At 57.4% G+C, this 239465-nt stretch overlaps 10 protein-coding genes and 2 long non-coding RNA genes across 69 annotated transcripts; 4 read left to right on the forward strand and 8 right to left on the reverse strand.

Moving 5' to 3' along the window:
- Positions 1–1188: 1188 nt before the first annotated feature.
- On the forward strand, positions 1189–72188 carry MOV10L1 (Mov10 like RNA helicase 1). 5 transcript variants are annotated; one of them, XM_024352585.2, is made up of 27 exons: positions 1189–1369; positions 3209–3393; positions 10724–10883; positions 19006–19118; positions 19527–19714; positions 24500–24640; positions 25224–25465; positions 25957–26089; positions 28003–28197; positions 31347–31461; positions 36232–36409; positions 37044–37114; positions 39246–39337; positions 44889–44947; positions 45414–45514; positions 52929–53037; positions 53891–54069; positions 54945–55091; positions 56540–56661; positions 60105–60204; positions 61225–61389; positions 63536–63709; positions 68547–68696; positions 70170–70277; positions 71186–71323; positions 71462–71553; positions 71866–72188. In XM_024352585.2, exons 1-27 carry the CDS (start codon positions 1273–1275, stop codon positions 71945–71947), a joined length of 3636 nt encoding a protein of 1211 aa, XP_024208353.1. In that variant the 5' UTR covers positions 1189–1272; the 3' UTR covers positions 71948–72188. The 5 variants fall into 5 exon arrangements, with proteins under 5 accessions (XP_024208353.1, XP_024208354.1, XP_063664100.1 ...); XM_024352586.3 differs by having other exon boundaries at positions 1196–1369; positions 53894–54069; XM_063808030.1 differs by having other exon boundaries at positions 1217–1855.
- A 7628-nt stretch (positions 72189–79816) lies between these two features.
- Positions 79817–89438, forward strand: PANX2 (pannexin 2). Of its 2 annotated transcripts, XM_009438655.2 has the most exons (4): positions 79817–80073; positions 86079–87548; positions 88079–88280; positions 88366–89438. In XM_009438655.2, exons 1-4 carry the CDS (start codon positions 79848–79850, stop codon positions 88403–88405), a joined length of 1938 nt encoding a protein of 645 aa, XP_009436930.2. In that variant the 5' UTR covers positions 79817–79847; the 3' UTR covers positions 88406–89438. The 2 variants fall into 2 exon arrangements, with proteins under 2 accessions (XP_009436930.2, XP_001140508.2); XM_001140508.5 differs by having other exon boundaries at positions 88079–89438.
- Positions 89439–94985: 5547 nt separating this feature from the next.
- TRABD (TraB domain containing) lies at positions 94986–109028 on the forward strand. 15 transcript variants are annotated; one of them, XM_063807745.1, is made up of 11 exons: positions 95055–95123; positions 95864–95958; positions 102230–102296; positions 102810–102888; positions 103684–103850; positions 104271–104411; positions 106620–106730; positions 106828–106967; positions 107256–107428; positions 107508–107619; positions 107778–109028. In XM_063807745.1, exons 3-11 carry the CDS (start codon positions 102264–102266, stop codon positions 107950–107952), a joined length of 1131 nt encoding a protein of 376 aa, XP_063663815.1. In that variant the 5' UTR covers positions 95055–95123; positions 95864–95958; positions 102230–102263; the 3' UTR covers positions 107953–109028. The 15 variants fall into 15 exon arrangements, 14 of the variants coding, with proteins under 14 accessions (XP_016794958.1, XP_016794957.1, XP_063663813.1 ...); XM_063807741.1 differs by having other exon boundaries at positions 95060–95123; positions 106816–106967; XM_016939469.4 differs by lacking the exon at positions 95864–95958 and having other exon boundaries at positions 94986–95123.
- LOC134809677 (uncharacterized) lies at positions 108564–110293 on the reverse strand. Its single transcript, XR_010155990.1, has 2 exons — positions 109507–110293; positions 108564–109003 (listed from the first exon to the last, which is right to left on the reverse strand). It is a non-coding gene; the product is annotated as an uncharacterized LOC134809677 (long non-coding RNA).
- Positions 110294–110423: 130 nt separating this feature from the next.
- Positions 110424–127465, forward strand: SELENOO (selenoprotein O). Of its 2 annotated transcripts, none has more exons than XM_016939473.2 (9): positions 110424–111016; positions 115883–116086; positions 118253–118433; positions 119896–120026; positions 120346–120626; positions 125565–125715; positions 126541–126726; positions 126822–126978; positions 127054–127465. In XM_016939473.2, exons 1-9 carry the CDS (start codon positions 110463–110465, stop codon positions 127216–127218), a joined length of 2010 nt encoding a protein of 669 aa, XP_016794962.2. In that variant the 5' UTR covers positions 110424–110462; the 3' UTR covers positions 127219–127465. The 2 variants fall into 2 exon arrangements, with proteins under 2 accessions (XP_016794962.2, XP_063663818.1); XM_063807748.1 differs by having other exon boundaries at positions 115887–116006.
- Positions 118095–119900, reverse strand: LOC134809678 (uncharacterized). The gene is made up of 2 exons (XR_010155995.1): positions 118929–119900; positions 118095–118486 (listed from the first exon to the last, which is right to left on the reverse strand). It is a non-coding gene; the product is annotated as an uncharacterized LOC134809678 (long non-coding RNA).
- Positions 127466–127537: 72 nt separating the features above from the next.
- Positions 127538–155927, reverse strand: TUBGCP6 (tubulin gamma complex component 6). 6 transcript variants are annotated; one of them, XR_010155992.1, is made up of 25 exons: positions 154624–155925; positions 151107–151270; positions 143296–143506; positions 139391–139564; positions 137878–137999; positions 136899–136977; positions 136633–136742; positions 136186–136277; positions 135949–136088; positions 135694–135843; positions 134320–134401; positions 134141–134229; positions 133950–134065; positions 132255–132393; positions 131827–131901; positions 130050–131673; positions 129751–129809; positions 129438–129585; positions 129137–129305; positions 128917–129058; positions 128559–128746; positions 128337–128469; positions 128038–128251; positions 127767–127966; positions 127538–127676 (listed from the first exon to the last, which is right to left on the reverse strand). XR_010155992.1 is itself a non-coding variant. In XM_024352557.3 (25 exons), exons 1-25 carry the CDS (start codon positions 155362–155364, stop codon positions 127585–127587), a joined length of 5460 nt encoding a protein of 1819 aa, XP_024208325.2. In that variant the 5' UTR covers positions 155365–155927; the 3' UTR covers positions 127538–127584. The 6 variants fall into 6 exon arrangements, 2 of the variants coding, with proteins under 2 accessions (XP_024208325.2, XP_024208323.2); XM_024352557.3 differs by having other exon boundaries at positions 128552–128746; positions 154624–155927; XR_010155993.1 differs by having other exon boundaries at positions 128552–128746; positions 129438–129642; positions 129751–131673.
- Positions 155928–156080: 153 nt separating this feature from the next.
- Positions 156081–162625, reverse strand: HDAC10 (histone deacetylase 10). 4 transcript variants are annotated; one of them, XR_010155994.1, is made up of 20 exons: positions 162177–162617; positions 161974–162108; positions 161633–161729; positions 161269–161366; positions 161066–161170; positions 160841–160909; positions 160534–160660; positions 160050–160115; positions 159778–159837; positions 159609–159698; positions 159313–159419; positions 159172–159239; positions 158837–159092; positions 158639–158723; positions 157802–157893; positions 157606–157662; positions 157225–157303; positions 156837–157099; positions 156602–156754; positions 156081–156457 (listed from the first exon to the last, which is right to left on the reverse strand). XR_010155994.1 is itself a non-coding variant. In XM_515218.9 (20 exons), the coding sequence occupies exons 1-20, from the start codon at positions 162233–162235 to the stop codon at positions 156434–156436; spliced, it is 2010 nt and encodes a 669-aa protein (XP_515218.4). In that variant the 5' UTR covers positions 162236–162625; the 3' UTR covers positions 156081–156433. The 4 variants fall into 4 exon arrangements, 3 of the variants coding, with proteins under 3 accessions (XP_515218.4, XP_003317368.3, XP_009436944.3); XM_515218.9 differs by having other exon boundaries at positions 156837–157019; positions 162177–162625; XM_003317320.7 differs by lacking the exon at positions 159778–159837 and having other exon boundaries at positions 156837–157019; positions 162177–162611.
- A 1645-nt stretch (positions 162626–164270) lies between these two features.
- Positions 164271–173065, reverse strand: MAPK12 (mitogen-activated protein kinase 12). Of its 3 annotated transcripts, none has more exons than XM_016939476.4 (12): positions 172721–173061; positions 172503–172632; positions 169615–169673; positions 168454–168565; positions 168305–168334; positions 167969–168016; positions 167455–167569; positions 167180–167251; positions 166985–167064; positions 166823–166901; positions 166567–166740; positions 164271–164850 (listed from the first exon to the last, which is right to left on the reverse strand). In XM_016939476.4, exons 1-12 carry the CDS (start codon positions 172843–172845, stop codon positions 164771–164773), a joined length of 1104 nt encoding a protein of 367 aa, XP_016794965.3. In that variant the 5' UTR covers positions 172846–173061; the 3' UTR covers positions 164271–164770. The 3 variants fall into 3 exon arrangements, with proteins under 3 accessions (XP_016794965.3, XP_016794966.3, XP_054531610.1); XM_054675635.2 differs by lacking the exon at positions 164271–164850 and adding an exon at positions 165669–165856 and having other exon boundaries at positions 172721–173065; XM_016939477.4 differs by lacking the exon at positions 168305–168334 and having other exon boundaries at positions 172721–173063.
- A 1978-nt stretch (positions 173066–175043) lies between these two features.
- On the reverse strand, positions 175044–181843 carry MAPK11 (mitogen-activated protein kinase 11). The gene is made up of 12 exons (XM_016939478.3): positions 181632–181843; positions 179281–179410; positions 179028–179086; positions 178830–178941; positions 178716–178745; positions 178586–178633; positions 178393–178507; positions 177999–178070; positions 177685–177764; positions 176951–177029; positions 176650–176823; positions 175044–176354 (listed from the first exon to the last, which is right to left on the reverse strand). Exons 1-12 carry the CDS (start codon positions 181745–181747, stop codon positions 176275–176277), a joined length of 1095 nt encoding a protein of 364 aa, XP_016794967.1. The 5' UTR covers positions 181748–181843; the 3' UTR covers positions 175044–176274.
- A 4446-nt stretch (positions 181844–186289) lies between these two features.
- PLXNB2 (plexin B2) lies at positions 186290–219806 on the reverse strand. Of its 25 annotated transcripts, XM_063807752.1 has the most exons (40): positions 219576–219610; positions 208373–208414; positions 207979–208242; positions 207092–207144; positions 206445–206497; positions 201185–202265; positions 200628–200810; positions 200411–200539; positions 199604–199704; positions 199334–199460; positions 198778–198931; positions 197840–197954; positions 197657–197765; positions 197467–197568; positions 196651–196743; positions 196210–196291; positions 195911–196068; positions 195680–195828; positions 195415–195523; positions 195128–195264; positions 194789–194959; positions 194168–194297; positions 193838–194065; positions 193550–193726; positions 193344–193483; positions 193072–193172; positions 192727–192956; positions 192472–192653; positions 191988–192054; positions 191613–191759; positions 190735–190891; positions 190476–190576; positions 190315–190399; positions 189997–190151; positions 189731–189891; positions 189469–189616; positions 188719–188783; positions 188506–188581; positions 187447–187746; positions 186290–187123 (listed from the first exon to the last, which is right to left on the reverse strand). In XM_063807752.1, the coding sequence occupies exons 6-40, from the start codon at positions 202250–202252 to the stop codon at positions 187019–187021; spliced, it is 5742 nt and encodes a 1913-aa protein (XP_063663822.1). In that variant the 5' UTR covers positions 202253–202265; positions 206445–206497; positions 207092–207144; positions 207979–208242; positions 208373–208414; positions 219576–219610; the 3' UTR covers positions 186290–187018. The 25 variants fall into 25 exon arrangements, with proteins under 25 accessions (XP_063663822.1, XP_063663830.1, XP_054531868.1 ...); XM_063807760.1 differs by lacking the exons at positions 207092–207144; positions 207979–208242; positions 208373–208414 and adding exons at positions 216316–216506; positions 216840–216995 and having other exon boundaries at positions 187447–187521; positions 219576–219599; XM_054675893.1 differs by lacking the exons at positions 207979–208242; positions 208373–208414 and having other exon boundaries at positions 187447–187521; positions 219576–219676.
- Positions 219807–224003: 4197 nt separating this feature from the next.
- Positions 224004–239012, reverse strand: DENND6B (DENN domain containing 6B). 4 transcript variants are annotated; one of them, XM_016939483.3, is made up of 21 exons: positions 238693–239012; positions 230686–230724; positions 230568–230610; positions 229629–229741; positions 228969–229049; positions 228349–228495; positions 228153–228258; positions 227957–228036; positions 227808–227870; positions 227497–227552; positions 226582–226704; positions 226388–226483; positions 226183–226277; positions 225990–226055; positions 225598–225662; positions 225419–225508; positions 225230–225283; positions 224782–224891; positions 224558–224660; positions 224378–224452; positions 224004–224296 (listed from the first exon to the last, which is right to left on the reverse strand). In XM_016939483.3, exons 1-21 carry the CDS (start codon positions 238867–238869, stop codon positions 224174–224176), a joined length of 1905 nt encoding a protein of 634 aa, XP_016794972.1. In that variant the 5' UTR covers positions 238870–239012; the 3' UTR covers positions 224004–224173. The 4 variants fall into 4 exon arrangements, with proteins under 4 accessions (XP_016794972.1, XP_016794971.1, XP_016794974.1 ...); XM_016939482.3 differs by having other exon boundaries at positions 228969–229094; XM_016939485.3 differs by lacking the exon at positions 228349–228495.
- Positions 239013–239465: the final 453 nt, after the last annotated feature.

A 239465-nucleotide genomic window follows, 5' to 3' on the forward strand; every position in this document is an offset into this window, starting at 1 on the left:
GCAAGCGCCACCACGCCTGGCTAATTTTTTTTGTATTTTTTTGTAGAGACAGGATTTTCGCAGGTTGACCAGGCTGGTCTTGAACTCCTGACCTCAAGTGATCTGCTCACCTTGGCCTCGCAAAGTGTAAAGATATTTTTAAAATAGAGAAAAATCAATGAAATCAAGGGATGATTTTTTTAAAAAAACTCAATAAAATTGATAAATATAGACTGATCAAGGAAAATGAGAGGGATGAGATAAATTACCTATGTCAAGAATGAAAGATGGCTCATCATTATGGACCATACAGACGTTAAAAGGATAATAAGGAAATATGCTGAACAACTTTATGCCAATAATCTGACATCTAATAATTGGATGAAATGGACAAATTCCTTAAAAGAATTACCAAAGTTTATTCAATATTACCTTGATAACTTGAATAGCCCTCTAGCTGATGCAGAAGTGAATTTCTCATTAAAAACCTTCCCACAAAGAAATCTCGAAGCCCAAATGGGTTCCCCAGCGAATACTACCACAATTTTTAGGGAATAAGTTACCCCATCCTACTCCCAGGTCACTGCAGGCCCAGCTTAAACCGACCCCAAACCAGACAGACACAGAAAACGGGAGGTCGGCCACAGAGCAATCTGCTTCACCAGCACCGTCCCCAACCTTGGACAAAGCGTTACCAAGCTGAGTCAGGCAATACACCAAAAGGATAACGAATCGTGACCAAGTGAGTTTTCCAAGGAGAGCCAAACAATGTAATTCCCTATAGGCTGAAATAAAAAGCTACAGGATCATTTTAATACATGCAGAAAAGCGTTGCAGAAAATTTCACACCCACTCATAAGAACTGTTGGAAAAACAGGAATAGAGGGAACTTCCTCAACTTGATAAAGAACACCAACAAAAAACGACTCCTAACATCACTCTGGGTGGTGAAAGCGCACTTTTCCCTAATGTGTGGGCGGCAAGAAGGCGGACCCGCTCGAAGCTCCGCCCACCCACGCGAGGCCCCGCCCGCCCGCTCGAAGCCCCGCCCACCCGGCGGTCACACCGCCTTGCGCGCTCGGCATGACGTCACTCCCACCAGGCACCTCGCCTTGTCAGGAGCCGCCAGGCGCCAACCGCCGACCTCTGACCGCTACGGGTCCCGGCTCGCGCAACGACCCCAAGGCGCATGCCCAGGCGCGGCGACCCCATTGGTGGCGGGCGGCGGGAGCGGCGCGGGCGCGTGCGGGCGGCGGCAGCGGCGGTGACGGCGGCCTAGGCCGGGCGAGGGCCATGCTGAGCCTCGCAGCCAAGCTGGTGGCCTTCTTCTGGAGGACGGCGGACACCCCTAGGGAGGAAGCCGGGCGGCTGGAGCCCGAGCTCGCGGAAGGTGGCTCGCGGGAGGCGGCTGGGAGGCGGGTCCCGGGCCCTCGCGTGTCGGCCACGAGGGAGCCGCGCCCATAGGTCTTTGAGTGCAGTGCGGGCCGGCAGGCAACGCTGGGCCCGGCCTTTCCTCATCTCCGCTGGCGGGGATCCCCGTTCACCTCCGGAGGCTTCCGACCCCACAGCATCCCGCCGCTCTGGGCGCCCGTCCTCTGTGAGGTCTCTCCGGTGACACCAGCCCCTCTTCCCGCCCTCACTTTGTGTGTTTACGCCGAGCAGCTGCCAAGTTGTCTCTCCACGTCGTTCCTCCCTGTCCGCAGCGTCATTGGCGGTTGTGTGTCTAGAAAGCCCCGAAAAACGCGGCCCCGCAGACTTGGCCTGTCCTTTCAGAACGCGCTGCGCCAAGGCGTGCCATTTCCTTGTCTGGTTTTCGAGCCCATCTTTCTAAAGCCCGGGATGCGCCTGGATGCCCTCACCGTTCCTTTCTCCTGAGGTGTTTGTGTTTGTGTGTGTGTGTGTGTGTGTGTGTGTGTGTGTGAGTGACGGAGTTTCGCTCTTGTTGCCCAGGCTGGAGTGCAGTGGCGCAATCTCGGCACACCGCAACCTCCGCCTTCTGGGTTCAAGTGTTTCTCCTGCCTCAGCCTCCCGAGTAGCTGGGATTATAGGCACCCGCCACCACGACCGGCTAATTTTTGTATTTTTAGTCGAGGGGGGGTTCGCCATGTTGGTCAGGCTGGTCTCGAACTCCTGATCTCAGGTGACCCACCCACCTTGGCCTCCCAAAGTGCTGGGATTACAGGCTTGAGCCACCACGCCCGACCTCTCCCGAGGTTCTGATGGCTTCTCCCGATGTTTCCTTATGTGGGAATGGAATCCACAGTAGTGGGTCCCTAATTGCCTTCTGTGAGAAAAGACAGGAACAGGCTTCAGGAGGGGAGCTTCCTGCTGCAGGCAGCGTGTTCAGGGCCTCTGGATCCACGAGGGCCGATGCCCGGGGGGCCGGCTGGGTTACCTGGAGCCCTTGCTCCGTGGATCTCTTCGGTAGAACACGCGCTCAGCGGTAGCTGGAGCTCCAGCTCTTGGCAGCGCTCAGATCCCATGCCTGTACTGTAACCGTCGCCCCAGGTTCCTCCCGTGGCTGGGAAGCTGCAGTAAAGGCGCGTTCAGGACTCAGGACCGTGGCTGCAGCAGTGGCCAGACGGCTGAGGGCGTGCGCTGCTCCTGGGCCAGACTTGTCTGCCCGGCCCCGAACCTTTTCCAGCACCATGTTTGTTGAGATTCTCCAGTCTTCTGAGGCTGCTGCTGATGGTAATAAAAAGATAATCGATAGTACTAATAAAACCGTGCATGCTAATGACTCCCAGATGCTGATATAAGTGGCCATTTACGTAGCACTTAACTCGTGTCAGCCACGCAGAGGTCCATACATGCACGTGTGTTCTGCCGCTTAACCCTTCAGTAGCTCTCTTGGGTAGTGACGATTAGTCTCCATCTTACAGATGGCAACAGGCCCAGAGTAGTTAAGGACCTAGTCCAGGGTTACACCAATGGCAGTAGAAGAGCTAGGAGTCAACCCCATGCAGTCTGTTGTGGAGTCAGGGCTGTCACCTCCACAACCACTACCTGTGCCCTTCTGAGGAAACTGGGCTGTCTGCTTCCAAACCCCACGTTCCAGACACAGCACTCTCTGATGGGATTCTCTCTGTCTCAAGTCAGCCCGTTCGGAGTCAGTGCCTCCGAACTGCAAAAAAAGGAGGCTTTTGCACTCTGCCTTTCTCTGGTGGGGTTCACTGTAGCGTGCGCTTGCTTTTATGGCCAAGATAACTTCTTTGTTTACCTACCTCAGGTGACACTAAGCTGAAAACTGTACGGGGTGTCGTGACAAGGTACTGCAGCGATTATGGCATGATTGATGATTTGATCTACTTCTCCAGTGATGCTGTGACTAGCAGAGTGCTTCTGAATGTTGGACAGGAAGTGATTGCAGTTGTGGAAGAAAATAAGGTGTCCAATGGACTGAAAGCAATCAGGGTAAGGTTTGAGTTCATTTGGGAACAGTTTTTCTTCGCCACGGGACTTTGTGTTGTTTTCCTTGTGTTTAATCTATCAGACATGACCCGGCCAAGGGAGAAAGAGTGGAATGTACCTTCAAGGGGATGCTTTTGCTCTTTATGATTTATGTTTTAAAAAATAGACTGGGTACAGTGGCTCACGCCTGTAATCCCAGCACTTTGGAAGGCTGAGACAGGCAGATCACTTGAGCTCAGGTGTTAAGAGACCAGCCTGGGCAGCATGGTGAAACCTCGTGTCTACAAAAAAAAACCCCACAAAAGTTAGCCTGGTGTCTTGGCACATACCTGTAGTCCCAGCTACATGGGAGGCTGAGGCGGAAGGATCGCTTGAGCCCAGAAGGTCAAGGCTGCAATGAATTATGATTGCACTACCACACTCCAGCCTGGATGACAGAGCAAGACCCTGTCTCGATAAATAAACAAACAGCAGTCTTTGTGAATCATTCAAACAACATAGATGTATACTTTAGAAAGTAAAGTTTGACTATGAATTTATGCTGTGGAGAACATAGCAATTATATATCCATTATTTTCTTGCTTTTTCAACAATTTAATGGTTATCACCAAAGTAACATCAATAATATACAAATTTATACTCTTAGGAGCAGAATGAGAGACTGCACTTAATTTGCACTTAAGCCTTAAGTATGGTAACTTTTCTTTTTCTTTCTGTTTTTGTTTTTGTTTTTGTTTTTTTCTGAGACGGAGTCTCTGTCGCCCAGGCTGGAGTGCAGTGACGCAATCTCAGCTCACTGCAAGCTCCGCCTCCTGGGTTCACGCCATTCTCCTGCCTCAGCCTCCTGAGTAGCTGGGACTACAGGCACCCACCACCACACCCAGTTAATTTTTTTGTATTTTTAGTAGAGACGGGGTTTCACCGTGTTAGCCAGGATGGTCTGGAGCTCCTGACTTCGTGATCTGCCCACCTCAGCCTCCCAAAGTGCTAGGATTACAGGTGTGAGCCACCGCGCCCGGCCTCATGTTTTTTCTATGAATTATTTTTGGGTCCTTTGTCCACATTTTTGTTGAGTTCAGCTGTTTCTTTTGTTAAAGCTTATATATTAGGGAAATCAGAGCTTTTTAAGGAAAATTATTATATGAAAGTATTAGGAATATTTTCCCCAGGATCATCTTTGACTGTGTTTTATAGTTTCATTTTTTGTAGTTAAGTGTGCCTCTTTTCCATGTAGCTTTTGGATGCTGTAAGAAGCCTTAGGGAGGCTTATTCCACTTCTTATTCCTAATATTCAAATTTTACTCTGAAAATTGTGTATTGACAATTAGAATTTTTTTTTTTTTTAATTTTTGAGACAGAGCTTTGCACTGTCGCCCAGGCTGGTGTATAGTAGTGCGATTATAGTTCACTGCGGCCTGGAACTCCTGAGCTCAAGCGATTCTTCCACCTCAGCCTCCTGAGTAACTGGGACCACAGGTGTACACCATCATACCTGACTAATTTTTAAAATTTTTTTGTAGAAATGGCATCTCACTGTGTTGCGTAGGCTGATCTGAAACTCCTGGCCTCGAGTGGTCCTTCCACCTCGGCCTCCCAAAGTGTTGGGATTACAGGCATGAGCCACCATGCCTGGCCTGTTTGTTGATATTTAAATATTTGACCTGCCTGGAATTTATTTTGGTGCACAGACTGAGAGAAGGAACCAGACATTGCTTTCCTAATGGCTAGCCAGTCATCTGAGTAGCTCACTTTTTCCCTGCTGATTTGGAAAATTCCTTAATCATGTATCAGAATCCCACCTGCATGTGATGTGGTCCTGATGCTTGTAAGGGGGCCCCATGGCATGGTTGCTGTGATAGGTGGTGAGCAGGTTTCCCTTCTTTGCTCTTATTAGCATATGGTATTTTTCTGGCTCTTCACATGTTCTGGATGAGTTTGGAATCTTGTTTCTCCCCCTCTGCCCAGATTTGCTTTGGATGGCACTGAGTTTATGGATTTCATTTAGAATAATTGATATTTGGGTCATATGGAGTCTTTTCCATATGTCTGTCCATTTATTTAAGCCTTCCTTTGTATTCTTTTTATAGTTCAATAGTTTTCTTCTTTTAGGTCCTGTAAATTTCTTATTAAATTTATTTTCAGGAGTTTTTATGTGTTCTATTAACATCATTTTCCACTGTATTTTCAAATTAATCTTTTTCTTCCTGTATGGGAAAGCTTTCGATTTTTTTTTTTTTTTTTTTTTTTTTGAGATGGAGTCTCGCTCTGTCACCCAGGCTGGAGTGCAGTGGCGTGATCTTGGCTCACTGCAAGCTCCATCTTCTGGGTTCACACCATTCTCCTGCCTCAGCCTCCAGAGTAGCTGAGACTACAGGCGCCTGCCACCACGCCCAGCTAATTTTTTGTATTTTTAGTAGAGATGGGGTTTCACTGTGTTAGCCAGGATGGTCTTGATCTCCTGACCTCATGATCCACCACCTCGGCCTCCCAAAGTGCCGGGATTACAGGCATGAGCCACCACGCCCAGCGATTTTTAAATGTAATTTGGAATCTGGCAAACGTATTGAGCTATTAACTACTTTTTAAAAATACTTGAGATGTACTTTATTATACTATTATAGTTAGTACCATCTAATGCTTAGTATCATCTTTCTCAAATTAAAAAAAAAGCATACCCAATAAAATAATTCAAAGTCTAGAATTCCATCATTCAATATGGTAGCCACCACTCATGTGCAGCAGTTTCGATTTATTAAAACTAAATGCAACTTACAGCCAGGTGCGGTGGCATAAACCTGGAGTCCCAGCACTCGGGAGGCTGAGGCGGGAGTTCGAGACCAGCCTGGGCACATAGAGACCCTGTCTCTTAAAAATAAATAAATAAAAGTGTTTCCTCAGTTTCCCTGGCCACATTTCAAGTGCTAACTGAAGCCTAGTGACTACCAAATTGGGCAGCACACATAGAGAACATTTCTGTCAGCTCTGGCTTAGAGACTGTGAATGCAAAGTAGAAGAGCCTCCCTCCACGTTCCCCACCTGCACTTTCATGCTGCAGACCTGATGCTCTTCTGGGTTTCTGTTTCTACCTTATCTGGTAGATAGTTGAGTCACTTAAGCAATATGCTTGTATCTTTTATTAATTCACCAATGTTAGTATTTATGGACTTCCATCATCAGAGATGTACAACTGGCTCATTCACACTACCCTATTTTCCTCTCCCAATTATTTAATTATATTTTTTCCTCCAAAGATTTCCTTTTGAACTTGAAATTATACGATAGTCCTCATGTTTTTGTGTGTATTTAAAGGAGTACTCTAGGTTCAGAATCTTTGAAAGAGGATCTGGAACCCAGAACCTGTGGAGATGATGTTTACCTCGTTCTCTGAGCTGTGGTCGTGTACTCACTCACGGCCTTCCAAAGCAGGTTCTCATACCAAATTCCCGTTGATTTTAAGATACACCATTAATTTGATAATGAAAATTTAAAATGGAAACGTAGGTTGTGAGACTCATTCTGATCTCAGAAATGTGACAATGTGGAAAAACTGGCCCCTGGGTGTCCAGCAAATCCCAGCCCTCTTGGTGGTCAGCTGCCCTTCACTTGTTCCATCTTGTAAGGAATGCAGGACCTTTTTTGTTATGGTGAAGAGGGTTCATCTCTACTCACAATCTTGCTTTTATAAATTAGTAATGGATTTTTCAAGTACTTTTCAGTATCTTCCAAATGATCCCATAGTTTCTGTCCCTTTGCTATTAATATGGTGGAAAATACAGTTTCTGTGTTGTGAGCCGTTCTCACTTGATGGGAATGATCCCCATGTGGTATAAACCTGAATGTACTTCTGGATTTATTTTTTATTTAGATATTTTTCTTGTGGTAAAATATGCGTAATATACCATTTTAACCATATTGAAATGTACAGTTCAGTGGCATTAAGCACGTTCACATTGTTGCGCAGCCATCACCACAATCTGTCTTCAGAACTTTTTCAGCATCCCAGTAGACACTCTGTACCCATTAAACAGTTATTCAGTGTTCTACTTTATGTCTCTATGAATTTGCCCATTCTAAATACCTCATATAAGCGGAATCATGTGTCTGGCTATTTGACTTCTGTTTTCAAGATTTGCCCATGTAGCATGTATCAAAAGTTAATTCCTTTTTTATGGCTGAATATTCCATTGTGTGAATAAATCACATTTTGTTTCTCCATTCATCTGTTGATGGACACTTGGGTTGTTTCTACTTTTTGGTTGTTGTGAATTGTGCTGCCATGAACAAGTCTGTCTGAGTCCTTGTTCAGTTCTTTTGGGGCTACGCCTAGGAAGAGAATTGCTGGGCTGTATGGTAAGTCTAGGTTTAACTTTGTGAGGAACCAGATGTTTTCCACAGCAGCTGCACCGTTATATGTTCCCACCAACAGTGCATGAGGCTGCCACTTTTTCTGTATCCTTGCCAACACTCGCTATTTTCTTTTTCTTTTTTTTTTCTTCTGACAATAGCTATTCCTCGTAGTTGTGAGGTAGTCTAGTATCTCACTGTGGTTTTCATTTGCATTTCCCTAATGATTTGTGAGGGCATCTTTTCATGTGCTTATTGGCCATCTATATATCTTCTTTGGAGAAATATCTACTCAAATCCTTTGCCCGTTTTGAAATTAGGTTGTTTTCTTGTAGTAGGAATTCTTTATATATTCTGGATATTAATCTCTCATCACATACGTGATTTGCAAATACTTTCTCTCATTTTATCAATTGTCTTTTCACTTTCTTCATGGTATCCTTTGATGCACAGATGTTTTAAATTTTGGTGGAAGTCTAATCTGTCTCTTTTATTGCATGTACTTCTGGTGTCACACTCAAGATACCATTGACTAATCCAAGATTATGAAGATTTTTTTCTACCAAGAGTTTTATAGTTTTTGCTTTTAAATTAAAGTCTTTGATTCATTAAAAAAAAATTTTTGAGACAGGATCTCACTTTGTTGCCCATGCTGGAGTGCAGCAGCACAGTCACAGCTCACTGCAGCCTCAACCTCCCAGGCTGAAGTGATCCTTCCACCTTAGCCACCTGAGCAGCTGGGACTACAGGTGTGTGCCGCCTCACCCAATTTTTGTATTTTTTGTAGAGATGGGGCCTCCCTATGTTGCCCAGGCTGGTCTCGAACTCCTGGGCTCAAGTGATCCGCCCATCCCACGCCTTTCCAAATGCTGAGATTATAGGGGTAAGCCACCACGCCTGGCCTCTTTAATCCATTTTGAGTTAATTTTTGTGTTTGGTGTAAAACGAGAGTCTAACTTTATTATTTTGCCCATGGTTATTTTCCCAGCACTATTTTTTTTTGAGACTGCACAATTGCAGTTTATTGAATGGTCCTTGTCAAAAATCAATTGACTGCACATGCAAGGGTTTATTTCTGGGCTCTCTTTACTATTCCATTGGTTTATATTTCTGTCCTTACACTGGTGCCACACTAGTTTGATGACTGTAACTTTGTAGGAAGTTTTGAAATCAGGAGGTATGAAACCTTCAATTTTGTTACTCCTTTTCAAGACCATTTTGCCTATTCATGGTCCCTTGAGATTCCATTAGAATTTTAGATGAGTTTTTCTATTTATATAAAAATAGACCCATAGGACTTTGATAGGGATTGCGTTGAATTTGTTGGGTTTTTTTGTTGTTTGTTTGAGACAGAGTCTTGCTCTGTCACCCAGGATGGAGTGCAATGATGTGATATTGACTCATTGCAACCTCCGCCTCCCTGGTTCAAGCAATTCTCATGCCTCAGCCTCCCAAGTAGCTGGGACTGCAGGTGCTTGCCACTATACCCAGCTAATTTTTTTTGTATTTTTAGTAGAGATGGGGTTTCACCATGTTGACCAGGCTGGTCTTGAACTCCTGACCTCAAGTGATCCACCTGCCTCAACCTCCCAAAGTGCTGGAATTACAGGCGTGAGCTACCACACCCAACCTGAATTTGTGTAATAGATCACTTTGGGTAGTATTGGCATCTTAATAATTAAGTCTAAGATTGTCATCTTAATAATCATTATTAAGATTAACATCTTAATAATCATTATTAAGATTAACATCTTAATAATCATTATTAAGATTAACATCTTAATAATCATTATTAAGATTAACATCTTAATAATCACTTATAATCACTTTGAGTAGTATTGTCATCTTAATAATTAAGTCTTAAGATTGTCATTTTAATAATACTAGGTTTTCCAATTCATGAACATGGTTGTCTTGCTGTTTATTGAGGTATTTAATTCATTCATTAGTGTCATTTTACGTGTCTTCCATCTCCTTAGTTAGGTTACTAAGTGTTCTGAGGAATTAACCTATTAACCTAACAGTGCTGTTATAAATGGAATTGTTTTCCCTTTCTTTGGATCATTTTTCTTGATTTCCTTTTTGGATTTTTCATTGCAAATGTATGGAAATCTGATTTTTGTATGTTGACTTTGTGTCCTGTGCCGGATTCATTTATTAGCTCTAACCATTTTTTGTTTCATTTACATGTGTGGAATCTTTAGAGTTTTCCACAGATGAGATTCTACCATCTGTGAATAAAGATAATTGAAATTTGAAAGTCTTGAAGTAAGCATGGGCATCCTTGCCTGGTTCCTGATCTTAGGGGAAAGCTTTCGGCCTTTCACCATTGAGTGTGGTGTTTGTTGTGAGTTTTTTGTTTATGGCCTTTCTCGTGTTGAAGAGATTTCCTGCGATTCCTAGTTTATTGAGTGTTTGCATCATAAAAAGTGTTGATTTTGTCAAATGCTTTTTGTGCATCAGTTGAGATCATCGTGATTTTTTCCCTCATCTTATCAATGTAATATGTTGACTGATTTTCATATGTTGAAACACTTTTGCATTCTGGGATAAACCCCACTTAGTCATGGGGTATAATCCTTTTAATATGCTGCTGCATTTGGTTTGATAATATTTCATTGAGGATTTTTGCATCAGTGTTCATAAGGGATTGCTGTAGACTCAATGTTGGTGTCCCCCAAAATACGTATGTTGAAATCCTGACCCCAGTGCAATCTTATTAGGAGGCTTTGGTGGGTGACTGGGTCACAAGGGCAGAGCCCTTATGAAACATACCCCAGAGAACCCCTTTGCCCTTTCTGCCATGTGAGGACACAGCAGGAAGACACCGACGGTATACCAGGAAGAAGGCCCTCACCAGACCCGGAATCTGCCAGGGCCTTGATCTTGGACTTGCAGCCCTAATGGTCTCAGACAGGCATGCCAGCCTGTAGTTTCCTTTTCTTGTAGTTCTTGTATTATGGTTTAGAGCGGTGTGTTTGTTTTACAGGTAGAAGCTGTCTCTGATAAGTGGGAAGACGACAGCAGAAACCATGGGAGTCCCTCAGACTGCAGCCCCCGAGTGTTGATTGGCTGTGTGACTTCCCTGGTGGAGGGCGCAGGCTGTATCAGTCAGACCACCTACTTCTCTCTGGAGAGTGTGTGCGAAGGTATGCTCAGGGGTCTATGTTCCACATTGAAAATTAGGTTTTGTCTTTTAAAGAATTGTTATGGACCAGGCACGGTGGCTCATGCCTATAATCCCAGCACTTTGTCAGGCTGAGACAGGAGAATCGCTTGAGCCCAGGAGTTGGAGGCTGCAGTGAGCTATGATCCAGCCACTACACTCCAGCCTGGGTGACAGAACACAACCCTGTCTCTAGATTTGTGATGGCTACACACATCATTGAAGGGATCAGTTTTGGGCATGCTTTGTTTGTTGAGAGGGTTTCGGGATTAGAGTAGCTTCTCCAGGTGCTGGCTTCACACAGAGGCTCTTGGATATTGAGTGGACTTTGGGAGAGGGCACCAGGTCACTGTTTTGTTTTTTTTGTTTTTGTTTTTGTTTTTCGAGATGGAGTCTCACTCTGTTGCCCAGGCTGGAGTGCAGTGGTATGATCTCAGCTCACTGCAACCTCTGCTTCCTGGGTTTGATTGATTCTCCTGCCTCAGCCTCCTGAGTAGCTGGGATTACAGGTGTGCACCACCATGCCCAGCTAATTTTTTGTATTTTTAGTAAAGATGGGGTTTCATCAGGTTGGCCGGGCTGGTCTCGAACTCTTGACCTTAGGTGATCCACCTGCCTCGGCCTCCCAAAGTGCTGGGATTACAGGCATGAGCCACCACACCCAGCCAGGTCACTGTTTAAACTTGTGCTTTTATGTGTTTTGTGTTCATTTGTTAAATGCAGTCAGTTATTTCTGGGTAGTTGTTGCTTCCATATAATTATAGTGTTATGATCTAAGTTAGTGTTACAGGCATGCTGAGGTACTGTTTAAAGTACTTTAGATGTTTTAAAATAGGGCTTGGGGATGACATTGTACGTTTCCTAAAGTATATATCCTTTTTCTTTCTTTCTTTCTTTCTTTTTTTGAGATGGAGTCTCACCCTGTCGCCCAGGCCGGAGTGCAGTGGCACGATCTCAGCTTACTGCAACCTCCGCCTCCTGGGTTCAGGCGATTCTCCTGCCTCAGCCTCCTGAGACTACAGGTGCCCACCACCACAGCAGGCTAACTTTTTGTATCTTTAGTAGAGACAGGGTTTCACCATGTTGGCCAGTCTGGTCTTGAACTCCTGACCTCGTGATCCGCCCGCCTTGGCCTCCCAAAGTGCCGGGATTACAGGCGTGAGCCACCACTCCCGGCTTTATATATCCATTTTTTATTGCATTTGTTTTTGGCTGATCAAAGGATTTGTTTTTATACCTAAAGAAAGAATATGTGGATGTCATTGACTGAGCTGAACTCAGCAGCGGTTTACTCTACTCCTGCTGCCTATGGTGGTGAAGACGGAGCTGGACTCCATACTCAGGTCTGTTTCTTCTTCCCCAGGAGAAACAGACCTGTGCATACATTGTGGTAGGGCAGGAATTGGAAAAGCTGCCTGGGGAAGTGGCTTCTGAGCTGAAGTCCATTTGCACAGCCCACAGCACTGCCTGTTGGAAGATGAATAGAAGTTTTCTGCTTTAAGCTGGGGGGTGGGAGGTCTGGGGGGTAGCTCTGCCCACGAGGAAGCTGCTGTCTCACTCTTTTTCACCTTGGTTTTTATGTGTATGTGTGTTTTTGTTTTTGTTTTGAGACGGAATCTTCCTCTGTTTCCCAGGCCGGAGTGCAGTAGCACAATCTTGGCTTACTTCAAGCTCCGCCTTCCAGGTTCATGCCATTCTCCTGCCTCAGCCTCCTGAATAGCTGGGTCTACAGGTGCCTGCCACCACACCTGGCTAATTTTTTGTATTTTTAGTAGAGACGGGGTTTCAATGTGTTAGCCAGGATGGTCTCGATCTCCTGACCTTGTGATCCGCCTGCCTCGGCCTCCCAAAGTGCTGGGATTACAGGCATGAGCCACTGCGCCTGACCTTTTGTGGGTTTTGTTTTTTTTTTCTTTGTTTGAGACAGAGTTTCGCTCTTGTTGCCCAGGCTCGAGTGCAGTGGCCTGATCTTGGCTCACTGTAACCTCCACCTCCTGGATTCAAGCAATTCTCTTGCCTCAGCTTCCCAAGTAGCTGGGACTACAGCTGTGCGCCACCACACCTGGCTAATTTTTGTATTTTTAGTAGACGGGGTTTCGCCATGTTGGTCAGGCTGGTCTCGAACTCTTGACCTCAGGTGATTCACCCACCTCGGCCTCCCAAAGTGCTGGGATTATAGGCATGAACCACTGTGCCCAGCCTTGACCTTGGTTGTTAACCCTGGGATCCCCAAGATGAAATTGATAGGTGTCTATTGGGATTTTAGAATCTCTGTGCTGCCAGAGAAATGCTCAGTTCTGGGGAAAGGCGCCTATAATCATGGAGGCCCCTCAACCCTGCTAACAGGAAGCCCCTCTCAGGGGTGTCGCCAGGAAATGGCTCAAGAGGAAGAAAACCAGAAATGTTTGATGTTGCGGATGTTGATGGGGCAGAGAAGAGAAGGTGTCCCCTGAGTAATAAAGATGGGCAGGGATCCGGAGCCCAGGCCAAGGGATTTCCCGGTATAAAAAACCTCAAGTGAGGCAAAGTCAGGTCCTCTTGAGGCTGAGAGAGGCACACTCAGACATGTCAGAATTGCTGTGAACACAATCACAAAACCTAAGGACCACAGCAAAAGAACTTTTTTGAAAGAGAAAATACAATGTGCAAAAAGGCTGATACAGAGTATCTAATGAGATCAGCAAACCGGTCAAGCACCGTCTCCTTCAAAGCTCCTCCCCACAGGGTGGTCGTACCACGTAGCTGAAAACAGACGTGGCTGTGTCCTCATAAAACTTTATTTATAACTTCTGACCTAAAGGTGGCAAAAGAAAGAATTATGCTAAATTTTTCATTTGCTTGTGGGAGAGTCAGAAGATGCTGTTTCCTTCTTGACGTTAATTCAACAGATTATTAGAGTGCTTGCTGTGCTGGACACTGCTTCAGAGAATTCGCATTTTGAGAGAGAGAACAGACAGTAAGCAAGTGAACAAAGAAAATAATTAGCATCAGGCCTGGCACAGTGGCTCACACCTGTCATCCCAGCACTTTGGGAGGCTGAGGCGGGCGGATCACCTGAGGTTGGGAGTTGGAGACCAGCCTGACCAACATGGAGAAACCCCGTCTCTACTAAAAATACAAAATTAGCTGGGCATGGTGGTGCATGCCTGTAATCCCAGCTACTCTGGAGGCTAAGGCAGGAGAATCGCTTGAACCTGGGAGGCGGAGGTTGCGGTGAGCCAAGATCACACCACTGCACTCCAGCCTGGGCGACAGAGCAAAACTCCTTCTCAAAAAACAAAAAAGAAAAAGTAATTAACATCTTCTGCTCTGCAGCAACTGTCCAGGGTCGTGTCAGAGGACTAGAGTGGGTGGTTTGGAGTTCCTTCCTGCGTGTAGCCTTGAGGCTAGGGCAGAGCTGAGCGGGTCACAGGTGTGGCGGGAGGAGGGTCCAGGTAATGCCAGCCGGCCTGGGTCAGGTTCTGTCCTAAACACAACCCTCTGAGGTTACCTAGGTGAGGTCTGACACACGAGGGCAGCAGAGGGGAACACATGGTTGTAGCCTGGGAGGGAGCAAATGTGGACAGCGTGCTGGGGCACGTGACTGGAGGAAGAGACCGTGCTTGTGCATGTTTGAACAGCACTGTCCCCCAGCCCTGGCCTGCTCCTGAGGTTTGTAGACAACACATGTGAGATGGGAATTCTTAACATCAGTGGTGGGGCTCAGGTTGTTTTATACACGAATGTCTGTCTGGTAAACCCTCTGCCATTTGGATGAAGGCAGCTAAAATTGAATTGGACGTTTAGCGCTCCAACATCTAGGCTGAAGCACTCTCTGTGGTGGGGCTTGTCTTGGGCACTGGAGGCTGTTTAGCTGCATCCTACCCTGGCCATGTTATGACAACCTAGAGCATGTCCAGATGCCATCAAATGGCCCCTGAGGACAGAATGGCCCCCAGGTAGGATCCACTGGCCTGAAGGTGGGGTCTGAGCTGCGAGCATGTGGTGGCTCTGTCCCGGCCCTCTTCATTCCCGGTTGAGCACTGAGTAGTCTATGGTGAGATCGAGGTTTCACAGGTTCTTATTGTAGTCCGTGTGGCCGCAGCACCCAGCTGGGTCACACATCAGGTGATTTCATTATTTTCAAGTTATACCAGTTTGTGCATCCACTTAGAGCAGCAGTCCCCAAACTTTTTGGCACCAGGGACCAGTTTTGTGAAAGATAATTTTTTCCACAGACCAGGGAGGGAGGATAGTTTTGGGATGATTTCAGTGCATTACATTTATTGTGCACTTTATTTCTATTATTATTACGTTGTAATTTATAAGGAAATAATTATACAACTCACCATAACATGGAATCAGTGGGAGCCCTGAGCTTGTTTTCCCAGAACTAGATGGTCCCATCTGGGGGTGATGGGAGACAGTGACAGATCGTCAGGCATTAGATTCTCATAAGGAGCACGCAACCTAGATCCCTCGCATGCACGGTTCACAATAGGGTTCCAGCTCCTATGAGAATCTACTACCCCTGCTGATCTGACAGGAGGTGGTGCTCAGGCTGTAATGTGAGCAGTGGGGAGTGGCTGCAAATATAGATGAAACTTTGCTTGTTATCCCCAGCTCACTTCCTGCTGTGCAGCTTGGTTTCTAACAGGCCACAGACCAGTGCCTTCTGTCTACTCTCCCCCAGCCTGCCCTGTGTGGACTGTCCAACCTTGTTCTTGGTGCTTGTGGAAAGCACTAGCAGAAATTGGCGCAGGGGTCAGGGGAGTGAGTTTGGGAGGGGCACTCCCTGCCTGGTGCCCTTTGGAGGCGTCTGTCCTTCCCATGAGGCCACGGCCCCTCACAGCCGGAGCTACAGCCAGGATGACCATGTGGTTTAGCCTCCAAACTGGTACACGTTTGAGAAGGAAAGGGGATGTCAGAATTAAAATTAGATCATTTTTGAAATATCTATGTATTGGTTAACAGAGTATTTTATTATATTAGTGGACTTTTAAAGAAGTATTTTTCAGAAACTTAAAAAAAGGTGAGTATATTAAAAAATGTCATATTGGTTATCTGGACATTATATTCTTGGTACATATTAACATACTTTAATATCTTAGCATCTAAGATGTATTTTTCCAAAAAATGTATATTTTGCAATATGATCTTACTCTTATTATTTCTATAATTGCGTGGCGTCGTCTTCAAAGTTGCATTTTATGGTTGATGAATTTGAAATTGAAATTGTAAACACCTTTGATTGAGGCTTCTTTTTTTTTTTTTTTTTAAAGACAGAGTCTCCCTCTGTCTTCCAGGCTGGAATGCAGTGGCTCAGTCATAGCTCACTGCAGCCTCAACCTCGTGGGCTCAAGCAGTCCTCCCACCTCAGCCTCCCTAGTAGCTGGGACTACACACATGCACTTCCATGCCCAGCTAATGTTTGTGTTTCTTGTAGAGACAGGGTTTCATTGCATTGCCCAGGCTGTTCTTGAGCCACAGTGTTTTTAATTGAGGAAATATTAGTAAACTCAAAGCAAAACCTGTAAAATGTAAGATGTTGACAATTCTGTATTTTTTTCTGTTGAAATATATTATTGTTCCAGCCCAGATGTTTTCATAGGTACTGTCTTTTTGCATCAATTCAGAGCCCGTAAGTGTTCAAACATTTTTACAAGCTGACATTCATCAAGTAAGTTGTCTCTGTCATTCTTTTCATGTGTAGGCCTTCTCAGCATCTCAGGGCCATTCATGCCCTTACACAATGTCAGCTTGTCCAGTTTAAGAAAGGGCTTCATCGAAAGATTCTTTTGAAAGTTTGGAATATTCTCAAGTCCAGTCTTAGAATTTCAACATTCATCTGTGGATTCCATTTGAGCTCCTGAGATCTGATTGATTATTTCCTCCATTGTTTTTCCATTTTCCTGTTCATCAGCTTTATTTTCAATAACTACAATTTGCAAAAGTTATCAAAACCTGAAGATTTTGGGTTCTACATGTATTAAATAAAGATTTTCTGCTGACTTGAACAAAGTAAAACCAAAATTTAGAGATCTCACTTAAAAAGAAAGTAAAAGGAGCATCATCACAGGACCTTTTGGTTGATTTACAGAATGGTTCCTCAGGTTCAAGCATTTGTAGAATCCAGGTTGGGGGAGCAGCAAAGAGAAAATGAGGGCTGCCAGCCCTCAGTGTCCGTGTGTGTGCTTCGTTGTCATGAGCTTTGTCACAGGAGTTGTGCATGTATGTATGTCATAGAAGTTCAGGAACTTGTACGTGCTTGTCTTCCAGCTGGCTGCATGTCTGGAGGATCACGTGTGTACTATAGCAATCTGAGTGCATTTCTGCTGTCTCAGCTTCCTGACCTGCAGGGTCTGATTTGTACTGTGGTGCTTTACTCCGTTAACATCCTGTTATCACTGTAGAAACATATTTTTATCTCCAGTGTTGAATTTCTAAACTTAATTTACAGTGGCATTCACCATAATGTCAAATATTTCTCCTTCAATAGAAAGGTCTTCTGAAATCTTTAGTTTTGTTTGCTTGTTTTTGTTTTTTAGAGACGGGGTCTTGCTCTGTCACCCAGGCTGGAGTGCAGTGGCACAGTTGTAGCTCACTGCAGCCTGGAATTCCTGGGCTTAAGTAATCCCACCTCAGCCTCGTGAGTAGCTGGGACTTCAGGCTCATGCCACCACACCCAACTAATTCTTTTTTTTTAGAGATGGGATCTTACTGTGTTGCCCAGGCTGGTCTCAAACTCCTGGGCTCAAGTGATCTTCCCACCTCAGCCTCACAAAGTGCTAGAAATCTTTACTATGATTCCATGATTCTGCTGGAAAAAAAAAATAATTGAATTTAACTTTTTTTTTCTTTAAAGTAACTGTACAACTAGTATAGAACTAGTACATTAATAGCTATTGCTTCACTTTTCATTTATGTCCAGGGAAATTCAGAATAAAAATTGGCAAAATTCTGTTAAACAATTGTGGAATAAATGAAGGCATGGTTTACAAAACGCTGTATAAATGTGTCTCCAGAGTTGCACGTATTAAATTGTGGTTTTAGGACATGGTCTTTTTTTTTTTTTTTTTTTTTTGAGACGGAATCTCGCTCTGTTGCCTAGGCTGGAGTGCAGTGGCTCAATCTCGGCTCACTGTAAGCTCTGCCTCCCGGGTTCATGCCATTCTCCTGCCTCAGCCTCCCAAGTAGCTGGGACCACAGGCGCCCGTCACCACGCCCGGCTAATTTTTTGTATTTTTAGTAGAGACGGGGTTTCACCGTGGTCTCGATCTCCTGACCTCGTGATCCACCCGCCTCGGCCTCCCAAAGTGCTGGGATTACAGGCGTGAGCCAACGCGCCTGGCCTCTGTTTTCACATAGACAGTGATTTCACCATGGCTCACATGTCGAATGTAGGTGTCAGCTGCTATTTGTGCTATTACGTGTTCATCACCAGCTTTCTGGAGACACAAACTCAGTATTCAATTATACACTTTTTTTTTTTGAGCTTCCAGAGTGCTTATTGCAAAATAACAAAAAGATTTTAACTACCTGTACCATGGCAGACCTGTGCAGACCATCTCTCTGTTCTGTCAGCACCACTCAGCCACTTCATGTCACTGAACCTGCAGTTTTCCACCAGCTGCGGGAGGCCCAGCGGTGTCTTGCGTCCAGCAGGCCATGGCTTGGGCCACAGCACAGCTCTCTGGCACACTGAGGGGCTGGCTGGACCATTGAGTGCTTCCCTCACACCTGAGTGCAGGTGTCTCTCTGTTCCCGAACACCGTGTGTGTGTCCCTGACAGGGAGGTGCCACAAACACTGTAGGACGGGGGAAGGGGGATGCCACCTGCCCTCAGATGTGCCACACGAGGAGGGACTGCCATGAGCATGCACACTGCACCTTCTAGAGCCTGGAGGTGTGAGTGAGAGGCTCCAGCTCAGCTCATTTTGTTGCAGTGGTTAATAATAATACTTCAGGGTTTTTTATTCCAAAATATGTTTCTCATAGTAGTAGAAAGTGCCTTTTAAATGTTCACATGTATCCTCAGATATGATAGAAATGATTTCAGTGCACCATGACCTCAGAATAACTTGTGCACTTTAACACTACCATGGCTTTTTTCCTGGCGGTTTTAGGCTTCGAGCCCTGCAAGGGAGACTGGGTGGAGGCTGAGTACTGGATCCGGCCTGGCACGTGGAGCAGCGAAGCCACCTCAGTGAAGCCACTGAGGTACAAGCGCGTGGACAAGGTAGCGTGCCGACTAGTGGCTCCTCTCTGTGCTTCTGGCAGACCTGCCATCAGGGGTAACTTGCACGGCCCAGGCTTCTCCTGCATGTGTTGGAAGCCTGGAAAAATAAAGCTTTGTCATGGCCAAAGAGGAGTGTGTTTTCCTATTGACAATGCTGTGTTTCCTTAGGAAACAGTAACTCCTAGTGCTTGCATACCTAAATTCTAAGGTCTGTAGCTTATGCAACAGTGCTAAAATGTTCTAAGGAGAAAGGTGTGTTGGAGAATCACTGGACCAGTGCTACGGGATGGCGGACTTGAGCTTCCTAGTGCAGCTTGTGTGCTTTGGGCTGACTTGGGCGTGTGTTAGAGCTGCGCCCTGTCGTCATGCAGCACCTGCTTCCTGTGACGCTCAGCTCTCTGCTCCCAGGTCTGCATCTCTAGCCTCTGTGGAAGGAACGGGGTGTTAGAGGAAAGCATCTTCTTTACCTTGGACTCCTTGAAACTGCCAGATGGGTACACACCCCGGAGAGGTGACGTGGTCAATGCAGTGGTGGTGGAGAGCAGCCAGTCGTGCTACGTCTGGAGGGCGCTTTGTATGACCCTAGTGAAGAGGCGGTAAGAAAACGCTTTTCTGGCCAGGTGCGGTGGCTAACGCCTGTAATCCTAGCACTTTGGGAGGCTGAGGCAGACGGATCACCTGAGGTTGGGAGTTCGAGACCAGCCTGACCAATGTGGTGAAACTCTGTCTCTACTAAAAGTACAAAATTAGCTGGGCGTGGTGGTGCTCACCTGTAATCCCAGCTACTCGGGAGGCTGAGGGCAGGAAAATTGCTTGAACCTGAGAGGCAGAGGTTGCGGTGAGCTGAGATTGCGCCACTGCACTCAGGCCTGGGCGACAAGCAAAACTCCATCTCAAAAAAAGAAAATGCTTTTCTTCTTTGGGATGTGAAAGGCCCCATATAAGTATATTTTGAAGAGTTACTTTAATAAGCCAAATAGTAGACATTTCAAGCCCTGAGTTGTTGGGGTAAGAGGAGAGCATCCCTAGCACTTCGGCAGGCCGTGGCAGGAGAATTGCCTGAGCCCAGGAATTTGAGACCAGCCTGGGCAACATAGTGAGACCCCATCTCTACAAAACATTAAAAAATTAGCCAAGCGAGGCCGGGCACGGTGGCTCACGCCTGTTATCTCAGCACTCTGGGAGGCCGAGGCGGGTGAATCATGAGGTCAGGAGATCGAGACCATCCTGGCTAACATGGTGAAACCCCGTGTCTACTAAAAAATACAAAAAATTAGCCGGGCGTGGTGACGGGCACCTGTAGTCCCAGCTGCTTGGGAGGCTGAGGCAAGAGAATGGCGTGAACCCGGGAGGTGGAGCTTGCAGTGAGCCGAGATCGCGCCACTGCACTCCAGCCTGGGCGACAGAGCGAGACTCCTTCTCAAAAAAAAAAAAAAAAATTAGCCGAGCATGGTGGTGTGCACCTCTGGTCCCAGCTACACACGAGGTTGAAGCAGGAAGATTGCTTGAGCCTAGGAGCTTGAGGCTGCAGTGAGCTGTGATCGCGCTACCGCACTCTAGCCTGGGCAACACAGCAAGGCTCTGTCTTAAAAAAAAAAAAAGAGAAAGGAAAAGGAGGCTGGTCATGATGGCTCACGCCTGTAATCCCAACGCTTTGGGATGCTGAGGCGGGTGGATCATGAGGTCAGGAGTTCGAGACCAGCCTGGCCAATATGAAGAAACCCTGTCTCTACTGAAAATACAAAAATTACCTGGTTGTGGTGGCAGGCACCTGTAATCCCAGCTACTTGGGAGGCTGAGGCAAGAGAATCACTTGAACCCAAGAGGCAGAGGTTGCAGTGAGGCGAGATCGCACCACTGCACTCCAGTCTAGGTGACAGAGGAAGACTCTGTCTCAAAAAAAAGAAGACTGTCTTGCCGGGCGCGGTGGCTCACGCCCGTAATCCCAGCACTTTGGGAGGCCGAGGTGGGTGGATCACAAGGTCGGGAGATCGAAACCATCCTGGCTAACATGGTGAAACCCCATCTCTACTAAAAACACAAAAAATTAGCCAGGCGTGGTGGCGGGCGCCTGTAGTCCCAGCTACTCGGGAGGCTGAGGCAGGAGAATGGTGTGAACCCAGGAGGCGGAGCTTGCAGTGAGCCGAGATGGCGCCACTGCACTCCAGCCTGCACAACAGAGTGACACTCCATCTCAAAAAAAAAAAAAGACTGTCTTTTGGAAGCTTTCAGCCATCTCCATGGTTGACTGAAGGTGGAGTTAGGGGTCCCTCTTCATCCTTCATCTTACATTGGTGATTGCTGTTTTGGGTGGATTTTTCTGTTTTGTTGTTTCACATTTTGGCATTTAAAAAATGCATTGGATGTAGTTGGTTCTTAAAATTATTGGATTTCTGGCTGGCCACAGTGGCTCACGCCTGTAATCCTAGGACTTTGGGAGGCCAAGGCGGGCAGATTGCCTGAGCTCAGCAGTTCGAGAACAGCCTGGGCAACACGGTGAAACCCCGTCTCTACTAAAATACAAAAAATTAGCCAGGCGTGGCAGCGCACACCCTTAATCCCAGCTACTCTGGAGGCTGAGGCAGGAGAATTGCTTGAACCCGGGAAGCAGAAGTTGCAGTGAGCAGAGATCGCGCCACTGCACTCCAGCCTGGGTAACAGAGCCAGACTCCATCTCCAATTAAAAAAAAAATTATTAGATTTCCTGTATCTGTGTTCTTCTTTGTGTGCTAGCCATGACGAGGCTTCCGCGAGCTCCCTACTTGTGGGGCAGCCCCAGCTCTGACCCACCCCCTCCCTGCCTGCCTTTCCTCCTATAACCAAAAGGTATGTGAGACAGGTCCCAATCAAGTTAGAAGTTCACTTTGCCAAGGTGAAAGACATGCCTGGGAAAAAGGACCACAAATCCACAGGAACCATCTGTGGTTCATGCCTTTTTCCAAAGATGATTTTGAGGCCTTCAATATTTAAAAGAGAAAAGTGGGCTGGAGGAGAAAGAGGGTGTGGTCACATGACTGAATACACATTTGCAAGAGGAAAGGAAAAGGAGCAGGGAGGGAGAGTCGGTTGTGTAAATCAGCACTTCGATGTAAGAGAAGGTAACATGGAGATGTTTAACCTTGTCTTGTAGCTCTCTGCTTGGGGACAAAGGAAAGGCAGCTTCTTTCATGACTCAGCTTCTGGCTGAGTTTTTTCCTTTTGGCATGGTGAGTGGGGTCCCAACTCTGTCTTTGCTTTTTTTTTTTTTTTTTTTTGAGACGGAGTCTCGCTCCGTCACCCAGGTTGGAGTGCAGTGGCGCGATCTCTGCTCACTGCAAGTTCCACCTCCTGGGTTCACGCCATTCACCCACCTCAGCCTCCTGAGTAGCTGGGACTATAGGCACCTGCCACCATGCCTGGCTAATTTTTTGTATTTTTAATAGAGACGGGGTTTCACCGTGTTAGCCAGGATGGTCTCAATCTCCTGACCTCATGATCCGCCCACCTCAGCCTCTCAAAATGCTGGGATTACAGGCGTGAGCCACCACACCCGGCCCTGAGTCTTTATTTTCTTTTCACACTCCTCACTCACCACCAGTGAGCTTCTGAGACATCTCCTCCATCAGTCCGCTTATTTTTGATCCCGATAGAATGCAGGTTCTGTTTGGGGAAAGCGTCTGCTTTCCAGCCCCATATCTGGTGCCTGGCTGGGCCTCTGGGTGCAGACAGACAGCCCTGTGTGAACTGAGCCACGGGGGTGTGCGGAGCAGTGCGCCCCATGTAAGGGAGCAGCCGGAGGGTGGACTCGGGGCTGTGGGAGGTGTTATGGGACAGGGCCTGGTGGGCTCAGCCTCCTAGGAGCCTTGCCCTTCGGCCCACTGGCAGATGCTTGTTTGGGTGCTCGGAGCCCAGTTCCCCCTCCCCACTGGACCACGCTTTCCTTTGGGAGGGTGCCTAGGGCCCATCCTGTGGGGCGTGGATGTGACGTGCACTGCTCCCGCTGCATCTGACCACAGAAGCCTGGGACGCACAGGAGCTCTGCTTTCAGTCCAGTCCGCTGAGCCTGGCGGTGCCGGGAAATAAGACCTGCACCTCCTCCCTATGTCTGAGTTGGACTCCTCAGGCTTCCTGTCTGTTCTCTGACCTCATCCTCAGGCAGAAGCTGTGGCATCCCATTCTTGCATCAGGCCCAGGAAGCATGGGCCTGAAGCGTGGCCTGGGGGTCTTCAGGGACTCACTAGGGCCGCTAAGGAGACAGCACAGCACGGAACCTGCGCTTTCCTTACTCTTTAGGCTAGTAATGCTTGAAAAAGACCTGTTTCTGCCCCAACAGCATTTCCCCACTGAGGCCTCCTGACCACAGAGTAGAAGCTGCTGGGGTGCGTGAGCCAGGGAAGCTGGGGTGCCTGTTCCTCAGCTTGTGGCCCTGGGTGGGGCAGCCCCTCTGCACTCTAGAAACAGATCATGTGCCAAGCGAGCTCCTGCTCTCCACTCAGCCCCACAGCCTTCCCACGGCAAGAGCTCCACAGCTTCTCCTGTGGGGGCTGAGCCACGCACTGGGCAGTCGCATCTGACGACTCCTTCCTGCAAAATCCCCACCCCGTCCATCAGCAACGCTGTGGACTCTCTGCCCCTGCACCTCCCTTGTCACACCTGGGCACACAGAGAAGAAAGAGCCAGACAGGCACCCGCCAGGAGGGGCTGCTCTGTAGCTGGGAACCTCACTGAGTTTGCAGCAGGGGCCAGAATTGTGGCGAGCCATTCTAGAGACCCCATTTTTTTAATGGTGCTGCGGACTGGGAAGTGGCATGAGGCAGGTTTACCTTCTGGAAAGAGCTTGTGGAGAGGCAGGGAGGAGAATCAAGCCTGTAGCATCAGTAGAAGAAGGGGAAGTAAGTGGGTCCATTTTTAGGGAAAGGTAAAATCTCATCTTCTCATTTTCTAAAGAGAAAAACTTCTCATTTCATTGTTTTCAAACACTTCAAAGCAACAAAACTCTTTCCAAAGCAAGTTTAGTGGAGCCCCAATAGGCAAGGCCCATGCTTCCCCCACCACCACCTTGGGAGGTGGCTGGAGAGAAGAGGACTGAGAATGCCACCCTAACCCTGCACTCTGAGCAGGAGGTAGGGGAGTGCTGGGGAGCACGTTCAGGACACCGTTCTCAGACTCCCTGCCTGTGGCTGTCCCCTGGGCTGCTCCCTTTTCTCTAGACTTTATGAAGTGCATCGTTCCCTTCCTTAGGGTTTGCCATCCTCCTTAGAAACCTCAGTCTGTGGAAGCCCTGCCTGTGGTGAGGTGGTCCTCTGAGTGCCCCCACCAGCAGTCTATCCTCAGGAGCGGAGGCAGGCGAGGAAGGGGTGGTGCTGCTGCAGAGGGATGTCTTTCTGGGGCTCTTTTTTCAGAGACGCCGCCCCTGTTCATGAGGCCACTCATTTCTATGGAACGATTTTGCTGAAGAACAAAGGTGATATTGAAGTTACACAGATGACGCATTTTGGAACCCTAAAGGAAGGAAGAAGTAAAACCATGGTGATCTGGATAGAGTGAGTTTGCCACTGAAACATTTTCTATAAAGCTACATTAATGGCTTTTACACTATGACTTAATAATTTCTGTAAAACCAACTTTACTTTGGTCATGTATTTTTTTCTTTATGAAGATCTTTTCTTTTTTTTTTTTTTTGAGACGGAGTCTCACTCTGTCGCCCTGGCTGGAGTGCGGTGGCACGATCTCGGCTCACTGCAACCTCCGCCTCCCGGGTTCACGCCATTCTCCTGCCTCAGCCTCCCGAGTAGCTGGGACTACAGGCGCCCGCCACCACGCCCAGCTAATTTTTTGTATTTTTAGTAGAGACGGGGTTTCACCGTGTTAGCCAGGATGGTCTGGAGCTCCTGACCTCGTGATCTGCCGCCTCAGCCTCCCAAAGTGCTGGGATTACAGGCGTGAGCCACCACGGCCGGCATGAAGATCTTTTCAAAATTTTTTACCCAAAAATGACCTTTTGACTTATATTCATAAGTGTATTTGCAGTCACCACTTCCTAGATTAGGTTCTGTGTTTTATGATAACTGAATATTTTGGTTTTAGAAATCCTGGCTGTGTTCATAGTTAATTGTATTTTTCCAGGAATAAAGGAGACATTCCTCAAAACTTAGTCAGCTGTAAACTGGCTGGCTGGGATAAATCTAAACAATTCAGATTCCAAATGCTGGATAAAGACCAGATGTGCCCCGTGGTATCTTTTGTTTCTGTTCCTGAGAAGGAGAATTCATCAGATGAAAATATTAATTCATTAAATAGTCACACAAAAAACAAAACCTCTCAGATGTCGGAGAGCAGTTTGGTGAACAACAGAGGAATCTCTCCAGGTAGTGGACGTTTCGGCTGTCACTGCGTGAGGTCGGGTGGGCTGGGGGCCGTGGGGTTGTGAGTTCTGGACAGAGGGCGGGCAGCAGGGGCCAGGACACCCGGCAGCTGCAGTGCTTTGTGCTCTGAGCTCTTCGGCTTCAGGCCCTTCTCTTGCTGACGAGGTTAGGGAGAGGGACAAAAAGCAGCTTGACAAATACCAAGAGGTGCTTCAGATGGCGGCCGGCTCCTGAGTACCTCGAAGCAGGGAAAGATTGCTGGGCACGCCGGGGCAGGCCTTCTATCCCAGCACTTGGTAGTCACAGCCCTCTCCTACTTCCAGCTGCTCTCTCTCTTTATGTTTTTCCAGCCACCATCTGAGGCTTTGCCCCGTGTTTTTGTGTGCATCTGTCTTTGTGTGTGTGAGAGAGTATTCATTTCCACTAAGCATGCCAGCACTGTTAGAGATAATTTACCTTTTGGTCTACTTTTGTATTAAAATTTTATTTCCCAGGTGATTGTACCTGTAAAGGAGAAAATGGAGAAAAAGACAACATTCTATCAAGGAAGCAGATGACAGAGCCTGAGCCTGGGGGGCTTGTCCCTCCAGGGGGAAAAACCTTCATTGTGGTCATCTGTGACGGAAAGTAAGGGCCTGGAGGTCTGGGGAGAGCCGCGTTTTTAAGTTTCTCTGATACTTCTAGGTTGGGTGTTATAAAAGGTACTCCTTTGTGGCAGGTGGATCACCTGAGACCAGGAGTTCGAAACTAGCCTGGCCACCATGGCAAAACCCCGCCTCTACTAAAAATACAAAAATTACTTGGGCCCCTGTAATCCTAGCTACTCAGGAGGCTGAGGCAGTAGAATCACTTAAATCCAGGTGACGGAGGGTGCAGTGAGCCAAGATCGCACGACTGCACTCCAGCCTGAGACGGAGCAAGACTCTGTCTCAAAAAAACAAAAAGGTACACCTGACGTCTTTGATGTGACAGAATCCTAAGAAAAAGCATTGGTCTAGAAGCTGGCTACCAAGTGTGACCCACCTGGGGCAATGGATCCTGTAACTTCGCACGACTCATGAGGGTCCTCACCAGATGGCCTCTCACCCTCACAAAGAAAACAGGGTGTCTCTGAGGCTCTCTGAGGCCTGAGCTCCCTGTGCTTCTGCTGTTCTGAGACATCACGTTGGCTCCTCTTCACTGCCTTGCCCGTGTTCCGCATAGCCAAGCCCTGGGACCTCGGTCATCTCCATCCCGTCACCTGGGCATTTGGCCAAGGCACGGACAGCACAGTGTGCTGAGGGAGGGGCAGGAAGGGCCCCTTCCTAGCTGGGATGCCAGACGCCAACCTTGAGCCCTTCGCTCTCCCTGGTGTGGTTGGTTACATCAGCTGACCAAACAGGCCCTGTCCTCCAGCTCCCTGTGTCCCTGCATCCCTGCCTAAGCTGCCCGACAGTGCGTGATAGCCTTCCAGCTGGGTGTCTAATTCTAAATTTTTTGAAAAACTTAAATCTGATTAAATCACAGCTCATCAACATCAAGCTGTGGGTGGCAAGTGCACAGTCAGCTGTGTGAGGTGCAGCCAGCTTCAATGCTTTTTTTTTTTTTTTTTTTTGACATTATGACAACATAGAAACAGGTTTTTTCAAAAAAGCCATAGGTGCTAACATGGTGAAACCCTGTCTCTACTAAAAATAAAAAAAATTAGCTGGGTGTGGTGGCGGGCATCTGTAGTCCCAGCTACTCAGGAGGCTGAGGCAGGAGAATGGCGTGAACCTGGGAGGCGGAGCTTGCAGTGAGCCGAGATCACGCCACTGCACTCCAGGCTGGGTGACAGAGCAAGACTCCGTCTCAAAAAAAAAAAAAAAAGCCATAGGTGGGCACAAAGTGTAGTGTGGATGATGTAGCCCCAGTTAGAGCCACAGCGAGGACTGGGCAGAAAGCACATTAGATATAGTACCTATTTTTGGTCATGTCATAAAATTCTGACTTAAAATTGGGAATATCAAAAATTTTTCCTACTCTTTATGTGTTAGGATTACAAAAAAGACTATTGTAGATGCTTACTTTTTTTTTTTTTTTTTTTTTGAGACAGGGTCTCACTCTGTTGCCCAGGCTGGAGTGCAGAGGCATGATCACAGCTCACTGCAGCCTCCACCTCCCTAGGCTCCCACCTCAGCCTCCCGAGTAGCTGGAACCACAGGCACACGCCTCCATGTCCGGCTAATTTGTGTATTTTTTGCAGAGACAGGTTCATCCTATATTGCCCAGGCTGGTCTCAAACTCCTGGGCTCAAGCGATCTGCCCGCCTCAGTCTTCCAAAGTGCTGGGATTACAGGCCTGAGCCACCACACCGGGCCTGTAGGTGCTTAATTTTATCTTGAGAAAATATTAATTACATAGCTTATTTTAGAAGATCTCTTTTTTCTCTGTAAAAAGAATTATTGAAGACTAAAGATGACTCTTAACTCTGTCACTTTTCTTGTATGTACAAAGGAAAATTGTGTTGACTGCCTATCTTATTTATGACTAAAACTAAATTTCATTTTGTTTTTTTCAAGAAATCCTGGCCGCTGCAAGGAGCTCCTTTTGCTTTGTTTTTCCGATTTCCTAATTGGGCGATACCTTGAAGTAAATGTTATCAGTGGGGAGGAGTCACTAATTGCTGCGCGCGAACCATTTTCTTGGAAAAAGCTTAAAAGTTCACAAGCGTTAACATCCGCAAAAACTACAGTTGTTGTGACCGCACAGAAAAGGTACCATAACTGAAATGAGTGTGGCTCTTGGTCTGGCAGTTTTATCTGTGAAGGAAAAGCGGACATGCACTGGCAAGTGGTGGCTACCACCTGGCTGGGGAGGTATAAAGGGGATGAAGCTGGGGTTCAAGCCTCTTTCCATGATTGAATTTGGGGGATGGGGTGCATTTCCACGGAGCTCTGAAGGTCAAGTTCTGTCTCTGCAGCTGCCCAGCAGCAGCGTGAAGCCCAAGGAAGACGGCCTTCACTCCCCCAAGCCCCACTCTGCTCTGGCAGTTCCAAGGTGGCTCTCAGAGCAGGCTGGCCTCACCCAGCTCCTGCCACCTCTCCCATCCTGACGAGGCCATGGTGTGTAGTGCACGGCATCCCCGTGTCATTCGCACTGGGGGCAACAGGATTGTGGGGTCACCTGAAGCCTGTTTGAAGATGTGGTACCACTTAAGAATGAAGTTAGGAGAAGCAGTGTGTGATCTGGGACTTGTGGCTGGGAACATAGGGACCACCCAGATTTTAACTGGAGGGTAGTCTCAGGAAGGCACTTCACATCCACGTGTTCTCTTCTGTAGTTATAAAACGAAAAAGCCCTGAATAGCAGGCTTTTTAAAGTGTAATGACTTTGTCCCGTGTGATGTGACTTTTCCTCCATCGGCTATAATAACTGATGGGTTTGAGCTCTGCTACTACCCCAGACCTCCCTGAGGGTGAGGTGGGTCACTTTTCTAATACTGAAAGATTCTGAATTTCAAATCACGTGTTGCCCCAGTTACAGTTCAAGATGAGGGATTATGGACTTCTACTTAGTTGCAGACTAAAGGGAAAACCTGTTACCAGGGAAGAATATCATGTGGTTGTTTACCTTTTAAGGTTAGACCATTGTTTGAATCATAGCACCACCACCAAGAAGCTGTGTGACCTTGGGCAAGTTTCTTAACCACTCTGAGCCTTGTTCTCATTGGTAAAATGATAGTCCCTGCCTCGTGTGGTTTGAAGATTGAATGAGGTCAGGCATGTAAAATGTGCAGTTTTCTGGCACAAAGCAATCACTCAGTAAGCGAATAAGCAGTCATGATCCCTGGGCATATTATTATTGAGAAAAAGGGGCTCACTGCCTGATGCACTAGGGGCCATTGCTACGACAGTGGGTTTCTGAGAAAAGAAAAGCTTTGTATTGAAAACCAACCCCCAAGGAGACAGGAGTCAAGCTCAAATGTGTCTCTCTCTGCTGGCTTTAAGGCAGTAATTTTGTCAGAAAACGTTTAGTGGGTAGAATCTGGGATTAATAGGTGGTTGGTGGAAGGAAAAGGGAGGTCTGGAAAGGCCTTGGGTGTGCGTAGTTACCTCTTCATGCCACCTCATGGGTCACATGTGCCAGTTCGGAGGGAGTTCGCATGAAACACGGTGGGAATCCAGGCTGTGATGTCAGTAAGCTCTGCACAAACTCCAGTTGTCCATCTTGGTTCCAGCTGATCTCAGCCAGTCCTTTGATGTCATAAGCAGGGGGAGACTCAGCATTGGAGTTGTTTCTTATCACCCATTCTGCAGGCTCAAGAATTTCTGTTAGTCATCGGTTTCTTTAACTCTTTGGGGCACAGTTTCAACATCAAGGGGCTGTAGGGATGTAACCCAGAAAAGGAGCAGGAAAGTCCCTCGGCTGCCAGGCAGAGCAGAGTCCCCGAGGATCGAGTTTTAATGACAGGAGCCTTGGAGGATCCCTGGTTCTCATCTAGTGACACACCAAGCAGCTTTCTAGTTATCATTTGGCTTAACAGAAAGAGTGAAATACACAGAGCAACAGCCACAAGGATTTTAACCCCCTGGTCAGTTACTTCCCCGTGAATATTAACATATTGTGTGGGAGCGTATCTAAAACAAGGACATCAGTTTCCTGCCACTCAGGTTAGTGACCCAGAGTGCCTGACCCGGGTTGGCTCGAGCACACCTGGAGCACCAGGTGTCTGGACCTGCCCACGCGGGCATTGGCGGGTGCCTGCTTCCAGAGCTGTCCATCCGTGGCCGCCTGTCACAGGTCCTGCACTTCCTGCTAGGACCCCCAGTGCCAGGCAACTTTGGCTCTTAGCTAGAGCAGAGTGTTCACTTAGCAGATCTGTTCTGGGGGGCTCTGTAGGCCAGCACATTCCCAGCCAAGTTTCTAGCCACCCATCATGGTAGGAACCACATTTTGTTAATCCAGCGTGTCTGTTGAGGCCACATGGTTCTGTTAGCTGTTCAGGCTGTTGACCTAAGCCTGTAGTGATCATCCTGGTTTCCCTTTACCTTGTTCGTGTTAGTAATCAATGCTTTCCAAATACACCTCGCATGTGAGCGCTGACATAGCCCTCGGCACAAACCATGGGGAATGTCTTCACCCCGTTTCTCCTGTTGAGGGCTGAGCCAGTGGAACCCAAATTGAGATGACAGTGAATGGAATACGGAGAGCAATGTGGGCTTCTCTCTTGGGTGAGACTGCACTGAAATGGATTGCTGGGAGGGAATGAGGGATAAAGGCCCAACCAACATCCTTATTTGCTGAGTTGTGGTTTATCGACCTCACTCTGACTTTTCGTTTCCCTGTTCTCTCCTGGCTTCTCCTCTCCTGTCTGTCCCTTTCCCATTGTTTCTGTTGCTGCATTGGGCTTGCCTCCAGAGCAGCGATGTTCTTCATCCTGAACAAACTGAATTTCCCCAGAGAAACCACAGGCTGGGAAACAAAACAAAAACAAATTGAAGGCAGGACCCAGACAGAGCAGCCTTTTCCTAATGTGTGCTTTGCAGGGATAGGCCCAGGTGGAGTCCTGATGTCAAATATAGTAGGAAGAGCTTAGCTCATAGAATGTTAAAAACAGCTGTTTCCAAACTCCTGGTTCCAGGAGATTCTGGGGGTTCCAGCCCTGTTTTCCCACAGCCTGTGCAGCTACACTTACCTGTTTACAAATAGTAGAGCACTTGTGGGAACTGTTTGAGGAAAGGATCCCAGAGCTAAAACGAAAGCTTCAAACCACTGCCTTAGACCAGCTATTCATATATCAGTTCTTCTCAGGAAATGGATGGACTTTGGTCTTCCTAAAATAGGAAAGGATGTTTAGGTAAGAATGTCTAGTGATACCTGGTGATAAAGACTTGTTTTTAACTTGTGAACTTAATTTTTTAAGGAACTCAAGACGACAACTTCCAAGTTTTCTTCCCCAATATCCAATCCCAGATAGACTTAGAAAATGTGTGGAACAAAAAATTGACATCCTGACTTTCCAGCCATTACTTGCAGAGGTAGGAAGTGTCTGATGGCCTGTGGGGTGTTGGCATCTTCTAATGCTCTTGTTTTCTGACAAAGCCAGGAGGTTCCTTCTCAGGTTCAGACCTTCATCTGGCTTGTTTTCTTCACAGGTAGCTGGGATAACGAGGGTCACTGCCTGGCCGTGAGGGATGAGGCACCATAGCACTCACGCTGCCAGACCTGCTGTACACCAGGGGCTGGCATCCCACAGCCTCACTGGGGGTCACACACAGGGCCTTTGGGGTCTGGAGCAGAAGAACTGAGGGATACCTCTGCCATCAGCGTGGCCTCTCTCGCTAGACTAGGAAGCCTTTGTTATGAGCAAGAAGTGTTCTAGCCTTTTACCATCATCCTGACAGAGCCAGCAGGGCGAGGGTCCAGGGGAGGAGAGCCCAGGTCCCCACCCACATGGGAGACAGAGGAGCACGTTCTGAGTGGGGTGGGTGGAGAAGAAAAGTTCAAGAAGGAAGAAAAGTCTATAAATTTGGCAGTTTGAGGGGAGAACATTGCCCTTTGTCCAGGAGGGTTTTTTTCTGTAGGGGTTTGAGGTGTTCTGAGAGTCCCCAGCTAAACTGGAGTTCCAGTGCCAGAGCAGCTGGCAGCCCTGTCCTAAGGAGAATGAAGGGAATGGGACCTAGGTGTTCACCATGCGCCCTTCAGGGGATCCTTTCCAAATACACCTGCTTGTTTAAAAAAATGTCCTTGTTTTACCAGGAGGACAGCTGATGCCCCATGACCGGGGTTCCTCACACAGGAAACTTATTCTGGCAGACGCCCCAGTGGCTCTCGTCTGACCTGTATCCAGGTTATGCCTGCCTGATCATCTGGCACTGGGAGCCCAAACTTATGTTCCCCAATGCCAGGGAAAAGCCGGCCTGGGCAGTGCTGGGTTCTTAGGATGGAAGGCGCAAATTCAATCCACTGCCGTGATAGAAACAAGTTCAGATGTGTTTTACTCACAGATCCTGGGCAGGGAGGATGCCATGAGTCGGGAGCGCAGTCCTCTGTCCCCCAGTCACTTTGAGTTTGTAGGCAAATGCCTGAATGGTTCATCGAGGTGGCAGAAAAAGCTGGACCTGGGTCTGCTAGGATGGAGAGGTGCTCCTCAGCTCCTCCCTCGGGACCCAGGTCTGCTGGGCTTGGAGGGTGCTCCTCAGTTCCTTCCACAGGCCACCGACTTGATGTTTTGGTGCTGCAGCTTTGTAGTAAGTTTTGAAATCAGGAAATTTGAGTCCTCCAGCTTTGTTGTTCTTTGGCAGAATTTATTTTGCTTTTCAAGATCTTTTATACAAATTTTAAGATGCATTTTTCTATTTCTGCAAAATATAGCATTGGAATTTTTTTTCTCCCGAGACGAGGTCTCACTACATTGCCCAGGCTGGTCTCAAACTCCTGGCCTGAAGTATTCCTCCCGCCTCAGCCTCCCAAAGTGCTTGGGATTACAGGTGTGAGCCACTGCACCCGGCCTGTCATTGGAATTTTGATGGGAATTGCATTGAATCTGTAGATTGCGTTGGTTAGTATGGACATTTTAACAATAGTGAATCCTCCAGGCTATGAACATGGAATGTGTTAACATTTATTTATGTCTTCTTTAATTTCTTACAGCAGTGTTTTGTCATTTTCTCTGTATATGTTTTTCACTTCTTTGGTTAAATTAATTTGTAAGTATTTTATTATTTTTGCTGCTGTTGTAAATACATTGCTCTCATAGCTTCCTTTTCAGATTCTTCAGTGTTGTTTAGAAATGAAGATAATTTTTGTCCTTTGATTTTGTACCCTGCTACTTTGCTGAATTTATTTATTCTAACTGTTTTTTGTGGAATCTTTTAGAGTTTTCTACATATAAAATTATGCATGCCATCTGCAAACAGATAATTTTATTTCTTCCTTTCCAATTTAGATGCCTTTCATTTCCTTTTCTTGCCTAATTGCTCTGGCTAGAACTTCTAGTACCATGATGAATAGCAGTGGTGAAAGCAGGCATCCTTCCCTTGGAAGTTCCTGATCTTATGGGAAAAGCTTTCAGTCTTTCACCATTGAGTATGATGTTAACAGTGGGTTTTTCATATATGACTTTTATCATTTTGAGGTGATGGTTTTCTTTCTTTCTTTCTTTTCTTTTCTTTCTTTTTCTTCTTTTCCTTTTTCTCTTTTTTATTTATTTATTTATTTTTTTTTTGAGACAGGCTTTCCTGTCGCCCAGGCTGGAGTGCAGTGGCACAATCACAGCTCACAGCTGTGACTGCAGCAGCACACCACCATGCCCGGCTAACTTTTGTATATCATAGAGACAGGGTCTTACAATCCTCCCGCCTTGGCCTCCCAAAGTGTTGGAATTACAGGCAAGTATGGGTGTGAGCCACCACACCCAGCCTGATTTTCTTCTCTTCCTAGTTTGTTAAACGTTATCATGAAAGGGTGTTAAATTTTGTCAGATGCTAGCTGGGTGTGATGGCATGCATCTGTAATCCCAGCTACGTGGGAGGCGCTTGAGCCCAAGAGGCAGAGGTTGCGGTGAGCTGAGATCGCGCCATTGCACTCCAGCCTTGGTGACAGAGGGAAACTCCTGTCTCAAAAAAAAAAAAAAAAAAAATTCAATTGCTTTTTCTGTATTGAGATGATCATATGATTTTTTTTCCTTCTGTTAATGTGTATTGCTACAGTAATTGATTTTCAAATGTTGAACTATCCTTGCATTCCAGGAATAAATTCCACTTGATCATAGCATGTAATCCCTTTATTTTATATATGTTTTTTGAGACAGGGTCTCGCTGTGTTGCCCAGGCTGGAGTGCAATGGCTCAGTCACTGCTCACTGCAGCCTCGAGCTCCTGGGCTCAAGCAATCCTCCCACCTCAGTCTCCCGAGTAACTGGGACTACAGGAATGAGCCACCACACCCAGCTAATCCTTTTCATATGCTGCTGAATTTTGTGTGCTAGTATCGTGTTGAGGATTTTTTCATCAGTGTTCATATTGGTCTGTAGTTTTCTTTTCCTGAAGTGTCTCTGTCTGGCTTTGGGATCAGGGTAATGCTGGCCTCATAAGAATAAGTCAGAGAGTATTCCCTCCTCTTGAATTTTTTGGAAAAGTTTGAGGAAGATTGGTATTAGTTAGTCTTCAAATGTTTGGTAGAATTTAGCTATGGAGCCATCAGGTCCTGGGGTTTTCCTTTTCAGAATATTTATTACTGCTTTAATATCCTTAGTAGTAATTGGTCTATTCAGATTTTCTTTCTTCATGGTTTAGTCTTGGTAGGTTTTGTGTTTCTAGGAATTTGTCCGTTTCATCTGGGTATTGGTATACAATTGCTCATACTCTTATAATCCTTTTTATTTCCGTAGATTCTGTAGTAAAGTTCCCACTCTCCTATCTTATTTTAGTAATGTATGTCTTTCCCTTTTTTCTAGTTAATCTACTAAAAGTCTGTCAATTTTGTTGATCTTTTTGGAGAACCAACTTTTTGTTTTCCTGGTTTTCTGTATTGTTTTTCAGTTCTCTCTTTTGTTCATCTCTCCTCTAATCTTTATTTCCTTCCTTCTGCTATCTTTGGGTTTAGTTTGTTCTCCTTTGTCTAATTCCTTGCAGTGCTCATGGGAATCAGTGCTCATAGTCACAAATTCCCTCAGCACTGCTTGTGCTGCTCCCATAAGTCTTGCTGTATTGTGTTTTTGTTTTTATTCATCTCCTGAGTATTTTTTAGTTTTTCTTATGGGGTTCTTTTGCTTTAATTCTTATCTTTGCTCTTTTGCACATAACGTTTTTTCTTAGCTGCTTTTAAGATTCTCTCTTTTATCACTGATATTAATAGATTTGGTTTACGATGTGTGGTGGTAGAGATTCTTTTCTTCCTGTTCTTGTGCTTGGGGTTCATTGGGATTCTTGAATATGCGGCCTTGAGTTTTCTTCAGATTTGGAAATTTTCAGCCACCGTGTGTTCAGACGCACTTTCTGCCCTCCCACTTTCCAATTCCGGGCAGGCTGCTGTGGGTTTTCCCCCACCTCATGCTGAGGCCCTGGTCTGGCCCCTCAATGGGTTTTGCAGGATGGTGTCTCATGCATTCCTCAGTGCTGAGCTGATGGTCCCGAGTGGGTCCCCTGACCCTCTCCAGACCACTCTGTGCTGCTTGCTCTTCCCAGCGCTCAGCCCCACAGATCAGAGCTCCTCTCCTTAGAGACCATGCAGCATCCCTGGGTCCTCTGTGCTGGGGCCTAGGAGCTCTGTTCAGGCACAGGTGGATCAGTCATGGGGCCCCCATGGATTGTTTCCCCAGTCTTGGGATCACAATCCTTTGCTGCGTGATGTTCATTGTTTAAACACCATCGTTTCTTATTTCTCTGTCTCTTTTTTTTCAGGTAGAAGGGTAAATCTGGTCCTTGTTAGTCCACCTTGGCCAGACCTGGAAGTTTGTCCTTTTTTCACAGATGTCTGTGGAAGCCAAATTCTGCCTTCCCAGAATTAACGTGGACAACCTGAAAAAGAGCAGGGAGGGTGGACAGGAGTGGGCAGTGCAGGGAGGGACACCGCCAGCTGGAGCCCCACGGCCTCATGCCAAAGGCCAGGGAGTGTGCTGGAGCCCCATGGCCCTCGTGCTGAAGGCCGGGGAACTTACTGAGGCACCTGCAGACTCCTGTGAGGATCGCCCCACCTGGGGGGCCATCTGCTGAACCGGAGCTGTTGGAACTTTCCTGCTCCGGAGCTGCTACTTTCCAGAGTGCTGCTGAGCTGTTGCTGACTTTATAACATTTGGGTGTTTTCCAGCTTCTGAACATGTCAAATTACAAGGAGAAGTTTTCGACTTTGCTGTGGCTTGAGGAGATTTATGCAGAAATGGAACTGAAAGAGTATAACATGAGCGGGATCATCTTAAGAAGGAATGGGGATCTGCTGGTTCTGGAGGTCCCAGGGTTGGCCGAAGGGAGGCCTTCTCTCTACACAGGTGTGTTTGTTACTCATATGCTTCCCTGGGTGGACTAGCAGAGAAACCATACTTGAGAGAAGATACTCTTTAACTGGCAATATGACAGTCACATTATCACATTTTCTTTCTTTTGGGTTAGAATTTCACTAAAAATCAGCAACCGATGTACATCAAGCATGTTTCTTTGTTGTATTTCATTATTTGTAAGCAGTTGACCCCAGTAATGTTTTTGTTTGTTTGTTTGTTTGTTTTTTGAGATGGAGTCTCGCTGTGTCGCCCAGGCTGGAGTGCAGTGGCGCGGTCTCAGCTCATTGCAACCTCTGCCTCCCGGGTTCACGCCGTTCTCCTGCCTTAGCCTCCCGAGTAGCTGGAACTACAGGCGCCCGCCACCACGCCCGGCTGATTTTTTTTTTTTGTATTTTTAGTAGAGATGGGGTTTCGCCGTGTTAGCCAGGATGGTCTCGATCCCCTGACCTTGTGATCCGCCCGCCTCGGCCTCTCAAAGTGCTGGGATTACAGGCATGAGCCACTGCACCCAGCCTGACCCCAGTAACGTTTTATTGAACCTCCTCAGTGTTGGATTTTATAGGACAGCACAGAAATTTGTGATTTTGCGTTAGCTTTAAACATGGTAATATATTTTTTTAACTAGGTGATAAACTGATTTTAAAAACTCAAGAGTACAATGGACATGCCATCGAATACATCAGCTACGTGACTGAGGTGAGAGCACTCTCTCTTAATGAGTTTGTGTTAGACACACCCTTCTGACCGGTTGGAAAGGTAACGTTCTCCCCACGGCTCTTGGGGAGATGCTCCCATATGCATTGGCTATTTTGGAAAATGTCAAGATACAGTGAATCTTTAAATAATTTTTGATGCATAAAGGAAACTTAATACTATAATTTTCAACCATGTAAAACATATTTATCTTTTAGGTTATATGTAAGTCATGAGGTTTGCGTTGAGTTGTATTTGCGCATTCTGAATGTATTCCAGAAGAGCTTGCAGAGTGGAGGCCTTGAAAGGAAAAATACACCTATGAGTTTGCAGCTCTGATGTTTGTGTGAAGGTGGTTTTTTTGGCTTTGAGTAGCTCCTGGTGCTCCAGATGGTTCTGCATGGGGTGGTCTGTGACTCTTGGGCTGGACTTTACTGGTCATGTACTGAGCATAGCACTGGGAGTGATACTGGGATCTGCATGAGAAGGGAGGTGCTCTATCTGTGCATCAGAGAAGATGAAGCCACACATTACTTAATGTAGAAAACTTGAAGGGAGAATGCCAGAGCCTTTACTGTCAGAAGGAAGAAGGGCTGAGAGAACTAGAAGAGCCTGGTAAGGATCTGGAGAAGAGGCAGCTTCCGACCTTTGATGCCACAGTCACTCTGTGCTACACCTTCATGCAGGGTCCATGCTGTGGCTGATTTCACAGAGTGGGATATTTCCCAGAAGACAACATCTTGGCAGGATTTCAGAGATTTTGTAATGACTTAGGCCATCGCCTGTGGACTGAGATGTGAGACACGAGTGACATGACCTCGCCAGCTCTCCATTACCCACCTTTGCTGTTGACCAAGTTGACATGAGGAGCCCAAGATGGCCGAGTGACCATCTTAGCCTCCTAGACCAGCTGTGCCAAGAAAGGAAGCTTTGCATACTGAAACCTCCAAAGAAGCAGAGCCAGAGATCTCAGGAGGAAGGCACCTGCCTGCCTCCACCCCTGGTTCCTGAGCCATATGGCCGGGCCTCCATGCCATTGATCAAACCCTGGCATCTGAAATGACCTTCCGTATCCTTTTTAGCTCCAAAAATTATTTTCATCTTTTCAGGCTTTCTTGGATGCCACCTGCACCTGTTCTCAAGTAGACTAATGCATGTCTCCTGTGTATAGTCAGGACTTGGTCTGTCTTCCTCATCCTCAGGGGAAACGATCCCATGGCCCTGTACCACTGTTGCTTCCCTTCCTCCCAGAGCTGGAAGCCATCCCAGGGCGTAGCTTCCCGACTCTCTGCTGGTGTCAGCCCTGACCCTCAGGAAACTCACCCTACCAGGAGAAGAGCTTGAGCTCCTTTTCAGATCAGGGCTTTCCTTCTTATTTTTCTACCCATACTGTCTAGGAAAGAATATGCAGAACTGATCATGCAGGATCTTGCTTTAGCTGGAGGGCTTTTCTACTAAAAGGAGAAGTCTTGTAATGACTGTTTTTTGTTTTTTGTTTTTTTTTTTTTTGAGATGGATTCTCACTCTGTCACCCAGCCTGGAGTACAGTGGTACGATCTTGGCTCACTGCAACCTCCGCCTCCCAGGTTCAAGAGATTCTCCTGCCTCAGCCTCCCAAGTAGCTGGGATTACAGGTGCCCAGCACCACGCCTGGCTCCTTTTTCTATTTTTAGTGGAGATGGTTTTGCCCCGTTGGCCAGGCTGGTCTCAAACTCCTGACCTCAAGGTGATCCGCCCACCTTGGCCTCCCAAAGTGCTGGGATTACAGGTGTGAGCCACCGCACCCAGCAGACCTTCTTATCGAGGCTTCCTTACAGTAGGTAACACTTGGCTACCCTTGTGGTGGTTTTGTTTGTGTCCTATGGAGTCAGTGACCTCCCACACATTCTCTATTCTTAGAGCCTTAGGAGAGGCTACAGCCAAGTGAGTAGAAGTTCAGTAAGTATAAGTGTGTAGTGATCCATTTCCTCTTGTTTGTATAATCGAATGGCATAATGATTTAATCCTTTTCAACTAATTTTGCAGATATCAAATTTTAGCTCAGAGCTATAGAATGAATTTTTGATGATGTATTGCTAGATAAAGATATCACATTATTTCAAGAAATCAGGTATATTGTTTGTTTCTTTTTTAGATTCATGAAGAAGATGTAACTCTTAAAATTAATCCAGAATTTGAACAAGCCTATAACTTTGAACCTATGGATGTGGAATTTACATATAATAGGTAATGCTTTTAGTGAGTCTTCTTTCAAATGTCTTTTGTTTGTTTGTTTGTTTGTTTTTGAGACAGGGTCTCATTCTGTTGCCCAGGCTGGATTGCAGTGGCGCAATCTCGGCTCACTGCAACCTCCGCCTCCCAGGTTCAAGCGATTCTCCTGCGTCGGCCTCCCAAGTAGCTGGGACTACAGGTGCCCGCCACCACGCCTGGCTAATTTTTGTATTTTTAGTAGAGGCAGTGTTTCACCATATTGGCCAGGCTGGTCTTGAACTCCTGACCTTGTGATACGCTTGCCTTGGCCTCCCAAAGTGCTGGGATTACAGGCATGAGTCACCACGCCCGGCCATCTTTTTTTTTTTTTAATAGAGATGGGGTCCCAGGCTGATCATAAACTCCTAGGCTCAAGCGATCCTCCTGCCTCAGCCTCCCAAAGTTTTGGGAGTATAGGTACGAGGCACCATGCCCAGTTAATTTGTCTCTTTATCTTTAATTGGACGGTCTTCTCTTGAGTATGTCTGTTGACATCTAAGTAGTGACGTAGGAGCCCCCACCATGCCTGTGGTTGACGTGTATAGGCCTTGTGGATGGAAGTGGGCCCCTACAGCATTTTTGCATACCCCGTGTTTCTAGCTTTATTATCAACTATTTTTTGAGATATAAAGGTGCATACATTTGCATGTTCATTCTTTCCCAGATCTCATGTGCACTGGATCTTTGGTTCATGCCTCACTGTCACCGTCAGCTACCAGCTCCTTACTTTTATTTGTTTTCTTGTCGGATGAGGGGTGCTGTGACCTGGCACCCAGCTGGCTTTTTCTTCCTCCACAAAACCATTAACTAGTCATGCACAAAAAATGTATTCTTCAGTTTTAATTCTTTTGAACTTTAGAAAAGGAGTAACTTGCTGTATTTGGTTCCTAGGAGTCGAGATTTTCACTAAACATTGTGTTCCTGAGATGTCTCCGTGTTGTTGTAACTGCTGTTCATTGGTTTGCGGTTGTGTGAATACCCACTGTTTTTCTGTTGGTGGACATCTTCATTGTTTGCTGTTACGATTGTTTGCTGCTGTTCCTAGAGCTGCTGTGTATGTAGGGGTGGGATTGCTGGGTTTGGGGTTTTTCCAGCTTTACAAGTGGTTGCATCAGTGACTTTCAGTATCCATGTGTATAACAGCCTGCTGATCGGTGCCCTTTCTGTAATCTGATTTTGTTCGACTTCCTAATTGGTGCCAGTCTGGTAGGTGTGTAATGCATCTCATGATGGTCTTGATTTACTTTTCTCTGACCTATTTACAAGGCTGAGAATCTTCTTGTTCGTGGGCCGTAAAATGTTCCTCTTCCATGAAATGCTTGCTTGTGTCTTTTGCCCTCTTTTTTATTGAGTAATTTATCCGATTTTCATTGTTGTGGGAGTCCTTTCTGTATTCCTTATGATAAACTATTCTTAGGTACATATCTTCTCCAGATTTGTTCCTTATCTTTTAGCTTTTTAAAAAGTATCTTTTAAGGCTGGGTGTGATGTAATCCCTAACACTTTGGGAGGCCAAGGCAGGTGGATCTCTTGAGGTCAGGAGTTCGAGACCAGCCTGGCCAACATGGAGAAACACTGTCTCTACTAAAAATACAAAACTTAGTGGGCATGATGGCACATGCCTGTAGTCCCAGCCACTTGGGAGGCTGAGGCAGGAGAATTGCTTGAACCCAGGAGGCGGAGGTTGCGGTGAGCTGAGATCATACTACTGCACTCCAGCCTGAGACAGAGCGAGACTCTGTCTCAAAAAATAAATAAATAAATAAATTTTATATATATATGTCTTTTTATTAACAGAAGGTGCTATTTTAATATAGTCAAATTTATCAAATTTTTTTAAATATTAGTGCTTTTTATGTCTGTCTGAGAAATCAGCAGTATTTGGGCTACAGCCAGATTGGAATGTGTTGAGAATGAATGAATGGACTACGGGGGAATGGAGAAATGTCGTTGATTCCTTTTTAAGGCATTTGCCGATGAAAGCAGGGAGGGCAGGATGGAGAGAGAGCGAGAGAAATTGGTGACCAAAGAGATACAGGAGGACCAGGAGGGGGTGCTTTTTGTTTGCTGTGCAAGATGAGAGACCCCAGCATGTGAGTGCCATGAGAAGACCCAGGAATGGGAAGGAAGGGGCAGCTGTGTTGGATGACGTGTGAGGGTTGGCTGGGACCACAGGGAGCAGCAGCGCTGGTAGAAGGCACACAGCCTCCATCATGGCAGCTAGAGAGACTGCAGCCGACGTCCAGGCCTGGACTCCTTGACCTGCTTTGACTCTGGAACAGAGCTGATTCTTGTAGTGTGAAGGGATATCTCGTTGTGGATTTAATTTGTATTTTTCTAATGACTAATGATGTTGAACATCTTTTCTTTTTTCTTTTTTTTGAGACGGAATCTCGTTCTGTTACCCAGGCTGGAGTGCAGTGGCACGATCTCGGCTCACTGCAAGCTCTGCCTTCCAGGTTCACGCCATTCTCCTGCCTCAGTCTCCCGAGTAGCTGGGACTACAGGTGCCCACCACCACGCCCGGCTAATTTTTTTTTTTTTTTTTTTTTTTTTTTGTATTTTTAGTAGAGACGGGGTTTCACTGTGTTAGCCAGAATGGTCTCAATCTCCTGACCTTGTGATCTGCCCACCTTGGCCTCCCAAAGTGCTGGGATTACAGGTGTGGGCCACCACACCCGGCTGCTGAACATCTTTTTATGTGCTTTTTTGCCATTTGTACAAAATACTTGTTGAAGTCCTTCCTCAAGTCTTTGGGCCCATTTTAAAAAATTATTTTCTCATGATTGAGTTTGCAGAGATGTTTGTATAGTTTCAGTACAGTGCTTTATCAGATATGTGTCTGTGCAAATATTTCCTCAGACTACAGCTTGTATTTTCATTGTTTTTATAGTGCCTTTTGAAATGCAGAAATTATTAATTTTGGTGAAGTCCAGTTTATGAATGTTTTCTTTCACAGATCTTTTAATGATGCATCTCAGAAATCTGTAACTAATTTGGATCTCAACGATTTTATCCTGTTTAGAAACTTGGCAGCTTTATCCTGTACATTTAGGATTATGATCTATCTCATTAAGCTTTGCAAATTGTTTGTGGGGTATGAATGGAAATTGGAGGGTGGAATGAACATCCAGTTGTCCAAGCATTATTTGATGAAAAAACTGCCCTTTCTCCAATGAATTACTATTGTACCTTTGTAAAAAAAAAAAAAAAAAAAAAAAAAAAATTCAGTTGACCAAATATTTGTTGATCTGTTTCTGAAGACTCTCTGTTGTGTTCCATTGTACACTTGTCTGTCTTGACACCAACATTACAGGGTCTTATTGTCTGTCTTAGTACACTCAGGCTGCATTAGCATAGCACCATAGATGGGGTGGCTTATAAACAACAGAAATGTATTTCTCATGCTCTGGAGGTCAGGAAGCCCAAGGTCAAGGCACCAGCAGGTTCAGTGTCCTGGTGAGACTGCTTCCTGGTTCGTAGGCGGCTGTCTTTTCCCTGTGTCCTCACGCAGCAGAAGGGATGGGAGAGCTCTCTGTGCTCCCTTGTGTAAGGGCACTAATTCCATTCATGAGGCCCCACCCTCATGACCTAATCACTTGCCAAAGGCCTCAACTCCTCATACCCAGTAACATCACATTGGGGATGAAGTTTCACCATACGAAGCTGGGGGGAACACAAACCTAGTGTATGATGTGTGCCTTTATGATAAGTCTCAAAATCAGGTAGTATCAAGCCTCCAACTTTGTTCCTTTTCAAGGTTGTCTGGCTGTTCCAGGTCTTTCTTCTTACATGGATTTTAGGTCATGTCAGTCTCTACAGAAAGCCTGTTGGGATTTTGATTGGGATTACATTGAACCTATGGGTCGGTTTAAGGGAGAATTGGAGAATTGAAATCTTAATAATAATGAGTCCTCCAGCCCTTGAAAATGGTATGTCTCTCCATTTATTTGCATCTGTTTTCATTTCTTTTAGCAATATTTTATACTTTTCAGTGTATAGGTCTTATATATCTTTTGTCAGAGTTATACCTATTTAAAATTTTTAAATGGCTGTTATAAACAGTAAATTTAACTTAAATTTCTAATTGCTTGTTTCTAGTATTTATAAAAAGCAATTGATTTTTGTATGTTTACCTTGTATCCTGCAAGTCTCCTAAACTGAATAGCTCCAGTAGCTTTTCCTAGAGTCTGTAGAATTTTCTACATATGTAATCATTCATTCAAAGAATGACAGTTTTAGGTTGGGTGTGGTGGTTCACGCCTGTAATCCCAGCACTGTGGGAGGCCAAGGCAGGCGGATCATCTGAGGTCAGGAGTTTGAGACCAGTCTGACCCACATGGGGAAACCCCATCTCTACTAAAAATACAAATAATCAGCCGGGCGTGGTAGTGGTCACCTGTAATCCCAGCTACTTGGGAGGCTGAGGCAGGAGAATCACTTGAACCCAGGAGGCGGAGGTTGCAGTGAGCCGAGATCACACTACTCATTCCAGCCTGGGTGACAGAGCAAGCCTCCGTCTGAAAAAAAAAAAAAAAAAAACCAAAGACAGTTTTACTTCTTCTTCTCTTATTTGGATGCTGTGTATTTGTTTTCCTTGCCTTCCTGCGCTGGTTGGAACTTGTGTGCCAGTGTGGAATAGAAGTGGTGGCAAGTGCTGCACTGGCTTCGTCCCTGGTCTTAGGGGCAGGGCTGTCAGTCCTGAGCGAGTTAGTACAGCGTGGGTGGTAGGTTCCGTAGTGGCCCTCTATCAGGTTGAGGAGATAGATTCTTATTTTAGTGAGTTTTTAATCAAGAATGGATATGGGGCCAAGTGTGGTGGCTTACACCTGTAATCCCAGCACTTTGAGAGGCTGAGGTGGGAGGATCACATGGGCCCAGGAATTTGAGGCTTCAGTGAGCTCTGACTGTGCCACTGCACTCCAGCCTAGGCAACAGAGCAGAGTCTCTTAAAAAAAAAAAAAAGAAAGAAAGAAAGAAAGAAAGAATGGGTGTGGGATTTTGTCCCATCCTTTTTTTTTTTTTTTTTTTTTTTTTGGCTTCTTTGGTATTCTCTAGTGGTTTTTACAAAAATTTTTTTAGACAGAGTCTCACTCTGTCACCCAGGCTGGAGTGCAGTGGTGCCATCTCAGCTTACTGCAACCTCTGCCTCCCAGGTTCAAGAGATTCTCATGCCTCAGCCTCCTGAGTAGCTGGGATTACAGGCGTGCACCACCACTATGCCTGGCTAATTTTTGTATTTTTAGTAGAGGCAGGGTTTCATCATGTTGGCCAGGCTGGTCTCGAACTCCTGACCTCAGATGATCCACCCACCTCGGCCTCCCAAAGTGCTGGGATTACACAGGTGAGCCACCGCGCCCATCCTCTCTAGTGTTTTTCTGTTCTCTATTTCATTGATTGTTGGATTGTTGCTGTGATTTTTTTATATTGACTTAAAGATTGTATCATAAAATTTTCATTACCTTATGCCAGCCTTAATATTTCTGAATGTAAGGTTAGTTATTTTATGTGGTTTTCTTTCCTGCAGGACCACAAGCAGACGGTGTCACTTTGCACTTGAACACGTCATCCACTTAGGTGTAAAAGGTATTATTTTTATAGAATGATAGTGTTACATCTTCACAGAGTATTTTTATAGGCTTCATGTAAAATTTTGTGTAAAATAGTCTCTTCAGTCATAATATTAGAAGTAAAACTTTTGTTATATTCATGTTTTTAGTTTTCTATCAAGTTTTAGTGTTTTCTTACTATTTCAACTTAGTGAATAACTAATAATAGCATGCTTAAATAACCGAAAATAAATTTATCTTGCTCGCTTTTCCCTTCATAAATGTAATTCATTTTTGTTTTTACAGATGCGCAAGTAAAGGGCTTTGTTGTGAAGAATATGCAGTACTAATAATGCTATAATTTAGAAACAGTATAACAGGCAGGTTAAGAAAGGAAGGGAATAGAATATTAATTGCTTTAGGGTCAGCCATAAACAACCTCTATTAATTTTTTTTTAGCTTTTTAGTTATACCCATGCTCTTACCATTTTTTGTTTTAAAAGTGTTGTTTCCAGAAGAAATTATTTTACAGTCTCCACAAGTGACGGGAAATTGGAACCATGCACAAGACACCAAAAGCAGTGGACAGTCCACCAGCAAAAAGGTAGTGCTCAGCAATGTGGCTGTCTCTACACAGGGGAGGGCTCAGCGACGTGGCTGTCTTTACATAGGGGGTGGCTCAGCGGCGTGACTGTCTCTACACAGGGGATGGCTCAGCGATGTGACTGTCTACACAGGGGGTGGGCGTTTCCTTCTCGGAGTATTAGCGCTTAGTTGACTGGAGTATTAGAGCAGTGTGGTTCACAAATAACTCAAAATTGCAGTTAAAATAAAGTGAACTAAAATATTCAAAAATAGATTTAGTGTAAAGTTTATATGCAAGGGCTAAGATGCAGGGCTAAGATGGCTACAATATATTAAATAGGGGAAGCAAAGTACAGATGTTTATATGACCTTAGAGTTGGGTTTTTTCTTTTTCTTTTTTCTTTTCTTTCTTTTTTTTTTTTGAGACAGAGTCTCGCTCTGTCACCCAGGCTGGAGTGCAGTGGTGCAATCTTGGCTCACTGCAACCTCTGCCTCCCAGATTCAAGTGATTCTCCTGTCTCAGTCTCCAGAGTAGCTAGGACTACAGGCATGTGCCGCCACACCCAGCTAATTTTTGTATTTTTAGTAGAAACAGAGTTTCACCATATTGGTCAGGCTGGTCTCGATCTCCTGATCTTGTGATCCACCCTCCGCTGCCTCCCAAAGTGCTGGAATTACAGGCGTGAGCCACCACACCCGGCCTTAGAGTTTTATTTTTAAATTATATGGTTTATGTGTACACTTAGGTACATTTATGTGATTGTGTATGCATGGAAAATGTCTGGAAGGATACACACCCCGCAAATTGTTAACATTTGCAAACTTTGTGAATGTTGCAAAGATATTTTATAAAAACTTCCAGGCCGGTCGCAGTGGCTCACGCCTGTAATCCCAGCACTTTGGGAGGCCGAGGCGGGCAGATCATGAGATCAGGAGTTCAAGACCAGCCTGGCCAAGATGGTGAAACCCTATCTCTACTAAAAATCCAAAAAATTAGCTGGGCATGATGGTGTACACCTGTAATCCCAGCTACTCAGGAGGCTGAGGCAGGAGAATCACTTGAACCCAGGAGGCAGAGGTTGCAGTGAGCCGAGATCACGCCACTGCACTCCAGCCTGGGCAATAGAGCGAGACTCCATCTCAAAAAAAAAAAAAAAAAAAAAGCTTCTATAATCCAGTCACTCCATAAATAGTAATATAGTGCCTATTACATGCTAGGTATTGTCCTGGGCTCTCAGTATATTTTTGTGAATACAATAGAAGTGGTTTTATTTATCTTCATGTTTCTAGTAACAAGAAAATCATCTGTGTCATGGTGGAGCTTACAACTTATTTTGTGCTATTCAAATTTGGTTTTATGAGCATGTTTTCAATGTATAACATGAATTTTTAAATTATATCTAATACTCAAAAATGCTCACCATTTTATAGTTCCTCCCCCAAAATGCAAAAATGATAGGTTTAGAATGGCTATACAATCATGGAAAATACGACAAATGAAGAAGCAAGAGGTTATCCTTGAAAGTCATCTGTGGCATATTTCATAGTTGATCTCTTTTTTGTTCTGCAAATAGAAAAGAGTCTTCCTTGGACAGTGCTTTTCTTCTCCGTCATCACCTCATTACTGGTTCATTCTACTGCCTGATTCTCGGGGAGAGTCTGTGGTGCAGATGGCATGTGAGATCAGGGAGGTGTTACTATTTAGGTGGGCACATTCCTAATTGACTGTAGGTTTTAAAATCTGAAACATTATCTTCTTATGGATTAACTAGATTGAAAATAAACTCAAGAATATTTCATATGTCAACCAAGATAGAATTTCAGGGACCAGATTTATCTTCCTTCCTGAAACAATAAAAAATCAGACAAACTATATGGAACAACAATTTCAGACATTAACATCAGCTATCATAGGACAGGGATTCCTGAGAGAGGAAACAAATGAGGTGACCTCATGGTTTTCCCAACTCACAGCCTTCTGAGAGTGTCTAGGCCAGAGACCACCAAGAGGGAGCCCAGGCGGAGTGCAGTGACCTGAGTACAGAGACAGCATTTGGAAGGGTGGGGAGGACAAGGGGGATAAAGCTGACAGAGTAGAGTGCTGGGGAGAGGGCAGGGGACAGAGAGCAGCTGGGCACCTACAGAGATTCCTTCTTGAGTTTTCAGCTGAGCATTGATCAGTGCATGATGTGAGTAAAATACCCAGGCCTGGAAAAGAACCAGCTGGAAGGAGGAGCAAGAACAATCCTTAAAGTTGACACAGTGCCAGAAATAGCTGTGCCCACAGCCAGAGAAGAAAAACCTCGTAATTCACATGTAGAATCCATGGGAGGGTGTTGTCTCAGGAGTGTAGAAAGTCCAGCCCTTGACTGAAGGCTGCTCCGGCCCAGACTGACAAAGTATGACAGCCTCAAAAGAAGCAAGCTGTTCCCAAATAATTGGATTACATCCCAGAACAAAGTTTAAGAATATTTATAGGAATATAAAATTATCCAGCACCCAGCAAGGTGTAAAATGGACACTGACATCTGGTTACAAAATGAAAAAGTGAAAAACGTAACCCAAAAGGAGAAAATTTAGTCAATTGGAACCAACCCCCCCGAAATAACATGGTGGATAGCAGACAAGGACATTAAAACAGTTATAAATATGTTCCATGTTTTCAAGAAAGTAGAAGACATGAGCAGGTTAAGTGGAGACACGAAAGATATATAAAAGACAATTTTATCTTCTAGGAATGAAAAATTCATTGCCTAGAATGAAAAATATATTGGACAGAATTATCAGCAGACTAGACAATGCAGAAGGAAAAATTAGTGAACTTGAAGATGGAGCAATAGAAACTATCTAACATGGAACAGAGGCGGAGGCTGCAGTGAGCCGAGATCGCGCCACTGCACTCCAGCGTGGGCAATAGAATACAGCAAGACTCCGTCCCAGAAAAAAAATTAACTGGGTGTGGTGGCATGTGCCTGTAGACCTAGCTACTCAGGAGGCTGAGGCAGGAGAATCGCTTGAAACCAGGAGGTGGAGATTGCAGTGAGCCGAGATCATGCCACTGCGCTCCAGCCTGGGCGACAGAGCAAGACTCTGTCTCAAAAAATACATATGTATATACACATATATATATTTTACATATATACATATATATAAATATACATATTTTATATATACATATATAAAAATTTACATATTTTTATATATACACACATATTTTATATACACATATTTTTATATGTATACATATATGTATCTATGTATATGACACATGTATATGAGACCAAGAGGGTTCATCCCAGGAATGGCTTAACATTCCAAAAATAAATGTGTAATATACCATATTAACAAACTGAAAAGGAAAAACCATATAATCATGGCAGTAGACTTGGAAAAAGCATCTGACAAAATCCAGCATCCATTCCTGATCAAAATTCAGCAAACTAGAAATAAAAGGAAATTTCTTTTACCTACAAAAACCTACTTAGTGATAACTGAATGTTCTTTGCTTGTAAGATCAGGATCAGGGCATGTTTACTCAGCATTTCTGCCCAGCATTGTGCATTGTAGACAGGCAATGAAGCAGAAAGAACAGGCGTCCACATCCTGTAGAAAGTCTGATGGAGGCCGGGTGTGGTGACTCATGCCGGTAATTCCAGCACTTTGGGAGGCTGAGATGGGAAAATCACTGAGAACAGCCTGGGCAACATGCAAGACCCTGTCTCTGTTTTTAAAAAGTTTAAAAATTAGCTGGGCATGGTGGCACACACCTGTAGTCCCAGCTACTCAGGAGGCTGAGGCAAGAGGATCCCTTGAGCCTGGGAGGTTGAGGCTGCAGTGAGCTGTGATTGTACCACTGCACTCCAGCCTGAGTGATGAAGTGAAACCCTGTCTCAAAAAAAAAAAATAGAAAAGAAAAAAAATCTGATGGAATCTAAAATGAAGCTGTTAGAACTAATAAGTGATTTTGCAAGATACAAGATCAGTGTAGAAAAATAAGTTGTATATATATTTCCAGTAAACACTCAGAAATTGTTTTTTGGTGTTTTGTTTGTTTGTTTTGAGACAGTCTCGCTCTGTTGCCCAGGCCGGAGTGCAGTGGCGGATCTCGGCTCACTGCAACCTCCGCCTCCCAGATTCAAGCAGTTCTCCTGCCTCGGCCTCCTGAGTAGCTGGGATTATAGGTGCGTGCCACCACACCCTGCTAATTTTTGTATTTTTAGTAGAGACAAGGTTTCACCATGTTGATCAGGCTGGTCTCAAACTCCTGACCTCATGATCCGCCCACCTCAGCCTCCCATAGTGCTGGGATTACAGGCATGAGCCACCATGCCAGGCCTGAATTTTTTTTTTTTTTAAGTAGCACCTAAATGTTTTAAACATTAGGGATACATCTGACAAAAGATGGGCAACAAAAGACGTAAATAAATGGAGGGAGATATTATTTGTATCTCTTGGGTCGGAAGATTCCATATTATCAAGTTGCCTGTTTTACCTAACATGATCTGTAAATGCAGGACACATGCAAAAACATGAACCTGGATCCATATCTCACAGCGTAGACAAAAACTAACTTACTCTGTGGTTTATAGCCGTAATGTAAAGCCTAAAACTATGCATCTAGGAAACAGCATAGAAGAACATCTGCACGTCCTCTGTTTGGGCAAGGATTTTTTTATGTGACACTAAGAGCATGACTTACAGAGAAATTGATAAATTGGACTTCAGTGAAATTAAATATTTTGCTGCTGAAAAGACATTGTTAGACAGTAAGGCACAATGGCATATACTTTTAGTCCCAGTGACCCAGGAGACTGAGGCTGGAGGATCACTTGAGCCCGGAATTCCAGGCTAGCCTGGGCAACATAGAAAAACTCTGTCTCAAAAAAAAACAAAGAAAAAAAAAGACACTGGTAAGACAATGAAAAGTGACAGACTAGAGAAAATATTTGCAAATCACATCTGATCAAGAACTTGTATTCGGAAAACATATGAAAGTACTCTACAAACTGCCTAAGAACTCAATTTTTTATAATGGATCAAACACTTGAACACTTTACCAGAGAATACATACAGATGGTAATAAACACATGAAAGATGTTCAACATCATTAGTTGTTAGGGAAACACAAGTTAAACCACAATGAGATACCACTGAACACCTGCTAGAATGGCCAGAAATTGAGTTGGGCCATCTGCGCGTTGGTGAGCCCGTCAGGCCGCTGGCACGTACCCTGCTGTGGGAATGGGGAGTGGCACACCACTGTGCAAAAGGTGTTTTTAAGAGGCTGGACGCGCACCTGCCATACAACCCAGCCATTTCTCTCTAGAGAGATGAAGACATAAGGCCACGTGAGGACCCATACACAAAGTTCACAGCAGCTGGGTTTTTAATCACCAAAAACGAAACAACCCAGTGTCCGTGAGCAGGTGAATGGATAAGCAAGTTGCATTGTGTTCGTACAATGGAACATGACTCAGCAATACAAGGAGCAAACTGTTGACATGCAACAACACAGGTGGCTCTCCAATGAATCACACTGTGTGCATTTATATGAAATATGAAGTTCGAGAGCATGTGAGCCAGCCAGTGCCACTGGAGGGGCTGCGGCACAAGGCGGCTCTGGGGACTGACAGGTCTATTTGTCATCTTGATTGTGCTGATGGTTTTATGGGTATGTGCACGTCAGACTTGTCAAGTCACACACTTTAAATATGTGCACCTTATTGTATGTCAGTCACACTCTGCAAAACACAATGGTTGTGGGAGGAGGTTATAGGCATAACCTTCTAGACCATGGGTGTCCAATCTTTTGGCTTCCCTGGGCCACGTTGCAAGAAGAATTGTCTTGGGCCACACATAAAATTCACTAACACTAATGATAGCTGATGAGCTGAAAAAAATATGTATCACAAAAAAATCTTATAGGTGTTTTAAAAAGTTTACGAGTTTGTGTTGGGTTGCATTCAGAGCCATCCTAGGCTGTATGTAGTCCATGGGCCGCTGGTTGGACAAGCCTGTTTTAGACTAAAACTTAGCAATGTGTGTAAATTTTTTAATGTGAAACTTTTTTTTTTTTTTTTTTTTGAGACAGAGTCTTCCTCTGTCCTCCTAACTGCAGTGTAGTGTCGCAATCATAGCTCACTGCAACCTTGACCTCCTGGACTCTAGCAGTCCTTCCACCTCAGCCTCCTGAAGTGCTCAGATTATAGGTGTGAACCACTACCCCTAGCCCCAGAACTTTTGATTTTATAGATTCCAGAATCTATCCTATGAAAATAATGAAGTTATTTAACAAAGAATTACAGATCATAATGGAAAAAATTGAAAATCCCACTGGTTCAGGACAAATACCACTTACATTGGAACACACAGAAAACCAATTCTTGTGTAGGATCCTTTTTTTGTTTTGTTTTGAGACAGAGTCTCGCTCTGTCGCCAGGCTGGAGTGCAGTGGCACGATCTTGGCTCACTGCAGCCTCCACCTCCCGGGTTCAAGCTATTCTCCTGCCTCAGCCTCCCGAGTAGCTGGTGGCACCACGGCCAGCTAATTTTTGTATTTTTAGTAAAGACAGGGTTTCACCATGTTGGCCAGGATGGTCTCGATCTCTTGACCTTGTGATCTGCCCGCCTCAGCCTCCCAAAGTGCTGGGATTATAGGCGTGAGCCACTGCGTGCAGCCTTTTTTTTTTTTTTTTATGAGTTGGGGGGGTCTCTGTCACCCAGGCTGGAGTTGGTCGCCCAATCTCCACTCACTGCAGCCCCGCCTCCTGGGCCCAAGTGATCCTCCCACCTCAGCCTGCCAAGTAGCTGGGACCACAGGTGAGCACCACCATGCCTGGCTAATTTTTTTTTTTTTTTTTTTTGTATTTTTGCTAGAAACAGGGTTTCACCATGTTGCCCAGGCTAGTCTTAAACTCCTGGGCTCAAGTGATCCACCTGTCTTGGCCTCCCACAGTGGTGGGATGACAGGCGTGAGCCCCGTGCCCGGCCTGGTGCAGGATCTTGCCTGACGTCAACAGGCAGCACTGGCACTTTGCACACTCTCCAGGCCCGTGAGACCCAGAGCCCTGGGCTGTACCCTTGACTGTCCCCTGCAGGTTCCCCCACTGTCCAGCCTGGAAAGCAGGTAGGATGTACCAAGGGAAGATGATATTAATGAAATAAAATTTAGTCCTGTGCTTTGGTTTCATCACAAATTTTAGTTTATTTCTAAAAGCAAGTTTAAAGAAAAAAGCACAAACTTTTTTAGCAGTTTTTTTATCTGATAGTTTGTTTTTTCTTTATTTTTCAAAGGGTCTGACCTGTGATCCATCCAAAGAGCTGTTAAATAAATATAATAAGTAGAACACTAGATGTTTACGTTTGCTCTTTCAACCAAGCCAGTGTAAACACAGCTGTTTTTTTAAAACATTTTTCTGCCTGATAATTTCTAGAATAGGAAAACAATGACGGACCAAGCTGAGCATGGAACAGAGGAGAGGCGTGTTGGTGACAAGGACCTGCCGGTGCTGGCACCCTTTACTGCAGAGATGAGCGATTGGGGTATGTGCTCATGAGGGGCAAGGAGAAGAGCAACTCTGAGACTGTCGCCTGGAAAACGGGGACTTTGAGGAGTGGGCTCTCATGCGGAAGGAAGAACAGTAGGGGCGTGTGGCCTGTGACAGGCGGCTGCCGTCTCCACCTTGACTGGAGACTTGGTGTTTTAGCTTAGATACTTTAAGAAGACTTTTAGATTCTGGGTTGTTTTTTCCAGGTACTCTGCAGATGTGGACATTTTTTAATCCAGTCTCTAATATTTGAGTGTGATCTCTAAAGCCGCAGAATCGGTTGACAGCCTGTCATTTTCCTCTCAGCAGCTGCATTCGTTCTCCTGACCCTCTTTAACAAAGCACAGACAGGTTGAGTGCAGGGCTCACACCTGTCATCCTAACACTTTTGGGAAGCTAAGGTGGGCAGATCATATGAGCTCAGGAGTTCGAGACCAACCTGGACAACATGGCGAAACCTTGTCTCTATATAAAAAAAAAAAATACAAAAATTAGCCAGGTGTGGTGGTGGGCGCCTGTGGTCCCAGCTACCCGGGAGGCTGACGTGGGAGGATCGCTTGAGCTCAGGAGATGGAGGTTACAGTGAGCTGAGATTGTGCCACTGTACTCCAACCTGGGTGGCAGAGCCAGACCCTGTCTCAGAAAAGGAAAAAAAAAATGCAAACAGATTATTAAAAGGAATGCCCTGTGCGCATCTTACCCCTGGTCACACTGAAGAGCTACTCCCTGTCTGTGACTCTGATTTAGCCTTTGCACAGACGTGCTGACGCCTGACCTAGGTGAGGACGTGTCCATGGCTGTTGAGAGCTGTTTGCATCTAACTGAAACTTTCTTCACTTTGAATACAGTAGATGAAATTCAGACCCCTAAAGCAAGAAAGATGGAGTTTTTCAATCCAGTGCTAAATGAAAATCAGAAGTTAGCAGTTAAAAGGATTCTGAGTGGTGACTGCCGTCCCCTCCCGTATATTCTCTTTGGACCTCCTGGTACTGGAAAGACAGTGACAATAATAGAGGCTGTTTTACAGGTAAGGACAGCGGCGCCGCGGGTGCTGTGGCTCTGTGCTGCTGTTCACGTGTCGTCCGTGTCTTCAGGAAGTGTGAGTTTAGATTGTAGAATCGGACAGTTGGAAAGAGCTTGAGAAATACCGGTTATTTCATAATGTTAAGTCTGTTTTTGTGGATATGTAGGGATTTAAAAGCTTATTTCATAGGTTTAGAAGGAAACTCATTTTTAGCCTGGTAAACTATTTTATCTGAATCATGAAATTTTGCTGCAGAAAAGAAGTTACTCTTATAGTAGCTACAGCCACCATTCCACAGAAGTTTTAGATATCTTCATTTGTAATTGAAGTTAAGTTTATGAAACTATTGTCTACAGATGCTTCTTAACTTTTGATGGGGTTACAACCCAATAACCCATCGTAATGGGATTTGGGAAGCCTGTTTCAGGTTCATCAAGGCATGATCCCTTGTCAGGTGAGGAGCAGACTGACTTGGGATGGTCTTCACACCATCATAAAGTCAAAAAAGCGTTAAGTCAAACCATCATAAGCCGAAGACCATCTACATTTAGCGTCATTCAGGATTCAAATTAGGAAACAGGTATTGAGCGCACAATTGTACCACACGCCAGATGTGTGCAGATGAATCTGACTCTGTTTCTGCCCTGAAAGGTGGTTTAGAATCTTAGAGAGTGCGGAGAACCTTCCCACCTAACCCATGCTTTGGCAGCAGTGTGATGAGGCAGAGTCGTGGCCCAGGTCTCAGTGTGTTGGGGGCTGGCATCTGAGCCCATGCAGCTGAGTCCCTGCACCCGAATGTGTGTGTTGAGGTTAGACTCCTGGTTTCCACCTTGCGGTGTGGATGTTGAGCCTTGGTCTCTTGTGTGTCTTTGATGAAGGTACACTTTGCCTTGCCGGACAGTCGGATTTTAGTCTGTGCGCCCTCCAACAGTGCTGCTGACCTCGTGTGTCTGCGGCTGCACGAGAGCAAGGTGCTACGGCCAGCCGCCATGGTCCGGGTGAACGCCACCTGCAGGTTGGAGGAGGTGAGCCCTTGGTGCAAGCAGTGGGGTGCACCAGAACCCCTCCCTGGAACGTAGGAAATGCCAAGTGGACAGGGGAGGGCAGGGGTAGGAGGGTGGGCAGAGAGGCGCCACAGAAAGCTGTGTTTGAGAAATGGCTCTGCCATGGGCCCTCCCTCACCGCTAAATGGTGGAGCTTGATTGCTGACTATTTCATCACATTCTCACTCTGTGTGAGTTATCACACCTATTGTGGGCATTCGTAGCATTGTAAAATTATCACATTCCTCTTTTATTTAATCCCCAAACGTCTTGTTACTTTTTAAGTAGTTTTGTTTTGTTGATTTGGTGTTTTTGTTTTTGTTTTGTTTTGTTTTTGAGACGGAGTCTCGCTGTGTCGCCCAGGCTGAAGTGCAGTGGCGTGATCTCGGCTCACTGCAAGCTCCGCCTCCCGGGTTCACACCATTCTCTGGCCTCAGCCTCCCAAGTAGCTGGGACTACAGGCACCCGCCACTGCGCCTGGCTAATTTTTTGTATTTTTAGTAGAGATGGAGTTTCACCGTGTTAGCCAGGATGGTCTCGATCTCCTGACCTTGTGATCCGCCCCCCTTGGCCTCCCAAAGTGCTGGGATTACAGGCGTGAGCCACCGTGCCTGGCCTGGTTTGGTTTTAAGTATTCCTTTAAGTTGCTGGTTTGGTTATAGAGCAAAGTATTGCTTTTATTTTTTTTGTTTGTTTGTTTGAGACAGAGTTTTTGCTCTTGTTGCCCAGGCTGGAGTGCAGTGGTGTGATCTTGGCTAACGGCAACCTCCGCCTCCCGGGTTCAAGCAGTTCTCCTGCCTCAGCCTCCTAAGTACCTAGGATTACAGGTGTGAGCCACCACATGCAGCTAATTTTGTATTTTTAGTAGAGACAGGGTTTCACCATGTTGGTCAGGCTGGTCACGAACTCCTGATCTCAAGTGATCCACCCGCCTCTGCCTCCCAAAGTGCTGAGATTACAGGCTTTAGCCACTGTGCCCAGCCTGAAATATTGCGTTTAAAAAAGACATTGAAAATAGCTGGGCATGGTGGCATGCGCCTGTAATCCCAGCTACCCGGGAGGCCGAAGCAGGAGAATCGCTTGAACCTGGGAGGCAGAGGTTGCAGTGAGCCGAGATTGCACCATTGCACTCCAGCCTGGGCGACAGAGCAAGAGCAAGACTCCCTCTCTAAATAAACAAACAAACAAACTGAATAGAAAATGTACAAAGTTGTTTTGGGGAAGGATCTGCAGGATTATGTGTTATATTTGTGGCTCTAGAGTTGATAAAACATGGACTGAATTGATAAGGAAGCATGAAATATTTTGAGAAAAAAACCTTAAATCATGACTTAGACGTAACTAAGAAGTGGTACCAGGGCAAGGTTCCCTTTTGGAATTCTGCTTAATAATTGGAGGAGTAAACTAACTCTACGCCTCCTTGCCCCCAGATAGTTATTGACGCCATCAAACCGTATTGCAGAGACGGAGAAGACATCTGGAAAGCCTCACGCTTCCGGATAATCATCACCACATGCAGCAGCTCAGGGCTGTTTTACCAAATAGGAGTGAGGTGAGCCCCGGGCATGGAGCGCGGCATGGGGCCTCCCAGGGCAGAGGTCGGAGTCCTCTCCTAGCTTCCGTCTGAGGGGCGGATGACCCAGAGACTCAGTGCTCAGGGAGGGAGGCAGGGCTGTGGGCGAGAAAGGCTGGTTGGGGAGGGCCGTGCCTGAATGGAGCTGGGGAAGCCGAGACCCCAAGGACTCGAAGGAGCCAGCAGTGGGATGGGCAGGCAGATGGACTGGCCCATGCAGAGGCCCCGCGGTGGGGGAGCACTGAGGTCTCCCCAAAGGAGACTGTAGAGCCAGAGCCTCGTGAGCAGGAACGGCCTGAAAGGGGTGGTGAGGGGGAGGCCTGGAGCCTGGGCCTGGCGGGCTGTGGAGGGGCCTTTGGACTGACCTCTGGTGAGCCGGGAAGCCAGTGAAGGGCTTCTGAGCAGGAGAGTGAGTCTCTTGGAGTGGGCGTGGGGAGGCAGGCTGCCTAGGAAACGGCTGGGCTCTATAAGGTCAGACCCTGGTGGGCCATTTGTGCCCCTGGCGCTGGGGGCTCTTCAGGGGAGACAGGCGGAGGAGATGGATTGTGGGGTGCCGGCTGTCATAGGAGGACCTCCCCTGGGGGCTGGGAGGAAGAGCTTCGAGCCCAGGGAGGCTGAGTGAGGACCAAGGCACTCTCAGACCCCAGTGCAGGGGGGTGGGGTCGGGGAGGCAGCAGGCAGCTCCCTCTCAGTGCATAGAGCCAGACAGTGTCGGGGGCACAGGCTGAGGGTGAGAGAGGGAGAAGCCAGGGCCTCTGAGGGAAGCCCCACCCTCCCTGACGGCCTGGAGACAGGTCGCTCTGAACAGTGTCCAGCGTCACAGTGGTCGTGACCCTCCCTGACAGCCTGGAGACAGGTCACCCTGGACAGTGTCCAGCGTCATGGTGGTCATGAGGGTGACCACAGGAGGTGGTCCGTCAGCTCCACATGGAGCAAAGGCACAGCCAGCCACGCCTATCACAACGTGTCACGGATGGTTTCATCGGCGCATTTAACTCTCTCACATACATGATGTCCTTTCATCATGAGATTAGTAAAACGTGATTGATGAGACACTTTACATTTTTTTTGGTTCAAGTCTTCAAAATCCACCATGTATTTTATACACTTAGAGCGTGTCAGGTTTCAGACTAGCCACTGTGCGGTGCCCGAGAGCCGTGTGTGGCTACTGGATTGGACAGCACGGATCTGAACAAGAGAGGGATTTTTTTTGTTAATGTGTGTTGATGAGTCAAAGGTCAAGAGCCGAAGAGCCGGTCCTCACTGGGGTGCAGAGGGCTCTTTGGGGGCGGAGCGGGCACTGCATGGACCCTGCACCCTGGAGCTAATGTTCAGGTAGTGGGAAGAGGTGACTGGCTAGGGCAGGCCGCTCTCTCAGAGACACTCTGTGCAGAAGCAGGGAGGGTGTTGCAGCCCAGCTGCAGAGGCCCCACAGGGTTAGTTGGCCACTGGGGGCGGCTGGAGTGGGGAGGGGCACTTCAAAGGGCAAAGAAGTAGCAATGTCATCTGGCAAAAGTGACATTAAATAACTGCAATTAATACAGAATTGAAACCTAAATACTTACATTCTAGGAAAGATACATAATGTTAATTTTTTTCAACAGAAATAGGGACATGAGATGGGGAAGTGGCAGTTTGCTGATTTCCACATCTTTCACTGGGAGGGGTTCACGGTGTCACTTGTGAAATCCGTGTCTTGAGAGTTACACATTGAGACCTGAAGTGAAAGGTGTCAGCTGACCGTGAGTGGATGCAGGACATGTTGGGCCCAGCACTGCTGTAAGCAGGAGCCCGCCCCCGCACAGGTCTGACCACAGGGTCTCACCCCACAGTGGGACACCTGAGGCTCAGAGGTGATGGATTTGCCCAGCATCTAGGGTTGGAGAGGGGAGATCCTGGAATCAGCAGTGAGAAGGGTAAACGTGGGCTCGACAGTGTGAACGGTGCGGGCCCAAGGTGCGTCCTGTTGAGTGTTGGCGTGGCTCCGGACACTCTCTCTGCCCCATACCTGCTTCCTCAGGCATCAGGACATGTTTCTGCCCCAACAGCATTTCCCCACTGAGGCCTCCTGACCACAGAGCAGAAGCTGCTGGGGTGGGTGAGCCAGGGAAGCCGGGGCACCTGTTCCTCAGCTCATGGCCCCAGGTGGGGTGGCCCCTCTGCACTCTAGAAACAGACCATGTGCCGAGCGAGCTCCTGCTCTCCGCTCAGTCCCACAGCCTTCCCATGCAAGAGTTCCGCAGCTTCTCCTGACGACTCCTTCCCGCAAAATCCCCACCCCGTCCATCAGCAACGCTGTGGACTCTCTGCTCCTTCACCTCCCTTACCTCCCTTGTCACACGGAGAAGGAAGAGCCGGACAGGTACCCGCCAGGAGGGCTGCTCTGTAGCTGGGAACCTCAATGAGTTTGCAGCAGGGGCCAGAATTGTGAGGAGCCATTCTAGAGACCACATTTTCTTTTTTTCTTTTTTCTTTTTTTTTTTATGAGATGGAGTCTTGCTCTGTCGCCCAAGCTGGAGTGCAGTGGTGCGATCTCAGCTCACTGCAAGCTCCGCCTCCCAGGTTCACGCCATTCTCCTGCCTCAGCTTCCCGAGTAGCTGGGACTACAGGCGCCCGCCACCACACCCGGCTAATTTTTTTGTATTTTGAGTAGAGACGGGGTTTCACCGTGTTAGCCAGGATGATCTCGATCTCCTGACGTCGTGATCCACCCATCTCGTCCTCCCAAAGTGCTGGCATTACAGGCGTGAGCCACTGCGCCCGAGCAACCCCATTTTCTTAATGGTGCCACAGATTGGGAAGTGGCTCCCAGGGCCTCAGCCTATTGGCATGCAGGCCAGGCAGTGCCCAGCTGAGAGTGGCTCACAAGGATGAGTCAGGAGGAAATGAGCGGATGGCAGGAGAGGCCGCCATCTGTGGCCGCCTGCATGGCCAGGCCTGTTCTCAGCGCTTTACAGCGGCCAGTTCAGCTGCTCTCACCTCAGCCGCCTCCTGAGAGACACGTGGGAGGTGGAGGCTCAGAGAGGGGAAGTCAGGACTAGAGCCTGGGCATTTTGATAATGACAGGAGTGAGACGCAGGTGGAGAGCAGGCCAGGAGCCTGCGGCGCTTCTCCTGTGAGCTGCCCCCAGGAGGCGCTCTTGTGTTGCCCATCGCTCCCACCCCTTCTTCCCTCCACATCTCTAGAAATACAGACACTGCGTGCAAAGCACTGGGTGCTGATGTGGCTTAGCAGGCATCTCCTGACACCTGTGGCCTGTCCTCCCTCCAGCCGGGTGACACCCAGACCCCCAGCTCCTGCACACCCCTGGGCAACCCTGCTGTGCCCCCGGGGTGCTGAGCGTGGCTTTGCCAGTGTGTCAGAGGCATCAATTGCTAAAACAATTCGGCAGAAATTACCATTTAGAACATTTTTGCTCTAGAGTTGGGCACTTCACTCACGTGTTTGTGGACGAGGCTGGGCAGGCAAGTGAGCCGGAATGCCTCATTCCTCTGGGGTTGATGTCGGACATCAGTAGCCAGGTAAGTCCCGACTACTGTGTGTGCTGCTTCCTCCTCACCCCGTTCTCCTGAGGGGATGCGGGCTGCAGTCCTACCGGGAACAGTCACAGCTGTACAGGGGTCAGGTGGAAGTGCCAAGGACCCCGAGGTGTTGGGGGCCATGGGTCTTCATTGTACTTTATTCCTTTTGGACTAGAAGTGAATGTCTTGACTCATTTACTTGTAAAATGGAGGTAAGAGCCATTCTAGGTGTTGGGGATACAGCGGTAAAGTCAGGAATGTGGTCCCTGCTCTGGGTGAGCCGGCCGTTCAGTGCCTGGAGGGGCGGACAGGGCCAGTGCTCCTGCATCTGACCCACTTGCCCCTCAGGCTGCCCTGGCCTCCAGCTCTGTGCATCCTCTGTTCTCTGCTCCCACCTGCTTCCTCCCCGGGTGCTTCTGATGGTGGCGTGGGCGTCACCTTGAACTTCCCTGGTTCTCTCACTGTGGCTCATCCAGGCGAGCTCATCCAGTGTCCAGCACTGGACATTTCAGGGTCCTCCTTGGCACCCATCCTAGATGTCTGTCCCAGTCACCAGGCACTGTGGGGCGGAGCATGAAGGTGACGCCTAGGGAGGGAGCAGGGACTGGTCCAGGCAGAGCAGTGGCATAGGGCGGCCTGACCAGGTCAAGGCAACCATGGGCAAGAGGCAAGGGGCAGGTGGGATGGCGGCCAGGGCCAGCCATGCAGAAGCTTCCAGAAGATAGACGGCATCCTTGGGGCTCTTACCACTTTGAGAGATTCGCAGGAGAGAAAACCAGGCTGCAAAAGCCGGGCAGATGGCAGGACTTCGGGGAGGCAGATGGCAGGACTTCAGGGGGAAGCGGGGAGAGACGGCTCCAAGCCCTGTCGGCATTCCCTGGTCTCCCAGTCCCTCCCGTCGTCCCCTGCAGCAAGAGTGAGCATGGGGCCGTCCTGCGCACAGCCCCATTCCCACCTGAGCCCGTAGGAGTGGCAGCGGCACCCTCCCTGCATGAGCTGAGACGGGCCCTCTGTGTGCAGATCGTGCTGGCAGGAGACCCCATGCAGCTCGGCCCAGTCATTAAGTCCAGACTCGCCATGGCCTATGGGCTGAACGTGTCCTTGTTGGAACGGCTGATGTCTCGACCCGCGTACCAGAGGGACGAAAATGCTTTCGGTGCTTGTGGCGCACATAACCCCCTGTTGGTGAGTCACAGACTCCAGCGCGTTCAGGTCCCCAGCTAAGCAGACACAGGCTCCGGGGCAGTCGAGCAGCTCACTCTTCTGTCCACCTGAGTCATCTCCATCCGTGGGCAGAGTGCAGGGGAGCACCCACCACAGCACCTCCCCCGTCAGCAGAAACTGCAGCCTGGTGCTGATGGCTGAGACCCTGGGGTCAGATACAGTAAAATAAGTTAAAATCTGTGTTACTCTGTTAACGTTAAGAAAAGCAGGAAATAACTTTTGTGACTTAAAAAGCCTGCCCTAGAGTGACTGCAGGCAGTGTCTCCTCAGTGGTCTCTGACCCCAATGTCCCACTGAAGTGCAGGTCTGGGCTGTCAGCCAACCTTGTACCAAATTCTGAGGGATGGGCTTTGGGATTTGCATCTTTGGAGCCCCCAGCACACTGAGCTTGGGCCTCCAGGGCCCATCATTAAACAGTGAACCAAGTAGCCTCAGTTTGTAAGCCCCTGTAGCCCACAGAAGAACAGTCTCCATCTGATTCCCATTGCCAGTATTAACATCAATAGAAAATGAGGGGCAGTTACCATGGGCAGACTTTCAGGGAAAAGGACTGGACCCCATTCTTGGTTGTCAAGGGTAGGGAGCAGGTGGGGGTCTTCAGGCCAAGGAAGGCCTCATGAGGGACTACCCGCAAGACAGGTACCGGCTGTGCCAGGAGGCCATGAAACTGCCCCCAGGAAGATGGCCGGCCGTGAGCAGCTGCTGGGCCCAGAGGGCGCCTGAGAGCTCTGCTGTCCCCCGGAGGTTCGCCTCATCCTCCAGTGCCGCTGTGCGCCTGCACCCGCTAGCTGCTTTGCTGGAGGTGTGGGTGCAGGTGACGTGGCTGCAGCAGGAGAGACCAGCACGCTGCCGTCCCCACCACACAGCCTTCAGGGCAGGTGCATGCAGCACAGGGCCACAGGTACAGAAAGACCCTGCCGCACGGGAGGTGAAGGCCTTGTCCTGTGTGGGGCCTGGGCAGTGTCCTGCACCCTCCAACCAGAGCGGCTGCCACAGTGACCCCAGGAGGCTGCATGCTTCCTTTCTCTTCCCCAGCAGCTGCCCATGTCCAGCTAAGGCAGAGGTGCCATGACTCTAGATCACATTTGGAGTTTGGAGTAGCACGTTGGAGGCTGGACACATTGTAGTTAGGCTTGACAGAGTCAGGAGGACTCACGGGGCCAATCATGGCATTCTCATGCCAGTGTCATCTGGCGAGTAACAGACAGCACTGCAGGAACACAGGTTTTCACCAACAGGGGCTTTGTTAAACTCATCCCAAGGAGGGAGAGCCCTAGGCTTGTTCTCCCCAGCAGTGTCTCCCCGAGGGACAGTCAGTGACAGGAGGGCAGAGGGTGCAGCATTGCATAGAAAGGACGGCTCCCCGCGGCACAGACGCAGCGAGTCTTCATGCCAACACATGGGTCACGTGATGAGCAGGGTCAAGACTGAGCATTGCTCTGACTGGTTGAACTCCTGTAGTTGCTGGAGACCCTCTCTGGCTGCTTACACCAGCACCAGGGGAAGAGCACCTGCCCTGAGTGAGCTTCCCGAGCAAGTTGGAGGCAGACAGTAAAGGTGTCCCATGTACTGGTGATATCACAGTCACCCTCAGCCGCATCAGTGAAGTCACAGCCAGGCCCGCCCAGGGCTGGCCATGCCCCCAGAGTCACAGTGTCTATGCTCTCCTGGCCCAGGGGCCCAGGAGCTCTTCCTTCCCTGTGGCCAAGCGGAGGCAGGGCTGTGTGGGCCAACAAGATGCTGTTTCCAGGGTGAAGCTCTCAGCACACGAGGGAGGCATCCACCTGCCCTCCACCCGGCTGCTGGGTTCCAGGTGGCAGGAGCCCTTTAAGAGCCCCTCAGCGGCACCCAGACCCAGGAGAGGAACAGAGGGCAGCCGTCACACCCTTTTCTTCCTGATGTTTCCATTTTCTATTCAGATGGACCCTTGGCTTGACCATCATCCAAGGGCTTGGTCTGGGGGCAGGCGACACACAGGGGCGCAGGAGCAGAGTCAGGCTTGGAAGTCAGGCAGGCCTCACGTTTGCTGTGCAAAGCCGCTTTTCGTTCGACAGAAACTGTGCCGGGTACCACCTTCCCCTTGTGACCCATCACCATCTCCTCGCAGGTCACAAAGCTGGTGAAGAACTACCGGTCCCACGAGGCCCTGCTGACGCTGCCCTCACGGCTGTTCTACCACAGGGAACTCGAGGTCTGTGCGGACCCCACAGTGGTGACCTCCTTGCTGGGCTGGGAGAAGTTGCCTAAGAAAGGCTTCCCTCTCATCTTCCATGGTGTGCGGGTGAGTTGTGTCTTGAATCCGTTGGTGACCGTGTGGGGTAAGGACAGTATGGCAGGAGGTCCTTCCTCCCAGGTGAGGCTCTGTCACCTGCCTGTGGCGGGGCAGATGTTCTGCTGGTCTCCAGAGAGTGAAAAGCCATCGGGGGCTTGTGCCCCCCAAGATGGATGCTGACTTCTCCTGCCAGATGAGTTGTGCCTGGCACCAAGGAGGCATCACGGACACCACTCTCAGGTGGTCACAGCAGACAAGCACTGGGCTCCAAGAGAAGCGAAGCTGCCCAGTGAGCTCTGGAGGGCCTGGGGAAGCTCGCAGGGCCGTGTGGCTGGGGACGCCCCAGGGCCGCAGGAAGCTCCCAGAGGCCACCACCGCCTCCCTCCCGGTGCTTCCCTCGAGGGTTGGAGCTGTCAGGAGAGAGCCCGGCAGGGAAGGCAGCAGCTGCGAGCCCGAGCCGTGCGCCTGGGGCCTGAGGAGTGACGGGCCACCACCCCCTCTCCAAGGCCTCGCAGAGGGACAGAGTTAGATGCTGAGTGACCAAGCAAAATTACAAGCATTCACTAAAATGAGATAGTTTGTATTAGGAGTTTAGTTAGAGCAGAAATCAAGTTTTGCATTAACCCCCTGCCCCAGAAGAAGGGGCATTCAAGGTATCTGCAGTGAGGGCTGCACCCGGGCCACACGGGGAACCCTGGTGCCAGTGCCCCTTCCATGCCACGGGCCCCGGAGGACAGGGGTCCAGGTTACACCATTTGGCTGCCTTGGGGCCTCTGCATTCCATGCCCTACCCAGCAGTGGCCCCCAGTTGCTCTTCGTAAGTTCCTGAGGGAGAAAATCTGTCTGTGATCTGTCCAAAGTGGTGGGATGGGATATGTGTATGGCGGCTGTGAGGTTCTCACATTTGGAAAGAAGGGGTCCTGAGGAGAATCTGCAGTGAGCTGGACACCTCAAGACATGGTGCACTCTGAGGCGGGTCCCTCCCCAGCAGTGGTCTCCTGCCATCTGTCCTGCTAGCTCTGCCCATCCTCAGAAGCTTTCCTGGGTATCAGGAAAACACATTAGTGGCCAGGCACAGGGGCTCACCTGTAACCCCAGCACTTTGGGAGGCTGAGGCAGGAGGATTGCTTGAGCCTAGGAGTTCAAGATTAGCCTGGGCAACATAGTGAAACTCCCATCTCTTAAAAAAAAAATTTTTTTTTTTTTTAATTAGCTGAGCATGGTGGCATGTGCCTTTGGTCCCAGCTACTTGGGAGGCTGAGGCAGAAGGATTGCTTGAGCCCAGGAGATTGAGGCTACAGTGAGCTATGATTGCACCACTGTACCCCAGCCCAGGCGACAGAGTGAGACCCTGACTCTAAAAACTATATAAATAAATATAAATAAATGCATGGAGGCTGTCACTCAGCAGCTCTGTGTCCTGGCCTAGGATCTGTCCACCTGGTAGGCCGTGGCGGAGAAGAGTCATGAAGCCTCTCGTTCTCGTTGTGCTCCTCATCAAATTATCCTTGGGTTTCTGATCGTTCTTGTCTTACGAATTTTAACTGCTGTGTTTCGTGCATGTAATTTATCACTGCTTTATCTTCCTCATTATGTAATATTCTTCCATACTGTCATGTGTATTAGTCTTAAATTCCACCTCGTAATATTAACATTGCCACTTTTTTCTTTTTACCTGGTATGTCTTTGCCCTCTTCATTTTTTATTGTTGTATTTCTTAGGAGCAGCTAGGTTTTTATATTTAATCCATTTTGGGAGTCAGTTTGCTTTTAGTGACATAAATCAGCCCAGTCTGTAGTGATTTCACATGATTTCTTCTTTATCTTTCTTAGTCATTTTATTTCCTGATTTTTTCTAGTTGATTGGTTGCTATTCATTGAATTGTTTCTCAGTTTAGAAGTTTCTGCTATAAGTTTCCATCCCATTAATCTTTTAAGTTTCTTCAGTCATTTATTATTTACAATAAATGAGTAAGTTAATGGTTTAACAACAACAGCAAAATTAATTCTTACTGCTTTATCCGGTGGTCACTTTTTTGGGGTTTGTTTTGTGGTTTTTTTTTTTTTTTTTTTTGAGACAGAGTTTTGCTCTTTCACCCCAGCTGGGGTGCAGTGGCGCCAATCTCGGCTCACTGCAACCTCCGCCTTCCAGGTTCAAGCGATTCTCATGTCTCAGCCTCCCAAGTAGCTGGGACTACAGGCGCCTGCCACCACGTCCAGCTAATTTTTGTATTTTTACTGCTTTATCTGGTGGTGACTTTTTGGGGTTTTTGTTTGTCTATCTGTTCTGTTTTGAGACAGGGTTTTGTTCTGTCACCCTGGCTGGAGTGCAGTGGTGCAATCTTGGCTCACTGCAACTTCTGCCTCCCAGTTTCAAGCAATTCTCATGCCTCAGACTCCCAAGGATCTGGGACTACAGGTGCCTGCCACCACGTCCGGCTAATTTTTGTATTTTTAGTAGAGACGGGGTTTCACCATGTTGGCCCAGCTGGTCTCGAACTCCTGACCTCATGATCTGCCCGCCTTGGCCTCCCAAAGTACTGGGATTACAGGCGTGAGCCACCACACCCCGCCTGGTGGTCCCTTTTTTAAATTCTAGGGCCGGACGTGGGAGGCCAAGGCAGGCAGATTGCTTGAGCCCAGGAGTTCAAGAACAGCCAGGACAACATAGCAAGACCCTGTCTCTACAAAAAATACAAAAATTATCCGGGCATGGTGGTGCACACTTGTAGTCCCAGCTACTCAGGAGGCTGAGGTGGGAGGATCACCTGAGCCTGGGGAGGTTGAGGTTGCAGTGAACTGTGATCATGCCCTGGCACTTTAGTCTGGGCGACAGAGTGAAACCCTGTCTCATTCATTCATTCATTCATAAATAAATGTACACATAATATAAAATTTGTCATGTTAAAAACTTTTTTTTTTTTTTAGACAGTTGTCTCACTCTGTCACCCAGGCTGGAGTACGGTGGCATGATCTTGGCTCACTGCAACCTCCGCCTCCCATGTTCAAGCAGTTCTCATGCCTCAGCCTCCCAAGCAGCTGGGACTACAGGCATGCCCCACCACGCCCAGCTAATTTTTGTATTTTTAGTAGAGACGGGGGTTTCACCATGTTGGCCAGGCTGATCTCGAACTCTTGACCTCAAGTGATCTGCCCACCTCGGCCTCCCAAAGTGCTGGGATTACAGGCGTGAGCCACCGCGCCTGGACTCCATTTTTAAGTGTAAAGTTTAATAGTGTTAAGTATATTCACATTGTTTTGCAGTCTCCAGAACTTCTATCTTGCAGTATTAAAATTCTATACCCATGAAACAGTAACTTTCTTCCCTGCAGCGCCTAGCAGCCACCATTCTACTTTCTGACTGTATGAATTCAGCTGTTCTAGGTACTTCATACAAGTGGAATTAATCATGGAGTGTTTGTCCTTCTGTGACCGGCTTATTGCACTGAGCATCATGTCCTCAAGGTTCATCCATGTTGTGGTGTGTGTCATAATTTCCTCCCTTTTGGGGGCTGAGTAGCATTGTATTGTGTGTATACACCATACTTGGCGTATCAGTTCATCTATCAGTGGACACTTGGGCTGCAGACGTTTGACTATGGTAAGTAGTGCTGCTGCAACGGGTGTACAGATATCTATTTGAGACCCTGCTTTCAGTCGTCATGGGTGCATACCCGGAAGTGGAATTGTTGGTAATTCTAGTCTTAATTTTTTGAGAAACCATCATCTTGCTTTCCACAGTAACTGCAGCATTCCACACCCCACCAACAGTGCCGCAGGGTTCCAGTTTCCCCACATCCTCACCACCACTTATTTTCTGGGTTGTTTTATAGTAGCCATCTTAGTGGGAGTGAGGTGTAGCTCGCTGTAGTTTTGATTTGCATTTCCCTAATGATTTGTGACATTGAGCAGCTTTTCATGTACCTGTTGGCCATTTGTATGTCTCCTTTGGAGAATTCAGGTCCTTTGCCCATATTTAATTGGGTCGCTTTTTGTCAGTGAATTTAAGACTTCTCGTAGTTTTGGATATTAACTTCTTATACACTATTTGCAAAGGTTTTCTCCCCCTCCGCAGACTGTCTTTTCACGTTGTTGATTGCGTCTGTCGAGGCCCAGACATTTTCCATTTGGATGTAGTCCAGCATATCCCTTTTAGTTATTGCCAGTGGCTTTGGTGTCGTATCCAAGAAATCATTGCCAAACCCAATGTCGTGGGGCTTTTTCCCTGTTTTCCTCCAAGAATTTTATGGATTTAGGTCTTGGGTTTAAATCTTCGATCCACCTTGAGTTTCCGTTTCCAGGTGGTGTCAGGTGAGGGTCCGTCTTCATCCTTTCCGTGTGGCTCTCTAGTTTTTCCAGCAGCGTTGGTTGAAAAACTGTCCTGGCACCCTTGTCAGAAGTCATCTGGCCGTATATGCGAGGGTTTATTTCTAAGTTCTCCGTTCTACCCTGTTGATCTATATGTCTGTCTTTTATGTCAGCATATCTTATTAATGTTTTCTAAGGAAGAGTATTTTCAAGATGAGAAGTAGCTATATCAAAGGTCTAATATCAAAAAAAAAAAAAAAAGATGAGAAATACCAGCCAGCCCTCCACTCCGGGGCTCAGACCTGAGTGGCGGACTCGTGTGACCCGTCCTCCTCTGTAGCGTTTAGCATGACTGTGAGCCATTTCATCATTATTTAACATATGCCATCTGCCCTGCTCACATGTAAGTTCTGCACGAGAGCAGGGATTTATTCTGTCATATTCAGTGTGTATTCCCAGCACCGACTTCAGCTCCTGGATTGTAGCCTTCTGGTGAATATTCATGAAGTAAAGTAGGTTTTCTCTCCTCATCAACCCAGGGCAGCGAGGCACGGGAGGGAAAAAGCCCATCGTGGTTCAACCCGGCCGAGGCCGTCCAGGTCCTGCGCTACTGCTGCCTCCTGGCCCAGAGCATCTCCAGTCAGGTGTCTGCCAGCGACATTGGCGTCATCACGCCCTACCGGAAGCAGGTACGCCCTGCCCAGGCACGCCTGGTTCTGTGAGGCCCCTGCAGTCCTGCTCCTTGGCTCCTGCAGCTCCACAGAGGCAGGAACAAGCTCCTTGTGAGCAGCAGCAGGTTTTTAAAGGAGCAGGACTGCACTTGAATGTCGTTCAACATGAGAGGTCACCCAACTGCCATCCATGGGCCAGTTCCAGGCAGCTGCCAGCTTTTTTACGGCCGGAGCCTCGAACAATTTTTACATTTCTAAATGGTTACATTTATATGTCCCTTGATATTTGGCCCTTTGGGAAAACATTTGCCAACCCCCAGCTCTAATCCAGTGTTTCTCAAAGGGGGCACTTTGGGTATATTTGAATGGGACGCTTCTCATTTCGTATGACTCTGTGATGTGATTATAGGAGAGTTAGCGTCCCCAGGCCCCAGGGGCTGGTCCCAGGAAGCATCTCCACACGTTCACAGTGGCTCTGGAGCTCTGGTGGGGACACAGGTGCCTCCCATGCCGAACACCAGGTTTCATTTGTGAAGCATGTGTCCCTGTGGTGTTCACACCACCAAGCAGAACTTGGAAAGAACCCCCAAAATACAGAAGAAAAGGCGAGTCCCCTAGGCCATCACAGTAACAGATCACCTGTACCGCGTGTGTGCTGACCGCAGAGCCCGTCAAAGATGTTATGTTTCCTTTTTTCTGACCTCGGGGACTCGAGAGGTGAGTGCTTAGTTCTCCCAGAGGTACAGAGATTACGAAGGCTTATGGAGACAAGTAAGTTGCCAAACATCACACAGCCAGTGTCCTGGTGTCTTAACCTCAGCTTGTAGGTGCCATCCTGCTGAGACATCCAGCTTAGAGCTGCCATCCTCAGCTCTAAGCAGCAGACACGTATCTCGTTTCTCCTGAAGGATTTCCTCCATCCTTGATGTGTGCTTGTGGGGAGGGAGGATTTTCCACATGAAACTTGGCTTTCCTAGTAAGCATTGTCCCCCGTCCCCAGTTTAACTAAAACTGCAATTTGTGTTCTAATCAATTCAGATTAGAAGAAAGCAATAAAAAATTAAAAAACAATATTGCACCTTGGCCAATATTTGGTTTATGTTGTGATGTGTAAAGAGATGGATTTGTACATGCCGGGCGTGGTGGCTCACGCCTGTAATCCCAGCACTTTGGGAGGCCGAGGTAGGCAGATCACAAGGTCAGGAGTTCAAGACCAGCCTGGCCAATATGGTGAAACCCTCTCTCTACTAAAAAATACAAAAAATTACCCAGGCGTGGTGGCATGCACCCATAATCCCAGCTGCTCAGGAGGCTGAGGCAGGAGAATTGCTTGAACCCGGGAGGCAGAGGTTGCAGTGAGCCGAGATCACGCCACTGCACTCCAGCCTGGGTGACAGAGTAAGACTCCGTCTCAAAAAAAAAAAAAAGGAAAAGAAAAGAAATGGATTTGTACAGTGTTATCTTTAGTCTTTCTTTTAATCTGTTCTCAAGGTGGAGAAAATCAGAATTCTTTTGCGTAATGTTGATCTGATGGATATAAAGGTTGGATCAGTAGAGGAGTTTCAAGGACAAGAGTATCTGGTCATCATCATTTCAACCGTAGGTATCCCTGTTCTCCGTGGGGATGGCCAGTCAGGTGCTTGCTGCCCTGGGGGCTCTGAGGGCTTCAGATCTAAAGGGGCAGAGGCTGATTCCCAGCCCAGAGAAGCAGCTGCAGGCGGAGACTCCCTAGGTCCAGGAGCCATCGTAAGCAGTGGCTGTGGGAAGGTCTTTTAAAACAATACTCAAAGACTAAGACACAGGAGAGTAAAGAGAAGGGACCCAGGAAGACATGGTGAATGCCTTGGAGAAGGAGGGACACGAAGTTGGAAGAACAGGCAGCTGAGGAGCAGAGAGTGGGAGGGCAGGTACCCACAGGAGAGCCCCTAAGACCCCGCCATCCAGACAGCCACAAGCGTGAGGGCTCCCTGTCTGCAGATGGAGTGCCGATGAGACCCACCCCTTTCTGCTGCCCTTCCTCCTCCCCCTTCTCCCCCTCCCCCCACCTCCTGTTTCTTTTTTTCTTTTTCTTTTTTCTTTTTTTTTTTGAGATGGCGTCGCTCTGTCGCCCAGGCTGGAGTGCAGTGGCATGATCTCGGCTCACTGCAAGCTCTGCCTCCCGGGTTCACGCCATTCTCCTGCCTCAGCCTCTCGAGTAGCTGGGACTACAGGCGCCCGCCACCACGCCCAGCTAATTTTTTTTTTTGTATTTTTAGTAGAGACAGGGTTTCACCATGTTAGCCAAGATGGTCTCGATCTCCTGACCTCGTGATCCTCCCGCCTCGGCCTCCCAAAGTGCTGGGATTACAGGCGTGAGCCACCGCGCCCGGCCTCCTGTTTCTTTTTGAACCAAAAACGAGGTCATTCTGCTATTTAACATTTTTAAATGTTTTTATATATCAAGAGTTTCTCTTCATGCCCCCCAAAAACTTCAAGTGCCATTTTTATTCATCTCTGTGTGCTTTTAGGTACGGTCAAATGAAGATGGATTTGAAGATGATCGATATTTTTTGGGTTTCTTGTCCAACTCAAAAAGATTTAATGTTGCAATCACCAGACCCAAAGCTTTGCTGATAGTGCTGGGAAACCCCCATGTTCTCGTTCGAGTGAGTTTTCAGGCACTGGGTGGGCTGTGATCACTTAAGGAGGGAGGGTCCGGGTCACTCGGGGTGAGACGTACGAGGCACCAGGAGACATGGGGCCTTCACTTGCTCTCACACCAGGCTAATTGTTACTGCCAACAGGACCCCTGTTTCGGTGCTTTGCTGGAATACAGTATTACAAACGGTGTTTACATGGGATGCGATTTACCTCCTGAACTGCAGTCTCTGCAAAAGTGAGCGCTTCTGCTGTCTTCCTCAAAGACAGGCTGGCTCTAGAACGTGCTCTAGCCTGCCCTCCCCTGCTCCCCTCACCCCCATCCACTTACCCACCTGCAGCCTTAGCCCTCTGCCGGCCACTGTCCTCACCTCATCCTGGGCTGCAGCAGCCACTGTTTCCTGGACATTTGGGGTCATGTCACCTTTCCCACATAGGCTAACAGGGTAAACTAAGTCCCCTTGTAAAACCCACATTGGGAAAAGAGTGCAGCTCCCAGCCCGCTGTGGGAGCCTGACTCACTGGCCATCCGCCTCTCCTCTGTCTACAGCTGTGGCGAGGGGGTGGCAGACCCCTCCTACCCAGTGGTACCAGAATCCACAGGACCAGAGAAGCATCAGGAGCCCAGCTGATCTGCAGTGGCTGACAGCAGGGAGGCCATGTGCTCAGCCTGGCCACGTTGCCGTTACAGTCTGCTCCGTGGCTCCTGTGGCCTGCCCTTGTCTCGCAGCCAGGCAGGGTCGTGTGTGGGTGTGGGGCTGCCAGGTTGGACGCAGCTGCTGCTGCCCTGACTTTGGCATATGCCAGCCTGTTCCTGCCACAGGGCAGTCACTGCCGCCTACCCTGAAATAAACCCTCGAGTGACCCCCAGAAGCCTTTCCACCTCGAGATGTGTGCCTGTGTCAGTGGTGACCAGGGTTTCATGTGGCCTCTCAGCCCTGCTGGCGCAGTTTTTGGAGATGGCTTGCTGTCCACTTGGCCTGAACTAGCCGTGTGTCAGGCTCCAGGCAAGGCTGCCAGCTCCACTCAGCAGAGCGCCAGGGCCATGGACCAGGCATGCAGAGCCCACAGGGCCTGAGGCTCTACATGGGGCCAGGGTTGTGAGGGTGGCACTCAGGCCTGCCCTAGGCCCAGTGCTTCTGGGAGTTTGCAGCTGGCCAGGTTCCTGGGTGCAGGCCTGCACCCTAGGGGTACTGAGTTTAGGGGTCCTTAGAACACATCTCTGGGCCAGAAATAAAACACGTGGAGATGGACAACGCACCTCAGGCCAGGAGGAGCAGAGCAGTGGCAGGAAGAACACTTGGGGTGAGCCCCGCACTGTCCTCAGCCCGGTGCAGGGTCTCATTACAGCAGCCCGGCCGGAACACAGGACCCCCAGGCTCGGAGATGCCGCCTGCATACACCCAGGGCCCCAGAGGAGGCCAGCGCCGCTTTACGGGGGATCTTACCTGGCCTATGCCCCCATCCCCACAGCGAGACACAGACCAGCAGCTGCCTAGAAGGGTGCAGGCTTGGCCCACCTCCAAGTTCAGGAGCCTTGCCCTGCACCCTCCCCCACCCCCTCCCCCATGATTTGCTCCCAGGAAACAAATGCTCAGTGTCTCCACTTAGATGTAGCGTCTGCCTGGCAAGCAGAAACCACTGTCTCCTGAAGGTCTCAAGACACCAGGGATCATGTCTGTTTACTAAACTTGTGGGTGATGCTAAGATCTGTGGTCACAACTCCAGGGAGTACTTGATGTAGGAGGAAGCGCTTTCCAGACAGGCGGCGTCATGTCAGGGCCCAGGACTGCATGCGGCATCACCTGCTGTGGCTTCTGCATGAGTTGTGTTTAGGAACTGAAGGGCTTCTCCAGGCAGAGCTGTCATTGCTGTGCTAAGGGGTGCGTGGAGGCCGCTGTGCCCAGTGCTCCTGCAGCCAGCGTTTGCTGGACTCTCTCTGCAGAGCAGAAGTCCTAGGGCAAGGACCTCTCCATCCTGTCAACCCCAAATCGAAGGGATGCCCCCCACGGAGGCTGAGGACTTTTCTGACCCAGGTGAGGGGAGCATTGGGGTCAGCCCTGACACTGAGAGGCCACCTCTCTGGGCTCAGTGACCTGGATGTCCTGGCAGGTGGGAGAGACACAAGAAGCAGGTGTGGGGTCCACACCTGAGGGAGTGCTCTTGGGCAGAGACGTGGGGAGCCAGTGTTGAGGCTGGGCAGGTGTCCTCAGCTGGGGGACACCTCAGCAATGATCTGGCGTGTGCCCAGGGTGGCAGGAGACCAGGCGGGGTCATCTATAAAGGACTCGGGGCACCTGTTTGCTGGTGCAAGAGTGGCAGGGAGGCTGTCAGGTGACAGGGAGGGAGGGGAAGAGAAGGAGGTCAGTGAGGAGGCTGCCCTGGAGGGGCCCAGGCTACAGGGAAGGCAGCACTGCTCAGCCAGCCATGAATCCCTGCAAAGCAAGGCAAGGGAAGCAAAGGCAAGTGGGGCCTGCAGGCAGGTGTCGTCTGCACAGGATTTGGGGCTTTTTTTGAGACAGGGTCTTGCTCTGTTGCCCAGGCTGGAGTGCAGTGGCACAGTCATGGCTCACTGCATCCTCAACCTCCCAGCCTCAGGTGATCCTCCCACCTCAGCCTCCCAAATAGCTGACACTACAGGTGTACGCCATCACACCTGGCTAATTTTCTGTAGAGACAGGGTTTCGCCATGTTGCCCAGGTTGGTCTCGATTTCCTGGGCTCAAGTGTTCCACCCACCTCAACCTCCCAAGTAGTTGAGATCACAGGCGTGTGCCACCACAGCTGGCTAATTTGTTTATTATTATTTGTAGAGACGGTCTTGCTATGTTGGCCAGGCTGCTACATAGAGGTCTTAAACTTTGGTGCTTGGAGTCCCCTAAATGAAACCTTAAGGGAGTGCATCTCTTCCCTCGTTTTTTTAGTTGTCTAAGATTTTTCTTCTTCACATTTTAAACGTGCTTATGATGTAAATCACAGCTTATTATAAATCTTGCCATTTCATTTATTTTTATTTTTTATTTTATTATTATTATTTATTTATTTTTTTTTTTGAGACAGAGTCTTGCTCTGTCGCCCAGGCTGGAGTGCAGTGGTGCGATCTCAGCTCACTGCAAGCTCCGCCTCCCGGGTTCACGCCATTCTCCTGCCTCAGCCTCCCGAGTAGCTGGGACTACAGGCGCCCACCACCACGCCCAGCTAATTTTTTGTATTTTTAGTAGAGATGGGGTTTCACCGTGTTAGCCAGGATGGTCTCCATCTCCTGACCTCGTGATCCACCTGCCTCGGCCTCCCAAAGTGCTGAGGTTACAGGCATGAGCCACCGTGCCCGGCCCAAATCTTGCCATTTTCCTTTTTAGTGCATCCAGTGCAACAAAAAATGCCATTACAGTTTGATACCATCATCCACTTAGAGGACACCAGCAAGCTGTTCTTTCACAGCTAGAAAGTTTATTTCTTCTTTTCCTTGAACTCATATTTCTATCCCACTCCCCCCCATATTTGTATCCTAATGCAAAATGTGTTAGGTTTGAAAGGTGTGGGCATCACAAATATTTTCTGTTCCTCTCCTGGGCACAGAACGGGATTTCACCCCCACCTCCCTCACCACCACAGGTGTGTAAAGCCAGTGACATCGCTGATGCGAAGGCTCTGAAGGCAGAGGGCAGCTCACCCCCCACTCCCCACTGGACACCGGGGGCGAGGGCCGCCACGTGTCAGGCTGAGGATGGCGGGACAGAGCCCCCAGTCTCCCTGTGAGCAGTGTGTGGGGCCAAACAACCTGGGCTGTTGTTGACGTCTATTACTGTGGCATGGTCTGGCCTGTCCCTACCAAACACCAGTCTCAGCGCACCCTGACAAAATACAAGCACTGAGGCTTAACATGGGAACAATCTGGCCAATTGTTATTCTTACGATTATTATAAATACCCAATCAAAATGATACGCATACATTTCCAATTTTCATAATAAACAAAAATAAAATAGAGCTAGAAATGCTTTTTTTTTTGAGATGGAGTTTCATTCTGTTGCCCAGGCTGGAGGGCAGTGGAGCAATCTTGGCTCACTGCAACCTCCGCCTCCTGGATTCAAGCGATTCCCCTGCCTCAGCCTCCTGAGTAGCTGGGATTACAGGCATATGCCACCATGCCTGGCTAATTTTTGTATTTTTAGTAGAGACGTGGTTTCACCATGTTGGCCAGGCTGGTCTTGAACTCCTGACCTCAAGTGATCTGCCCACCTCAGCCTCCCAAAGTGCTGGGATTATAGGCGTGAGCCACCACACCTGGCCAGAAATGCATTATTATCCGTATGGGGCTTATTTGCAAATAGTTAATGTCATCATGGGAAGATATTACTTAGGGCGGAAATGAGACAGGTTGTCAGTTTTTTTTCCTGTTTTTCATCTTCATGGATATAGAAGCTCAGAAAGCTTGTTCGCTTAAAGAGAGAGATGGGAATACAAGCTTTGCACAGCACGCATCGTCTTCAAGATCCTTCCATGTGTTGAAATCTCCTGTTAATGTATCACCAAGAGAAAGAAGCAGCTGCTCCCACAATACGGGATTTGGGAAGACTGTCCTCCAGTCTGGGCCACTGGAGTGTGAAGACCACAGGGGTGGACCCCTCACTCCTGCCACACATCCTCCTGAGGAGGGTAACAGGCTGGGCGGCCAGGGTGTCATCATGGACCTTTGCTCACTGTTCCACTCACCGGGAATGAGGATGGCAGCCAAGGTGCCGAGTTTTGAGTCCAGGCCCTGGCTCTGCCACAGGCGTTCTTCTTGTCAAGCTCCCACCGCTTCCTCTGCGAGACAGTGACTGGCCAGTGGTGCTCAGTGGTGCTCAACAGGCAGGCAAGATCACACCCACTCATAACCATCGTTGTTCACTGAAAAGGTGCTGTGGCCCAGATGCTGCCCCAGGCAGGGGGGCAACATGCAAAACAAATGCAGTAGGTGCAGTGGCTCAAGCCTGCAATCCCAGCATGGCCCATGTCTCCAATCCCAGCGTGGCTCACGCCTGCAATCCCAGCGTGGCTCACGCCTGCAATCCCAGCGTGGCTCACGCCTGCAATCCCAGCACTGTGGGAGGCCAAGGCCGGGTTGGGTCGGGGGGTGGGGGGATCAGGAGTTTGAGACCATCCTGGGCAATATAGTGAGACCCCATTTCTACAGATAAAAAAAATTTAAGGCCAGGTGCAGCGGCTTATGCCTGTAATCCCAACACTTTGGGAGGCTGAGGCAGGAGGATCACTTGAGCCCAGGAATTCGAGACCAACCTAGGCAACATGGCGAAACCCCATCTCTATCAAAAAAATTAGCCAGGTGTGGTGGTGCATGCCTGCAGTCCCAGCTACTCAGGAGGCTGAGGTGGGAGGATCCCTTGAGCCCAGGAGACGGAGGATGCAGTAAGCCAAGATCCCACCGCTGCACTCCAGGTTGGGCAACAGAGTGAGACCTTGTCTCAAAAGATAATAGTAAAAATTGCTGGGTGCGGTGGCTCATGCCTGTAATCCCAGCACTTTGGGAGGCTGAGGTGGGCGGATCACGAGGTCAGGAGATCGAGACCATCCTGGCTAACATGGTGAAACCCTGTCTCTACTAAAAACAAAATACAAAAAATTAGCTGGGCGTGGTGGCAGGCGCCTCTAGTCCCAGCTACTTGGGAGGCTGAGGCAGGAGAATTGTGTGAACCCGGGGTGGGGGGAGCTTGCAGTGAGCCGAGATCGCGCCACTGCACTCCAGCCTGGGCAACAGAGCAAGACTCTGTCTCAAAAAAATAATAATAGTAGTAACAATTTTAAAAAGTTGGGCATGGTGGCGTGCATCTATAATGCCAGCTACTTGGGGGGTCAAGGTGGGGGGATTGCTTGAGCCCAGGAGTTCAGGGTTACAGTGAGCTCTGACCAGTGATGCAGTGCTCAGGGTTTGAAGAGAGCGTGCACACAAACCGCTAGAAATAAACTCAAAGCACCTGGAAGCTACACCCGCCCCCCCTTCCCCCCCAGAATGGCAGATACTAGAAGGTGGATAGGGCTGAGAGCTGGAAAGAAGACAGGGATGGTGAGAGCGTGGACTGGCCCAGCACTTCTGGAAAGCATGGAGAGGCACCCATGCGAAAGCAGAAAGTGCATCTGCAAAACAAAGGCAGCCACCCAGCAGCCACACTCGGGGCGCTCGGAGGGGCTGGAACTCACTGCACTGGGTTATCTGGGAGTGACTGAGTTGTCGGGGGGGGGGGTGACTTGGTTATGTGAGGGGTGGCTGGGTTCTCTGGGGTGATGGTTATCTGGGGGTGACTGGGTTATACGGGATGGGTTATCTGAGGGGTGCCTCGGTTATCTAGGAGATGACTGGTTTATCTGGTTACCTGAAGGGTGACTTGGTTATTTGGGGATGATTATTTTATCTGGGATGACTGGTTTATCTGGTGGTGACTGGGTTATCTGGGGTGAATAGGTTATGTGAGAGGTGACTGGGTTATTTGGGGTGACTGGTTTATCTGGCAGTGACTGGGTTATCTGGGGTGAATAGATTATGTGAGGGGTGCCCGGGTTATTTGGGATGACTGGTTTATCTGGCGGTGACTGGGTTATCTGGGGTGAATAGGTTATGTGAGAGGTGACTGGGTTATTTGGGGTGACTGGTTTATCTGGCAGTGACTGGGTTATCTGGGGTGAATAGGTTATGTGAGGGGTGCCCGGGTTATTTGGGGTGATTGGTTTATCTGGCAGTGACTGGGTTATCTGGTAGGGGTGACTGTTATCGGGGGGTGAGTTGGTTTATCTGGGGTGCCTGGGTTGTCAGGGGTGACTGGGTTATCTGCCAGGGGTGATTTATCTGGAGGTGCCTGGGTTATTTGGGGTGACTGGGTTTATCTGGGGTGACTGGGTGGTTGGGTGCTGGGATTGGATGTAGCTGAACTGCCTGCCTCAGGATGAAGTTTGCTGGAAGCCAGGGGCTGGCATCCCTCAGAAAACATGCAAGGATCTTTAAAAACGCAGACGGCGTGAAAGTGCAAAGCAGACACATCCCCTCCGCAGCCCAGGGAGGCAGGGGGACCTCCTGGTTTGCTCACAGCAGTGGCCGGGCCTGTGAACACGGGCTGAAAATACATTTTTGGAATGAATTATTGAATGAACTTAAAACTCCAATCACACTAAATCTTTTATATGAGAGATCGTGCACGTACGTCCTGGTATAGTGGGAAGGGGACCTGCACGAGGGAAAACGGCTGCCTCGAAGAGGGCCCTGTGGGCAGGGACCACGCGGGATGCGCCCGCGTCTGAAGCCAGACCCCAGGCTCCCCGAGGGAGAACAGGACGGAGGGCGGGGCTGTGGGGAGCGGAGGGAATGAAGGTCAGGGAGGCGGCGGGGACCCCCTGAGCTGGCACAGGCCCCGGGAACGTCTGTGGAACAGGGGACGGAATGGGGCGTGGGGGAAGGAGGTGCGGGCTGCAGGAGCGGGGGTGATGGGGTCACTCACGGCGGCGGGACTCGGGGTACTGGGTGGGGGGGTCGGGTGGGGCCGGGGCTGCAGTGGAGGGTGTGGGGCGGGGAGATGCCCTCATTGTCCGCGCACTGGCGCCCGAGCCCAGAGAAGAGAGCGCCGGCTTCCCCGCCAGTGGCCGCAGCACCCCAGGAGCGCGGGAACCTCCGGACCCACAGCGGGGCGCGGCCGGGGCAGGTGGGGGGCCCAGGCGAGGAAGCCCCCTCTGCGCCCTGGGCTGGGCGAAGGGCCCTGCGATGCGACGGGGGCAGCCCCAGCGCGCGCCCAGTCCTCACGTCGCCACCGAGCGGCGCCCCCGCCCCAGCCCGGAGCCCCGCAGGGCCGCCCCCACCCCTGCCCACCCTCCCGCGGGCCGGGGCAGCCCCCCCCAGCCACCCCGCGTTCCCAGGAAGAGGGACCGGTCATTACTCATTCATTTCATTTCATTTCATTTAAATATTTTCTGCAAAGTCATCGCCCGCGCCGCATCTGCGTGGCGGTGCCGGGGGGGGGGGGGGGCGGAGCCACGCCGCGGAGTCGCCGCAGGTAAACAGCCCCCTCCCCGCGGCGGGAGCGGGGCCGCCGGCCCCAGGCAGGGACAGCAGCCGCCGCCCGCGCTCCGGGCCGGGATCCCGCCGCCGCCCCCGCCGGAGGCACGCGCCAGGGCGGGGGCCGGGCTGCGGCGGAGGCGGGCGGCTCCGGTGCCCCCCACCCCCGCGCCGGCCCGGGCCGCCCGACCCCTGACCCCGGGGGCGGCGGCGGAGCGCCCCCCAAACCCCGCTGCGGGCTCCGCGCCCGGCCAGCCCCGCACCCGCCGCGCGCCTCCGGTTACTCCCATCCCCCGGAGCCCCCTGCTCGGTCCCGGCGTCCCCTGCCACCCTCTCCCGCGGCCCGCGGCCCCATCCCCGTCCCGCGCCCCCACGCTCCCCGATCCCCGCCCCCGCGCCGCGCGTCCCCTCCCGCCCGCGCCCCCCTCGCCGGGCCCCGCCCCGCGCCCCCCGCCCCGCCCGCGCCCCCCGCCGGGCCGCGCCCCCCGCCCCCCATGCACCACCTCCTGGAGCAGTCGGCGGACATGGCGACCGCGCTGCTGGCGGGAGAGAAGCTGCGGGAGCTGATCCTGCCGGGCGCGCAGGACGACAAGGCGGGCGCGCTGGCCGCGCTGCTTCTGCAGCTGAAGCTGGAGCTGCCGTTCGACCGCGTGGTCACCATCGGCACCGTGCTGGTGCCCATCCTGCTGGTCACCCTGGTCTTCACCAAGAACTTCGCAGGTGAGGCCGGCGGCCGGGGCGCGGGGCGCGGGCAGAGGGGGCGTCCGCAGGTGTCCGGGAGCTGGCGCTTCCCGCGTCCCCGGCGGCTCCGTCCAGCCGCGCCCACCGTGGCCTGGCTGCGTCCGCGGCGTCCCAGGCACCTTCCACAGCCGCCCCCATCCTAGCAGGTGTCGCTGGTCGCTGGTCGCCCAGACCCCTCGTCTCTATTTTATTGTTGTTCTTCCTTCCATTCGTCCGCCCGTGGCCGCGGGTGGGACTAGGCCTGTCTGGACCCGGGGGTCCCAAATGTCATGAGACACGGGGTCTGGTTTGGAGAATGTCACAAGCAGCGCCTGAGGGGATGCAGGGTGGCCAGGTGGGGACCAGGAAAGGCCGGGATGGGTGTTGACAGCAGAGAGCTGATTACAGGGGCTGGTGGAACTGCCGGGCAGGGTTCCCAGGCTGGACTTGGGTGGAAGGAGGGCAGAGAGAGTCTCTGAGAGGCCCAGGCCCTCCACCCCTCAGGCAGGGCGAGGCCTCTCCGGGGGCACTGGGGGCCTCCGAAGGTTTGAAGCAGGGGGGCTAGCATGGGGCAGGGCCATGTGTCAGAGCAGGGAGCCTGGAGCTCCTGCAGGGAGATGGGGGCTGGACCAGGGCAGGGACCCGCGCTGGTTAGATCAGGACTTGTGGGGGCACTTGAAGCCACCCAGGCGAGGCAGGAAGATGGACAGAGCAGCCAGCCTGCCTGTGAGCCTCTGCGGGGTGGGGTCCTGGTGCCTCTGCCCTCCCCAAGGAGTGGGGCGAGACAGGTGGAGCCGAGAACTTCCTCCCCTGGGGTCTGGGCCAAGGCAAGGGGGATCAGGGTCTCCTGGCCTGTGTGGCCCAGAGGTACTAGTCTGCAGCGGGGAGGGGTGTTGGGACCCTGGGGCCCTCTCTTCTGCAGCCTCCAAACCTCAGCAGACCCTGCCTCAGCACTGGCGCTTCCCAAATCTCCCAGGTGCCTTGCCTTAAGGAGTCCCCGTGGCCTGGAGACACCAGGCCTGAGGGTGGACATTGGCCAGGCTGTCTGATCCCACCCAGGGGTGGAGGAGGCCTCTGCTGGTCTCCTCTTCGACACTGGAGGCCAGACCCCAGGGATTAGAGGACTCCTGGGGTGGGCACACAGCACACTCTGCAGAGCAGGGAGCCCAGGCGTGCGGTGGGGCCTTGGGGCAGGCCCAGCATGTCCAGACACCACGTGTGTTCTCTGTGTTTGTAGCAACCAAGTACCACAAACTAGGCAGTTTCAAACAGCAGACATTTATCTCTCATGGTTCCGGAGGCCAAAAGTCCAAAATCAAGGTGTCGGCAGGGCCCTGCTCCCTCCCACAGCTCTAGGAAAGGGACACTCCAGCCTCTTCAGCCTCTGGTGCTGCCAGCAATCCCTGGGCGCCTTGGCTCGTGGCCGCGCCACCAGTCTCTGCCTCTGTCTTCTCATGGGCTTCTTCTCTCCCTGTCTGTGTCCAAATTTCCTTTTTTTTTTTTGAGACAGGGTCTTGGTATGTCGCCCAGGCTGGAGTGCAGTGGTGCGATCTGCAACCTCCACCTCTCGGGCTCAGGTGTTCTTCCTGCCTCAGCCCCGAGCCCCCAGTAGCTGGGACCACAGGCATCCAGACACCACACCCAGCTAATTTTTGTGCCATGTTCCGCAGGCTGGTCTCGAACTCCTGGGCTCAAGTGATCCTCCCATCTCAGCTTCCCAAAGTGCTGGGACTACAGGCGTGAGCCACTGTGCCCTTTTCTTTTCCTCACCCCCCCCCGCCCCCCGCTTTTTTTATTTTTATTTTTTGAGACAAAGTCTCGCTCTGTCACCCAGGCTGGAGTGCAGTGGTGCGATGTTGGCTCATTGCGACCTTTGCCTCCCGGGTTCAAGCGATTCTCCTGCTTCAGCTTCCCAAGTAGGTGGGACTACAGGCACCCGCCACCACACCTGGCTCATTTTTTTTTTTTTTTTTTTTGAGACAGAGTCTCGCTCTGTCACCCAGGCTGGAGTATAGTGGCGCGATCTCTGCTCACTGCAAGCTTCGCCTCCTGGGTTCACACCATTCTCCTGCCTCAGCCTCCCAAGTAGCTGGGACTACAGGCGCCCGCCACCATGCCCGGCTAATTTTTTGTATTTTTAGTAGAGACGGGGTTTTGCCGTGTTGGCCAGGATGGTCTCGATCTCCTGACCTCATGATCCGCCCGCCTCGGCCTCCCAAAGTGCTGGGATTACAGGCGTTGAGCCACCGTGCCCGACCCATTTTTTTGTATTTTTAGTAGAGACGGGGTTTTGCCATGTTGGCCAGGCTGGTCTCGATCTCCTGATCTCAGGTGATCCGCCCGCCTCGGCCTCCCAAAGTGCTGGGATTACAGGCATGAGCCACCGCACCCGGCCCAACTTTCTTCTTTAAAGCGGAAAGGGAGCGAGCGCTCTGCCCCCGAGCACCCTCCCAGGAGCCTATGGGCTGGTTCCTCTTTTTGGCTTCATCATCCTTGGAGGGCCAAGCGCAGCCCCTGATGCCGCAGGACAGGGTTGGGCCTGAGGGCCCATGTGGCCAGCTGCTGTCTCAGGATGCAGTACCCTCGAAGGTTGGGGGCCAAGTCCCAGGGTCTCCAAGGTGGGCTGGGGAAGGGTCTCGGCCCCCCTCAGCCTGCAGAGAGTGGAGAATGTAGCAGGTGCGCAGCCACTGCCAGGATTAGCTTCCTGTGGCTGCTGGAACAAACCTACAAGTCAGAAGCCAGACGCGAGCCTCACGGGGCTAAAACGAAGGTGTCAGCAGGGCTGGCTCCCAGGGGGAACCCACTTTCTGCCTTCTCCGGCCTCCAGAGGCCTCCACATTCCTGGCCTTGCAGCCCTTCCTGCGTCCTCAGAGCCGGCTGCGTGGCGTCCTCTCTCCCAGCCCCACTTCTGTCCTCACATCTCCTCCCTGACTCTGACCCTCTTAGAAGAACCCTGCAATTGCTGCCCACCAAGACCCCCAGCCTAGGCATGTCTGCAAAGTCCTCGTGAACCGGGAAACGTGACACCGCCACAGGCTCCGGGGTTGGGATGTGGCATCTTTGGGGGCCATGATTCTGCTCACTGCAGACCCCATGTGGAGGTCTGTAAGGCCAGGGGAGTCGGGGAAGGGCCAGGGCCTGGCCTCGGCTGAGGGCCTCCAGGATGTGGCAGTGGTCTGGGGTGACCAGACAGGGTTTGGCCAGCAGGCAGGAGGAGGCTGCGCAGAGCCAGGGGTGTCCTGGAGAGGTGTCCCCACTCCCCAGGTGGGGGGACAGGGGTGGAAAGGGCTGTTGGGAGGGACCCAGCTTCACCCTTGGGGGGCGCCTTGGGGCCATGTGCGGGCCAGATCGCAGGGGTGGGCTGGAGATGAGCTTGGGGATGGCAGAACCGAAGAAGGGCAGGACTGGGGGAGGGCCGGGGGGGCTGGGCTTTAGCCTCGGGCCCTGGGGACGGCATTCTGAATATGGGAATATGGGCCGTGTTGGGGTGTATTCAGACACCCGCTCAGTGGTGCTCCAAGCAGCACCAGGCCCCTGGCTGCCAACTCTGATATTGTCACTGGGGCTCTGAGGGCTGGGTGTGGACAGGCTCCTTGGCTGGGAAGCCAGTGTCCTCTCTTGGGGCATAGCTGGCATGGCCAGGATTCACACAGCAGTGTCTTCCAAGAAACGGGCCCCTGGCGGCGGCTCTGTCTGCCCTGTTGGATGGGCCAGGCCTTCCTGCCTTCCGTTTGGACACCTGCACTGGCCCAGGCAGGGTCCCACTGTCCCTGGGAAGTCCCAGAGGAGGGCCTCAGACAGAGGACCCGTAGCAGTCGCTGCGTGTGGGATGGGCCCATGGATTTGGGCTCAGCAGCCCCTCTCTGCTGCCCCACCCTGAGTCAGGCCAGCACCCCCGGCCCTGGCAGCCCCTGCTAGAAGCTGTGGCAGCATCCACCGGGAGAGGCCCGGCTGCCAGCACAGCTTTGAGTCCGTCAGGACCTGCTGAGGCTGCCAGGAGCACCCTGTACCCTGCACGTGCAGCGGGTCCAGGGAGGAGGGAAGCCTTGCTGGACATGCCTTGGGGCCCCCAAAGGGCCGGGCCGGTCACCTGCAGTGAGTCAGGGCAGTATCCTTGGTGGAGCACATGAGGAAACTGAGGTCGGAGTGGCAAGCAGGACTTGTCTTCCCCTTGCTGCCGCCATCCGGCAGGGAGACAGTGACAGGCATGAGGAGTTCGGGTCCAAGTGGGGCTCCGCACAGTGGGGGCAGCTCGCCAGACACGTGGCTCGGTGTGGGGCCCCTGCTTTCATCCACCTTGGAGGAGGCCAGGCCGCCCCCTGCCCCAGAGCCAAGGAGCCCTCCTTCCCGTCTCCCTGCGGCCCTACTGGAGTCTGGGTCCAGGGTTCTGGGGCCTCTCCCCACCCATGTTGGCCACACATGCCCAGCAAGGGTGGCTGCCAGGGATGGGCCCAGCTCAGGACGGGACACAAACCTGTCCCTGTTCTCTTCCCCAGGGTGGACGCTCTTCTCTGGCTCCTGGGATTGGCTGTGAGGACAAAACATAAGTAAATAAAATATGCCATTTTCTCAACCAAGAGAGTGGATTCCTTTGCCTTGTCCGGTTTGCTCTTCTCTGAGCCCAGCTCATCTCCAGCTCGATGTCCCCACCGAGGACTCGGGCCTCAGGTCCCAGCTTTTCCTGCCTCTTCCCAGGCTCCCTCCCAAACCCTCCAGAGTCCCCAGGACCCTCAGGGGGATCTGATGACTCATGGGAACCCTCCCTGAGCAGGCTGTCCAGACTGGTAGATGTGCCTCAGTGGTGATGATGGCAGCCGGGAGCTCCGTGTGGGGTCTGAAGGGCTCGTTGCTGAGCCGGGTTCAGGGCTGGAGATGCCCAGCCCCTGGGCCCCTGTGGGGCATCAACAGTGAATGCTGCTCTTCCCAGAGTGGGCAGAGTCTCTAATCCGCCTCGCTTTCCGTCCCTAATTCAGGCCTCGGCACAGACGGACAGGCCTGTCCGTGTTGCTTCTGGTCTGTGGGGAGGGGATTGTGCTGATGTGGGCCCTGCCCTGGGGCTGCTCTTTGGGGCTGGGAGACAAGGCTGAGGCTGGTGTGGGCCCCCACGCCTGTGCTGTGTGAAGGGCTCAGCCTGAAGAGACTGCACGGTGGCTGGAGGCCCCCAGGCTCTGAGCCTTCCTGGGAAACGTTAGCAAGATCCCAGCCGCTCAGACCCCACACTGGGCCAAGGCGCGAATGTCCTGAACACTTTCACTGCCGTTCGTGTCATTGTCACCTGCAGGCAGAGACAGACTCTTGAGGGAAAACACAGAGTTCAGTAACGAACATTTGCCTGCAGTTCAAGGGACTCCCTCTTTTCAATTTTTGCGGCAGATACCGCAGTCCAGCTGGTGACATCCCCAACCAGCCCCACCTGGTGTCTGGTGTCCCCAGGCTGGCCAGTCCCCAGAACAGTGGGTCTTAGGGAGGCGCCCCTCACCCTCAAGGGTGGGCAGAGCCCACCCTGCCTTCCCGGTGCTGTGGAAACCACCCTGCCAGCTAGCAGCACCTGAGCCAACCGCCTTCCTCCCAGGGGAGCCCCGGGCTGTACATGGCCTGTGGCTGGGACCTCGTTTGGGTCCGGCTGTGTGTGGATAGAAGAAGGACCCTGGCTGGGAGTCCTGGCCTGCCTTGGCCCTCTCTGGGATTTGGTTTCCCCTTGTGCACACAGGGCTTTGTGACATTTGGAGAGGCGCATGGCTCAGGTGGTTTCGCAGGCGGTCATGGCTTCCACCTGCAGGTGCCCCGCAGCTGACTTCGTGGGGGTAGTCAGGGCGGGACCCCCACACCACCGTGGTGGGGGGAGGGGGTGGGGTTCATCTGGGGAACCGCAGGTGCTGTGTGGGAGGAGGCTGGAGAGGCTCCTGGGAGGGGTTCGGCAGGGACGTGGTCAGGTCCAGCCCGGTTTCTTCAGCCCAGCCCGTGCCGCCTCCCCGCCCCAGCCCGTGTCTCCTCTTTGCCCCCAGAGGAACCCATTTACTGTTACACCCCGCACAACTTCACGCGCGACCAGGCGCTGTACGCCCGCGGCTACTGCTGGACGGAGCTGCGGGACGCGCTGCCCGGCGTGGACGCCAGCCTGTGGCCGTCGCTGTTTGAGCACAAGTTCCTGCCCTACGCGCTGCTGGCCTTCGCCGCCATCATGTACGTGCCCGCGCTGGGCTGGGAGTTCCTGGCCTCCACGCGCCTCACCTCCGAGCTCAACTTCCTGCTGCAGGAGATCGACAACTGTTACCACCGGGCGGCCGAGGGCCGCGCGCCCAAGATCGAGAAGCAGATCCAGTCCAAGGGCCCGGGCATCACGGAGCGCGAGAAGCGCGAGATCATCGAGAACGCGGAGAAGGAGAAGAGCCCGGAGCAGAACCTGTTCGAGAAGTACCTGGAGCGCCGCGGCCGCAGCAACTTCCTGGCCAAGCTGTACCTGGCGCGGCACGTGCTGATCCTGCTGCTGAGCGCCGTGCCCATCTCCTACCTGTGCACCTACTACGCCACGCAGAAGCAGAACGAGTTCACCTGCGCGCTGGGCGCGTCCCCGGACGGGGCGGCAGGTGCGGGGCCCGCGGTGCGCGTGAGCTGCAAGCTCCCGTCCGTGCAACTGCAGCGCATCATCGCGGGCGTGGACATCGTGCTGCTGTGCGTCATGAACCTCATCATCCTCGTCAACCTCATCCACCTCTTCATCTTCCGCAAGAGCAACTTCATCTTCGACAAGCTGCACAAGGTGGGCATCAAGACGCGCCGGCAGTGGCGCCGCTCGCAGTTCTGCGACATCAACATCCTGGCCATGTTCTGCAACGAGAACCGCGACCACATCAAGTCGCTCAACCGGCTGGACTTCATCACCAACGAGAGCGACCTCATGTACGACAACGTGGTCCGGCAGCTGCTGGCGGCGCTGGCGCAGTCCAACCACGACGCCACCCCCACGGTGCGCGACTCGGGGGTGCAGACCGTGGACCCCAGCGCCAACCCCGCCGAGCCCGACGGCGCCGCCGAGCCGCCCGTGGTCAAGCGGCCGCGCAAGAAGATGAAGTGGATCCCCACCAGCAACCCGCTTCCGCAGCCCTTCAAGGAGCCGCTGGCCATCATGCGCGTGGAGAACAGCAAGGCGGAGAAGCCGAAGCCCGCGCGCAGGAAGACGGCCACGGACACGCTGATCGCGCCGCTGCTGGACCGCTCCGCCCACCACTACAAGGGCGGAGGGGGCGACCCGGGCCCGGGCCCCGCCCCCGCCCCCGCCCCCGCCCCGCCGCCCGCCCCCGACAAGAAGCACGCGCGCCACTTCTCCCTGGACGTGCACCCCTACATCCTCGGCACCAAGAAGGCCAAGGCCGAGGCGGTGCCCGCCGCCCTGCCCGCCTCCCGGAGCCAGGAGGGGAGCTTCCTGTCGCAGGCGGAGGACTGTGGGCTGGGCCTGGCCCCGGCGCCCATCAAAGGTAGGGGCCGGGCCGGAGACAGGGGACGGGGGACTGGGGATGGGAGAGGCGCCCACAGCCACAGCGGCCCACGGGAGCCTGGCCAGGGCGCTAGGGAAGGGAGGGGGCCTGGCTTGAGGCCCCCTCAAAGGGGGAAGGGAGGAGGCCGAGGTTTGAACCGGCTCCATCAAACGGACTTACTGTCAAGGTGAGCCTCAGGCCAGGCAGGGCCCTGGAGACCCCCCGGGAGGCAGGTGGGGAGGATGCAGGCTGGAAGCGACGTGCTCCTGGTCAGCTTCCTAGAGCTCCGCGTGCGTGGTGCAGCCAAGTTCCTCGGGTGAGGAAATTCCACCGACCGCACTGCGGCTCCGGGACAGTGGGGCGGGGGGTGTTCCCAGGCCAACTGCTGTGTGCAGGGGCGTCCAGGCCCAGCGTCTCCAGGGCGCTTCAGAGCCGTGAGCCCTGCTCCCCCGCCAGCCTGCACTGGGTGGGCGCTGGGGGCGGCGCAGCGGAGGATGGTGTGAGATGTCTGTGCTCTTGGCTGTTTGCAGATGCTCCGCTCCCCGAGAAGGAAATCCCGTACCCCGCAGAGCCAGCCCGGGCAGGGCTTCCCTCGGGGGGCCCGTTCCACGTCCGCTCACCTCCCGCCGCCCCTGCTGTGGCCCCTCTGACACCAGCCAGCCTGGGCAAGGCGGAGCCCCTCACCATCCTGAGCCGAAACGCCACACACCCGCTGCTGCACATCAACACGCTGTACGAGGCCCGGGAGGAGGAGGAAGGGGGCCCCCGCCTGCCGCAGGATGTGGGGGACCTCATCGCCATCCCTGCCCCACAGCAGATCCTCATCGCCACCTTCGACGAGCCGAGAACGGTCGTGAGTACTGTGGAGTTTTGAGGGATGGCACCGTCCAGGCCGCCGAGAGCCCCTCTGCCTGAGTGTCGTGTGACCTGGCCGGCCTCCCGGTGGACACCAGCCCTGCGTCGACGTGGCCTGTGCTTCGCCCGCACTGCGCGCATCCCCAACCTCTGTCCGCATGCCTGGGGCCTTCACCCCCACGTGCTCGACAGGGGAACCCGCCCGGACGGCATCGCCAGGCACTGGCTGGGGCGGGGAAAGGTGGCCCAGTGGAGCCGGTGGCCAGGAAGGCTGAAGCCCGCCTCCCATGCTCCTGCATCAGGTGCCCAGCCGTGGGTGGGGGCCCTGAGGTGAAGAGTTTATTTTTTTAGTCCGTTTCGTCCTGGCCCCAGGCTGTGGCGAGACAGCCCAACTCCCCCAGCCCAGCTCCCCCAGCCCAGAGCCAGGGAAGAGGAAGGTGGGGCCAGTCCCACCAGTGGGGTGGCCACGCCCATGGCGTCACATGCTCAGGGGTCACCCCCTGCAGGGACCTGATGCCCTCGGGTGGGAGGGACCGAGGTCCACCCTCGGGTCAAAGATCAACGTGCACTTTCTCCTTGTTGCCTGACAGACATTTTATTTTACTAAGACTGCTGTACCGAACAAGCATATTTATCATCAGGAGACAGGATGGGTTTAAAGCAGGATGGTGTGTGTGTGAACGGGCATGAGCAGAGGTGGGCGTGAGCAAGCAAGTGTGTATGTACGAGTGTGCACGTGTGTGCGTGTGCACAGAGGGTATGGTGCCAGCTTGAGTGGGAGTGAGTGTGAGCAGGCGGGCGAGTGTGTGAGTGCACGCCAGCGCGTGGCCCATGTATGAGGAGTGAAGGGGCCCAACGCAATAACCACGTCCCCCACCCGGGCCCCCCGCCGCGGCTGAGGCCACATGGCTTCCTGTGGGAGCCCCGGCCGGCACCCGGCTGGTCCCACCCCAAATACCTCAGCCATGGAAACCATGTCATGCAGAATTAACAAGGTAGCACCGAGCATATCAATAAATATTATTCTGATAATCACCTGTGCTCCACCGGGGACTTCGCCTCCCTCCACGCCCGTTCCCTGACTTGGCACTGTGCGTGGGGGTGCTGGGGGACGTGGGGCAGGGGCCGCCTTCAGAAGCGTGACAAGGGGCCCCTCTGCACCCACAGTGAGTGTCACACTTGGAGCAGGACATGCCCTGGACTCAGGCTGTGGGCACGGAGGCGATTCAGCTGTGGCCTGAAGCCCTGGGGCACACAGGCTCGGGAGACGAATGCACGACCCCCTTAGTCTTCCTGCTCCTGCAGGGGAGCGAGGAGGGGGAGTGTGAGGCACCCTCTAGGAGAACAGAGAGCTGGCGGGATCCAGGAAGGCTTCCTGGACGAGGCGCCCTCAGTGTGGTCTGGGATGCTCAAAACAACACAGAGATCCTGAGCAGGTGCCTTTGCTGGGCCCAGGACTCCATGGAACAAGGCTGGTCCCGTGGGTGCACCATGGAACCACATGCCCTGTAGACCCCGGCAGGTGACCCTGAGAGTCTGAACAGAGGCTCCTTGAAGACAGGTGGCTGGGCAGCTAGGCCAGAACCCCATGGGGGCTGGAGTGGGGTTGGGGGTGTAGGCCACTAATTGCAAGGGTGGGTTCGGCTGAGATCAGAGCGGGCCCACCTGCCACCTGGCCTGGGCTTCCTGGGAGCCCCATCGCCAGGCCCCTCCTGGAGCAGCCCTGAGCGGGCAGGCCTGGGCTCCCCAGGTTCCCAGGAGTCAAGAGGAAGGGTCTATCCAGGGTGTGGCCCCCACAGCCAGGGCCTGGCGTGAGACACACAGGGACACAAGCTGGAGGGTGCCTCCCGCCCTCCACGTTAAAACGGAGGTTTTTATACCCTTCTGGGCTGGCGAGGCCTCTTGCCATTAAAAGAGCTGGGCCAGGCGCCAGGGCGTACGCCTGTCATCCCAGTGCTTTGGGAGGCTGAGGTGGGAGGATCACTTGAGGACGGGATTGGAGGCTGCAGTGAGCTGTGATTGCACGACTGCACTCCAGCCTGGGCGACACCGCCAGACCCTGTCTCTAAAAAAAATTTAAAATCTACTCAGATCCCCAAAGGAGGGGCACCCCGTGCCACCCAGGGCCACGCGGGAGGGCACTGGGGTCGTCGCAGACACAGGCAGTCGGGGGAAGCGTGGGCAGAGCCTTCGCTGTGGTTCCACCAAAGGATGGGCAGGGTGGGGCCGCAGGCTCGGGACTCCAGAGTGGACACCCTGGTGGGTGCTGGGCAGGGGCTGTCCCTGGCTGTCGGGTACACAGCCCAGGGTGACAAGAGCAGGGGGACAGGGCCTAGGGTGTGAGAGCCCACAGAGGAGGCCTGGAGGGGGTGTGGGCCCTGGATGCAGGAGCTTGCACAGGAAGTTGTTTGCTGACAAATCGGTGGGCCCTAGGAGAGGCAGTCTCACCAGGGCCAGCAAGGCCTGAGAGGTCAAAGCAACAAAGCAGAAAATAAAAGGCACAGTTCGGCCGGGTGTGGTGGCTCACACCTGTAATCCCAGCACTTTGGGAGGCCAAGGTGGGCAGATCATGAAGTCAGGAGTTTGAGACCAGCCTGGCCAACATGGTGACACCGTCTCTACTAAAAATACAAAAATTAGCTGGGCGTGGTGGCGCGCACCTGTAATCCCAGCTACTCAGGAGGCTGAGGCAGGAGAATCACTGGAACCCAGAAGGCGGAGGTTGCAGTGAGCCGAGATCACACCACTCTACTCCAGCAGCATGGGTGACAGCGAGATTCCGTCTCAAAAAAAAAAAAAAGAAAGTAGCAGTTCTTCACGCTCACCTAAGTCAGGACACCTCCCCAGCCTGCATGCCCATGTGCCCAGCATTCCCACGTCCAGGAGAGGGACCCGGTGTCCACAGATCCCGGCCCAGGCCAGCCTGGTTGTGCAGGGAGGGCTGAGCCCTGGGCCTTGACAGCATCACCTTGGTGCTGCACCCACAGACCAGCTCAGTGGTGAGGGTGGGCAGGACATGGCAGCTGAGGAGACCCGAGGGATGGCGGCCTCCAGAGGTAGCGTTTGCCATGGGCGTCCTTGCTGCTCGCCAGCTGGGGCTGGGGACCCTCCTCACCCTCACACGTGCACCCCGCCCACCTGCACCTGTCCTCCCTGCCCCAGCAGCCACCCGGCATCCCGCATGGCTCGGCTCAGGTAGGGAGACGTCCAGTAGTCCTTGGGGGCAGCCGGTCTGCGTGGTGCTGAGTCCCGCAGGCCCTGCCTCCCAGCTTGTGAGAGGAGCTGTCGCTGCCCAGAAAATGTCTAGGCCGAGGTGGGGCTTGAGCTGAGCCGGGGGACACAGGAGGCCTCAGGTGGAGCCACCTGGAGACTTCAATGTGACCAGGGCCATGGGCAGCAGCCACACTGCCCATCCCCCGCCTGTGCGCCTCAGCCTGGCAGGAGGTATGAAACCAACTCCTGTCTGGAAAGAGGTTCACGCCTCAAGTGAGCACCCTGCCCTGTGCTGGAGCTGGCCCTCCCTCTGCGCGGCCCATGCTGGGGAGCTGGTGTCCGTCCTACAGTGAGACGCTGGCTCCCGCCTCTCCCAGGCGACGTCACCACCTTATCCCCAGACCTGTTCCTCTGGCTGTGTCCTTGCCAGCTGTGCCACGTTCCTGGAGGCAGGCGGGCAGAGGCCTGAAAGGGTGGCGCTCACCCTTGGCACTGGGTCAGGGCTGAACCGGCCCCAACCGCCTTCCCCCACAGGGCTCCCTCCCTCCCCTTGCCCCAACGCCTGCTTCTGTGGGATCTGTCACTCTGCTCCGAATGGGACTTGGCCCTTCCTCAGGGTCCACCCCTTGAGGACAAAGCCAGCCGGGGACCAAGACGGTCCCTCCCAGCACAAATGGCTTCACACAGTTTGTTTCTGTTCCTGAGAGCCCCCACCCTCCCTAGGACTCCTCCTCACTCCCCCCAGGGCACCTCGAGAAACCCTCCTCTGGCTGCTCCAGGAACAGGGCATCCACATGGCCAGCCCCCCGGGGTCAGGGCCTCAAAAGCTCTGGCACCCCAGGTGCATGTCCTCCACCTCCACCTGACCGTCTTCCCAAGGCAACCCCGCCTGCCCCCCATGGCAGAAGGGACAGAGCCTGCCCAGAGAAAAGCAGGCTTGGGAGCAGAACTTTAGAAGACAAGCCCAGCCTGAGATGTGGGTGGTGGCCCAGGGCCTGCGGCTGAGGTCCTGCCTCAGTTTCCCCAGCACGCTCCCTGAGGACTCAATCTCCCCCTTTTCTGCTTCTCGCCCCTCACAGCCTAGTGCAGCCCTGCAGGGGATCCCAGCCGGATCGGAGGGCAGTTCTGCTTCTCCACTGTCTGCTGCCCACCGGGGGCTGGGATCTCGGACACTCTCCCCTCCCCAACTGGCCACCTTGCCCAGGTGAGTCAGAGGGTCGTTCTGCAGCCCGGGGGCCAGCGTTGGTTTGAAATAGTGCCCCCTCCTGCCCCTCCCCCTCCCTGAGCATAAGCAGGCCTGGCAGGTGGATAGCACCGTCCCTCTCATGGAGAAGGAGGGGCTCCAGGAGGACCTTGCACCCATCCCAGATGGCCAAGACTGAGAACCCAGGCCTCCAGCCCCCAGGCCAGGGATCTTCCCTCCACACCAGCCCAGCACTGAGAAATGGGTGAGGTGGAGCCGGGGCCACTGCCACCCGCTGCCCTCCTGTGAGGATGTGGCCGAGATGGTCGGAAAGGCAGAATGACCACAAAGGCAGCGAACAATGAGAATCAATGGAGAGGATGTGAACCAGAGGCCCTAGGGCCCAAAGTGAGTGTCCTTCACCAAGGAGGACAGAGGCCTCTCTAAGGCCAGGCCTGGCCATTTGGGGACCAGGAAGCTGTAGGAGGGGGCGGGGCCTCTTGTGTAAGAATGCTCAGTGGGCAGCCAGACCAGCCTGCTGCCGTGTGGACAGGCATTTTCACCCATCCGCCCCACCCCGGGAGGACCACCTGCAGACTCAGGACCAGGGACCTGAGGGGACCCCTGCAGGCCACCCGAGCCGGGGCAGCTCCTCAGAACCTGGGGCTGGGGCCGGGGCCTCCCTTCCTGGAGCCTGGAAGGAAGCAGGCTTCCCAGCACGGAGTCCTGGTGGACGGCCTCAGGCAGACCCAGACCAAGCCTGGGCGCTGCGTTGGACTCCCCCAACCCCAGGCCTGCTGGGTCAGCCTTCCAGGCTCGCTGAAGGTTCCTGCGCGGGGCAGCCCTCACTGAGGTCCTCCCACTGGCTCCAGAGAGGAGCTAGTCCTAGGGCACTCGAGTAGAGAGGTGCGCCCTCCTCCCTCTTCTAAATGGTTCCCCAGCTGGGCCCCACCTGGCACCTTTCCCCAACTAACTCATCAGTGCCTGGCAGGAAGACACAGCAGCCCTCCCCCGGTGACTGGAGTCCTGGCCCCAGGGCAGGCCCCGCTCCAAGAACCTGATCCTTTGGCTGGGGCAGGGCCGTAGAAGTGGGCGCAGAGCTTCGGGGAGCTGGCTGTGGGGTCCGCGCATGCAGCCCGCAGGCAAACCATTGCCAGGCCCACGCCTGCACTAAGCCCAGTGCCAGCGCCAGGTCAGCCAAGAACCCGGGGTCGTGGAGGAGGAAGGAAGTTGTGGGCCTGGGATGCGCGGCCGGACCATTGCAGGAGAGCGGGGCAGGCGGACGGCGGGGCAGGCGGACGGCGCAGCAGCTTGCGGCCAGCGAGTCGTCTGCATGCGGCGGCGAAGCGCCCGGGTCCCCGGCCGCGCCGGTGCCCGCAGCGCGCAGCAACTTGGCCGCCGGGTCCCGGCCGCCCCGGTAGAGGCTGGGTACAGCGAGGGGGCCGGGCGCCCGCGCAGGACGGGCGCGGCGGGTGGGGCCAGGCCGTCTCCCCCTGCCCTCGGGGCCGAACACGCACAGCGAGAGTCTAGCGTCGGGGTGGCTGCGGCCAGTCGGGTCCCCCTGGAGGCCTCCGGACCATTGGAAGTGACTGAGCGTCCGGGTCCGTGAGGCCGGGGGTCGGCCCGCCCTAAGACTCCCACCTGGTCCCGGTTCTCCGTCCGCTAGGCTGGCCGCGGGGCCCCTGGGGCCCGACCTTCCCGGGGTGCCCCAACCTGCGGCAAGGCCGAGGTCCCGCTGAGGCATGAGTCCCGGGTCGGGGACGGCTCTGGGCCGACCCCCGGAGGACGGACTAGGCCGAGAGGGAAGGGGGCCGGGCCGAGGCCATGGCAGCGCGTTCCCTGATCCCGTGTTCTCGGCTCCTCGCGTCCCACTATCGGCTGTCCCTTTCGTGCGGGACTGACGGCTCACAGAACAGTTACATTTCAATATCATTCGACTGAAAACCATCCTGTGGACGCCGTGCGAGCATTGTCCCCATTTCACAGCTTGGGAGCTGCGACCCGAGAACGTGGGCGCGCCTCGCAAGGCCGTGACCGCGGCGGGACTCGAACCCTCCCCCCTGAGTGCGCGCCGATGTTCCTTAGGACCCGGGAGCGCCGGGGAGGGGCGGGGGCCTCGCGCGCTACCCCCTGGGAAGTGTAGTCGGAACTTGCGGGCCGGGGCCAAGCAGGAGGCGCGTGGGACTACCCTTCCCGGCATGCCACGCGGCCGCCTGCGCCCTCGGCCCGTCCGCCCCGCCCCGCCCCGCGGCCCCAGCCCGCCCCGTCCGTTGAGGGCCCGCGCCGCATGGAGGCCGGCTAAGGAGCGCCGCTGCCTCGCCTCGGTACGCCGCGCGGCGCGGACGGCGCGTGCGTGAGGACGGGGCCCAGCACCGAGCGGGGGGCGGGCCTGGGTCAGGGCCGCGGGGTGACTGTGGGGGGGCGGGGGGAGCGAGCCCGAGTCGGGGGGTGGGGGCCGGGGGCGGGGGGGTCAGGCCCGGGTCAGGTTTTGGGGCCGGGGTAGCAGGTCGTGGGGGTCAGGCCCGGATCAGGTTCAGGTTTTGGGGCCGGGGGAGCAGGTCGTGGGGGTCAGGCCAGGGTCAGATTCAGGGTTTGGGGCTGGTAGAGCAGGGTCGTGGGGGGCCGGGCCCGGGTCAGGTTTGGGGGCCGGGGTGGCAGGTCGTGGGGGGCCAGGCCCGGGTCAGGTTTTGGAGCCGGGGGAGCAGGTCGTGGGGGTCAGGCCCGGGTCAGGTTTGGGGCGGGAGCAGGCCCCGCGCGTCCCCTGCCACCGCTGCCGGGAGCGGCGCTGCCGAGGAGCGGAGCCCCCCAGGGCTGGGGCGGGGAGGGTCAGCGGCGGCCTCGCGGGAAGGCGCGGGTCGGGCCTCGAGTCCCAGGGTCCTCGCGGGTCGGGAGGGCCCCAGCTACCCCCGCCTGCCGCCTGCGGTGGAGCCGGCCGAGGTGAGAGTGGAGGAAGGCGGCCCAGGCTTGCGGGTCTCTGGGGGTGCTGGGGGAGGCCGAGCGGGAGGCCCCGGACCCCCGTTGTCCCTCCGGCCCCGCTGAAACCTGGGGCTTCGCTCTTCTGTAGGTGCCTTTGCCCTTCAAGTGGAGCAGAGCGGGGTTCCCATATGGGCGAAGTGGACGCCAGATCGTCCCCCGCTGTGCGCAGCCCAAACTTAAAAGGTCTTTTTAACTGAGCTATCATGAAGCTGCCGTGTGTCTTTGTCAAAACTCTTACAAGAAAAATGGAGTGGGAGCTGTCTGGGCACTAGCGTCCCAGAAACAACCAGGAACTTGTGGAGGTGCTAAGCTCCCTGCGGGGACTCCCGCAGCCTCGGTAGCCTCCAGATGGAAGCCTCCTAGCTTTCAGGTCCCTGAAGAGGCCGTGCAGGCCGCCAGGCTCACTGCGCTGTGTGTCTCTGCTCCCCGCTTGCTGCCGCCGCCCCTGCAGTGTGACTGGTGGGGATGCTGGCCAGCCTCGCCGGAGGCCCTGATGCTGTGGGGTCCGAGGAGGGGGCCTGGCAGGGTGGGTGGGTGGCAGGAGCCTGTGGGGCCCCCTGCATGGTGGTCAGTGTGGGGGCTCTGCACTGACTGTGACCAGGTCCTGGGAGGTTGGGGGCTGCCAGGTGTGCTGGCAAGGAGGCCTCGGGCTCTGGCTCAGGTGTGTTTCCTGTCTCCCAGCTCTGCCACACCTGCGTGAAGCGGTCCCGCCAAAGCCGGGAGGGGTTTCCTGTGGCCAAAGGTGCCAGGCCTCAGAAACAGGAAGCAGGGGAGATCAGAGCTCTGGGCCACACCCTGGTCCCTCCAAGTTTGTCATTTCTGCAACCCCCAGGTCTGACCAGTTTGGAACCTGGGCTTTCTGAGCCGGTCTAGTGGGTTGGTTGAGAGATGGGGGTTTTTCTGGTAACTGCATTTGGTGCTAGCCAGTTTTTGGTCTGCACTAGGAAGCTAGGCTGCAGTCTGGGAGGCAGTTTCTAGTGGGGTGAAGGGGATAAGATGGGTGTCTTAGCTCTAGCTGCTGTAACAAAGCATCACAGACCAGGAAACTTTAAAAAACAGCAGGCTGGGCTGGGTGCGGTGGTTCACGCCTGTAATCCCAGCACTTTGGGAGGCCGAGGCGGGCGGATCACCAGGTCAGGAGATGGAGACCTTCCTGGCTAACACGGTGAAACCCCGTCTCTACTAAAAAATACAAAAAATTAGCTGGGTATAGTGGCAGGCGCCTGTAGTCCCAGCTACTCGGGAGGCTGAGGCAGGAGAATGGCGTGAACCCGGGAGGCAGAGCTTGCAGTGAGCCGAGATCATGCCACTGCACTCCAGCCTGGGCAACAGAGTGTGACTCTGTCTCAAAAACAAAAATGAGGTCTTGGCCTGGCGCAGTGGCTCACACCTGTAACCCCAGCACTTTGGGAGGCCGAGGCAGGTGGATCACAAGGTCAGGAGTTCAACACCAGCCTGGCCAAGATGGTGAAACCTCATCTCTACTAAAAATACAAAAATTAGCTGGGGGTGGTGGCGCACGCCTGTAATCCCAGCTACTCGGGAGGCTGAGGCAGGAGAATCGCTTGGACCTCAGGGTGGGGGAGGTTGCAGTGAGCCAAGATCACGCCACCGCACTCCAGCCTGGGCGACAGAGTGACACTCCGTCTCAAATAAAAAAAAAATGAGGTCTCGCTAAGTTGCCCAGACTGGTCTTAAACTCCAGACCTCAGACAATTCTCCTACCTCAGCCTCTCCTGAGTAGCTGGGGCTGTGAGCGAGTAGGCTCCTCCCACCATGCCTCACTGGTGCTGGGAAAAAACTTAACAGAAATTTATTTTCTCAGAGTTCTAGGGGCCGGACGTCCCAGATCAAAGGTGCTGGTCCCTGGTTGCCATGCAGCCTCCTGGCTTGTAGACGGGCCCCCTCTCGCGGCGTCCTTACCCGGGGGAGCGAGAGCTGCGTGGCGTCTCTTCCAGGAGTACTAACCCTGTCATGGGGGCTATGCACTCATAACCTCATCTGAACCTGATCACCTCCTGGAGGCCCTGCCTTCTAATACCTTCATAGTGGGAGTTAGGGCTCTAACCTGTGGGTTTTGGGGGACACAGTTCAGTCTGTAGCAGTGGGACCTGAGCAAGCAGGTGGGATGCGCTGTCTGAGGCTCCCACTGGATGTCAGGTCCTGGGACAGAAGCCCTGCGGGACATTTCGGATGCAGACAGCCGTCTCTGACGCCAAAGGACTGTAGATGCCGCTCTGATTTTGTGTCCTAGGGCCGCACACCTCAGGCAGAGCCCTAATGGATGGGCTTTTGCGCACAACAGATGTCCTCCTGGGGCCGTTGGGAATTCTCAGAGGCTTCGTCTGCACAGAGGATCATGGTTTCCAAAGCCAGATACCCCTTTTTACAGCTGAGGGACAGTGCTTGGAGAACAAGTGTCTTCAGAGGCAGTGTCTAGGGTCTCCTGAAATCGGGCTGCTAAGTCTTTTTTTGCCCTGTGGGTCTCCACCTCGTTCTCTGCCTTCGGGACAGACCGTGCTGCGGCAGAGAAGCTCGAGGCCGAGGCTGACCGCTAAAGCAGCATCTGAATGTGGCTTGTGCTTGCGGCCCAGAGAGGGCCTCCTGTGTGGGGCAGGTGGGATGCTCGCCCTGGAGGCAGGTTCCCGCCATAAACGGAGGCTCCTGCCCAGAGCATCCTGCCCAGGGTAGCACTGGGGTCTGAGATCTGAGGACCCTGTCTGCCGGCTACCCATGCTCAGGAGGCATGTCCCACAAATCGTGTTCAGCACCCACCCCAGTCCTGCTCAGTGGACGTCCGTGCGGGGCAGGGAGAGTGAAGCACAGCTGATCTGATACAAGCGTCTGGCTTCCTGCCAGGCTGCACCGCTTCCCAGCGGGTTGGCCTTGCAGGTAACAAGGCCAGAAGCCACTGCGAGGTTCCCTGGGGCAGTGCCAGCACTGGGGATTTGGGAAGGAGAGATGTCTGTCCCCCCGGAGGGGCAGCCAGGGTCTGCTGGTCTCTGCTGATGGGCCTGAGCGTATCTGAAAAGGACAGGTAGAAAGGGGGTGGCTGCAGCGTGCGCTGGCCGGACCCCAGGTGATGCTCTGGTGGGACCCACAGGGGGTGGCTGCAGCGTGCGCTGGCCGGACCCCAGGTGATGCTCTGCTGGGACCCACAGGGGCTGGCTGCAGCGTGCGCTGGCCGGACCCCAGGTGATGCTCTGCTGGGACCCAGAGGGGCTGGCTGCAGCGTGCGCTGGCCGGACCCCAGGTGATGCTCTGCTGGGACCCAGAGGTTGTGGGGGTGGGAACCAGGTGGGTGGTTCTTCAGACATTGTCTCTGAGGACACTTCAGAGTCCAGGCTCAGCATCTATGGCTTTTGGGCCAGGGCCTTTTGCTCACCACCAGGCAGCTGGGAGAGGCTCTGGGCCCAGCCATAAATGTCTGAGAGCACAGCTGCCTGGGAGCAGGCTAGAGGGAGGAGGGCTGGTAACCTGAAATCACACCCTAGAGCTCTCCAGGGGCCTTGGCCAGGAGGGAAAGAGAGTGTTGAGACTGTAAGAGTGACTGTCAGAGACGTCCCCCAGAATCACGGGCTTTAGGTGCTGGGGGGGCCTCAGTGACCTTCCCGCCTGGCTTCCTGCGGGCAGCATGCCTCTGCTGAGAGGCTGCAGGGGCCAGGGCTGGGGGCTGGCACTGCCTCTGGTGGCGCTGACATCGTCCTGCTCAAGGCTTGGCAGCCGGCCCAGGAAAGCTTCTCTGCTCGCCCTGACAGGAGACCTGTGCACGCCCACCCCATGGCACGACTGGCGTCAGGACCAGCGCCTGCTGCTGCACCGAGACCCTGCCCTGTCCATGGCCACAGGCGTACCCTAGGCCGGCCTCAGAGGCGGGTCTGGCCAGGCTGGGTGGAGGGTGGGGGCTGACCGCAGACCTGGGGCTGCCACACCCATGGGGGAAGGGCTGTGGCGACGTGGGCGCCTCCTGTTGGCTGGGCCGACGCAGCCTCCCGCCCAGCTGCACAGGAGTTTCTTTAAGGAGTTTCCCCGGTGTACCTCGGCAGCCTTGCGCTGCTCTAATGGTCCGGACTTCCGTGTGTGAGTTTCCCCCGTGCGCCCCGGCAGTCTTGCGCTGCTCCTAAGAGTTCTGGCTTGTGTGTGTAGCTAGACCCAGGGAGGCGGCCGTCTCCCGGACCGGGTGCTTGTCTGGGCTGGCTGGCCTGGCGGCTGCTCACAACAGCTTCCGGTGGGTTCCGGTCGGGTTGCATCGTGGAGCTTTCACCTACAAAAGGGGAAGGAGGTGGCCCAAGGGGCCGGGGCCTGGTCCTGCTGTGCCAGCAGCACTTCCTGGATGTGCCAACCGTTAAGACGCCCAGGCCAGGGTTGGGTCCAGACTCAAGCCCAGGTGGCAAGGAGTGGGACCCCCTGCCAAGGCTGTGAGGCCCCATAGGGGAGCCTGCCTGTGGAGCGGGCCCCCCTTGCCCTCTGCAGAGGCTCAAGGCCCCCGGGGACATGAGCCTGGTGTTTATCAGCTATCTCCTTCGTCTCAGCTGACCTCCCCTGACCGTGGCCCCATTGCACCACCCACCCCAAGCCAGGCCAGTTCCTCTCCCAGAAGTCCCGGCTGTCCAAGAAGAGGGCAGGGTGGGCTGCCCTCTTCTCGGTCAGCTTCAGATGGGGCCTCTGGTTGCACTGAGACAGGCCTCTTCCCCTGCTCAGAGCCGTCCCTGCTCCCCCAGCCCCTGAGCTGCCCTCCTAGACACTGCACAGAGAGCTCCTTCCTGTTCACAGGTGAGGACACCCGAGCTTGGAGGCATCTTAACTTGGATGTGCGTGGCCAGGACCCAGCTGGGTCTGTGAGTCCTGGCTGGGGCCGGGGTCTGTGCCTGCTGCGGCTGTGTGCCAACAGGGTTTGCAGAGGAAAGGAACCTGACATAGCGTCTTATTGCTCATTGTTCCTTTTTCTTATGAGTTCTGAGAAGTGGGCAGCAGTAGTGACATGAAAATGACCCCAGATGCACGCAGGCATCAGTGCAGAACCCGGCAGTGGCCCCTCTGAAGCACATCCTACAAGCCCCGTCGTTTCCCCTCCAGATGCTCGTGTCTGACTGATGCACACACTTCAGGACAAAACCACAATACCTTGCACAACTAGACAGCTCAGAATGGTTTCCAACGGCTCATTTTTATTTTTTACTTTTTTTTTTTCTTGAGACAGAGTCTCCCTCTGTCACCCAGGTTGGAGTGCAGTGACAGGATCTCAGCTCACTGCAACCTCAGCCTCTCGGGTTCAAAGTGATTCTCCTGCCTCAGCCTCCCCAGTAGCTGGGATTACAGGTGTGCACCACCACGCCTGGCTAATTTGTGTATTTTTAGTAGAGATGGGGTTTCACCAGGATGGTCTGTGTTGGCCAGGCTGGTCTTGAACTCCTGAGCTCAGGCAGTCCATCCACCTTGGCCCCCCAAAGTGCTGGGATTACAGGTGTGAGCCACCGCGCCTGGCCTGTTTGGGATATTTTAATGATTCTGCCTGGTGACACATCCATCCGCCAGGACATGCATGAGCCATTAACTTGGTAAACAGTCACTCCTGGCATTCCGTGGCTGAGAACATTCAGGAAGAGCCACATGGTGCGGCAGGGCCTGTGGCCAGTCTCAGGACAGCCTGCTGGTCCCTGGCCCCGCCTCGAGGGGCTCCGCGCAGGTCTCGCCGATGCTCTGTGGGTCTTGGCCGGTGCGTGCCTCTGGTCCTGCAGGCGCCTGGCTGTTTTCTTCCTTCCCTCAGGCTCCTGGGCCCCCGGCCTGAGCTCCTGGTTTCTCTCTGAGAGTCTGTGGGGAGCTGTGATGCCTCAGGGCAGCCCCCTCGTGTGGCTGCCCCAGCCTGTCCGGGTTTCTACCGTGGTTCCTTCCACACCATGTTTGTCTCTTAAACTGGGAGAGAAGGTCTTAGCTCCAAACACGTTGATTTGTGTGCTTTGTGGATTCCTCCGTCTGTACTGACTCTGTGCCGGTGTTGTTGCCCAGGCTGTAGTTACTGAAAGAGGAAGTGGCTTTTGTACAAAGGCCCTGGGGTCTTTGCCATGTGTCAGCAGCTGCGTTGCTGTGTCCTGAGATCATGTGTGGACCCCAGGGCCGCCTTCCTATGTGTGCCCGCCGTGCCGCAGTGAGGGTTGGGCAGCTCTGGCCCTGTTCTGAGTGAGGCCTGTGCACCAGCAACCCGCCCTGGGCCCGTCTGCGTTTGGCTTATGCTGGGGTGTCCGGGGACCTGCTGGCCTTTCCCCACCCGGGCCTGACTCGAACGGACCCTGGACCTCAGTAGCCTTTGATGGGCAGGAGGCATTTGGGGATATGGGGGAAGGAGCCCCCAGGCCCACCCAACAGATGGTTCTAGACTGACAGGGCACTACGCGGTGAGTCCTGAGCCAGGCCTGGGGCTCCAGGTGGAAACCCCGCCTCTCATGCCTCTCCTCAGGCTCCCCACGGGTGCAGGAAGCCGCCGCCCGGCCATGGACGGGGAGGAGCAGCAGCCACCGCATGAGGTGAGGTGGAGGCTGGGCTGGCTGCACAGAGACGGGGCGGGGGCTCCCCACTGTGTGGGCTCTCGGGGTCGGGGGGCTTCCCCACTGTGTGGGCTCTCGGGGTCGGTCCCTGGCTGCTGTTCTGCAGAGGTGATCTTCACAGGGTTCTCCAGGGCCAGGCAGGAGGCACCTCCGAGGGAGAGGGGCGCTGGGCTGAGGTGGCCTGGTGGCCCTGTCTGCCCAGCTTGATGGCAGCCGTGCCGGTGATGGCCAAGCAGGAGGGGTACTGACAGTGTGGGGCCTGGGCTCTACGGAGGCCCTGCTTTTCAGGGTGTGTGGTACACAGAGCGGCCACGGGTCCCTTTCCCGGGTACGTGGTCCGTGCAGCGGTCATGGGCCCTCGTTTTTCAGGGTGTGTGGTCCACACAGCGGCCACGGGTCCCTTTCCAGGGTACGTGGTCCGTGGAGTTGCCACGGAGCCCTGGCTTTCTGGGGTGCATGGACCCTGACTTGAACTCTCCTTTCCACCTGCAGGCCGACGTGGAACCTGTTGTGCCATCGGAGGCTTCAGAGCCGGTGCCCAGGGTGCTTTCTGGAGACCCCCAGAACCTGTGTACGTGTCCCTCAGGGTCCTGGCACGTTCCCCGGTGTTGGGCTGTTGAGTCAGGGAGGAGGGGGAGGCAGCCAACCACTGCCAGGGGCTTGGAGCTTGTGGTGAGCAGGGGCTCTGGCCGAGACCTGAGGTAGGTGCTGCTAGGCCTCGTGCCACCCAACAGCAGCTGCTCCTGGGCCCTGCCTGGCAGTGGAGCCTCTTGGAGGGGCTGCAAGCAGCACAGGCAGGCCCCTGGGCATGGGGGGCTCTTGAGCACAAGCAGTGTGAGCGGCACGGGAGTCCCTCCTTGTGGGGTGGGGAGTCCCTCCTTGCTGTGGCCTCAGCCTGTCCCTCCTGAGTAGGGTTGGAGTCCCTCCTTGCTGTGGCCTCAGCCTGTCCCTCCTGAGTGGGGTGGGGTTGCTGTGGCCTCAGCCTGTCCCTCCTGAGTGGGGTGGGGGGGCCCATTTCGCCTCAGAGCCCCTCCCCTAGCTGAGCCCCCTGCGGCACCTGCCCCCACTGTCCCCCACACCGAACCTCATCCACAGCAACCCCCAAGGTCGCCCTCATGGGGTGTATGGGGCACAGGACTCCTGAGGCCCTGGCTTCTCAAAGCCGTCCAGCTCACAGAGGTGGTAGCCGGTGTTCCCATCACTGGGCAGGCAAAGCCTGTGGAGTGTGACGCTCGTCAGGGGTCTTGTGCTCTGTACCTGTTCAGTTCTCAGAACCCAGGAGGGTTCTAGAGCCCAGGCTGCCAGCGGGCCCGGCGGCATCCTTGGGGTGGGCCCGGCACCACAACGGCCTGTGCTGCTGTTGCAGCCGATGTGGACGCCTTCAACCTGCTCCTGGAGATGAAGCTGAAGCGGCGGCGTCAGCGGCCCAACCTGCCGCGCACTGTGACCCAGTTGGTGGCTGAGGACGGGAGCAGGGTGTACGTGGTGGGGACAGCCCACTTCAGCGACGACAGCAAGAGGGACGTTGTGAAGGTGAGCGCCGCCACCCGCCACAGCCCGGACACGGGTTGGTGTAAGCTCCTGTGTCCTGCACTCAGGGACCTCCCGGCAGGGCCCGTGTGCCCGTGTGTGTGCACCGCAGGCCGCCTGCTTCAACACTGTGGTCCCTGGGAGTGGCAAGGTGGGCTTCCTGCCTGGGAGCCGCAAGGTGGGCTTCCTGCCTGGGAGCCGTGACGGCCTTGTGCGTTTTCCCACTTAACAAGTGAACAAGCCTCACAGCTTCCTCTCTTGTCGCTTAGAGAATTGAGCTGTCACTACAGCAGCGGGGTTAGCTAGCCCTGGGGTGACGCCAAGGCTGGCTGCTCCTGGGATGGGGCCCCTGGTGCTGGCGTCAGCTGTGCTGAGGGGCAGGGAGCGGCTGTGTTCTCGAGGTGTGACCTGTGGCTGTTGCAGACCATCCGGGAGGTGCAGCCTGACGTGGTGGTCGTGGAGCTCTGCCAATACCGTGTGTCCATGCTGAAGATGGACGAGAGCACGCTTCTGCGGGAGGCCCAGGAGCTCAGCCTGGAGAAGCTGCAGCAGGCCGTGAGGCAGGTGCGCAGCTGCGGGCAAGGGTCAGGGTCAGGGTCAGGGTCGGGGTCAAAGCTACCTGTTTGCCTGTTGCCCAGGTTCCTCTCACAGCCCATGCTCCCAGTCAGTGTGGCTGTGCCTGGCCTGCCCTGGGGATTGCCGGGTTAGGGACCTCCCCTGGGCCAGGAGAAATGAAAGAGGCTCCATTACCCGGTTTCAGGCAAGGGAGGAGGAAATGGGTGGCTCTCCAAGCTGAGGCAGGGGCTGGTCACCCGAGGACTGGGTTGCTGAGCAGTTGCTGGGGATGGGTCAGGTCTCAGTGCAAGGTTGGCCCCCCAGGTACCACACCCAGGCCCAAAGTGGGTGGGGCTCAGGGCTCCTCCTGTCCCCACTTCTCCAGCCTTGCAGTGACCGGAGAGGCAGGACTTTCTCATTGCTCTTTGTGTTTTCGGTTTTTTTGTTTTTTGTTTTGAGACAGAGTCTCGCTCTGTTGCCCAGGCTGGAGTGCAGTGGTGCGATCTTGGCTCACTGCAACCTTCGCCTCCTGGGTTCTAGCGATGCTCCTGCCTCAGCCTTCTGAGTAGCTGGGATGACAGGTGCCTGCCATCACACCTGGCTAATTTTTTGTATTTTTAGTAGAGACGGGGTTTTGCCATGTTGCCCAGGTTCATCTCAAACTCCTGAGCTCAGGCCATCCACCCACCTCAGCCTCCCAAAGTGCTGGGATTACAGGCATGAGCCACCGCGCCCGGCCAGTCTTTGTGTTTTGAAAGGGAACGCAGCACGCCTGACCCCAGCCCTGGTCAGTTTACCTTCCCCCTGTTCAAAGGAAACAATTATAATGAGATCTTATAGAGATGTCCCTAAACGTTTGGCGCCTGCTTTCATTTTTTAATTTCTCCAGATGAGGCAAGTCACCAAAGAAGACCTCTGTGGGCCGTCTTATAAAGGGCAGTCCCCGGTCCAGCCAGGGCCCAGCACTGGGCAGCCTCCCCAGCAGAGCCTGGGGCCCAGTGATCTCGAAGGGGCATAGAATTCGGCAGTGCCGTGCTGCTCACTGCTGCGGTGTCACAGAGGGAAGGGGGCGTGGGGCAGGGTCTGGGAGACACCAGGTGTCCGCTTCACCTGTCCCCTCCTGGGGGACACTCGCTGTGCCCTGGTGTCTAGGTTTCTACTGGGGTTGGTCACAGGCACGTCTGAGCTCAGACCCCAGCCCCTCCAGAGGTGGAGTGGGTCCCAGTGGACCAAGGCCCCGTGAATGTCTCATCCTAAGTTAGCCTGGGCTCTCCAGGGTGGCCTGGGCCCCCCGGAAACACGGGCACTCCATCAGGCGGGACATTCCCAGGGCTCATGGCTCAGGCCCAGACCGTCCCTGGGCGCGTGCAGGTGTGAGCGATTGCCCGGCGCTGTGTGGCCCCCGGGGCTTTGCTGCCCTTCTGTGGGCATCATCTCCTTCACACGTGGACACCCCCGTGGTGCCAGCCAGCCGGTGAGACAGGGGCAGTAGGCCTCGGGCTGTGGCTGCTGAAGATGGGGGTGGCCTGGTGTCCGCACCAGCAGTGCTGTGCTGACCTCAGCAGGCAGGTGTGAGTGGCGAGGCCCCTTCTCCAGCCTGCCTGCCCAGCACCCAGCGTCTGTGCCAGCTCAAGGCGGCCCCTTCGCAGCACGAGACTGCCTCATGAAGGCCTTTTCTTCTTCTTTTTTTTTTTTTTTGAGACAGAACAGTCTCACTCTGTCACCCAGGCTGGTGATCTCGGCTCACTGCAACCTCTGCCTCCGGGGTTCAAGTGATTCTCCTGCCTCAGCCTCCCGAGTAGCTGGGATTACAGGCACCCGCCAGCACACCCGGCTAATTTTTATATTTTTAGTAGAGATGGGGTTTCGCCATGTTGGCCAGGCTGGTCTGAGAGAGAACTCCTGACCTCGTGATCCGCCTGCCTCAGCCTCCCAAAGTGCTGGGATGACAGGCGTGCGCCACTGCACCCAGCCCGTGAAGGTCTTTTCTGAAGGGAGCTACCTTTGAGAAGTGCCTGTTGGGACAGAACTCCCTGCTCTGGTCTGACCCTCTGCATGCTAGGGTGGTCCTGCACCTGTCGGGGAGGGGGCCAAGGACACAGCACAGGGCTGGGGCAGGGCTCTGCGCTGGTGCTGCCTGCCATCCCAGTTCTGCCATTCCCCCAGCGCACCCCCCCACCCGCCCCTCCAGCTGATGCCTGCTCCCTCTCTCTGCAGAACGGGCTCATGTCGGGGCTGATGCAGATGCTGCTGCTGAAGGTGTCTGCGCACATCACCGAGCAGCTGGGCATGGCCCCAGGCGGCGAGTTCAGGGAGGCCTTCAAGGAGGTGGGCACAGGGCGAGGTAGGGGGTGGCCACAGGGATGTGGCTCACAGGGGTGGTCCGGAGTTCCCACTGCTCCCCAACACCCAGCCTCTGCTCCAGGCCAGCAAGGTGCCTTTCTGCAAGTTCCACCTGGGTGACCGGCCCATCCCCGTCACCTTCAAGAGGGCCATCGCAGCGCTCTCTTTCTGGCAGAAGGTCAGGCTGGCTTGGGGCCTGTGCTTCCTGTCAGACCCCATCAGGTAGGGCTGCCCGCGGGACCCTGGGCGACCTCTTGTCAGACCCCATCAGGTAGGGCTGCCCCGGGGACCCCGGCCGGCCTGCAGGGTGGTCTGTGGGAGGCTCCAGGCCCTCCTGTGCAGGTCCAAGCGCAGCCAATCCTCACTCAAGGCCTTCCCTGCCCTTTCCTTCCGCCACAAATCCCAAACAAACGTGCTGTGGTCCCTGCCCGGTGTCCACAGTGCCAGCCCCCCCCCCCGCCCCCAGCCCGTTGCCCATCCCTGCGGGGCTGCAGCCATCCCTCTCCACAGCAAGGATGACGTGGAACGCTGCAAGCAGAAGGACCTACTGGAGCAGATGATGGCCGAGATGATTGGCGAGTTCCCGGACCTGCACCGCACCATCGTCTCGGAGCGCGACGTCTACCTAACCTACATGCTGCGCCAGGCCGCGCGGCGCCTCGAGCTGCCTCGGGCCTCTGACGGTGACGGCCGCCCGCAGGCGTGGGACCCCCTGTGAGGCTGAGGCCCGAGCAGGTACTGACCCCTTGTCCTTCCCCACAGCCGAGCCCAGGAAGTGCGTCCCCTCCGTGGTCGTGGGCGTCGTGGGCATGGGCCACGTGCCTGGCATCGAGAAGAACTGGAGCACCGACCTCAACATCCAGGAGATCATGACGTGAGTGCCCGCCCCTCCCTGCAAGCCCCACCCCACAAGCCCCCAGGTGGAGGCTGAGCCCCCTGGAGGCCAACCACATGCGGCAGTGACCCAGGCGTGGGGGCTGGGGTATGAGGAGCCCACCCCCAGCCAGGCCCAGCGCCCCCTCCCTCCCGCAGCGTGCCCCCGCCGTCCGTCTCCGGCAGAGTGTCTCGGTTGGCCGTGAAGGCCGCCTTCTTCGGCCTGCTGGGCTACAGCCTGTACTGGATGGGCCGCCGCACTGCGAGCCTGGTCCTGTCGCTGCCCGCCGCGCAGTACTGCCTGCAGAGGGTGACCGAGGCCCGGCACAAGTAGGAGACTGCTCCCCGCCCGCTCGGGCCCCTGAGGAGCCAGTGCCCCCGCGGCACTTCTGGGTGCCAGGTGCATCCTAGCCTGCCCGAGGCCCCTGCCACCCCCCATGGGGGTCTGGGCCCGGCTTCGCCTGCCTTCCTGGGCCAGTCACCCCTCCCCCAGCCCACCCAAATAAAGGATTATTTAACTGTCTGAGCTCAGGCCTCCCGGCAGCCCCTCCCCTCCCACACTGCAGGGGCCGTTCCCCGGCTTCTGGACAAGACACCCAGCTCCGAGGGGGCAGGGGCTTGTAGGAGGGGCCGAGGCGTGCGCTGCCCTCTCAGCCCTGGTGGCGGGCGGGGGACAATGGCCACTGTCCCTACCTCACTGTGCCTTCCTGTGCTCCGGCCACAGGAGCGTCGGCCCAGGGGCGGCTCCTGGGGGCTCCAGGGCAGGCGAGACTGGGAAAGGCCCAGCCCTGGAGCTCCAGCCGACCCCACCGTGCCCCTGGCATCCTGGCCCTGGCCGCCACCTCCCTGGTACCGTCTGCCTGCAGGGATTCTGTGTTTTTGGCTTTTTTAATGTCTTAAAATCTTTTACTCAGGTAATTTTAATTTCAAAGAGAAAAACTGAAGTAAATGTCAAAAAACACCAGCCTTAAATCCAGAGGGACAGAATTCGTGTTCTTGGGTCTGTCCCGAGTGGGCTCGCGTGCAGCCAAACATCAGCTCTGGGTCCAGGCGTGGCCTCAGCTGGGAGCCTGTGTCCTGAGCCCCTGGAGCAAAGGGGTGCCTGGGGTGTCTTGGCCCTCTCTGGACAGACAATGTGTGCACCTATGTGGAAGGCCAAGGACATGGGCTGTGGCCAGGCCTGTCCCGCTCAGGCCCCCTGCCCGGCGGCCGTCTGTGTGCGGGGCCTCCCTCCTGGCTGTCCAGGACACGGCCCGTGCAGCCCCAGCCTGGACCCAGGCCATCTCTGGTTGTGTCTGTGCCGACTCAGTGTTGAATCAAATCAGGTGTGCGTCAGGAGCCGGCTGTGTCCTTCCTGCCACACTCGGGGATTCATTCCTTAGAAACTGAAATAAATTCTAATTTTGGAAACTCCTGTTTTGTGACGTGTGAAAATGGGGTTCAAGTAATGAAGGATCCCTGCCTCTTCCCCCGTGCTCCAGTGCAGCGGGTACTCGTGGCCCTGCCGGGGCCCTGGGGGAAGGAACTTGCCTGGTTTCCAGCAGAAGAGACAGAGTCACTGTCCCTCCATGCTGACCTGTGGGACCCTTCTCACCCACCAGGTGGGACGCAGGTGGCCTGCTGACACTCAAGACCCTCCATACCCAGTCCCACCAGATTCCAGAGTGTGGACCAGACTGAGCCAGACTGGGGCCCCGGGGGGTCGAGGAGACAGATCAGGAGGGCCCAGGGCCTGGGGAATGGGGAGGGGTAACACCTGCCAAGGAGGATGCTGGGAACGGGCGCCCAGAGCGGCCGGGGGGAGGGGGCTGCTGAAGAGGGAACGGTTGCTGTGGGCTGCAGAGGTGGGTTGGGCACGGGAACCTCACCACATCCCTCATCCAGTCACCTGCCCAACGCACGCAGAGGGTCCTGAGGGCTTCACCCGCAGCCCCAAAGGGGCAGAGCTGGGGTCACGCAGAGTCTCGGAAGCCCACGCTGTGGCCCCAGGAGAAGGTTCTGGATGTAGCTCCTGTATGTGAACGGTGGGCTCGCGCCGCTGCCGGAATAAAGGGAAACCACAGGCAGGAGGGAGGCGCGTCCAGGATCCGCGGCCACCGGCCTCTCAGTCCTCTGGGGCCGGGGCCGGAGGAGATGGAAAGCGGGGGCACCACAGACTCATCTGAACCCCCGCGTTCATTCGGACACACAGACCCCAAATTCCTCCCCCAGGGGTCGTGTCCCTCAAGCCAGCCGAAGACCCCGGTGCCCGCCCAGCCCTCCGGGAGGGTCTGCGCCTGCGGCCTCGCGGGGCCTCTCCGAGCCCAGGCGCTGTTCCATGGGCGGGGCACAGGTCCAAGGCCCCTTCCCTCCTAGACGGCAGGCGAGGGGCCCGAGAGGCCGGAGGCCAGGGGACAAGGTCCCCGAGAGGCGGCGCGAGGCTTCGGCGGCCCAGAACCGCGGCGGGGTCCGGGTGGGGTCCCGGCCGCCCGTGGGGCGCGGGGCTAAGCCCCGGCCCGACCCGAACGGACGCGGGCCTCGGTCCCCGCTGCCGGCGCCGGTGCAGCCGAGGAAATCCGGGGCTGCCCGAGCGGGGTCGTCGCTGGCGGTCTCGGAGGCGTTCCCACCTGTCACCCCGTTCGCAGCAGCGCGCGCCCCGTGACGCCGACAGCCACCCCGGACGCCTCCGACCCTCCGGCCGGGAGATGCGGATAGACGGACGAGGCAGCCAATTAGAGCCCGGCCAGACACCGCGACCCCTCCCCCCCCCGCCCCACTCTCGCCCACTGGCGATTGGGTTGCGGGGCGCGCGGGGCGGGGCTTCCGGGAGGGGCAGGCTGGCTTCCGGCGGGAGCGGCGCCGCGGATGGCCGCACACAGGGCAGCGCTCGGGGCTTCGCTCGCGGCTGCCCGACTCTTGCCCCTCAGCCGCTGTTCCCCGTCGCCGGCGCCCCGCTCTACGTTGTCGGGCGCCGCCATGGAGCCCGCGCCTCGCTGGCTGGCGGGGCTACGCTTCGACAACCGCGCCCTGCGCGCGCTGCCCGTGGAGACGCCGCCGCCCGGTCCCGAGGGCGCCCCGTCCGCGCCGCGGCCCGTGCCCGGGGCCTGCTTCACCCGCGTGCAGCCCACCCCGCTGCGGCAGCCGCGCCTCGTGGCGCTGTCAGAGCCCGCGCTGGCGCTGCTGGGCCTGGGCGCGCCGCCCGCGCGCGAGGCCGAGGCCGAGGCCGCGCTGTTCTTCAGCGGCAACGCGCTCCTGCCGGGCGCCGAGCCCGCCGCGCACTGCTACTGCGGCCACCAGTTCGGCCAGTTCGCCGGGCAGCTGGGCGACGGCGCTGCCATGTACCTGGGCGAGGTGTGCACGGCGACCGGCGAGCGCTGGGAGCTGCAGCTCAAGGGCGCCGGGCCCACGCCCTTCTCCAGGTGGGCCGGGGCGGGCGAGGGGCGCGGGTGGGTCCTCCCCGCCGGGGCGCCCCTTCCCTCCGCCCGGCGCGGTGTTGGGGGCGTCCGGCGGCTACTGCCAAGTGGGGCCTCCCCTGCACCCGCGGGAGCGCGGTGCTGGCAGCCGCCCGCGCCCTGTGCTTATCAACCCGCCGAGGACCTTGGAGTCAGCTCCACCAGGGACGCCGCTCATGTTTACCGACGTTCGCTGGGGCTCCAAACCCAGGGGCGGGAGCCGGGATGAGAGGTTAGGCTAACCCTAACCCCGCAGGTCCCCAGCCTTCCTCCGATCGCTCGTGGGGCGGGCCGCTTCGTCCAGCAGCCTCGCTCTGCGACTGACTTCACGGAGGCCTGTCCCTGACTTCCCTGCGGGCAGCCCTTTTTAACCCCGAAGTGAGGTGGGCATCGTTTAGATTTCTGTGGGGGGGCACATAGGTGTTCTAATAAGGCAGGATCTGGGTCCAGATGCCGCCAGGCCCACCGGGGAGCCGTGCACGCGCCACCTGCCTCCTGTGTATAGACAGCGCTTGGGTCTGTTCTGCTCTTTTCTACTAAACAATGTACTTACTCCATATTCTTTACTGCTTTTGTGAATGACTAGGAAAACAATACCCACAAGTGTACATTTTATGTTCAGAGAAATGCTAAACCCGCATCTCATCCGGCCCCTCCCTGTGCTCTCATCACCTCCCCCTCCAGCACCTGAAATGCCCCTCGGTCCCTCAGCATCCCTTCCCCGGGGCTCCATCTCCCAAGCAAGCTCCTCAGACTGAGGGTCTTCCTCACTCCCCCGTCTCCAAATCCGTTCTGTTCTGTGTCTGAGGGCAACCTGGCTCTCCCTCCCCACCCCCGGCGACCTGCTTAGAGTTGACAGCACCGGCCGCCCACGGGAGCGTTTCTGACCCTTGGAACGTGGTGGAAATGCTGCTCAGCCTGGGGCCTGCTTGTCCTGTGAGCATTTTTTATTTTTATTTTTGTTTTTCTTTTTGGCGATCATCTTAAACTTTATGTTTTCATTTTTGGTGATATTTTAAAGTTAAAAAGACAATTTTTTTATGAGAGTAATCTGTCGCTGGAAGACACTTTTTATGTTTGAAGACTTGAGTATTAACTCACTGCTTTCAGACCTGAGATCTGCTAGAATATATTTTCTCCTAAAAATTAAGGAGTCCTTTGACCTTTACTCAGGCCCTGCCTGTCATCCCCACACGTGTCCTGGGGTCCCTGGCCTCACCCGTTCTCCGAGATTGAGGCTAACGTCTGAAGTGGCTGTGAGAAGGAAGAGACTTGAACAGTGAAAACTGAAAAACATAAAGAAAATAAAGAAAACATAAGTAAATGGAAACATCCCTTGCTCGTGGGTTGGATAACTTAATATTAGAAAGACAACGGTACTCTTTGAAGAGATTCAGTATAGTCCTTATCAAAATACCAATGACAGTTTTTGCAAAAATAGAAAAACCCATTCTAAAATTCACATGGGGTCAGGTGCAGTGGCTCACTCCTGTAATCCCAGCTCTTTGGGAGGCCAAGGCAGGAGGATTGCTTAAGGCCAGGAGTTGGAGACCAGCCTGGGAAACAGCAAGACCCTGTCTCTTCAAAAAAATATATTTTTTATTAGCTGGGCATGGTGGCGTGTGCTTCTAATTGCAGCTACTCAGGAGACTGAGGTGGAAGAATCACTTGAGCCCAGGATTCAAGGCTGCAGTGAGTTGTGATTATCCCATTGCACTCCAGCCTGGATGACAGAGTGAGACCCTGTCTCAAAAAGTAATACAATTCATACGGAATCTCAAGGGACCCTGAATGGACAAAACAATCTTGAAGAAAGTTGGAGGACTCATGCGTCCTGATTTCAAAACTTACTACAAAGCCGGAGTCAGCAAAACAGTATGGCATTGGCATAAGGATAGACATAGACCAGTGGGATGGAATAAAGAGTCTAGAAATAAACCTTCACATATATGGTCAGCAAATTTTCAACAAGTGTGCTGAGACCATTCGATGGAGAAAGACTTTTCAACAAATGGTGCTGGGAAAACTGGATCCTCATGCAAAAGAATGAAGCTGGGTCCTTACCTACACCATGAACGAAGTTAAGAGTGGACCAAAGACCTAAACATAAGAGCTAAAACTCCTAGAGAAAATAGGGAAAATGCCTCATGACATTGGATTTGGCAGCGTTCTTGGCTATGACACAAAAGGCACAGGCAACTAAAGAAACAGGCAAACAGGACTTCATGAACACTTTAAAAATTAGGCATAAAAATACAGTATTAACAGTAAAAATGCAGCCCACAGAATGGGAGGAAACATTTGCAATTCATATATCTGATAAGTAATTAATATCCAGAATATACAGAGAACTCTCAAAACTCAACAACAGGAAAAAAAAATTCAAAAATGGACAAGTATTTGAATAGACATTTCTTCAAAGATGTGGCCAATAAGCACGTGAAGAGTTTATAACATGAGAAGACGCTCAACGTCATCAATCATTAGGGAAATGCAAACCAAAACTACAGTGGGACAGCACCTCATACCCATTAGGATGGCAGTTATTTAAAAAAAGGTTGACCTGGGCGTGGTGGTGGGTGCCTGTAATCCCAGCTACTCAGGAGGCTGAGGCAGAATTGCTTGAACCCGGGAGGCGGAGCTTGCAGTGAGCCAAGATCACACCACTGCACTTCAGCCTGGGCGACAGGGCAAGACTCTGTCTCGGAAAAATAAAAGGTTGGTCGGGCACAGTGGCTCACGCCTGTAATCCCAGCACTTTGGGAGGCTGAGGTGGGCGGATCATTTGAGGTCAGGAGTTTGAGACCAGCCTGGCCAACATGGTGAAACCCCAGCTCTACAAAAAATACAAAAATTAGCCGGGCATGGTGGAGCGTGCCTGTGATCCCAGCTACCTGGGAGGCTGAGGCAGGAGAATCACTTGAACCCAGTAGGCGGAGGTTGCAGTGAGCCGAGATCACGCCACTGTCCCTGGGTGACAGAGTGAGACCCTGTCTCAAAAAAAAAAAAAATCGTAAGTTAAAAAGTGTTGCGGCTGTGGAGAAATCGGAACCCTTCTGCACTGTTGGTGGGAATGTAAAATGATAGAGTTGCGGTGGAAAACAGTGTGGAAGTTCCTCAAATAATTAAATCACCACATGATTCAGCAGTTCTGCTTCTGGGTATATCCCCAAGAGCAGGATCTCAAGATTTGTATACCGATATTCATAGCCAAAAGGCAGAACAAGTGTCTATCAGCAGGTGAATGGATTAAATGTGATGTGTACATACAGTGGAATATTATTCATCCTTAAGAAAGAAGATGCTGATATGCTACAACACGGATGAACCTGGAGGACGTGGTGCAGTGAAATAAGCTGGTCACAGAGAGACAAATCCTGGGTGATCCCACTTACATGAGGTACCTAGAGAGCCACATTCATAGAGACAAAGTAGAATGGTGGGTGCCAGGGGCTGGAGGGAGTAGAGGCATCGGGAGCCAGTGTTCGATGGGGACAAAGTTTCAGTTTCTGGGTCCCAGGGGCTGGAGGGAGTAGAGGAATCGGGAGCCAGTGTTCGATGGGGACACAGTTTCAGTTTCTGGGTCCCAGGGGCTGGAGGGAGTAGAATCGGGAGCCAGGGTTCGATGGGGACAAAGTTTCAGTTTCTGGGTCCCAGGGGCTGGAGGGAGTAGAGGAATCGGAAGCCAGTGTTCGATGGGGACAAAGTTTCCATTTCACAAGACAGATTTCTGGACATGGATGGGGGTGATGGTTGTGCAACATTATGAACGTATTTAATAGCACTGATCTGTACACTTATAAATGGCTAAGATGGGCCGGGCGCAGTGGCTCATGCCTGTAATCCTAGCACTTTTGGGAGGCCAAGGTGAGAGGATCGCTTGAGCCCAGGAGTTCAAGACTAGCGTGGGCAACATAATGAAACCCCGTCTTTACAAAAAGTAAGACAAGAATTAGCAGAGCTTGGCAGCATTGCCTGTAGTCCCATCTACTTGGCAGGCTGAGGCGAGAGGGTGGTGCTGCAGTGAGCCAGGTTTGTGCCACTGCACTCCAGGCCAAGTGACAGAGTGAGACCCTGTCTTTAAAAAACAAAAAAAGTGGCTTAAGATGGTAAATTTATTTTATGTGTATTTTACCACAGTGAAAATAATTGCAGAAAAAGGGGGCAGTCATCTGGCCCTCAGATCTCACATCCCCTTCCCCATGCCTGTCCGATTCCCTGGCCTCGGCAGTTCTGCAGGACATGAGACCGAGGCCGGGGACCCAAAGACCTGTGGGGAAGGGAATGCGAGACCTGGGGGTCAGAAGTGGCCGAGTGGCCTGAGGCCGGCGCTGTCAGAGCCTCGGGCGGGTTTTGCGGGGCGGGCAGCTGGCTTCTCTGCCCTGCCTCCTCCCACTGTGGGTGTGGGGGCTCCGACAGGCACAGAGGAGCTCGTTCCTCGGCTGGCCCGTACCTGGGCACCCATCCTGGTGCAAAGGCTGTTGTGTCCTATGGGGCAGGGCTGCCCCAGGCCCTTTGTCCCCACTGTGCAGTCACACAGTCCTGGCTTCTGCTGCGGAACCCTCGTCCTGGGCAGGAAGACAGGCTGCTGCGTGTGTTCAGGCCCATTTTTACCAGAGGCTGTGCCGACGACCTGCTGGGCTGTGAGGTTGCTGGAACTGGGCGGTGTTGGAGGCTCACAAGGCACCTGATGTCACCTGGGACGGGCGGTTTTCAGGGACGTGCAAGCTGCTCACGTTACACGCGTTCCCTCCTTTCCGTGTGCTGCCCGGAATCCTGGTGTTGGGTGACCTCCTGACCGGCCCACGTAGTGAACTCTGTGTTTGGTTTCAGACAGGCCGACGGTCGCAAGGTCCTACGGTCAAGCATCCGGGAGTTTCTATGCAGCGAAGCCATGTTCCACCTGGGAGTCCCCACCACACGGGCCGGCGCCTGCGTCACGTCCGAGTCCACAGTGGTGCGCGACGTGTTCTATGATGGTAATCCCAAATATGAACAATGCACGGTTGTGTTGCGTGTAGCTTCCACTTTCATAAGGTAATGCCGGGGACCTTTCGGCCCGTCTACACGCACTTGCTTATAGAGTCCTAGGAGATTTGGGCCTGTGCTGCTAGGATTCTGGTAGAAACAAACCCAGATGACCGCCTTGGCCTCTTCTGAAAGTCCAGCCTGTCCCTGGCAGCCTCAGAAGCTGCCTGCCCTCGAAGTAGCTGCGTCACGCCCACTGGGAGGGATCTGAGTGCAAAGGCATTTGGTGCTCAGTTAGGACACTTGTGCTGAGCCCTCCCACGTGCCCGGCCAGGCCCTCGTTGCAGCCAGAGATGGCCCTGCAGGAGCTGGTGTGTCTCAAAGCACCAGCAGGGGGCTCCAGGGCCACGGGCACCAGAGAAGGGTCCCTGCCTGGTGCTTCTGGGGAGGAGGGGGGTCCCTGAGCCTGAGGCTGGGGACAGTGTCCAGAGCTGTTTGCTGGAGTTTATGACAAGGAACTACTTAGACTTGACTGAGGAAATGGCCACTGAAGAAGCAGGAGCCGCAAGCTGTGCGCGGTGTCCTGCTCAGGCTTTCTGATATGATGGTCCAGTTGCTCGTTGGTCTGGAGTCCTGGGCTGGCTCCTGTCTGACGTGAGCCATCAGTTATCAGTTCTCTTTTCTTTTTTTTTTGAGACAGAGTATCGCTCTGTCACCCAGGCTGGAGTGCAGTGGCGTGATCTTGGCTCACTGCAACCTCCGCCTCCTGGGTTCAAGCGATTCTCCTACCTCAGTCCCCCCAAATAGCTGGGGTTACAGACGTGCGCCACCACATCCAGCTAATTTTTATATTTTTAGTACAGACAGGGTTTCTCCATGTTGGCCAGGCTGGTCTCGAACTCCGACCTCTGGTGATTCACCCATCTTGGCCTCCCAAAGTGCTGGAATTATAGGCCTGAGCCACCGCGCCCGGCCCCCAGCCATCAGTTTTTGATGTCACCTTGCCACCTGGCATCTAGCACTTCCTCCTGAACACCTGAATGTAGTTGTCTGTTGGTCTTGCAGCCCCATCCTGCCCGGGACACCAGCCGCCCACCCCTGAGGCTGCCTGTGGGCCTCTGGCTTTTCCTGTCCTGCAGGGGGATGGGAAAGATCTGGGGCCACGACTTCCTCTGAGGCCCCGCCCAGTGGCAATGCTGGCATTGTTGTGAAGTCCACCCTGTGTGGCACACAGCATCCCTGCCCTGGGCCCGCTGGTTGCCAGTAGTAACCCCAGTTGTGACAACGAAAAATGTGTCCAGACCTTGCCTGATGTCCCCTGGGGGACAGTCACCCTGGGGGATGGCTGCTGGTGAGCGCTCACAGATGTGTGTCCATAGCAGCTGACTCTCCTTTGCATCTCCTCCCCGAGGACGCAGTGGCAGGCAGGCCACGCCCCTCCATGTGTAAGACCTGCCGAAAACACTCCTCGTGGGGTTGGGGTGGGAGTGCAGGGGCCTTGGTGGTTTCTGGAGCCATGGGCCTCCCCCGCACGTGCCCCAGACTGTGCAGACAGGGCCTGGTCAGTGGCTGGATGTTGACCAAACGTGGAATATGTCTGTGTGTCAGGTAAAGCTGTGGTGCATTCTGGTTGGTTGTTTGCTTTTGTTTTAATCAAGGTTCTCTTTCTGCTGTAGGGCTGCATGATTTAGCAGCCACAACAGGCCAGGCGCGGTGGCTCACGCCTGTAATCCCAGCACTTTGGGAGGCCGAGGTGGGTGGATCATGAGGTCAGGAGTTTGAGACCAGCCTGACCAACATGGTGAAACCCTGTCTCTACTAAAAATACAAAAATTAGCCGGGCGTGGTGGCGTGTGCCTGTAATCCCAGCTACTCGGGAGGCTGAGGCAGTAGAATCACTTGAACCCAGAAGTTGGAGGTTGTGGTGAGGCGAGATCGCGCCACTGCACTCCAGCCTGGACAACAAGAGTGAGACTCCGTCTCAAAAAAAAAAAAAAATAGCCACAACAACGTCTTTTCCTTTTTCTTATTTTCACAAGGGGCTGGGGTCAGGTTTGGCCTGTTGATGCCTCGGGTCTTCCCTCCAGGTTTGGATCCTTTGTATTTTCACAAGGGGCTGGGGTCAGGTTTGGCCTGTTGATGCCTCGGGTCTTCCCTCCAGGTTTGGATCCTTTGTATTTTCACAAGGGGCTGGGGTCAGGTTTGGCCTGTTGACGCCTCGGGTCTTCCCTCCAGGTTTGGATCCTTTGAGATTTTTAAGTCTGCAGATGAGCACACAGGGCGTGCAGGCCCCAGCGTGGGGAGGAACGACATTAGAGTGCAGCTGCTCGACTATGTCATCAGCTCCTTTTACCCCGAGATCCAGGCTGCTCATGCCAGCGACAGCGTGCAGAGAAATGCCGCCTTCTTCCGGGAGGTCAGTGGGCCGCACGCCACCCCTCCCTGCGGGTGGGTGCTGGGTGTCCCCACCTGTGTTGAAGACACCCTCATTTTGGCCAGGGGACAAAGGCTTTTACCCAGCCTCCCCGCCCTTCTCTGAGCTCCCGCTCCTGTCCGCAAACCCCATCATGTGTGCTCGGGCCCTGGGACAAACCTGAAACTCCCCTGGGCTCCGTGGTGTTGGGGGCCCTGGGCGTGCTCTCCTACTGGTATCCCTGCAGGGCCAGCTTGGGGCGGGGGTGCGGGGTGGGAGCTGGCTTGGGCGGAAGCACCATGGGCTGGGTACCTCCCACGTGGGTCGATACGTCTTGATGCCCAGGGCAGCCAGCCGGGTCCTGACTGGGGAGATGCTGAGTGCCCACCTGGGGTCTGGGTCCCCGCCCCATGGACACCACAGACGTCCCACATGGCTTGATGGCATCGTCCTTGTCACAGGGCATTCAGCACACGGTGGGGGAACCCGGCACCTCACCTGACTGGGCTGGGGGCCTGCAGCATCAGGGGGGTCAGGCCAAGTAGGGGTTCCGGGGGACCGGGCACAGCATCTTTGAGAAGTCTCAGGCCACCCCTGGAGCAGCTGCAGCCAGGGCTGCATGGGGACCCGCTTTGCCACGTGGCTGGGGGCTGTTGGGCTGCCGTCAGCAGAAGCTGGCGCCAGGCAGGTGCTCCTAGGGCTGTGTCCTGCCCCAGCTCCATCCCTGCAGTCCACCCCAGCCGTGTTCCATGTGGGTGGGTGATGGGGCTGCAGAAGGCCGGGAGGAGCCGCTGGGGCAGCCTGGTGCTCTGGCATAGACGTGCGTGGGTGGTCAAGGCAGGTCACTCTGCCCCTCTGAGCCTCAGTCTTCTGCCGGTGACGCAGGGAGGACGGCACTGACTGCCTCCCAGGAGCGTCGGTGGCCTCGAAGGAGAGAGGTGGTGTCAGGCCTGTGTTCAGCAGGGCTGGTGGGGCCCTCAGTGCACCCTGCACCTTGGGGGCTCCTGGCCCCCCTGTTGATTGGCCCCTATTCTCAAGTTTACCGGTGCTGGGCTGGGTGGGGACTGCTGTCTGGTTGGGGGGGGCCAGGCCAGCAGGGCGGTGGTGGCACCAGGATGGACAGTGGCCTGGCCCTGGGGCAGGTGTGGCCCCTCAGTGAACTGACCCTTCTCTGCTTCTTTGGGGTCTCTACTGGGCCTGAGTCTGGGGTTCCCTGATTTTTCTAGTTTGGGTAAAAGCCAAATTTTGTGAGCATATTAAAGAGTGGATGCTGTGAGTGCAACGCACTCTTCATCGCCACCTTGTGGTTGAGGCGGTGACAGGACATCAGGAAGATCGCCCAGAAACTGCAGAGTGAGAGCCACTCAGCGAAGCACAGCCGGTTTCAGGGAGGGGAAGGATGGACACGAGTGGGGAGGTCTGGGCAGGACCCTGAGGAGGGAGCAAGCACACTGTCCCGCCCCAGGTGACGCAGCGCACGGCGCGGATGGTGGCCGAGTGGCAGTGTGTGGGCTTCTGCCACGGCGTGCTCAACACCGACAACATGAGCATCCTGGGGCTCACCATCGACTACGGGCCCTTTGGCTTCCTGGACAGGTAAGTGGCCCTGGGGCCCAGCAAAGTTCAGGCCCCAGGGCTGGGGGGTGCGGGCTGCATGAAACCTGCTGCCCCCAGGCACTGGCCCATGATGCTTGAGGGGGAGCCGAGGGGGCTGGAGGCTGATGTAGGAAGTAGAGAGTCCAGGGCAATCCCGGAGGCCTTGGCCAGGGGCTGGTGAGACAGGACCCCTGTGGGACAGGGCCAGAGAGCCACGGCCACTTGGGACCTTCCCCTGGGCCTCCCCTCCAGGGTGGCTGCACCATCTCCCGGGAACTTCCTCTCAGGCAGGGCGTGGCTCTCTTACCCCGTGTGGCAGGTACGACCCCGACCACGTGTGCAATGCCTCCGACAACACCGGCCGCTACGCGTACAGCAAGCAGCCCGAGGTGTGCAGGTGGAACCTGCGGAAGCTGGCCGAGGCCCTGCAGCCGGAACTGCCCCTGGAGCTGGGGGAGGCCATCCTGGCCGAGGAGTTTGACGCCGAGTTCCAAAGGCACTACCTGCAGAAGATGCGCAGGAAGCTGGGCCTCGTGCAGGTGGAGCTGGAGGAAGACGGGGCGCTGGTGTCCAAGCTCCTGGAGACCATGCACCTGACCGGTGAGTGACCCAGCCGTGCCCACAGCAAGGCGCCTCCCGTGCTGTTGTGCTTAGAGATGGTTTACCTTCCGGCTTCCAGGTTCCAAGTGCACAGCCACTCCCTGGGCCCGCCCCAGCCCTGGCACCCCCATTCTACTCTCTGTCTTTATGAATTTGGTGAATCTAGGACCTGCTGCGAGTGGAGTCATACGGTGCTTGTTCTGTGGTGACTGCTTATTTCACTTAGCATAAGGTCCTCAATGTTCACCCAGGTCCGTATCAGGATTTTATTCCATTTGAAGGCTGAGAAGCATCCCGTTGTGTGGACAGGCCGCAGTTTGCTTATCCACGACATACTGGCGTACGTGTTCCTCTTCTGGCTGTTGCGTACAGTGCACTGTGTGTTGTGTGCCGTGCTGCCATGAAAGCGAATGCAGAGATCTCTGACTCCCTGCTTTCAGTTCCGTGGGGTGTACAGGTGGTAGGATTGCTGGGTCATGTGGGTGACTCACTGGGTTGCACTACCTAGGACGTGTATGTTGAATAGAAGGAGCTGAGATGGGCATTCTTTTCTTGTTCCTGACCTTCGGGGAAAAGTGTTCAGTGTTTCACCCATTGAGTGTGATGTTAGCTGTGGGCTTTTACCATGCTGAAGTTTTCTTTCAGAATGCTTTTACCATGAAAAGCTATTGCATTTTATCAAATGCTTTTTCCTGCAATGAAGATGGTCATGTGGTTTTATTATTTCATTCATATCTCCTTGTATTCTGGGGATAAATTTTACTTGGTCCTTTTAATATGCTATATGATTATTTTTAATATTTTTTGAGACGGAGTTTCACTCTTGCTGCCCAGGCTGGAGTGCAGTGGCACGATCTTGGCTCACTGCAACCTCCACCTCCTGGGTTCAAGTGATTCTCCTGCCTCAGTCTCTCAAGTAGCTGGGATTACAGGCACCCGCCACCACACCTGGCTAATTTTGTATTTTTAGTAGAGACGGGGTTTCGCCGTGTTGGTCAGGCTGGTCTTGAACTCCCGACCTCAGGTGATCTGCCCACCTCAGCCTCCCAAAGTACTGGGATTATAGGCGTGAGCCACCGCACCCAGCCATATGCTGTATAATTATTTTAATATGCTGAATGTTGCGAGTATTTTGAGGATTTTTGCATCTGTATGCGTAAGGGATACTGGCTTAGAGTTCTGCTTTTTCTTTAGTGTCTGTTTGGCCTTGATGTCAAGGTGGTGCTGGCCTCAGAGTGAGTTAGGAGGTATGCCCACATCTTCCTTTTTTTTTCTTCAAAGTTTGAGAAGGATTGCCATTTGTTCGTAAGAGTATTTGGTAGAATTCACCAGTGAAGCCATCTGGTCCTGGGCTTTTCTTTGTTGGAAAAATTTTGATTACTGATCAGTCTCCTTGCTTGCCTTACATCAATTTAGATTTTCTTTTCTTCTTGAGTCAGTTTTGGTAATTTATGTTTCCAGGAATTTTCTGTGTCAGGTAGTTTGTCCATGTCTTGTAGGTAATTTTGGCATATAATTGTTCGTAGCAGTTTTTTACAATTTCATTGTGGTAGGAACACAACATGGATCTATCCTCTTAAATTGTGGAGGGCACCGCACATCACAGCTGACGCAGGAGCAGTGCTGTACAGCCGAGCCCTGGAGCTTGTTCACATCTGCCACCCATACCCTGTGTGAGCTGGTTACCAGCTCCCCATTCCCCTCCCTGCAGCCCCTGGTAGCAACCACTCCGCTCCGAGTCTGTGAACCTGACTGCTCTAAACCCTTCATGTAAGTGGAGTTACACAGCGTGTGCCTCTGTTTCTTCAGTCTGTTGTCTCCCTCTAATCTTCGTGTAAGTAGAGTTACGCAGCGTGTGCCTGTTTCTTCAGTCTATTGTCTCCCTCTAAGCTTCGTGTAAGTGGAGTTACACAGCGTGTGCCTCTGTTTCTTCAGTTTGTTGTCTCCCTCTAAGCTTCGTGTAAGTGGAGTTACGCAGCATGTGCCTGTTTCTTCAGTCTATTGTCTCCCTCTAAGCTTCGTGTAAGTGGAGTTACGCAGCGTGTGCCTGTTTCTTCAGTCTATTGTCTCCCTCTAAGCTTCGTGTAAGTGGAGTTACACAGCGTGTGCCTCTGTTTCTTCAGTCTATTGTCTCCCTCTAAGCTTCGTGTAAGTGGAGTTACGCAGCATGTGCCTGTTTCTTCAGTCTATTGTCTCCCTCTAATCTTGGCTCTTCTTTCTCCAGTTCCTTAGGCGTGAGGTGAGGTAACTGATTGGAGATCTTCTTCAGTGTAGCCATTTACACTGTGCACGTCTTTCTGGTCACTGCTTTTGCCGTGTCCATCAATTTTGGTATGTTGTGGGTTTTTTTGGTTTTTAGACGGAGTCTTGCTCTGTCGCCCAAGCTGGAGTGCAGTGGCATGATCTTGGCTCACTGCAACCTCCGCCTCCCAGGCTCAAGTGGTTCTCCTTCAGACTCCCAAGTAGCTGGGACTACTGGCATGCTCCACCACACCTAGCTAATTTTTGTACTGTTAGGAGAGATGGGGCTTCACCATGTTGGCCAGGCTGGTCTCCAACACCTGATCGCAAGTGATCTGCCTCAGCCTCCCAAAGTGCTGGGATTCCGGGGATGAGCCGCCGCGCCCAGCCAGTGTGTTGTGTTTTTAAGTGATTTCTAGCTTCATTCCATTGTGACTAGAGATGTCAGCCTTTTGAGGTTTATTACAACTTGTTTTGTGGCTTATCTTGGAGAACTTTCTGTGTGCCCTGGAGAAGACGGTGTGCTCTCTTCTGCTGGGTGGAGGGTTCCGTGTATGTGCCTGTTTGGTCTTGTTGGTTTAGGCTGTTGTTCAGGTCTTCCATTTCTCATTGATCTTCTGTCTGGATGGTTTTTTTGTTTGTTTTTTGAGACGGAGTCTTGCTCTGTCACCCAGGCTGGAGTGCAGTGGCGCGATCTCAGCTCACTGCAAGCTCCACCTCCCAGGTTCACAGCATTTTCCTGCCTCAGCCTCTCGAGTAGCTGGGACTGCAGGCGCCCGCCACCACACCCGGCTAATTTTTTGTATTTTTAGTAGAGATGGGGTTTCACCGTGTTAGCCAGGATGGTCTTGATCGCCTGACCTCGTGATCCGCCTGCCTTGGCCTCCCAAAGTGCTGGGATTACAGGCATGAGCCACTGCTCCCAACCCTAGATGGTCTATCCATTATTAAGTGGTGTGTTTAAGTCTCCAACTCTTACTATAGATAGAACTGTTTGTTGTCTGTCCCTTCCATTCTGCCAACGTTTACATTTTTGGGCTTTCTTATTGGGTGCATGTTTATAATTTTTACATTTTTATTGATGAATTGACTCTTTTATCCATATATAATGCTGTCTCTTGTAACGACTTTTTGTTGAGGGTGGATGTGTCTCACTTTGTTGCCCAGGCTGGAGTGCAGTGGCACAGTTGCGGCTCAGTGCAGCCTCCACTTCTTGTGCTCTAGTTATCCTCCTGCCTCAGCCTACCAAGTAGCTGGGATTACAGGGGTGAGCACCTTTCCCGGCCCTTCTGACAATTTTTTATTTAAAATCTTCTCTGGCCAGGCATGGTGGCTCATGCCTGTAATCCCAACACTTTGGGAGGCCGAGGCAGGCAGATCACCTGAGGTCAAGAGTTCGAGACCAGTTTGGCCAACATGGTGAAACTCCATCTCTACTAAAAATGCAAAGATTAGCCAGGCATGGTGGTGGGTGCCTGTAATCTCAGCTACTCAGGAGACTGAGGCAGGAGAGGCGGAGGTTGCAGTGAGCTGAGATCACGCCACTGCACCCCAGCCTAGGCAACAAGAGCAAGACTCCATCTCAAAAGACAAAAATTAGCCAGGCATGGTGGCGGATGCCTGTAATCCCAGCTACTCGGGAGGCTGAGGCAGGAGAATTGCTGGAACCCGGGAGGCCAAGGTTGCAGTGAGCCGAGATTGCGCCACTGCACTCCAGCCCCGGCAACAGAGCAAGACTCCATCTCAAAAAATAGAAAACTTATCTGCTGTGAGTTTAAGAGTCGCCTCAGCTCTCTTTAGGTTACTCTTTGCCTGGGTTTCTTCATCCTTTCACTTCCAGCCTGTTCGTGTCTTTGAACGTCTTGCAGATCGTGTGGTGACAACATGGAAATCGTCTTTTCACCCACTTTGCCAATCTGCCTTTTGTTGGAGCGATCAGTCCATTCGCTTTCAAAGCAGTTACTGAGGGGGAACTTCTGCCATGTTTCTGGTCGCTCACGTTCTCCCTTGCTACCTTTGTGTGTAGTCGACTTTTTTGCAGTACGTTGCTTTGACTCCCTTCTCATTTTGTTTTTAGACATTGTCTTAGTTAGGGTCACTGTGGTTTCAGTGTTTTCCAGAGTCAGGGGGAGGATCGCAGTGTCTGTCACAAGTTGGGCCTTTTGCAGGCGGGTTACAGCAGCTTCTCAACACTCGCTAGCTCCCAAAGCAGGCAGTTGTGACTGTGAGGATGTGAGGGCCGGGCAGCAGCCTCTGCCTTCTCAGTATTAGGCCACTTCACAGGTGACTTGGAGGGTGAGCAAATAGCAGCTGCCTGGGCGGTGGATGGGTGGAGGCTGAGGAGTGGGGTGTGGAGGGCTCAGGAGTCCCAGGACCAATGCTGAGTGGGGCTTGTGTGGCACCTGTGCTGGGGGCAGCATTTGGGTCCGTGTGGTTCTCTGTGGCATCCGTGCCAGGTGTGGGTCCGTGTGGCACCTGTGCTGGGGGAGGGTGTGGGTCTGTATGGCACTGTGCCAGGTGGAGGGTGTGGGTCAGGGAGCGTGTGGATCCGTGCTGGGGGTGGGGGGGGGGGTGGAGCATGTGGGTGGGTCCATGCAGCACCTGTGCCGGGGGGGGGGGGGGGTGGGGGTCTGTGTGGCACCAGGACAGGGACCCTGGGCCTTCTGCTTCCAGCTCCCTGAGCAGCCTGTGTTCCAGGTGCCGACTTCACAAACACCTTCTCCTTGCTGAGCTCCTTCCCAGTGGAGCTAGAGTCGCCAGGCCTGGCGGAATTCCTGGCCAGGCTGATGGAGCAGTGTGCCTCCCTGGAGGAGCTGAGGCTGGCCTTCCGGCCCCAGATGGATCCCCGGTGGGTACTCAGTTCCTACTTCTTTGGATTTGTTTCCAGAAAAGGAAGCATAATCAGAAACAGAGGCTGGGGGAGAAGCTAGAGACAGAGCTGGCTGGGGCCCAGGTGGCTGCTCTGCTCCTAGGGACAGATGCAGTCAGGGCTTCAGGGCATCTCTGCGATGCTGGGGCCTGTTGGTCACAGAGTAGAGGGTGGCGAGGCTGACACAGGTTTGGGGGCAGACAGTGGTCTCTGCTGTGGGTGGGCTTCAGAGAAAGCCTCTGGGTTTCTAGGGAGAATGGGCTCCCAGAGGTCAAGCTTTCCCACACCATCTTCCAAAGGGAAGGGCTGCCCTGTCTGAAGAGTCCCGCCCACATGCAAGATGAGACGTGGAAAATATTGTTGCTTTTAACTTAAAAAACAAGACCAGTGGGGTTGGCTGGGAGCACCGGCCAGCAGGCCCTGCTGAGCATGAAACCCCCTCCACTGGAGAAGGCGTGGTCCCTGCCCACCTGGACCCTTCTGGAAATGAGGGAAGTGCTAACAGCAGTGCCCATCCCACAAGCATTAAACTCGGGAGGTGGAGACTCTCCAGCAGAAAGCTAGGCAGCAGAGTGGTCCTGCCCCTCGGCCCACAAAGGGCCTTGGCAGAGCATGGGCATGCCTGGTGTGTGCCCACTGGGGTCCATCCCTGCCAGTGGGGTTCCAGGGACCTCGAGGACCGGGCTGCTTGGGCCCTTGGACTCTAGGTGAGCCGTGAGAGCAGCCTGGGGCAGGCGGAGCAGCTGCCTACAGGGCAGGGACACGGTCAGGGGCTACCTCCCGGACACCCTGGCCTCTCCACAGGCAGCTATCCATGATGCTGATGCTGGCACAGTCAAACCCGCAGCTGTTCGCGCTTATGGGCACCCGGGCAGGCATCGCCAGGGAGCTGGAGCGTGTGGAGCAGCAGTCTCGGCTGGAGCAGCTGAGTGCGGCAGAGCTGCAGAGCAGGAACCAGGGCCACTGGGCTGACTGGCTACAGGCGTACAGGTGAGCCCCGCGTCCATGGTCACCGGGGGACGGCGGGGCGCGTGCTGGAAAAAGTCCAGCCCGGCTGTGACTCCAGAGCCCGGATGTCATTCCAGAGCCCGGCTGGACAAGGACCTGGAAGGCGCTGGGGATGCTGCCGCCTGGCAGGCTGAGCACGTGCGCGTGATGCACGCCAACAACCCGAAGTACGTGCTGAGGAACTACATCGCGCAGAATGCCATCGAGGCTGCCGAGCGCGGGGACTTCTCAGAGGCAAGCACACGCCTGTCCCTGTGGTCCCTGGGAGGGGGTCGGCCCCAGACCCCTCTCACCCTCCTGATCCTCCAGGTGCGGCGGGTGCTGAAACTACTGGAGACCCCTTACCACTGCCAGGCAGGGGCCGCCACAGACGCCGAGGCCACGGAAGCCAACGGGGCGGACGGCAGGCAGCGCTCCTACAGCAGTAAGCCCCCGCTCTGGGCAGCAGAACTGTGCGTAACATGATCTTCGTAACGGCCTCGGCGCGCTCCACACCCCTGGAGTCTCCCGAGGCCCCCATGTGCTGCTGAGTGGCCAAGACGATGCCGGGCTGCCCTATACACTGGGGGATTCTGCCCTGGCCCATGCACACCCGTCTTTCCATGATGGCAGAGACATCCAGTCAGGACCTGACCCGTCTCTGTCTGAGGCCGGCTCAGCAGTGCAGCTTGGTCCCTGGGGGCTGGACCCAGGCTCCTAAATAAACCAGCAACTCCCTCGAGTCTGTCTCTGTGGTCATTGTTCCCCCACCCTGCCCTGTCCTCAGCTCCCGCCCAGGAGAGAGAGCTGCAGACAGGGTCTGAGAACACCTTTATTGTGCACGTCCCCCGCAGAGCAGCCTCAGGCGTCCTGGTAGTAGTTGTTGAAGTTGATGCGCAGCAGAAAGTCCTCCAGGTGGGGCTGGTAGCCGCGGTTCACCAGCTTGGTCACCACTGGGGACCAGTGAGCAGCTCAGGCTTTTGCCCACGGTGTGAGCCCCGCCCTGGCCCCCCCGCAGCCCTCCCAGGCAGGGTGGGCCTCACCTTTGAAGAGAAAGTGGGAGTAGTACTTGAAGGTGTTGTAGGACTGCTGCATGAGTGCAAAGTTGGGGTGCTCTGCACCCCGCGGGCCCCCAGCGGGCCCCCAGGCCTGGGAGATGAGCTGGCTGCGGAACTTGAGCACGAGGCTGAAGATGCTATGGATGACGTTCATGACGGGCGCCGCCTTCTCCGTGAGCAGGCCCCTGGGGGGAAGCAGTGCTGCTGGGTGGGCTGAGCCGTGACCACAGGGACACAGCCACTGCCCAGGCCTCACCTGAAGACGGCCTTGTGCAGGTACTCGGCGTGCGCACGCTGGATCTCCTCCAGGTCGCCCACGGTGGCCAGCCTGGCCCTGAACTCGCACCAGGTGACGTGCAGGATCTGGTTGGCAATGTAGCCCTGGATGACCTTCACGAAATGCTGCATCTCATGCTTGAACAGCTGCAGCTGACGGAACTGCACAGAGCCGGCCATGTGGCTCAGCAGGGCTGGCAGAGGGCAGAAGGCAGAGGGCAGAGGTGAGCGCAGCCTCAAGCCAGGGGTGCGGGGCACCGGGCTCCGGAGGGGCCTCACCTGTGCGCTTGAGGTGGAAGCAGACATCCTTGAGTGCCCACATCATGAGCTTCAGCTGCAGCAGGAAGGAGAAGACGCCGCTGTACTTGCTCAGGCAGCCCTCGGTGATGACAATGTTGAGAGGCCAGTCCACCTGCCGGGAGGCGTGGCTCAGCAGGCATCCCACAGGCAGGCAGGCCCCTGTCCCATCCCCCGTGGCCAGGGCTGCTGCTGACCTTGTACCTGAGCTCCAGGCAGCTCAGCACATCCGGGGCGTTGGGGGCAAACACCTCGGGCAGGTACTTGAGAGCGAGGGAGAGGTTGGAGGCATGCGGGGTGTCCCCATGCAGGCTGCACTGCAGGGCCTTGCTCAGCACAGAGTTCAGCACCAGTGGGTTGAGCAGCTCTCCGGGCGTTTGCCCAGCTCCAAGCTAGGCAGAAAAGGGACCACCGTCCCCAGGAGTCCCAAGCACATGCCTGGCACTCGCTGGCACCCCATGGGGCTGTGCCAGAGCAGCAGGGGGCTGTGGGCGTGCAGCCAGTCTCCCTTTTCCCATGGCCTCCCCTCTACCACTGGCCCCACCCCGTGTCCGGAGGTCACCTTCTCAAAGAGCAGGTCGCTGAGGGACTGGGCGAACTCGCCGTCCTCCATCAGCAGGAAGTGCCGCAGTGCCTCATAGTGCGCCTCCAGGTGCAGCTCCACGAAGAAGTAGTCGACAGCGGCCTTGTTCACCAAGGAGATGCTGGCAGGAGGGAGCTGGAGTCAGGGCGGGCCATGACGGGCTGGGTGGGCAGACTGGCGCAGGGGCAGGGGCACTCACTGGGCGGCCAGCGGTGCCGTGATGGAGCGCTTCATGAGCACAGGCAGCGTCAGCAACTCGCTCAGCTGCACGGCAGTCTCATCAGCGGCAGACTGGACCTGGGGGTCCACGGGGAAGGCGAAGGCCCGGGGAAGCACGGGGCGCAAAAGATGAGCAATGGGCGGCTCGGCTGCGGGAGATGGAGCACACAGGTGCTGGGAACCGGCCAGCCCAGGGCTCCGCCCCCATCCACAGGAGATGGAGCACGTGCTGGGAACCAGCCAGCCCAGGGCTCCCTGCCAGCAGCAGCTGCTGCACTCACACATGGACTCGTAACTGTCCGGGTACCGTTCCAAGTGGTACTGCCCTGCCAGGCCTGCCAGGTAGGCCTGCTCCACACCCTGAGCCTCCGCCGCCGATGCCTCCGCCTCCTCACCACGGCCTGGGCTGCTCTGGGCGGCTGTGTCTTCCTAACAAAACACCAGCCTCAGAACCACCTCCCCACTGCACGCTGTCCCTACAACCAGCTTGTGCCAAAAAAAGGAAAATCGCATGTGGGACCCACCCGCGTGACAACCTAGAGGGACAGATCCCTCCCTGCCTGCTGTGGGACCCCCAGGCTGCATCCACCTAACCTGTGAGTTGAGAGGCCAATTTGGAGAGAGATCCTCAGTGTCCCCGCTCCTCCCAGGGCCTGTGTGGACACAAGTGGACACGAGGGCATCAGGGCCGAGTGCCTGTGGAGAGTGCAGAGCAGAGCCGAGCTGGCCCTGGCTCAAGCAGCCCCTCCCATGTCCCCCACAGCAGCCCAGGTCCTGGCTGACAAGGAGGCCTGAAGGGAACTTCACATGCCACCAACCCCACTGCCCGCCTACCTCCCAGGCTCTGTGCGTCCCACAGTCCCACTCCTGACCACCAGCCACCCTACTCTGACCTAGTTCTTCAGAGACACTGTCTCCCGGGGTGTTGGGCCACCATGGCTGGGTGGGAGCCACGTCCGACACGTTCTCCCCCACGCTGATGCTCCCCTCCCCGCAGCCCGAGCTGGGGGAGGACAGAGATGGCCCCACTTCTACAGGCAGCCGTGGCCCACAGTCCAGCACAGTGCTCTGTGCTCCCAGGCTGAGCGCTGACTGGGACGTGTGGCCAGGGGGGCTCTGTTGGGGCCTGGGTGTGTTGGGCTCAGCTTCTGGTGAGGGAGCCCCCAGCACCATGTGGGGCGGAGGGATGGGTACATGGGTGTTCCACCGTGGCCGGGTGGAAACCACGTCCGACACAGGCTCCCCCAAGCTGATGCTGGCGTCGGACACGTGTCCATGGGTGTTGCACCGTGACCGGATGGGAGCCACGTCCGATACGTTCTCCCCAAACCTGATGCTGGCATCAGACACGTGTCCGTGGGTGTTCCACCGTGGCCGGGTGGGAGCCATGTCTGACACAGACTCCCCCAAGCTGATGCTGGCATCAGACACGTGTCCATGGGTGTTCCACCGTGGCCGGGCGGGAGCCACGTCTGACACAGACTCCCCCAAGCTGATGCTGGCATCGGACACGTGTCCATGGGTGTTCCACCGTGGCCGGGTGGGAGCCACGTCCGACACGTTCTCCCCAACCCTGATGCTGGCATTGGACACGTGCCCGTGGGTATTCCACCGTGGCCTGGTGGGAGCCACATCTGACACATTCTCCCCGACCCTGATGCTGGCGTTGGACACATGTCCATGGATGTTCCACCGTGGCCGAGTGGGAGCCACATCTGACACAGACTCCCCTATGCTGATGCTGGCATTGGACACGTGTCCGTGGGTGTTCCACCGTGGCCGGGTGGGAGCCACATCTGACACATTCTCCCCGACCCTGATGCTGGCGTCAGACACGTGCCCATGGGTGTTCCACCGTGGCCGGGCGGGAGCTATTTCAGAAGCGAAGTCCCCTGTGGGAAGACCACCCCCTGACACCTGCCCAAAGAGCCGCTCTGTGGGCTGGCTGCTCCCCTCCTCCAGAGCAGCACGCCTGGATGGGTGTGAGGGGAGCAGAGTCTCCCGCGAGGTGGAGCCACAGGCATCCATCTTCCCACAACTGTCCTCCCACAGCTGTAGCCCTGAGCTGCCCAAGCTGCACTCGGCAGCCTGCAGGGGCCCTGGTGCAGGTGAGGTGGCCACAGCTGGCCTCAGGACAGTACTAAAGTCATACTCCTGTGGCCTGGAGAGCTGAGTGCTGGCTGCTGCGGGTGCCTCCCCAGGAGCTGAGGGGGGCAGGTCCAAGTTAATGGTCTGCAGCGCCACCTCCAGGAGAGGGACCATGCCAGTCTGCACAGACGGCTCAGCCCCTGGGCCCACAGGTAGGAAGTCTCCAATGCTGAGGCTGTCAGAGAAGGGTCTGGCCTCCTCCGCCTGCTGCAGCCCCGTGCCACCAGCCCCCACTGCTAGAGGCTTAAGGGGCTGTGGGGTCAGCAGGCCTGGCCTGTTCCGGCCATCCCAGGCAGGCGAGTGTTGCTCTGCAGACCCAGAATCACAGCCTTGGCCTCCCTCTGGGTGCTCAGGGCCCGGAGACGTGACCTGAAACACAGGTGACATCAGACCCAGTCTGGCCTCAGGCCCCCCCAGCCCTCGAACTGTCCCCCAAGTTCAGCTCTGCAGCCATGACCAACACCAGGTGCCGAGGGCTATGGGAAAACCATAGGGCACCCTGGGTTCCACTCTGCCGCTTACCTGGGGGTGCACGCTCAAGAGGACGTCTGGCGGCTCCTGGGGCTGGTGAGCCTCAGACACTGCTTTCAGCATCTCCTGAAATTCAAGCCAGAGGGGTGACTGGCCGAGCCGGAGTCAAGCACGGCCCTACCCCACACAAAGCCACAGCCCCTACCGCCCATGGCAGCCATGTGCACTGAACCAGACAAGGTTTGTGCTGGGCTCCACTGGGACGCTGGGCCTGCAGAAAGTACTCCAAAACCACGAGCTCCTCACCACCTGTATCTGTGCGATTTGGTGGCACACGGGGAGAGAGAGAGTGCTCTGCCGCAAACGCAAGAGCCACCAGCCCTCTCCTAGAAGAGCACGTAGGTTTGTGTGCAGTCTCAGGGGGTTTCCAGACCCCCAAAGCCCAGGGGAAGAGCTGCCATCTGAAGCCGCAGACATACCTGAATGTGTTTCTCATCTTCTAAGAGAAAACGAAGCCGTGCACTCTCCAGTCGGTGCCTCTGGATTCTCCACAGTGCCTTCTGCTCCCGACGAGCTGCCTCTGCAGAGAGCTTGCTGTAGTGGTCGACCAGTGCCTGCCTGAAGCCACACACCAGAGAGGACACGGCCACAAGAGTCACCCCACCCCATCTACCTGGCACCCCTCAGGCCAGGATGGTTCTCCATAACAGAGGCCCTAGTGGGCCCCCGCCCCCGTCTCCCCCTACCAGGGGCTGATAGCTCTGGGCCCTCACAGCACCTACAGGGCAGCACCAGGCAGGCCCTTCTACCTGCCAGGCTGGGAGACCCTGGTGAGTCAGCGTCCAGCCAGGGCTCAGCAACATCTGCTGGACAAATACCAGAATGAGATCCTGTGTGGCCTGAAGCAAGGGGTGAGCAGGAGGCCGAGGGCCCCAGGCCTCTAAGAAGTTTAGGCCTCTTCCCCTTCTACAGGTACAAACCTGAGAACTGAAAAGTAATGCAAAAAAGCACATGAAGCAAAACCAACACAAACGCTTTATTTGCTGAATTCAAAGCCTGCTTCACCGATCGTGCCCCATGATTTTGAGCTTCTCACCAGCAGGCAACTGGGCTCAAACCTGGACTGGCCAGCTCTAATTTGGCTGCCACAGGCCAGAGATGTAGTGTCTAGGCCTGGTTTTCTCCATGTGTTAACAGGACAGTATTGACTGACATACATGCATGAACACGTACTCATGCATAAATGCATACACGGACACGCGTGCACACAGGCACGCGCACCCCTCCACACACATCCCTCGCTCGCTCCATAAACAGATCTAAGGTTGGGACCTACAGCATCGCGTGGGGCTGAGCAGGAAGCGGCCAGCCCCTCCCGTGAGGGGCTCTCTCCAAAACCCCGAACAGCCCCTTGAAGGATCCAGCACTACTCAGCCTGGGACAGCCTGATGACAGCACAGGACAGGCTGATAACAGCACAGGGAGACAGACGCAGATGCTGTGCTGGACAAATGCCCTGTCTCAGCCGAGCGCGGTGGCTCGCGCCTGTAATCCCAGCACTTTGGGAGGCCGAGGCAGGTGGATCACCTGAGGTCAGGAGTTTGAGACCAGCCTGGCCAACATGGTTAAACCCCGTCTGTACTAAAAATACAAAAAACTAGCTGGATGTGGTGGTGGATGCCTGTAACCCCAGCTACTCAGGAGGATGAGGCAGGAGAATTGCTTGAACCTGGAAGGCAGAGGTTACAGTGAGCCGAGATTGTGCCACTGCACTCCAGCCTGGGTGACAGAGCAAGACTCTGTTTCCAAAAAAAAAAAAAAAAAAAAACAAAAAAAACGCCCTGTCTCTGTCAGACCAATAACAGACTTAAAAATAAATAAGGAAAGATGTTCAGAAAGAAGATAAATAAAGAGACAGGACCCCAAACAGTACGCAGGCCTCGCCTGGACCCTAATCCATACAAACCACCACAAGACAACGCGCAGAACAGCTAAGGATGCCTGGATAAGGCAGAACGCCCACAGCCACTCTGGGTTCAGCATATTGGTCTTTCTACCTTAATGTATGTTTGAAGGTTTTCAAAACAAAAAGTAAAATCATCAGTAAGATTAAGCCAGAGCTATGGGGCCCCTGCCACACTGCACCCCTGGGCCTGGAGCCCGGGCTGCCCTACCTCGCCTTCCTCTCCAGCTCCTCCTCCAGGGACTTCAGCCTCCTCTCCCTGTCTCGGAGTTCACGGGCGTAGCTGAAGTCATCATCCAGCTCCTCCTGCCTGGCCGCCTGGCGTCGCTATAAAACACATAGAGCCTGGCCTGTGAAATCAGAACTGACAGGCGTGACCCCGCAGGGACAGGTCCTACCCACCTCCTGGTCCTTCACAAATTGTTCTTTCAGCCTCTGAAACTGCTCACGCTTCCGGGCATCCAAGGCCATCCGTTCTGACATCTGCCGGTCTACATTGGGACAGTAAGGGGCGCACTGTCACAAGGAGGCCCCAGCAAGGCCCCCCGGAACTGCAGAAGGGAGGACTTGGGGCCACTCACCACTCAGTGCACTCAGGACCCTGGATGCTGCTTCCCGGGCATGAGCGATTAATTCTTGTTTTGCAATTTCCATACGTAATTCCTGAGAAAGACAACTGGTAATCAAAACATCCTGGCCGGGCGCAGTGGCTCACGCCTGTAATCCTGGCACTTTGGGAGGCCGAGGTGGGTACATCACATGAGCTTAGGAGTTCAAGACCAGCCTGGACAACATAGCAAAAACCCATCCCTACTAAAAATACAAAAATTAGCCAGGTGTAGTGGCAGGTGCCTGTAGTATCAACTATTTGGCGGGGGTCAGGGGAGCTTAGGCAGGAGGATCCCTTGAGCCTGGGAGGTGGAGGCTGCAGTGAGCCATGTTCGAGCCGCTGCACTCCAGCCTCCTGGCTGACACAGTGAGACCCGTCTCAAAGAAAAAAAAAGCAACCTAATCCTCTGACCCCTCACCTAGGATGCCCAGGACACCTGTGGACTCAGGGCCGGCAGGGGAGACACATGGTCCAAGGGTTCGAGGAGGGACCAGGTGATGGCAGGACACCGCCCCCCCCCGCCCCCCCTTCCCCACCCCCAGGCTCTCAGCAGTGGCAAGGCTGGCTCCAGGCCATGGACGGGAGCTGACCGGCTCTCACAGAGACATCTGGGGCTGAGGACCCCAAGGCTGTGTGTGCCCACCCTGGAAGGAAACCAAGAGGCCTCAAAAGGGGGCTTCCCCGCTCAGCCTCTTAGGCCTGCCCCTGCCCAAGTATCCCTGCTGCCCACCAGGCACCAGGCCAGAAAGGGTGCTCCTGGGAATGGCACTGATTGTACCACCGAGCCCCTCCCAGAGGACACAGGAGAGGCGTGGCCCGTCCCTGACACACTGTCCCTTCCCAGCAGGAAGGGGGCTTGCAAAGGGCGAAGGCCATCTGGAGTGCAGCCAGGACTGTCTGTCCACAGCTGGCGGGCCCGGGGAGGCCCCAGCGGAGTTTCCCACGCCAGCAAAGCCTGGGCTTCAGGCTGAGCCACCCAGACCCAGGAGGAGAAGACAGAGCCCCTGCCTGGCATCTGGCTCCGGACATTCATCTCAGCTCCCCCTTGGCACCCACCCTTCATCTCAACTCCCCCTTGGCACCCACCCTTCATCTCAACTCCCCCTTGGCACCCACCCTTCATCTCAACTCCCCCTTGGCACCCACCCTTCATCTCAACTCCCCCTTGGCACCCACCCTTCATCTCAACTCCCCCTTGGCACCCACCCAGGCCACCGCCAGGACAGAAAATGCCAGAAGGGAGGCCCCCATCTTGCACAGCCCTCATGTCCGCCCCACCAACCTGAGACCCCAGGAAGCAGAGGCAGGGGCGAAGAAAGCCCCTGAGACCCGTGGTGCCACGCACCTTCTCCTCCTTGCTGACAGAGCTGTGGCGGGCCACCCTCTCCATGCGCCCAACGTAGACGGCACAGTCCTTCTCAATCTCCTTCAACTCCTCAAGGGAGAAAATCACCGAGATCCGGGGGACAGGGACGTCGGACCAACAGAGGTAATGCTGCCAAAGGGGATGCAAGCACAGCCACCAGCACTCAGCCCCAGCCTCATACTCAGCCCCAGGAAGACCGGCCCCTCTCTTCCCCACACATGAGCCCCTCCTCACCCGGGGGCAGCAGAGCTTCAGCAGGTTAATGGTCTTTCCGCAGACGTATATGTCGTAGGCAATGTGCTTCAGAAACACGGGAACACAGTCCTCCACCTCTTTGGAGATGAGCACGTAGCCATGTGTCCAGTACGACTTATCTAAGGTAGGGTGAACACCAGGGTGGCCGGCATGGCCATGGCCCTGAACCCAGGCCCACAGGCACGGACCCCTGCCCCGCAATCAGCTGCCACCTACCTCGGAAGCTGAGGTACTCGTGGTTCACCTGAATCATGAACTCGCCATAAGCGTCTCTGAACACCCCGCTGTACACCCAGTCGTGGATGAACCTGCAGTGGGAGAAAAGCAGGGGTAGGTGTGGTCAACGGAGAGGTGGGTGGGGCGTGGCTGTCAGTGAGGGGCGGGGCAGGGGCGTGGCTGTCAGTGAGGGGCAACGTGGGGGCGTAGCTGTGAGAGGTGGAGTGGGGTGTGGCCATCCATGAGGGGCGGGATGGGGTGGGGGCAGGGTGGGGGGTGTGGAGTGGGGGCAGGGTGGGGGGTTGGGGGCTCCTGCCCAGTCCACCTATCCTGCCCTCCCCTTCCTGTGTGACCCCCACATTCAGCAGGTGTCTGACAAGGGACCGCTCTCAAGTGTCTGCCTGGTGGGAGTGCGCGCCCGCCGCGCCTGCCCAGCCCACTGCCCACCGGGTGTAGGGCTCGCAGCTGGTCTTCAGCAGGGACAGCAGTACAGGGTAGTGCTCGTTGCTGCAGTTGTGCAGAGCCTCCTGGTAGAGGTAGGACAGCAGCTTCACGCCCTGCAGACCGCAAAGGGGGTGGGGGGCAGCTCAGCGCACCCAGCGCTGGGAGTGAGGCGCAGCCCTGCCGGCAGCAGCCCTCCAGGGACACGCTCAGCCACCCCCGTTTCCTGGAGCCCACCAGGCTGACACACTCAGCAGGGACGCACAACTCACGGTGGGAAACGCGGCCCTGGGGCCTCCTCCACAGGTGCCCGGGAGCACAGCGCCAACGCCACAGAGCTCGGCCAGGTACCTAGACCCAGAGGCAGGATGAGACCAGGTGACCGGGCTCAGGGTCCCCAGGCCTGGATCAGATCGTGAGCAAAGTCTCCACGTATCTTTATGCTCCCTGGGGCAACTAACTTTAGATGCAGGCTTTAAAAACCACATGCACCCCAACCACCCAGAAACGGGCTCCCTGCAGGACTCGTGCGCAGCCCTGTGCCCCTGCACTGTCCACACACACCCCACTGAAGTACCCACACCCAGCAGGCCCTCCCTCCCAGGATCTGGCCAACACACGAATCACCCTGATCCTCCCACTTCTGGGGGCTGCACCTGAGAGCCCCTCCCATCCACACAGTGGTACCAAGCATCTGCCACAACTCGCACCCTTCACAGCACAGCTCCCCTGCCCCACAGTGTCTCAGCCCTTGGTACCAAGCATCTGCCACAACTCGCACCCTTCACAGCCCAGCTCCCCTGCCCCACAGTGTCTCAGCCCTTGGGTCTCCTCAGCGCTGCCACACTCTGCTCCTCGGCCTGGAAGGTCACCTCTCCCACTGCTCCCAACGCCCAGCTCCTCACTCTTCCTTCTCTGATGGCACCTGCCAATAGCCCCCGAGCCTGGTTGCTCACTAACCAGCTTGTGTGTACCGGACGCCACATCTCCAGGGACCCTGTGTGCCAATTAGGCAGGAGCCACCGGACCTGGAGGGCCTGGATGGGGCCAGCTGTGGTGGGCCCACGGCAGACACACCCGCTCAGCACTGGGCACCTGGTGAACTCGGCCGGCCAAGGGCCATCCAGTCGCCTGCTGAGGGCTGTTCTCACAGGCCCTCCTTGCCAGGGAGCAGGGCAAACCCTCCACCACCCAGCAAGCCCCACACCGCTCCCGCAAAGTCCCCTGCTCAGCCGCCATGCTGAGGCTCACCTGAGCTGCCGGCCAAGTTTCTTGAAGAGAAAACCAATGGTGAGGAGGCTCAGGGTGGGCGGAGTGGAAAGGACGCAGGCCCGGTAATACTGCAGGTACCTCCTCAGGCCACTGGTGAAGGCCTGTGGGCAAAGAGGCTGGGAGGAGGGCGGCCAGGCACATGGACGCAGCTGTGCCCAGGGCCTGAGGGGCACCAGTGCTGGGAACAGTGCTTTGTTTCTTGCCTCAGCTCTGGGCTCCATTTCCAAGCAATGGGCCTCTGTGAGCCCCGCCCCGCCACCGGGCCAGGTGGAAATGCGGCCCATCCACAAGAAGCCAGAAGCTGTGGCCCACCACCAACCCTTCCTCTCATCTGAGCCCAGCTGCCCCAGGGGCGCCCACCACCAACCCTTCCTCTCATCTGAGCCCAGCTGCCCCAGGGGCGCCCACCACCAACCCTTCCTCTCATCTGAGCCCAGCTGCCCCAGGGGCGTGGCAAAGGGGCTTGGGGGGAAACGGCGGCCGTGCTCTGTGCACAGACACTAGTGCTGTGAGGGCTGCAGCTGCTCCGACCACAGCTGTCTCAGTGGCACCAGCATCCTGGGCAACGCCACAGCAGCAGGCCCTGCAGGTCACACTAAGACAGGGGCACCCTGGACCAATCTCAGTCCACCCACCCCAGGAGCCGCCTGGCTATGCCTGCCGGATGAACAAGAACCACAGTCCAGCCCCTCTCAGCGTCCCCTGCTCTGACCCCTTCTCCACCACCTCTAGCTCTCAAGTCCCTCAGGGCTGAGCCTCTGCCTAGAAGCTCTCCCTGCCCCGTGCAGCTCCCACCATGCCCACCTCCACAGCCCATCTAAAACCTACACCTCACCACATCACCCCACCCGACAGCCCCTGCTGCAGCAGCAACAGTCAAAGGAGGCTGCGCTGCCTGGCTCCTCCAGGGCTCTCTGCCCACCTTCCCCAACACCCTCCTCTCAATCCCCCAAACCCAAATGCCCCATCATCCACCTGCCTATTCTCTCCCACTCAAGGTGCAGCCCCTGTCCCATGGGCCTCTTCCCAGCACATGAGCCAGCTTCAAGACTCACCAAACAGCAGCTTCTGGAGCCAGACTTGGCTCAGAACTCCCAGCAATGTAAATTCACCCAACAGGAGGGCCCTGCGCTGTCAGTCATCCACAATGTGCGGGGCCCACTGGGGAGCAGGCAGCAAGAGCCCCACTCACGCCTTTCCTGCCCTGCGCACCCCTAATGCTGGCTGCACCTGCCTCCTACACACCCCAGGGCCCACACAGCCCAGGGCCCACATATCCCAGGGCCCACACACATCTGCCCCAAGTTTCTAGTGAGGTAAAACATCCTCACTGACCCATCCCTCAAGAGCCACTATCGGGTTTCAGATGTTAGCAAGGAAAGAAAAGGTTTAGACTCTCTGGTCCTGCAGAAGGACCTCTGAGATTCTCTCTTCCAGGTCGTGTGCACCGTTCTCACAAAGGTGTGTGACAACCATGAGGCAAAGGCCATACCTGGAACACGAGGCCCTTGCTGTACAAAGAGTCCAGGACGGACTGCAGAGAGAAATGACTCAGGCGCGTGTAGCAGGTCCCATACTCGGCCACTTCCGAGAGTAGGCTGCTGATGCTCTCGGGAGACGCTCCTGACACGTGGACGCCCCGCTTCACCACAAAGGCCTGGGCCGGCTGCACAGGGGCAGAGGACACCGGTCACAGAGGCCAGGCACCCAGACCCCCAGTAAGGTGCCGTCTCCCTCCACCCTTGCACCCAACCCCACGCCACCTAGAGTGCCCCCAGGACCCAAAAGCAAATGCCCAGAAGGCATACCCAGAACTCCCACACCGAGGGACCAAACCGAGGCACAAATCCTCACTGACCACACTGAAAAATACATGTCTAAAATGCCAAGTGTAGAAAAGGGTAGAAAAAAACGGAACACCTTCCACAGGACACAAGTACACAGACAGCCTCCTGGGGCAGAAGCTATAAAACATGACGGCCGTGAGACCTGCTCATTTGACTCTTCGGGATGAATTAGAGAAATGATGGAAGATGCACAAAGACTCGCCACAGGACATTCTCCACAGTATGTTTATAACCAGAGAGTGGAGACCCCCAATAGAGGGCTCATGACAACCAAAACGAATGGGGTATAGCAGAAGCCAGAAGGGAGGTTACAGCCGCAAATACCCACGTTAGAAAGGAAAAAAAATATCCCGCATTACAAAGGAACAAGATACCAAACCACAACAGCACCGTGTATACCCTAAAGAGATATTTTAAAAAGAGCTGTTAGGCCAAGCACAGTGGCTCACACCTATAATCCCAGAACTTTGGGAGGCTGAGGCAGGAGGATCACTTGAGCCCAGAAGTCTGAGACCAGCCTGGGCAACATAGCAAGACCCCCATCTCTAAAAAAATTTTAAAAGTTAGGCCAGGCATGGTGGCTCACGCCTGTAATCCCAGCACTTCAGGAGGCCAATGCGGGTGGATCACTTCAGGTCAGGAGTTCATGACAAGCCTGGCCAACATGGCAAAGCCCCGTCTCTACTAAAAATACAAAAATTAGCCAGGCGTGGTGGCGTGCACCTGTAGTCCCAGCTATGCAGGAGGCTGAGGCAGGAGAATTGTTGAATACGGGAGGCAGAGGTTGCAGTGAGCTGAGATCACGCCTTTGTACTCCAGCCTGGGAGACAGAGCAAGACTCCGTCTCAAAAAAAAAAAAAATTAAAATTAAAAATTAGCCAGCCGTGGTGGTGCATGCCTGTTGGTCCCAGCTACTCAGGAGGCTGAGGCAGGAGGATCAATTTGAGCCTAGGAAGTTGAGGCTGCAGTGAGTCATGTTTGAGCCATTGCACTCCAGCCTGGGTGATCCTGTCTCCAAAAAAAAGAAAAGAAAAACAGGCTGGACGCAGTGGCTCACATCTGTAATCTCAGCACTTTGGGAGGCCGAAGCAAGCGGATCACTTGAGGTCAGGGGTTTGAGACCAGCCTCACCAACATGGTGAAAACCCATCTCTAATAAAAACAAAAATTAGCCGGGCGGGGTAGTGCACGCCTATAATCCCAGCTACTCAGGAGGCTGAGGCAGGAGAATTGCTTAAACCCAGGAGGAAGAGGTTGCAGTGAGCTGAGATCACGCCATTGCACTCCAGCCTGGGCAACAGAGCGAGACTCTATCTCAAAAAAAAAAAAAAAAAAAAAGCAGTTAAACCCAAAACTAGCAGAAGGAAACAAATAATAATTAGAGCAGAAATAAATACAGAGTAGGCCAAGCACAGTGGCTCACACCTGTAACACCAACACTTTGGGAGGCCAAGGTGGGTGAAATCACTTGAGGTCAGGAGTTTGAGACCGCCTGGTCAACATGGTGAAACCCCATCTCTACTAAAAATACAAAAATTAGCCAGGCGTGGTAGTCCATGCCTGTAGTCCCAGCTACTTGGGAGGCTGAGGCAGGAGAATCGCTTGAACCCAGGAGGCAGAGGCTGCAGTGAGCTGAGATCACACCACTGCACTCCAGCCTGGGCGACAGAGTGAGAATCTGTCTCAAAAAGAAAAAAAAAATACAAAATAGAAAAACAATAGAGAGAACCAAACAAAAAGCTGGCTCTTTGAAAAGATCAACAAAATTGACAAGTCTTAGCTAGAATAATTAAGAAAAAAGATGACTAGGGCCGGGCACGATGGTTCACGCCTGTAATCCCAGCACTTTGGGAGGCCGAGACGGGCGGATCACAATGTCAGGAGATCAAGACCATCCTGGCTAACATGGTGAAACCCCGTCTCTACTAAAAATACAAAAAATTAGCCGGGCGCGGTGGCGGGTGCCTGTAGTCCCAGCTACTCAGGGAGGCTGAGGCAGGAGAATGGTGTGAACCCGGGAGGCGGAGCTTGGAGTGAGCCGAGATCGCGCCACTGCCCTCCAGCCTGGGCCACAGAGCGAGACTCCATCTCAAAAAAAAAAAAAAAAAAAAAGATGACTATGAAAACAAGAGAAAAAAATCAAGTTACTAAAATCAGAAATGAAAAGTAGGGGCCGGGCGTGGCGGCTCACACTTGCAATCCCAGGACTTTGGGAGGCTGAGGCAGGCAGATCACTTGAGCCCAGGAGTTCAACACCAGCCTGGGCAACACGGCAAGACCCCATCTCTTCAGGCATTTTAAAAATTAGCTGGGTGGGCCGGGCGTGGTGGCTCACGCCTGTAATCCTAGCACTTTGGGAGGCTGAGGTGGGCAAATCACCTCAGGTCAGGAGTCAAGAGACCAGCCTGAGCAACATGGTGAAACCCCGTCTCTACTAAAAATACAAAAATTAGCCGGCCGTAGTGACATGCACCTGTAATCCCAGCTACTCGGGAGGCTGAGGCAGGAGAATTGCTTGAACCTGGGAGGCAGAGTTTGCAGTGAGCCGAGACCGTGCCATTACACTCCAGAATGGGCAACAGAGCGAGACTCTGTCTCAAAAAAAAAAAAAAAAAAAGAAAAAGAAAAAGAAAAGAAAAAAATGAGCTGAGTGTGGTGGCACGTGCCTGTAGTCCCAGCTACGTGGAGGCTAAGGTGGGAGGATTGAGATTCAGCCCAGGAGGTCGAGGCTACTGTGAGCTGTGATGGTGCCACTGCACTCCAGCCTGGGCAAGAGAGAGACCCTGTCTCAAAAAAAAAAAAAGACAGTCAGGGTTGGTTCCACACAATAAGGCTATCCCCACAACAGACAAGATGAGCTGTGAGCACGGTGTTGAGAACAGGCGCCCTCAGCGCCGGCAGCAGCTGGAGCTTGCTGGTGAGCGCTTTTCTGGGGCAGTCACTGGCTGTGCTTCTAGTCCATTCTGAAGTCTAAGAATGGCCACCATAAAAGAACATTTAAGACAAAGGAAGGGGATGAGCACTTAAATGAAAAAGCTGCAGAGCAAGACTTCATTTTTCTGAATATATCCATTCACTTCTCCAGTGCCCAGCAAGAGGGCTGGCTAAACTGCAGCTGGTGCCAGAACCAGTAAGGCCCGGCCCCGTCCCGGATGACACCGCATCCAGTGAGAAGAGCAGCGCAGGCCCCAGTCTCGGGACACTCTCGGCAGGCAGATGCTCCTCCCGAGCGGTGGGAAGGCTCGGAAGGCGCCTGGCACTTCAGGACGGAAATGGAAATGGGGGGAGGAACATTTTCTATCGCTTTGCCGACAGCAATAAACATGTTATTTCTCTGCAGTTTTTTAAAAGGACATTAATAAATTAACACTTTTTAGAACCAAAATGGGATGATGCTGGCTGTCATCACTGGTGGCCCTGGGAGCTGGCCTTCCCTGCCACTCCCCACTCCCTGCACTGGGGCTTGTTCTGCCCCATAAAGGGCTGGGCACTGCGTGGTGGAGGGCAGGCCAGCCCCACACCACTGTGGCGGGGAGTGAGCAGTTCTCACCTGGCAGAGGGAAAACGTGGCAGACACGACCCCAATCAAGACGTTCAGCACGTCTTTCACCAGCTCGCACTCCTTCACCAGCACGGGCTGCGGGGCCTGTAGGACGCCCCCAGCAAGCAGCTGGAGCTCCCCTTGGCGGAGCCTGCAGAACTTGTCGAAAGCGTCCCTTCCCGCCTCCGTCAGGTAAGGCTCCTCTCTGTGGCCAGGGGGGCTGCGAGGGGTGCAGAAGAGAGGCCATGAGCAGACGTGGTGACCTGCACCTCAGCACCAGGGTGCTTTCTCTCGGGAATGGGCATGAACAGAAGAATGGAAGTGATTCAAAACAATAAACTCTAAGAAACATAGCCAGGTACGAATGTCAGCTCACCACCCAGCCTTTTGTGGATGCTGCTGCTGTGAATACCAGCACGATCGATTCTATCAGGACAACTCATGTGGAAAGTGTTCCAGGGCACCTGCCTGGGGTCCTGGGCATGGCCGGGGGTATCCGACTGGCCCAGCCCTGGAAGAGCACCCCAGGCCACGCCAGTGGCCCTCAAGATGGTGATTCACTCATATTCTTCTGTTACAAACAAAATAAGATTTGTACACCCATGTACACAACAGCATCCATACCCTGTCCATGGCAGCACCACACCCAGGTCCATGGCAGCATCCACATCCCTGTTCATGGCAGCATCATCCACACCCCTGTCCACAGCAGCATCCACATCCAGGTCCACTGCAGCATCATCCACATCCCCTGTCCATGGCAGCATCATCCATACCCCATCCATGGCAGCATCCACACCCCTTGTCCACAGCATCATCATCCACACCCCTATTCACAGCAGCATCACCCACACCCATCCACGGCAGCATCATCCACACCCCCGTCCACAGCAGCATCTACACCCAGGTCCACAGCAGCATCATCCACACCCCCTGTCCACAGCAGCATCACCCACACCCACCCATGGCACCATCACCCACACCCCCGTCCACAACAGCATCCACACCCAGGTCCACAGCAGCATCATCCACACCCCCTGTCCACAGAAGCATCACCCACACCCCTGTCCATGGCAGCATCACCCACACCCACCCATGGCAGCATCATCCACACCCCTGTCCACAGCAGCATCCACACCCAGGTCCACGGCAGCATCATCCACACCCAGGTCCACGGCAGCATCGCCCACACCCCCGTCCACAGCAGCAGCATCCACACCCCCGTCCACAGCAGCATCCACACCCAGTTCCACAGCAGCATCATCCACACCCAGGTCCACGGCAGCATCGCCCACACCCACCCATGGCACCATCACCCACACCCCCGTCCACAACAGCATCCACACCCAGGTCCACAGCAGCATCATCCACACCCCCTGTCCACGGAAGCATCACCCACACCCCTGTCCATGGCAGCATCACCCACACCCACCCATGGCAGCATCATCCACACCCCTGTCCACAGCAGCATCCACACCCAGGTCCACAGCAGCATCAACCACACCCAGGTCCACGGCAGCATCGCCCACACCCCCGTCCACAGCAGCAGCATCCACACCCCCGTCCACAGCAGCATCCACACCCAGTTCCACAGCAGCATCATCCACACCCAGGTCCACGGCAGCATCGCCCACACCCACCCATGGCACCATCACCCACACCCCCGTCCACAACAGCATCCACACCCAGGTCCACAGCAGCATCATCCACACCCCCTGTCCACGGCAGCATCGCCCACACCCCCGTCCACGGCATCATCATCCACACCCCTATCCACAGCAGCATCATCCACACCCCCTGTCCACGGCAGCATCATCCACACCCCCTGTCCACGGCAGCATCACCCACACCCACCCATGGCACCATCACCCACACCCCCGTCCACAGCAGCATCCACATCCAGGTCCACAGCAGCATCATCCACACCCCCTGTCCATGGCAGCATCACCCACACCCACCCATGGCACCATCACCCACACCCCCGTCCACAGCAGCATCCACATCCAGGTCCACGGCAGCATCACCCACACCCCTGTCCATGGCAGCATCACCCACACACACCCATGGCAGCATCATCCACACCCCTGTCCACAGCAGCATCCACACCCAGGTCCACGGCAGCATCGCCCACACTCCCGTCCATGGCAGCATCCACACCCGGGTCCACGGCAGCATCATCCACACCCCTATCCACGGCAGCATCCACCCCCTGTCCACGACAGCATCAGCCACACTCCTGTCCACAGCAGCATCAGCCACACTCCTGTCCACAGCAGCATCCACACCCAGGTCCATGGCAGCATCGCCCACACTCCCGTCCATGGCAGCATCCACACCCGGGTCCACGGCAGCATCATCCACACCCCTATCCACGGCAGCATCCACCCCCGTCCACGGCAGCATCAGCCACACCCCTGTCCATGGGTACATCATCCACAACCCTATCCACTGCAGCATCATCCACACCCGTGTCCATGGCAGCATCCACACCCCAGTCCATGGCAGCATCTACACCCCTATTCATGGCAGCATCATCCACATCCCTGTCCACGGCAGCATCACCCACACTCCTGTCCATGGCAGCATCCACATCCCTGTCCACGGCAACATCCACATGCCTATCCACATGCCTGTCCACGGCAACATCCACATGCCTAGCCACATGCCTGTCCACGGCAACATCCACATGCCTATCCACATGCCTGTCCACAGCGGCATCCACACCCCCGTCCACGGCAACAACATCCACAACAGCCAGGGGGAGAGGAGCCTGAGCCCCCAACGGAGGAGGATAAACACAGACCGTCCGTGCAGACCCCTGCCCATCATTCAGCCTTAAAAAGGAAGGCAGCTCAGACACGTGCTCCAGAAGGCACGGCACTCAAGGACGCCGTGTGGAGTGCAATGAGCCATCACAAAACACTGTCTCCACAGGGACGGCGCTCGAGGACGCCAAGTGGAGTAAAATGAGCCATCACAAAACACTGTGCAACTCCACTTACATGAGGTCCCTACAGTGGCCAAAATCCTAGAGACAGAAAGTGGAGGCCAGGTGCGGTGGCTCATGCCTATAATCCCAACACTTTGGGAGGCCAAGAAAGGCAGATCACGAGGTCAGGAGTTCAAGACCAGCCTGGCCAACATGGTGAAACCCTGACTCTACTAAAAACACAAAAATTAGCTGGGCGTGGTGGCGGGCATCTGTAATCCCAGCTGCTCAGGAGGCTAAGGCAGGAGAATGGCTTGAACCCGGGAGGTGGAGGTTGCAGTGAGCCAAGATCGTGCCACTGCACTCCAGCCTGAGCAACAGAGCAAGACTCCATCTCGGGAAAAAAAAAAAAAAAAAAGTGTAGTGAATGGGGAGCTGTTTAATGGGTTCAGAGTTTCCTGCAGACTTGCTGTGCAGCAGTGAAAATACACACAGCATTACAAAGCTGTACAACTGGTTAAGACGGTAAAAACATTATATAAATTTTACTGCCCCACCTCAGAAAAACCGTAAGAGATGGATACAGAAAAAAAAATTAAAAAAATTTTTTTTTGAGATGGAGTCTCGCTCTGTCACCCAGGCTGGAGTGCAGTGGCACGATCTTGGCTCATTGCAACCTCTGCCTCCTGGGTTCACACCACTCTCCTGCCTCAGCCTCCCGAGTAGCTGGGACTACAGGCACGGGCCACCATGCCTGGCTAATTTTTTGTATTTTTAGTAGAGATGGGGTTTCACCGTGTTAGCCAGGATGGTCTCGATCTCTTGACCTCGTGATCCGCCCACCTCACCCTCCCAAAGTGCTGGGATTACAGGCGTGAGCCACTGCACCTGGCTAAGTTCACAAATTTTTAAGACAGTAACAGGTAAGGTGGGCTGGTACAGGCAGCCCTGGGCACATGTAACTCTGAGGAAATTTGCCTTCTGCTGGTGCTGAGGCTGTGAAACCACATGTACTGGCACTACACACACTCACACCCCCGTCCTCCCTGCAAAAACAATCAGCTCCAAGAAACACACTTTTACTGGCCACCTCTGCTATGAAGAGGGTGGGCTGGAGGGGGTAGGAGGAAGGAGACCAGCCCTGAGATGTCCAGTCAGCAGGTGGGGCCGCTCTGGACCCCAGACGCCTGCCCAGGCTCCCTCAGGATGAGATGAGCATGAGAAAGACACAGCCTCTCAGAGCCTCTGTCTGCCCCCTGCATTTCTTCCTGCAGATGGCCTCGGCAGGGGTGCAGGCTGTGGGCACAACCCTGTTTCCCCCGCAGCCACTTCCACCCCATCTCCTCCAGGACTGGCCCCCAGCACTGCCATGGCTGCACACCCCTCTTGGTGACTCAGAACTGAGGGAAAAAAAGCCCACAGCGGAAACACAAAGACACAGCGCAGGATCCTGCAGGCTCTGGAGTGAACACCCTCCGCCCCAACAGGTCCCCAGAGAGAACACAGCCCAAAATGTAGCAAAATGCTTCCCCCAGATGGGTGGCACATGCAGAGAAAGAGACCATTCCAGGGTCTGAAAGGCCTCCCTCTGCCTTAACCCAGCCCTTGCAGCTCAGCAGCAGGGAGGGCCGTGAGCAGTCGGACAATGGTGGTTCTCAGGGTGGGCAACAGCAGGGGAGAGTGGCCCCCCGTGGGGTCTTGGGACCTGTGGGAAAGCAGGGTTGATGTCTTGGAGAGTGGAGAGGGCTCAATTTCTGGCTAGGCGGCAGTTTCTTTAGCCACCTGCTGGTCAGAGCTCATCACAGCAGGAAACTAGCAGGTGGCTGGGATTTAAAATGAAACAAGACCAAACGATTTGCCAAAGGAACCTGAACCACAGCATCAGGCTGACCCGACTGCAGTGTCAGGGGCCGTGGGATCAGGGAGTAGAGGGGCCCAGGAGACGTAAACTCAGGTCCAGCCACTGTGTGGCCCTGTGCAGGTCAGCCACTGGACACTGAGATGACCACAGCACTTTCGCTCTACAGGGCCCTGGGCACAGAAAGTCCCTACAGGAGCTGCCCAGGCTGTGCTCAGCACACTGCCAGGCACACAGCAGCACCTCCCTATAGGAACCACCGCGGGGCCCCACCGTGCGGGAGCTCCGCAGTCTCCAGCGTATTCAGAACAGGGTGATGAGGAGAGTGAGTGACCATGTCTCCTCATCAGCAACCCGAAAAAATGAACCTAGAAAAGGGAGAGTTAATAAATGAAATACAGCCAGCACGGTGGCTCATGCCTGTAATCCCAGCACTTTGGGAGGCCGAGGCGGGTGGATCACCTGACGTTGGGAGTTCAAGACCAGCCTGACCAACATGGAGAAACACCATCTCTACTAAAAGCACAAAATTAGCCAGGCGTGGTGTCCCATGCCTGTAATCCCACTGTAATCCCAGCTACTTGGGAGGCTGAGGCAGGAGAATCACTTGAACCCAGGAGGCAGAGGTTGCAGTGAGCCAAGATTGCGCCATTGCACTCCAGCCTGGGCAACAAGGACAAAGAAAGAAAAAGAAAAGAAAGAGAGAGAGAGACAGACAGACAGACTTATGAGGGAGAGTTTGGGGGACCTAGTTTGTTTAGGATGAAAGGAGTTGCCTAATTATGGTGAGCTGAAGAATGTTCCAGGTGAAGGGAACCTGGTGTTGGAAGGTTCTGAGTTTTTACAAAAATTAGCTGGGCATGGTGGCAGGTGCCTGTAATCCCAGCTACTCAGGAGGCTGAGACAGGGAGAATTACTTGAACCCGGGAGGCGGAGGTTGCAGTGAGCTGGAGATGGTGCCACCGCACTCCAGCCTGGGCAACAGAACAAGACTCCGCCTCAATAGATAAATAAATACAAAAAAAAAAAAAACAGAAAAAAATACTATTAGCAGACATGTACAGAATAAAGCAATAACTTGTAGGGCCAGTTTTTTGTTTTTTGTTTTTTTTTTGAGACGGAGTCTCGCTCTGTCACCCAGGCTGGAGTGCAGTGGCGCAATATCCGCTCACTGCAAGCTCCGCCTCCCGGGTTCACGCCATTCTCCTGCCTCAGCCTCCCCAGTAGCTGGGACCACAGGCACCCGCCACCACGCCTGGCTAATTTTTTGTATTTTTAGTAGAGACGGGGTTTCACTGTGTTAGCCAGGATGGTCGCGATCTCCTGACCTCGTGATCCACCCGCCTCAGCCTCCCAAAGGCCAGTTTTTAAACGTGTGAGGGATTGGCAGAGAGCAGGACCATGAGATTTGCTTTGACTGATGCACCAGCAGGAAGTGACACAGCAGGAAGGCCCTGGCAGTCAAGATAAGGCCACCACCACCGTGCTGGGAAGCAGGGAGACAGCCAACCCTGAGGGAATCTTCAAGATGTCAGGAAAGCTCGCCCGCCCAGGCGCACATGCTCCTGTCCAGGCTGCCAGAGCCCAGCCACTGCATCCCAGAGCACTCAGCTCCCGGCCAGCCCTGACTCTTTCACCCAACACTCCCCAAACCGATACCCACAGGATCACCAGTGGACTGGATGTGAACGGGGCATTCCATGGCCAAACATTTGGGGAAATGCGTGGTTTTTTGTTTGTTTGTTTTTTGTTTTTGAGACAATCTCACTCTGTCACCCAGGCTGGAGTGCAGTGGTGCAATCTCGGCTCACTGCAAACTCCACCTCCCAGGTTCAAGTGATTCTTGTGCCTCAACCTCCTGAGTAGCTGGGATTACAAGCGAGCACCATCACGCCCAGCTAATTTTTGTATTTTTAGTAGAGACGGGGTTTCACCATGTTGCCCAGGCCAGTCTCAAAATCCTGACTTCAAGTGATCTGCCCGCCTCAGCCTCCCAAAGTGCTGGGATTACAGATGTGAGCCACCGCGCCCAGGCGAAATGCATATTCTCTGCCTGGGTTCTGGGAGTTATCAAAAGATACCACCACATTAAAGACTCTGAGAGGCGCTAAGTGCAGAGGCCTCTGGACCCAGGTGAGCCAGGGAGTGAGTGGCTACCGCATCCAGAGAGCAAGCTGCTGGCACCAGTCAGGAAAAAGCTGCTGCAGCTGGAGCTTCTCATCACCCAGACTGCCCCTCCCAACTCCTCCAGACACGGACGGAAAAGGTTCCGTGTTCATCAGCACCCCAATTCCTCTAGACATGAATGGAAAAGGCTCCTTCATCAGCACCCCATGCCCAGTGAGCATTTCTTCCTGGCACTAATCACACAGCCTGCCAGGCAGCTCTCTTGCTCTTAAGGACATAACTTAGCTGCCCCGACTGCTCTGCCTGGCAGGTGTGATCTGGTTACTGGCACGGGGAGGGGAGCTCTGCCCGACAGGTGTGATCTGGTTACTGGCACGGGGAGGGGAGCTCTGCCCGACAGGTGTGATCTGGTTACTGGCACGGGGAGGGGAGCTCTGCCCGACAGGTGTGATCTGGTTACTGGCACGGGAAGGGGAGCTCTGCCCGACAGGTGTGATCTGGTTACTGGCACGGGGAGGGGAGCTCTGCCCGACAGGTGTGATCTGGTTACTGGCACGGGGAGGGGAGCTCTGCCCGACAGGTGTGATCTGGTTACTGGCACGGGGAGGGGAGCTCTGCCCGACAGGTGTGATCTGGTTACTGGCACGGGGAGGGGAGCTCTGCCCGACAGGTGTGATCTGGTTACTGGCACGGGGAGGGGAGGCCTCCTTAAAGGCTGTTAGTGCTTTCCCCTCTGCATCTCTCTTAACTCCCAGAACTCAGTCAATTTTGGACACTAGCTTAGGTTACTAACCCATCACAACTGCCTGGACCCCTGAGTACACAACGCCCCCCGCACACCCCATCCAAGGCCACGCTCATGCAGGGGTAGGGGCACTGCATGCCAAGGCAAAGAAGGGCACACACCAGCCAACTCGCTCCCAGCACCTCCGCTTGCTGGCCTCATAGGTGAGTGCGGCTTCCCACAGGTCCACGTCTGGGGTCACGCTGGGCTCAGACTGGGAATCAGGAGTCAAGTTGGACGCTGACTGGAATCCTTCGTCTTCCCACTGATCCACACTCGGTGGGACCTGGAGACACACGGAAGGGCAAACCGCCACTTATTGCTGTGTCCACGTTTCATCCAAGGGCGATGAGAATTCCAGGAACTTCATGCAAAGACCTAACAAAATGTTTCTTCTGTTTTTCTCAAGCGCATGTGTACCATACAATGTTTCCCACCAATGAGCCATTTAAGGAATTAAACAAAATAATTCGTCAAGGCTGCCAATTTCCAATTCCATGTAACACATAAGCCTCAGTGGAACTTAGAGTGAAACTTTTTGAGATGCCTCAGACCTGGAAATTCCAATGTAGGGAACCCAGAATTAAAAAAATCACACTCAACATTAAAAAACTACTGTACACCGGGGCCAGGTGCAGTGGCTCACGCCTGTAATCCCAGCACTATGGGAGGCTGAGGCGGGTGGATCACCTGAGGTCAGGAGTTTGAGACCAGCCTGGCCAGCATGGTGAAACCCCGTCTCTACTAAAAATATAAAAATCGGCCAGGCGTGGTGGTGGGCACCTGTGGTCCCAGCTACTCGGGAGGCTGAGGCAGAAGAACTGCTTGAACCCGGGAAGCGGAGGTTGCAGTGAGCCGAGATTGCGCCACCACACTCCAGTCTGGGCGACAGAGCAAGACTGTGGGCAGCAAGCCACCCAGGTGCCGAGGCAAGAGACCGAGGGCACGAGCTGTTCTAGTATAATAAAATATATAGAACAAGAATAGTTACACTATAGATCATAAATATGATTATATATGAACTTTATTAATCATTAGTTTGTGGCAATTACTCTTTATTCCAAGATTATAATAATCTTCGCTCTACAATTGTAACTTACGAGAAACCAGGCCATACAGAGATAGGAGCTGAAGGGGCATGGTGAGAAGTGACCAGAAGACAAGAGTGTGAGCCTTCTGTCATGCCCAGACAGGGCCACTAGAGGGCTCCTTGGTCTAGTGGTAATGGCAGCACCTGGGAAGACGCCCATTACCTAGCGGACCTTGGTCTAGCGGTAGCGTCAGTGCCTAGGAAAAGCACCCACTACTTAGCAGACCAGGAAAGGGAGTCTCCCTTTCCCTGGGGGAGTTAGAGAAGACTCTGCTCCACCACCTCTTGTGGAGGGCCTGACATGACTCAGGCCCACCCGCAGTTATCCAGAGGCCTAAACGTCTCCCTGTGATGCTGTGCTTCAGCAGTCACACTCCTAGTCCACTTTCATGTTCCATCCTGTACACCTGGCTCTGCCTTCTAGATAGCAGTAGCAAATTAGTGAAAGTACTAAAAGTCTCTGAAATGCAGAAATAATGGTGTAAGCTGTCTCCTCTCTCTCTGCTTCGGCTGCCAAACAGGGAAGGGCCCCCTGTCCAGTTGACACGTGACCCACGTGACCTTACCTATCATTGGAGATGACTCACACTCCTTACCCTGCCCCTTTTGCCTTGTATCCAATAAATAACAGCGCAGCCTGGCATTTGGGGCCACTACTAGTCTCCACGTGTTGGTGGTAGTGATCCCCCGGGCCCAGCCGTTTTTTCTTTTATCTCTGTCTTGTGTCTTTATTTCTACCATCTCTCGTCTCCGCATATGGAGAGAAAAACCCACAGACCCTGTAGGGCTGGTCCCTACACAAGACTCCATCTCAAAAAAAAAAAAAAAAAAAAGAACAATCAGGCCGGGCTCACGCCTGTAATCCCAGCACTTTGGGAGGCCGAGGCGGGCAGATCACGAGGTCAGGAGATAGAGACCATCCTGGCTAACACGGTGAAACCCCGTCTCTACTAAATATACAAAAAATTCGCAGGGTGTGGTGGCAGGTGCCTGTAGTCCCAGCTACTCAGGAGGCTGAGGCGGGAGAATGGCGTGAACCTGGGAGGTAGAGCTTGCAGTGAGCCAAGATTGTGCCACCGCACTCGAGCCTGGGCGACAGAGCGAGACTGTGTCAAAAAAAAAAATCAAATCAAATAAAAAAATAAAAATACAAACGTATAAAATACAAAAATTAGCTGTGTGTGGTGACGCACACCTGTAGTCCCAGATACTTAGGAGGCTGAGGCAGGAGAATCGCTTGAACTCAGGAGATGGAGGTTGCAGTGAGCCGAGACCACACCACTGCACTCCAGCCTGGGCGACAGAGCAACACTTGTCTCAAAAACAAAAAACAAAACGGCTGTACACCAAGACATTTGCTGTAGCATTATGTATGTTTCTAAATCATCTAGCTATCGCATAAGAATAGAACGACTAGTAACAATGTATCCTTTTGGCAACACTGATAAGGCAATAAAATACAAAACTCAAATGAGGAGCTACAGCTTACCAGGGTAAAGCCTCAGGCGACAGACAGCAAAAACATATCCAATTGCACGAATTACAGAACATGAACACTTTTGCCACACGTGGCTACTGAGCACTTGAAATGTGGCTTGTGGGGCTGAGGAACTGAGTATTTTATTTTGTTTTAATTAACTTCAATTTAAACGGCAGCTCTAGAAGGCAGAGGTAGCTTAACGACATACCCCATTAGGTAAAGATGAAAAGCAGCATGTTGCTTTGGCCGGCAGGTGGGCAGCACTGTCGCTGCAGAGGAGGGTGGCCGCCAGTAAGCCCACTCCAGCAGCCCCACCTCAGGACAATGCAGCCACCAGACTATCCCCCCTTTTACCATGATAAAAGGAAGGTCACCAGGCCGGGCACAGTGGCTCATGCCTGTAATCCCAGCACTTTGGGAGGCCGAGACAGGTGGATCATTTGAGGTCAGGAGTTGGAGACCAGCCTGGCCAACATGGTGAAACCCCGCCTCTACTAAAAATACAAAAATTAGTTGGGCATGGTGGCTCACGCCTGTAATCCCAGCACTTTGGGAGGCCGAGGCAGGCGGATCAAGAGGTCAGGAGTTCAAGACCAGCCTAGCCAGCATGGTGAAACCCCGTCTCTACTAAAAATACAAAACTTAGCTGGGCGTGGTGGCATGCACCTAAATCCCAGCTACAGCTACTCGGGAGGCTGAGGTAGGAGAATCACTTGACCCCGGGAGGCGGCGGTTACAGTGAGCCGAGATCGCGCCACCGCACTCCAGCCTGGGCAACAGAGCGAGACTCCATCTCAAAAAAAAAAAAAAAAAATTAGGCCGGGCGTGGTGGCAGGTGCCTGTAATTTCAGCTACTCGGGAGGCTGAGGTACGAGAATTGCTTGAGCCCAGAAAGTGGAGGTTAAGGTGAGCCAAGATCTCGCCACTGCACTCCAGCCTGGGTGACAGAGTGAGACACTGTCTCAAAAAAAAAAAAAAAGAAGAAGAAGAAGAAGAAGAAGAAGAAAGGTCACAGGAAGCATTTTCCAAACCCCGAGAGAGATGAAACAGGAAAAACTAAACATTCTACCTTAATAGCCAGCCCAGAGAGGTCCGCATTGTCTGGCACGGGGGGCAGGCCCAGTCGGACGTCCATGTCATAAGTGCGGCTGTGCACAAGGGCCCCGAAGAGCGAGACCCGGGTGTCTCTCTCGAACCTGTCACCACAAGGGTCACCAAATGAGAAGAGCCCGACGGTGGGCAGGCCAGTGCCTGGAGCAGCCTCCATAACCTGAAGTGTTTCCTGGATCATGCTGTGACACAAACACTCTTCTCTGGAGATCAGAGACTGAACGTCCATCTCAAACACACTCAGGTCGTCGCAATCATAGCCGCTGTACGGAACGTTTCTCCCCACATGCTTGTTGTTAAGGAAGTAGTCTCGTTTTCTCGGCAGAACTTGAAGGGGACCACTCCCTGCCAGCTGAACCAGGAGGTCCAAAACAGACCCCACCTCCAAAAGCGGACAGCAAGGGGCTGCTTCAAGCTCCTCCACAAGCTCCTCCAAACGGTCGGCCTTGGGGCCCAGGCCACCCACTCTCAAGTCAAAGGACAACATGAGGATCTTGTTTCTCGCTGGTAGTTTTGACATGTTAGGCTGCAGCTGTTGAGTCTCATCTTGAAAAAGATTTGTGAAAAGAGCATTGTAGGCCACCTTCTTGAGGCTCCGCTTTGCCCTCTTCCGGTTCACACTGCGCTGGCCCAGGTGAGTCTTGGCAGCCGGCAGGAGGGCCTCACACAGGTCGTCGAACAGCTGCGTGATGCTGGCCATGCCCCTTCTCAGCTCCGGGCCCCCGGCGTGTGGGAAAACACCTCACCCGGGCTTCACTCACGCTCCGGAAGACAGGGAGTGAGAGAGGGTCTGAAGAGGCTGAATGACAGGCGGCCTCTCCAATGCCGAAGCTCAGAACTGGTATTTTTAAAGGAGATCTTGCGGTTGCTCTACTGAGAGTAAACACGCCCTGCCCTCCCCAGTCCAAGCACGCTGCCTGGCAGCCCAGCAGAAGCCAGCTCGGCGTTTCTTCTAATTCAGTAGCCCTCAACCTTTAGGGAGTCACAGAACCGTGGCAAAACCGAAGAACGAAACGCGCGCCCGCGCAGTACAGCGGAGGAACTCGGCTTTGCACCCGTTCTTCGGGACCCACGAGAGGAGACGGCCAGGAGAGGGTGCCACTCCGAGGGTCGTGGGCAGCGGAGAGTCTGGGGGCTCAGCAGGGTGGGTCCCGGGTTCTGGCCTGCACGTCCACCCGTTCTCCAGGCCTCACCCGTGGAAAGTGCCCACGGCTGCCGCTCCCGCCGCCTCCGTCGCGTCACAGCCGCGCCAGTGTGAAGAGCACTAGGGCGGGCGCGCCGGAAATACGTCACGGGAACGCCGGCAGCGCGTGAAGTTGGTGAGGCCTGGGCCGCGGCATACTTCCGGCCTGAGTCCGGCACCCGCGGGTGAGAGACCCAGGCCGAGCGTGCTCAGTAAAGGAGGCAGAGCCAGCGTTTCGTTTGACCGATGTTTACTAACGGCTTAAGGGCGGGGAGCGAAGCGCAGCGGGGCGCAGGGGCCGGAATGGGACCGAGGGTGGGTTGCATGGGCCTCGATGGGACGGGCCGGGGCGCGATGGGTGGGGCAGGGGCGAGGTGAGGTGAGGGGTGGAGCGGGGGAAGCACGGGTGGGAGGGGGCGGGGCGAATGGGGAAGCGAGGGGAGGGGCGGGGCGCGGGGATTGGGAGTGGGCGGGGTTCCGTGCCCCAGAGTCGAGGGAGCCGTGGGCTTGGGGTCCGGATCGCGGCCGCGGGGCGCTGGCGTGCGGTGTCATTTCTGCGGTGTAAATGCTCCCACCTTGGCCGATTTCAAGCCACCAGGTGAGGATGGCACTACAGGAGGAGCCGAGAAGAGGCGCGCAGTTGGCCTCCGGCGCTGGAGCTGGTTCAGGGCACTCCCCTGCCCTGCCCTCCCCACCGATCTCTGCGGCAGAGCCAGGCCCCAGGGCAGGGCCATGCCTCCGCAGTCAGCCTCACCTGCAACATCTTCCACTGAGGCTCCAGCTGCCCTCTCAGGTACATCAGGGCCTGGACGTCCTCTGGGGAGGCCACAGAGGAAGGGCCTAGGCTAGGAGGTGCCTCTCCATTCAGCACCCGGGCCAGGATCCCTGCTAGCTGGGGTGTGGAGTCCTGGACCAGGGGCGAAGACGGAAGCAGCCACTGGTCCTTCCCCTCGTCCCACCCCGCAGCACCTCCACCCTGCCCAGCTTACCTCCTCCAGGAGGGCCAGGACTCGGCCCCCTGCCAGCCCCCGAAGCATTGCAGCCAGGAGTGCAGCGTGGGGGCCCTGCAGGCCATGGCCAGGCCCCAGCGCCACCAGCACCAGGTCAGGCTGGAAGCCATAGGCCAGGGGCAGCACCAAGCCCAAGACGCAGCTCAGGAAACCACCGGTCATCTGTGGGGACAGCAGAGCCCAGCTCCTCATCTACGGACACCTGCTGGCTCTGGCCTCCCAACCTCCCAATCTCAGGGCCCCTGGAGTAGGAGCAGGGAGACAGGAAGGACCAGAGGCCTGCTATCATGACAATGCCAGCAAACAGCAGCTGTACACATCCATGGGCTCCCCAGCACCTGCCTTGCCACATGGCATGGTCACTCACCACTGGCAGTGGCGTGGAGACATGGAACATGGATAGGGCAGCCGCCTCCTTGCCCCTGATGTTCAGCCACAGACTCCTCCTTCCAGGACACAGGTGCATAAGTGTAAGGCCCTGCTCACCCTCCTGAGCCCAAACCGCAGAGGCAGAGGTGGAAGAGCATTCACGGGGCCATGGGCAGGGGTGCTGTGACTGCTGAGCCTCTGTGCTGGAGACCCACCTGGCATTGCCTCCAGCAGCCCTTCTCCCACACCCCAGCTGAGGAAGGCTCCATTCAGTACCACACAGTGCCCCACCCACCCGTCACCCTGGGGCCCAGGCACACATCCATCACATGCCCGTCCACATGCATGGCTGGACATATGCAAGACCTGAGAGTCCTACCCGTCATGGGCGAGGTCTGGAGGCCGGTCCAGCTGTCCCAGGGCCACGCACAGCAGCCTGGAAGAAGAGTTGGCCTCAGGACAGGTGTTCATGTTGTCCAGAGTCCATTCCCAGAACTCTCTGTGCTTGGCCAGCCAGGATAGGGGTGCCCACAGGTCCTGCCGTCAGAGGCTCAGGATGGCCAAGTGAGGCTTACCTCTGGGCTCCGTGGGACAGGCCTCTCCGAACAGCCACATCCAGGGTGGCTGCTGCAGCAGAGGCTGGAGTGGCTGCTATACCACTGTTCACCTGTGGGATGAATAAACAGTGGAGAATAAGGCACCAACCAACTCCCAAGCCAGGTAAACAGATCCACAGTTCCCTTCATTCGGTGTGTCTCTGCGGCTACTGTTAGCCACACGTCTTCTTACACTAAGGTCAATCACTCCATTTCTGTAAATAAGATGCTTACGTCTATATATATATATATATATATAATCTTTTTTTTTTTTTTTTTTTTTTTTAAAGAGAGGCAGGGTCTCGTTCTGTAGCCAGGCTGGCGTGCAGTGGCGCAATTGTAGCTCACCACAGCCTCAAACTCCTGGGCTTAAGCGATTGTCCTGCCTCAGCCTCCTAAGTAACTGAACTACAGGCACACACCACCATGCTTGGCTGACTTCTTTATTTTTTGTGGAGACAGGGTCTCCATATGTTCTCTAGGCTGGTCTTGAACTCCTGGGCTCAAGCGTTTCTCCCACCTTGGCCCCCCAAACTGCCGTTATTACAGGCATGAGCCACTGCACCCTGCCTAAATGTATACTTTAAATCACCCCCTTCACCTCTCTGCCAAAGAGCATTTAACTGAAGAAGCTGAGGTCAGAGGTCAGACACACTAGTGATCCCCACCCCTGGGGCTGTTCTGGGAACAGCAATGTTCACATCCATGGGGTTCTGCACCACCCAGCCCTCCTCTGGACAGGCCACATCTCGTTGGCAGGTCCTGGTCCCTGCCCCTAGGTCCACAGCATCCCCAACCCCTCCCAGGTGCTCCCACCTGCCCATCCAGCATCCCATCTAAGAGGTACAGGAGCTTCCCAAGTGCAGTGAGGGCCTCCTCCCGGGCCAGGGACTCGTGTGGCCTGTGGTGGACAGACCAGAGGGACACACAGACACGGAGTGACCGCAGGTCAGGCACACACAGGCACAGGTGTAGATGCGGCCCCATCCTTCTCCCCAGGCCAGCCCTGCCCACCTGGCCCAGGCTTCTGTCTCCTCCCTCAGGGCTGACGCTTCCTGTTGGATGACGTCAGGGGGCAGAACCGATGTGATATCCGGCATTGTCAGGGCAACAGCGGTGCGGACAGAGGGTGCGGGGCAGAGGCACGGCTGGTCCAGGAGGGAGCTCAGTGCAGATGCAGCTGCCTTACACACTGGACCCCCAGGCAGCAGAGGTGGAGGCCTCCCCTCTGGGGAGTGGCTGCTGGGGCTCATCGGCACAGCGGTCACATCTAGGGACAGTTCGGAGTCATAGCCACTGCACGGGAGCCCGAGGTGGGATCCTGCAGCCTAGCACCCGGCCACACTGACCTTGCTGCTGGAGGCTCTTCCAGTGCGGGGCCTGGGCAGCACGGGCACTCTGGATGGACTCTAGGGCACTGTGGGGGAGACACAACAGTCGTGACACCTGGTCTCACACCCCAGCCCTGCCCGCCCTACCTCCCCTCGCACCTCTGACATGGCACCATTGGCCCTGACAGGGGTGGGGCCGGGTCACCCAGCAGCGTCTGTACTGTCATGCACACTGACTCCGCCAGTGACTCCAGGTGGTAGCCGCCCTGGGAGGAGGGTGGAGACATGATTGGGGCAGGGATATCACTGGGATGGGGTGTCACCGGGAGAGCCCCTGCCTGGCTCTATCCCGGGCAGGACGCCCCTCCCAAATACCCCATGGGCACCTGGCTCCCATGCTCCTGACCCCTAGGCCTCTGGCCCAGAGACCCTCCCTGTGTGCCCTCCCCAGTCACCTCCAGCACGGCGCAGACCCGGCCGCCGGCCAGCACCTGCAGCAGCTGTGTGAGGTGGGCGAAGCACTCTGGCGTGGCCTGCATTTGCCCCTGGAACCAGAGCCATGTGTGACGGGGGACCTGGGCCCCAGGACCCCAGAAGCCCTCCCTGGCAAGGCAAGGCCCTCACCTCAGGGTCCCCGATGGCTGAGTCAAATCCTGCCGAGACCAGCACCAGCTCAGGGTCAAACTACAGGCCAGGCCGGAGTGGGGAGGGTCGACAGAGAGGGGCTAGAGCCCGGGTGAGGGCGAGCCAGGCCCATCCCATCCCCTCCTGAGCACCTTCCCCAGCCACACAGGAGTGGGACACCTCATAACCCTCCTCCTGCCTTCACTGGCGCACTCCAGGCACAAGGTCCCCCTCCCACCCGGCTGCCCTGGGGGAGCCCTCCGTGCAGTCACCTCAAAGGCCAGTGGAAGCAGCAGGTGCAGGAAGGCAGCCACGTAGTCAGCGTTTCCCATCCCGACCTGGCAGGACATCCCAGGCTACATCCTGAACTGTGGGGCAGGGGAGGGGCCCAGGGGGAGGGGGCTGGGTGGGGACCTGGGGCTTGAGGGTGAACTGTGGGGCAGGGGAGGGGCCCAGGGGGAGGGAGCTGGGTGGGGACCTGGGGCTTGAGGGTGAACTGTGGGGCAGGGGAGGGGCCCAGGGGGAGGGGGCTGGGTGGGGACCTGGGGCTTGAGGGTGAACTGTGGGGCAGGGGAGGGGCCCAGGGGGAGGGGGCTGGGTGGGGACCTGGGGCTTGAGGGTGAACTGTGGGGCAGGGGAGGGGCCCAGGGGGAGGGGGCTGGGTGGGGACCTGGGGCTTGAGGGTGAACTGTGGGGTGGGGGAGGGGCCCAGGGGGAGGGGGGCTGGGTGGGGACCTGGGGCTTGAGGGTGGGCACCTGGTTCCAGGGCAGGTTGACAGTGAAGCCGAGGCCCTGTCCCCGCCCCACTGCGTCTGCATCTGACTCACGCAGGAAAGGCCAGAAGCGCCCATGCTCATAGCGGTGCCAGGAGAAGTAAAGGACGCTGCCAACAGCCAGCCAGAGCCAGAGGTCAAAGGTCAGGACCCTCAACAGCTCTACAGCTCCCTGTAGAACGCTGACCCCTGAGCACATGTCTGTATCTCACCCCTGGATTCTCCCAGGCCAGGCTGTGCACCCAAAAACTGGGGCTGCAGGGAAGGGTGGTTTCCGCACCCCTGCTCACCTGGGGTCATCCTCAAAGAGATACTGGATCCCCTGGCCATGGTGCACATCCCAGTCCACGACGAGGATCCTGGGTACAGACAGCGCTGGTGGCAAAGGGGCAGGGCCTCCCACCTCCAGGAGCCCGGCCAGGGATGGGAAGGTGCTGGCTGGGTTCTCTCGCCTCCTGCGCCGCCCCTTGCTGTGTGGCCTGGGCCCACCCCCCTGCAGCCAGCCTGGCACACACCTGTGTAGCCCGTGTTTCTGCTTGGCATGTGCAGCTGCTATGGCCACGTTGTTGAACACGCAGAACCCGTTGGCAGCCGCCCTCTGGCTGTGGTGCCCGGGAGGCCTACGGCGTGAGAGTAGGATTTGGGTCACGTCAGGGTCGCCCTGGCCCCTCACAGGGCCACCCACGGAGGAGCAGCCAGGGGAAGGGGCAGCTCTCACCTCACCAGGGCAAGCCCATTTTGCACAGCTCCAGTGAGCACAGCGTCCACCAGCTGCAGTCCAGCCCCTGCGGCCAGCCGCGCGCAGTGAAAGGTACTCTGTGGGCGCAGGGGCGCAGATGAGCCCCCTACCTCCCCTGCTGCCCTTTGCAGGCCGTACCCACACTTGTGCCAGGCTGCAAGACACCAGCTGCTGAGCAGAACAGGCCAGCCCCAGGCTCTGGCAGTGCCAGCAGGCAGGTGTGCAGGGCAATGTCATGTGTATGGACCAGGGGACACTGGCTGGGGTTGGCGGCCGTGGCTGTGAACGCGCAAAGGCACGTGCATGTGTGTCTGCACAGGTGAGTGTGTCCGGGGACACGCACCGGGTGGAAGTAGATGGCGTCGAACTGTCCGGACAGCGCCTGCAGCTCCTCCTTGCCTAGGACCTGGGTCTCCCTGACCAGGGATACATACTCTGGGCTGCATGCAGATGGGCAGGCAGGAGAGGCAGGGTCACCAGCAGGAGCAGGGGGGCGGGAGGCGGGGACCTGGGATTCGTGGTGGGAGTGGCCACCCTGTCACTTCCTCAAGCCTGTGAGCCCACCCGAGGTGCATAGGGAGAGGCTCTGTATTCGAGGCTGGCAGGCTTGGGGTAGGCCCAGGTTCTTAGGTTTCTAGCTGGGCTGCCCGCCCCCCCCATCGTGGGGCCTGCCCCCGTCCTGACCTGTGCACCAGGCCCAGCTCCTCTTCCGAGGCCTCGCGAGCTGACAACCGCAGACACCTCTGTTCCAGGCCGCGCTGCCGCAGGCGATCCAGGGCTGCGGTCAGGCGCTCAGGACGCTCGATCTCGCACTCGGGGCTGGGGCAGATGAGGAGCTCAGTTCAGAGGTCCCTCCCCGCACCCCACCTCGGCCAGGTCCCACTTACTCGTCCCAGAGCAGCCGGGTGGCCGTCATGTCCTCATGGTACACAAGCGCGGTCCCCATGGCTGCGCCGTGGTCACCCTGGGTTCCCAAACGCCCTCGCTAGCGGTGCCTGCCACTGCCCGTCCCCACCTTCGGCCGGGAGCAGCCGGAGGCCTGGGACCTGCCTGGGGCGCAGGCGGGCGGCGGGCACCGGCGTGGGCGGGAGCGCACAGAACCTAGGCAGGCTCCGGGATCCCAGGCGCGCAGAAGGCACGGAGCGAGGCTGCAGTCGAAGGGGGAGGCTCCCCGCGCCTGGCTTCCGGCTTCCTCGCCTCGGACCTGGGTCCCGCCCCGCGCCCTGCTCCCGGTCGCTATGGCGAGCTCCGCCCCGGAGCGAGGAACCAGCGGGCGCGGAAGCCTCGGCGCCCCGAGCCGCCAGCCCTCGGAGCTGCGCTGCGGCTCCGCCTCCCCATTGGCCCCGCCCCGATCCCCTCCAAGAGGGGCGGGGTCCCCCGGCCCTACGCGAGTGGTCGCCGCAGCCCCACCCGAACGCCCGTGGCCGAGCCTGCCCATGAGAGCCCCGTTCTGCACCAGCTGGGTCAGGGTCCAGCGCAGCCCCAAGGCCCACCCGGCCCGGGCGCAGGAAGACCTGGGGTGAAAGGCGAGGGGAGCGAGGGGTCTGCAGGGCAAAGGCCACGAGGCGGGAGGAGCCCGCGGGGAGACAGGTGGCGCTGCGGCCGGCTCAGGGCGGTGGTCGTGGCTGCATCGAGGCGCAGCACCGCCCCCGAGGTTTAAGGAGGGAGTGAGTCCGGTTCTAGCTCCAAGAAGACCCCTGGCCCAAGAGCAGAGTCAAGGTCGGTGGAGGTGGGGACACTGGACCGGGGTTGCGGTAGCATGGTGGGGAACAGAGGAGTGAGGAAGATAGGAGGCACGGGCACAGCCACGGAGCAAGATGCCCGAGAGGAAACCTGAGGCCCCCTGGAGCCCAGGGGACACCCTGCCCCCGCGGGAGTTCACATCCAGCTGGGTCACAGAATTTTGGGGCCCCCAGTCCTCAGGCCACCTATGGGCCCACACTTTGGGCCCAGTGTGGACAGCAGCCATGCCACAAGTCAGCATGGCTCCGGAGCTGATGGTGGTCACGTCCCCCAGGCCCAGATGCCCTGGAGAGGCATGAGGGTCGCTGGGCAGAGAAGGCCCATCTGTCCTGGCAGCTCATCAGGTCCACTTTGGCTGGGCCAGCTGTGGGCATGTCCACCGAGGACACCTGGCCTGCCCTGCCCTGCCCCTCACTGGTCTCTCTGCTGTAACCCCTGCCCTGGGACAGGTTTGGAGGTGCCCATGGCCTGTGTTCCAGCCGCCACCCTTGGAAACACCGAGTGGCCTGCAGAGGGCAGCCTGGGCACGAAGATACCACTGGAGCAGGGTAGTAGGGGCTAGAGGTTTGATCAAGAATAAAACCCAGCCCTCTGTGCTCACCAATCCACCACAGGGGCCAGAGGGGTCTCAACATGTCCAATGTGCCCCGTCCCCCCAGGGACTGGCTGGTGCTCACCACTCCATCACAGGGGCCAGAGGGGCCTCAACGTGCCCAGCGTGCCCCCTCCCCCCAGGGACCTGCTGGCGCTCACCACTCCGCCACAGGGGCCAGAGGAGTCTCAACTTGTCCAATGTGCCCCGTCCCCCCAGGGACTGGCTGGCGCTCACCACTCCATCACAGGGGCCAGAGGGGCCTCAACGTGCCCAGCGTGCCCCCTCCCCCCAGGGACCTGCTGGCATTGGAGGGTGCAGAGAGCTAGGGTAGATCCTAACACTCCTCCTCATCAGGCCCTGCCCCAGGGTCTGGCTTCAGGATCCACACACAGTGGCTTAGAGTCTAAGCCATTAGCAGGTCACCCCGTAAAAGGGGAGGGGCCAAGCCCTAACGTGGGGGTTTGAAGATCACTGGCACAGGCCTGGGGAAGTGGGCACCAGCTTTGTGGCCTGGGAGAGATGGGATGCTCAGGCCCCCCTACTGGCTCTGAGGGTCTGAGCTATCAGGCCAGCCTCCTCTACATGCAGGCCAAGGGCTTGGAGGTCTTAAGGTGGGACCCAGCATGAGGACGCACAGCCAGAACAGGGAGCTACAAAAGGGTCTATTTCCTTCCAGCCACGCGGGCACCACACAGCTGATTTACATTCCAGGCTGGGGGTGCAGGAAGGTCCACTGACATCGCCCAGGAGAGGGGATGTCCCTGAGTTGGTGCCCTGCGCCCACCCTCTGTCCTTCCTCTGTATGGCCCAGAGCAGGCAGGGCTCAGAGGCCAAGGCCTGATCTGGAGCCCCACCAGCTCTGAGGTTTCTGAGGGCACCGGGCAAGTGGGCCACTGCTCCAGGGATCAGAAGCCATCCCCAGGTCGGCCAGAGGTGTTGTCCAGAAAGTTCAGGTGCTCCTCCATGATGGGCGCCCAAGAGCAGAGGCATGGCCGTGGGGAGGAGGGTCCATGGAACCCGGGCGTCTGCTCTGATGGATGCCTTGGGATGCAAGCCCCAGCCAAGGTCAAGGTGGCAACGAGAGTCCCCTCTCAGGTGGAAGGTGAAGGTGGTCCTCACTGCCACCCCGGAGCCCAGAGATCTTCACAGAGCCGTCTCCTTGGAGACCCTGGCCCCCAGCTGCCGGGGAGGCTTGAAGCTGAGCACCTCTTTGTAAGTAACACCTGGCGGGGGTGGGGGGGCGGGCACAACAGAGATGGGGGTCAGCCTTTGCCTTCCATCCTGGGAGTCGCTCACAGACACGCCTGGCGGTGCCTCATGGGGCCCTTCTCTAATCCTAATGTGGTCTGAACCACTGAGAGAAGGTTTGTGTGAAGAGGCCATTGCTCTAGATCTGGATTTTCCAGGGAAAGGGGAGGTGGCCAGGGCTTGGCCACATGTCCACCACGGTCTGTCCTAAGAGCTGAGGCCTCAGCCACAGTTGTGTGGGTGGGGACTACAGAGAGGATCCTATGGTCCATGGCTTTCAAGTTATCTTTCTAGCAGCAGAAACCTTTAATCAAACACAGCCAAACTCATAAGCACACGAATATGCACACAGCGAAGGGTGGAGGCCCTGCTGCGGGCACCCAGGGACCCGTGGTCCTAAGGAGCACAGGTGAATCTCAACCCATCCAGCCCCACCCAGCCAGTGTGGAGGACCAAGGTCCTGCACCCGAGGCAGAGCCAGGACAGGGCCTGAAACATGGCACGGCTCCCAGTGTACACCTACTTTCCCCGGGCACACCCACCCCAGGCTGGTCATGCAGCCATGAAGAAGACACAGCCTGCCATCCTGGAGCAGAAATGAAGCCAGGTCCAGCACAGCCTCAGGCCACAGCATAGCTGTGGGAGCTGGGGAGGCTTCTCTGAGTCCAGCCTGAGGCTGCACAGGCTTTGGCCAGCCCTCCAAGTTGAGGGGATAGCCCCTGGTATAGGGGATGATGGACCCCAGCAGTTGGGGTTGGGGTCTGGACCGCTTAGCGGGGGCTGGGGGAGACAGGCGAGGCCCTGGGGACTGTCTTGGGTATACAGTTGTCCAGGGGGGAGGGATCCTAAAGTGGGGCAAGGAGAGGGCTGGGCGTGGTGGCTCATGCCTGTAATCCCAGCACTTTGGGAGGCCAAGGCAGGTGGATCACGAGGTCAGGAGATCAAGACCATCCTGGCTAACACGGTGAAACCCCGTCTCTACTAAAAACACAAAAAATTAGCCAGGCGTGGTGGCAGGCGCCTGTAGTCCCTGCTACTCGGGAGGCTGAGGCAGGAGAACGGTGTGTACCCAGGAGACGGAGCTTGCAGTGAGTCAAGATCGTGCCACTGCCCTCCAGCCTGGGCATCAGAGTGAGACTCCGTCTCAAAAAACAAAAATGGGGCAAGGAGAGGCAAGGACAGATTCAGGAGGTGTGAGCAGAGAGGCCTTAGGGACAAGCGGACGTGGTGAGGGTGTCAGGGTGGCCCAGGTCTCTGGCCTGGACATGACGGAAGGGCAGCAGGTCTGGGGGCCAGGAGGGGCTAAGTGGGCCCTGGTTCCCTGACTCACAGCTGCCTTTCACCACTCCCGGCTCCTTCTGTGCCAGCCTCTGTGCTGAGCCTGCCAGGAACACCCTTCCCTTCATCTTCCAGCTCCAGCCAGAGGTCATCTCCACCAGGCCACACGGCCCCATGCTGCCCTGACCTCCCGTCCTCCTCACCTGACCTGCATCCCAGGGATGGGGATCTAGGACTCTGAGCCTGGCCACCTGCACAGGGCCCACCGGGTCCACACAGGCCCTACCCGGAGCCCCCAACTCACGGGTCCACACAGGCCCTACCCGGAGCCCCCAACTCACGGGTTCACACAGGCCCTGCCCAGAGCCCCCCACTTGGGTCCACACAGGCCGTGCCAGGAGCCCCCCACTCACGCTTCCATTCATCCAGTGTGCGGTCCACGTCGTCAAAGGAGTCATCATACTTCTGGACCTGGGGCTCATCTTCCGTGTCGTGCAGGGACTCGAAGTAGGGATGGGCCAGCGCCTCGGCTGCTGTCACCCGCTGCTCCGCGTCCAGCACCAGCATCTTCTCCAGGAGGTTCACAGCTGCGGGGGAAGGTGCATCAGGCCCGACCACGGGAGGCCCCACACTCCAGCACCCGGTGGCCCCCACACTAGCCAGCCGTACCCAGAGGGCTTGCATTGGTCAGGATAGAGGCAAAATCCTTCTTCTCCAATTCGGGGAGGCCCTTCATGTAGTTCTTGGCCTGTGTGGGAAGAAAGGGTGAGGGGCCAACACCAAGGCCCGGGTCCGCCCCCACCCCCACCCAGCTCCCCACTCACCCCTTACCTCATCGCTCTGCAGCCGCTGCACAAACTCAGCCGGAGGCGTCCCCGTCACCTTCATGATCTCCTTCAGCTGGTCCAGGTCTGCACCGAGGTCAGGAACACAGCTCGGGGGCCAGAGATCAGGGCCCCCACTGCCCCCACCTGGGCAGGAGCCATCCCCACCCGCCCCTGGTGCCGCCCCGCGGCTGGAGGATACGGTCGCTGCCCTTGAACAGCGTCTTGCCTGTGATCATCTCCGCCATGATGCAGCCCACAGACCAGATGTCCACTGAGATAGAAGCCCTGGTCAGCTCCGTGAGCAGGGGGACAGGATGAGACGGGGAGGGAGGAGACACCAACACAGCCCACCTGCCCGGCTCCCACCCCAGCTTAACAGCCTCCCTGGGAGCAGCCACCACAGGGCTGTCCGTGAAGAAGTGGAGAAGCAGATGGTGCAGCCTGAGAGGCCCAGATCTCTGGGCAGCTTCTCACCCGTCTGCGTGTAGCGCATCCAATTCAAGATGACCTCGGGAGCCCGGTACCACCGGGTCACCACGTACCCAGTCATCTCACTGTCTGCCTGCCTGGCCAGGCCGAAGTCCAGGATCTGTGGGAAGAATTGGGGAGGTGGGTTCTAGGGGACTCCCAAGGAGCGGACAGGCCACCCACGGTCCAGGAGACCCCGGGGGGTTGGACTTGAAGCTCCCAAGCTGGGGCCTCCTGACAACCTTCAAGGACTTGAGGCCACGCCCTCGGACCCCAAACTGCCCCGAGCTCCTCCCTCTGGCCAGTGCACCAAGCCCAGCAGCCCTCGGGACGGAGCAGGTGCCCTGGGTACGGCATGTTGTGTACCACTGCCTCTTGGGCTCACCCACCCACCAGCTCCTCAGCCACTGCCCAGAGCCTGGGACCTTGGCCCCCTGCCCAGGCCTGACAGGTGGATAGATGGGCAGATCCGGAGGGGGCCCCTGCCCCACCTCAGGGCCCCCTGCCAGGCAGCACACACCTTCAGCTCACAGTCTTCGTTCACAGCCAGGTTGCCGGGCTTCAGGTCCTGGGGGCAGAGGAAAGGTGGCCACTGTGCCCCACCCTCCCAAGCATGGGCACAGCCAAGAGCCTGGGTGGCACCTAAAGATGGGGCCACCGGACCTGGCCCCCTTGCTCTCTGCAGCCCTTCAAGGGCAGACCAAGGTACCTGGGCACCCAGGCCGGTTCCCATCAGGGGCTGTGCATGGGGCGTGGCTCAGCCCCCAGACCCCATCACATCCTCACAGGTGGGACATGGAGGCGGGGGGATTGCACTGGGGGAGGGCTGATGAGCGGCTTCTCCACCGGGACTCACTCTGTGGATGATGCCAGCAGCGTGGATATACTGCGGGGGCAGAGGATTTGGCAGACTTCAGCGCACCAGGGCCTCAGAGCCACAGGGCCCTCCTCTGCCCAGCCCCGAGGCCCTGCCTGCCTCCCTGCAGCCTCCCCCGGGGCCCGTACCCTCAGCCCCTTCAGCATCTGGTACACGAGGAACTGGATCCGGTCCTCGCCTAGCTTCTCATGTTTCATGAGCTTGCCCAGGTCGGTGCCCATGAACGGCATCACCAGGTAACTGTGGGAGGGGCCGGAGCGCCGTCAGCGGACAGAGCCAGCCTCTGCATCCCAGAGACCCACCCAGCAGGCCCAGGCTCAGACCCGTCCCGGATCCAGCAGGCACCCCCAGGAAGGTCACCCCTGCAGCACACATCCCCACTGGCCTCGGTGTCCTCGCAGCCCCACCTTGCAGTGCCAGGCTCCATCCTCCCGCAATGGTTACTGCCAGCAACGCTCACACCCCCCTCCCACCCTGAGGACTGTCAGGCAGGGAGGAGGCTGCCTTGGGGTTTTTGAACCCTCCGCTGAAGCGCCCTGCGTGCCAGGCTAGGGGCTGAGGCTGCATGGTAGAGGCAGCAGGACTCGAGTCTTCACAGGCAGGGGAGGGAGGCAGTCAGGTTTCAACTTCAGAACTTTGTGCCAGAAATGAGGGAGGTGCTTGGGGGCGATGGGGGCGCGGCAAGGCATCTGGGTCAGAGGGGTCGGCTGGGCCGGTGGAGACAGACACAGGAGAATGGTATTTAGCACCTTCCCAGAGGCCACTGACTTGACCTCTGCAAGTCAGGCGGGAGGCACCTGCTACCCTCTCCAGGCCTTCCTCGGCCTGGCCCTTCACTCTTGGCCGACAGGGTGTGAGTCCCAGGGTGGTCGGCTGCAGGGCAGGGGCAGGGTGGGTCCTCCCTACCGCTTCTCCCCCACCCGCTGGAAAAGGTCAGCAGCTCCAGTTACCGGCCACACACTTGGTGCCAGGGTCCCGAGCACGGGACCTTCCTGTTAACAAATGGTCAGGTCCAAGGTTCACACCTCCGGTGCTGGAGAGGGCCCAGGTGCCAGGCGTGGAGAGAGGCAGCAGCCCCAGCTCTGCCCAGCTGTGCCAGTGCCCGTGGGTCCCAGGACCATGTGGGGGAGGGCGTGGGGTGGACAGTGGTATGGGGAGGGGGTGGGCGGTGTGCATCCCCCACTCAGGCTGCAGGAAGAGAACCCCATTGCCAACCTAGAACCTGAAGCCAGTGCCCAGAGCTGCCCAACACCCCTCGTGCCCAGCGGCCAGCCCAGGTCGGCACTCACAAGTCCGTGAAGTCATCCAGGGTCTCATCAGGAGTGAATACGTCCAGCAGCCCGATCACCTGGGGGGGCCACACTGGGTTGAGAATGCAGCAGAGGACACGGGCTGGGGCACCTCCCAAGAGTGGCACAGCCCTCTGGGCAGGAAACCCCCTCTGCAGCTGTCATTGTCATGCCCCACTGTCCAAAGGGCCTGGCTCTGCCCACTGGCAGTGTGGCCCAGCCCTGGCACACATACCCACTGGCAGTGTGGCCCAGCCCTGGCACACATACCCACAGAAAGGTTATTTTTGGACGGTGACAACCGGGATCTTCTGGGGGAGGGGCAACCCGGAGTCTGGGATGGCTCCGAACCATCCAAAGGGCTCCTGCCGCCTGACCCTTTCACCCCTCTTCACCCCACCCAAAAAGATCCAGGCCCAGGGTGGGGACAGCGCTATGGAAAGAGGCCAGGCCTCTGCTGGTGAGGCCCAGGCGGACAGCACCGTGACCCACCAGACCTGGTCCCCTCAGCACCCCTGGTTGGGGAGATAGACAGTAGACAGGTCATGTGACAACTGCCGCCTCAGCATTTTGGGGTGACGGTCCCAGGGAGGCCTGGAGTTTTGCACAGCCAAGGGTGGAGGGGCAGGTAGACATGTGGGCTGCGGGACACCTGGCAGAGGGCACACACAGAGTGGCCGAGGCAGGAGGGAGAACACTTGGATAGTTTGAGGAACACAGGGAGGGAGGCCAGGTGGCCGAGGCCCAGGCCAGGGAGGGGCTGAGGAGAGGCCAGAGGGAGCCGGCAGGGCAGCACACACCAGGTGGAAGTTTGGCTTTGATCCCAAGAGACGGGGACGATTTAAACGGGGGCGTGAGGCTAAATGCGTCCTCCTGGCCGTGGTGTAGGAACCGGCCAGAGTGAGGTAAGAATGGACACAAGCTGGAAGGACAGCTCCGCCGGAGCCACGTGGGCCAGAGCCATGGGCAAGAATGTGGAGGGAGGAGGAGAGGGAACAGAGGGGGTGTCCAGGGAGCAGCGGGGACTGTGGACATGAGAGCTGGAGGGTGCCCGGGAGAGTGCTTTAGCAGAAGACGGAGAGCAGGGTCCTGTGGGCTAGGGGCCACAGGACTTGGCCTGGCTGGCCTGGAGAGGGAGGCGGCCTGGCAGGACTGGGGCCTGTGGCAGAGCCTCCTCCCCCGCTGAGCAAGGCACGTGGCTTCACAGAGCTTCAGTCTCCCAGGAAGATGGGGTTCCAGGGAAAGAGCCTCAGCTGCAGGCCAGGAGGCCAGGAGCCCAGGGGGTGGACCCACAGGCACAGCGGAGATCCCAGCACAGCGGGGCAGTGGCTAAAGAAAAGCCCCGGTGGAGCCCGGCGCGGTGGCTCACGCCTGTAACCCCAGCACTTTGGGAGGCCGAGGCGAGCAGATCACTTGAGGTCAGGGGTTCGAGACCGGTCTGCCCAACATAGTGAAACCTCATCTCTACTAAAAATACAAAAAATTAGCCAGGCGTGGTGGCGCGCGCCTGTAATCCCAGCTACTGAGGAGGCTGAAGCAGGAGAATCGCTTGAACCCAGGACGCGAAGGTTGCAGTGAGCTGAGATCGTGCCATTGCACTCCAGCCTGGGCAACAAGAGCGAAAGTCGGTCTCAAAAGAAAAAAAAAGAAGAAAAGCCCCAGAGCGCTTGGCTGGATGGGGCAAGGCACGGGTGGGTGAGTGGGTGGGTGGGAGCAGGGGGCCGTGGGGAAGGCTGCAGTCCTGGGGCAAGGCCTTGGTGTGATGGGCGGGGGGTGGGGGGGTGCGGTGCTGGCGAAGTGGGGGCAGGGCTGGGTGTGACGGGGTGTCGAGGTGCGGGCAGGGCTGGTGTCCACTGCAAATGGATTTCACAGGGCCCAGGGTAGTGAGCTGAGGTCAGGGTGGGCATGGGAAGCCTCAGAGAAAAAGACCCATCCAAGGGGCTGAGGGAGTGGCGGTGGCCAGGAACCGGGGGACGGGGCAGTTTGCTGGTGGACGCAGGGACTCGTTCTCCCAAGGCACCGGTGGCTCGGATGACCAGGGAGGGACCGGAGCATCTCACCCTGTAGCCAGGGTCCGGGTGCCCAGACCACCAGCCCTCAGGCTGGGCCCAGACCAGGGGGAGGGCAGGAGTGACGTGGGGGGCAGTGGACAAGTGGGACTGTATCCAGAAACCAGAGCACCCCTGGCAGAGAGGTCGGGCTCTTAGCAGCCAGCCACCGCCATGGGAGAGGCCCAGGGGAGCTGTACGTGGCATCTCACGGGAAGGACTGGAAAGGATGGGCCCCCACAACGCACAGGAGGGTGTCTGTGAGGCGGCCACCACGCCCAGTGCTCCTCAAACAGCAGCTCCCTAAACCCTTCACCCTCAGGGGCTCCTGAGGGTTCAACACACTCCCTGCGTTCTGGCGCCCCCCTCCTCCCCCTCCACCACCGGGTCGGAAGACTCGGGAGATGGACAGCAGCAGAGTGGGCTCCACAGAGGGGCTGGAAAGGGGATGGGGAAGATTTTCCCTTCCAGGAAAATCCTCCCGCCGGGAGCATGCTCTCACCGCGGGCTTCCTGGCTGGGGGCAAGGCTTGGCGTGAGACCTGGAGGATCCCCTGGGCCTGGCCAAGTCGTGTCCCCTGACCAGGGCCTGGCTGAGGCGCCGAGTCAAGGGGCTGAGTCCTTCCCGGGGCTGGCGGAGGATGGGGAATGGCCCTTGGGGGAGTCGTCTCCCAAGGAGAGACAGGCCTTGCTCTCCTTCTCCCCTGGGGACCCACGGCCCGACCACCGCCCCGCCCCACAGCAGGCTGCCTGGAGGAGGGGTTGCCGGGTTGGGGAACCCAGCCCAGCTGAACCAAGCCGAGGCCGTGGCGCCTTCCCGGAGCGGGGCCGCGCGACTCACGTTCTCGTGGCGCATGTGCTTGAGCAGGCGCAGCTCGCGGTAGGCGCGCTTGGCGAACAGCTCGGACTGGAAGGGCCGATACAGCTTCTTGATGGCCACCTTAGCGCCGGTGCGGCTGTCCACGGCCGAGCTGCGGGGCGGACCGCTTAGCGTGAAGGCCGGGCACCCCGCGCAGGCCCCGCCCGCCCCGCCGGCCGCCCCGCCCGGCCCGCGCTCACCACACCGCGCCGTAGGCGCCCGAGCCCACGGGCTGCAGGTCCCGGTACACGGCGCGCACCTCCCAGGCCGTCTTGGTCACCTCCTGGCGGTAAAAGCCACTGCGGGCGGGCGGCGGACAGCTCATGGCAGGCCCGGGAGCTGCCCACCCCGCAGAGCCTGCGGGCGGTGCCCCCACGACCGGGGACAGGGCTCCCTCGGCGCGCGCCCCGGGCCGGCTCCGCGCCGCTCGTCCGCTCGTCCGCTCGCCCGCCCGCCGCTGGGGCGCTCCTGCTCCCGGCCCTTCCCTCAGGGATGTCCCAGGTGCCGACCCCGGCCCGACCCCGACCCAGGCTGCGCACGGCCCCTCCCCCGCCCGGGGACCAACCGGCCCGCGGGCGGCGCGCACGTGACGCCCTCGCCCGCCCTCCGGCCCCTCCGGAAACCCGAGGCGGCCGCCGCCGGGGGAGGGCCGGAGCCTGGGGAGGGCCGGAGCCTGGGGGGAAGCGCTGGGGGAGGGGAGCGCCGCCCCGCAGCTTCGTCCCCATAAAGGGCCGGACGCGGCGCGGAGATACCTCTGCCAGCCTCTCCCCTTTGGCTGAACTTCCCCGCCCTGGGGGGGTCTCAGCAGGAGCCCCCCCCCCCCCGCCCGCTCCAGTCCTAACTCCCCACGGTTCCAGGGCGCAGGGCCCATCCTTGACAGCCTGAGCGCTGACTTCTATGGCAGCCGCAAGTCGGGCTGAGCCCTGTGTTCCCGGGGTCAACTTCGCAGGCCACCCCCAAGGATGCCCTACCACTGAGCCTGATCCATCCGTCCCCCAACAAGGGGTCCATCTGCACCTGTCCTGCCTGTATCCCTCTTTCTACACGGAGGGGTCTGTCCCCCAAACTCCTCAGGCTGCATCCCCAACCCCACTCCTGTGGCCACTGACCCCGGGCCTCTCAGTCCCATAGGTCCCCGTGGGCCCTTTTGGACCCCCAGCTCCTCCCCCTGCTCCCCCCATCTGTGGGGTGCCTGCTCCAAGCATTGCAAGTACTGGTGTCTCTGCCCATCCCACCCCTGCCTGTCCTGTCCTGCAAAGCCCAGGCTGAGAGTGGCTGCACTCTCTCCAGCAGGGATGGGGACCTGCTGGGGCCCTCCGCCTGACCCCTCTGTGTGGGCATTGTCCTCCCATAGGTCTGGCCCCATCCTGGACCAGATGCTCCTGAGGGCAAAGCCCCACCCTGACACCCCTTCCCCAGCCCAGGAACCTGGGTCTCAGAAGGGATGTTGGGGCACCCCAGGAGCCCACTGGGCTGGTGGGTAACAGGATCCCTAGGGCCTTCTGCCCCGCCCTCCTGCCATGAATCAGCAGCTCAGCCGCTCAAGGGCGGTAGTAGCTTTACACCTGGTCTTGGGCCGTGCTCCACGGCATTCACCAGCTCGTGACCAGTGAGCGGGGCAGCCCAGGGCCACCCAAACCACAGCTGCCTGTGGCCCATACCCTTTGTGCCCTGGGCTGCCTGTGGCACTCCATCCACCTCTTCCAGGAAGCCCAGCTTCCACGCTGTCCCCCTTACTCCCCGTGGTGGGGCTCAGGGGTCCAGCAGGCCCTGCACGGACCAGGCTTCTGAGGTGGGGCTGTGTCACCATTCTCCTCCCACCCCCAACCGCCAACACTGGACTTCCCCCGGGATTGACCACTACACTGACCAGGCCCCAGGAGGCCCCCAACTCCCAGATGGTTTCCACCCCTACCCAAGACCCAAGCAAGGGCACAGACTGTCCCTGGCCCTTAGAGACACTGCCTGACCCCGAATGGCCTGGACCCTCCCCGACACATAAGCTGCAGCGCGTAGTGGGAACGGGACCAGCGTGCACATTCCCTGGGTTAAAGTGGCCTCTTTTTCCTTCACCAGGAAGGAAAGGAAAGCTATTTTCCCTACCCTGCCCAGCCCCCACCCAGGGATGGGCAGACCCTTGCTCCTTGAGACACCCAACTTCTCCCCAGCCAGCTTCTCTGAACACTGAGGAGTAGGCGGGGGTGGTGTCTGGATCTTGGCCCGAAGCCAAGCCTGCCCAGTACATCCCCACAGGGCAGCTGGGGTCACCATCTGGGTGGCTATCACACCCTGTGCCCTCAAAGTCTGCCCATCAGCCATGTCTTCCCCTGGTCCCCCTGGGCTCTCAGACCCTCCAGGGAGCAGGGAGGGTGCCAGAAGATGGCCGCTGGTCTGACTGGGGGCCTGAGGGATCTGGCCAGCTGGAGGTGAGTGATGCAGGATGACCCAGACACTCACCCCACGCCCAGCAGCAGGGATGGTGGGGGCACCCGGGCCTGGAGTAGCCTTTGGATACAAGCCAAGTGAGAGAGAACCCCCTTTATTGTGCACCCCTGGTGCAGGCACTTGACACCCAGGCTTCCCTGGGCCCCTCGAGGCAAGAGGTCACCCCCTTTCCAGGGCAGAGCCACACCCCCAACTCAGCTCTGGGCAGGGTCCCGTCTCCGAGGTTACTGGATCAGCTCCATCCTGGGACAAGGAAAGAGGACTGACCCACAGACCAGAGCACCTCAGATCTCCGGCTGCAGGGCCACAACGGTGGGCAGAGGTAGAGAGCGGGCCAGGGTGCGGGGCAGAAGTGTCCGAGTCCAAGTCCACATCCAGGTGTGCTGCCTGCCTTAGCGTCCTCAAGGCCAAACCACCCACCCACCCCCAGCCTCAGGAAACTGCCGTGGGTCCCACATCCAAGGAGAAAGCCCCTGCCCATGCTCATGTGGTTGCCCTTTGGCCCACTGGAGCCGCCAGTCTGAAACACCCCTCAAGGCATCAAGAACCGAGGAGAGGGAAGGCAACAGCACACCCACCCCAGCTCCAGCTTCTTGCCAGATATGGCTGCTGGCCTTGGGCGCCCACAGATTCACACGCACCACATCACATGTGCCCTGACATATGAACACGGGGAGTGCACGCTCATCCACACGTGCCCACACACACCCACGGGTGAACACAAGACTCCAGGCAGCTTTTCTCATTTGACACCTGGTGGTTGTCCCTGCCCAGCCTGGTGGCACACTGGCTCTGCCTCTCCTCTTAGACCTGTGGGTCTCAGCAGTGACCAGGACAGCCCCCTACCTCCAGGCTGAGCAGCTCTAACCACTGAGACCTCTCCCTTTGAGTCTCCCGGGGTCCCGGCCCCAGCGCGTCCTCCAGAAAGCCCTGGGACAGAAGAGAGCCCAAGGCTGACACTCCCTTGGGTCGGCCTGGGACAGACAGGGGAACTCCGCAGGGGAACCCCTTTGGCATCTAGGACCCCACAGTCAGGTCCCAGTGGAGAGTGCAGTAGCCAGAAGAGGGCAGGAGGACCAAGGTAGGCCCAGGGACACTTGTGCCCAGACTCCTACACATGGCAAGCACATGTACACACATGTTTGTGCATGCATACATGCGTGTAGATTCTCCTGAAGGCGAGGGGTCCTAGGCCAGAAGTCTGTGACCATAGGAGTGTGGGAGGTGCCTCTCGAGGAAACCAGGCCAGCTGTGGAAGGGTGCAGGCCCAAGCCCCTCCACAGGCTCTCAGGGGCTGCTGGGCAGCACCTCACTGCTCAATCTCCAGGCTGCCAGGTGGCTTCGGTGGCTCTGGGGGCTTGAAGCTGAGGACTTCCTGGTAAGTGAGCTCTAGGAGGTGAAGGGAAAGGGTGAGCTTGTGCCTCCCACAGCCCGGCCCCTCACCTGCTTGTCTGGCACCTGCCACCCAGCCCAGGCCCACCACCCTGTGACAGCAGCCTCAGCACAGAGTCTGGGAGCCAGAACCTGCCCTGTGTCACTCCTCCGCCCCGCTCCCAGCCTGTGCTGGACACCTGAACGCCCTTCCACACCTGACCAGTCTGGAGAGGAACTGGGGCATTTCCTGCCTCTGGGGAAATGGAGCCCGCAGGCCCCTGGACCCACCCCCAGCCACTGCCATGCTCACCCTTCCACTCCTCCAGCGTGCGCTCCTTGGCCTCAACGCTCTCATCATATGGCTCGGCCTCTGGCTCATCCTCGGGGTCGTGGTACTGGCTGAAGTAGGCGTGGGCCAGTGCCTCAGCCGCACTGACCCTCTGGTCACTGTCCAGCACCAGCATCCTTCCAAGGAGGTCTATGGCTGCAGGGAAGCCAGTGGTGGGGAGGGGGGTCAGCTGTACATCCAGGGCCAGATATGGAGCCCAGTCTAGCCCAGGGCAGTCCTCACCCAGGATATGGAGCCCAGTCTAGCCCAGGGCAGTCCTCACCCAGGGGGTTGGCTCCACGGAAGATGCTGCTCAGGTCCTTCTGGGGCATGGGGGGCAGGGACTGGATATATGTCCGGGCCTGGGGGCACACAAGAACACCTGGGGAGGCTGCTCACTCTCTGCCTCCCTGGCCCCAAACTGGGGCTTCTCTTGGCAAGCCCCCAGACTCATTCACTCCAACAGGCCAGGACAAGGGCACAGGCAGACCAGTGACCCCCTCCATATAGGATCTGGTGGTTCTAGCTCCTCAGTTGGCCCCTAATGCCTGCAGGATCTGGGTCCAAGTACACTCCCTCCACCCAGCCCACCCCCACTGCCCTGGCCAGGCACTGCTTGCTGGGCCCCCAGCCCACCCCCACTGCCCTGGCCAGGCACTGCTTGCTGGGCCCTCAGCCCACCCCCACTGCCCTGGCCAGGCACTGCTTGCTGGGGTCCCCCAGCCCACCCCCACTGCCCTGGCCAGGCACTGCTTGCTGGGCCCCCAGCCCACCCCCACTGCCCTGGCCAGGCACTGCTTGCTGGGGTCATGGCTTTGCACTCACTGTCCCTGGTGTCAGGAATGTCTTCCCCCTTCTCCTGTTTCCCCTGCAGGGATTGGGCACCTGCCCTAGGCTCTATCCCACCACATCCCATGTTCCCCATATGGTCCCCGCATTTCCACACCACCCTCTCCCCCAGAGAGCCTGGGGGCTCAGCCAGGAGAGGGAGCTGCTTGCTGGCGGGCACCAACTCACGTGTTCCGAGGAGATTTTTGCCAGAACCTCAGGGCTGGGTGTGCCCACCACTTCCATGATGCGCTTCAGCTGGTCAATGTCTGTGTCACTCAGGAAACACCCACGGGCCAGCCACAGACCCCTCCTGGGCCCCCAGACCCAAAATTTTGGGGCGCTGCCCAGAGCTCGCTCTCCTATAGGTGAGGATGGCCAGCCCAAAGTAGCATAGCATGGGGGGCAGAGGAGGCAAGACCCGCCAGAAGGGGCCAGCGCTGGTCCCTACCCTACAGGAGGGGCCCTGTTTGACCCTGTTCCCCAACCTGGGCCAAGGATACAGTCGCTTCCCGGGAAGAGGGCCTTGCCCTGGAGCAGCTCAGCCATGATGCAGCCCACGGACCAGATATCCACTGTGCGAGGGCGAGGGGGCCTCCATCAGTGTGCTCACCCCACGTCCCTCCTCCAGGAGACCCACAGTCACATCCAGACCCCAAGATGGGCAGACTCCCTCCTCTGCCATACCCAACCCCCCTAGGCAGGGGGAGGTCCATAGCTGCACAGCCAGAGGAGGCCAGCACCCATCATGCTCTAGCGGCCTCTGAAGGGCTACTTTTGAATGTGGGTCCCATATTCCTGGGGACCTTGCCTGCCCCCTAAGACCTGGCCTGCAGAGCCAGTCGAGGGCCAGACAAGGCCCTTGGCCTTCGTCCCCCCAAGGCCTTCCCCCTGCACCTGTTTGGTTGTAATGCATCCAGTTGAGCATGATCTCAGGTGCCCGGTACCAGCGTGTGGCCACATAGCCGGTCATCTCCTCGTCCGCCTGGCGTGCCAGCCCGAAATCCAGGATCTGGGGCGACCACGTGGTGTTCTCAAGCTCTGCACGGGCTCCGCCGCCGCCCTGCCCACCCCTGCCCACGTGCCTCACCCTGAGCTCACAGTCCTCGTTCACAGCCACGTTGCTGGGCTTCAGGTCCTGCAGGTCACGCAGAGCGTGAGCACAGGAGGCTGGGACGGAGCCCTGCTGGACCCGACCCTCACCCTGCGGTCGCACCTACCCGGTGGATGATCCCGGCCGAGTGGATGTACTGCGGGAGGGGGATTGTGGTGAGCGCCGGGCCCGGCCCGCCCGCCCCCCTGCGAGGGGACCCGCGAAGCCCAGGGCGCCCCACCTTCAGCCCGCGCAGCAGCTGGTAAACCAGGAATTGAACGTGCTCGTCGCTCAGCGCCTGGCACTTGACGATGTTGTTCAGGTCGGCGCCCATCAGGGTGGTCACCAAGTACCTGGGGCGGGGTCAGGGGGTCAGGACAGGGCCCCACCGCCCCTCCGCGAACGCGCTCCCCGCTGCCTCGCCCGCCCCGCCGCTCACACTTCGCTGAAGTCCTCGATGGACGTGGCCGGCGTGAAGACGTCCAGAAGCCCGATGACCTAGGTGGCGGGGGGCGTCAGGGCCGGGCGACGAACCCCCGGCTGTCGTTCAGCTCCCCCCGGGCCACGCCCCCAGTACCAGGCCGCGCCCCTTGTGGCCCCGCCCCCCAATCGCCAGGGCTCGCCCGCCTATTGGCTGCGCCGCGTCCCCGCCCCCGCACGCGCCCTCCCCCCACGGCCCTCCCCCGGCTCACGTTCTCGTGCTTCAGGTGCTTGAGCAGCCGCAGCTCCCGGTACGTTCTGCGCGCGTGGATCAGCGACTGGAAGGGGCGCGACAGCTTCTTCACCGCCACCTTCTGGCGCAGCCGGGCGTCGTAGGCCGAACTGGAAGGCGGGCGAGTGAGGCGGCGCCGGGAGGGGTCCGAGGGCGGCCGCACGCGCGTGGACCCGGGCGGCGTCCCTCTCGCCGCTTCTCCGTGGGGATGGGGCCGTGGGGCTTTTCTGCCCCGGCCCCGCCGCCCCAGCTCGGCCTCCCACCCTCGGGCCTACCCCCTCCGCGCTTGCTGGGAAGGAGCCCCTGGGGCTGGACCACCATGCGTGTGTTCACCCCGCAAGGTCCTGGACCTTCTCTGTCCCCTGGCCCCACTGATTCCCACGCTCAACCAGGGGCCCCCATTCAAAGCAAGGCTGGGGGAGAGGTGCCCCATCCAGCGTGGAAAAACACAGCAGGAAAACAGTCACTGGCATTCACCTGCAGCAGACGGGCCTCCCTCTGCCCCATAGACCCCATGGGCCCAGGAGGCTCACAGAGGGGGATTCTAGAGCCACCTCAAAGCCCCTGGACCCCTAGTGCCTCCGAATGTTCAAAATACGGAGGGAAAGTTGGTCAGAGGTGTTTATTGCATCATTATTTGGAACAAAACCTGGACAGAAGGTGATGTACAGCTGAGGGCATCAGCTGGACCCACAGAACAGCCCTTCGCCCAGCCCCACTTCCCAGAGGTCCAGACCCTCTACCCTGCTCCAGCTTCCTGAGCCCACCCTCCCTTTGCAGGCGACCCTCATCCCACCCTCCCATGTCCCACTGCCCTCAGCCCTGCTAAAGGCAAGGCCTTTGCACAGCCTGTTCCCTCTGGCTGATACTTGCTTCTTCTCTCCCTCCCACTTCTGTCTCTTGGGATCCTCTCTCAGAGCAAGTGGAGGCTGAGGCCACCCCCCATGCCCACACAAGGGGAGCAGGAGCGGCTCCTGCTGTGTCTGGGATGCTCATGGGCACAGGTCGAGGTGCCTGGGGCAGCCATGCTCCCAGCCTATGACCAGGGAAAGGTGCTCCTGAGGTGGTGAGGGGAGTGGCCCTGCACGTGGGGCAGCAAGTTCTTTTGGCCAATTGCATCTGTGCGGTCAGGTGACAGGGAATTGGCACCTGGCCCGCAGCCTTGGCAGTGGAACTAAGAAAATGGGCCAGGGGTGCAAGGGGGGAGACCAGGCCTCACTCAGAGAACCGGACACCTCTCAGCAACTCCCAGACGGCGAGTCCAGCCAGGACCCACCCTAGTCCCCTATGGCCACTCCCACACCATCCCAGACCATCTTCCTGCCCTTCAGGTCTCAAAGAGGAAGACAGATCTGTGCTGGCATGATGGCTAGAATGACCCACCTACAGCTTCTGATGGAAGGCTAGGGACCACACCAGAAGACAGCCTGCCCTGGGACCCCCGGCCCCTGATGCTGGCTCCTGAGCTCCAAATCTGGTGGGCCTAGAGGTCCCACTTCCAACCTGCAAGTGCCTGGGGCAGCGCTCTGCCCTGGCTGCCTCTGCCTTTGTGCCCCACCAGGACCCCCCAGTGGGCAGCAGCTAAGCGGCATTGGCCATGGTGAGGACTCAGCTCTCAAAGCCTGTACCCATGATCAGCCTCCCAGTCAACATGGAGGCTGAAACTTAGGACTCCCGGTAACTACATCACCCTAAGCCCCTCCAGCCCTGGCTACCCGGGTCTAACAGAGGCCTTGGCCCAGTTGACCCCCCTCCCCCACCCAGACTCTGTCGTCTTCCTGGGCCCCAGGCCAGGTCCTCTGGCCCCAGGGCCTAAGTGGGGTTTGTGGTCTGAGGGGGAGTCTGAGGCCATCCCAGGGGGAGAGATCTTGGCTTCCGGGAGCGGGGCTTCCCTTTTCAGACAATAGCCCCCAGCCCGGGCGGGGGAGGGTCATCCGCTAGACCCCGGGGGGCTGCCTGACCCGACTCAGTGAATCTCAGGTGGGTGCTCAGACGTTTAGGGGCCCGGACATCAGGGTGGCTCGGGGCTCGGTCGCGTGAGACCCACCCTCACGCCAGCTGTGACCCCCCAGGCCTCAGGCCTGGTGGGGAGCAGTCCGAATCGGGAGAGGCTGGAGGACCCCCCTCCCTCCCGGTAACGGCGTCGGCTTGGAAAGTTTCTTTACGCCGCCACCCCCGTCCCCCCATTCATTCCTCAGATCCGCTTGGCGCCCGGGGGCGGAGGCAGGGCGAGGCCCCTCCCCACGCCGAGAACCTCGCGCGGGCGAGGAGGGGACGCGCTCTCCGGCCCGGCCCGGCCCCCACCCAGCACCCCTTCTGCCCCGCCCCTACCAGACGGAGCCGTAGGCGCCGGAGCCCACCGGGCGCAGCCCCTGCAGCCGCTGCGGCACCTCCCACACGGTCTTGTTCAGCTCCTGCCGGTAGAAGCCGGCGCGAGGGCCCGACATGTCCGGAGCGGCCGCCGCTCCGCCCGGGCCCAGCCCCGCGCCCCGCGCCCGCGCCCGCGCCCGAGCCGAGCCCGAGCCGAGCGGAGCGGAGGGCGGCGGAGGCGGCGGCGGCGGCGGGCGGGGCGGGGCTCCGGGGCGGGGCCGGGAGGCCCGGGCGGATTTCCCGGGCTGGGTGGCCGGGGCGTGGGGGGGTTCCCGGAGACAAATGCGCTGCTTCCTGCGCCTCGGAGGCGGTGGCAGAGCGGAAACCAGCCCTCCCCTTCCCGGGGGGGGGGCGCCGAGGGCGGACACCTCCCTCCGGCTCTCACCTCTTGGGGGCCGCGCGCTTCTCCAGACTTGCGCCCGCGTCTGGGCTCGGCCCGGGCTTCCCCACCCCGGCGGCGCCCTCCCCAACGAGGGAGAACCGTCAAAAGCGAAGAAGCCAGGGGTAAACCATGGGAAGTATTTTTCAAGACAGAAATATGAATAGCACCTTCTAAAGACTCGGCACTGGAAAGGAAAATAAGCCGAAAGGCGTTGGGACAGGGCCGGCCTGGCTTTCTTGCGCAGGACCTGCAGGCCTTGGTCCGCGGCGCGCCCCGGGAACCTTCCAGGCCTCCTGCCCCGGCTCGCCCTGACCTCCCCTCTGAGAGAGGCGCGACCGCTGGACTGTCAGGACCAGGGACAGCGGCGTCACCCCGGGGCCTTCCTACCCACAAGCAGCGGCCCCAAACGGATCCTTTTTGCTGCCCAGAACCTTTCCTCCTCCTTAGCGGCCACCTCTTCTAGGAAGCCCACCCTGACTATCCCAGGTCCGAGGAGGCGCCTTTGGGTGCAGGGTCCTTGAAGTCAGCCCCGCGGGCGGGCAGGCGCGGGGGGCTGCCTTGGCGGTGACGGGGGCAGCGCCCCACTCGGCGTCTCTGCCGCGCTCGGGGCCGCACAGCTACTTTTATTCCCACTTGAAAGTGACCGGGGCTCGCCGGAGCATTGCTCCCTGGAACAGCGGCCACCGACCTCCGCCCTGGTAGAGCCGTGGTGGGAGGCTTCGCGGCTGGGCGACCCCCTCCAGCGAAGTGAGAAATCAGGATCCCAGTGGCCCAAAACACTCCTTTTTTAAAACACTAAAATCCGAGTTTTAATGTCAAATCTGATTTTTATATATCGGCAACCAAATTAAAACAGCCAGCACGGTGCTGGCCAACGGACCCATGCGGACCGCGGCGAAGGAACGGGTCTCAGTCCCAGCCGCTCCAGCCCCTTTTGCATGACCAAGCCCCGTGCCTCAGTTTCCCCACTGGAAGCCGGCATCCGGCTTGGGGCCTGGCGCGGGCCCGGGGATGGCCCCTCTCCTCGCTCGGGCTGGGTTGGGGCGAGGACACGGGCAGCCTCCCCGAGGGCCCCCGCCCGGGAGCGCCTTTCACTGGGCCCGGCCGAGGCGGGCCGAGGTTTTGTGCAGAGTTAATGGAGCTTCAGCTAAAGGAGGAGGAGGCGGGAGCGCAGCCCGGAGCTGTGGGAACCGCGGCCGCGGCCGCCGGGGGAGGGGAGCGGCCTTTGTCTGCGCCGCGGCCGGGCGGGGCGGGAGTCGGGTTCCCATGGCGACCGGCCCCGCCCCTGCGCCTCCCGGTGGACTGGGCGGCTCCGTTCTCGCCCCTAGGGTGGGGGACAGGGAGGTGGGGAGGTGTCAGGCTTCCCCTAGGCGTCCGCCCGCAATCCTCGCGGCCTCCCTGCAGGCCCCGGCCGCTCAGCAGGTCAGGCGGGCGTTGGTGGGGGGGGGCGGGGGGCGGTGGAAACGGGACCCTCTCATCACTGAGCTGACCTGCCCCGGGAACCCCCTGCCTGCCCAGGCATTAGAGGTCCCGCCCATGTGCCTACTGGGGACAGTGTGGGGTCGTGGCACTGCAAGGGAGTGATCACTGAGGAGTTTCGGGTGGCGTGAGGGCCTGGAGGCCACCTTCCAGGAGAGGCACCTTCAGAGCTCGGCGGGGGCAAGGGAAGCTCCCCTGGAGGGAGCCGCCGGTGGAGGACAGTCCCAGGCCCAGAGGGGAAGCGGCAGGGGAGCCAGGAAGGGCCGGTGGCAGGGCAGGAGTGAGAGGCCCTGGGCCAGAGGCGCCTCTCCTACCCAGCTGATTCGCTGTGGCCCCTGAATACAGCAGGCCACCCCTTCTCCGTGCTCATGCCCCCACCCCACCCCCGCTGGTCCTGGCCACCCCTCCTCACTGGAGCTGTCACTGTGACAGCTCCTCTCTGGTCCTGCTGGTCCCTCCCAGCTGGCCTCTTCCTGCAGTCAGTGAACTTCCTAAAAGGCAAATCTGGCCTTGCTCACCGGGAGACCAGGCGATGGTGGTCGCGGAGCTGACTTAGCAGGGGACTTGTCCTGCCTGTAAGAAGCAAGCAGGATGTAGCCTTGGGCTGTTAAGCTACCCGCCACCTCTCCTCCCACCACTCTGGGAGGAAAATAGGACTTGGAAAGCACCAGGAAGGACAGGCCACCCCTCGTCTGTCACCAGCTGACCACTCCAGCCCACCCGCATGCACCCCAGCAGCTATGCCCAGCTTCTACCCGGTGCCTGCCCCCACCCGGATTCTGGACTGCTGGGCCTGCAGCCTCTCCCCAGCCCCAAGTTTCATGTGTGTGGGGTCTCACTGACCCTTCCCTTCTTTCCTGACTGCCCAGTGGGACAGGGAAGAGGTGGACTGCAGGGGTCTAGTACGGAAGCCAGGCCTCCAGGTTCCCAGCTCCCTACCTGAGACCTCCCGCTCAGCACTTAAGCCTTCGGTCCACCCCCTTGCTCTGATCTTCTGACCAGCCATGTCTCTGGGTAAGGGGGGAACCCAATGTCATTTCAGGGATCCTTGGAGCAGGGGATGTCAGTTGGCCTTGTACCCCTTTCTCTTGTGGGGGAGAGATGGCCACCCGTTTTTCGTCGTGGCTTGAATGGAGCTGTGTGGGCGGCAAGCCACCCAGGCACCGAGGCAAGAGAGAGGACACGAGCTGTTCCAGTATAATAAAATATAAAACAAGAATAGTTATACCAGATGTAGATCTTAGATGTGATTATATATGAATATCATTAACCATTAGTTTGTAGCAATTACTTTTTATTCCAATATTATAATAATCCTCGCTCAATAATCATAGCCTAGGAAAAACCAGGCCATACAGAGATAGGAGCTGAGGGGACATAGTGAGGTGTGACCAGAAGACAAGAGTGCGAGCCTTCTGTTATGCCCGGACAGGGCCACCAGAGGGCTCCTTGGTCTAGCGGTGACGCCAGCGTCTGGGAAGACGCCCGTTACCAGGCGGGCCGTGGTCCAGCCGTAGCAAAAGGTGTCAAGGAACAATACCCGCTACTTAGCAGACCGGGAAAGGGGGGTGTCTCCCTTTCCCCAAGGGAGTTTAGAGAAGACTCTGCTCCTCCACCTCTTGTGGAGGGCCTTACATTAGTCAGGCTTGCCCGCAGTTATCCAGAGGCCTAAACGTCTCCCCGTGATGCTGTGCTTCAGCAGTCACACTCCTAGTCCACTTTCATGTTCCATCCTGTACACCTGGCTCTGCCTTCTAGATAGCAGTAGTAAATTAGTGAAAATACTAATAGTCCCTGATATGCAGAAATAATGGCGTAAGCTGTCTTTCTCTCTGTCTCCTCTCTCTCTCTGCCTTGGCTGCCAGGCAGGGAAGGGCCCCCTGTCCAGTGGACACGTGACCCACGTGACCTTACCTATCATTGGAGGTGACTCACATTCTTTACCCTGCCCCTTCTGCCTTGTATCCAATAAATAACAGCGCAGCCCGACATTCGGGGCCACTACCGGTCTCCATGCACTGGTGGTAGTGGTCTCCTGGGCCCAGCTGCCTTTTCTCTTATCTCTTTGTCTTGTGTCTTTATTTCTACACTCTCTCGTCACCGCACATGGAGAGACCCACCGACCCTGTGGGGCTGGTCCCTACAGAGCTGCCCCAGTCCAAAGGGGACTCGATCAATGGAGGCCTTGCCCTCAAGAGACCCCAGCCATGACGTGCCCCAGCGGGGGAGACAGGCTGGGGCTGCCTGAGAATGGATCCTCGTGAGTGGGTTAGCAGTCCAGACCAGCAGAACCTCAGGATGTGTGCCTGGATCCAGCCACATTTGAAGCTGGGCCTTCACTTTGTGTCTGGAGCACCGAATGCCCTCTGCCTGGGCTGTCTGTATTCTTGGCACACAGGGGAGGCTCTGAGCCCTGCCCGTCCTGGTTGCTGCTGTTCCTAGCGCTCAGGACAGTGCATGCGTGGTGTGCAGCGGGCATTTGGTAAGAATGTGTTGCATGAAAGAAGCCACCAGATGGCACCAGAAGCAGTCCCACCTCCCACCCCCCCCACCTCCCACCCCCCCCACCTCCCCTCAGCACCCCTCCCAGCCCCCTCCACCTTCCCCAGCACCCCTCCCAGCCCCCTCCACCTCCCCACAGCTCCCCTCCCAGCCCCCTCCAACTCCCCACAGCTCCCCTCCCAGCAGGACCCACAGAGCCCAGGGAAGGGGTGGTGGACAGGGGCACCGCAGCCCCAGGAGGAACTCAGCCAACCCGCAGAGTGAAAAAGACGGCTGTATTTGATTTACAATGAACAAGATTTACAAAAAGGGGTGGGGTGGTCTTGGTGGAACTGCTCCCAGTCCCCCCGGACTGGGTGGGGCTCTAGGGCAGCCTGTCTGACAGACCAGGACCCCAGGATGTCTGGGCCCCGACGTAGGACTTGACCTACGTCTCACTTGACCTTTGACGTGGGGCCCAGCAGCCGTGAGACCACCCAGAGTGCCGGCACCCTTGGGGAGGCCGGTGAGGTCAGGAAGGCATCGTACCGCTTTTTCTCCTCCTCCCATCTCGAGGTGGACAGACAGACATAGGATCTGGGAACTTGCCCTGGGGGCCACAGGCCCTCAGATCCCCCAGGGGCCCAACCTAGGGCATGGAGGCGGCTGCTGGTGCGTGGGCGGAGGCGGAGGCCAGCTGCCCCCAGCGTGGCAGCGTAAGGCACATTTTCAAATCACTCGAGACTCGACAGTGAACACCCGATGCTGGTTCTGCGGCCGGAGGGAGCTGGGGCTGGGGCTGGTGCTGGTGCAGTGCCCGGCGGTATTGCTCAGAGGAAGATGCTACAGTCTAGACGCTGGGCGGGTTCCGGCTGCACCCACTCCGGCTTGGGGCGCGTTCCAGGGGAGGGTGGGGGCCTCAGCCACAGCCACTCGGCCTCCTCCCCCGAGGGGCTCTCAGGTACCTCAGGTACCTATGTCCCAAGGCAGCACTGGAGATTGTAGGTCAGAGGTCAGTGACCTTGTTCTCCAGCGCAGCCGCAATCTGCTGCAGGCGGAAGGCCAGCTGCATCTTCTGGGCGGCAGGGTCCTCCTCCAAGGCATTGATGATCTGAGGGAGGGTCGCATCAGAGCACATCAGGGGACCGCCCAGCACCCCACCCGCCCCCGCCCCCGGGGGGGCATTGATGATCTGAGGGAGGGTCGCATCAGAGCACATCGGGGGACCGCCCAGCACCCCACCCACCCCCGCCCCCGGGGGGGCATTGATGATCTGAGGGAGGGTCCCATCAGACCACATCGGGGGACCGCCCAGCACCCCACCCGCCCTCTCCCCCGGGGGGGCATTGATGATCTGAGGGAGGGTCGCAACAGAGCACATCGGGGGACCGCCCAGCACCCCACCCGCCCCCGCCCCCGGGGGCCTGACCCTACCTCGTCATAGTACTTCTGCGTGTATTGGTAGAGCTGGTGTAGTGCCACGAGGGTGTTCAAGGAGTCCGTGTGTGCCTGGGGGGTGACGGGACAGTCAGGGTGGAAAAGGGGCTGTGGGAGCCCCAGGGCTGGCAGGAGTAGTACGGGACGCCCAGGACGAGGCCTCCCCGGGGCAGCAGCTGGGGCCTTGGGCACAGCTGGCACTTGGGGCCCCCCATGTGGCGCAGCCTCGGACAGACACCCACGCAGGCAGAGTTGTGCACATGCAACCATCTCAGTGTCTCCTTGTGTGACGCACGGCTGTGGATGGACCCACAGGGACGGGTGCTGTGAGCAGGGCTGTGGGTGGAGCCACACGGAGGGGGTGCTGTGGGCACGGCCAAGGGTGCAGCCGCAGGGAGGGGGCGCTGTGGGCACGGCCGTGGATGGAGCCACAGGGAGGGGGCGCTGTGGGCACGGCCGTGGGTGCAGCCGCAGGGAGGGGGCGCTGTGGGCACGGCCGAGGGTGCAGCCGCAGGGAGGGGGCGCTGTGGGCACGGCCGAGGGTGCAGCCGCAGGGAGGGGGCGCTGTGGGCACGGCCGTGGATGGAGCCACAGGGAGGGGGCGCTGTGGGCAGGGCCGTGGGTGGAGCCACAGGGACGGGCGCTGTGGGCACGGCCGTGGATGGAGCCACAGGGAGGGGGCGCTGTGGGCACGGCCGTGGGTGCAGCCGCAGGGAGGGGGCGCTGTGGGCACGGCCGAGGGTGCAGCCACAGGGAGGGGGCGCTGTGGGCACGGCCGTGGATTGAGCCGCAGGGAGGGGGCGCTGTGGGCACGGCTGTGGGTGCAGCCGCAGGGAGGGGGCGCTGTGCGCAGGGCCTGGCTCCAAGCAGGAGCAGCTCATACTCCCCACACACAGCTGTGGCTCACTTCACATGGCCGAGCCCACCTCGAGGTCCCACCCCACCCTCTCTCCCGCTCAGCACCACATTACCCCTGCCCTGCAGCTCAGGGCCAGGCTCAGCATGGGGTAGTGGGAGCAGGGAGGGCCATGGGTGCGTCCCTGGTGGCCTCCTTACCCGGGAAATCTCTGCCAGGTGTGTGTTCATGTCCTGGTCGCTGACCTGCACCATCTGCCGGATCCCCTTGTAGTAACTGCAGGGGTGGGAGCATCATACAGTGTGGGCGGCAGGGACCACAAAGGGGGTGGTGGGGGAAACCAAGGCCTGAACCTCCCCGCAGGGGGTCGAGGGTGGGCATGGGGGCCTGGCCTGGAGGGCAGGCAGACTTACTCCTCCACCATCTTCTTGTAGGTGGAGATCTCCTTGGCGTACAGCAGCTTGTTGCTGGGAGAATCCTGTTGAGGACAAAACCCAGTGATGCCTGGCCAAGGGGGCCAGGCTGGGGCTGCTCAGAGTACCCCTGGGTAGCTTCCCCTGCCCCGAACTCCTGACACTTTCATCAAGAAAACTATGGGCCGGGCGCAGTGGCTCAGGCCTGTAATCCTAGCACTTTGGGAGGCTGAGGCAGGCAGATCACCTGAGGTCAGGGGTTCGAGACCAGCCTGCCCAACATGGTGAAACCCCGTCTCTACTAAAAATACTAGCCGTGCATTGTGGCACATGCCTGTAGTCCCAGCTACTCAGGAGGCAGCGGCGGGAGAATCGCTTGAACCTAGAAGGCGGAGGTTGCAGTGAGCAGAGATCGCGCCACTGCACTCCAGCCTGGGCGACAGAGAGAGACTCCATCTCAAAAAAAAAAAAAAGAAAACTACTTATTTTGTGATCTGTAGTAAAACTCAGTTTCTCTGCTCGTGTGCTGTGGTGAGAGGTCTCAGGAGGAGAGAGGGCAAGGGCTCTCGGGATCTCCCAGGCTCTGCTGGGCCCCTGTGCCCCCAGCCTCCGCCACCCGTCACCTCCTACATCAAGGGCTCCAGCCCAAGATGTTCAAATCCACACCCCAGACAAGGTCCCAACTCACAAGATGCCTCCTGGGGACAGACCCAGGCCTCCCTGCCCCAGACCTGCCCCCACCCCACTCACGCGGCTCAGCTTATGCTCCGTGCGCGTGCAGGCGTCCATGAAGGTCTGCGCGATGACCGACAGCGAGGCGTCCACCACCTCGTGGACATGCACGTCAAAGATGAAGTGGGGGTTCTTGAGGATGTTCACCCAGAACCGGAGCGGTAAGCTGAGGCAGAGCAGCAGGGAATGAGAGCCGGGGATGGGCCGCGGGGTGGGTGCGGAGCCCCCCAAGTGAGAGGCGGAGCCGGGGCTGGGCCGCGGGGTGGGTGCCGAGCCTCACCTGTTCGTCTTCCAGATGTGGATGGTGTCTTCATCCTGGATGTTGTGCTTCTCTGCCTGCTCGTCCAGGAAGTCGAAGAAGTACTTGACTGCAGGTGGCACCGCGTGCCCAGGCGCCAGCACGCTCTGGAAGAAGTTGTCCACAAACTGCTGCAGTGTGCCCTGTGGGGGGGGGAGGGTCTCAGCGTGACGCCGTGGGCGCGGCTCCTGGGGGGGAGGGTCTCAGCGTGGCGGCCTGGTGCCGCCCACACACCCGTGGGGGCCCACCTTGACTGAGAGCAGCCGCGTCAGGTAGATCTCGGTGATGGCCTTCGTCCGCTCCTTCTCTTTCACGCTGCCTCTCTTGGACTTGCCCTCGTCCACCTCGTCGGTCGGCCGCACCAGGTGCCACACCCGGTTCTCCTCCTCCAGGAGGGCATGGCCTGTGGGGAGCGGGCACTGAGGGACCCCTACCCAGGTCTGGGGTCCTGGGTCCCACAGGGAGCGGTGGTGGCAGGGTGGGCAGGGGTGCATGTGTCCAGGGCGGACGTGGTCCACGCCGACCACCAGGGGCTGGAAGGAAACGGGCAACAGGGAGGGACTCACGCTCCCCAGGCAGGTCCTGCTGGCTGTCCTCCGGCTGCTGGGAGACCCCCACCTTGGACAGGATGAGGGTGGCTCCATCCCGGACCTGGGGAACACGGCGGTGAGGGTGGGCTGTGCCTCCAGGGTGCCCAGTTCTCGCCCGCCCCGGCCTACACGCTCACATTGTAGTGCATAAGGGTGTTGACGCGCTTCCACCGGCCCTCCCGCTGTGACGTCAGGTCCAGGTCCGACAGGATCTGCGCTGTGGAGCCCGGACGCCACTCTGTGGGAAGAGACAGCCCAGCTTGGGCCCCGGCCACCCAGGTTCCTCCCACTGCCCACCACTCCCATATGAGAAAGCTGGTCAGGCAGGATACCGCCCCAGGACACAGGCCAGGCACATGGGCGCGGGTGCGCAGACGGGCAGGGGCCGGCACTCACCCAGGACCACGCTGTCTGGCCTGGGCCAGCAGGAGCAGGGCTGCCCGCGGTACACCTGGTCAATGATCTTCTCCTTGACCTGGGAGATGGTGTCACAGTTGAGGACCTTCACCGGGATGGCGTCCACTCCCTCGTCCTGCACGATCACGCTCACCGTCTGCCAAGACATCCGGGATGAAGCCCAGTGGGAGGCCCTGCTCTTACCTGCACCATGCAGGAGCCACTCCCTGCCCCACCAGCTTTGCCCACCACAGCAGCACCCTCGGGCAGCAGGCCCCCGCCAGCCGGGCTCCGAGCCCCTGAGGCTTATGAGATGACCACACTCTGCCCTTCCCCTGCCAGCTTTGCCCACCACAGCGGCACCCTCGGGCAGCAGGCCCCCGCCAGCCCGGCTCCGAGCCCCCGAGGCTTCCCAGATGACCACACTCTGCCCTTCCCCTGCCTGCTCCGGCTCAGCAGGACAGAAAGACGGGGACGGCTCAGAACCGCTCACTCAGGCTGTCACGCAAGCTCATGGAAGCACATGCACAGACACAGAATACACACATCTCACGCATGCACAGGCTCCTGCCACACCCACTGGTCATGTATGCACAGAACCCTGGACACACCTGGTGTGCCAGGCCCTTGTATGGCCTCCAGGAGGTGGGGGCGCCCGGGAAGAGCTGATGCGGGGCCCGCACACTTAGAGCCTCCAGAGCCCACAGCCACCAGCACCCAGGCCCCTCCCTGAGGCCAAGTTAGAGCAGGCTGTAACTCGAATCCACAGAGGAGGTGGACGGCCTCTGGCCTGTGGGTCCCATCTGTGGCCAGGGGATGCCCAAGCTCCTTAGCCCAGATCCGAGGCGCCCATGGCGGCCCCCACCCCAGAAGCTCACCAGGGGTGCATACTCCACATCATCCCCCAGCAGCCCCGTGTCGTTGAGAGTGTACTTGGCCTTCTTCTGTACCGCATCCACCGGGCCCTTTTCCACCTGATGTTTGATGGCCTTGAAGAGCTTGTACAGGGGCTCCCCGGCACTGTCCTGGAGTAACACGGAGGGGAGGCTGGGAGGTCAGGGGACCTGGGGCCTGGAAGGGGCCCCCGGAGCCCTGGCCAGAGGCATGGACGGGGCTGACCATGTCGGGGGCAGGAAGCAAACCTGTCCAGGCAGGGCCCACCTCAAGGTGCCGTACAGATAGGGGAACGCTGGAGGGGATGGCAGCAGTCTGCCTCGTCCCTCAAGCCCCAGCCAGGCTGGGGTGGAACCCACCTTGAGGTACTGGTACAGGCAGATGGACATCCAGTTGGACAGCATCCTCTCCACCACAGTCTCAGACCTGGGGGTGCAGGGAGGCCTTGTACCGAGTGACCCCGTAGTATTCCTGAGGCCCAACTGACTCCTCCAAGCACCCGGCCACCCTTGCGCCAGCCTCGCCCCCGTCCAGCCTGGGTGTGGCCTGCAGTGAGGACTACCTGGTGGCAGCTCCAGCCCTTGTGGGAAGTGTGCCACCTTCCTTCTGTTCTGCAGAGGGCTGACACTGTGACCAGCTGAAACCACTGGACAGGAAGGGCTAGAGTCCGGCTTTGAGTTTGCGGCCGGGGACACCACCCCTAGACCGTCCCCCACCACCAGCGCTGGCTGGCACCTGCCGGCTCCTGGGGGCCCAACAGGCCTCTGTGCCACCCGCCACCAGCCCCAGAGCCCCTGTGGCCACCCCGCCCGTGGCCCCGCCCGTGGCCCCGCCCATGTGCACCTGCGCAGCATCAGCTTGGGGTTCTTGGCCACCACGTACTGCTCCAGGAGCTCCAGGAAGAGCGTGTGCATGATGTCCGTGTAGTACTCCAGTTTCCCGTGCAGCGCCACCGTCAGCAGGGACGCGAAGTAGACCTTGGCGCGGGCCGAGAACTCCCGCTGGTTCTCCAGGGTGTGGATGAACTGTAGGGGCCGGCGGTCAAAGCCTGCCCGGCGCCACCTGTGTGCCCTCCCGCCCGCCCGATGCCCGGCTCACATTGATGAGGAAGGACTTGCTGTTCAGCAGGTTGGAGAACTGGTAGAGGGCCTGCTCCACCACCGGCCGCCGCGGCTCGGGGATGTCTAGCTTGCCGGTGATCATCACGTCCTTGTCGCCGTCCTTGGAGGGCAGGAAGAAGACGCGGTCGGTGTAGGTCTTGTAGTCCAGCACGGGGATGCCGGCCTCGTGCACGTCGTTGGTCTGGTCCTCCATCTCGATCATCAGGTCTAGGGGGAGGCTGGCGTGAGACGTCCCTGGCCATGTGGGGCCCTGACCCCCACACTACACACAGCATCCCCGCCCCAGGAGGCGCCCGAGCACCAGCCCCCAGGCGGTCCCTACCCGTGAATTCCTTCTTGCAGCGGTCCCGCACGCTCTCCTCCAGGCCCTCCAGCTGGGACTTGATCTTCTCATACTCTCGTTCGGCCTGCTGGCTCTTCCTCCTGCAAGGCACAGGGGGAGCTCCTAGGTTCTGCCGGGGCTGGCCGCTCAGCTGCCCGGATGAGGAGGTGGATCTACACGCCTGCCTGTGCAGGGCGGCGGATGAGGCCAGAGGGGCCGAGGCGGGAGGGCCGAGGGCTCAGGGTGTTGGCGCAGCCGGGGGGCGGGCTCACCAGTAGCAGTAGACAGACACCGCGATGACGACCACCATGGGCACGATGACCAGCGGCAAGATGAGGCTGAGCGGCACGTCGCTCACCCGTGTGTCGTACTCCACGCGGCCCAGCACCCACTCGCGAGAGCCGAACTTCACCTGTGTGGGGGGCCGGGTTCAGCGCGGTCCCGTGGGGGCGCCCCCCGCCCGTCCCCGCTCACGCACAATGAACTCGGGCAGGTTGTGTGTGGTGTCTCGTTTCTGCCGCCGCTTGGGCGGGGGCTGCACCTCCGGGGGCTCACAGTACAGGTCGGTCTCCGTCAGCGTCTTCATGGTGCAGCGCTCGGCACCCACGAAGGCCTCGGCCTCCTGCAGCGTCATCGCCTTGTTCAGATTGGTGCCCTGGGGAGGGGGCAGTGGTCGGGGTGAGGAGGAGGGAACCAGGGACAGGTGGACCAGCTCTCAGCCCAGACCCGAGCAGGACCTAGACACCCGGGGCTGCACCGTCCTCACCCGGGCGTGGATGAGCTTGTTGACCTGCTTCTTGACGCCACCTGTGAAGTTCTCAAAGGTGGGGTCAGGCACGTACTCGAAGGCCCCGGCCTCTGTTCTGAGCAGGGCACGGTGCCCGTCCATCTCGATCAGCACCGTGAGGTTGTAGGCCTCTGGCTCCTCAGGCACAGCCGGGGACAGGAAGACGACCTTGGTGTCGTTGTGGAACACGTAGTCTGTACCCACCACCTGCAGGCAAGTCCCAGCCGTCAGCCCCCGGGCGCAGACCCCGCCCTTCCTGGGCACGATCCCATGGGCCGGTGCCAGAGCTGAGCCCACGCCAGGACTGACCGTCATGGGCTGCAGGGATTCAGCCTCCCGCGGCGGCTGCCAGGACTGCAGGGGCTCCGCGATGACCACCATGGCAAACCTCTGGATCAGGCTGAAGCCCTGACCCGTGACGTTGATGCTGCGGCCACCACTGGGGAGGGCAGTGCCTTCGTGGGCTCGGCTGGCAGGGGTGGTCCCTGCAGCCTCCGCCCTCCCGTCCCCGCCCACCCTGGCCCTGACCACACGGGGCTTCCAGGTGCATGTGTGGGTCTCGGTGGGCAAAGGGGCAACGCGGTGGGCCGTGCTGAGCACGAGACTGTGCGGCAAGTGGGCGGGGGACACGCGGGGCCTGGTGAGCGTGGAGCCTCTGGTGTGCCCGTCTGGGTTTCTAGGAGGAAGTGGATCTGGGGTGCAGTGGGGTTTTCCGGAGGCCGCCTCCCCCTGCACAGACCAGCCCCACCACATTCCTTTCAGCACAGTCAGCCAAGGGCACTGAGGAGGCAGCTGGGTGTGGGGAGCAGAGCGGGGCGGGCAGGGCACTGAGGAGGCAGCTGGGTGTGGGGAGCAGAACGGGGCGGGCAGGGCACTGAGGAGGCAGCTGGGTGTGGGGAGCAGAGGGGGGCGGGGGGACACCAGCCTCACCTGGCAAAGCTTCGTAGCGGCTCGAAGGCTCGCAGTACGGGGTTTTCGCGGTAGGTGAAGAAGATGCCGGGGTTGGGCACGGGGGACCCCCCGTAGGAGACCTCCAGGAGCATCTGGCCCCGTGTCGCCTGGGGGCCAGTGACACACTGGAGCTGCGCCCCAAACTTCGTCCTGGGGGAGGGAGGGTGCTGGTCTGCATCAACCCCTCCCCCGGGACCAGCCTCAGCCCGACCAGGCTGGCCCCGCCATCCCCTCAGGGCCACTCAGGTCTCAGTAAGTGCCCCCCTCCATACCCAGGGCCAGGGCCAACCAGACTCAGCAGCTGGCGATGACACCCACACTTTACACGGGACGCCGTTGAGGGTCACCCGCACGTCCTCCTGGGAGCCCGTGTCCAGGTGGGTGCCGTGGATGGTCAGTGTGGTGCCGCCCGCCTGCGGTCCCTGCTGCGGCTCCACACTGAGAGGCTTGGGCTGCTGAAAGAGCCGCAGGGGCACTCGGGTGAGGACGGGGCACAGGACGCCCTCGGTCCTGGGCTGGATGGTAACTGTCGTGGGGAGGCGGCGGGCAGAGCCCCTCCTCCCGGTCCTCCCGGGTTCGGCAGGTCCCCGAGGCCAGGTGCTTACTTGGAAGGTGAACTGGACATTGGGAGGCGAACGGCCCAGTTTCCCAAAGACGTCCACCTCGACACCCCCCGTGAAAGGCGCCTCCGCAGCCTCGATCACACACACGATCCTGGCGGGCGACAGGCAGTGTGGCCCAGGCACTCCCCGACCCACCCCACACCCTGACACCCTCACCCCCTCAGCCTCTCCACCCACCCAGTCACCCGGAACCCCAGCGTGGGTACTGACCCAGCTGACAGGGCCCAGGCCAGGGCCGTCCACTCACCGGGTGGACACGGAGTAACGTTCCGGCTGAAAGGAGCAGTTCCGGCCGGCCACAGAGATCCTCTGGATGTCCCCTGCTTGGACGCCCAAATTGGACCCCAGGATGGTGATGCGGATGCCCCCACCCAGGGGGCCCGTCTCAGGCTGGATCTGAAACCATAGAGCCGGGTGAGCAGGGAGGGGCTCACGCCAGGGACGAGGGAAGGTGTAGGCCAGGCTTCGAGGGGCTCACCCTGGTGATGACGGGCGGCGGGCACTCGGAGGTGGTGTTGCACAGGGCCTCATACACGCACCTGCTCTGGCCCCCGCACCACGCACACCTGTAGTCGGGGTTAGCGGCCCGGCACAGGCTGCAGTCGCTGCGGCCAAAGGAGCAGTTGTAGAGGGTCACTGCGGGGAGAGCTGCCGTCAGTGGTCACCCCGTGCCTGCCCGCCCCCGACCTGCTCCCCACTGCGCCCACCTGTCCCCCCACCCACCGCCTTGTGCCCACCCGTCCCCTGCCCGCCCCCCACTGCGCCCGTGGCCCCCACCATGGAGCTTGCTGTCGATATTCTTGCCGTAAGACTTGACGTAGAGGTGCAGGGGCAGCGTCTCGTTGGCATCGTGGGACAGCTGGGGGACACGCAGGGGCACACTGCACTTCCTGCCCCCACAGAGGGGCGCGGGGCGGGGGTCACGAGGGCAACCTCCCTGTGGCCACCGGGTCCCTTCCCAGCCAAGGGCAGCAGGGGAGGCCTTCAGGTGTCGGAAGTTCGGGAACCCCATGGATGCTGCTCTGTGCCACTCTGTCCCCAGGGAGGCAGAGGGCAGAGGGGGCTTCCCCAGCAGCACAGGGCATGGCGAGCCCCTGGCTGGGCTCTGGTCCCTGGGGTCTCCCTGCTGCCCCTCCCCTCACAGTCCTGAAGGTGACCCCCCACCCCACCCGGGGCCCTGGGGTCCAGCAGCCGAGCCGGCCTGCCCTGGAGCCGTACCTTTGGGGTCCGAAAGACGAAGGTCCCAGATTCCTGCATGGTCACCGGCTCCATGAACTTGAGCAAGTCACTGCCCACGTGCAGGGAGGAACCCTGCAGACCGTGCCGTCAGGACCCTGGACAGGCGGCTGTGGCACCCTGGCCCTCCTCCCAGAACCCCTGCAGCCCCTCCTCTGTGCCTACAGTGTGGGAGCCCTCTCCTCACCCCACACATGCCCGCCCCTCAGATTACCATGCCAGCTGACCCCTCGGCCACTCCTGAGCCCAAACACCTGTGTCTGCAGAAGCCTCTGAACGTCCTGTGTGGGTTTCCCACGGCCACCTCCACCACTCATCCACACCTGAGAGCATCGCCCGGCCCACCTGACATCGTGGCCCCCACAGCTCCCTCCTCAGGAGGTGGCACTGGCCCCTCAATCTCCACACGCCTGCCTCCTCCACTGCCTCTGTTCTGGCCCATCCAAAGGCCCCCGAGTGCTGCCTCCTGGCCTCTGTCCCCGATAAATCCTGTGCCCTCTACCTCATGTGGGGGCCCCGAGTCGGGGGGCACGGGTGGAGCTCAGGCTTCCCACACACCCATCAGCACTGGCCGGCACCCCCTCCCTCTGCACCTTAGCCTGCCTGTCACCGGCCGGCACCCCTCCCTCCGCACCTTAGCCTGCCTGTCACAGCCGGCACCCCTCCCTCCGCACCTTAGCCTGCCTGTCACTGGCCGGCACCCCCTCCCTCCGCACCTTAGCCTGCCTGTCACCAACCGGCACCCCTCCCTCCGCACCTCAGCCTGCCTGTCACCAGCCGGCACCCCTCCCTCCGCACCTTCACGGTGTCCAGGTTCTTGCCCTGGAAGTTCACATCTGTCTCGTGGTTCATGGGGATCACCAGGGGGCTGGGTCCCAGGAACTGGGGACAGCTGTCCTCCTGGGAGAGCAAGGCTGGTCAGGTGCTGCCTGGGCACAGCGGAGCAGCCATGCCCTGAACAGTCCCCTGAGGCCCCGAGGCCCCTCACCATGTGGGCACGGACGATGCCGTCCTCAGGGTTGGGCGAAGCCTCCCGGCACTCGTGGTAGCGCAGGTCCCACTGGCAGGTCCAGCGGTTGCTCACGCAGGAGATGCACCTGCGTCCAGAGGGGATCGTGAGCAGGGCTGGGGTGGACGGGCAGGGTGGGGTCGACGGGCACGAGACACTCACGGCAGGTTCTCCTCCAGGCTCATGGCCTGGCGGCAGTCGTAGAAGGGGTACTGGTAGGATGTGAGGAAGATGTTGCCTCGTCTAAGGAGGAGCTGGATGGTCACGGCCACGTGGTCTGCAGACAGCAGAGGGGGAGGCGTCAAGGTGGCGGCCGCAGGGCCGAGGGCCAGGCTGGGCCTCCCCCGGGGCTGACTCCTGGGGCCGAGGTGGAGACCCCTGGTCTTCAGGGGGCCCTGCCAGGACGCCCCGCATTCATGTTGTGCGGGGCCTGCCACCTGCTATCAGATCTCGGGTGGGGCTGCCAGGACGCCCGTTCACGCTGGGCTGGACCTGCCAGCTGCTATCAGATCTCGGTTCGGGTGTCGGGCGCAGCACCGGGCTTGCCTTTCTCCCCCGGGTCCAGGTTGCTTTCATACCCTCTGTTCCCGCAGGCACTGAGGGCAGCGGCTCCTTGGAGTCTGGGTGGGACCTGCCAGGTCCCTGCCCACGTCACTGCGTGGCCCCACTGCCCCCAAAACTCAGGGGACATGGGCGGGACGCCTGCCCTGGCCCACATGCGAGGCCCTGCAGCCTCTGGGAACGGCCCTGCTCTCTGAAGCTGGACATGGCAGGAAGGGGTGAGGGGCGTCTGCCGAGACGACGGGGCCTGGCGCCTGGCACCCACATGCCGTTCCGGACGTGATGAGGGAGCAGGCTGAAGACAAGTCACCTTTGCTACAGGCCTGGGGGGCGTGGCTGCGGACAGCCCAAGAGGCCAGAACCTCCCCAACAGGCACAGCAACCCCACCACAGGCTTCATTCAGGCTGGGCCCCCAGAGCAGCTGCGGAGTGTGCCTGTGCAGAGCCTGCACCCAGGGGCCAGCAGAGGCGAGAGCCCGTGTGCACAGGGCCCCGTGTGACCGAGAAGGGCCACCCGGGGGCTCGGGAAGGGGCCTCACCCTGGCCTGGCGGCGTGACAGGGATGCTGCTCGGGGAGTTGCAGATGACGGCCTCGCCCTCCACGCGGGCGGGGTGTGGCGGCGACCCCCCAAAAAGGCACAGCAACTCGTCCTCCTCGCTCAGGGCAGGGAGGGGGCTGACGGTCAGCTGCACCTGAGGGAGGGGCCGTGCCGCTCACACTGGGAACCCCGAGTCCTGTCAGCCCACCTGCCTGTGACCCGACCTCCCTGCGTGTGTGGGCGCACGGCCCAGTGGAGCCTCCAGAACCCGACTCCACGTCTTCCAATACAGGCCTCTCTGTGGTCACCCCAGCAACTCCTGGGACAGGGCCTGGGTCCACCCTGGATATGGACAAGCCCCACCCCTACCCGCCCAGGTCATAGGGGTCCAGGGGGCCAATGGAGGGCGGGCTCCATCCCTAAGGCTCGGTGCCCAGAGCCCAGGTGGGGGAGATGTGGAGCCCTCCCCTGCCTGTCCCAACAGCTCCCAGCATGGGGGAGCCCCCACCTGGCCCGGCCTGGGGCCCAGGACCCCCACCCCAGCCCCACCACGCACCTCCCCCTGGGCCCGCCGGCTCATGTTCTGTGGCTGGGCGCTGGTGACGGCCACGCAGGACTTGCTTCGGCTCCACAGCCAGTGGCTGGCCTCCTCGGCCCGCGGACACTCGGCCTTCCGGGTGCATCTGCAGGCGCAGGGGGCGGCCTCAGCCCAGGGTGGAGTCTTGTTCTCCCAGGACAGGACAGTGCGGTGTGCCCCCCGACCCAGGCCACGACCTCCCGGGATCCCAGAGGCAGGCCGTGTCCCCGAGCCACCCCAGGCACTCACCGTCCCTCGACGACGCACCAGCCGCAGTAGGGGTCCTGGGAGTCGCGGCACTGGGTGCAGGTCGGGTAGCTCAGGCACTCCTGCACCGGCAGCCGGAACACCTAGGGCAGCGGGGCCATTGAGTGGGACCACAGCAGAGGCCGCACGGGCCTTCCGCAGACCCCAGATGTCCCCAGACCGCCAGCTTGACCCAGCTCTGTCCCGGGGCCTCGGGAGCCTCAGACACCTCAGGCTTGATATGAAACAGTTCTGGCTCTGGGTGGCCATGCCAGGCCCAGGATCCCGATGGGAGCCCAGGGAAGCCTGGAGGTCTTGGCTGTGGTGTCTCCCGGGGCAGCTCCTGTCCTCTACACTGGCTCCCTCCGAGGGGTGCTCCTAGGGCCGGCCTGAGGGTCTCTTGCACTAACCCCCCACAAGCTTGGGGCCCAGGCCCATGTTCTCCACTGACTGAGCTCACGGGGGCTGTGCAGGGACCCCGTCTTCCCATCCACCCTCAGCAACACCCCTCAGACACCAACCCAGGTCCCTTCCATCAGGACGGGGCAGAGGCGGGGCCAGAGGGAGAGACGTGGTTGAGACCACAAAGGACAAACAGAAGGAGCGGCAGAGACGGGGCAGTGCCAGAGAGACGCAGGATGGAGGCACTGCCCGGGACCCACCCAGCCACCCCTCATCCAGCCCAAGGAGAAGGGCCCAGCTCTGCAGCACCCCGTCCTCCTCTGGCCCCCGGGCCTGTCCTAAGGGCCTGGGACACAATGACCGGGCATACTTGGCCTAGAGTGCTCTCCGGGGCTGCGTCTGGCTCACCTTGTCCTGGGTCATGGCGTACAGGCTGGCCAGGTCTCCAGACAGTACCAGGTCGCGCTTGACTCTCTTGTTTATCTCCACAAGGATAGAGTCGTACTCTGAGGAGGTGCCGTCTGGGGTGAGGTACACCTGTGTGTGCGAGGGCAGGCCGGTGAGGGTACCGGCCTTGTACACAGACGGGCCCTCCAGAGCCTCCCCGCCCCAGCCTGGGCTAAACCTTGAGGATCCGGCCATCAGAGGTGCCCAGAAAAGCAACAGTGTGGTTGTTCTCGGTGGCGACCGTCACGGCCGTGAGGTTCAGGCCTCCACGCTGCAGCACGGCTGTGCCTCTGAGCCCGTCGCGGCTGCCCAGCGGGTAGGGCAGGTGCTCCGAGCCACATGGGAAGCTCTTGCTGGAGCCCTGCGGACCACAGCGTGTCAATGGCAGGCAGACCCCCTGTCCTGAAGGGCCCTCTCCACTCGCACTCCAAGACTCAGGACAGGCCCTTCCCTTCCTTCTGGCACACGTCCTACACATGTCCCCGAGAACAGGACGCACGTGGCAGGGAGCCCCACCGTGCTCACTGTTGTGTTCCCCAGTGCCCGACACAGGCCTGGGACTGGCACCGGCGTGAATGGCACTGAGAGATGCGGCACCCACCCACGCAAGCGCCCAGGCTGGCGAGAGCCACGGCCACACTGCTCACGTGCACCCTCCCCAGCAGGCTGGGACACGCAAACCCATGCACGGACGCCTGCAGTCCAGGCCCCGCGAGAACACACTGAGGCCCATACCGGCGCGTGGCCGCCGCACTGGATATCGCCGTGGAAGGGCTTGTAGAAGATGTCACGGGCCTCCCGGGTGCCTGTGTAACAGGCGTTGCGGTTGGCCTCCATCTTGGCGTGCACCTCGTCCAGCGGGAACAGGCAGAGGCCCGCACCGGGCCCCCCACTGCTCCGGCTGTCTCTGCTGAAGACAGCATATAGCACCCTGCCAGAGCCAGGCGCAGCCACGGAGGCGGCCAGGCAGGTGCCAAAGGCAGCGGCGTGGATGTCGGGGTCCCGGCACTGCAGGTCCATCTCCAGGTAGGAGTAGTAGTTGGGGTCTTCTCTGCACATGCGTGCCAGCAGCGTGCGGTTCCGGGCCGGGTGCTTGTCCTGCTGGTTGAAGACAAAGAAGACGTAGGGGCCGTCCTCGAAGGCCGCCACGAACTGCTGTGTGTTGGTGGACAGGTAGCCGGCCTTGTAGGTGGCGTGGTCCGTGTAGGCTTCAAAGGCCTCCCTGCTGTCGGTCCGGTCCAACAGCCGAGTGCTCACGATGATGCCGTTGTCGTGCGGCCCGTTGCCTTTGCCCACAAACAGCACGCGGTCACCACCGGGACCCGTGGAGCTCACCAGCCCCACTGTGGCCACACCCTCATCATTGCTGGCCACGAAAGACTTCTCCCCACTGCCGTCCTCGTAGAACAGGCGGAGGGAGATGTTGCTCAGGGCGCGCAGAGCGCAGATGCCCTTGAAGAGGCTGCCGCACTCCACCAGGCGCTTCCTGGGAGGGTCGAGCAGCAGCAGCTGGTTGACATTGTCAGTCATCTCAGCCTCATGGCACTGGCTGGCCTCGATGGGCGGCGTGCACTTCTTGTTGTCCAGGGCCGGGCCCGTGGCCACCTGCTGCTCCAGCTGCAGCTTCACATCCAGCTGGTAGAGGGCATTCACCGCCCCCAGGTACACCACGCCTGAGGCCTCATCCACAGCCAGGTGGTTCAGCTCTTTCTCGCTGCGGAAGAAGTCCAGCTTGCGGGGCCTCAGGCTGGCACCTGCGCCCAGCAGGCCCAGCAGGGTCAGGGCCCAGAGCTGCAGTGCCATTGCCCCCCGCACCCTGTGGGAAGAGAGAAGGGTCAGGGGAGCCCCGACCCAGAGGACCCCCGATCAAATCCCTCTCCAGTCCCTGCCCCAAACGTCAGAACATGGGAGAGAGGGTCACGCCACTCCACGAACTGAGGAACCTGGAGCTCCGCCCCTTCCTGCTTCACACCCCCGCCATCCTCGAGGTCTCGCCGGAGACCACTTCTCAGCCCTCCTCAAGTCCACCCTGACTGACCACTGGGGCCAAGGCACTGCCATCGCCTGCTACAGGATCCCTCCCGGAGGTGCTGAAAACACCGGCAGGCCTATCCCCGAGGCAAGGAGTCGACGTCCCCAGAAAGGCTCTCAAGTGCTCACATTCATGCCCCCTGACCTGTGACCCCAAGGAGCTCCAGGTGGTCGGGACGCACCGGCCCCAGCGCACAGGCTCAGGCTGACAGACAGACCCCTGGATGTTGGAACAGGCGGCTCACGCATGGGGCAGAGGTGAAGGACACGGGAAACCAGAGGCTCGGGTGAGAGCGAGGGGTGCCCTGTGCATAGCCCAGCAAGTGCACATGCTGTTTACAACTGCCCGCCAGAGCCCCCAGGCGGCCTGAGCCTCCCTGACCACCTCCAGGCCCCCTGCCCTGGTCAAACAGTGGAAGCCAGCAATCACCCATAGCTCCTCGCTCGGCCCATGTCACGCCCAGGGCAGAGCCTCGGAGAATCGCCCACCCACCCCTCGCTTGGCCCATGCCGTCCCCAGGGCACAGCCTCTGATGTGCGCACAGCGGAGGCAAGAAGGGGACCTGGGGAGCCAGGAGCAACTCCAAATCCACCAGGTCTCAGAGGCAGAGGCCCCCACATCTGCAGCCTGGACAGGCTGTGTCCACATGCGTGTGTGTAACCGAGCACGTCTCGGTGTGCGGTCTGTGCCTGGGTCCGGGTGGATGAGGGGGATGTGTGGTGTGATGGGTGAGCTGCTGAGGACCAGGCTGAGCTGAGGGTCTCCCAATAGGAGGAAGATCCAAGGCCCCACAGGTGGACCCAGGACATGCGTGGTCCTCTCTCTTTCCCTCCCTACCAGACTCAACTGCATCTTGGGGGCTCAGACACAAGTGGCAGACAGGGCCCTTCTGCCTCTGAGCTCTTCCTCAGGGTGGTCCGTCCCTCTCACGCTAGGGACCCTGCTCCATCCTGGCCAGGGATCCCTACATCAGCCTCCCCTGCCAGCGCCCCCTCCTCATGCTCCCAACCACCCCCACTCCTGGGCCCACCGTCATCTTCCCTGAGTGCACCAGTACGGGGGGCTCCCAGGTGTCCAGGGCAGCCCTGCCATGGCAGGTGCCAAGGGGGTCCAGACTCGATGGCAGAGGGTCACGAGGGATGGAGGCCCTGGCCTCCCCCACCTCCCTGTGCAGGCCCACCCCGTGCCTCCAGAGGGACTGCCACATCCTCTCAGGCCACCACAAGTGTCACCTCCCTGCATATGTCTCATCCCCTCGAAACGCAATCCTCTTTCTCACCACATATTTGAAAGTTTTGCCAGGCCCTGTGGCTCACGCCTGTAATCCCAGCACTTTGGGAGGCCGAGGCGGGTGGATCACGAGGTCAGGAGTTTGAGACCAGCCTGGCCAACATGATGAAACCCCGTCTCTACTAAAAACACAAAAAAATTAGCCAAGCGTGCTGGCACCCGCCTGTAGTCTCAGCTACTCTAGAGGCTGAGGCAGGAGAATCGCGTGAACCTGGGAGGCGGAGCTTGCAGCGAGCCAAGATTGCACCACTGCACTCCAGCCTGGGTGACAGAGCGAGACTCTGTCTCAAAAAAAAAAAAAAAAAGTTTTAAGTGTACAAAGAACAAGCCATAAAATGCAAATGTTTCCACATCGCTGTGTCTCTGACGGCCAGGCTGACCACGACAGCCTGTGACCCATTTCTCAGGTGAAGAAACTGAGGCACGGAGCAGAATTTACCCAAGGCCACACCGCGGGCATGGGTGGGGCTGGGATTCTGACATGCAGTGGGAGCAGCTTGGCCTCTGACCACTGTGTTTCTCCACCCTTTTGACACCCCCCCAAACCCCCTGGCCTCTGTCCTCCCAGGAGGGCAGGGGAGCCCGCTCTGCTGCTCCGTAGCCAGGGGAAGTGTTTCTCCCGAGCCTCGGCTTCGGGTGAAGCTGCATTTACTGGCACAGCCGCCCTCCACCTGCCCGTGGCAACCCCCCGTTCTGATTGCCCGCACGCTTCCTGAAATCTCTTGAGGTGTAACCAACATGCAACCGACCGACAACATCTGAGCCACCCCAGGGCCCGCATGAGTGAGACAGCGCTGCACTGGCCTTCCTGCTCCCTGGGGGTGCGCCCATCAGACAGGCAGCTCCTGCCCGGCACAGAACTCCCTCCCTGCACTGGGGGGTTCAGTGCTCAGCTGCTGCCCAACCCCTGGAGCCCCCTGCCCAACCCCTGGAGCCCCCAGGTGCCCACGAGCACAGCAGCCGCTGGGAGAGGTGACCACCCACAGGCAAGGAAGTTCCTGGCCGACTGGTGGCAGAGAGGCTGGGTAGGGCCATGGGACCCCAGGCTTCACCAGGATAGGGGTGATCAGCCAGGAAAAGATGCTGGCTTTAGTGAGAGACAGGAAGATTCTACAAGCCCACAGGAACCTCTGGGCATGATCCTGGTGGAGGGGGTTCTATGCCCAGCTCAGCCAGGGTCCCCCGCTGTGGCTCAGTGGCCTGTCCAGGGGAGAGGAGAGGAGGGCACAGGAGTCCCAGGCCTCCAGGAGAGGCCCGTAGGCTACAGCCACAGCCCATGGCCCTACCAGGGAGGAGCAGCGCCTGCCCGAAGGCTCCCCAACCCCCGCTGCGCCCCTCCCCTACCCACAGCCACCCGGGGGCAGGTCCCGCAGGCCCCCGCCTTCTAAGTGCACCCAGTGGCGCCAGCGGGGGCAGGCAACGTCCAGGCCCCTCGGCCCCGCGCCCAGGCCTGCTGCCCTCTCCTCCCAGCCCCGCTCACCCGGCCCAGCTCGGTGGCAGTGGCAGAGGCAGCCTCAGCCAGGCGCAGCTCCCGGGAATGAATGGAATGCGCCCGCAGCTGGGAGGGGAACGCGGGGGCGGCGCGGGGGCGGGGCCCACGGTCCCCTCGGATCTGGCCCGGACCGTGGTGGGGCAGCCTGGGGAACCCTGCGGCGCCCCTAGCCCCAGGAAAAGCAATGGCTCTGGGCCCCCACAAGCCACCCCTCACCCGTCCCCCAGCTTCCACCCAGGGAAGACACTCACCCACCCGCCAGGGCTGTAGGGGCCCCGGTACAGGAAGAAGGCTCTCCTGTCCCTGCCGGGGGCTGGCACACCCTAAGTGCTCAATAAACACCACCGTGTGCCACCAGGGAAAGCCTGACTCCCAGGGTCCTACCGGCCCAGGCTTTTCAGGGTGGCAGGCGCGGCTGGGGTGACACCCTACAGGTGGCAGCTGCCTTCTGGTTCCTGGACAAACAAGGCCTCAGGTGACCTGCCTGCCCAGGCCCAGGAGCAAAGGGCAACCCACCGGACCAGCAGCAAAGCTCCGGCGGCGCAGGAGGCGCCAGGCACAGCCAGCTACGCTTCCTGCTGCCTGTGTTCCTGGAACAGGAGGGAGGGCGGGCAGCAGGCACTTCCTGTTTTGAAGCCCTCCTGGGACCCCCACTTACGGGGCTGGCGGGGATTTCCTCGGGCCCTCTGGTGCCTTCCTCCTGGCTGAAGCTCGGAGGGGCACTTTCAAGAGGCCACAGCAACTCCGGCTGCTGCTGGGCAGGGAAGCTCCCCACTTCCATCCAGACCAGGCCACAGCAACTCCGGCTGCTGCTGCCCACAAAGCGTCTGCACAGGCACCCCCCCCCCACACCCCCAACACTCCAATTCCCAGCCCTGATGTCCCAGAACCCGGTGCCACTGTCTCACTGCAGACCACTCCACCTGAGCAAAAGCTTGGCCTGAGCAAAAGCTTGGCCTCAGAGAACCATGGGGGCCTCACAGCGGCTCCATGGGCAGGGAAGCTCCCCACTTCCATCCAGGCCAGGCCATGGGAAGGGTGGCAGAGTGACAGGTATGGTTGAAACCTGGCTGGACAGAGCCTTGCAGACACCACATGGCAGTTCTAGATACCTCCGGCCTCCCTGTCCACATAGCCCCAGCCACCCACTGCCTTTCCCAGGTGGGGTGCAGACCCCTCACCGAGGCTCCAGTGGTCCAGCTCAGTTTCTGCTCCAGGCCAGCATCGAGATTCTCTAGGAGGCAAAGGAGAGACGCCGGTCACAAGAGGAGCCCGGTCTGCTGTGGAGCCCCCCACCTCTGTCCCATGCTGGCGGGGCTTGGGGGAAGAAACATCCCACAGGACCCCATCTGGCCTTTGCCTTCCCTCTGGCCCCTGCACAGCCCCTTCCTCAGACACCTCCAGGGCTCCTGGCACTCCCCTCTGTCAGGGGCTTTCTGCCTGTTTAAACTAGGTATGGCTATTACTTTGCTTAAAATAAAAGTTGCTTTCTGAGGCTGGGTGCGGTGGCTCCCGCCTGTAATCCCAGCACTTTGGGAGGCCGAGGGAGGAGGATCACGAGGTCAGGAGATCAAGACCATCCTGGTGAACACAGTGAAACCCCGTCTCTACTAAAAATACAAAAAAATTAGATGGGCCTGGTGGCGGGCGGCTGTAGTCCCAGCTACTCGGGAGGCTGAGGCAGGAGAATGGCATGAACCCGGCGGATGGAACTTGCAGTGAGCGGAGATCGCACCACTACACTCCAGCCTGACTTCGTCTCAAAAAAAAAAAAAAAAAGTTGCTTTCTGAAAAATACGCACACCCATGACCCTGAAATTTCACTTACTAGCTGTGTGACCTTGGGCAAGTTACTTAACTTCTCTGTGCCTCTTTCTCCATCTGTGGAATGGAGACAGAATAGTGAGCTACCCCCAGAGGTTTACAAGGACTAAATGAATTCATTCACAAAAAGCCTCAGAGTGTTACACTGTAGCATTCAGCAATGCTTGCTATTGTATCTTCCCTTGCTATTGTATCTTCTAGTTCTGGATAAACACCGACTATACCCACAGGGAGGCACAGACCCAGGGTGCTTCTCCGCATGGTTGGCTTTAGTGAAAATTTGGCAGCCACCCAGCATCCCACCAGAGGATACTGTGGAAGACTACATGGTAGATGCAGGTGCGTCTGTGCTGATTCTGATGGGGAAGCCTGGGTGCAGTATTTGGCCCCATCCGTCTCTGAGAGGCTCCAGAAGCCGTCAAACCGAAATCAAAATAGCAGCCGGCTAAGGCTGGGTGCGGTGGCTGACACCTGTAATCCCAGCACTTTGGGAGGCTGAGGTGGGCGGATCACGAGGTCAGGAGTTCGAGACCAGCCTGACCAACATGGTGAAACCCCATCTCTACTAAAAGTACAAAAATTAGCCGGGCGTAGTGGTGCGCGCCTGTAATCCCAACTACTCAGGAGGCCGAGGCAAGATAATAGCTTGAACCTGGGAGGCGGAGGTTGCAGTGAGCCGAGATCGCGCCACTGCACTCCAGCCTGGGCAACAGAGTGAGACTCTGTCTCAAAAAAAGAAAAGAAAATAGTGGTGAACTTTGGGAGCAAGGAGGAGGCCACTGCAGTCCAGCCCAGGCCAGAGTGAGACTGTCTCAAAAAATACACACACACACACACACACACACACACACACACCCCACAATAAAAAAGTTCAAGGAACTTGAACTAGACCGTGAACTGGCCGCATGTGGTGGTACAGCCTGAAGTCCCGGGTACTGAGGAGGCTAAGGCAGAGTAGCTTGAGCCCAGGAGGTCTAGGCTGCAGTAAACTGTGATCGTGGGTGAGGAGGCTAAGGCAGAGTAGCTTGAGCCCAGGAGGTCTAGGCTGCAGTGAACTGTGATCGTGGGTGAAGAGGCTAAGGCAGAGTAGCTTGAGCCCAGGAGGTCTAGGCTGCAGTGAACTGTGATTGTGGGCAACAGAGCGAGACCCTGACTCTAAGATTAAAGCAAAACACAAGTTTAAGATTATATTTACATATTGCTTGTCTAAATAAGAAGCTGAGCCAGGCACGGTGGCTCACGCCTGTAATCCCAGCACTTTGGGAAGCTGAGGTGGGCGGATCACCTGAGGCTGCAGTGAGCTGAGATCACACCATTGCACTCCAGCCTGGGGAAAGAGCAAGATTCTGTCTCAAAAAAAAAAAAAAAGGAAAAGAAAAGAAAGAAAGAAAAGAAGGCAGGCTCCACTCTGCCTCAGGATGTGACTCTCCAGGCCCTCAATAGCCACCCCTACAACCAAGGTTCAGCTACTGAATCCTGCTCAGGCCCCAGAGTCCACTGCAGCCTGGCCAGGTTGTGTGCCAGCAAAGCGCCTCCTCCCGCAGGGCCAGGCCCCGCTCTCCTCCCACCCCACCGGGATCCTCATGTGCCCTGTGCAGCAGGACCCGGGGTTGGACATGCAGTGACACCAGCAGGGGGGCGGCGGGAAGGGAGGTGAGCTCCACAGCTGTGCATGGACTGTGCTACCCTGCTGCACAGGTAAGGGTTAACCCGGCCAAAGGGCTGGGGAGAGGATGAGGTTTGGGGGGGCAGAGGGCGTCCTTTTGACCTGAGACTCAACAGCACCTTTGTGAAACGGGCGAAAGGCTGCTCCTCTGGCAAACTCAGAAGCCAAAGCACAGGGCAGCACCGGGTCTCCTGAGAAAGCTGGGACCCACAGGGACTGGAGACTGCAGCTCCCAACGGAGGTGGCAGCCATGGCGGTGGCACGGTACCCCCAGACCTGCCATCTTGAAGGGACGCCACACCGGCCTGTGTGCCCCATGCCCACTCCCTGCAGCCCCCAGACTTCTCCCTGCAGCACACCCCCAGGCTCCAGCCTCCACGGGCCCAGGCCCCAGGCGTGGGGGGGGTGGGCAGCCAAGGTCAGGGGAGGCTGGCTTCCGTCCCGCCCATCCCGCACGCCCTCAAACAACCTCCCGAGTGATCGATCCACTCAGGAAGCCAGAGGCAAGACCCATACTCCACTCTCCTGGAGGAGGCTTCCTGCCGTCCTCTTCCCTGGCCCTCACAGTGGAGGACGGCCATGGATTTCCCCTCCCAGAGAATAATACCATGATCCCTCCACCCTCAGTCTGGGGCCCTTCCTGGCCCAAGTCTACCTCCTCTGCCCGGCCTCTGGCTTCTCCCACCTCCATCCATCTTGCCCTCAACACTGAGCCAGGCTCCATCTCCTGCTCACAAGATTCCCGCTTAGCTACCCCAGAAAAAGGAGTTTCTTCCTTAGGTGGCTGTGGTCACACCTGACGCTGCTGCACGCAGGGACCTCGAGGCCTGAAGTCCAGAGCCAGACCAGTGAGTTCACACCCCAGCTCTGTCACGTTCTAGCTGGCTCATGTGGGCCATTCAGAAAGCTGCTCTGTGCCTCAGTTTCCCCATATGTAACCTGGGGGTCATTATGGCGCCCACCTCAGAGGGCTGCCTTGAGGTTGAGTGGGTGTGGAAATCTTTACAGCTGTGCCCACTCAGAGAACGCTGCCTCACGACATTCCCACGTCCGTGTTCACTGTGCTCCCTGGAAAGCCCCTGCCCATCCTTTACACCCCGAGACACCCTCCCTAACCCAGCCCCTGAGGGATGGGCCTTGCTCTGTGGTCTATGGTCTTCACCGACAGGCCCCGGCTGCCCCGCCGCCCTGCCCCAACAAGTCCAAACACTGGATCTGGTCACTGGGCACCTGCCGGTCCAAACTCAGTGAGCCGGGAAGGGGTGGTGACATGCAGGGGCGCGAGCCCAGAAGAAGACCTGTCCCCGCAGGTCACCCCCAGGCCAACAGAGCAGAAGGGTCTCCTCCCCCAACCAGAACTCCGATGCAGGCCAAGGGCAGCACAGGGATGCTGGGCCTCCCCTCTACAACCTAGACAGCCTGGGAGGCAGCCGGAGCTGCTTGCTGGCTGGGCACCTGTGGCCCTCTCCTGGGGTCCCTTTTCTTTTTTTTTCTGACCAGCAGCCCCCAGGCCCCTTGCACGGGCTGAGTCTGGCCCCTGCCCCTCCCACTGGGTAAAGGTAAACAAGAGGCATGTAAGGGGGAAGGACAGAGCCCTACTCCAGATGAGGCCAAGAGTGGGGGCTGCCAGGCCCCCCAACTCCTGCCAGCCTTGGTTCTGAGACCGCCCCAAGTCTTGGCTGCACTGCGGGGTGGTTCCAGTGGGGACTAAAATTGGGGGTTCTCTGCCTTTCAGTATTTTCAAGCAAACAGACTGGGCCATTCTTTTCTTTTTTCTGAGACAGGTCTCACTCTGTCACCCAGGCTGGAGTGCAGGGGCATGATCTTGGCTCACTGCAACCCCCGCCTCCCAGGTTGAAGCAATTCTCCTGCCTCAGCCTCTCCAGTAGCTGGGACTACAGGTGCACGCCACTATGCCCGGCTAATTTTCTGTATTTCAGTAGAGATGGGGCTTCACCGTGTTGCCCAGACTGGTTTCGAACTCCTGAGCTCAGGCAATCCACCCGCCTTGGCCTCCCAAAGTGCTGGAATTACAGGCGTGAGCCACCACGCCCAGCCAGACTGACCATTCTTAATGCTAAAATCAAACCAGCACAAAGCAGTCAGGCCCAGTGGGAGGGGAGGCCCAGCTTGGGGGCTGCTCTTGGCCAGGCCAGGCTGTAGGCTCTGGCACGGGAACCAGAGAGGGCAGGGGCCAGAGGAGGTGCATGGGCAGCGGCCCGGCAGGGGCCAAGATGGGGATCCAGGCAGCAGCCGCCATGAAGAACTAGGAGAGCTCGGGCCTAGGCCTGGGAGGGCAGGAGGGGGTGGCATGAGCACCTAGGACATGGGCGGTGGAGAAGGCAGGGGTCCTAGGGCTGTGCGGCCCTCCAGGGCTCAAAGGATTGGGGTGGACACAGGCCCTGCGTGGAGGGGGTGGGGGGCCGGTGCGGGGGCGGGGGAAGCAACCTTGGACGAAGTGAGCGATAGGCTGCCCCAAGCACAGGCCAAGGCGCGTCTGAGAGTGGCTGTCCCGGAACGGGGCGACAGGCGTCACAGAAAAGCCACGGAGGCCCCGGAGGCCCCGCAGCCAGCAGCCAGGGGGCCGGGCCAAAGCTAGCGACACACGCAAATCTGCAATTATCCCAGAGCGCTAAACAAATCAGAGGAAACAAAACAGACGCGCCGGCGAATCCCAGCCTCCGCTGTTTTCAAAACAAGCGCGAGGGGGATGCCGCGGGGCGTGGGGCTGGGGGGTCGGCAAGGACCCCAGCCGCCCCTTCCCGCAGCGCCGCGCCCGTGGGTAGGCGCGGGGAGGGACTGGTTGGAGAGCGCGCGAGAGACCCGGCGGCCCCGCCACCCAGCCCCACCCACCGGTGACCCGGGTCAGAGTTCAGCCCAGGAGGCGGGGGGCGGCCCCCCGGAGCCAGCGCGGCGGGGAGCGGTGTCTCCTGGGTGGGTCTGCGAGCCCGGTACCCGGCCAGAGCCAAAGGCGGGCACCCGGCCTGTGTGGAGCGCCCTGGACTATTCCTCCCAGGCCGACCCAGGTGGCACAGCCCCTCCCCCGGCGCCGGCACCGCCAGACTCCCCGGAGGGCACAGAACGGTTGCCTGGGAGCCAGGGGCAAAGCGCGCCCGGGGCCAGGAAGCGCGGGGACTAGGCCCGCGCCTCCTCGGCGCCGCCCACTGCCCCCCGCGAGCCCAAGCTCCACGGCCACCGCCCGCGCCCTCCCGGGGACTCCGGCCCCCCGTCCGCCCCTCGGCCTCGCGCACCTGGAGGGAGCACGTGGCCGCCTCTGGGACAAACCTCACCAGGCCGGGGACCCAGGACGCGCGGGCGGGTGGGAGTCTGACCCGAGTAACAATGACGGCGGCGGCGACAGTCACACGAGCGCAGGAGACGTCGTCCCCGCGGGGCGCTCACCTGGCGTCAGGCACATCGGATCGCACAGCCGGCCATTACCTAAGTCCTCCGAGCCGTGGAAGGGGCGCGGGGAGCAGCTCCGCCCCGCCGATGGTGGCTCCGCCCGTGCCCCCGGTCGGTCTCAGGGCTCGGCCCCTCCCGGCCCAGCTGCCAATCATGCACGACCCTGCCCGGAGCAGCCTCCCGCAGGACTCTGGACCCAGGGTCAAGGCCAGACTCACCAGGGGCAAAGGCCGAACGCTCCCGGCACAACCCGACCGAGGAGCTGGGGTGGGGCGGGGCGGGGCGGGGCTCCAGGGACAGACTGGTGTGGAGGCCTGAGCCTCCCTTCAGTGTCTACAGCGGTCCCCGCTGGACTCTCGGCTGAGGACCCCTCCCAGGTGGAGGCCGTCGCACCCCTTCTCCGCCAGCCTGGTTTCAGGGCGGGGTTCCTACTTTGGGCCAGCCTCCCCTGCAGTCTGGGCTCTGGGTCCCAGCAGGAAAAGTCACCCTGGCTGGTGGCAGTGATGGGGTCACCAGCCCAGGATCCTGGGGGTGCCCCATGAAGCCCCAGCTCCTCCTGTCACCTGCTCCAGCCGAGTTAGTCACAGCCCCCACTGGTCCACACCTCCTGAGGCACCCAGGCCACCTGGTACCCAGGGCCTCTGTATCTAGCCCTGGCCCTCAGGCACCCCCTGAGCTCACCTGGCCGTGCCCAAGGGGCCTGCCCCAGCCCCCTCTCCGCCTCTGCACCAATTGCAGCCCCTGTATATGGTGCGTCCCTAGACTGGGGCCCCAGGCTGCCCTCCCATCCTACACACAGTTGTGAGGCCCTCCTCAGCCTCCTCTCTGGCCACGGCCCACTGGCGCATCTGGAGGATGGTCCTCCCCAGCCCTCAGACAGAAGGTGGGATCCAGTTGGCTACGGCGCCCTGTCCCCACACGCACCAGGCCTGCAGAACCACCTCTCTCCTCAACCACCCCTTTCGGGGTCCCAGCCCCCATCCTGTCCAACCTGGGCACAGCTGCAGCCCCCTCTTGCTACACCGTGGTCCTTCGGGTCAGAAAGCTGGGCAGCGCAACGAACCCGCCGATGTCTCCGTGCTTCCTGAGGACCTCCTGTGGGAGGGGTGGGCACTGCCAGGCGTAGCCGATGGCTACGGCAGGAACCACCAGCTCATCAGGACAGGACACGCGGTCAGACAGCGGAGGGACTCGCGTGGGATTCTGGGGCTCAGTCACTCCGAGTCTCTCCTGAAAGGAGGCCTCCCGGCCCACCGGCACCCAGCCCCACCTGCAGGCTCTCCTCTGAGCGGCCCCCACGCATCTCCCCCTTTCCAGCTCAACCCCGCAGCAGCCGGCTGCTCAGAGACCAGGTCCTGCCTGGATGCAGCTGGCTCAAGACCAGCCCCCGCCCACAGCCCCCTTCTCACCCCCGGGGTGGGCGTTGGGGGGTGGATGGGTGAGGCCCCAGCCAGTGAGCAGTAAGCAAGGCCTGTAATCTCCCCGTCAGCCTGTCAGCGCCTCAGCGGTCACCCCAGCCCCGCCTCGCCCATCACCGCTGAACCCCACAATTAGCTTCAGGCACCGCGCCAAGCCTGTGTGCCAGACACCACTTGCACACATGACCACACATGTGCAGACACACATGGCTGGGTGCTGCCGGAAAAGCCCTGCCAACAGGGTCTCACCCCAACATCCAGAACTCGTCCCCAGTACAAAGAGCCTGGGAGAGAAGCCTCAGGCCGGGGCACTTGGGCTAAGAGGGGCAGTGGGGCTCTCAGAACCCAGCGTTGCCTGGAGCCCCGAGGGAGGGGCCATGTGTGGCATGGGGGAGGGGGGCGGGGACAGGGCCGTCTCAGCAGAGGAAAGGGGCTGCGTCTGCCCAGGATGAGTTGGGGGTGGCATGGGGAAGTGGGGTGGGGGCAGGGCCATCTCAGCAGGGGAGAGGGGCTGCGTCTGCCCAGGATGAGCTGGGGGTGGCATGAGGGAGGGGAGCGGGGCAGGGCCGTCTCAGCAGAGGAGAGGGGCTGCGTCTGCCCAGGATGAGCTGGGGGCTGGTGAGGCACAGGGTGTTGGGCAGGACCTGGGTCCAGGCCAAGGGTGAGGCAGCCCAGGATGTGGGCTGGGCCCCACAGGGGCAAACACTCAGGGCTTTGGGAGGCCAGAGGGACAGGGATTTCCCAATGAGGAAATGCCCATCTCAGAGTGGGGGCAGGACAGTGAATGGGAGGTGATGCCCGTGGCTGGAGCTGTGTGGGGAGGTGGGTGCCCCTGGAGGCCAGGTCCAGCCCCTTGCTCCACGCGGAGGCTTGCTCTGCTCATGGTGGAGCTGAGGACTTCAAACCCCACAGGGCCTGGTCGAGAGCCGCTGGGCCCCAGGTCTAGATGTGGAACTGGGGGACCCTCCAGCGAGCTTTGCTGGGCCTGGGCGGCCTGCCTGGGGCGCCCCACCTTCACGCCCTCCTCCCTAACATCCTTTTCTCCTGAGGTCCCTCAGGGTGGTCACCAGATCAGGCTCGGTGCCAAGATAGGAGTGGGGAGGCCAAGCCCCTCAGCTCCCCTGGCCAATCTCTGAGGCTGAGAGGGAGTTGGGGGGCCATGCTGGAGCATCTCCCTCCCACCACCTGCCCCTTGCCCCTGTCAACTGCGGGCTCCACTTAAAACAGCTTCTCCCCCTCGCTGGTGGGAGGGAGGCCCTGGTGTCAAGCCGGTAAGGCTGGAGCAAGGCTGGGCACAGGGCCTGGGCTCAGCAGTGTTCTGTGTCCTCCATCTCCTCCAAAGCAGGCCCCAGCTCTGAAAACACACCTGACAGGGCTGGGATCCACAGAGTCCTCACCTCCTGCTGGTCCTCAAACCCCACTCTCCATGGCTGGGTCCCTGAAATACTTGGATTCCCCTCAAGCCCCCCGCCATCCCGCCAAGCTGTGGCTCCCATGCCACCCTACCACGTCTGAGTCACACAGGCCCAGGCCTCCCTTGCTTCCCCCAGGAGAGACCCCCCACACTCCTGCTTCTGGCCTGTCCTCAGAGCCCCAGAACTCACCTAGGTTCAAAGCCAGACCCCAGCTGAGGACAGAGCATGGACCCCAGGCAAATGCAGTGACAATCACAGAGTATGCTCCTACCACAGCCACCCACGCAGCCTGAGGCATAGCCCCCTGGAAACTGCCTTGGCCTTCAGCACCCCACTTTGGACCAGCAGGGCAGGGGGGTTCCTCCTCTGAGAAGTCCTCAAAGCTGCCTGGAAGGAGCAGACAGTGCCCCCAGATGCCAATCTGACAGGGGGCCCAATCTGTCTCTGAGCAGGTGGCATGCTGGCTCGGGGGCACCAGACCACAGCAGGAGGTCACCTGGGAAGAGAGCCGCAGCCCTACACAAGGCTCATGGGCAGGAACCGTCCCAGCCACAGGAGCAGACGCCCTTGCCTGGCCCCTCAGGGGGCCGTGTTCACACAGGAGGCCTTCTCAGAGGGGGACACCAAGCACTTCTCTCTCTTGCGCTTGCTGCGGGACTCAGCTGGGGCAGCATCAGGCCCAGAGATTGGTGCTGGACACTGTGTCTCCACACAGGGCCCCCCATGGAAGCTGCTGACCAGCTGTGCCAGAGGGGCCGGGGCCCTACCCCCAGGAGCCCAGTCCCTGCCTCTGATGCTGCTGCTGCTGGGACCCTGCTGGCAGAGCTGGGGGCTGAACTGGGGCTGAACTGGGGCAGCACCTCCCTCTCCTGCCCCAGGCCTGGGCCGGGACTCAGCTGGCACTGGAATGAGGAACTATTGGCTTTCAGAAGCCAGGAGACCTTAGGGGGCTGAGGAAGAGAGCTGGACCTGCCCCCAGGCGCCCTGATCCCAGCCCAGGGCAGTCTCCTCCCTCACCTAGCCTGGCACATGAGGCAGCTCAGGTGTGGCCTCGGGGGCTACCCCCAGGGAAGGCCACCAACCATAGCGGGCCACGGTGTGGGCTGGCCTCTGGGTGTGAAGGGCTCCAGGATCTGGGCTGCAGAGGCGGGACTGTGCGAAACAGAACCCCCAGCTCCACAGGCAGGCCAGCCCCAGGCTCCTCCCCAGACAGACATCCCCGGGGGTGGGGCAGACCTGCAGTACCACCAGGGGCAGCCTGCCCCACCATCCCCGGCACCACTGGGCCTGGGGCCAGTCACTGTCACAGGTTCATGAATCTTACAGGGCAGGGTGGATCCACTGGGGGGGTGCGGGGTGCCAGTGTTCAGGGCCAGACGGGAGGGGCCCAGCCAATCCCTTCACACGCTTGGTCTTCAGAGAGAAGGCTTCTGAGCCAGGAGGGCCACTGTGTCAGGGCCTGGCTTGAGGCCACACCTGTGGCTGGGGGAGCCCAGAACAGTGCAGGGTCCTTCCCTGGTAGGCAGAGAGAGGCGGGGGTCCTTACAATCCAGGGGTATGGGAAGAAGCAGGCCCTGTGTCAAGGGATGTGAAACCACGGAAAGGAAGAAGGTGGAGGAACCTCGACCAGAAAGAGGGAAGCTAGGGCAGCTGCCTCCCTGGGGCCCCAGAGCCCGAGCACCCCCCACCAGCCAAGGCTCTGACCCACCCTCGGCATCGTGTAATTAGTCAGAGACCCAACCCCACCCCACCCACAGCCCCACCCCAAACACAAACAGCCACTACCCCTGAGGGAGGGAGGGGCTCTGGCCAGTCCCAGCCCTACTGAATCTCCCAGCCCCAGAGCACCTGGATCTGCCTCAGAGAAGGGAGGTCAAGGCTGGGGGGCCCCTTGCTGGCCACTGGGTGAGTTCTGAGCAGCTCACCACCTCATCCCCAAACCGTGTCCAAGGCAGGCTCTGGGCACAGGAGGTTCCCCGCCAACTTCCAAGGAGGACGGCCAGGCTGCAGCCAGAGGGACGGAGGCATGAGCTGAGTGAGAACTCCCAGCTCAGGGGAAGGCAGCCCTCGTGGCAGAGGCCTGGCATCCAAGTGCCTGCCTAGCTCAGAGAAGGCACAATATGAGGGGCCGGAAGACACAGCCTCTCCCAGCCAGTGCACCCCTGCCCACGCCCACGTCCCAGGGGGACCATCAGCTGTGGCTGGCACAGGGTGAGGCAGGGGGCAGGACACGGTGAGCACGGACGACGTCCTGGGATGGGAGGAGGACTGTGCCATATGGGCCCTCCCCACCACCTTCCAATCCAATTTCTTCTGCTCCACTTCCCTGGGCCGGGTCCAAGGCTCTGGGCTTTCTGCACTTGGGGCCAGCTGCCGGCTCCTCCTCCCCGATGTGGTCCCCATGCAGGCCGCCGGGCACACGCCCCGGGCGCACACACAGCATGGACCCAGAGCGCCAGGCAGCCACAGCCCTGGCCACACAGCATCGCAGATGACTCCTCACACAGACCTATCTCTGGCCTCAGTCTCCCCACCTGCAGGATGGGCTCACAGGCGCCATATCCAAGGGGGGTCGCAGGCGAGGACTGGCTGTCGGAGGGGCTTGGAGGGAGGCTGGTCCGTTAGTCAGGAGCTGAATAGGGAGTCCGTTGGGGCAGGAGGGCCCCCTGAGGGAGACCCCAGTGCCCTCCCTAGCAGCCTAGCCTCGCTCCTGCCTGCTCCTCCCTGGCACGCACAGGTCACTGGCACAGGGTGTGTCCCTGAACTTGGGCCTGGAGGGTACCTCAGAGGCTCTTCAGACCACCATTGAGACTTCTCGGGGCGAGGGGGTCCCTGGGTGGGGCGAGGGGGTCCCTGGGTGGGGCGAGGGGGTCCCTGGGTGGGCCCAGAGCTCCTCCTGTCCCATGGTCTCCCCCAGAGGGGCCTGGGCCCACTGCAGGCTCAGCAGGGCCTGCTGGGGCCAACCTTGGGGCTTTCTCCAACCCAAAGGTGACGCATCTTCTCCCCGCCCAGTCTGGGCAGCTGCAGTAGAAAGTGGCAGAGCTGCCCGGACTTGCCTGTCCTCCTCCTGGGGCCCTCAACCCACGTCCCGGAAGTGGATCCTTCTCCCACGCTGCAGCCTCCCGCTTCGGGTGGCTGGACACGGCTGGATAATCCAAAATAATTCTTTCTTGGCAGGCAGCCGGTGGGGGAGGGGGACTCACATTCCAAACCCTTGTTTTTCTCAGTAACTTCCCTCCTCTACTGGGGCAAGGAACCCCTGGCCAGACCTCAGGCCTCCCAGACCCCCCGGGACAGAGGTGGGCCCCCCATAGGTACCGTGGGAGGACTCAGATGTGCCAGGCCCACCTGCTTGCTTCTCAGTCGGCTCCGGGGATTTCTATGCAACATGCAAAAAGCTGACTCGCCACAAACATATGCCTGCTGGCCCTGCCCTCCGGGGGACCCTCACCTCTGGGCAGGAAAGGGAGGGCTCCTCCCACCAGCTGCTCAGCTGTTCCGTGCCAGGGTCATCTGGGCATGGGGCAGGCTGAGAGCCCCCACTTCCCGGCAGCCTCGCTCTCCCACCCGCAAAGGGCTCCTGAGGAAGCTCAACTTTAAAGCCTCACAGGCTGCGCCGAGCCTCCAAGCAAGGGCCGAAGTCAGACATTAAGTGGGGAGGGCGGGGGGTCCAGGGAAGGTGGGGCACAGGGAGCCCTCCAGGCCGCCCAGATCTGCCGGGTTTGGGGCTCACCCTCACCCTCACCCCATGTCCTGACTCTGCCACAGCCCACAGTGGGCAGACAGACCCCTTTCTTCCTTTCCCAGGGAGCTTCGGGAAGAGAAATCAAGGGCCTGGCAGGAAGCTCCAGGGCGCCCGGGCTCTGAGACCCCCAGATGACAGGGGGAGGCGGGCTCCCCAGATCTGCCGAATAGCCCGACCAGGGGCGCTGGCAGGGCAGGGGCTTCCTGCAGGAGCAGGGTGCGGAGGGGCAGGGTCAGCAGGGGACAGGCAGGGCCCGCGCCCCCGCTTCTGAGACTTTGTGTCTCGGGGGGTCCACCCAGACGCCACTCTGGGAACCGCGAGGAGGCCCAGGCCGTGGGGTCTCGCCAGGTGCGGGTGCTCTCCGCCCTGGTCCCCCCGCGCCAAGCAGGCCCCAGGGGGTGCGGGGACGGCCCCCGGGAGCTCGGGCAAATCCAGGCTCCTGTGCCGCTGAGCCTGGGGCCGGCCCGGAGCGCCCGCACCGCGAGACCATCTCCGCTCGGCGCACGGAGCTCGGCGGCTGAAGAGTGAGAGGCAGGCGCGGAGGAGTGAGAGGCAGGCGCGGAGGAGGGATCCGACGCGGCTCCGGAGGGACGCGCAGCCCCCGCCGCCGGGCCCGTCCCCCGAGTCAACACCGGGAAGGGAGTGGGGCGGGAGCGGCCCGGGCCTCGCCGGATGGACCGACGGACGGGGCCCAGGCCCCGGGAGCCCTCCGCGGAGCCGCAACCGCCGCAGGTCCCCGGGCCCCAGCGCGGCAGGCCCGAGCGGAGCGGCGCTGACGGCGAAGCCCCCCCCACGCCCAGCGAGACGTCCGCCGCAGCCCAGTCCCCCGAGCTCGGTACCTGCACGTCCGCCGCCAAGGCTCGATGGCGCCCGGGCCGCGCTCCGCGCTGCGCTCTGGCCCGCGCTGCTGCCATGGAGACGGGGCCTTTGTGTGGCCGAGGAGGGGCCGGAGCGCGCGGGAGCTGCCGGCCCCGCCCCCGACGAGGGAGAGGAGGGGAGGGCGGGGAGAACAGGAGAAGGGGGGAGAGGGAGAGGAAAGCGGAGGGGGAGAAGGAGGGGGAGGGGGAGGGGGAGGGGAAGGGGAGGGGGAAGAGGGGGAGGGGGAAGAGGGGGGGGAAGAGGGGGAGGGGGAAGGGGGGAGGGGGAGGGGAGGGGCAGCAGGAGCGGGGAGGGGAGGGGGAGCAGGAGCGGGGAGGGGAGGGCAGAAGAGATCCGGAGAGGAGGGGAGGGGACGGGAGGGGAGGGGCTGGGCCTGCGCTCCCCGCGCCCCCTACTTCTCCCTGGCCCAGCGGCCACAGCATCATCGTCTGGTAGGTTCAGGCACCCCAGTTCAGACCCAGGTTCAGCCAGGGCAGCACCCTGCCCACCATGCCACCGTCCAGGAAGCACGAGCGCCCACAGAGGCCCCATGGCCTGAGCACCCCCACAGGAACCCCGCAGGTCTGAGGGGAGGCCAGGGCTTGGTGCTAGGGGAGGGCATTATGAGTGCACTCTTGCCTGGCCAGAGGAACGTGAGGGTCCCTGCCAGTCTTGAGATGGGTGGGCACCAGACTCTCACTCCCAGACTGGAAGCATACCAGTCACTCCCCTGCGGCCTTCAGGGGTGGGGGCTGCTGGGCTTTGGCCCTTTCCCAGGGGTCTCAGGCCCTCAACCTCCCAGGGTAAACTGGGACCTGGAGATAGCCTCCCAGCACATCCCTGGCCTCCAGCAGCACCTTGGGATGCTGCACCCGGGACCCCACCCGGTCCTTCAGGGCCAGGAGGTGGGGGGGCTGAGACCTCTTTCTGGGGGTTCTGGTTTCTGGGACAGAGCTGGCCCCACTTCTGGCATCCCAGGCCCCAAGTCCTGGCCTCAGTGCTCCTAGGGTCCCCTGGGCTTGAGAAGAGGTGGTGAACCCTCTGCAGGGCCAGACCTTGGAGCACGCCTCCACTGCCCTCCCAGAACTGGATGTGCTGAACAGGAGACAGAAGCATTCCCCAAGCCCTTGCCCCCACCCTGGGTCACCCCTCCCTGGGGCCCGCCTTCCACCCAGACCTGCCCCGTCCTTGCAGCTGGTCAGCTTCCTCCTGTCCCCAGCCAGGCATCCCCTCCTCCTCTGCTTCCCCCACCTGGGATCTGCCCCGCCACATCCTGACAAACTCCCCCAGCCTGACTTAGTTCTTTCAGTCTCTGCCTTCTCCCACCCTCAAGCAGCCAGGCCTTGTTCCTGTCCAAAATCTTCCCTTGGGCCTTGAACCACAATCCACATCACGGCCACCCTACCCTTCACTGCAGAGGACCCCAAAATTACCAGGTTCTGACAAGGTTGCCAACTTTTTATCAAAAAAGGAAAAGACAAGGTCCAGTCACAAAAGGACATTTTAATACCAAAACTGTGGGAAGGCCACTATTCTAGACTAAAAGGGAGTCTTTAAATAGCCAGCAGGAAGCTTGAGGGTGAGCAGCTGTCCTTCCTGTCCCTGAGCAGGCCCTGTGTGCACCCTCAGCCCCTAGCCCCACTCCAGACCTGCTCCCAGCCCTTTCCACCCTCTAAGTTCTGTGGTCCCTGTCCTTTGGGAGGCCTGTGACCACAGCAGTCCTCACCCTCGCCAACTAAGTTCTGCCCAGCAAGCCCTCTTGCCTGCGGGGGCTGGCACTCTGGCCAGGGGTAGAGCTGTCTGGACCTTCCTGCCTCTTCACTGACTGCCCCTGGCCTGGTGTGCATGGGGCGGGGAGGGCCATGGCCCAGCCCTGGACAGAGGCTCAGCCAACTCAGAGCGGCCCTGACACTGGGGGGGCCACAAGAGGCATCCGGACAGATGGAGCTGGCAGGTCTCCACGCCCAGCCCCCACCCATCCACCCCAGGCCACATTCCACCCCAGGCCTCTTCTGCATAGGTGGGGACAGGCCCTGAGGAAGAGGGGCTGGGACACTACCCCCCACCTTAGCCTTGGCTTCTGCCCAGGGCAATGCTGGCCACCCCAGCCCGGTTCCCCCCTCAAGTTCCCCCTTCACACACCACTATGTGGCCTCACCAGAGCCCTCCAGGGAAATCTGCTTGTGCATTTCTGGATACACAGTGGCCAGGGTCCCTGGGGGCTCCTCAGAGACCAGCCTGAAGCCCCTCCCCTGCAGCCATGTGGGTCTGCAGCCCTCTGTGCTGTGTGGCAGCCCTCAGAAAGCCAAGTGAGGCGAGACTGTGCTGTGGGGAAGCACATGCTGCCATGGTCCTTGGGGTGCGCTCCCCAAAGTGGGGTCACAGTTGTGAGAGAGGTGGGTTGTCTTCCCAAGCTGCCCCGACACCTTGAAGTGGTGGTCCTCAGGGGACTGGTCACCAGCACAAGGCTTTTGCAGAGGGCCCTGGTGGAGGGCAGCTGATGGCAGGGCCTGTACTGGCCCCCCAGGCCCCATCTTATAGAGGTCAGCATTCAAGCTGCCCACACAAGAGGTGCCAGCATCTCTGCAGACCCTCTAGAGACCAAGCCCTCAGTGGGGAGGCTGGTCCCCCTGTGCTACATTCAGGAGGCCCAAGCTGCATTTGGGGCCAGGACCTTTCTCACCCTCGGGTCCCCGGCTTGCCCCTGCCACAGAACAGGTTTGCCACCTCGGCCTCTATGTGTTCTGTTTCATGTGGTCACATCCTTGGACCCTGCACCAGACATCTGGGGCTTAACAGCTCCCCTTGGTCACCCTCCCGGCTGCCTCCGCGTCTTGTCTGTAGAATGGGGACAGGGACAGGCTGTCCTGGGCTGCAGTTGGGCTGGACAAGTTGACATGTACCAAGTTCTGAGAACTACCTGGCGCCCGGACACCTGACCCCGCTGTCCTCGTGGCTCAGTCACACCCTGCACTGAAGTGGCTGGCAGTGCTCGGTCTGAGAGCACCAATGAGAACACAAACAGTACGTTGCGCTGAATGAAGGCTACATTCCTCGGACTGAATGGGGGCCTCAGAAGAAAAAGAAAAGTCCCGGCCGGGCGCGGTGGCTCATGCCTGTAATCCCAGCACGTTGGGAGGCCGAGGCGGGCGGATCACGAGGTCAGGAGATCGAGACCATCCTGGCTAACATGGTGAAACCCCGTCTCTACTACAAATACAAAAAATTAACCAAGCGCAGTGGCAGGTGCCTGTAGTCCCAGCTACTCGGGAGGCTGAGGCAGGAGAATGGCGTGAACCCGGGAGGCAGAGCTTGCAGTGAGCCGAGATCATGCCACTGCACTCCAGCCTGGGCGACAGAGCGAGACTCCATTTCAAAAAAAAAAAAAAAGAAAAAAAAAGAAAAAGAAAAGTCCCTCCCCCAGCCCTGTGTCCCCTGGCCAGCACCCGCCCGGCCTCACAGGGTACAAAGCCCAGTCTCCATGAGTGGCCCTCCCAGCACCCTGTCGGGCATCTGCATGGCTGGCTCGCTCAGATGAGGAGTCTGAGGGTCTGAGTGGTCAGGGGACCTGCTCCCGGGCACACAGTGCGTGATGCTGAGCAGGGCTTGGCTGTCCGGAGCCCTGACAGTACCATCACTGTGTGCTGTGCAGGGTCAACACCGTACCGCACCGGCCTCAGTGCCTGCAGGTGTCACGGGGGGAGCATACAACCCAGAGGTGGCTCTTAGGGACCTTCACCCCTTACCAAGGAAAGGGAGACATGCAGGCTCCAGCCAGAGGCAGGGTCAGGCCGAAGTCCAGAGCCCCTTGGGCTGCATGTGGGGGATGGACGGACACACTTGGACAACAGGAGCCCTGTCCACCTCCCAGAAGGGACGCACGGAGCTGGTGCCTGGTGGGGGCTCCAGGACTGGGAGCCAGGAAGGTGCTGTGGCTCTCCGAGAGCCAGGCTGAGCCAGCTCTCCTAGCAGAGGTGCTGGGCTGCACACGGCCCCCTGCCCAACCCCTACCTCCCAACAAACCACAGCCCCAAGCAGGCGGGGGTCCAGAGGGGCACCAGGGGTGGTGGGCAGAGCTCTTCACACTGCAAAGTGGTCTCTCCCTTTCTCAAGTTGATGACTATATGCAAAATAGCCTCCCATCCCCAGACAAGACGGGGGCTGTGTCAGGAGAGGGTCCCTCCTGTCCTGGGCAGCCTGTTGGGCTGAGGGAAGCATCACACACAGCGCAGGGGGGTCGGGGGCCAACAGATGGGCACCGGGAGGGGCAGACGGTAGACGCACCCACATCAGCGAGGGCTCCCAGCCTGTCCCCGCCCCCGTCCCAGCCTAAGGTCTGCAGAGGCCAGGTGGGACCCAGGAGGAGGCAAGGCTCTGCCTGCGAGGAACCCCTATGGTCAAGGCCATGCTGTGGTTCCAAATGTCACCTTTACTGCTGAGACAATGGTGGTGCAGGAAGGGGAGCCTGCAGTCTGGGCGGGGGGCCAAGGAAGGGGAGCGTGTGCTTGGCCCAGTGCCGCCACCACTGGGGAGTGGGAGGCTCAGCTAGGGCCCTGGGACCGTGGCCCTTGGCTCTGTTCTAGGGAGGGCACAAGACAGCCTGCAGGTCTTTGGGCAGGGAGCCGATGACCGTCTCGATGTACAGCTGTGCCCGCTGCAGCGTAGCCTCCTTCACAGGGAGCTGGTGGCCCTGAGCCCGCACCTGGAGGGGCAGCCATGGTCAGGGCAGGCGCAGCTCCGTGCCAGGCTGGTGGCGCTGGGACAAGGCTGGGAGGCATCTTACCAGCTTCTCACGAAGTTTCAGGACCAGGTCCACGACCTCCACCTCGGACTTGTCTTTCATCCAGGTCTCGATGTTCTGCAGGGCAAGACGGGGTCTACTGTCAGCAAGGCCCCTCACTGCCCTGGGCCTGTGCCCACCCCCACCATGTTCTGGCCCTCCCCAACCCCCAGCCTCTCTCACCGCCTCACAAATAGCCTCCAGGTGCAGGGCCTCCAGCTTCAGGGCCATCTCCTTGTGCCGCTGCCGGTACCAGCCATCAAAATGGGGGGACTTGAAAAACCGCCTGTGGGGATTAACAGGCGGGGGGCCATGGGGCTGACCCTGGGGATTGACAGGCGGGGGCCATGGGGCTGACCCTGTGGACCAAGGAGGGCTCAAGCTGCCTGCACCTGCAGTCCACGCACCTGTAGAGACCCAGCCAGTCGCCCTTGAGGATGCAGGTGAGCTGGGGCCCAGCATGCTCCAGGCTACGCAGGAAGTCATCCTGGCTGAAGGGCTGGATCTGGGGGGGAGTCTGAGAGGGGATGGGTGAGCCAGCACGTGGGAACTCGGCCTCACAGGCCTGCACCCGGTACGCTTCCCAGACACACTCCTCACCACTTCTGAAGACCCCCAGCCCCCACCCTGCCTGGCACAGATCCCAGGACAGCCTTTCCCAGGGAGCAGGCCCTGAGCCCCCCCCAAGGGTCCTACCAGCCACCTGCCCTGTGGCCCCCAGTTTCACAAACATGATGGCCTTGAGGCCTGTGGCTCCTGCCCAGCCACGGCCTCCTGCTCCAGACCTTCCCTCCTCCGGGTGAGGAAGGGAACCCGCCCTCCATGGACCCCACAAAACCCCCACAGGACCCCCACCTTCCAGGGCGTGATGCTCTTCTGCAGGGGCATGAGGCTGGCCATGTAGTGCTCCTGGGTGGGGAAGGGAGAGGAGTGAGCCCGGGGACCCATGCCCCCCAGCCCCGTCCCCCGCAGCCCCGTCCCCCCCAACCCCATCCCCCCAGCCCCGTGCCCCCCAGTCCCATGTCCCCCAGCCCCGGGCCTCACCAGGGGGATGATGAAGCTCTGGGTGAGCTCCAGGAGGTGCCGCCGCAGCAGGGCGCTCTGCACATCTGACGGCCGCTTCTTCTGCACGCCCTGCAGGGGAGAGAGGGCCAGGCCCTTGCTGCGCTTCACACCACACCAGGCTCCCTGCGTCCCCAGCCCCTGCCCCACAAACCATATACCTTGAGCAGCCGTTTGAGCAGCGCCTTGTCGCGGTGGAGGTGGGCCGTGTAAGCGGTGTAGAGGCCTGGCGGGAGGGCACAGCTGGCGCCCCACCCTTCAAGGGCCTCCCTCCCACACTCCTGCAGCCCCACAGAGGAGCCAGGGTGGGGGTCTCATCTGCCTGCAGCCCCATGCCCTTGGCTGCACCTGAAAATCTCACCCACCCACCCCCAGACACCGAGACCCACTGAAGAGAAGAGAGCGACCCCTCCCCAAGGGTTCTGAGCTCTGCTGCTGAGTCCTGGAAGAGGATCAGGGGTCTGGGGGCCTGGCTGCCCCACCCGAGAGACCCGCCAGGTACAAGACAGGCCTCTCCACGGTGGAGGGGCTCCAGGTCGAGGGGAGCACAGACCTGGCTTGGTGTCCAGGGTCTTCAACCTTGAAGGCTTTTTCAGCTTGACTTGCTTAGGCAGGTCTCCTACGAGACACGCCCGGTGGCCAGGCCTCAGTGCCCGCAGCTCTGGCCATCCCCACGGGCTCTGAGGCGGCCCCACACTCAATGAGGCTTCTGAGCAGCACCCCCTGCACCTCACCGGGAGCCTGACCTGACATCTTGGGCTCCCCGACTCGGAGGATGTGGGGCCAGTGCTGGAGTGTTTTGATAAAGAAAGGGTTTGTGACTCCCAGGACCACGTTTGGTCTAGACAGACAGAGAGAGAGAAGAGGCAGAGACAGAGGTCCAGGGAGGTGCGGGAAGGGCGAGAGGCAGGGCGGAGCAAGGGCAAGAGGCGGGGCAGAGGCGACACTTACGGGGCCTGCGTGCGTGTGGTGAACTCCTTGAACTCGCTGTCATGGATGGTGAAGTAGGGACGGAAGTCACAGCAGAACCTGAGGGGCTGCAGGCAGCTGTGGGCAGAGGCAGCAGGGAGCAGGTGAGGCAGGGGCAGCCCAGGCACAGCCGCGATGGTCCAGCTTCCCCAGCCGGGACCGGGCCAAGGCGATACCTGGTCAAGGCCAGCACCATCTCCGAGGACACGTCGGGCGAGGGTGCCAGGACTAGCAGGGGCTCCCCGAGGAGCATGAGCTCCCACAGTGTCTGCATATGAGTCAGCACAGGCCGGAAGCACCTGGGGCCGGGCAGGAAGGTCGGGGAGGTCAGGCAGGGGCTGAGACTCCTGGCCCTGGCCCCGCTCTCCCACCGTTCACCCAGGCTGGCCCAGGCGCTGGTGAACACAGCACGCTGCTCCAGGGTGAAGACAGATCTATCTGAAGATGTGTCTCGGGTTATCATGGCAACCCCAAGCTGTGACAATCCACCTGTGCTGGGCCTGGCCCTGGGAATGGGGCACTCAACCTGGACCCACCTGTGAGGGACCAGCCATCCCGAAGTGGCCCCAAAGCCGGGGCAGGGTCTGCTGACTTGGGCTGGGGGGTACCCGCCCAGACCCCTCCCGTCACCCTGTGCCCATCCCAAGTGCAGCCCTGGCTCCTGCCGGACCCAGCACAGAGCAGGATGGTCTCAAAGCCCAGGCTCCCTTGCAGACTTGTCCAGAGGCAGAGAAGACGGCCTCAGGCAGTGAATCTCTCCTGACAGCCTCTCCTTGACACCTGTCTTTCAGAACCTCCTGCCCACTGTGCCTATTTCCACTGGCTGCAGACATGTGGGCACCTGCTTCCTCTTCTAGACAATTCTCCCTCCTTCCTTCCAGAACTGTCCCAAGGGGTACTCAGGATGAGCGCTGCCTCCCTTGGGCAGTCCCCACATGGCGCTGGCCATACACACACACACGTGCACACATGCACTCACGCAGACACACACGCACACACATACTCGCACACAGATGCACACACGCACGTACATGCACGTGCACACACAGTGAGCTCCTCAAAAGCAGTGTGCAGAGCCCTAGGGGGCTCACCTGAACAGGTCCAGCTCGTGGACGCTAGCAAGAACCACTGGGGCTGGCAGCAGGTTCTGAGAAGAGGAGAGTGAAGGTCAGGGCCAAGGGGAGGCTGGCACCCCTTGGGCCCCAAGCAGCCCCTGCCTCACAGCACAGGGGAAGGTGGAGAGCACCCAGCCCTACACCAACACACAGCCTGTGGCTTTGCCTGGGTTTGACAACCCCGCAGGGTGAACCAGGGAAGCAGGTGTGGGACCACCCGGCCCAGGAGCAGGACTCAATCGGGTGAAGCCCAGCTGTTTCAGCTCCACCTCCACCTCAGCTCCCACCTCTTGGTCATACTGCTTCGGAGGACTGGACTCGGACTTGTCCACCCTGGATGGGATGCGCACCTGGGAGAAGGAGGGAGCAGCTGCCAGAGGGAGTAGGGCATCCCCACACACCTGCAGAGCCTACTCCCCAGCCAGCTGGCTCTCACCTGGACAACAACGCCCATGACAGGTAGGTTCAGGGTCTGCCCAGGCGCAGGCGCCGGCCACTGGTCGATCTCACTGCACACTGCGGATGCAGTAGCCCGCATCAGGACCCTCCCCAAGGAGAAGCTGCTGCCGAGCCCACCAGGGGCCACAGCTGGGATGATGAGACCACGATGGCCACGACTGATGGCCACTCACCTGCTTCCAGGCAGGGCGCCAGCTTGTCAAAGTACTCGGGGGCAATGAGGCTTAGCAGCGCTTGGAACAGCCGGACAAAGGGCAAGCGGGACACCAGCACCAAAGACTGCAGGGCCACGGGGCCAGTTAGAGGCCCAGTGCCAGGCCTCACCCTCGCCACTCAGGAGCCCACGGGGACCACCGAAGCCACGCTCACCTGGAGCTGGCCCAGGGTAGCACGTCCCACCAACTTCACAGGACAGCTGCCCCGGGAACGCCTGACTTGGACCCCAGAATTATTAGACAGGAGAAAACCCAACACCGAACTCCCTGGGTGGCGGCCGGTGGGGCTGGACCCTAGGGCCTTCGGAGGGAAACGCACGGTGGCCAGAATTTCTAGAACGACCTCCCCGGGGCTGAGCAGCTTTTACTCTCTGCCTATGGCTTCCAGGCTGGGTTGCCCTGACACTGACAGTGTGATGACCCTCCAGCCATCAGTGAGGGGCAGCAATGTCCTGGACCAGGACAGAAGGGCCTTGGGTCCCATGCCAGGCAAGGACAGGGCGGGGGGGGCGGTGAGGACAGGGCGGGGGGGCGGTGAGGACAGGGCGGGGGGGTGGCGAGGACAGGGCTGGGGGGCGGCGAGGACAGGGTGGGGGGGGCGGCAAGGACAGGGCGGGGGGGCGGCAAGGAGAGCTGGACACAGCCCAGGTGGGGCTGCAGGAGGGGTGGGCACTGCTGGAGGCTCAGGGCCCCTTGCCCGCCCACAGCCCCTCCTGCTGCCTGCCAGCTCCTGCCTCTCTCGAGGTGCCAGCCCAGAGTGGCCAAGCAGCGCACCTTCTGGAAGTAGCCCCTCTTCACAGAGCTGTCCTTCACCTGCCTGAAGTACACGTAGCCGAAGTAGTGTGCCGGCTCCCTCTGGAAGGAGCATGGTGTTAGCCAGGCACGCCCCATCCAGACCACCTGGCCAGAGCACGGTGTTAGCCAGCTATGCCCCACCCAGACCACCTGGCCAGCCCCAGGGCTGGGAGTGGCAAGGAGCATGCAGGGACTGCTGCAGATGGAAGCCTGGAGAACCAGGAGGCTCCTGGAGCTGCTGTCCGTGCACTCTGGCCACCAAGGTGGAGGCCAGGAGGTCCTGGGCTCAGAAGGTGGGTAACACCCCTGCTGATACAGCAGGGAGTCCGCTGGTGTAGTGGAGAGGGGCTCGGGGGGCTGGGGGCCCTGGGAGGGCCCCTGTTCAACTATGCAGATGCCCAGCCACGGATGTGTGGTGCCAAGGGAAAGTCCCAGGGACCCTGGGGAGACCCTGGAAGAGCTGGCCCATCCTCAGTTGGGGCTGGTGCCTGGGACTGCAGGGCCAGTGGGGCCTGGCCAGCTCCTCTCCTGCCACACAGGGCCCAGGCACTCTGAAGGGGCTTCTCCTACCAGCCTGACCCTGGCAGGACCCTTGGGGAGCAGGGGAGAAGCAGGCCAGAGACGCAGCCCAGTGCTCACCTGCAGTGCCACAGGGGCCCTGCTGTTGTAGTGCCTGTCGTCGGCATGCCAGGGGCTCCTCTGCCCTCCACACTGGCGCATGCGGAAGCTGAACTGAGTGTCTCCAAGACAGCCTGAGAAGGGGCAGCCCCACCACACGGGTCAAGGCCGAGAGCCTCTTCTGCAGGCCCTGGAGCTGGTGACCGGGGAGCAAGGGCCCTGCGAGCCTGGCCTCTGCTGGTAAATATACCCCAGAAACCAGCCTGGCTAACACAGTGAAACCCCGTTTCTACTGAAAATACAAAAATTAGCCAGGCATGGTGGCACACACCTGCAATCCCAGCTACTCAGGAGGCTGAGGCAGGAGAATCACTTGAACTTAGGGGGCGGAGGTTGCAGTGAGCTGAGATGGTGCCATTGCACTCCAGCCTGGGTGACGGAGTGAGACTCCATTTAAATAAAAAAAGCCCCAGAAAGAATGCCCAGCCCAAGGGGTCTGTGTTTCCCAATGGGCTCCTATTCTGACTTCTGTACACCCTGCACCTACAAGTCTTAGAATATATTCGCATAGAAAAGCACCTTCAACTTCTCTGGGAGATTGGCTTGACCTGCTTGAGATAGAAAACCAGGCACCAGAAAATGGCCACCCAGATGTCTATACCCTGGGGCAGGAGCAGGAGGGAGGCCCAGCCCCTGGTGGCCACTGTGTGGGGTGTAGGAGACTGACTGTTGGTCCCTCTGCAAAGAGACACCCTTTCTACGTGAATCTGGGGACCGGCCTGACCTGCTGCAACGCGGGGCTCTGGGTGCCTCCACGGAGTGGGCATGGGGCTGGTGCTGCTCACCCCTGTGGCACTCTGGGCACCGGGGCAGCCGAGGCAGCCGTGATGCCCCTGGCCCAGGCTACAGGGATGCCCAGCTGGCTTCATGTCCAGCCCCAGGAAAGGTGGGGTTGCCTACCTGAGTGCGAGTCGGGAAAAGACAGGTAGCAGATGCTGCTTTTCTGAAACATATAAAACCCCGGTGAGGGCCGACCCACTCCTGGGTCCTGTCCATTCCCAAGAGGGCCGGGACTCACCTCCTTGTCTGTGAGCCGGAAGTCGTTCGGATACACCAGCTGCAGAGGAAGACAGAGTGCTTGGTGACACCATCTGCCCGAGGAGGCGACACCCCTCGACAGCATCTGCTGGACTGTGACCGTCCCAGCAGCTGCAGCGTCTGTCTGTGGGGCGCAGGTCAGTGCCCAAGGTGCTGGCTCGCCCCCTGCTCCCTGTTCCAACAGCACGCTGCATCCTCCCCACACCATCTTCTCTGTGTTCCAACAGCATGCTGCATCCTCCCCACACCACCTTCTCTGGCTGTGATGTCTGGCTCCTTGCTGACCCGCTCCTATCTCTGACCTCCAGGCACCAGGCCCCGGGCAACTCCCCTGCCGGCCAAAGGCTTCTCTACTCCCACCTCCCCAGGCCCCTCTCAGTAAGAGGCCAGCACAATTGGGTGGGCTTCCTGACCCCTTTCTCACACCCCTGGTCCTCACAGCCACCCAACCACCTCTTGCCCAGACTGCAGTTGGGCCCCCCTGCCCCTACCCACCCGGACATCTGTTCACAGCATCAGAAGGGTAGTGCTTCAGGGACCCAGAGGCCCCCTCACCCGGGATGGTCACGGGGCTCCACCTGGCCGGCCCTCCATCTCCCTCACCACCCGCCAAGTCAGAGGAACCCTCACCCGGGACGGTCACAGGGCCCCACCTGGCCGGCCCTCCATCTCCCTCACCACCCGCCAAGCCAGAGGCCCCCTCACCCGGGACGGTCACGGGGCTCCACCTGGCCGGTCCTCCATCTCCCTCACCACCTTCCAAGCCAGAAGGCCCCTCACCTGGGATGGTCACGGGGCCCCGCCTAGCTGGTCCTCCAGCTCCCTCACCACCCGCCAAGCCAGAGGGCCCCGGTCGTGCTGCTCCCCCAGCCTTTGCTCAGATGCAGGCCCAGAAGCACCCCTGCCCCACGATGGCAGCTTGCTGTCAGGCCCTCTCCCCGTCCTGCTCAGCAGTCTTCACCCACCCTCCCCCTGCCAGGGCCTGTGCCCCACCTGTAGCGCCCAGCCGGACAAGGCCTGCACCCCCAGGAGTGGACAGTGGGGGAGAGCATGATGCTAAGCAGGCGCTGAATGACTTGGAAGACAGGTGTGCGCTGACAGAGGCGGCAGGTGGGGCAGGTGAGCCTGGGAGCCCAGCCCAGTAGGTCCACGCACACATGGACCACTTTCCCTCTAGGGAGCTCCCAGAGCCCCCATTCCCAGTGGGCCCTGCAATGTCTCCTGGGCTGCCTGAAGCCTGCCGGGAGGGCCTCTGCACACTGTCCCTCCTCATCCCATCTGCCCAGCTTCTCCACTGAGTTGGGTTTAGGCTATAACAAGGCTTCTTCCAAGGTGTGCCCTGAGCCCCCAGTGAGGAGCCGGGCCCTGGATGAAAGCATCTGCCATTTTGTTTTTGAGAGACAGGGTCTCGTTCCCTCACCCAGGCTGGAGTGCAATGGCACAATCACAGCTCACTGCAGCCTCGAACTTCTAGGCTCAAGCGATCCTCCCGCCTGAGCCTCCTGAAGTGCCGGGAGTGCAGGCGTGAGCCACGCCCAGCTTGCTCTGTGAAAATAGCTCTGCTCTTCTGTTTGCTCTGGGCTTGCTACCGTGGTCCTGCTTTGTCTCTTCCAATGCAGAGTAAGTCTCTCTAAGGACCCTGTCCTGGTTACTTCTGCCTCCCAGCACCTGGCACAGAACAGACCCTCCCCAAATACAGTGTTCGTGGAATGTGTGAAGAGGTCTCTGAGGTTTACTAGAACAGGTGGGTGGAGGGGAGCTAAACAGGCACCAAGGAGTGGTCAGGAGGAGGACGAGGGTGGAAGCTGGGAGTAGGCTGGACCCACAGGGGTGCCTCAGGATAGCTCCATGAGGGGCTGGAGATATAGGGCCACTCAGCCTGAGCCTTCATGTGTCTGCACTGAGGAGAACTGAGAAAAGGCGGGTACCTTCTGCCTGGGGTCAGGACTCTGCACCTGGTCTGCCAGTCACAGGAGCCTGTGGCCTCCGAGCTCCGTGCCCATGCCCAGGGGGCCCTCAGCATGTCTGACCAGGGAAAGCCACATTCTCAGGCTCATCCTTTTTGAGAGTGTCCCTGGGGCGCAGGTACAGCCTGAAGCTGAGTACAAAGCCAGGGGTCAGGCCACCCAGGGTTGGCCACGCCAAGGTTAAGGGGACAAATGGAGCTGATCTTCAGGGCAAGGAGGCCTCCCAGGTCAGGCTGTGCCCTGCTCGGGGTTCCATGAGGGTCTTGCCTGAGCCCTGCACAGGTCCCTGCTCCTGGTCACCAGTCACCCGGAGGAAGACTGGGGGTGGGAGCTTGGTTTGGAGAAGACACATGCAGGGAGCGGTTCTCAAGGTATGGCCGGGCCACCCTGGGATCCCGGGGGTCACAGCCCTTCTCCTGTGTGAGAGCCTCCTCTCTCATCTTCACCCTCAGGTACAGCATGGCTCCCAGAAGCCGCGGTGTGTCCTGTCCTGGAGGGCTGAATGCAGTGCTGATGAGAATCCAGCTGTTTTCCATTTGGTCGGACTTTTTATTTTTTATTTATTTATTTATTTATTTATTTTTTGAGACGGGGTCTTGCTCTGTTACCAGGCTGGAGTGCACTGACGTGATCTCAGCTCACTGCAAACGCCATCTCCCGGGTTCAAGCGATTCTCCTGCCTCAGCCTCCTGAGTAGCTGGGACTAAGGGTGCACGCCACCACGCCCGGCTAACATTTTTCTATTTTTTAGTAGAGACAGGGCTCCACCATATTGGCCAGGCTGGTCTCGAACTTCTAACCTCGTGATCCACCCGCCTTGGCCTCCCAAAGTGCTAGGATTACAGGTGTGAGCCACCGCGCCCAGCCCTTCTAACTCTCAAAAATGTTTTTTAAGACAAGGTCTCACTGTCACCCAGGCTGGAGCGCAGTGGTGCGAACACAGCTCATTGCAGCCTCGACCTCCTGGGCTCAAGCAAACCTTCCACCTTAGCCTCCTGAGTAGCTGGGACTACAGGCGTGCGCCCCCACACATGGCCGATTTTTACACTGTTGTGCTACAGGCGTGTGCCCCCACACATGGCTGATTTTTACACTGCTGTGTAGAGATTGGGTCTTGCTATGCTGCCCAAGCTGGTCTCAAACTCCTGGACTCAGCCTTCCAAGCAGCTAGAACTACAAGCCTGTGCTACCACGCCCAGCTAATTTCCTTGGTTTTAACTCCTGGTAAACATTGATAGATATAACCAATATTAAAAAAAAAAAAAACTCTTTGGGGTCCTCAATAATTTTTTTTTTTTTTTGAGACGGAGTCTGACTCTGTTGCCCAGGCTGGAGTACAGTGGCGCGATCTCAGCTCACTGCAAGCTCTGCCTCCCGGGTTCACAACATTCTCCTGCCTCAGCCTCCTGAGTAGCTGGGACTACAGGCGCCCGCCACCATGCCCAGCTAATTTTTTGTATTTTTAGTACAGCTGGGGTTTCACCGTGTTAGCCAGGATGGTCTTGATCTCCTAACCTTGTGATCCACCTGCCTCGGCCTGCCAAAGTGCTGGGATTACAGGCGTGAGCCACCGCGCCCGGCCAATAATTTTTAAAACTACAAAAGTGTCCTAAGACAGCAGAGTATGGGCACTGCTGCCTGGGAGGGCATGGCTGCCAGAGTGAAAGTGGTATTCTAACTGACCAGAGTTCACTCCAGAGACCTCTGAGGGAGCTGGGATGTTGAGAGGTAAATTTTCCATTAGAAAAAAAATTTTTGTCTTTTTTTGTTTGTTCTGAGACAGAGTCTCACTCTGTCACCCAGCCTAGAGTGTAGTGGCGTGATCTCCGCTCACGGCAACCTTTGCCTCCCAGGTTCAAGCGATTCTCTTGCCTCAGCCTCCAGATAGCTGGGATTACAGGCGTGCCACAATGCCTGGCTAATTTTTTGTATTTTTAGTAGAGATGGGGTTTCACCATGTTGGCTAGGCTGGTGGTCTCAAACTCCTGACCTCAGGTGATCCGCCTGCCTTGGCTTCCCAAAGTGTTGGGATACAGGCATGAGCCACCGTGCCCAGCCTTGTTTTTTTTTTTTTTTTCTTGAGACAGAGTCTTGCCCTGTTGCTCAGGCTGGAGTGCAGTGGCACAATCTTGGCTCACTGCAAACTCCGCCTCCTGGGTTCACACCATTCTCCTGACTCAGCCTCCCAAGTAGCTGGGACTACAGGTGCCCACCACCATGCCCGGCTAATGCTTTTTTTTTTTTTTTTTTTTTTAGTAGAGACGGGGTTTCACTGTGTTAGCCAGAATGGTCTTGATCTCCTGACCTCGTGATCAGCCCGCCTCAGCCTCCTAAAGTGCTGGGATTACAGGTGTGAGCCACCACGCCCGGCTTGTTTTTTGTTTTTTAACAGACAGGGTCAACCTCCAACTCCTGGACTCAAGCAGTTCTCCCACCTCAGCCTCCCAAGTAGCTGAGACTACAGGTTTGTGCCACCATGCCTGGCTCTTTTTTTTTTTTTTTTTCCTTTTTGAGAGCTGCACTCCAGCTCTGTCACCCAGGCTGGAGTGCAGTGGCACGATCTCAGCTCACTGCAACCTCCACCTCCCGGGTTCAAGCAATTCTCCTAACTCAGCCTCCAGAGTAGCTGGGATTACAGGCATACAATGCCCAGCTAATTTTTTGTATTTTTAGTACAGACAGGGTTTCACCATGTTGCCCAGGCTGGTCTCAAACTTCTGAGCTCATGCAATCCGCCTGCCTCAGCCTCCCAAAGTGCTAAGATTATAGGCATGAGCCACTGCGCCCGGCCTCATTTTGTATTTTTTGTAGAGATGTGGGTTTTGCTATATTGACCAGGCTGGTCTAGAACTCCTGGGCTCAAGTGCTCCTCCCACTGTGGGCTTCCAAAGTGCTAGGATTACAGGCATGAGCCAGCACGCCTAGCCTTTTTTTTTTTTTTTTTTTTTTTAATTTTGTTTTGAGACAGGTTCTTGCTGTAACCCAGGCTGGAGTGCAGTGGTGATCATGGCTCACTACAGCCTCAAATTCCTGGGCTCAAGCAATCCTCCAGCCTCAGCCTCCTGAGTAGCTATAACTACAGGTGCATGCCACCACACCTGGCTAATTTATTTTTAATTTTGGTAGAGACAGGGTCTCGCTATGTTTCCTAGGCTAGTCTGGAACACCTGGCCTCAAGTGATCCTCCTGCCTTGGCCTCCTAAAGGGCTGGATTATAGGCAGGAGCCACTGCGCCCAGCCCAAGAGGTGAGTTTTCAAGAGCTGAGAAGGCGGAGCCAGGCCCTTTCCTAAGCTGACCTGTACACTCCAGTCACCCCACAGTCCTGCCCAGCCCCTCTCAAGCCAGATCCCTTGTCACCCCACAGCCCTGCTGGCCCCTCTCAAGCTGGACCCCTCATCTCACAAGCAGGCTGCACTGCACTCATTTCCATGATGCTCCCATGTGTACAGTTGCGGGGGTATCCTGTGAGGGCTAAGGGGGAGTCCTGTGAGCACTATGGACTCTGAACCACTTACTCTCCATATCACTGGCACATAGTGTGAACTCCTAAAGGGCAAGAGCCTTGTCTACTCACTTACATGCTGGGCACCAGTATTGTGGGGCTGGGCTGGTGATAGCTGCTCAATGTGATCTAAGGTTTTGTTTTTTGAGACGGAGTTTCGCTCTTGTTGCCCAGGCTGGAGTGCCATGGTGCGATCTCGGCTCACCACAACCTCCGCCTCCTGGGTTCAAGCGATTTGCCTGCCTCAGCTTCCTGAGTAGCTGGGATTACAGGCGTGCGCCACCACGCCCGGCTAATTTTGTATTTTTAGTAGAGACAGGGTTTCTCTCTGTTGGTCAGGCTGGTCTCAAACTCCTGAACTCAGGTGATCTGTCCGCCTCGGCCTCCCAAAGTGCTGGGATTACAGGCGTGAGCCACCATGCCCAGCCTTCAAAGTGATTTACTGAATGAGTAACTGAATCACCAGCTCCTTGCCTTTTGCTTATGTTGGCATTTTGAAACAGGACCCCCTCCCCTGTCTCTTCTCAGCATCCAAGACTTATTTACCTAAGCCCATTCCTTCCTCTGAGCTGCATGCATCCCAACTAGAGTCTTCCTTCCACATCGCAGAACCAAGCACAGTCCTGGGGCTTTGCAGTGCTTAGCTGGGCTGAGCTGTGACTGAGTTGCACAGTGGGTGCTCCCTAAGTCTGTAAGTGACTAAAACGACCTCGATCTTCCCTGTGACTTCCAGGTGAGGGAGGAAAGGCAAGAGTCATGTGCTCAGGCCCCGGTGGATCCACTGCCAGGTTTCTGCAGAGACTCAGTGATCTGCAGGTGCCCAGATCATTGCTATGGAGGGTTTCGCTCATGGACCTGGGTCCCCAACACTCTGCCAGCTGACCATGCCCCCAGTCCGAGCTGAGCATCCCCAGCAAAAGCTCAGGAGTCCAAGCACACACAGCCTTCAACAGCTCAGAAATAACTTTCCGAATGGGTTTTAGAAAATAACACGAGAATGTCTTAAGGAACAGAGGAACCTCCTTTTTTTTTTTTTTTTGAGATGGAGTCTCACTTTGTCGTCCAGGCTGGAGCGCAATGGTGCGATCTCTGCTCACTGCAACCTCCCCCTCCCGGGTTCAAGCCATTCTCCTCCTCAGTCTCCCGAGTAGCTAGGACTACAGGAGTGTGCCACCTCACCCGGCTAATTTCTGTATTTTTAGTGGAGATGTGGTTTCACCATGTTGGCCAGGATGGTCTCAAACTGCTGACCTTGTGATCTGCCTGCCTCGGCCTCTCAAAGTGCTGGGATTACAGGCATGAGCCACCGCGCCCGGCCAGGAACCTCTTAACTTCTTTTGTGATTTTGTGGGGAACAATCTGGGCAACAGTATTGAACTAAGAAAGGTTTTCAACCCTGGGCAGGTCACCACACTTCTTGGTACTCAGCCCCCACCCAGTGGTGCTGTTTGAGGCTGTGCACCTGCTGGGGACCGTGTGTGGTGGGAGGGGCTCCAGAGAGTGCTAGAGTTAACGCTTTTCTGTTTAGAAGACTATATGCTTCTTATGGCCTCTTGGAGTTCAGCAGGGCCTTAGAAAGCATCTCCCAACCACAGAGACGCGCTGCCTGGCTTTCCTGATGATGATGATTTGGCCTGATCTTGGACACCTGCGGTAATAGAGAGCTCACTACCCCTCACAAGGTTCCTTGCGCCAGCGCGGGGAAGCCTCCCTCCATCTGCAGGTGGGCCTCCCCTGTGCTGGTCAGCTCCCTGGTGTGTGTTACACAGGACACAGAGAAGATCATCCTGCGGGGGGGCCTCCCTGGAGGAAAGGAGGCTGCCTGTGTGGGTAGGTGAGTGGAGGCCTGCAGGCAGCAGAAAGACCACATCGAAAGCCCATGGGCACAGCCGATGAACAGACCCCCACGAGCAAGAACACCACAAGACGCAGGTGGAGGGACAGGGACCCATGGGGTCTGGATCTGATTCTAGGTGAACAAGGAGGCGCTGCAGGGTTTTAAGCAGGAGAGCCACAAAGGTTGAACTCTGGGGTGCAGCTGGGGCGGGGATGACATCAGTGATGGCAGCAAAGGAACGGATCCGAGACCTTTGTTGCAGAAGGAGCCGTCAGCCTCGCCTATGCCCAGAGATGGGATGCGGAGCGGAGGGTAAGCCCGGGACTCTGGCGGGAGCCACTGAGGGGATGAAGGTGTCACTGCTCCGGTGGGGAATGGAGGGGGGAGATGTGAGACATTTACTGGGAAAAATCGAAAGAGTACCACTTAGGTTATGCAAAATGCTCCATCCCAATGTGAAGACAAGATCCGACTCCGAGCAGCTCGCCTTCCCTCCTCGGCCTGGGGAGCGCTTCTGGAGCCCGGAGAAGAGGCCCCTCCAGGAGGCGGCGGCCGAAGGCCAGGGAGAGTGCGGGGCGGCCGAGGGCCCCAAGCGAGGCGGGACTGGCCTCGAGAGGCGCAGCCCTGCCCACCCGCCCGCGCCCGCGCCCGCGCCCGCGCTCGCGCTCGCGCCCGCTCACCTCCAGCGCCTGGCCCAGCTCCAGGTCGAAGGTGACCACGCACACGCACTCCAGCCAGGCGGAGAAGCGCGCCCAGGGCGCCGCCGGGGTCCGCGCCGCGCGACCTGAAGACGTGGGTCCAGCCGCGCCCAGGCAGCCGCGAGCCCGGCGAGGCCCTGTGCCCAACAGCGCGTCCATGGCGGCGGCCGCGGGTTGCCGGGGGAACGCGGGCGGGGGCGGCGCGCGTCCGGGCCGCTCCTCAGAACAGTCGAGCGGCCGCCGCGGCCCAGTGCGGCTCCCGCACGGCCGCGCGCCCCCTAGCGCCCGAGAAGCGCCAGCGGCCGGGCGCCGCCCAGGGCACCAGCGAGCCGGACGCGCGCGGGCCAGAGCGGCCGGAGCCCACTGGGGGACTTCCGGGGAAGCGGCAGAACTGGGGCCTTCCAGGGTCCACGCCGTCTGAGGCCCGAGAGAGTCGGTTCGGCCCCGGTGTTCGCGGATCCCGGCTCGCGGGAGCCTCGGGGCCAGGCCAGGGAGGCAGAGCAAGCTGCAGCCAGCCGGCGCCGGGCTCGTCGGGCTTCGCAGGTCCGGCCAGCCTACCTCGCCCCACCGCGCAGGGGCCAGCGGCGTCGCGGGCGTTTTCGTGGCGGAATGGCGTCCTCACTGAGCGCCCAGCCACCACCGCGGACTCGCGCTCGCTTCCTCTGGGGCCCGCGCGGCCTGGGGTCGTGTCTGACCGCGGGTGTCCACGCAACACCTCTGCAGTTTCACTTTCCGGGGGAATCGCGGGGACCTGG

Source organism: Pan troglodytes, chromosome 23, assembly GCF_028858775.2.
Source record: "Pan troglodytes isolate AG18354 chromosome 23, NHGRI_mPanTro3-v2.0_pri, whole genome shotgun sequence".
In the NCBI taxonomy this organism is placed as follows: Eukaryota; Metazoa; Chordata; class Mammalia; order Primates; family Hominidae; genus Pan; species Pan troglodytes.

Excerpts from the sequence above, each read along its gene's own strand:
- MAPK12 (XM_016939476.4), bottom strand. The coding sequence starts at position 172,845 with ATGAGCTGTCCGCCGCCCGCCCGCAGTGGCTTTTACCGCCAGGAGGTG. Across the intron at positions 168,566-169,614 it reads CTGGATGACTTCACGGACTT|TTACCTGGTGATGCCGTTCA; the intron begins GTGAGTGCCGAC and ends CCCCTCCCACAG. Across the intron at positions 167,252-167,454 it reads GATGCGCTACACGCAGACGG|TGGACATCTGGTCTGTGGGC; the intron begins GTGAGAAGCTGC and ends CTTCTATCTCAG.
- PLXNB2 (XM_063807754.1), bottom strand. The coding sequence starts at position 202,252 with ATGGCACTGCAGCTCTGGGCCCTGACCCTGCTGGGCCTGCTGGGCGCA. Across the intron at positions 199,461-199,603 it reads TGGTGCGTCGTCGAGGGACG|ATGCACCCGGAAGGCCGAGT; the intron begins GTGAGTGCCTGG and ends CTGCGCCTGCAG. Across the intron at positions 197,569-197,656 it reads GCATCGTCCGTGCCCACATG|GAGGACAGCTGTCCCCAGTT; the intron begins GTGAGGGGCCTC and ends TTGCTCTCCCAG.
- HDAC10 (XM_515218.9), bottom strand. The coding sequence starts at position 162,235 with ATGGGGACCGCGCTTGTGTACCATGAGGACATGACGGCCACCCGGCTG. Across the intron at positions 162,109-162,176 it reads ACCCGGCTGCTCTGGGACGA|CCCCGAGTGCGAGATCGAGC; the intron begins GTAAGTGGGACC and ends CATCTGCCCCAG. Across the intron at positions 158,724-158,836 it reads GAGACAGAAGCCTGGGCCAG|GCCACACGAGTCCCTGGCCC; the intron begins GTGGGCAGGGCT and ends TGTCCACCACAG.
- TUBGCP6 (XM_024352555.3), bottom strand. The coding sequence starts at position 155,364 with ATGGCCAGCATCACGCAGCTGTTCGACGACCTGTGTGAGGCCCTCCTG. Across the intron at positions 151,271-154,623 it reads TCTCTGGGCTGGCTATTAAG|GTCCCACCGAGTGTGGATCA; the intron begins GTAGAATGTTTA and ends GTGTGTCTCCAG. Across the intron at positions 131,902-132,254 it reads AAGATGAGAAACACATTCAG|GAGATGCTGAAAGCAGTGTC; the intron begins GTATGTCTGCGG and ends CTTGAATTTCAG.
- DENND6B (XM_016939482.3), bottom strand. The coding sequence starts at position 238,869 with ATGGACGCGCTGTTGGGCACAGGGCCTCGCCGGGCTCGCGGCTGCCTG. Across the intron at positions 228,259-228,348 it reads CTACCCTGGGCCAGCTCCAG|TCTTTGGTGCTGGTGTCCCG; the intron begins GTGAGCGTGGCT and ends GTGGCCCTGCAG. Across the intron at positions 224,892-225,229 it reads AGAGCATCACGCCCTGGAAG|ACTCCCCCCCAGATCCAGCC; the intron begins GTGGGGGTCCTG and ends ATCCCCTCTCAG.
- MAPK11 (XM_016939478.3), bottom strand. The coding sequence starts at position 181,747 with ATGTCGGGCCCTCGCGCCGGCTTCTACCGGCAGGAGCTGAACAAGACC. Across the intron at positions 178,746-178,829 it reads AGCTGCTGCGCGGGCTGAAG|TACATCCACTCGGCCGGGAT; the intron begins GTGGGGCGCCCT and ends CCCCTCCCGCAG. Across the intron at positions 177,765-177,998 it reads CCTCTTCCCGGGAAGCGACT|ACATTGACCAGCTGAAGCGC; the intron begins GTATCCTTGGCC and ends TGAGTGACACAG.
- MOV10L1 (XM_024352585.2), top strand. The coding sequence starts at position 1,273 with ATGCTGAGCCTCGCAGCCAAGCTGGTGGCCTTCTTCTGGAGGACGGCG. Across the intron at positions 3,394-10,723 it reads ATGGACTGAAAGCAATCAGG|GTAGAAGCTGTCTCTGATAA; the intron begins GTAAGGTTTGAG and ends TTTGTTTTACAG. Across the intron at positions 36,410-37,043 it reads GAGGCCTTCTCTCTACACAG|GTGATAAACTGATTTTAAAA; the intron begins GTGTGTTTGTTA and ends TTTTTTAACTAG.
- TRABD (XM_016939466.4), top strand. The coding sequence starts at position 99,710 with ATGGGGGAAGGGCTGTGGCGACGTGGGCGCCTCCTGTTGGCTGGGCCG. Across the intron at positions 99,856-102,229 it reads AATGGTCCGGACTTCCGTGT|GCTCCCCACGGGTGCAGGAA; the intron begins GTGAGTTTCCCC and ends GCCTCTCCTCAG. Across the intron at positions 103,851-104,270 it reads GCAAGAGGGACGTTGTGAAG|ACCATCCGGGAGGTGCAGCC; the intron begins GTGAGCGCCGCC and ends TGGCTGTTGCAG.
- PANX2 (XM_001140508.5), top strand. The coding sequence starts at position 79,848 with ATGCACCACCTCCTGGAGCAGTCGGCGGACATGGCGACCGCGCTGCTG. Across the intron at positions 80,074-86,078 it reads CTTCACCAAGAACTTCGCAG|AGGAACCCATTTACTGTTAC; the intron begins GTGAGGCCGGCG and ends CTTTGCCCCCAG. Across the intron at positions 87,549-88,078 it reads GGCCCCGGCGCCCATCAAAG|ATGCTCCGCTCCCCGAGAAG; the intron begins GTAGGGGCCGGG and ends GGCTGTTTGCAG.